Source organism: Taudactylus pleione, unplaced genomic scaffold (genome assembly GCF_031769625.1).
Source record: "Taudactylus pleione unplaced genomic scaffold, aTauple2 ptg000518l, whole genome shotgun sequence".
NCBI classification, from domain to species: Eukaryota; Metazoa; Chordata; class Amphibia; order Anura; family Myobatrachidae; genus Taudactylus; species Taudactylus pleione.
Window position 1 is genome coordinate 4,805,835 of NW_028284920.1, and position 288,358 is coordinate 5,094,192.

Here is a 288,358-nt window from a genome sequence, read left to right on the forward strand (position 1 = left end):
CCAGAGGTTCAGGAACGACATGGCCAGTTATCATGATGCTAAAAATTGCACACTTGCATGTTCCCAGAAATATTTAAAATGTTGCTGAAAGATTTCACATCAACTGTTATCATCTTCCATCTGCAGGTAACACCTGTGTGACACCACTTTGCAGGTCATCATTTTGATGGAGGGGAACCTTTCCCAAAAATGTGTTACCTAATTTTTTAAAAGGGCAGGAGTGTGCCAACAAGACAGCCGTGGTAGAGGTTACAGCTCCTCAGGACACTCCTGCAGTACTGTGTGCAAAATGAGGAGTCTGCACCATAAGTCTATCATAATACATTTGTATTACATTCTACTGTATACAGGCATAGGCTACGACTCCTACTCAGGGCCGTATTCAATTAGAAGCGAAAAGCCTAGATCCGCGCAAAAGTATCGCTGATAGCAACTTTTTGCCTATCGGAAAAGTAGTGCTGTATTCAATTCCATCCGCTTTTTCGCATACGCAAAAACGCAATGCAATGTAATAGGCGAAAAAGATTTGCCTATGAATAGGTGGAGAAAAGTGCAAATTTTTTGTTTGGGGGGTGCAAAGGTGGGGGAAACCACTCAGAACCCTTGGGAGAGTCCCTCAAAGGATAACTGCGTCAAAAAAAACCCTAAAGAAATAGAGGAACACCCCAAAAAATTACTTTGAAAAGGGGGTGAAAAAGTGCAAACTGGGGTACAAACTTAAAAACTAGCGAAATAGACTTTTGGGGGTCTGCAAGTAGGAGTGGGGTGTTTTTATGGATTGCAGGTGCTTGCCTCAGGTGCGTTTTTTAAAAACATTACTTTAGCGACTTTAAACCATGCTTGCACCCATTTTCAAGTACCCCAAATTTGACAGGACTACTTATTTTCACCCCAGAAAACTGCTTAATGCTATTCTTCACCACTTGTGCAAAGAAGCTAATTAGAAGATATTAACACACCTTATGGTATCCCAAATAGCTTTATTAGGGCTATTTTGGGGCATGTACATTGATCCCCAATGTTAGTTCATCTATTAGGGGGTATCAGGCTGATTTTCCCAATTCTGACAGCACTTTGCCTGTTTTGCATTCGCTGGGTTGCATTTTCGTGTCTTTTGGTATTGAATACGCAGAATCGTGGGGAAACGCTCGATAAGTTTCCACGGCTAAAATACGCGATATAGGCGAAAAGTCCGGCATGCAAAAAAGTATCGCAGGTGCGAAACTAATAGAATACGGCCCCCAGCATGACATGGCCACTGTACATAATCATAGTATATTATGACTGGATTCTACAGTATATATACATAGGACACAACACCTACCGTACTCAATATAACATGACCAATGACCATAATATATTTCTATATTATATCATCTATGGGCCTTATTCAGAGTTGTAGGCTTATGCCATCGCTGCTACGAATATGTATGCAGCTACTATGTGAAAATATGCCCTGTATAGTCCCACCGAATGGACTTGGGAATTAAGATTGAAGAGCTATATTTCTTGTGGTAGTGGGATTTTTTGCGGCCACTCCATTACCTCCCTGACTGTCAATCACACTGCAAGTGACTACAGTAGTGTACCTTGACACATGCACCGTGCGACTTAGATGCATGAGCGGTTCACAGATAACGGTTCAACTCCATAACCATCGGCATTGTGTACATCTCTGGACTCTGAATCAGACCCTATATTATATATATATATATATATGTGTATATATATATATACACACATATATATATATACATATATACACACACACACACACACACACACACCACAAAGGGTCTCAGGTACTGAATAAAAAAAGTTTACCCCATAACAAAATTAAAAATACCAGCCACCTTATCTATATTACAATGTGTTAGACCCATTTTATATACATTTTAAAAACCTAGTAATTCTTATACACATGGATAGACTTTTGGGACAGATGTTATGATTAAGCAACTACTGAGCTGCTGGGAACTGCCCACCCCATCAAAAGAAAACCTATTGCAATACAGGATACAGGGCCCTAAACAACTGTGTACCATCTGTATGTTAACAAGATGATTTCTTAGAGAAGAAAATTGTTGGGGAATTAGCTGAAGGTAAATTAGTTTACTTAGGTTAAATTAATGTGCAAGGGCTGATCAGTTTATATCTTGAAACCTTAAGGGTCCTTCAAAGAAATATTACAGAATAAGCACAACAACAAAAAACAAACCAACAGTGCTTGGGTGTGCATTTCAGAAAAACTAAAACAAGAGATATGGTAAGAACTTACCTTTGTTATCTCTGTTTCTACGAAGTCCATAGGGTCCACAGGGTTGACCTTGGGGGTATAGCTGGATCTGGATCCACGGGCACCACGCAGTTAAAGCTTTGCTGCTCCCAGGATGCACTTGGGTCCGTCCTCCTCTATACCCCGCCCCGGCCACAGGCACCTCAGTTGGTAAGCAGCTAAGGCCGGAGGAGGAGACTAAACAGAGAGAAGGAAGACTGGAACACACAAGAAACCATACTCACAGAAATGGGAGACGGAAAACCGGTGACCAGCCACACAGCCCATTTGAAGCCAGGTGCGTCAGGGCGGGCGCCCTGTGGACCCTATGGACTTCGTAGAAACAGAGATAACAAAGGTAAGTTCTTACCATATCTCTTGTTTTCTACTTCAGGGTCCATAGGGGGTCCACAGGGTTGACCTTGGGGATGTCCCAAAGCAGTTCAACTAAGGGCGGGGACGCTCCTGTGCTGAAAGGAGTACCCGGCGCCCAAAGGATGCATCCTGAGAGGCGAAGGTGTCAAACGCATAAAACCTCAAAAACGTCTGAATTGAAGACCAAGTAGCCGCCTTACACAGCTGAACAGCGGAGGCGCCACGTCTAGCAGCCCAAGAGGGACCCACAGAACGAGTGGAATGAGCCTTAACAGAGGCTGGCACAGGTAAACCCTCCTGCGCATAAGCCTCACAAATAACTGAACGAAGCCAACGGGCTAACGTTTGCTTGTTGGCAGGCCAACCCCTCTTGTGAAAACCGAAGAGGACAAACAAAGAATCCGACTTCCTAACCGAAGCAGTCCGGTCCACATAGATTCTAAGTGCCCGGACCACATCCAAGGAAGCCTCACCAGCAGAAAGATCAGGTGACTGAAAAGCTGGCACAACAAGTTCCTGATTAATGTGGAACTTTGAAACCACTTTGGGCAAAAACTCAGGACGCATGCGGAGCACTGCCCTGTCCTGGTGAAAAATCAGAAAAGGAGGGCGACAGGAAAGCGCCCCCAATTCTGAAACCCTCCTGGCCGAAGCAATTGCCAGGAGAAAAATGGTCTTAAACGTCAGCCACTTGAGCTCCACCGACTCAAGCGGCTCAAAAGGAGGACCCTGCAAGACCCTCAGTACCACCGTCAAGTCCCACGGAGCCACCGGAGGCACGAAGGGAGGCTGGATCCTGAGAACACCTTGGAAAAAGGTGTAAACATCTGGCAGTGTAGCAATCCGTCGCTGAAACCACACGGACAAAGCAGACACATGAACCTTCAGAGAGGCCAGGCGTAAGCCGAGGTCCAAACCCGATTGAAGAAATTCCAAGATTCTGGAAACCCGGAACACCTGCGGATCATAGTTTCTGGATTCACACCACTGAAAATAAGTGCGCCACACCCTGTGGTAAATCCGCGCGGAAGCAGGCTTGCGTGCCCTAAGCATGGTACCAATCACTGAACTGGAGAAACCCCTAGACCTCAAGACGGCTGTCTCAAGAGCCACGCCGTCAAAGACAGCAGACCCAGATCCGGGTAAAGGCAGGGCCCCTGAGACAACAGGTCCCGACGCTGAGGAAGAAGGTACGGAGCGTCGATGGAGAGGCACCTCAGATCGGAGTACCAAGGACGTCTGGGCCACGCCGGAGCCACCAGCACGAGCGTGCCGCCGTCCTGCTTGAATTTCCGCAGAACCCGAGGAAGTAAGGATATCGGAGGAAACAGATACGCCAGGTGAAACGTCCATTTCACCAGACAGGCGCCTGCGTCTCTTGTCCTTGACCCGTAAACGGGCAACTTGTGATTGTGACGGGAGGCCATCAAGTCCAGCTCCGGCAGCCCCCACCTGTCCACGAGTAGCTGAAACACCTCTGGGTGAAGCAACCATTCCCCGGGATGCACATCGTGACGGCTGAGGAAGTCCGCCTCCCAATTGAGGACTCCGGGAATGAAGACTGCCGAGATCGCTGGAACGTGACACTCCGCCCAAGCAAGAATGCGAGACACCTCCGACATTGCTGCCCGACTGCGAGTTCCCCCTTGGTGGTTGATGTACGCCACCGTGGTGGCGTTGTCGGACTGCACCTGAACCGCCCTTCCGTGAAGAGCGGGGCCGGACGACTGCAGGGCCCTGTACACAGCCCGCAGTTCCAGGATGTTGATGGGGAGAAGTGCTTCTTCCGCGGACCAACGACCCTGAAGCGATAATGAGCAGGACCCAGTCCGGGATCCAAAAGGGGCGCCCCTCGACCAGATGCGCCGTCTGAAGCCACCAAGCCAAAGACTGCCGAACCTCCGCGGACAACACCAGCATCTGAGAGCGGATCCGGTGAGGTAACCCGTTCCATTCCGATAGAATCAGCCCCTGCAGGGGCCGGGAATGGAACTGGGCAAATTCCACCATGTCGAATGTCGACACCATGGACCCCAGAACTCTCATAGCTGAATGGACCGACAGGCGGCAACTGCTCAGGCAACTGTATATCCGCAGCTGCAGGGAGGAGACCTTCTCTGGAGTCAGGAAAATCCGCTGCTGACGAGAATCCAGCAGGGCTCCCAAATGAGCCATCCGCTGTGATGGAATCAGGGAGGACTTCTTCCAGTTTATCAACCACCCGTGTGCTTGAAGACAAGCAATGGTCAGGTGGAGATGTCGAAGAAGCACCTCCGGGGAGCTCGCCAGCAGCAGAAGATCGTCCAGGTACGGCAACAGACGTAGACCCTGACCCCGAAGGTGGGCAGCCATAACCGCCATCACCTTGGTGAACACCCTCGGAGCCGTGGAAAGGCCAAAAGGCAACGCCCGAAATTGGTAGTGATGGTTCAGGATAGCAAACCTCAGATACCGCTGATGTGCCGGTGCTATGGGCACATGGAGATAGGCGTCCTGGATATTGAGGGAGACCATATAATCCCCGGGTTCCATCGCCAGAATGATGGAACGTAACGTTTCCATCCTGAACCTGGGAACTCTGAGGTATCTGTTCAGAGACTTCAAATTCAGGATAGGGCGATGAGAACCATTGGGTTTCTGTACCAGAAACAGAGTAGAATAGTACCCCGTCCCGCGCTGAGACTGCGGAACGGGAACAATGACCCCTGCTTGTAGCAAGGATTCTATAGCTACCTGAATCTGACCAGCTTTGGTCTTGTCCAGAGAAGGACTCGTACAGAAAAACTGGTGGGGTGGCCTGAACCGAAAAGACAGGGCGTACCCCTGAGAGACTACTTCTCGAACCCAGGCATCCGTGGTGGTATTGTGCCAACACTGGGCGAATTGGAGAAGTCGGCCTCCCACTCTGGGGTCCCCCAGAGAGAGGCCCGTCCCATCAGGCAGCAGGCTTATCCTCCTGCTTGGAAGAAGGGCGCCGAGCACTCCATGCCTGCTTCTTGGGCTTGGGTGCGGCCTTGGTCGCCGAATGTCTCGGGAAGGACTGGCCCTTGGCCTTACCCTGAACCCGAAAGGACCGAAAGGCAGAGCTCCTCACTTTAGCCGGCGCAGAGGCCAAAGGGAGAAAAGCCGACTTGGACTTAGCCAAAGTATCCACTATTCTGTCCAAATCCGGACCAAATAGTAAATCACCATTAAAAGGCAAGGCCTCCAGACCCTTTTTTGAATCTGCATCAGCCCTCCAGGACCTCAGCCACAGGGAGCGCCGAGCAGACACCGCTGCAGCCGACACCCTAGAAGTGAGCAGGCTGGCATCCAAAGACGCTTCCCCAATATAGGAAGCTGCATCCCGCATCTGTCCCACTAACGCTCTCTGGATATCCGGAGCCTCATCAGGAAAGGTATCCTCCAAGGCATTGGCCCATGCCTCAATGGCTTTAGCCACCCAGGAGATAGCCATGGACGGGCGAGCCACCGCCCCGGAAAGAGAATAAATGGACTTTAAACAAGTCTCCACCTTCCTGTCCGTGGGATCCTTCAAAGAGGAGATAGACGGCAATGGCAGCGTCGCGCTTTTGATCAAGCGGGTAACGTGGGAATCCACCGCCGGCGGAGTTTCCCATTTCCTGCAATGAGCTTCAGGAAAAGGATAGTTCGCCGCCAACCTCTTCTGTGGATGGAACCTCTTACTAGGTAATTGCCAGGCCACCGCCATATGATCCGATAATTGATCAGACAGGGGGAACACAGTTGAGGTCACCTTGGCCTTTTTAAAATTAGGAAACTTCGACCTAGGAGCCGGCGCATCATCCTCAACATGTAGGATAGCCCGCACCGCCCTAACTAAGGCTGGAACATTAATGGAGGACTTAGCTTCCACCTCCTGCCCCATGACATCAGAGTCAGAGTCCTCATGGATTTCTCCATCATCTGAGGACACTTCCGAGTCCGACAACTGCGCAGCTAGTGAACTCACAACCGGACGTTTAGACACCCTTGGTGGCACATCACCTTGCAACATGGACTGAAACGCCGAGGATGAAGCCGCCAGACTCTGTACGGAGCTGGATAGAACATCCACCCAAGGCGGAGGAGCCGTCGGAGCAAAACTCTGCAAAGGCACTACAGACTGACGCGTCCCTGGGGAAGACTGCACATACACAGGCAGTCCCGAGTAAGGACCCACAGTCTGGGCCCCGGGGGAAGACCGCAACATTTGTGGAACCCTCGGGGAATGGGGGATGGTGGGCTGCGGTAACGCCCTAGAAGGGACCGCTGATGGGACCGATAACCGGTCCGCAAAAGACGCCAGCACCTGTGAAAACATCGCCCAAGGAGGGTCCTGTGATACAGGGGGGTTGGAGGGGCCCGGTACCAGCTGGCACCGCCCGCACAGACCATCCTGAGATAAGTCCTCCCCATCAACTCCAGCAGCACAGCGTCTGCAGGAAAATAGCACAGGAGCCACAGAGCGCTCAGTCTCCTCATCAGACATGATACCGTAAATCACAAGAAATAGGTATCACCAGAGGAATTACGGTTTTAACACCCGCGCACTCACCAGTATGCGACACAACAGCCCAGATATGGTACTGTGTAGCACACAACAGTATGTGACTGACCCCACAAATACGTGTTTTATATAAGTGAGGGTCTCAGAAAAACGCCCTTCCCCCACACACCTGCCGGGCCGTAGGAGAAGGAAAGGGATAGTTATAAGCTGACAGTAAGGAGAATAAGTCACAGACAGGCAGCACTAGCAATAGTCACATACAATGCAGAAAAGTTATACTCACTGCACCTTCCGCTACAATCAACCGCCCAGATTCAGTGTCTGGGAGGGCTATAGCGCTGTGTACACTGTCCTTTTGCAGGGGAGAGGTACACAGGGGGACCGGTCCACTTGATACCGCCTGGGAGTCTGCGATGTGCCAGTAAAGATGGCCGCCGGAGACCTCAGAGGAGGAGTGGCCGAGAGATAAGAGCAGCTCAGCGACGCCAGACTCCTAGTTGAAAGGCGCGCTGAGCTGAGGAGCCACTAGACAGGGAAGGCTGCCTCCCCTGGCTAGCAATTAACCCCCGGGTTGCCGGTCCCGCTACCAGCCTGATACCCTGGTGGTCTAGCGTACACGCGGGGTATTCCTCAATTGAGGGGGAGCCCGCCGCCGCCGCTAGCGCCTCCGGTCTGTCCCCAGAGACCGGAGGCTCCTGACTGCATTGAAGTATCCGCGGCCCGCCGCACGCGGCGACCCGCGGCTTACCTGATCCCCGTCGCGTCCGGCAGCAGTCAAGGGAGTCCCCAGAGCCCGGCTAGTACAGGCTCTGGGGTCCCGCCGCGATCCCCAGAGCTGTACTGGCGTCGCGGTGCCAGCGGGGAGAAGGAGCGGCAGCGTGGACGTTCTAAAGGACAGTCTGATGCTGCCGCTCTAACAGTGTAAAAAAAGTAGAAAAAAATAAAAAATTTCTCTTTTAAAATAAAGCTTAGGGGCTGCTCCTGCAGCCCCACTGCGACAGGGTGACCCGACTCCGGCCGGGCACCAACTAAAACTGAGGTGCCTGTGGCCGGGGCGGGGTATAGAGGACGGACCCAAGTGCATCCTGGGAGCAGCAAAGCTTTAACTGCGTGGTGCCCGTGGATCCAGATCCAGCTATACCCCCAAGGTCAACCCTGTGGACCCCCTATGGACCCTGAAGTAGAAACCAAACACCCAATATCCAGTATGCATCGTAAACATTTTATATTATTTATTTATTACCAGTTATTTATATAGCGCACACATATTCCCGCAGCGCTTTACAGAGAATATCTTACCATTCACATCTGTCCCTGCCCCAGTGGAGCTTATAATCTATATTTCCTACCACATGCTCACATATGCACACACACTAGGAGTAATTTTGTTGGGAGCCAATTAACCTACCAGTATATTTTTGGAGTGTGGGAGGAAATCGGAGTACCCGAAGGAAACCCACGCAAGCACAGGGAGAATATACAAACTCCACACAGTTAGTGCCATAGTGGGAATCGAACCCATGACCCTCACTGCTGTGAGGCAGTAATGCTAACCATTACACCGTCTGTGCTTCTTAGAGACTATGAACTGTAATAGACTCTTATTAAGACTAATTGTTTAGAAGCCTCAGCTCAGGACAATAACTGGCAAAGAAGAGAATAGTGGCTGTTAGTCAACTTAAACTGACATTTTACTTTTGTACCCTGTGTGTAATTATGAGGCAGAAAAGTCTGCAAGCCAGCAGATAATGATAAATAAATAAAAGAAAAAAAAGAAAACCTTCTTTGAAGATTAGGAGCCCAGTATTCTTTCAGGATATTAAAAAAAAAAAAAATTCTTATTCTTATACATAGGCTGAGCACATTACAAATAACATCAGGACAGCATTGTGATTAAAATAAACCAATTATTCTATACAACAAATTGCTCAGAGGGAGAAAAACAAAAATATTTTTCTTTTCACACAGTTCTTTATAGCAAATTGCAGGCAATTTGTCTGTGGATTATTAGCTTCCAGTTTTAACATAGTACATAATAAAAAAAAGTATACCAACTAAAAAGCAAAGTATACAGATAAAGTCAAACATGGGTAAAACTAAGTCATTCTTGCAATGATAACCAGGATCTAGGGACGAATCTCTCTCTTATGGACTTCTGTCTAGGAGCAGGCGTTGGTTTCATTGGGAAATCCTCGTCTGCTAGTCTCAGCTGGTCATCGCTGTGTATCTCAGAAGATACTAACTTCCGAGGAGCAGCTGTTGGCTTCTGGAACTGTTGCATTATCGAAGATAATTTTGCATCAAAAGACTTGCGTGACAAACTAGAACGTGACCAGGTGTTCTCCTTTTCTGATGGGTCTGTGATCTTCCGGTCTCCTGCACTATATGGTGCCTTGTTGGGAGGCGGTGGTGGGGCTCTTCTCTTTTTCCCTTTGCCATCTACCAGGTTTCCGCCGTCGCTTTGTGAAGGTGGAGAAAGCGTCTTTCTTTCTACATGCAGTTGGTGGTTACCATCAAATAATGCATCCCAAGGAGGTGGCGCAGACTCTGCCTGACCGATAAGGAACTGGCCATCTGTTTCTTCAATCTTCCTGTGCAGAATATCGGTTAAGCTTTCAAATTTAATCGGTGAGCCGATACCTGGAGAAGTGAAATTAGAAAAAACGGAATATTAAAATACCTCAGTAAATTAACAATGCTGCTCCAAACATTTGTCATCTCTCAATTGGGACACTAATGCCATCACATAACACTGTCTGGCCAGAAATGTGTGTGGGTGCAGAGACCAGCAATTCTGGGAAATGGTGTACTTCTATATCAGTCACAGGGTACAGTGGAGTAGTGCCCCTAGTGGTCAACTTTAAGTAAACAAATTAGACTACTGACTCGATTTTACAAAGCAAAATAGTGTCCCTTAGTGTCCTACTTTTAATCATTATGCATGCATGTTTATTCATTATTTACTAGTGCTCTAAACTCATTTATAATAATTAAAAACAATTATATTATTTGAGTATAATGTCCTTTTAATGGTGATGTTAAGTAGTTTAGGCCTTGTTACTAACAAATTACTAAAAAAAAAAAAATGGGCAATAAGTTTTTTTCTTTACATAATGTGTGTTATTTAGATGTTGGGCAGCCAAGTATAGCACTAGTTATTTTACAAAAGAACCAAGGTTTGAACTGAGTGACACTGAAGGCAGATATTAGGATGTACTAGAGGTCATTTGTAAACTACAAGAATCAGATAAAATATTTATAACCACAATGCAAATATTGTCACGTGACATCATGTGCCTAGTTCTCACAATTGCACTGTTACAGGGAAAGAACATGGATAGGACGGTAATGGTGCACAATTGAAGCCAGCCTATATATTAGGAGATGGGTGGATCAAGGATGATTGGTGTAAATGCAGACTAAGTTTCATTTTGCAGAAAAGGATTATTTAAACTATTTAAACCGAAGAGAAGGGATGCATTGTCTGAATAAACACATTTCTGCATAATGGTGCATACACACGGTCAGATCTGTCAGACGAACAATGAACGATTTTTACCAACGATTTGAGACAGTATTAAAATGAACGAAATCGACTGAATCTGACTGCAAACACATCAGATGTCAGATATAATTATCTGACAATCGGGAACGCGCATCGTTCATCGTTGCAGGCTCACATGTCAGATTTTCTGGTCAGATATGAATGATTTTTAAAACAGTTAATGCTCAAATTTGACAGAAAATCGGACCGTGTGTATGCACCATAAAAAGCATTTCTGGTCCACAGATTTTTCTTGCTCAATCGGCTGCAATGCAAAACCATATCTCAGTCAAACAATCTGACTTGTAAAGACACTGAGGAGTAATGGTCAAGCGGTGTCTCTACAATGGCAGTGGCACCAAGATTACCACCCCTTCCTTTCTACAATTATAATATGTATCATCTCTAAAGGGAGAGCACTGCATGCAGATGTGCACACAATTCCATCCTTACCATTGTGTCATCTGTTAGGAAGCGGTTTATATTTAGAAAATAGACCCTATGGCAGCAATGGACAGGGGACGCATACATGCAATGGACAGGGGACGCATACATGGCCCTCTAACAGCCAAAAAGCTGTGCAACTCATGTATTCAGGATTTCTTTAATCATGCCCAAGTAACTAAAAGTTGGGTACACCCCTGACTGACATCGATCTAGTGATGGCATTATACAACGTAACATTATAAAATGCTCGCGTACAGGACATGCCGTACGATGTCGAGATATATTGGTACAGGGATAATGTTACCGCACTGCATGTCGCATCATTCCATCTGATGTGCAGCACACCAGATGGGAAGGTGAGACCAGACAATTCATCCAATGATGAATTGGGGGTACACTGTCCGATGGTAGTATCGATCCATCACTGATTGAAAGATTGGCCTATATATGGTATAGTGTGTACCAAGCTTTATGCTGGCCATACACCTGCACGATTTCGGGCCGATTGCCCGATTTTCGACGGGTCATAAGATGGATCTTGTGAAAATCGTCTATTTTTTTTTATCAAGATACGATCCGATGCGCGCTCCCACAGCTCCTATAATCAGATATTATGATCAAATGTGCAGCACATCTTGTCCATTGTATCGTGTGCAGATCGTGCCGTTTATTTCGTTCATGTGATTCATCGTGCGGAAATTCAAGTCATTTCAATTACTGTTTCCATAATGAGCCTGTGAGACACAGGATCGATCTCACGACAGATCGTGTGCTAAGAAAAACAACAAACATGCTGCCGGGACTGCCGGGGAGTCGGAGGGAAATCGTATGATGAATCGGATCGTATGCTGGTCGTGTAGGTGTATGGCCAGCTTTAGTCTCGTTGGCTGGGTCAGTAAATTATGGCATTGCTTAGCTTGTTGAAAGGGTTAAGAAAATATACAAAATTATACATTACATTTAAATATTTACTATAGACAAATACCAAGGGGGAAATAAAACACTTTCATAAAATCTATGTTTATATATAAATGATACACAATTTTGATGAGAGTTAATTTAAATACTTCAATTATGAATTTAAATACTAATGAGCACAGAAACACGTAACTGTGCTTTGCAATTGATCCATACTTTATTGCACAGATGATCAATTTATATCCATCTATTTATTGGATGTGTAAACAAATACCTTAAACTAGAAATATATAGAACACAAAGTCCTGTGCGCGCTTTTTTTCCTTAAACCCCCCACTTGTAAAACATCAATGCTACTTACTCATATCATGGTACACTGAAGTTGCCTCTTTTGTTAGAAACAATGGTGGTTTCCGTGGTGACATCATCTCTATTTTCATAAGTTCTTCTGAACATTGCTTCCACTGACCTGAGAGAGAAACAGCCGTGTCAGCAGGACATATGCACATTAAATGAATACTGTGCAACCTAGATATTTCTTTGAGGAGTTTAGGGGTAATACGAAGCAAGGTCCACTAAAATTCTTGTAGCTATAAAAGGGCTATTAACAATATATTTCGGAGGTAGGTGCAAATGATTATAATAGATTATTTCATCATCACAATTATTTAGTACTTCTATTTGATTAATTATGCAATTTATGTCTAACCTGGCCCCACAATTCAAGATGCATCTACAAATATGCTGCCATTGCTTAAAACTTATTAAGTTAGCTTGAAAAAGAAAGAAAAAAAAAAAAAAACATGATAAAAAGTAGTACGTACAATCAGTAAAGCTTTTCTTACTTGAAATGCCTGGCTCCATTTACTCTTGTGGATTACAGGACATTTTATCTTGCAAACTATGTTTAACTCCCCATCCCACCTGCTACTAATTAGCCAGTATTATGCCAACTCACTCACTCACCTGTACTGGAAACAAGTTGGAACAGATGGAATCAAACACCCTAGTGCAGAGGTTCCAAAACTCGGTCAAGACACACTAACCGTCCAGGGGGTATATTTCCTAAATTACAGGTTTTTAGAAGTGGAGTTGTTGCCCATAGCAGCCAATCAGATTCTACTTATTTATTTAGCACCATCTAGAACAGGGGTCTTCAAACTTGGCCCTCCAGCTGCTGTGGAACTACACATCCCAGCATGCACTGCCACCTTTTTGATATAACAGCATGCTAAAACTATGTGCAGTGCATGCTGGGATGTGTAGTTCCACAGCATCTGGAGGGCCAAGTTTGAAGACCCCTGACCTAGAAGATAATAGCTAGAATCTGATTGGGTGCTATGTGCAACATCTCCACTTCTAAAAACCTCTGCCCTAGTGAAAATACAACCATCACTGATCTTATGTCATGTCTACAGTGTTCCAGCAGATGTTTAGGCAACACATTGCTGCATAACAGCACTGTGGTCATGAGTTTAATTCAGGACCATGTGGGTGTGGGGTTTGTAAAATCTCCCCGTGTTCGCATGGGTTCCTCCAGGTGTTCTGGTTTCTTCGCACACTCTAAACACATACTGTTTTGTGCCTCGCTCCACCAAATTTGGCATGGTGGTGTAGTTTGACCAGAAGTAGGTTTTTGCCTAGGTTTGAACTTCATCAGGGCCACACACTGTCTGTCACATAATCCCATAAAACTGTGACACTCTTAAAGTACACAAATTCTAGGGCTGAGGAGCTGGCTCCATACGCACACGGTCACACTCTCAGTTCTTTCAAAGTGCTTGACCATCGCGACCATAATCATGGGCGCTGACTATAGCTGTGGGTGGTCACCCACAGCTATGCGAGTGGCCAGGAGGCCGTTTCAAAAAACCAGAAGGCCGGCCCTGATTCAGAGCGAGCGCTCTGTCAGAGCGTCCGGCTCTGAATCAGGCCCACAGTGACAGGGATCATGCAGAATCACAATTATTGGGAATCTGCTCACGCGCCTGACCCGTACGGAGCATGTGCAGTGGGGGGATCCCGAGCGCAGTCCGGCAGCAGACTGTCAGTGATTGACAGACAATCTGCTGCCGTTTCTGGGTGTGGAAGGGGCAGCAACGGCCTGTGATTTTTCCAAAACAGAGGCCTGTCGCTGCCGATGGGGTGGGGGGGGGTTCAGCCCATGATCTTCGTCGGCTGATTTAGATTTTCCTGACCTCTTTTACCCATCTGTGGCGGCGCCAGTTTACGTGACCCCATGGTCAATCAGCTTGCCAAAGGGATTGCAGATGTTTCGAAGCCCGGATTAGTGATTAGTAATGCATGCAGGAGCAGTGACGCCGCCGGCTGCATTACCATATTACAGCTGTCGCAGCTGCTAACGTTAGCGGCTGCGATAGCATACCCGTCCGCAGCTGAATCATCCCCCTCTCTTCTGCAGTGATTCCTCAAACTCAAGTGATTTTGGAAGCTATACTGATTTCTGTTCTGTAAGGCAGTCTGCTCATGATATACCACATTCCAAACTGTATGAGAATACGCCTGCCTGCACTGTCATTTATTGCTAATTTGCATAGTTATCCAAGTTATAGGCAAGGACAATGTAAAAAAAAATAAAAATAAATAAAGGCTGCAGGTGTATTTCAGGGTCCAATCTTCAACCTGGGCAACGCCAGGTATCCCAGGCAGTAAACAATAATTACAATAAAGTGTATAAGACATTGCAGAAATAGTGCTTCAAAGGTCTACACTGAAGGTAGTATAACCTCGCCCAAGCGGTAGTCTCCTTTCAGAAAAGGAGATTTATGTGCTTACCTGTTAAATCCTTTTCTTAGATTCCATAGGGCACACAGGCTTTACGTTGGGTATAGGCTGGTGGAAAGGAGTCTGGGCACCACATAGTTAACTTTGTCAGGCACAGCCCAGGCTCCTCCTTCCCTCTATATACCACCCCCAGCCACAGGCCACCTCAGTTAAGTTAACAAGACAAGGAGCAAAAAGTAGAAGAGGGTAGACTGGCATGCACTTAGGTCCAAGCACACAAGATATGTGACCCGGAGAACCAAAACAGAGCAAGCTCTACAAGCCAGGTGCATCAGGGTGGGAGCCTTATGTTCCCTATGGAATCGAAGAAAAAGATTTAACAGGTAAGCACATAAATCTCCTTTTCTTCTTCCGCCATAGGTGACACAGGCTTTACGCTGGGACGTCCCAAAGCTAATTCCCCAAGGGAGGGGATGCTCCTGGGCTGCACTAAGAACCCTTTGCCCAAAATCCGCATCAGGTGTAGCGAATGTATTAAAGGAATAGAATTTCAGGAATGGATTGGCAGAAGATCACGTGGCTGCCATACACAGCTGCTCTGCAGAAACATCACGTTGTACTGCCCACGAAGCACCCACCGACTGGGTTGAATCAGCAGAAGATTTGGCCGCAGTGGAAGATGCAGAGGAGCGTCGACCGAGAGACTCTGAAGGTCCGCGTACCACGCCCTTCGTGGCCAATTGGGAGCCACTAGGATCACCCTGCCTCCATCCAACTTCAATTTGCAGAGGACCCGAGGAATCAGACAGTTTAGAGGGAAGATGTACAGGAGCGGGAAGGTCCACTGGATTGCCAAAGCGCCCACCAGAAAGGCCTCCGGCTCTCTGGAGCGAGTGCAATACCTCAGAACCTGGTGATTGTGCCGGGACACCATCATGTCGATGTCTGGTAAACCCCAGCGAAGAACCAGGAGTAGGGCCCATTCGCCCGAATGAACGTCCTGACGGCTTAGGAAGTCCGCTTCCCAATTTTGCATTCCCGGAATGTAAAATGCCAGCAGCGACTGAAGATGGCTCTCCGCCCACCGGAGAATGCAAGTGACTTCCCTCATGGCGGCGAAACTGCACTGGACGACCCCGCAAGAGTGGCAAGGCCCGACAAAGGTTCCAGAATGTTGATCGGCACCGATCACCCTGAAAGGTCTGCTGATAGGAAACCACCACCAATCCCCCCGCCCCTCCAAAAGACTTGCATCGGTGGTGAGGAGGACCCAGTCCTGAACCCAAAAGGGACGCCCCTGACCAGATGGGACTCCTGGAGCCACCACAACAGGGTATGACGAACCTCTTGAGAAAGAATAATCACCTGGGACTTGAGCTGAAGATGGAAATTGTTCCACCGGGCTAGAATCTACAATTATACAGGCCGGGAATGAAAGTGGGCATACTCCACCATGTCGAAGGTGGAGACTAGAGAGCCCAGCACCTGCATGCAAGAATGAATAGACACCCGGCGGGTGCTACAAGAAACAACCGAATCCTGGACTGCAAGTTCTCAACCTTGTCTGCCAGGAGGAACACCCACTGAAACTTGGAGTTCAGCAAAGCCCCCAAGTGTACCATCTCTTGAGAGGGAGTCAGAGAAGATTTATTCCAATTAATGACCCAACCGTGAGCCTGCAGAAGATCCACAGTGACTCGGATGTACTCCCTGAGAATCTCCGGGGACTGGACCAGGAGAAGTAAGTCATCCAGATATGGAAGAAATCGGATTCCCCTTCTCCGAAGATGAGCTGCTATGACCACCATGACTTTCGTGAACACAAAAGAAGCCATGGAAAGTCCAAATGGCAAAGCGCAAAACTGGAAATGATCCTTCAGGATCGCAAACCTGAGCAATCGCTGATGACTCAGATGGATGGAAACATGAAAATAGGCATCCTGAATGTCCAGGGATACCATGAAGTCCTCTGGCTCTATGGCTAAAATAATAGAGCGGAGCGATTCCATTCGGAACATAGGAATCCTCAAGTACCTGTTGAGAGACAAGTTGAGTCGTTTTGACCAATTCTCGTTTGGGTTCAATGCCAAACTGTTTTTGGTCCAGAAGCCGGAGCCCCGCTGAAACACGGGAAACGAAACAATGACTCAGGAGGGCAGAAGAGAGCGAATGAACTCCCTGCAAAGCTTTATAGGTGTTTTCCCCTCTACTTCTGTTGTATTATGAATAAGGGATTCATGTATGCATTTGACTTCTCTGTGTACAATTTGTTGACATGTGTTGGATTAGAATAGAGCGACCAAACATTATGCCCTACAATTACAATATACACCATGAGCAAGTTTTTCACGCACTTAGACGCAGTGTGAGATACCCAGACGCAGGATGCAACATGTGGACGTGATGCTACCTTCGTCCTATAGATGTGGTGTGCGACACATGGACGCATCATGCGTCATGTGATGCTGCCTGCGTTGTGAATCTCAGACATATATATGTGCGGTGCGCACTAAAGACACATGTGAACAGATTGTGTTTCATAAAGAGACACTATCCGTCACGTAGACGCAACACACGTCACTCAGACGCAGATTATCCCAGAACTGTGGCTATATAAATGTGACTAAGTAAGAAGACATACTCAATGTTTGGTTACTGTGAATACACAGGCTCATGATGCGACTGAGGTCATGTGATTGTGAAATCCCTTAACATAGGATGCTTATTCATGTGACACAATATAATCACAGTCTATAAATGAGGTATAGAATGGTTTCCTCAGATACATCTGTCTCAGTTAAATTTAATCTTATTTTATGTTGTATGTTACATATTGAACTGTGTGAGCCTTAATTAAACAGGGGTGCAGGTGCATCAACTTGATTCATAATTAGAAGGGGTATTTATATATGCAAAATTGGACTAGAACACATATTGCCTTTGAAAAAGCTGTCTGTTGACAGGGAAACGTGTCAGTCATCACCAGAGAATACTTTTCATTTATTGGACCACCCATTACACACTATTTTTGGATTAAGACCTTTTTTTCTCCATCAAAAATCAGATGAATACAAGCCAAACCAGTCTGGAACCACTTACAGCCAATGGACTGCAGGTTATTCTAAAGCTGGGTACACACCTAAAGATTTTCTGTCCAACCATCCAACTAGTTGATTGGTTGGAATGAAAATCTGGTAACGTATGGGAGTAAATGATGATCAGCAATTTGCTCCTAAATGCCAGAAAACAGATGAAAATTGTCGGTCAGACAAGTTTGTTAAATGTTTTATCTAAACAATTTGTTCAAACAGTTTTTGTCCATTTTCCGGCGTTTGGGAGCAAATTTCTTATTGTCATTTGCTTTCATACCTTACCAGATTTTCATTCCAACCAATCAACTAGTTGGATGGTTGGATAGAAAATCTTTAGGTGTGTACCCAGCTTAACCCTTCTGGACATTATTAATTGAACTCTAACTCTAACTATACTTGGATCCCCCATCTTCTTACTAAACAGTGTTTCTGGTGTTTTAATATACCCCATTTTATACCTTGAGTCTAATGTTATTCATATGACTTATTTTATGCACTTATTGAAACATTCAGATTGTATATTGTGCTTATTAAATTTGTTTTACATATCTTTATAGGTTGCTCACACAGTATTCATTTATTTATATATTTATGAATGTAATTTTTTGGCAATCTAATACTACAATTGCAAGCTTTTCCTGGGGGACTACCCAGCTTGTACGGCAGCATTCCTATTGTACGTGTATATATATATATTTTCTATGCCTGTATATTGATTTTGATTAGCGGTTTTTGGGTACTGTGTGTCACACACAGGGATTGGTTTTAGGCAGTGCCCAGCAATTGTGTTTTTTTTTTTTTTTTTTTAAACTCTCTATTACTCCCTCAAAGCTCCTGCTTTCTCCCGATAACCAGGAAGACCCGTGGAGAAAAACCAGGCTGGAAGATGCTGCCGAAAGTTCAATGCATGCCCGTGGGAGACTACCCCTCTTACCCAGGCGTCCTCTCTGGTCGTCTTCCAAACTTCAGAAAAAAGCAGCAGCTGGCCTCCCACCCTGCCCAGTCATGCAGAAGGCTTGACGGTTGGCTTAGCAGCGGGCCATCTGGAGGCCCAGGACTGCTTACCTGCTGGTTTAGAAGCTTTGGCAGAGGAACCCTGAGACCTAGAGACAAACCACTCCTTGGCCTTACCCTGCGGACGAAAGGACCGAAAATTAGAAGATGGCGACCTAGGAGCTGCCCCAGAAGGAAGAGAGGCTGTCCTAGATGCCGCCACTGTAGCCACTATTTTATCCAATTCCGGACCAAAGAGAACATCCCTAGAAAAGGGGAGAGCCTAAAGGGCCTTCTTAGACTCAGATTCTGTCCGCCAGGAATGAAGCCAGAGGGCCCTCCTGGCAGACACTGAAGAGCCCGACACCATGGACGTTAATATACCATTGTCTATGGCAGCCTCCCCAATATAAGAAGCCACCTCATGAACATGCTCTATGAGAGACAAAAGATCATTCCTGTAGGCACCGGACGTAAGGCCAACCTCCCAGGAGTCAACCCAGCTAGGGGTTAGCCTTAGCAACCAAGGCAGAAGCAAGGGCTGGGCGAGCTACCATGCCCGCATTGGAGAAAATAGACTTGAGAGAATTCTCTAACTTCCTATCCGTCGGATCCTTAAGTGATGCTGAATTAGGAAGCGGAAGAGTGGTATTCTTAACCAAGCGGGCAACATGCGCATTAACCCGGGGAAGAGATTCCCATCTAGTCTGATCGGCAGTCAGCAGAGGATAAAAAGTAGAAATATACTTGGAAACTGGGAAACTCTTATTAGGGCGAGACCAAGCTTCTGCCAAAAGATCCAGAAGCTGCGCTGATGAAGGAAATTATGACACTGCGTTCCTTTGCCGTTTAAATAATGGAGTATTGCATACAGGTGTTGGTTCCGCATCCTTGACTAGTATAACAGATTTAACTGCTTTAAATCAAGGAAACCACATTCTCATGAGGCTGGGAATCCTCTGGGATAGACGAAGATTCCCCATCAGAAACCACCGGTAGATCTTTCTCCAGATCAGAAGGAGCACAGGAGTCAGATTCAATGTCAGACAATGGTGTAAACCTGTCTCTCTTAGTAGGCCTATGCTTAATAGTGCATTCCCTATCCAGCATCTGTTTAAAGGACTCAGGGCCTGATTCAGAGCCGGACGCTCGCTCTGAATCAGGGCCCTCCTACCTGAAAATGGAGCGGCCTCTTGGACGCTCGCATAGCTGTGGGTGACCATGCGCATTTGGGTACCATTGACCCGCTTGCGAGCGTCCTGCTCTCGCGAGCGGGTCTGAATGAGACCCTCAGACACCTGTGCTAATCCCTGAACTGACTGCGTAAAGGACTGCATCCAAGGAGGTTACATAGCAGCAGGCAGCGACTGGGATGGCATCGCATTAGAACCTTAAGGACCAGCCACCGCGGGCGCTACCACTGGAGCTGAGAGTTTATCCACTACTTGTAGCATTACCTGTGACAGTGAGGAAATCTAAGCAGGTTCCTGGCTAGCAGTCACAGCTGAGAGGGCCCCCTGCTGTGTAGTAGTAAAACAGCGAACACAGAGACCATCATGGTCCGGATCCTGTGTAGAAACCACAGCAGCAGAAGCTCTACAATTACTTAGCTTAGAAGCACCCACCTCCTACGGAGTTTTACCCCTGGAATGCAATATAGACAATGTTAGGCAATAAATGCTCAATAAACCAGCACCAACTGGGGAGGCAGGAGCAATATGTATAACCTGACCAGTGAGGGTGAGGAATACAGGGAGACCGGGAGCCTGTACTCTCCAAAGACCAGCTGAAGTGCAGGCACTGAAATAATGGCTGCCCAGCATCTGTGAGGAGGAGAGAGAGGAGGAGCAATGACCCTGAAACAACTTCCTCTTAAGAGGAAAAGCGTCAGGGGTCAGTGAGAAGCCAGCAGGGAGAGCCTACCTCCCCCCTCAGGTATAAATCCCATGGCAATAGTCGCCTTGGTGGTCTAGGGAGGATGCGGAAACAACTTGGGTCCCCCCCTGCCTGCATCGCCAGTCTCTCCTATATTGGCGGTGATAAACCGCGTTCCTGCGGCTTCCTGTAAACAAGAAGCTGCACTTACCTTCCCCCTGCTGCGGCTTGGAGCTCCACCGAGACTGGAGCATCGGCCGAGGATCCTGGCACGTCACCAGCGCAGCGGCGGCTGGCGCTGGGGTGATGGTGTAGCAGCACGGAAGTCCTGTAGGACGCCTAGCCCTGCTTACTCAAGAAAAAAAAAGTAAAACCTATGAAGCTGTTAGTACAGCTTCCACCGTGTGCTTCGTCGCAGGCACCAACACAAAAAAATGAGGTGTCCTGTGGCTGGGGGTGGGATATAGGGTAGGAGGAGCCTGGACTATGCCTGACAAAGTTAACTGGGTGGTGCCCAGACTCCTTTTCACCAACCTATACCCAGCGTAAAGCCTGTGTGCCCTAGGGAGGAAGAAGAAAAATATTTGTCTATTTAATTGGGAAGAAATCGGGAAGCCGACTACCTATATACCGGCAGCCGGCTTCCCGACTGTCTTATCCCGGCAAGGGTGAAATGCCGGGCGTCTAGATGTAGACGCCCGCATTTCCCCGACGCCGGGAGACTGGCGCCCGGCATCACGATCGTAGTGGTTAGGCACTTGGGGGGGAAGTTAGGGTTAGGCACCCCTAAGGAGGGTTAGGTTAGTGGATACTTACCTATCCACGATCGGGATTTCCAGCGCTGTCGGGCTTCCGCTGCGTCGCACTCTGCTCCTGTCGGGCTGCCACTGACGGGAATCGAACCGCCGGCCGCAGTATTTCATACCCATTCCATTTAATTTAATTACGACCATTTGCTGAAATGGCCATTGGTAAGTACCATACATCCTGTTAGACTAAAATCCTCCACTACTACATACCACATGGAAGTTATGACCAGCATTTTGCTTAACTCCCCGAAATCTTTTTGAAAAATCTTGGAAGAGCTGCCATCCTATATTCTCATAAGCGGATACAGGATAGATAAACTGTCACCTTTATCTTCAACAGTTTTTTTTTTTCACTATAGTTCTATAAGCACCTCCCCAAACAGCACTATGGGCTGCCACCCCCCCTTCATCGCTCCATAACACGCCTCATTCAATATTATAAGACCAATCGTTATTTGTTAGTCTACAAGCACATTTTTTAAGTGTTTATATAAATGATGCCTTATCCTTAGTACTTGTTCTCTATACTATGCTCTAGTGTTTGTGACAGTTTATATACTCTTCTGCATGTACCTTGCTTGACTGGACATTTCATTACATAAAGTAAGTACATTGGTCTCTCACCTTGTTTGCATAGAATATCACTGATTATAACTATGGCAACCAGCAAAGTCAAATGCTATGAATGCAGCAATGATACATAACATTTTTTAAACAACTTGCTTGCTTGATGCCAGTGTACTTATAAATGTTCTATTGAAAATATGTTACATCATCTACTGACTTACGAAATGTTCTGGGGACATTTTCCCGAACCCGACATGCTGACAATCTAGTACTGTGATGTAAAGCATTATGACAGTCTCGGTATTAGAAGTTTAAAAATGATGCTTTACCATCATGTTTAAACTTGTAAAGCCAACACTGTCACCATGCTTTACATTACGGTACTACATTTCTCAGCATGTCGGATCAGACATGCCGCTGTTCTTCCTGTGCTTGTCGCCATTTTAACTATCCATCATTCATACCCATCTCCTATATACCATATTCGGATGGAAATTATGCTGGAAACAATATAGGACTGTACAAGTTAAATAAAATAATTTTCTTTGTTGAAACTAATAGGTTTGATGAATACATTTGTTTGAGGGATATCTACTTAACTCACAATCTGCAAACAACACAAGTATTGGCATTAATGATCTAAGCAGATTGATGACTGAACATGAAAGAGACACTTGCTGGCATCGTGCATATATTGCTGTAAAATGTTTAATCCCATTAGACCAAAGCATGGAACGTAGACACGAAGCAATAAAACGTTATTTCTTTGTGAATACATATCTGTTTGGTGAATGATCTGATCTGCAAGCAGCTGTCGTGGAATGTCAATACTTCCACTAAGAACCATTTCAAACCAATTCATATGGTCCTGTCACTGCGGATAGCAGGGCAACAACTCTGCTCATTAACACAGCTTCATTATTTTCTTAACTCGTGTAACCACTGAGGAACTATTATTAGACAGCAGAACAAAGAGCAGTATAAAAGCACATTCACAATCAGTGATTTCACGATGAAATTATTTAGCATTGCAATGTCTCGCTAATATGATAAACATGTAATACCAGATTTTTTTATTTGGACACAATGTTTCCAGTTAACTATAGGGCATTATATATATATATATATATATATATATATATATAATTGTATGTTTTTGCGTGTGAATTTAATTTGATTAGAGTGAATTTTATAACATCTGATTTGTATATAAACAGATGTCAATGGTATATATCCTGGTGACATCTGTTCTGGGTTTTGTGCTCTTTTTTGGGAAGTTATTGGTTTCTATAATCTCTTGATATTCACTGATGGTTATAATTCAGTTAAAATAACTCCTCCCAATCTGTGTATATCTCTTATATTTTCTGGGAACCTGGGATTGGCCCAAGTTTTGGAACGACAATCCTTATACACATTTTTTTTCTTTACAATATTGCAGATCATCAGATTGTTGTGCCCACATTTTTTGTATTTCTGTTCTGTAACTATATAACCTGGTATGTATAACGTTAGATAATGTTTCCTGGTGTATACCTGGAGAAATAGGAAACTAGCAGAGGCTGGACAAGACTACCTAGCGCATAAATACAGTGTGGTTCAGCGTGCAGCTGATTATTACTGTGCAGCAGCACACATGCACGGAATGGTAATCACATGGAGAGGATACAGGCGCCCCCAACGACCTTGGAATAGAGGAGAAATATTGGTGGTGGTAAAAAGAATGACAGTACCTTTACATAAAGAGTACCTCTCGCACACACAGGAAGTCATATTAATGTTTAATCTATTGACTAGAACAGGCATGACAAACTCAAAATACCAACCGGGCCGAATATTCAAGGTCTACGAGTGTGTGGGCCACAAAAAAAAAAAGGCTTATATGCAATTTTGAAAGGTTTATTATTAATAAAAGCCAATGCAATGCCCCCTGTAGTAGTGCCCCTTATGCAATTCCACCCTGTATTAGAGCCCCTTTTGCAATGCCCCCTGAATTTGTGCCCTTTATGCAATGCCCCAGTAATGCCCCTTATGTTGTGCCTCCAGTAATGTCCAAAGTAGTGCCTCTTATGCAGTGCCGCCAGTAATGCCCCTTATGCAGAGCCCCCAGTAATGTCCCTAGTAGTGACCCTTATGCAGTGCCCCAGTAATGCCCCTAGAAGTGCACCTTATGCAGTTCCCAGAGTAATGCCCCTTATGTTGTGCCCGAAGTAGTGCCCCTTATGCAGAGTCCCCAGTAACGTCCCTAGTAGTGACCCTTATGCAGTGCCCCAGTAATGCCCCTAGAAGTGCACCTTATGCAGTGCCCAGAGTAATGCCCCTTATGTTGTGCCCGAAGTAATGCCCCTTATGCAGAGTCCCCAGTAATGCCCTTAGTAGTGCCCCCAATAATGGCCCTTATGCAGAGTCCCCAGTAATGCCCCTTATGCAGAGCCCCCAGTAATGTCCTTAGTAGTGCCTTGTATGCAGAGCCCCCAGTAATGCCCCTTCTGCAGAGCCCCCAGTAATGTCCTTAGTAGTGCTCCTTATGTAGAGCCCCCACTAATGCCCCTTATGTTGTGCCCCCAGTTACTGCCACTAGTTACTGCTGAAGGCTGCACTATACCAGTAAACACCACCAAACTGAAGCTTAAGCAGGATACATACCATACGACAATGTGGGAAGCGATGTAACGATAAATCACACACCATACACACTGTACGATCTGGTGTACGATGGCGCAATGCATAGCATCTAGACGTTCACTGCATCTAAGAACGTCACCCGGGAACGACGGATCGGGGCATACACACTATACGATGTATACAATACATCGTTCCGATCCACGTTGGGAGGATATATTGCACGATACATTGTATAGTGTGTATCCAGCTTTACTACTGAACTGTAATCAATGACCGCATTACTTCTGTAGCAGCTGGCGACTGAGAATGCTGCAATTGTAGTATCACATTCCTGGTACAGGGGTGATAAGGGGATATAGGCAAAGTGTCCGACCTAGGAAAGGAAATGATGGCTAGTTCACACTGATGTGCAGTTATATTTTTAACAGAAACTGCTGACCCAGCACAACGGATCATGAAGACCAGTAGAAAAAGAAACATCTATTAATGGAAATGGCTTTAGAGAATTTATATATGCACTAAACACTGGTTAACTACCTACCAGACAGAAATCGGTTGGGAGTCGGTGACAGCGTATGTGCGCTACAGCTGATAATGTACCATAAAGTGCGGTGGTAAAATGCAGATGCTTAATTGGCATCATACAGTTAAACTTCTGAATAGAAATAACAAATTAAGGAGATGTACTCGTTATTTATTTTTTTTCTACCTTTGTTAAAATTAATGTTGCAACAAAATGTCAGTTTTTAAACACCAGAAACATGGTAATTAAATCTACCAGAAAAAGACAATATTTCATTGTCTCTTGCTGGAGAAAATGTTTAATTAGATGCATGCTTTGGGGAAATCCAATCTGAATGTGGCTTGTGCTAATTGTACTCACAGGAGACATTATCACAAGTGAGGAGGAGAAAGCAGTTTTGAAAAGGGAAGAGGAAGATTTTATGGAGGTTATAGGAGTTTGGAACGTTTCCCTTAAAACATAAATCACACAATATATCACCTAATAACCTCCATGCACTACACGTCAGAATACATGCCCCAGGTTATTCTTTCCAAGAAAGCTAGACTTTTTTTTTTTTAAGAACAGCAGGTTCTCATAGTATTCAGGTTAGCATTGCATATGTAATTATAAATCATATTTTCTGTCATTGTGAAGTATCCATGCTGTTCAAAAAAATCTAACTCAAATTATATTCAACAATAATCTTCAGTTATCCTTTATAAACAGAAAAAGGTCTCTTTTTTTTTGTGTGTCAACACAGATGTCTATGTGTAGTAAATTGTAATCCGAAAATACACAAGGGTTATGTTTGAGTGCTCTTGTAATGCATTCTTCAAGCTGGTAATAGAGCATATGCTACCGCAATGCCATCTACCTTCCGGTTCTGGCATATCCTCAGATGTTGTTGGATGCAAGAGTAATATATACTGGAGTAAAGCAGAGTAATCAAGAATCCCCAAAGTTTTATAAAAGTATTAAAGTAAAACAAAAAAAAAAAAAAAACTTCACAGAACTAATTATGCAAAATATACTGGAGAAAGTGGAAATTTTACTACACAGTACTTTTTTTTATTTTTTTAAATATGCCTTTGGGATTATCAGAACCGGATTTAAAAGGGCAATAATATTAAATACAAAATACATTTGGAATTTAATCCTATTAATTGGTATTTAATACTATTACATCTTTCAATCCAGGGTACGAAACAGGCATATTATTATAAAACAAGAAACTGTACCATCAATTTTGCCGGGCAAAGCACCCCTTTATCCTAGCATCCAACATGTCGGGGCAGTTTCGATTCAACGTGAGCCCGCTTTTCGGCCAGTCACACATTTTATAGAGACCTAATAAAACAGGCCTGGCCAACCTGTGGACTCTGCTGTTATGAAACTACAAGTCCCAGCACGCATTACCAGCTGATCGGTGGGAGGCAAATCCTCCCACCGATCAGCTGGTAATGTGTGCTGGGACTTGTAGTTTCACCACAACTGAAGATCCACAAAAAGGATAGAGACAGAGGGCCAGATTCAGAGATGGACGGAATTGCACAGCCGTACACAAGCGGCTGTTGCAATTCCATCCATTTAAAATGCAAATGCAGATGGAGGAGTCACACACCTCCTTGCTGCATTTGTGTGATACCAGTGCTGCAACCCCGGTTGCAGCCTGGGGTCACCATCGAAACAATCGAGACCATTGTCGAAGTTGCAATGACAGGCTGAGGGAGCTAAAGCTTCTCGCAGCCTGGCCGGGTCCTGGCAGCATGCGAGACCAGGAAGTCTACGTGCACCCATGCAGACCCTGGCCTTGTCCCTCCCAGAAAACAGGGGTGACACGCTGCCAGTGAACTCCCCTGCTCCGCCTTACAAATGCCGCAGCCTGTCAATCAGCGGGCTCGCAGTCGGAGAGCTGTACTGTACATGCGCAGTACACCTGCTGTGCATGCGCAGTCCTCCAAACATCGGAGATGTGCGCTAACCATCGGGTTAGCGTACATCTCTGAATCAGGCCCTGGGTTTTTTCAACGTGCTTAATATCATTCTTTCTCCTGCCTTCTATGGCTTACAGAACACCAATTTCCACTCTCTGTGGAAAGCCATTCGTCAACAACACTCGTCCTATCTACCAATTTGGAACAATTACAAATAAAAAGAAAGAAAGGCAAACAAAAAAACCCCAATGTAAAACCCAAAGATCTCCAGGGTTTGCCTGACAAGCGGTATGGGATTTCTCAATGACGCGACAACTTCTAGAGTTGTAATACAGGTTGAGTCTCCCATATCCAAAATGCTTGGGACCAGGGGTATTTTGGATAACGGAATATTCCGTATTTTGGAATATTTGCATATCATAACGAAATATCTTGGGAATGGGACCCCAATATACACACAGAATGCATCTATGTGTTATATACACCTTATACACACAGCCTGTAGGTAATTTTATACGATATTTTTTATGATTTTGTGGCTCAAGCAAACTTTGTGTATATACATGAAATTCAGTTATGTTTCATATACACCTTCTACACATAGGCTGAAGGTAATTTTATATAATAATTTAAATAATTTGTGCCTTTAGACAAAGTTTGTGTACATTAAACCATCAAAAATCAAAGGTTTCATTATCTCAGTCATGCCAAAATTATTCCGTATTTCGGAATATTTGGATATGGGAGACTCAACCTGTATTCCCCTTATAGTAGTTCCTCTCCTGACACCTTGGTAAAAGATCCTCATTAATTCAACTGGGAAACTGATTTAGACCAGAAAAGGATGAATGGTCGGAATGTTTATTCTGTTAGAATCCCAAAAAATGTCACATGTGTTATTATACTGCTGGCACTATGTCCCCACTATTTTGAGGTAAATAAAAATATTTTCTGCAGACAGATTTTGGAGGGGTTTCAGGCTCACTTATATACATTTGGTGGGACTGTCCCAAATTTTGAAGAAATAATAGGAGTGATCTGAAAGATCAGCTTTCTAATAACGCCATGTAACACATTGTTTTTTCTCTCTCTCTATTACCTCCATCACTTGGCACATGCAATTTGTTATATTATCTCTACTGTTGATCATCTGGCATAACTGGCAATATCCCACCTCCATCACACCAAGCAGTCCTGACAAAAAGCTGATGTGTGTACCACATGGAATACCTGCCTTATCTATTGAACACCACCTCTGCCTCCTCCTGTGAGATATGGGATCCCTACGCTTCATATTTAAACCAGAGTCTACTCACCTACATCCTTATATAATCTTTTTAACAACAGCCATACTTTATTTTTTTCACCATTTCACCTGTTGTCCTCTTGGATTCTTATCAATATAATGGACAGCACAGTAATATAATAGTCAGCAATGCTGTCTCAAGCACTGGAGTCTTGGGTTTGATTACTACCAGGGCTATATCTGTGTGGAGTTTGAATGTTCTCCCAGTATTTGAATATTGATGTGTGTGTGTCAGCGTATTTAGAGGCTAATTCAGCATTGCACACTAGTGCAACGCTGAACGCAGATTCCAGATTATCGGGAATCTGTGTGTGCACAGGACCCGTTCTGCGCATGTGCAGAACGGGTCCTGTGTGATCGCGCGCAGCCCCTGCTATGCCTCTGCCCGACTGACAGGCAGAGGCATTTGAAGAACGGTGCGGGGCGGGCCGACGTTCCCGGAAACTGGACTGTGTTGGCCCCATTTTCCGGGAGTGGCAAGACCAGGTGCTGCGTCCACGGACGCAGTTTCCTGCCTTCACAAGCCGTCCAGCCTGAGGAAGTGGAGTCTTACTCAGCTAGCCGGTGCCATCCACATCGCGACCGATGGTCACGGTGGTTACCCCAGCCTGCGACCTCGGTCGCAGTGCTGTGATCGCAAATACAATTTGGGTGTCAGATACCTCCTGCTGCATTTGCAAAGACGGAATTATAAAGCTGCTTGCGTGCAGCTTTGCAATACCGTCCTGTGGTGAATCACTCTTAGACCAATGGGCCAAAGACAGAAGTGTATGATCCAGAACAGCAACTGCGTGTGTACCCTCTGTAAAATAACATAGTCCTAGTGCGATAAAGGTACTATATAAAGAATTATTATTATAAGTGTACTCTCCGTCTGCTCAACATTCTAATAGGACTCTTTTACCTTCAGTTTTCTCCTTTTGATATCCTTTACCTTCTTACTTCCACTCCTCTCCTTGTTAACTACTAGACCATCTTTAACACATTTAGAGGTGAGAAGTATCAGATCTTCAAGAGATAATGAGAAGTTGCCCATAGCAACCTATCAGCTTCCCTCATTTTATAGACTGTGCTAGATAAATGATAACTAAAGCTAATGGTTGCTATGGGCATCTTCTCCACTTTATCCCTCTGAAACCTTTGATACATCTCCCACTTTGTAACCTGTTACATACTTACCCTGCCTTGCTTTGACAACTATTGTCATTCAGATTTGTATCTGGTACTTCTGAGTATACAGTATTTGTGCTATATTTACTACACAGTAAAAACATTTTTGGAGTAAACACAATTAAATCAATGCCAAGATAGGCTCATCCCAGTAATGTAGAACTGCAGGTTCTGGCTGTTGGAACTACAGTACAGCTGCAGAGCTACAGTACAGGTGGCCTGAATCTTCTTCACACCAACAATTCATTAACAAATAAACACAAGCACAGTGTGCTCATAGGGGAAAGGCCTCTCAGGCAAATATTTATTAAACATGTAGATATTTTAAGTCATAATACATATCGGTCCCACTTCACTAGAACTGGTTACAAATCATCTTGGAACAAGACCCTATTTTTATTACATTTGCTAAAGAACCAAAAAATGAAGGCAGCGACCCAGTTGGCTATACCCAGGTCCTAAACACACAGATTTTATTCAAAACAAACCAACCCTCTCATATTTGTCAGGCAAATTAAAAGTATATCTCTAAACATATGTCATCCACATTGTGCTGAGTGGCTTACATAGCGCAGCTAATCAGACGTTTATTCTAGAAGTCATATATAAGAGCAACTTGTATTTTAAAAGTTTTCTCATCTCCATTTAAAGGGACTATTTGGCACTGTGGTACAATGTATGGGAAAGTGCTAGTAATCTTTCAGTAAAGCATCTGGGCAAATATTTTAGAAACATAGCATTTATTACTCATTATCTACAAACATGTTATATCCCCACATTTCTGTCCTGCCTAGGGGGACAAAACAGAGGTAGGCGAAAGTCTGGCACTAGTACGCTTTGATCATGAATGACTACTTGTTTACATAACTTTAAGATTTATTTAACCTTTTAAGGAGGACAAGTGTAATGGTGGGTACACACTGGGCGTTATTACTGAGCGACTGCACGATTACGACATCTTAATCGTGCACAAATCGTGCACTTTTATGTCGGAAACGACCAGCGATGCGCACTCCCGCTTGTCGTTTCCAACATTGTCCATCGCCTGAACATGCAGCACAATCTGACGACCTCGTCAGGTTGCTGCATGTTGGGGAATGGGGGAGAGAGCCCGGCGCTGAACGATATCGTTAATGATATCGTTCAGCGGCTGTGCTCAATGTCATGAACGACATGAGCACAGCCTGCCGGGGACACACTACACGATATTGCTCAGGGAGCATAAGGTGTAGTGTGTACGCACCTTTACCCATAGCATTATAGCTAGCAATTATCTAGTGCATTTTATAAAAGTACAGCTATAATCTGATTGGTTGCTATAGGCAACACTCCAAGGTGTCCTCTTTAGAAGGTTTGATAATATGAGATATGGTAAGAACTTACCTTTGTTATCTCTATTTCTACGAAGTCCATAGGGTTTCACAGGATACCTTGGGGTATAGGTGTGACATCAGTCATCGGGCACCATAGAGTTAAGCTTTCAGCCTCCCAGGATGCACTAGGGTCCCCCTCCTATACCCCGCCCCCGAGCCAAGGCACCTCAGTTAGTTACCAAGCCATAGGCCGGAGGAGGAGAAGGAAGAGAGAGAAAGAAGATCTGGATACACACAAGAATCACACTCTCACCAGAGGGAGACGGAAAAACCGGTGACCAGACCAAAGCCCATCTGCAGCACAGGTGCGACAGGGCGGGAGTCCTGTGGAACCCTAGGGACTTCGTAGAAATAGAGATAACAAAGGTAAGTTCTTACCATATCTCATATTTTCTACTTCAGGGTCCATAGGGTATCCACAGGATACCTTGGGGATGTCCCAAAGCAGTATCCTTTAAGGGTGGGGACGCTCCTGTGCTGAAAGGAGAATCCGCCGCCCGAAGAAAGCATCCTGAGAGGCGAAGGTGTCAAACCTGTAATACCTCACGAAGGTATGGACAGAGGACCACGTAGCAGCCTTTCAGATCTGGACTGCAGAGGCACCACGTCGAATTGCCCACGAAGGACCCACAGACCTAGTGGAATGAGCCTTCAAAGAAGGAGGAACCGGCAGACCTTCATGAAGATAAGCTTCAGAAATAGCCATACGGATCCAGGCTGCCAAAGTTTGCTTTGAAGCAGGCCAACCCTTTTTACGGAAGCCATAGAGGACAAACAAGGCGTCCGACTTCCTAAACGAAGAAGTGCGGTCAACATAAGTCCTTAAGGCCCGCACAACATCCAAAGTGGCCTCACCCACTGAAAGACCAGGTGAGTTAAAGGCCGGAACAACTATTTCCTCGTTAACATGAAACTGGGAAACAACTTTGGGAAGAAATTCAGGCCGAGTGCGGAGCACTGCCCTGTTCCCATGAAAAATCAAGAAAGGGGTCTACAAGATAGAGCCCCTAAATCAGAAACACGTCTGGCCGAAGCTATGGCAGTTAGCCATTTAAGATCCACTGAGCCCAGTGGTTCAAACGGCGGTCCCTGGAGAGCCCTCAGGACCACAGCCAAATCCCAAGGCGCCACAGGTGGAACAAAGGGCGGCTGAATGCGGAGAACACCTTGCATAAAGGTGAGCACATCCGGGATTGTAGCAATCCTACGGTGAAACCAGACAGACAGGGCCGAAACCTGTACCTTCAAAGAGGCAAGGCGAAGCCCATCATCTAGTCCCGCTTGTAGGAAGGAGAGTATCCTAGACAGACGAAACTCCCGCGGCGCATAACCTCTCGGTCGACACCATTGGAAGAACGTATGCCACACGCGATGGTATATCCTCGCGGACGACGGATTCCGAGCTCGCAACATGGTACGCACCACAGAGCTGGAAACCCCCTGGACCTCAACATGGCTGTCTCAACAGCCACGCCGTCAAAGACAGCCGAGCCAGGTCTGGGTGAAGACAAGGACCCTGCGACAGAAGGTCCGGTCGTAGCGGCAGCCGCAGAGGACTGTCCACGGACAGACCCTGAAGGTCTGAGAACCAGTGCCGTCTGGGCCACGCGGGAGCTATCAACAGGAGCGTCCCTCCTTCCTGTTTGAATTTCCGGATTACCCGTGGAAGAAGGGAAACCGGAGGAAACAGGTATGCGAACCGAAACGTCCACCGGACGGACAGAGCATCCACCAGAGACGCCTCTTCGTCTCTTGTGCGAGACCCGTACACCGGCAACTTGTTGTTGTGCCGGGACGCCATGAGGTCGATCTCTGGAAGACCCCACCTGTCCACCAGCAGTTGAAAAACGTCCGGCTGCAGGGACCATTCCCCCGGATGAACGTCCTGGCGACTTAGAAAGTCCGCCTCCCAATTTAGCACTCCCGGGACGAAGACCGCTGATATGGCCGGAAGATTGCGCTCCGCCCATACCAGGATCCGAGACACCTCTACGAGAGCCGCCCGACTTCGGGTTCCTCCTTGCCTGTTTATGTAGGCCACGGTGGTAGCGTTGTCCGACTGGCCCTGCACCGGACGACCCTGGAGAACCCGATGCGCCTGCTGGAGAGCATTGAAGACCGCACGGAGTTCCAAGATATTTATTGGAAGCTCCGCTTCTGTCGGCGTCCACCTGCCCTGGAACAAGTGTGGACCCGAAACTGCTCCCCAGCCCCGAAGACTGGCGTCCGTTGTCAACAGGACCCAATCTGGTACCCAGAACGGACGTCCCTTGCTGAGATGGGTCGTCTGCAACCACCATGCAAGGGACAGGCGAACCTCCGGGGTGAGCACTATCATCTGGGACTTCAGAGACTGAGGCAGCCCGTTCCACTTGGACAGGATCAGGTGCTGCAGAGGTCTGGAGTGAAACTGGGCATATTCCACCATGTCGAACACCGACACCATGGAGCCCAGTAACCTCATCGCCGAGTGTAGAGACACCCGGCGGCTGTGCAGACAACTGCGCACCCTCGACTAAAGAACAGGGACAGTAATAAAGCTGACAGTCAGAATAGAAGATACAGGCAGCAGCGCTAGCACAGTCACATACAATGCAAAGAAAATCAATTCCTGCACTAACCAGCGCTGATCACTCAACTACGCAGACACAGGGTCTGGTAGGACACAGCGCTGCATACACAGACCTGACCACAAGCGGAGGAGAGGTATGCGGGGGGACCCAGACCAAGAGGCTTCCTTCCAGGCTTCCAGCAGCGTTCACCATGCGTTCAGGAAGATGGCCGCCGAGGAGCAGAGAGGAGGCTGGCCTGGGGGAGGAGCGCTGCCACAGGGCCAGTCGGCAGAGTGCAGAGAGGGCTGTGTGCAGCGGGGGAGGCGCCGGCTGTGTGACAGGGAAGGCGTGCTCCCCTGGCATGCATTTAACCCCTGGGACGCCGCAGCGCTACCGCTCTGCTGCGGTCCGCTGTCCCAGGGGGGTAGTGGAAGCGCAGGTTCTTACCTGGCTCCACGCTGCAGCCAGTCCCCAGGGAGCCCCCTGCCTGGGGACTCTGGACCATGTAACAGCGGGGACCCACCGCGGGACCCCGCTGCTTACCTTGCTGTCCCCCTTGAATCCGGCCGTGGTCCGGAACATCTGGGGTCACCGCTAGCTGTGACCCCAGATGCTCACCAGCATCCCCGGATCGGTACCGGCATTCTGGTACCGGCAGGGGTGTAGGGAAGACAGCATGGACATCAGGATTGACTGTCCATGCTGTACAACCAGATGTGCAGCCACAGCTGCATGCAGAAAAGCTTCAGGGGCTCTTCTTAGCCCCCACTCCATCAGGTGCACCCGACTCCGGCCGGGCACCAAACTAAACTGAGGTGCCTTGGCTCGGGGGCGGGGTATAGGAGGGGGACCCTAGTGCATCCTGGGAGGCTGAAAGCTTAACTCTATGGTGCCCGATGACTGACGTCACACCTATACCCCACGGTATCCTGTGGATACCCTATGGACCCTGAAGTAGAAAAATCTTCCCCTAAATACCACTAACAAGCTGCAAAGGAACAAAGACCCCGACGAAGCTTTACCTTACGGTACAAAAAGCTTTTAATGAAAACGTTCGATATGAGATTTGTTTTACTGAACATGAGCACCATACATCCAATGAAGTACTTTGAGGCAGCAATGTTGTCAGCTAAACCAAAATTTACTAGAAGGCAACTCTCTAGAAACAACTTATCCGCTGAACTGAAAATGTCCATAAGATTGTACCCTAAGAACCAGAGACATCACTGGAGTATTAACTCAATGAATTGTTGGGGTGCAAGCTTTTCAATATTGGATTATGGGATCCATACATCTACAATGGATTGCCCCAATTCTTCGTTCTGCAGACACCGGGCTCGGGGAAATCCAACATGTTAATAGATTTTAACATGCTGTTTTATTCCCGATCCGCCGGCGGATCGACAATCATTATTATCCGCAGATCAGAGATTTTAGTCGACGACCGGCGCCGGGGAATCAAACGCTGACAAATGGCCCTCAGTCTACATATTGCCTCTCTCTACTATGTGCATATGATAGGCAACTGCTTCAGACAACCTACAGATTGATATCTCTCCAGTGGGATTTTAAGACTCCAGCTCTCCAGTAGTTAACAAACTACAGGTCCTATGATTCTCATCTAACCAAAGACAACAGAGCAGGAGGTGCTGCAAATGGGCGCTGTCACACGTTCCACACAATCGAATGAAAGAGAAAGAAATAAGGTATGAACATTTTAAGACCAGAGACGGCCCTGCTCAGAAATGTATTTACAAATACCAGGGGAGGATATCAGATCTAGATAACTGACCATCAGTAATGATTTACATTCATAGTATCATAGTCATTTTATGAACACTCGCAGATGCATAAACTCACTGAGGTTGTAGAAATGCTGCCAGAAGGCCTCCATCCATTTCTGAAGCTCCTCTTTGCTGTCAGCTGAAAATATCTGTGTTACTGCCTCACCAGACACCAGGTTGATGACTGTAAAACTGTTAGTTCTTTTCTTAGAATCTCTCTCCACAGCCCGAATTCTTGTTTCCTGAAATGCAAACATTTTATAAGTCTCAAGTATTCATGGTAAAAAAGAAATGAACTAAATTTCTGAAATACAAAATAGTTTATAGCCTATAACCCCCCCCCACCCCTCCAAAAACAAACAAAGAAAAAACAAGAGTTATGGTAAGAACTTACCTTTGTTATCTCTGTTTCTACGAAGTCCATAGGGTCCACAGGGTTGACCTTGGGGTATAGCTGGATCTGGATCCACGGGCACCACGCAGTTAAAGCTTTGCTGCTCCCAGGATGCACTTGGGTCCGTCCTCCTCTATACCCCGCCCCCGAGCCACAGCACCTCAGTTGGTAAGCAGCCAAGGCCGGAGGAGGAGACTAAACAGAGAGAAGGAAGACACAAGAAACCATACTCACAGAAATGGGAGACGGAAAACCGGTGACCAGCCACACAGCCCATTTGAAGCCAGGTGCGTCAGGGTGGGTGCACTGTGGACCCTATGGACTTCGTAGAAACAGAGATAACAAAGGTAAGTTCTTACCATATCTCTTGTTTTCTACTTCAGGGTCTATAGGGGGTCCACAAGGTAGACCTTGGGGATGTCCCAAAGCAGTTCAACTAAGGGCAGGGACGCTTCTGTGCTGAAAGGAGAACCCGGCGCCCAAAGGATGCATCCTGAGAGGCGAAGGTGTCAAACGCATAAAACCTCAAAAACGTCTGAATTGAAGACCAAGTGGCCGCCTTACACAGCTGAACAGCAGAGACGCCACGTCTAGCAGCCCAAGATGGACCCACAGAACGAGTAGAATGAGCCTTAACAGAGGCTGGCACAGGTAAACCCTCCTGTGCATAAGCCTCACAAATAACTAAACAAAGTCAACGGGCTAACGTTTGTTTGTTGGCAGGCCAACCCCTCCTGTGAAAACCAAAGAGGACAAACAATGAATCAGACTTCCTAACCGAAGCAGTCCGGTCCACATAGATTCTAAGCGCCCGAACTACATCTAAGGAAGCCTCACCAGCTGAAAGATCAGGTGACTGAAAAGCTGGCACAACAAGTTCCTGATTGATGTGGAACTTTGAGACCACTTTAGGCAAAAACTCAGGACGAGTGCGGAGCACCGCTCTGTCCTGGTGAAAAATCAGAAAAGGAGGGCGACAGGAAAGCGCCCCCAATTCTGACACCCTCCTGGCAGAAGCAATTGCCAGGAGAAAAACGGTCTTAAACGCCAGCCACTTGAGTTCCACTGACTCAAGAGGCTCAAAAGGAGGACCCGTAGTACCACCGCCAAGTCCCAAGGAGCCACAGGAGGCACGAAGGGAGGCTGGATCCTGAGAACACCCTGGAAAAAGGTGTGAACATCTGGTAGTGTAGCAATCCGTTGTTGGAACCACACGGACAAAGCGGACATTCAGAGAGGCAAGAAGAAATTCCAAGATTCTAGAAACTCGGAACACCTGAGGATCATAGCTTCTGGATTCACTCCACTGAAAGTAAGTGCGCCATACCCTGTGGTAAATCCGTGCGGAACCCTGAGCATGGTACCAATAACCAAACTGGAGAAACCCCGAGACCTCAAGACGGCTGTCTCAAGAGCCATGCCGTCAAAGACAGCCGACCCAGATCCGGGTAAAGGCAGGGCCCCTGAGACAACAGGTCCCGGCACTGAGGAAGAAGGTACGGAGCGTCGATGGAGAAGCTCCTCAGATCGGAGTACCAAGGACGTCTGGGCCACGCCGGAGCCACCAGCACGAGTGTGCCGCCGTCCTGCTTGAATTTCCGCAGGACCCGAGGAAGTAGGGATATCGGAGGAAACAGATACGCCAGGTGAAACGTCCATTTCACTGACAGCGCGTCTACCAGACATGCGCCTGCGTCTCTTGTCCTTGACCCGTAAACGGGCAACTTGTGATTGTGACGGGAGGCCATCAAGTCCAGCTCCGGCAGCCCCCATCTGTCCACGAGTAGCTGAAACACCTCTGGGTGAAGCGACCATTCCCTGGGATGCACGTCGTGACGGCTGAGGAAGTCCGCCTCCCAATTGAGGACTCCGGGGATGAAGACTGCAGAGATCGCTGGAATGTGGCACTCCGCCCAAGCAAGGATGCGAGACACCTCCGACATCGCTGCCCGACTGAGAGTTCCTCCTTGGTGGTTGTATATGCCACCGTGGTGGCGTTGTCGGACTGCACCTGAACCGCCCTTCCGTGAAGAGCGGGGCTGGACGACTGCAGGGCCCTGTATACTGCCCGCAGTTCCAGGATGTTGATGGGGAGAAGAGCTTCTTCCGCAGACCAACGACCCTGAAGCGACAATGAGCCGGTCACTGCCCCCCAACCCCGGAGACTGGCATCCGTCGTGAGCAGGACCCAGTCCGGGATCCAGAAGGGGCGCCCCTCGACCAGATGAGCTGTCTGAAGCCACCAAGCCAAAGACTGCCGAACCTCCGGGGACAACACCAGCATCTGAGAGCGGATCCGGTGAGGTAACCCGTTCCATTCCGATAGAATCAGCCCCTGCAGGGGCCGGCAATGGAACTGGGCAAATTCCACCATTTCGAATGTCGACACCATGGACCCCAGAACTCTCATAGCCGAATGGACCGACAGACAGCAACTGCTCAGGCAACTGTGAAACCGCAGCTGTAGGGAGGAGACCTTCTCCGAAGTCAGGAAGATCCTTTGCTGACGAGAATCCAGCAGGGCTCCCAAATGAACCATCCGCTGTGTTGGAATCAGGGAGGACTTTCTCCAATTTATCAACCACCCGTGCACTTGCAGGCAAGCGATCGTCAGGTGGAGATGTTGAAGCAGTACCTCCGGGGAGCTCGCCAGCAACAGGAGGTCGTCCAGATACGGCAGCAGCCGTACATTCTGGTTCCGAAGATGTGCGGCCATGACTGCCATAACCTTTGTGAATACCCTCGGTGCCGTGGAGAGGCCAAAGGGTAGCGCCCGGAACTGATAATGATGCTGAAGGATAGCGAACCTCAGATACCGCTGGTGCGAAGGTGCTATCGGAACATGGAGGTAGGCATCCTGGATATCCAGGGACACCATGTAATCCCCAGGTTCCATCGCCAGAATGATGAAACTTAACGTTTCCATCCTGAATTTGGGAACCCTGAGGAATTTGTTCAGAGACTTCAAATTGAGGATAAGGCGATGAGAACCATTGGGTTTCTGCACCAGAAACAGAGGAGAATAGTACACAGTCCCTCGTTGTGATTAAGGAACGGGAACAATGACCCCTGCTTTCAGCAAGGACTCTATAGCCTCCTGAATCTGTAAAGCCTTGGTCTTGTCCTGAGAAGGCTTCATGCAGAAAAACTGGTGGGGCGGTCTGTGCCGAAAAGACAGGGCGTACCCCTGGGAGACGACTTCTCGAACCCAGGTATCCGTGGTGGTATTGTGCCAGCACTGGGCAAATTGAAGAAGTCGGCCTCCCACTCTGGGATCCCCCAGAGGGAGGCCCGTCCGATCAGGCAGAAAGTTTATCTTCCTGCTTGGAAGAAGGGTGTCTGGCACTCCAGGCCTGCTTCTTGGGCTTAGAAGCGGCCTTGGTCGCCGACTGTCTTGGGAAGGACTGACCTTTTGCCTTGCCCTGAACCCGAAAAGGCAGAGCTCCGTACTTTGGTAGGTGCAGAAGCCGAAGGGAGGAAGACTGATTTAGACTTAGCCAGAGTATCCACAATTTTGTCCCAGTCTGGACCAAAAAGCAACTCTCCATTAAAAAGTAAGGCCTCCAGGCCCTTTTTGGAGTCTGCGTCAGCTCTCCAAGACCGTAGCCACAAGGACTGATGCGCCGACACAGCTGCAGCCGACACCCTAGAGGTCAGAAAGCTCGCATTCAACGATGCTTCCTTAATGTAGGAAGCCGCATCCCTCATTTGTCCTACCAATGCTCTCTGGATATCCGGAGCATCATACGTAAAGGTATCCTCCAAAGCGTTGGCCCAGCTCTCGATGGCCGTAGCCACCCAAGAGATGGCCATGGACGGATGGGCCACAGCCCCAGAGAGAGAGTAGATAGACTTTAAACAAGTCTCCACTTTCCTGTCCGTGGGATCTTTCAGGGAGGATATAGACGGCAAAGGCAACGTAGCGCTTTTAATTAAGCGGGTGACATGGGAATCCACCGCAGGCGGAGTTTCCCATTACCTGCAATGAGCCTCAGGAAAAGGATAGTTGGAAGCCAACCGTTTCTGCGGTTGGAATCTCTTGCTGGGCAACTGCCAGGCCCCCGCCATATGATCAGTCAACTGGTCGAGCAGGGGAAAAACAGTCGAAGCACCTTTGGCCTTTTTAAAATTATGGTACTTCGACCTGGGAGCCGGCGCATCCTCCTCTATATGAAGGATGGCCCGCACCGCTCTAACCAATGCCGGCACATTAATGGAGGACTTAGTCTCCACCTCCTGGGCCCCGGCATCTGAGTCAGAGTCCTCATGGATCTCTCAGTCATCTGAAGACACGTCCGTGTTTGTGAACTGCACCGGCAGTGAAGCCGGAACGGGTCGCTTGGACGCCTTTGGGGGCAAATCACTGTGCAACATTGACTGAAAAGCCGATGACGAGGCCGCCAGGCTCTGAACAGAGCTGGAGAGGACATCCACCCAGGTAGGGGGTACCGCCTGAGGATACCCCTGAAAGGGTACCATTGACTGCTGCGTCACCGTGGGAGACTGCACGTATACAGGCAATCCCGCATAAGGACCCACAGTCTGAGACCCAGGAGGAGACTGCACCAGATGCGTAACCCCCGAGGAACGGGGGATGGTAGGCTGGGGCAACGCCCTAGAAGGGACCGCAAGCCGGTCCGCGATCAACGCCAGCACTTCTGTAAACATCGCCCAAGGAGGATCCTGCGCCACCGGGGGTTTAGAGGGACCAGGTACCAGCTGGCACCGCCTGCACAGACCGTCCTGAGACAAATCCACCCCATCAACCCCTGCTGAACAGCGCAGGCAGGAAAACAACACAGGAGCCACGGAGCGCTCATTCTCCTCATCAGACATGACACAATAACTTTTGCAATAAAAGTGTATCACCGAAAAGAGGTGAGGCGTAAAACACCCACGCACTCCCACGTATGCAACACAAACAGCCCACAATATGGTACTGCGTAGCACACCACTGTATGTGACGGACCTCACAAATACGTAGATCTATACAAGTGAGGTACACAGAAAGAACACCCCTCCCCCACGCACCTGCGGTCCGTAGGAGAAGGAAAGGGATAGGTATTAGCCGACAGTAAGAATAAATAAGCACAGACAGCAGCACTAGCAAAAGTCATAAACCATGCAGGAAGTTATACTCAATGCACCTTTCGATACAATCAACCTCCCAGATTCAGTGTCTGGGAGGGCTATAGTGCTGCGAACACAGGGCCTGATTCAGAGCCGGACGCTCTGAACGAGCGCCCGCTCTGAATCAGGGCGTTTTTGGTTTTTTTTGGAGCGTCCTCTTGGACCATCGGGCTTGCGACGGAGACCCTGCGGTAGGGTCTCGGTGACCGCAAGCCCTAGAGTGATTTTGGCTCTATCAGAGCCAAAATCACTCCCACTGACATCACTAGTGATGTCAGTGGGACCGGAACCAGACGGTAGGCGTTCCCATGGGACTCAACATCGACAGCACGCCCCCTTTGGTGCGAGACCCGGGAACGACAGCTTGGCTGTCGCTATCTGGGTCTCGCGCATGCGCACGACGGAGCTCCCTCCGTCGTGCGCATGCGCACTAGGACACCATCGACCCGCTTGCGAGCGCTCGGGTCTGAATCAGACCCACTGTCCTTAGCAGGGGAGAGGTACGCAGGGGGACCGGTCCACTTGATACCGCCTGGGAGTTCTGCGTTGCTGCCACTGAGAAGATGGCCGCCGGAGAGCTCTGAGGAGGAGTGGCCGAGAGATAACAGCCCAGCGACGCCAGCACGCATAAGGGCGCACTGGGCTGAGGGGAGGAGCTGCTAAACCAGGGAAGGCTGCCTCCCCTGGCTAGTGATTAACCCCAGGGACGCTGGTCCCTTCCAGCAATTATTCCCTGGTGGTCCAGCGGTCACGCGGGGTATTCCTTAGCAGGGGGAGCCCGCCGCCGCTACTAGCGCCGCCGGTCTGTCCCCAGAGACCGGCGGCTAAAGACTGCATTTCATCTTCCCGTGAGTGGTGGGTGAATAGGATAGGCTACATAGCAGTCTGTGCACAGAGCACACAGTGACATTGGTGTGAGTGGTGGGTGAATAGGATAGGCTACATAGCAGTCTGTACACAGGGCACACAGTGACATTGGTGTGAGTGGTGGGTGAATAGGATAGGCTACATAGCAGTCTGTGCACAGAGCACACAGTGACATTGGTGTGAGTGGTGGGTGGATAGGATAGGCTACATAGCAGTCTGTGCACAGGGCACACAGTGACATTGGTGTGAGTGGTGGGTGAATAGGATAGGCTACATAGCAGTCTGTACACAGGGCACACAGTGACATTGGTGTGAGTGGTGGGTGGATAGGATAGGCTACATAGCAGTCTGTGCACAGGGCACACAGTGACATTGGTGTGAGTGGTGGGTGAATAGGATAGGCTACATAGCAGTCTGTACACAGGGCACACAGTGACATTGGTGTGAGTGGTGGGTGAATAGGATAGGCTACACAGCAGTCTGTACACAGGGCACACAGTGACATTGGTGTGAGTGGTGGGTGAATAGGATAGGCTACATAGCAGTCTGTGCACAGAGCACACAGTGACATTGGTGTGAGTGGTGGGTGAATAGGAAAGGCTACATAGTCTGTACACAGGGCACACAGTGACATTGGTGTGAGTGGTGGGTGAATAGGATAGGCTACATAGCAGTCTGTACACAGGGCACACAGTGACATTGGTGTGAGTGGTGGGTGAATAGGATAGACTACATAGCAGTCTGTACACAGAGCACACAGTGACATTGGTGTGAGTGGTGGGTGAATAGGATAGGCTACATAGTTTGTGCACAGGGCACACAGTGACATTGGTGTTAGCGGTGGGTGAATAGGATAGGCTACATAGTCTGTGCACAGGGCACACACTGACATTGGTGAGAGTGGTGGGTGAATAGGATAGGCTACATAGCAGTCTGTACACAGGGCACACAGTGACATTGGTGTTCGTGAGGGGTGAAGGTGCTGCTGTCACCAGTCTGTATAGCGCCGCTAGTCACGTGGGCCACTTCCGCCACAGGTCCTCTATGCAAAGCAATACAACTATAACACCTCAAATAAAAAAAAGTTGTAAGAAACAATTCCATCATGGGCGAAGCCATGGGCAACAATTCTGTCAAAAAATGAAGATATAGGGAAGAACACGGTTTTCCTGATTCTAGGGGAAAAGCAATGTCCATATATAGTTTGCATGTTTAGTGCAAAACCTTGTGCCTTTTCTTTTGGCTGGAGATTGTTACGGCCCATCCTACCGATTGTATAGAGGAGAGAGGATTTATTTTAGTTTGGTGAATATCAGAAAAGACTATATAAAGGAATAACCCCAACATAACTGTAATGCAGGTCAGATTGATAGGCTACTATGTGTTTCAACAAATAAGAAAGGCAGCAGTAACATCAGAATCCCTAGGGAGTCTAACTAATCTACAGGGGGTTATGTAATAGGTGCAGATTCACAGAGCAGTCTGTATTTCTGCAAGATTGTGGCTACATTTAAAGAAGCAATCAGTAATAAGGCAGGTTGTCTATATAGGTGATCCTACACGTTGTGTGAATGTGGTTCCATTGGAGTGTAGTGTGACGGCATAACAAGTGCTACATGTACAAACCAAACTGGTGTCACACCATAAAAATGAAACAAGGATTTTTTTTTTACTTCTAATGATATAAAGTATAACATATTGCTATGTATAAGATTTATTTTACTTGTGGAAAAGCAATATTTTTACTAGTAACATCTATCAATTAGGGGTGAGCGGGTTCAGATTTCTGAAATCCGAACCCCCCCGATCCGAGTCCGATCCGAGTCAGGCTCGACTTTTCCCGCCTGACTCGGATTCTGAAATCGAGGCAAAACGTCATCTTCCCGCCTTCCGAGTCTCGCGGGTTTTGGATCCTATATAAGGTACCCACGTCGGCGCCATTTTCTCACTCGGCTGTGGACAGTGAAGAGGGAGGGTGGGAGTTAGGGCTGTGTAGTGTAGTGCTGCTGTTGTCCACTACTTCAAAGTCCATAGGGGCTGGCTGTGTTGTGCTGCTGTTGTTAATAGGGGCTGTGTCCACTACTTCAAAGTCCATAGGGGCTGGCTGGACTGTGTTGTGCAGTCAGTTCTCCATAGGGGCTGTGTCCACTCCAAAGTCCTGTGCAGTGTCCCAGTCCTAAAGAGGTGCTGTAGTGTTGTCCAGGGGGTGCTCTGTCCATCAGGGGTGCTCCCCCCAAGTGCTAAAAAAATAATATATTTTCTGTGTTTGTGAATTGTGTGCGCAGTAGCCGCATGTGCATCAACAAAGTAGTGCCAAGCGTGCGCCTGTGTCATAAGTAAAGGGCCGGCTGGCTTGACCGTTAAAGGGTGCTGTAACCCCCGAAAGTACACTCCAGTCCAAACCAAAAAAAAAATTATTTTCTGTGTTTGTGAATTGTGTGCGCAGTAGCCGCACGTGCATCAACAAAGTAGTGCCAAGTGTGCGCCTGTGTCATAAGTAAAGGGCCGGCTGGCTTGACCGTTAAAGGGTGCTGTAACCCCCGAAAGTACACTCCAGTCCAAACCAAAAAAAAAATTATTTTCTGTGTTTGTGAATTGTGTGCGCAGTAGCCGCACGTGCATCAACAAAGTAGTGCCAAGCGTGCGCCTGTGTCATAAGTAAAGGGCCGGCTGGCTTGACCGTTAAAGGGTTCTGTAACCCCCAAAGTACACTCCAAACCAAAAAAATATATATTTTCTGTGTTTGTGACTTGTGTGCACTGTGGCTGCACGTGCATCAACAAAGGAGCAGCGCCAAGCGTGCGCCTGTGTCCCATAAGTAAAGAGCCGGCTGGCTCATTTCTTAAAGGGTGGTGTAACCCACAAAGTGCACTACTCTCCAGCAAAAATAAAAAAATATTTTCTGTGTTTGTGTGCGCTTTAGCCGCACGTATATATATCAATATAACATAAATGGAGGACCAAACTTTCTCTGATAAAAATAAAATAGGGAAAGATCAAGAACCACTTCCTACTAGTGCTGTTGCTGCTGCTGGGAGTTGTTCATCATCCCAGAGAGGAAGTAGGAACATCACTACTTTTACTAAACAATTGACCCTCCAACAGTCCCTAGCGATGAGGATGAAGTACGACAGCAGTCATCCTGAAGCAAAACGTATAACTGAGGCCTTGACTGCTATGTTGGTGTTAGACGTGCGTCCGGTATCCGACATTAGTGCAGTGGGATTTAGACAATTGATGGAGGTAGTGTGTCCTCGGTTCCAAATCCCGTCTAGATTCCACCTGCATCCTCAAAGCAGCAGCGACAAGCGTGCGTCTGTCTGTTAAAGGGTGGTGACACCCTCAAAGTGTGCTACACAAACAATTAAAATATTGTTCTTTTTTTTTCTGTCTTTGTGAAATGTGTGGGCTGTAGCCGCACCTGCATCCTTAAAGCAGCAGCGACAAGCGTGCGTCTGTCTGTTAAAGGGTGGTGACACCCTCAAAGTGTGCTACACAAACAATTAAAATATTGTTCTTTTTTTTTCTGTCTTTGTGAATTGTGTGGGCTGTAGCCGCACTTGCATCCTCAAAGCAGCAGCGACAAGCGTGCGTCTGTCTGTTAAAGGGTGTTGTAACTCTCAAAGTGCTCCAAAAAATCAAAACTATTTTTTTAATGTGTTTGTGACTTGTGTGCGATGTAGCCACACTTGCATCCTCAAAGCAGCAGCGACAAGCGTGCGTCTGTCTGTTAAAGGGTGGTGACACCCTCAAAGTGTGCTACACAAACAATAAAAATATTCTTCTTCTTTTTTCTGTCTTTGTGAATTGTGTGGGCTGTAGCCGCACCTGCATCCTTAAAGCAGCAGCGACAAGCGTGCGTCTGTCTGTTAAAGGGTGGTGTAACTCACGAAGTGCTCCAAAAAATAAAAAACTATTTTTTTAATGTGTTTGTGACTTGTGTGCGATGTAGCCGCACTTGCATCCTCAAAGCAGCAGCGACAAGCATGCGTCTGTCTGTTAAAGGGTGTTGTAACTCTCAAAGTGCTCCAAAAAAATCAAAACATTTTTTTTAATGTGTTTGTGACTTGTGTGCGATGTAGCCACACTTGCATCCTCAAAGCAGCAGCGACAAGCGTGCGTCTGTCTGTTAAAGGGTGGTGACACCCTCAAAGTGTGCTACACAAACAATAAAAATATTCTTCTTCTTTTTTCTGTCTTTGTGAATTGTGTGGGCTGTAGCCGCACCTGCATCCTTAAAGCAGCAGCGACAAGCGTGCGTCTGTCTGTTAAAGGGTGGTGACACCCTCAAAGTGTGCTACACAAAGAATAAAAATATTCTTCTTCTTTTTTCTGTCTTTGTGAATTGTGTGGGCTGTAGCCGCACTTGCATCCTCAAAGCAGCAGCGACAAGCGTGCGTCTGTCTGTTAGAGGGTGGTGTAACCCTCAAAGTGTGCTCCACAAACAATAAAAATATTCTTTTTTTTTTTCTGTCTTTGTGAATTGTGTGGGCTGTAGCCGCACTTGAATCCTCAAAGCAGCAGCGACAAGCGTGCGTCTGTCTGTTAAAGGATTACATCGGTGACAGCATCCAAGTAGGCATGTCAGACAGTCCGTACCTGTACTGGCAGGAAAAAGAAGCAATTTGGAGGTCCCTGTACAAACTGGCTCTATTTTACCTGAGTTGCCCCCCCTCCAGTGTGTATTCCGAAAGAGTGTTTAGTGCAGCCGGGAACCTTGTTAGCGAAAGGCGTAGGAGGTTTCTTCCACAAAATGTGGAGAAGATGATGTTCATAAAATGAATGATCAACTCTTCCAGGGAGACCAGCCTCCAGAACGTACAGAGGGACCTGTGGTTCCAGCAGGGACGAATTAATACTCTGTGAGGATGAGGATGTACATAACACTGAAGAGGGTGAGGAATCTGTGGATGAGGAGGATGAGGACGACTTCTTGCCTCCGTAGAGCCAGTTTGTGCAGGGACAGATTAATTGCCAGCTTGTTTTGTGGGGGCCCAAACGAACCAATCATTTCAGCCACAGTTGTGTGGCAGACCCTGGCGCTGAAATGATTGCTTTGTTAAAGTGTGCATGTCCTGTTTATACAACATAAGGGTGGGTGGGAGGGCCCAAGGACAATTCCATCTTGCACCTCTTTTTTTTCTTTGCATTATGTACAGTTTGGGGCCTAGTTTTTCAATGCCATCCTGTCTGCCACTGCAGTTTCACGCCTAGATGGGTCACGTGTTTGTGCCGCCCACTCGTGTCGCTTAGCATAGTCATCCAGCTACCTCGGTGCAACCTTTTGGACATAAAAACACTATTGTGAGGTGTGAGGTATTCAGAATAGACTGGAAATGAGTGGAAATTAAGGTTATTGAGGTTAATAATAGCATAGGAGCAGAAAAACCTACAAATTCTGTGATTTTAGCTGTTTTTATGCTTTTTTTAAAAAAAATACAGATCCAAAACACAAAACCCAGAACCCAAAACACGGAAGGGTGGTTTTGGCAAAACCAATCCAGATCCAAAACACGAAGAAAGATCCAGATCCAAAACACGAAAAGTGGTCGGTGCACACCCCTACTATCAATGCATACTTGAGTTTACCTTTGTAATGGGAACAATCATACTTGGTTCAATTTTAGCCTCAATCTCTTCTGGTGTGTAGTAGCAGTGAAGGTTCACTCCACGGAGTACACAGTACAGCCTGATGCAGCTACGGAGACCACCAACTATTTCCTGGAGAAACCATGTGATAAAAGTGAAAATAAATCATAGTTTACGATGAAGATTAAAACAAAAATAATAAGAATAAAAACCCTGAAGAAAAAAAAAAAAAGAATCAAAACTTTATTAGTATGACAGTTGTGAACATACCTGGTGAAGCAGCCATTTTGTGAATGCAGTGGTAGGTGGATTGGCTGCATTCACAAAACAGATTTTTCTATTGTGTGTAGGAAACTGCAGCCATTTAAATAATAGTGATATATAGTTATTTTTATGGCATGCTTGATATTTTCAATTACACTGATTTGCCATACAGTTACTCATCTCAGCTGCAACAGCTGACCAAGTTATGCCTGATTAGCTATAGTGGACACATGGGAGCTTAAGCTGAATCATTTATGTTCCTGTTTCAATATTTACATCACAGGCAAACATAATGTGCCCGATTGCTCATTCTAAGAAAGATGAATACACTGAACACTGATCCTATTGAGTGAACAGGGGAGAGGGAAGAAAACAAGATTGTCAGGCCCTTTGACCTGCTCCACTGTATGATCCTGCATGGTTATCAAATTAGTATCTCTGATTGTACAGCACTGCAGAATATGTTGGAGCCATCTAAAGGATTATCACGGTATTGCCTGCAATGTTTTTCTTGTGGGCTATACAGAAAGGCAAGATGGAGCATACCGTCAAAATTCTTTGGTCATGAAGTAAAAAAGGAAACCTGAACCTAAAGTTGGACTCTGCGTGAGGAAAATGTCACTTTTGTAGCCAATGACAGTTGTGGTATCGTCCGCACTAGTAACAAGCTTGTACCTGTCGATTAAGAAAGCCCATCATGACTTCATCCATCATACAGGCTGGTTGTACAACCAAACGGCAGCAAAGGCTCCCATATAAAGGAAGCCAAAAGGAGGACTCTTCTGCAAACACGAGAAGAAAAAACAACAACTGTTGACCAGAACCACAAAGATTACTGTAAAAAATAAAGAAAAAAAATTATCTGGAGACACTTTCTGGCAACAATGATTTTTATTCCCAGCTGATACATGTTCTGCCCAGGGATATACCCTATATCATATTTACATATTCATTTATGTCAATTCATAATTCGCTATTTGTGTCTCTCTGATCCATCTGTATCACATTACAACCCGGCAGCCATCATTCTAAAGCCCTGTCTGCAGGGCCGGATTAAGGTCTGTGGGGGCCCCTGGGCAACAAACATGTGGGGGCCCCTATTAAATGTGGACGAACTGGGGGTATGCGAAATAGGGACCTTATGCAGAGCCCACAGTAGTGGTGGCCCGTATGCAGTGCCCACAGTGGTAGTGCCCCATATGCAGAGCCCACAGTAGTGGTGCTCTTTATGCAGTGCATGTAGTAGTAGTGCCCCTTATGCAATACCCCCAATAGTAGTGCCCCCAGTAGTAATGCCCCAGCAGTAAAGCCCCCTGTATAAATGCCCCCAGTAGTAATGCTTCTGTATTAGTGCCCAAAATAGTAATGCTCCCTCTGTAGAAGTGTCCCAGTAGTAATGCCCAGCCTCCCAGTAGTAGTGCCCCAGAGTAATTCCCCCTAGTAGTAAAGCCGCTTGCACAAAAAAAAACCTAATACTTACCTTAAGCCCCGCTCCCGCGTCCGCTGCTCCTCTGCACTATGGGAGAGACATCATGACATCTCTCCCATAGTGCTCCGTGGGGGGAGCCGGGCGACCGCTGGTAACAAAATCTCAGCGGGCACCTGACAAATGGTGCCTCCCTGCTGCGCAGGGTTGAGATGGCCCAAAGAAGGCGGAACTGGTTCAGTCTCCTCCGGCCCACTTTAACCTCGATGGGTGTGGGGGCCCTTTACGTGTGGGGGCCCAGGGACAACCACCCCTGTCGCCACCCCATTAATCCAGCCCTGCCTGTCTGGCTCATCTTCCTTACCAGCGTCCTATACTTACCCTAGAACTTTGGTGCTTAGGAACCAGTTACAACTCCTCCCCTAACATTTGCAGGTATCAGCATTTGCTTTGACATAGCATTTAGTCTGGCCAATATACTTTATAAAATCTTGTGCATCATCTGTTTTAGTGACATGTTACTTAGAAATTGTGTTTGAAGCAGCATGAATTATTAAAAAAATTGTCTGGTTTTGAAAGCATTAATTTACCATTTGATTTAATCAAGGAAAGTGAATATAAAGTATGCTTTTACCTAACAATTTGGGTTCTTTTGCGTTAATTTCAAGCTTACATTTAGTTTTATTGTGAGCCTGTTTATAGTGTTTAAAATAATGAACACAGAGTTCAATCCTTCCATTTAACCGCTCATAATAACAATTGCAACCTTTGTGTAGCTGTCACACAAGAGAACATTTACCGTAGAAGTAATACTTGGGCTGTGCTGGGATGGAGAAATAAGTATGTAGCCTACACTATAACCCACATTAGTGATATTACTAGTCACTGCTATTTCTGCTTTCAGTGTCCTATATTCTATATTTCATTATTTTGCTATATTTAGGTTACCCAATTTCAGTGTTGTTGTACACTACCTCTTTGGAAGTATTCATTTTAAAGCAGTGTTGCTTTTCTTTATAGCATTGTTACAGATAATACATCTGCACTTACCATGCCCAGTGATTGTAAGGGTATGCGTGCTGCAGATTCCCTCCACATTGACCAGAGTGAATGTAATATGAGCCAGAAGGTTGTATTTTGATGCCCTAAAAGGTGACAAAAACAGAGACATCTGCCGATAATTTGATTAGCTTTATTGGGTCGCTCAGAGATCGGTAACAGAGAAAGGAAGCATTAAATTAGTCCTTTAAACATTTTATTGTTAAATAATTTGTACATAGCAAATTGCGTGACATAGCCTGGTAAATATAGCACACCTGGAAGCTGGTAAATCAATGTAAAAACGCAAAATTGTGTAAATATTGCACAGTGTATGTCACATCATTTTCAACACTGGGCATGTCCGTAAATGAACTATTTGTGCAAATCATTTGTGTTACCTAGGAGACTGCATACATGGCTCAAACTCCAGCATCTGCAATGCCCTGTAGTTATGTAAAACAGTGAAGAGTATTCGCTTTTTTTTATCCATAAAGACTTGATTAAATAGGACAATAGTAATGCCCCTGTATTAGTCATTGTTATTGCCGTTATCCATTAAAAGGTACTGTTCTTTAAGAACAGAAAAAAGTGAATCAGTAACATTAGCCTTTTTAATATCTGCCTTCCACCACAGCTTTGCATAATCACTTTCTTATGATACTTGTGTAAAAGCCTCGAGTCAAGGGGTTTACGTAATGAGCAGTGTCAATGGTCAGCGTCATCATATTGAACAAATGTTGGAGTGCATCCTGAAGTTGCTTCCACCCTTTAGCGTGGGTGTATCTGGCACTACATTTGGCAGGAGACTTCTTGAGGACAGGAAGAGGTGATGCCTGTGAGTAGTGTAAGCCGGAGTCGGGCTGAAGGAAGGGTGGTGTGGTGCACACTTTTTGGAGGTCCACGTGGCACGTACGCATCGCAATGGTCCCTATAGAGATCCTATGTAAAGCGTAGCCTCCTCATGGGCTGATGTTCAGCACCAAAACTCTCAGAGCTCCCCATTGTGGTAAACTTTGAAGAAGAACTCGAACAGTTGCCCAGCTGCCAGCAGTTCGCATAAACCACCATAAGTAGAGGGTTGCGACATGTCCTAAAAGTACTCAGCAGAGATGGTGTAGTGGTCCCCCTTGCTGCATTGGTGCATGATGAAGTTGTCCACCATGTGCCTCATAATTAACTCACGCACCTACCCAGCCATTAGCCTAGTGTCATACATGAGATAGTAGGGGGACTGGAACAGACAGGCTCAGTCTCCTGATGATGAGGACAATGGCGTGAGACACCATTTCCCCTTTAACATCCAAAAACTCAAATTGCCATATTCGAGAAAGTGAAAAATCCAAATACAAAGCAAGTGGAGTTACCAATTGGAAAAAAACCTAGTCATAAGTCCTTAGCAGTGGCAACGCCAGAGGTGGGGCTGCAGCACAGTCCAATATTCAATCAGGTGAGCCACACCATCAGTCACCCCAAATGCTGCCAAACATCACTGGCAGTTGTTGGGGCTCCCCTATTTGAATATTGGGCTGTGCTGCAGCTTCACCTCTGGAGTCGCCACTCGACCCAGGCAATGACAGTCCCCACAGCACTTGGGACATATTACTTTTTCACCCAATCACTTTGGTCGAGAAGAAACATTTTAACCACTTGTCACCATCTTAAGGGGTTAAATTTAGAAAATCCCTGCATAGTGGGTGCTTACATCATGGAAGGAATATACTCCCCAAATTTCATGTTTCTAGGTCAAGGAGTTTGCGCAGGGGTTGTGTCAGTCAGTCAAGACATTTGTTTTTATATACAGTATCTAAATATACACGGTGTATAAAAACTATAACACTTGATCACCCAACAGATCTATTTTAATGACAAACACTTTGGTTATTTCTGATAAAACTGAAAGGGGGTTTATTACAATAATGTGTGTACTGTCATTAAATTAATTTTGATAATTATTTCTAAAACTGTATAATGCGTTAAAGTACTGATTTATTATGTAGCTATGGACATCTGTGGAGAGGGCAGAGGCCAAGCCCCTTCCAGGGTTACAATTACAACAATGACACATTGAGGTTATATAGCCAGGTACCACTACTGCCAATTTAAAACAAAAAAAATAACAAGGATTTTAAGAAATAAAAAAACAAATATAATGAAACTGGTGTTTGTTTGTAAAGGGAAAAACCAGTTGAGTGTACACTGGTGCTTTATGAATAATGAATAACGGCAATAACAATGACCATTTTGTTGAAACAAACTCAATTCTAATTCTATTTGTAAGTAGCAGCTACAAATAAAATAATGTTGTCAAAAAAAAAAAAAAAAAACCCTCTCAAACAAATTAGAACATCTATTGTAAAGACTTATTTTCAGTTTTCCATACATTGGTTGTAAATAGCTACGATGATAAAGTAACCGCATATATTTTAATAGTAATATTAGTTGACAGAAAAACTCACGGCATGTGAGGATTGGAAAACAAAAAGGCTTCTGGCTCAGATTCTTCAGGCTCTGAATTAAATTTCTTCCCTGCAGATTTCCCAATTGAGTTTCTAAGCTTCCGCGCAAGTTTCTTGGGAGTGTTTGTTATAGACGGTTCCTCCATGCTGCAGCTATATACCTCCAGCTTTAATTGAAAGTCTGGCCTTGCTTCAGCACTGCGAAAACAAGTAAACATCTGCTGTGTTGTAAATTAATATTGCACAATAAAAATAAAAAAAATGATATGTACTTTACATTAAAGACTATAAAAAGCTGATGGATTACTCAATAGTGTATTATAATTAAGAGCATATTAATAATAAACACAGCTCCTGAAGATACGTGAAAGGGAAGCGTATAAAGTACTTAAACATAATACAATAAAAAAAATAAAATTGATATTGATTTATACACGAAAAATGTATATCTCCAATTATACCAGGAGATCACCGATTGGCTAAACAGTGCAAGAGACTGCCCAGCTATTATTAGTATATTGGTGGGACATTTTTTTTTATTAATAAGGGTGCAGTATTTCTTTATTCATTACGCACTGGTCTAACAGAAAATTAATATGGTAACGATCATTTCTAGCCTTTATTGTCCTGTTGTGCATTTTGTATGGTAAACAATTGTATTCAGGGAGCAACTTTATGATTTTATGCCAGGATGACAAAAATGCCTGATTATATAAAAAGTATGCCTTCAATCTTCTAAACGCATTCCTGGGGAATCACTGCCAATGGTGACAGACCTACAGTATGGCTGAAATAGCACGGTGGCCTGATGATACACATGCATGCCCGAAAAGCAATACTCCCAACTATAGACACATTGCGGAAGCACCTTACAAGGACACGCACACATGACTGAACGTAAACATCGAACTGACGGTGCAAAGCCTCTTTCAGCAGGAAACCAGTAAAAGGATAGAAACACATAACAAGAGATTAGCAGTGGTTACTGTAGGTACTTACAATGTAATGGTTTTATCAAAACATATATCAGTCATTGTTTTGTCCACAATGACCATGTCGGTGTCACATATTTCTTGCCCCAGCTTTAACATGCAGAAGACCGCATAGCGTTGGGATTCTGTAAATAAAGCAAAGAATGGAATTATTTCATGTTCACTGGAACCTGAATTGTAGAAATGTTAAACAACGTGTGTACAAGCCTTTAGATGGGTTTAAAATTAGGCGGCATGCTGACTCACCACAGGAGCACATTGTCCTCGGCACCAGGATTATACACAGGCGCCAGGAGTTGGCATTCCTTTAATCACACACTGATGTCAGTCGTTAAACTCTAGCAGCCAATGGCCATTGTTAGAATGGACGATTATGTGAGTGTGTTTTTGAATCAGAGCTGCCACATATCTAGAACAGAGCCATTAAAAATGGAATATAATATAGATATTGTTATTGGGCCTGATTCAGCGATGGATGATGATTACACAGTTTAGTGATGATCGGTGATCTGATCATGCTTCTGAGTAGCACTGCGCATGCATCAAATTTCATTAACATTGCAATTCTGAGTGAGGATTTACTCGCAAAGTGACTGACAGGTGAAGACCGTTTGTGGTGGGTCTCAGACAGCGATCCCGTACACAGGCGTCTCAGTCCCGGGAGCCATTCTGAGTAACCATGGGTTACTCAGAACTCCGATAATCGACTGATCTACGACCAATGCTGTGTCTTTGTACGCAGTCGCTTGGATTTGCAAAGCTGCTGGTGTGCGTCTCCTACAAATTGCGGCGGCTATATCTGCATATTTCCGTACAGCCATCACGTACAATTGTGAAGCAGCGGTGGCATTAGCATATATATCTGAATCAGGACCATTGTGATAAACACTGGTGCAGAGAATACATTTCTTAAAAAGATGCAAACCTGAACTACATCATAACAAGCCATCAGACATTTCAGTTTATGGTCTACACTTACTATAGACAGAGAAAACCTAATCGGGAATTGGCTGGCATGGTCTTCGTGCACATCTTAACTTTTGAGCAATGTAAGGCCCTATTTACTACAACCCGCATTCAAAATGCGATTGTAGTGCGATATTTCTGACTGAATTTGCGTTGCGAATTCAGGCAATATCACAGGGATTTATTAAAAATCCCTTGCAGGGACAGAGCTTGCGATAAAGCTCCGTCCCTGCGAATCCCCTCTGCAGCCTTATCACTGCATTGTTCAGAAAAAATACAGTGACTAGGTGCCGCGCATGTGCCGACCGGCCACCGCGCATGCTGCTGACCAGGCCACAGTGCAGGATGGGAAACCAGCTGACTAAAGCCACGGAGGACATCACCGGAGCACCAATCTCCGGTCCCTGGATGCAGGCAAGTATTTTTTTTGCAGTGATCAGCTTGTGGTCTGTTTAGATCACACAGCTGATCACTGGAGCCCGGCTCCCGGCTCCGCTATGCCTATTAGAGCAGAGCAGGAGTCGGGGAACTGGGGTAGAACCTGGATAACACCACCTCCAAGTGGCATGATCACCACAGGATTTCCCCCAGAATTTTTTCACAATGAATTTTTAGTAAATCTCAGGCAGATCGCATTTCCCATTACAATTATGGGAAATGCAATCTGCTTACTAAAAATACAGTATGTGATAATTAGGGGTTGGAGTAGAATTTTACAAATTCTATTCCAATTGCCCTTTAGTAAATTTAGGCGAAACTAAAATAATGTGAAAAGGGTGTGAAAACACCCTTTTTCACTTTATTTTAGTAAAAATAATGTTAATAAATAGAGCCCTGTGTCTTTTATAGAAGGTAATTCATAGTATATTTTGCCCAGTTAAATGATATACAATGGAACACAATGGGCCTGATTCTGAGTCAGATGCAAGTCCAAATGCCGATAGATCTTGTGGATATTTGCATCAAATGGCCGTTTCTTGGTGCTTACCAGTGGCGGATCTTACCTAGGGGCTGCGAGGCTGCAGCCCCACCAGTAAAAATCCTCCACTGTTCAGTGAGCCAGTGCAGTCCGTGACAGCACTGGCTTCACTGTGACTGGAGGTGGTTTCCTATTGTAAGCACCAGCTGCCAGTCACGCTGAAGACAGGTAGCCAGGGGGAGGTGTCTCCTCCCCCTGGGACTGCCAGTCCGGGCTGCGATCGTCAGAGAGAGGCTTCCAGTGGAAGTCGCTGGCTCTGCCTTTCGGGCAGCCATACTGGAATTCCTGACGCCTACCAGATTAATTGAGCAGGTGCCGGGACCCAGGCCAGCAGCAGCGGCAGTCCCCCTCAGGTAAGAGGGCAGGAGCCGCTGCTGGTGCTTACCATGTGGATATATGGAATAGATCCGTCTCGTGGGTGTGTAGGCCAGCTTCCGTGCTCATTTGGAGATGGGATGTTTCCGATGGATCTTTTGCACCCAGCATGAGGTGGGTGCAAGTCCTGAGGACGGCTGTAGGCAGAAAAACTGTGGGCAGCTCAGCTTTCCACATAAAGACGGACTAATAATTGGCACAGACGCATTAACATAAGGTAGTAAAGCTGGGTCACAGCAGAGTCTCTTGAAACATTGGCTGCCTCAGTGGTGCCCAAACTGGGTGCCTTTAGGTTGGTGTTCCAGGACCACATCATATTACTTATAGCCAATGTGATAGGTGAAACCAGTGTTGGAGGCTGACAATCATAAAATACATGGACAAACAGAAGCGCAACTGGCACCACCACACGACTAAGCCTGAGGAAGACAGGTAAGCACAAGTTACTTCATACCATCATTTTTTTCAGAAACTTTTGGCCAAGGGGAGAATTGAAAAAAATAAATGCTTATGTCTAGTGCGCCATGATTCGAGAAAGTTTGGGAATCACTGGGCTGCCACCATAATGTCTTTGGGAAGGAAGTGGACTCTTATTGCCCGTTTTCATCTATAATCAGCACCATTGTTTGTATATTAGGACTCTAACTATATTGTATTTATCTATATCTACCGCTTTCTTATTTTACAGAAACTAACTAAAGTATATTAAAAGATGAGCTACAAAAAAAACATTGCTCTCCGTTAATGGAAACATTATCTTGGCAGTATTAAAAGATTAAGTCTGCTGGCAGTGCATAAAAAGCCTATTACAAGCAAAAGCAGCTTATAATGCTATGAAAGACTGTAAATTAAAAAAAGTAACATTAAATGAAGATATTAAATATAAAAAAATAAAAATGTATGAATGTCTTATTTATGAGAAAATGTATTGGTTTTTTTAAATAAGCCACATAAAAAAAAAAAACCACAATTTAAACGAAAACAGATTCACCACATACCTAAATAAAAAACAAAAAACACATCCAGTTAACTGGAACTCTCAACGGTGGTGATATAGAGAACATATTTCTTTGACCCTTAATGGTCAGTATTGTGTCACTTTACAGAATGGTGTGAAACTACTGTTAAGGCAAGGAGACCTCTCAAAGCCATGCAAAATATAAATCCCTGACATAATAAATCTGGGAACCAGCCAAACCCCTCTTTTGGGATCTAAGGCTCCTTCTGAGGATTATGCAAAGAGGAGGTTGCCCACAACTGGTGCATAGCAATTCAGTTTGAAATGGAATTGTAATGTGTGTTTTCATGCTAACTTCCACATTAAATGCATTGGATGCAACAGGCCTTGGGTCATTATGATAGGAAGAATAAATAAAAATTCTATATATATATATATATATATATATATATATATATATATATATATATATATATATATATATATACACACACACAGACATACACACACACACAGTTTTCATGTTACGAAAATGTGAGGCAATAAGTAAATCTAATTGCTCTGTATGTAATTTGAACAATGACTGTGATTTCATTATTAAGAATATCCTGCCTCATTGTGCCAATTAACACCTGTGCTTATTATGGCTTTGATTCAATATATGCGAGTCCTTTTAAAAGAGCCATCTTTGTGACTTTCTTTATATCTGCATCACATAATATGGTAGCTTTCAATATACATGTAATTGCGCCACTCTATTGCAAATCCAATACATTCCCCCAGCTCTACAGTGGTTCTCTAAGGTAGATGTAACCCGTACCATGTTCTCTAGGCAACTTATATTGAAAATGCAATAAAAACACAGCAGTTGGTTATATAATCCTAGACTTCTATTGATCATATTGTCTTGGAGAGTTCTAAACATATTCAACAGCTTTTCATACTACCATTATAGGGCACATCCATTAAATTGAAATGTAAATCCATTTAGTAGCATCAATAAGAAATAAAAAGCTATTTATTTTAAGTGGCATACCATGAAAAAATATATTAGGGTATATTAACATTAATTGAAGTTGCATTGTAAAAAGGATAAAAAAAAAAAATATATATATATATTTTCGCACTATATTTAGGATGGGCAGACTGAAGTAGGAGACCCACTATGTCTTTTTGACGCATACTAACAAGTAAAAGGGCAGTTTAAAGCAACCATATGTTTTAATGAAATAACCTAACTGGACATTTGCAATTTCAAAAAGACATAATGAAGTTATTAAATTGTTACACCCTTTACCATCATGAAAAATCCAGACAAAACAGAACTTTTGGTTGGTAAGGATTGTAGTTTTTAAATATCATGTGGCAATTATTAATGGTTATATAGCGCGCACAAATTCTGTCTTTCACATCAGTCCCTGTTCTAGTGATGTTAAATAGCTTTGTACACACACAACGGTCACATTCCAATTAGTCTACCAGTGTATTTTTGGATTGTGTGAAGAAACTGGAGGACTCGGATGAAACCCATGCTAACACTATGAAAACATACAAACTCCACACAGATGGAGTCTTGATGGGGAATTGAACCAATGACCTCAGTGCTATTAGACAGTAATGCTAAACAGTATGCAGAGTGGTTGGCGTAGTGCAATTAGCCATAATTTGATACTGTATTAGTTACCTTATGCAGGGGCCGATTCGGAGTTGGACACAGTGGCATCCATGTGTCAGTCTTTCGCCACAGTTGCATCTGCAACTTTATGTTAGATACCGGTATAAGCCCTTCCCTAGTGTAAATTCTTGCATTGGAATATGCAAGGACTGAGACCACTTGGTGCATCTTTAGACGGAACCATCGGTCGGACCATCAAAACTTGCACCAGTCCCATGCTAGGTGCAGAATCTCAGTCAGGATATGGCCCCCAATGTGGGCGATTAAGTGGTTGAGTTCTCAGCTAGTTTTGCGACACCCCAGTGACACTCCCATATTACACCCGTAAGACCATCTATGTACCACCCCTCTGCGTCTGAATAGCCACCTATCACATCCCAGGAACGGCCAATACATTTCAGGGAACATGCATTGCAATCGGTACTGCGCTTCTGCACGCTCATACCGTGGAATGCCTGCTCTGTGCGACTTTTCAGGGACTTAGGCACATGCATAGTTGAAAAACATTGACAGTTTGCGTGAATATTGTTACTGCGCCCAACTCAGAATAAGTGTAAATGTAATATTGACAAATTATTAAAAATGTTTTCCTTTTATAAAAGCCTCCATCACCAACTAAAAGCTTGCCGAGGGTATGGGTGCTGGTACTGCCAACCTAGTTCTACGATTTGCAGTGCATGTAGATACTGAGGGGTAAATTTGCTAAAGTGAGAAATTTTAGAAGCGATATAAAAAGAAATACCAGCGCTACTAAATAATGTACTATTCAAACAAGTACCAATGGACAGTTGATATCAAATATCAGACAATTTAATAATAACAACAATCTTAAAAAAGCATCTGAAAATGCATGGTAAAAACATATAGAGAATTAGTAAAATTGCCACATATTAGTATAGGTCAGTGGTTCTCAAACTCAGTCCTCAGGACCCCACATAGGTCATATTTTCCAGGTCACCCAGCAGGTGCACAGGTGTATTTATAACTCACTGACACATTTTAAAAGTTCCACAGGTGGAGTTAATTATTTCACTTCTGATTATGTGAGGAGACCTGGAAAACATGCACTGTTTGATGTCCTGAGGACAGGGGACCTGATTCAGACCCGCTGGCAAGCGGGTCGATGGTGGCCCAGTGCACATGCGTACGACAGAGCCGGCTCCGTCGTGCGCATGCGCGAGACCCGGATAGCGACGGGCAAACCGTCGCTCCGGGTCTTGTACCAAAGGGGGCGTGCTGTCGATGTGGAGTGACAGCATGCCCCCTTTGGTGGGCGGGGCTGCCCAGACGGAGGCGTTCCCATGGGAACGCCTACCGTCTGGGGCCGGCCCTCTGACATCACAAGTGATGTCAGTGGAAGTGCTTTCGACTCTGTTTGAGCCGAAAGCACTCTTGGGCTTGCGGCAACAAGACCCTACCAAAGGGTCTCATCGCAAGCCCGATGGTCGCGATGGTCTTGACCATCGCGACCATCATCATGGCCGCTCGCTATAGCTGTGGGTGGTCACCCACAGCTATGCGAGCGGCCAGGAGGCCGTTCTGCAAAACCAGAGGGCCGGCCCTGATTCAGAGCGAGCGCTCTGTCAGAGCGTCCGGCTCTGAATCAGGCCCAGAGTTTGAGAACCTGTGGTATAGGTGACCATAAAGGTAGTTCCTTATTGAATACTCCTTCCATATATTACACAGTCATGTGTTGGCTAAATTGGATGAGACTTTAGATATCCCTTAGGCGATGTAATTACCGGAATGGATAGGAAATTATTCACAGTCCTAGGCGACATGCAGTAGACGATGCAAAGATTTCTCAGGGCTGTAGTGTTCCACCGGAAAATGGTAGTGATACCAAAGTAAACAGGGATTCAGTGAAGTCCAAAAAGTTCCTGAGGAAGCTGGATGTGATTTGAGCCAGTGAAACGCGTTAAGCCTTCAGAGATACTCCTGCACATTCTCTGGTATATGGACTATTTGGACTTCATTGAATCCCTGTTTACTTTGGCATCACTACCATTTTCCTGGTGGAACACTACAGCCCTGAGAAATCTTTGCATCGGCTACTGCATGTCACCTAGGACTGTGAATAATTTCCTATCCATTCCGGTAATTACATCACCTAAGGGATATCTAAAGTCTTATCCAATGTAGCCAACACATGACTGTGTAATATATGGAAGGAGTATTCATTAAGGAACTACCATTATGGTTCAGCTATACTAATATGTGGCAATTTTACCAATTCGCTATATTTTACCATGCATTTTCAGTTGCTTTTTTAAGATTGTTGTCATTGTTAAATTGTCTGATATTTGATATCAACTGTCCATTGATACTTGTTTGAATAGTACATTATTTAGTAGCGCTGGTATTTCTTTTTATATTATTGTCTTCTTTGTTTAGGGGCGTACATCCCCTATATACCAGCAGCTCTCTGAAAGCACTAAGGTTTTTGTGTGTAGATTTTAGAAGTGAGTTTTAAAAGAGATGTTGCCCATAGCAACCAATCAGATTCCACCTATTATCTTCTAGAAGGTTCTAGTTAAATGTTATGTAGAATCTGATTGGTTGCTATGGGCAACATCTCTTTTAAAACTCACTTCCAAAAACACTCACTTTAGTAAATTTACCCCTGAGAGTGTTCTGCTGGTTATGTTAGTGATAGAAATAGTGTACAATCAGATACTGGGTAATTTTGGTGGCAATTTGTGCTATTGATTTCAAGGTACAACTGCCCCTGTTTATATTCTCCGTACCAATTTGTGAGTCAGTGAAAGACAACACTTTTCAGGAAGCAGTGATCGCGGTGAGCGACAAAATTTGTGGGTCCCAGGGACCCACCACTTTACAAAAATGGGGTCCTTCTTGACCATTTCTGGGTCCCATCATAATTTATGCTTTAGAGCTCCCCATATGCCTCAGACCTCCCCACATGCCACCACACATCCCCACATGCCCCTAAAATGCAGATCTGATAACCCCAACAGCATCAGATATCCCCACAAGCCTCTTAAATGCATGTTTTAATGCCTCCATGATCTTTCAGGTAATATGACTTTCCACCTGTGCAGTGCCCCCAGGAGAGGTCCCCCTGTGCAGTGCCCCCAGGAGAGGTCCCCCTGTGCAGTGCCCCCAGGAGAGGTCCCCCTGTGCAGTGCCCCCAGGAGAGGTCCCCCTGTGCAGTGCGCAGTTTAATGAAGGTCACTGCCCCCTAATAGGTGTGAGTGAGCTGGGCATTAGGCCCAAGCCACTAAAGGGCAAATACGTGGGCCCTCTAGTGACCTGGGCCTAATGCCCAAGTCACACACCTATTTGGGGGGCATATACCTTCAATTGGGCCTAATGCCCCCTATGTTGCACGGGCCTTGTGCCCACCTACAGACCCACAGGCCTATTGCCTGAATTCATCCCACGGGCCTAGTGCCCAACAACCCTGGTGGTCTAGGAAGGAGTGAAAAAAGACCGGTGGCCCAAGGCCGCCTACCGGTACGGTGGAAGAGGCTGCGGGGGGGAGCTTCGTTAGCTCTTTCGCTTTCCTCCCCCGCAGTCCTCAGCTTCAGTCTTCTGCCGCTGGCCCGTCCTGGCCAGCGGCACCGCCTCTTCCTTCTTGATCGCAACGTCTTCGGGCCTCTTGCGCAGCCGCCGGAACTGTTGCCGCGCCACTCTTCTCTTCGGGAGGTCTTCACTCCTCCCCTCCACCGACGGACTGATCATGTTCCCGCTCAGCAGCGTCTATTCAAGACGCCGCGAGTGGGCAGGGCAATGACGCGGCGATTGGCTCGTCGCGTCTGCCTCCTATTGGCTGCTGGACCGTGAGCTTTGCTCGCGGCCAGTGCCAGACCACTGCCGCCGCTACTTGGCTTCTGGGCAGCGAGCTGCGCTCAGCTCGCTCCAGGAGCAAAGCTTCTCCCGCCGCCACTGGTGGAAGGGACCAGGCGGTCCCTTCCACCAGGTACCCGCCGCGGTGGCTTACCCGGCGCTGGGAACAAACACTGTCCCACCGCCGGGCACGGATGCTGTGCCGATGCTGGGATCAGACACTTGATCCCAGCACGGCTTTCTACAGCAGCAGCCAATGAGAGTCTCTGACTCTCATTGGCTGCTCTAACAGACAGCGTTGTGTCTGTTACTGCAGGGGGACGCGCTGTGCGGCAGCCAGCTGTCAGGGATTGGCCACAGCGCAGCGCGTCCCCGGGGACTTTAAAAAAGTGGGTCCCCAGTCCCCGAAATGGGGTAAAATACGCGCTATAGCGCGTATTTGCGAACGCTGAGGAGGCAACTTGTTAATTGAAATCACAGGTGTTCTGACACCCAAGAAAGGCCAGAACCAAATAAAAAATACATGCCAGCTCCGCACTAAACTCTCTGATTGAAATATCTGTTCAAATTAAAAGTATCCCTACTTAGAGCACTCTGTAGGGAGTTCTTAGGCTTATAATGATGATACATTTGGAAAACAGGTACTTCAGAGGATGTGCTATGCCTTTATTGAAAAAATAATTGTTATAAAGTTTTTTCACAACATGGTGATACAAATCACTTGAAGAGGGCTACAATTGTTCAATGTGTCCTCCAATGTGACTAACTACAGTTTCCATTTGAAGAACAGCATTCACTACAGAAGATAGTAACACGTCACATGGAATATCCAGCACGGCATCTAATGCGTTTTTTTAGATATTGAAACCAGGTGTATTGGAAAGAATGTTATACCCTGTCAGATCTAAAATACAGCATTAGACATGATGTGCTGGCTATTCCACCTGACATGCTAACGTCTGCTATAAAGAATGCTGTTTTTCCCAATGAAAAATGTTGCTAACCACATTGGAGGACACATCGAACAATTGTAGAGCTTTATGTCGCCACCTGGTGACACGATTGTCTAGCACATCCTCTGATCCTTTTTTTATTACGCTCCTTAGAACTTGCTACAGATTGCTCTAAGTAGGCATACTTTAATTTTAACAGTCCTGTATTTAAAGTCTATGGATGAGTGAAATTTTCCTCTCATATAGGGATGAGCAAAATACATAAGCAGGAGAAAACAAAAATGGACACTTTGGAAAAACATGAACTAATTGTGTGCTGGAGACATTGCCAGGCATACACTAACAATGTGCAAGATGGCATTAACTCAATCAGTAAATAGACAAGTGGAGAAGTTGCCCATAGCAAACAAATCAGTTTCTACCTGTCATTTGATAAAATATACTTGACAAATGCTATCTAGAAAGTTTGATACATCCCCCCCACAATTTAGAGAACAAAATAATAGTGCCAAAGACAAGCTCGTCAACAATCCAAAGGAGGTTTTGTGTCCAAGATGACTAAGACTATTTGTAGCACTTAATACAGCAGAAAACCAAGTGGATAAAATTTACATAAGATTCTCATTAATTAGAAGTCTACTTCAAAAGTGCATTTCTTTTAGGAGCTGAAATGCATTTCAGCACTTCCTGTATGTAAAGAAACCAGTATGTGTTTCAAATAAAACTGTTAAGCCCAATACACAACAGAGTTGTCAAACTGCTCTCGTTTTCATTAATTATACATTCAAGAGATCTTCATGTGTTTGGATTCAGAGAATGGGCTGCTGCCGTCAGTATAGCACCGCACAGCGCAGCCTGGAGAGAGTATAAAATGAAAAGGAAAAAAATAAAATACAGTAATAAATTTAAATAAACCCAGTCCACACAGTTTTTATTTCTACTGTATCTAGAATTATTTCAACTGTGAATCAAAACTGAGAAAGGTGTGAAAGTATACGTTATACACATTAAGGCAAACAAACGTTATGTTACTGCAGTTAACATGCCATGGTTGCAGTACATCTAAATAAATGGTGCTTGAAAATGTTTTATGGACCACTGATGAAGCTGCAGAGACAGCACGGGGGGAAGGTTATGTAACCACCGGAGGGAACCGCTAAAGAGACAGCATTCATTTCTTGTATAGTATCATCTGCATTTAGCAGCTAGTGGATTAGTCACATACACACTGCAAAAAGTGCCAAGTCTATTATTTAAGGAGAGGTCCATACACGTGTTTAGCTTAAACTGATGTCAACAACTGAAATATGATTATCTGCTAAAACCCATTCATTACCCTGCTCAGGATTTAAAATGAGATTTCCCTGAATATACAGCACACAAGTGAATATTGCTAAATATTTTGGAGCAGGAGGTTTTATCTAACAGGACATAAATAAAAAGAATAAAATACTAATATATATATATATATATATATATATATATATATATATATATATATTTTTTTTTTTTTTTTTTTTACCCAGCTTAAATATGTTAAGTAAGCACTATTCTAGTTCCTCTGGCCTGGGGGGTACATAACGTCCATGTTAACATTCCGAATTTTGTATCAAACCCAGCCCAAGGTTGACCATTTAAGTTACAATACAAAACTGTAATTTCCTTTGGTACAACCCGAACTTCCCCTTTGCACAGAACAGATGCCTTTTCAGTGCTGACCTGAGAAGTGGCATCGGAATCCTTACTGCACTTCAGTTAATTTCCTCTATTTTCTAGATTAGAGGATAAACCCTCCACCACCACCCCTAGATGCTTCTGCTACAAATTAGGGATGTGCAGGCTCGCATAGGTTCGAATCTGCACGCAGAGTTAAAATTTTTCCCTCCAAAAATCGGGTCTCAGAAAGAGGCATAACGTCATCTTTCATGGACAAACATCATCTTCCATTGTCTTTTGTCCTGGAATGATGAGGTTTGTCCATGAAAGATGACGTTTTGCCTCTTTCTGAGACCCGGTTTTTGGAGGGAAAAATCCGAACTCGGCGTGCAGATTCGAAACTATCCGAGCCTGCACATACCTACTACAAATATATGTAATCCGTATCTATCATGTGCAGCAGGCATTTAGCAACGTAGAAATCCTTCCTCCTGACCATATTGGTCTCTCTCATTAAAACAAACTAACTAGAAGACAACCACCTGCCATTGTGCAGCTGATAGCCCGCTCATGCCAAGCGGTCCACAGCAGGTTATGGCACACCAATCACATGGACTATAGAACATGTTATATTGAAAACTCTGATATATTATATTGTACAGTGTGGGATCCTTGGGTCACTCCTAGCAAAAGCATCCAAAGTGTAAAGTACAACCATGGAGGTCTTCTTGATTGACGAAGCCCCTTCACCCACACAGGAAAACTGGATGAATGAAGTTACCTACATCTATATGTATATCACATGATTATTTTTATATGCATGTTCGGCCTGTTTTTAAAGAGTCTGTCTTTAACACGGCTGTTCCTTCAATAGAGACATTATAACACAAACAAATGGCACTTATTTACAGATCAGCGAAATGAGTCATTGGCCAACCTACTGTTTTGTTTTTTCAATACTCTTTTCCCAAGGGAATTAGTTCACAGGAGAAATTATCTGTACATTGTATAATTACTTGCGGTGCTACGCACTGGGCTATCCGCTGCAGCAGTAAATGAGGACTACAATAGTGGCACCGGTCTGCTAGCTACCTGCAGCTGTTGGCCAGGAGTGGTGCAGTGTAATTTACTTTAGCAGTGCTGTATGCCCAGCACCCGTACTGTGGAGGGAGACGGACAAACCATCACCAAAGATCTTTTAAACGAATGGTGAGACAATCATTCTATTGCGTACTGAACTCTGGGCCTGATTCAGCGCCGATCGCTTGCACGATGTGTATGCAAATTGTGTAGGCAGTGCTATCGCTCAGCAATGATATAGCACGCCCAGTATTTCTTAGAGAATGATCACAGTGTAGGCAGACACCCACCAGCCTGTTTTAAGATGCCCATTTGTGCACGTCATGTCCAGGAAGTGTATGCAACCATCGGTACATCGGGTAACATCAGATGTTATCGCAGCGCTTGAGGTTGACCATACCCTGCCGCAAGCACTTCAGTGTAACAACAAGCCAGGTGACGTGTACTATGATGCGGTCTTTTAACTATGCGCACCTCTAAAACACCGTTGAGATGCTCAGACACGCCTGCGTTTGCACCTCCACTCCCCCGCTTTTAATGGCCAGCCCCAGTTACCACCTACAAACGGCTTCCCCTGTCACTCACTCTGCTGGGCTGTCTATGTGCAGCAAGCTAATGCATTGTGAACTTTCGCTAAGGTATGCGCATGCACACTGCGATGCATACGCACACGCACAATGCATACACAATGCATACCATCGGCAGCAGCGAGAGTATGCATCTTAGCGAGCGGGTCTGAATCAGGCCCTCTATACTATAGGTGGTGTGACACGGAAGCCGGAATCACACTGGTAATTAACACCTCGGCTCCTTAATTAAAATAGGAACAGCTATTATTATATATCTCCCTACAATCCGCACAGACTTTGGAACGGTCAAGTAGTTCAAATTTTATATTTATTCTCATTGGAGATTTTTTTTTTTATATCTACTAAAAAAAATGTATGGTTATTCATTAGATATAAATATAAAGGATATGTGCACAAGTATTACTTACTATTTTATTAGATGTAATATATGTAAATTAAAGTTGTTTTGACATATTTTATTATAAAACTCTTTATTATAAGCCTGGCATCTTGACTGTTTACTGCCATGCCAAAATGACATATATTTACACTCATATATGGTATTAGTGCAACATCATTGTTGTAATTGTATTCTGGCTTAGTTTCTAGTTTTGGGGGCCTATTCATCATCACTTAATATTTACAACAGCAGGTGAAAATGCACATTTTCACCTGCAATTTAAAAATTAAGTGTTCGGGCCATTCACCACAAAGGTAAAACGGGAGATATCACAGATACTCTTGCGGAATGGCATGCTGTGCCCATACACTAGTATGAGGACAGAATTCTTGATTGCGGTAGCATTCGCCATCTTCAGATGGCGTTTGTTACCGCTACCCGCTCCTTCCCGGACGACGGGGCTCTTGTGCGCAGGTCATGCACGCACACTTATTTTTTGCGAGCAGTGAGAAGCTGCTCGCTGGGATAGGGGATTTTCGAATCAGCTGTCTCAGCGCCGGAGCAATGATGAATTGATCTGGTGTTTGCGGTGAGTCATTGTGTGTGTTATCGGGGTCCGTTCGGACCTTGAAAATTAACATCTGGAATACAGGTGTTGAAGCTGTCAATTATGAAATAGACATCAGTGCCTGGTTAGATTTTTTTTTTTTCACAGAGGAGCCTCGCACCCCTGGCTGAATATACAGATATGTGCCTCCTCGTCTATCCTCCATGTGTTATGAGTCGCATTACACAGGGAGCATGAGAGCTGCCGACTACCATGCGACTCGGCCGGCACCGGGCATCTTTTTCGCTGCAAATGCGTATTATTTGCAATGCGATGTGAATAAGACGCACAAGTAGACTTTGCTTATTAAAATTATATGCGGGATGTATGTTATGTGAGAGGCCTAGGCAGTACTCCAAATAGAGGCGAAAAGTCAGAAAGGTTTCGCCTGTCCAACTTTCCGCCTCATTCGCCTGTTTCAGAGGCGAAAACATTTTGTGTGCGTCCCCGCTTTGCGTCCTATACAATTCCTAAACACGCGAAAACGGAAAGCGACGAATGCGGAACAGGCGGAAAGTACTGTCAGAATTAGGGAAATCAGTCTGTACTCCAAAATAAGATGCACTAACATAGGGAATCAATGTAGATGTGTACTAATAGCCCTAATAACAGTGTTTGGGGTATTTAAGTAGTTTAAATTGCTTATTAGCGTCTTTGCAAAAGTGGTGAAGAATGGCATAAAGCAGTATTTTTGGTCAAAATAAGTAGTCCAGTCAAATTTGGGGTACTTGAAAATGGGTGCTAGCATATTTTAATGTTTCTAGAGTGAACTTTTAAAAAACTTCAAAAACGCACCTGCGGTATGTACCTGCAATCCCAAAAACACCTGACCCATCCTTGCAGACCCCAAAGAAGTCTATTTTGCTACTTTTTATGCTTGTCCCCCCACTTTTTACCCCAAAAATGAAAAAAAAATTTTGGGTGTTCTTTGGTTTTTTTTTTATTATTTCTTTTTGCCAGATTTGTCCTTTGGGGGAGTGTGCCAAGGTTCTGGGTCAATTCCCCACGTGTGCACCCCAAAATAAATATTTTGCACTTCTTTCCACCTGCTATTCTTAGGGGAATCTTTTTCGCCTATTACATTGCATTGAGTTTCTGCTTAGGCGAATTCCGGCTGGAATTGAATTTGGAGATAAGTTCCGACCAGGCGAAGAGCGGCAATAGGCAAAAAGATGCTCAGCATGAGTAAGCTCACACGAGACTAGGCGGCCGAGAACACATCTGTATATAGGGCAAAAGGTAGTATGTAGCAAAGCAATAATGACTAGGACCTAGTGTCCGATACCCTTTAAACAGGCAAAAAGAAAAAAAATTCAAGCTTCAGTCAATTATAGAAATAATATCTTAATATAACTTTAAGAACAATTCTATTGTATGGAAGACAAACTCCATTTGAAAGCATTAAGTTGCATAATAAAGTTTCATTCCCTATGAATGGGGAGGAAAGGCAATATTTTTTTACAATATTCATACATGATATAGGTAAAGGACTGGTTGCTGAGAAATATGTAATCATTTATCAGTTATACATACTTTCTTTGTTGCCAAAATGGTCAGTGTCCTTCCACATCAAGGGAATCCGAATACCTGTAGAGAGAAAGTGAAAGATTTTAGCTTTTTTGAAGATAGACCTGTTTGCTGGGCTACAGGCTACTCTGTAAAGCAGCAATATCTACAATGTAGGGGTGATATCTCCCTGAAGAGCTCTCAAGAGGATGAAATGCATAGGGTTACAATCACAGGTTGAGTCTCCCATAACCAAAATTCTTGGGACCAGGGGTATTTTGGATAATGGAATATTCCGTATTTTGGAATAATTGCATACCATATGAAATATCCTGGGAATAGGACACAATGCATTTGTGTGTTATATACACCTTATACACACAGCCTGCAGGTAATTTTATAAATTTTATACAATATTTTCAATAATTTTGTGGCTCAAACAAAGTTTGTGTACAGAAATGAAATTCATTTATGTTTCATATACGCCTTATACACACAGCCTGAAGGTAATTGAATACAATATCTTTAATAATTTGTGCCTTAGACAAAGTTTGTGTACATTGAGCCATCAAAAATCAAAGGTTTCATTATCTCAGGTCATGCAAAAAAAAATTCTGCATTTCGGAATATTTGGATATGGGAGACTCAACCTGTATTGCCATCTTGGACACTACTGTTAACTACCTCATCTTAATTTTGCCCCCTAAAATACTGGCTCATAAAATGGATTACCACAACACAAAACTGTATAATTGTACCGGATTTATCAAAGTAATGATGCCGGGATTGCCCTTGCGAAAAATCAGTGTCCCAGCGTAGACACCAAGTTTTCCATGATCATCAATGCTGTGCAGCTTTTCGTGTTGTCGCCCACATCACTTTCATTTAGCTTAGTCCGCGCATGCGTCAGTCAAAAAATGTATAACTCTATACTAAAATAAAACAATGATGGTAACTAATTTATTCCATTTAATTCATTTACATTTAAAGTATAAATACGAGTGCTGACGGAAAAGTAATGAGACTGATTATTTTATTCAGAATCAGATGACACCACAGGATCTCAACATTTTTCCATTATCAAAGTAGAGTCCATAACATTCAATAATTTTTTTGCAGCGTTTCAACAATTATTCAAAGACATGCAGGCGACAGTTTTGAGATTATACTTTTAGTTTTTTAGCGTGACATTTTTTACTTCATCATCTGTTGAGAATTTCTTTCCGTGCAGTTGTTTTTTCAGGAGGGTGTTCCAGTGCTGTCCCATACAGCAGCAATATGTGGTCGGGCATAGTCTTGGAGCAAAAACCACTGTTTCTTCACCAAATGTGGTCTTTTTTTCCTCACGGCTCCGCGCAAACGGGTTTTCAGGACGTTTGCATAGTAGTCCCCATTGTCTGTCCACGGGGAACCCAGTGATGTAGGATCATACCATGTGCATCATAGAACAGCAGAAGCATGACTTCACACAAAAAATTCTGTGATTCCTTTGGTGTGTAGAGGTGAATTCACTCATTTCCATACACTGGACTGCTGTTTGGATTCCAGGTCATAGCGACGAATCCAGGATTCGTCACACGTTACAATTGATGTCAGGAAATAGGGTATCCTCTCCGACATTTGAATGGTGTTCTTGCACGATTCAACTCGTCGTCGCATCTGCATTTCGAAGCTTGCTAAAAATGATATTATTAACGACTCCATTGACACTAGTAAAGAGATTGAAACTTACACATGGGAAAAGAGTGGAATAAAGCAAATGTTTTCCAAGAAACAACTTATAAATATGACCCTTTATCACATCATACCAGCGATGTGCGGTCAGGTGAGGCAGAGCCGTTCCCGTCATACTTCGGTATACTCCACAGTTTTTTTTACTATAAAAATCATAAGAAAATTTAAAAGAAAAATATTATACATTTATTCAATGTATTATTCTAATCATTTTTATAGTCAAAACTCTGGAGTACAAAGTGTATGGCAGGTGAGGCACTGCCTCCTCTGTCTACCTTTTCCGCACAACCCTTTTCCAGCACTATATACTGCTGCACTTTTGTATACTGCCCACATGTACCCTTGGAATCATATATATATATATGTGTAAATCTGGCTCTGATACTAGCCAGTGCCTCCCCAGCCATGTACCTCACCTCACACCACTGCATCATACCTGTAGTACAAAAGAAGAGATATGGTAAGAACTTACCTTTGTTATCTCTGTTTCTACGAAGTCCATAGGGTCCACAGGGTTGACCTTGGGGTATAGCTGGATCTGGATCCATGGGCACCACGCAGTTAAAGCTTTAGCTGCTCCCAGGATGCACTTGGGTCCGTCCTCCTCTATACCCCGCCCCCGGCCACAGCACCTCAGTTGGTAAGCAGCCAAGGCCGGAGGAGGAGACTAAACAGAGAGAAGGAAGACTGGAACACACAAGAAACCATACTCACAGAAATGGGAGACGGAAAACCGGTGACCAGCCACACAGCCCATTTGAAGCCAGGTGCGTCAGGGCGGGCGCCCTGTGGACCCTATGGACTTCGTAGAAACAGAGATAACAAAGGTAAGTTCTTACCATATCTCTTGTTTTCTACTTCAGGGTCCATAGGGGGTCCACAGGGTTGACCTTGGGGATGTCCCAAAGCAGTACAACTAAGGGCGGGGACGCTCCTGTGCTGAAAGGAGTACCCGGCGCCCAAAGGATGCATCCTGAGAGGCAAAGGTGTCAAACGCATAGAACCTCAAAAACGTTTGAATTGAAGACCAAGTGGCCGCCTTACACAGCTGAACAGCAGAAGCGCCACGTCTAGCAGCCCAAGAGGGACCCACAGAACGAGTGGAATGAGCCTTAACAGAGGCTGGCACAGGTAAGCCCTCCTGTGCATAAGCCTCACAAATAACGGAACGAAGCCAACGGGCTAACGTTTGTTTGTTGGCAGGCCAACCCCTCTTGTGAAAACCAAAGAGGATAAACAAGGAATCAGACTTCCTAACCGAAGCCGTCCGGTCTACATAAATTCTAAGTGCCCGGACCACATCTAAGGAAGTCTCACCAGCTGAAAGATCAGGGGACTGAAAAGCTGGCACAACAAGTTCCTGATTAATATGGAACTTCGAGACCACTTTGGGCAAAAACTCAGGACGAGTGCGGAGCACCGCTCTGTCCTGGTGAAAAATCAGGAAAGGAGGGCGACAGGAAAGCGCCCCCAATTCAGACACCCTCCTGGCCGAAGCAATTGCCAGGAGAAAAACCGTCTTAAATGTCAGCCACTTGAGCTCCACCGCCTCAAGAGGCTCAAACGGAGGACCCTGCAGGACCCGTAGCACCACCGCCAAGTCCCAAGGAGCCACAGGAGGCACAAAGGGAGGCTGGATCCTGAGAACACCTTGGAAAAAGGTGTGAACGTCTGGTAGTATTGCAATCCGCCGTTGAAACCACACGGACAAGGCGGACACATGAACCTTCAGAGATGCAAGGCGTAAGCCGAGATCCAATCCTGACTGAAGAAATTCCAAGATCCTAGAAACTCGGAACACCTGAGGATCATAATGTCTGGACTCACACCACTGAAAGTAAGTGTGCCACACTCTGTGATAAATCCGTGCTGAAGCAGGCTTGCGTGCCCTGAGCATGGTACCAATAACCGAACTGGAGAAGCCCCGAGACCTCAAGACGGCTGTCTCAAGAGCCACGCCGTCAAAGACAGCCGACCCAGATCCGGGTAAAGGCAGGGCCCCTGAGACAACAGGTCCCGACGCTGAGGAAGAGGGTACGGAGCGTCGATGGAGAGGCTCCTGAGATCGGAGTACCAAGGACGTCTGGGCCACGCCGGAGCTACCAGCACGAGCATGCCGCCGTCCTGCTTGAATTTCCGCAGAACCCGAGGAAGCAGGGATATCGGAGGAAACAGATACGCCAGGTGAAACGTCCATTTCACCGACAGCGCGTCCACCAGACTTGCACCTGCGTCTCTTGTCCTTGACCCGTAAACGGGCAACTTGTGATTGTGACGGGAGGCCATCAAGTCCAGCTCCGGCAGTCCCCACCTGTCCACGAGTAGCTGAAACACCTCTGGGTGAAGCGACCATTCCCCGGGATGCACGTCGTGACGGCTGAGGAAGTCCGCCTCCCAATTGAGGACTCCGGGGATGAAGACCGCCGAGATCGCTGGAATGTGACCCTCCGCCCAAGTCAGGATACGAGACACCTCCGACATCGCTGCCTGACTGCGAGTTCCGCCTTGGTGATTGATATACGCCACCGTGGTGGCGTTGTCGGACTGCACCTGTACCGCCCTTCCGTGAAGAGCGGGGCCGGACGACTGCAGGGCCCTGAATACTGCCCGCAGTTCCAGGATGTTGATGGGGAGAAGTGCTTCTTCTGCTGACCAACGACCCTGAAGCGACAAAGAGCCGGTCACTGCCCCCCAACCCCGGAGACTGGCATCCGTCGTGAGCAGGACCCAGTCCGGGATCCAAAATGGGCGCCCCTCGACCAGATGAGCTGTCTGAAGCCACCAAGCCAAAGATAGCCGAACGTCCGGAGACAACACCAGCACCTGAGAGCGGATCCGGTGAGGTAACCCGTTCCATTCTGATAGAATCAGCCCCTGCAGGGGCCGGGAATGGAACTGGGCAAATTCCACCATGTCGAATGTCGACACCATGGACCCCAGAACTCTCATAGCCGAATGGACCGACAGGCGGCAACGGCTCAGGCAACTGCGTATCCGCAGCTGTAGGGAGGCGACCTTCTCCGGAGTCAGGAAGATCCTTTGCTGACGCGAATCCAGCAGGGCTCCCAAATGAACCATCCGCTGTGATGGAATCAGGGAGGACTTTTTCCAATTTATCAACCACCCGTGGGCTTGCAGGCAAGCGATCGTCAGGTGGAGATGTTGAAGCAGTACCTCCGGGGAGCTCGCCAGCAACAGGAGATGGTCCAGGTACGGCAGCAGCCGTACATTCTGGTTCCGAAGATGTGCGGCCATGACCGCCATAATCTTCGTGAACACCCTCGGTGCCGTGGAGAGACCAAAGGGTAGCGCCCGGAACTGATAGTGGTGTTGAAGGATAGCGAACCTCAGATACCGCTGGTGTGAAGATGCTTTCGGAACATGGAGGTAGGCGTCCTGGATGTCCAGGGACACCATGTAATCCCCCGGTTCCATCGCCAGAATGATGGAACGTAACGTTTCCATCCTGAACTTGGGAACTCTGAGGAATTTGTTCAGAGACTTCAAGTTGAGGATAGGGCGATGAGAACCATTGGGTTTCTGCACCAGAAACAGAGACGAATAATACCCCGTCCCTCGTTGTGATAGAGGAACGGGAACAATGACCCCTGCTTTCAGCAAGGACTCTATAGCCTCCTGAACCTGTAACGCCTTGGTCTTGTCCTGAGAAGGACTTGTGCAGAAAAACTGGTGGGGTGGTCTGTGCCGAAAAGACAGGGCGTACCCCTGGGAGACCACTTCTCGAACCCAGGCATCCGTGGTGGTATTGTGCCAGCACTGGGCAAATAGAAGAAGTCGGCCTCCCACTCTGAGGTCCCCCAGAGGGAGGCCCGTCCCATCAGGCCGCAGGTTTATCTTCCTGCTTGGAAGAAGGGCGCCGAGCACTCCAGGCTTGCTTCTTGGGTTTAGAGGCCGTCTTACTCGCAGACTGTCTCGGGAAGGACTGACCTTTCGCCTTACCCTGAACCCGAAAGGAACGAAAAGCCGAACTCCGAACCTTAGCAGGCAGTGCCGCCGAAGGGAGGAAGGCCGACTTGGATTTAGCCAGGGTGTCCACTATTTTGTCCAAGTCCGGACCAAATAGCAATTCCCCATTGAAAGGTAAGGCCTCCAGACCTTTCTTTGAATCAGAGTCCGCTCTCCAGGACCGCAACCATAAGGATCGGCGGGCAGACACCGCTGCAGCCGATACCCGCGAGGTCAGCAGACTAGCATCTAAAGAAGCTTCTCCAATGTAAGAAGCAGCGTTTCTCATTTGTCCCAACAACGCCCGCTGGACATCCGGAGCGTCGTCCGGGAAGGTATCTTCCAATGCATTGGCCCACCCCTCAATGGCCTTGGCCACCCAGGAGATGGCCATGGACGGTCGGGCCACCGCCCCGGAGAGGGAGTAAATAGACTTTAAGCAAGTCTCAACTTTCCTGTCCGTGGGATCCTTCAGCGAGGATATCGACGGTAATGGTAAGGTGGCGCCCCGAGTTAAACGGGTGACATGGGAATCCACCGCCGGTGGAGTTTCCCATTTTTTACAATGTGCCTCAGGGAAGGGGTAATTAGAAGCCAACCGCTTCTGAGGAAGGAATCTCTTACTGGGCGCCTGCCAAGCTACCGCCATATGATCCGTCAACTGATCCGACAGGGGAAACACCGCAGAAGCCACCTTAGTTTTTTTGAAACTAGGAAACTTCGATTTAGGAACCGGTGCCTCATCCTCTATAAGAAGAATAGCTCGCACCGCCCTAACTAGTGCTCGCACATTAATGGACGACTTGGTATCCATTTCCTGGACCGAGGCGTCCGAGTCAGTGTCATCAGGGACCTCCCCATCATCTGAGGAACCCTCTGAGTCCGATACCTGAGCAGCCCGTGTCATGAGTGGGCGTTTTGAAATCCTAGAAGGCATGTCAGTCTGCAACATTGACTGAAAAGCCGAGGAAGCGGCCGCCAAATTTTGCACGGAGTTGGAGAGCACATCCACCCAGGGTGGAGGAGTCACCATAGGGGCCTGAAAAGGTACCACAGGCTGTTGCGGCACAGGGGAAGCCTGCATATACATAGGCAACCCTGCATAGGGACCCACCGACTGAGACCCAGGAGGACTCCGCAATAACTGCGGGACACCCGGGGAATGGGGGATGGTCGGCTGGGACAACGACCTAGTAGGGAGAGCAGTCGGGACCGACAGACGGTCCGCAATAGACACCAGCACTTGAGAAAACATCGCCCACGGTGGTTCCTGCGCCAGAGAAGGTCTGGATGGGCCAGGAGCCACCTGGCATCGACTACACAGGCCATCCTGTGACAAATCCTCCCTATCTACTCCTGCAGAACAGCGTCCGCAGGAGGCCAACACCGGAGCCACTGAGCGCTCAACCTCCTCGTCTGACATGACAGAATATATCATATATCTGGCACCAGGGTAGAAGTAAAACGCACTCACCGGTGTGCTGAACAACAGCCCACAATATGGCACTGAGTAGCACACAACTGTATGTGACGGACCTCACAAATACGTGATCTATATAAGTGAGGTCAGTAGAAACGCCCCTCCCCCACACACCTGTAGGGCTTGTAGGAGAAGTAAAGGGATAGGTATAAGCTGACAGTAAGTAGAAAATAAGCACAGACAGGCAGCACTAGCAAAAGTCACATACCATGCAGGAAGATATACTCACTGCACCTTTCCACTACAATCAACCTGCCCAGATTCAGTGTCTGGGAGGGCTATAGTGCTGTGTACGCTGTCCTTAATCAGGGGAGAGGTACACAGGGGGACCGGTCCGCGTGCTCCCTGAAGATCTGCGCTGCCACTGTGAGAAAATGGCCGCTGGAGACCTCAGAGGAGGAGTGGCCGAGTAGCTGCAGCTCAGCGACGCCAGACTCCGTGCTGAAAGGCGCGCTGAGCTGAGGGGAGGAGCCGCTGACAGGGAAGGCTTCCTCCCCTGGCTAGCATATTAACCCCAGGGCTTGCCGGCATCCCGCTTGCCATATATCCCTGGTGGTCTAGTGGTCCCACGGGTTATTCCTCCTCAGAGGGGGAGCCCGCCGCCACCGCTAGCGGCCCCCGGTCTGTCCCCTAGGACCGGGGGCAAAGGACTGCATCTGCAGGCAAAACCCGCGAGCCGCCGCTAATCGGCGACTCGCGGCTTACCTTGTCCCCGGCGACTCCGGCAGCAGTCCAGGGAGGGACCCAGAGTCCGGCTAGTACGGACTCTGGCCTCCCGCCGCGATCCCCAGTGCAGTACTGGCGTCGCGTGGCGCCAGCGGGGAAGGAGAGCGGCAGCGTGGGCGTCTGCATAGACAGCCCGTCGCTGCCACACTAGAGCCTCTGTTTTAAAATAAAAATCTAACAGGCTCTTTTTTTTTTTTTTCAAAAAATAGAAAGCTTTTGGGGGCTGCTCCTGCAGCCCCCCTGCGCAGGTGACCCGACTCCGGCCGGGCACCAACTCAAACTGAGGTGCTGTGGCCGGGGGCGGGGTATAGAGGAGGACGGACCCAAGTGCATCCTGGGAGCAGCTAAAGCTTTAACTGCGTGGTGCCCATGGATCCAGATCCAGCTATACCCCAAGGTCAACCCTGTGGACCCCCTATGGACCCTGAAGTAGAAATAGGTGACTTTGAATCCAGCTGCTACCCTTTTGTTTATTAGAGGTGTTTGATTTATTTACTTGTTAATTATATTACACACTTTTCCTAATTGTACATCTGTCTGTATTACTTAATACATTGGGTTGAGCATTTGGGCACAACCAATATCTTCTACAAAACAGAGGAGCAACTGCAAGTCCCGTGGTGGTCATTTCAGGAGAGGCTAGAAGAGTGGAGGTAATATGAAAGATCTCCATTAGAAAACTGCTGGCTGCTTATATTAACCTTCACCCACCCACTCCAATTAACCACCTTACAGCCTGTGGAACAAGTATATGAATCACTAATTGGTAGAAGTCTTCACAATAATTAAAGTGCAGGAATACACTGACCAACATTTTCACCTCCAAAATATAGGAGGTAAGAACATACATCACTATAGTAAGGCACAACATTACTAAGGTCCAAGACCGCATGGCAGACCATGAGCGGAGCACCTCAAAGATGGATAGCTAATTATGTGGAATTAAAGCCTGGGGTATAGAAGCACAGAAAAGAAAAGAAAAAGCAAAAAAGGGTTAGAATTAGATTTCAGGGCAGATGCGTTTTATTATAAAATCACTCAAAATAATACACAGATGTCTCCTCACAAACTAATCCTCATACTCCTATCCATTTTGCATCATATGGGACGTGACGCTTGGCACACCTTAGAGCAAGGACGGGGAACCTCAGGCCTGGGGGCCGTATAAAGCCAGCGGAATCATTTGGTCTGGCCCTCAGAGCATTTTTCTGCTTGCCTCAATGGCACCTTGCAGCCAGAATCTATGCAGCAGTGCCGCCAGGAGAGCGTCCTTAGGACACTTCAGATGGTCACACCGCTGCCCTTACAGCTCCACGGAGCATCCTCAGGATGATCCGGGCATTGCTGTAATCACCGGCGATTGTGGCCTAGCTCCCGTGTGACTTTACACGGAGGCAGCGTGGCATGCACCAGGCCCTCGAATAATATTATATATATCAAAATGGCCCTCGGCAGAAAAAAGGTTCCCCACCCCTGCCTTAGAGGCTCCGCCACGGGTAAACTATTCCTGTTCTTGTGCACTTTTGCCTGAATTTTGCATCTCAGTCATATGCAAATTTGCTTACAGTGTACTAGGTACTTCTGATTAGTATTTTTGAGCAAAGGCATTGTTAGAAAGACGCAGATTAAGCATAACGATGGCCTTTTGGAGCGATTAAGCGATGGGCTATTTGGATATATATTAAGTATATGTGGACACATCTGTAAGGATTACAGGGCTACCAGAAAAAAAAGGAAAATAGTGCCCCAGAAAACTTTATAGAGGATTGGTTCCTCAAAATTCTGGGCACTTTACTCAACTGGTGAACAAAAGGGCGCATAGGATGCCTACTTTGCCAACCTAGGTAGAGCTCATCCGCTAGACTGTTCCCAAATCCCGGTTATTATTTTTAAGACCAAGACATGATCCTCAGAGCAGGGAGTAACACAGTAATCTCCGTCACTATAACATCCAAATCTTATTTTACCCAGACTGTTCTTCAGCTATGCAGGAACAAATAAAGAAGCACTTTTATAGCAGTGAAATGGCAGCTACAGAACAATGGCTTTACATATACTATGGTCTACCCATAAAGACCCTGAATGCTAAATAACAAAAATATTTTTTCGTTTAATACATCACAAGAGGCACAAGACATAAATGTAGCAGGAAACCTTGCAGATCGTCAATAAACCATTTCAATAGGTTATGTTCCATACATTACCTCTTTGGGCAGCCACAATATCCTTCTGAAAATAGCAGTTTGGCAGATGAGTCATCACTAAAAAAAAATCATCAATTGACCCTCTTGGTGTAAACCTGTTAGGGGGTAGTTAAAGGTTTTTAATTCTGTTGGAACCTAGTTTTTATGGGGAGGCTTGCAGTTAGGGTGGCCAGGATTGTGGGAAGTATGGAAATAAGTTATTGCCTCCGTCTGGCAGCCACGCCCACGGCACGCCCACCAAAGGGGGCGTGCCGTCACTCACCATCGACAGCACGCCCCCTTTGGTGCGAGACCCATAACAACGGCTTGGCCATAGTTATTCTTGGCCATCGTTATTCGGGTCTCGCGCATGCGCACGACGGAGCTCCCTCCGTCGTGCGCATGCGCAATTCGGCACCATCGACCCGCTTGAGAGCGTCCTGCACTCGCGAGCGGGTCTGAATGACCCCCAGTGTGTATAACAAACAACCTGAGCAGAGTGTAAAGCAAGATGCACAATGTTGGTATAATAAGAACAAAGCTAGGATGGGAAACATGCCAATTATAGCTTGGTATGTGCCTTCCTCCATACGTCCACCTTTTAATATTTTGGGTGCAACTTAATATCAATGACTATTGCTACTTAGAAGTTACCAAGTGGTCACCTTCACCTAATATTACAGCCTTCCTGTAATATAGAGGTGTCTTCGAAAAGAACACTGCTCTCATGTGGTTGCTCAATGGTCTGATGAACATGTCACTGATGTTATCCATGTCATTATCTTCTTTGTAACAGGTTCAAGAATTTATGGTATATTCGGGAAAAATGTCAGAGCATATTGCCCCAGCATCAACCACCAGGTGTCAGTTGAGTTATTCTGGTGATAGAATAACACTGCATCAATCCCGTACAAGACCAGACATTGGTACACTCAATAGAGGATGTACGTGGGGGCCTAATGTCCTAAGTGACTTTAAATTGGTGCTTCCGGTACATCACCTGTTATCATGTATAACACAGGTTCATGTCCCTCACAGACCTTCTTATTCTATCCTGCTCTGGCCCCTCCCAGGCATTCACAAGCATACTCCGTGTCTGGCATATTTTCAATACAACAAATTGTAAGATTTCCTCTGTTTGGAAACAACCTGGACCCCCTACCTTTGGCTCAGTTATTGAGACCGTATGGTTGATAAATGGAGTATATATATATATATATATATATATATATATATATTATCCTTTATTTATATGGCGCCACAAAGGTTCCGCAGCGCCTTACACAGTACATAAATGAGCACACAAGAAAAAAACAGTAATAGTAGTACAAAACAATGCAGGACAAGGACATGGTTTATAAACATTGCTGCATACCACAAGCAGCAGGGCATAAGCAACTAGGTGTTAGGTGCCAATTGGAGAGTTAGGAGTACACGATACTATAAGGGAGGAAAAGCACATGAGGGATGAGGGCCCTGTCTCCTGCATAATCTTTATTTTATCACACAAATTGTCTGCAATCTGGCCCTCTGGTTGGATCATTACGGAGTTTCCTCTCCGTTTCTTCATGGCCTCTGAGTGGGGCTAATCATTTTGCACTCATTGGCTCTGGATCCCTCCATCTTTTATAATTGTATAAATTTCTGTGATATTCATTACTGAAATGGTTTTATCTTATACGCTGCTCTTTCCCCTCCCCATTTTATTTTCTATTGTCCCTCCTCCATACCGAATACTTATGGAAATTTTTAAATATTTTTTTAAAAAATATAAATTGGTGTTTACATTTTTTTTGTCCACGACTTGTATAGTTAGAAACCATAGAGTTTAGGGGAATACAACTCTTATTGCCTAAATCTTGACATTATCAAGAGAAATACTACTACTACCAAAAAAAAAGTAGGATTTCTTTATTTTTATTTAATTTACTTGAAGACATTGTCAGGTTTATTAAGCAGGAGCTATACATAATGCATGTAAATAGAACACCTATTGTTCTGCACAATGTCCATTTAAATTAGAACTATACATTTTTACAGAAAGCAGCTAAATCCCTTAATAAACTGCCACAGGTCTACAAGTATGGTTTATATAAAACAGACTTTTACATGACAGACTCTGAAAAGCTACTGTGCCTGTCTGTGTGTACACTGCCATCACCAGGAAGCTGAAAGCTGTAGTTTGGTGTAAATAAAAATGTGCTACAAAAAATAGGATTTTGGTACTTACCGATAAATCCCTTTCTCCGATTCCACAGGGGACACTAGAGCCTCAGTACAATGGGGTATAGGAGTGTGTTAACCGGGAGCTGGCACCTTTAAATAAAAAACTACTGGTAGCTAACTCCTCCCCCTCTATACCCCTCCCAGGTCAGTCTAAAAACAACTGTGCCCGAGGGGAGCTGGAAAGTAAAGAGAAGGAGACAGAAAAGCTACATTAATCACATATACATAAGAAAACCATATATACATGAAAACAAGAACAGGTCAGTCAGACAACATTAAACGCAAACTAGCATCTAAACCTGTAAAAACAGTAACAATGCAGGCAGAACAGCGTAGTGGTGGGTGTCCAGTGTCCCCTGTGGAATCGGAGAAAGGGATTTATCGGTAAGTACCAAAATCCTATTTTCTCCTTCATCCACCAGGGGACACTGGAGCCTCAGTACAATGGGGACGTCCCAGAGCTTACATCCTGTGTGGGAGAGCGCTGAGAGCCCTGCAACACCGCACGGCCAAACTCCGAAGCGGAGGCCGCAAAAGTATCAACACGATAGAATCGTAGGAAGGTATGCGTGCCTGACCAAGTGGCTGCTCTACAAAGCTGGTTTAAGGAAATTCCGAGAGCAGCCGTCCATGAAGGACCTACCGAGCGCGTAGAATGCGCCGTAATAGGACCCGGTGGTTGTTTGGAAGCCATCATGTATGCTTGCCTGTTAGTGAAGCGAATCCATCTAGAAATGGTCTGTTTGGAGGCCGGCCAACCTGGACGGGCCACATCAAACCGAATAAACAAAGCATCCGATTTACGGAGGGAGGCAGTCCTGTCAACGTAAATCCGGAGTGCTCCGACTACATCCAAGGATTTTGAATTGGAAGAGTCATCCTTAAACACCGGAACCACGATAGGCTAGTTTATATGAAAAGCTGTCACCACTTTGTGAAGAAAAGCCCTTTGAGTACGCAGCTCCGCCCTATCCTCATGGAAAATAAGATAAGGAGGGCGGCAGGATAAAGCACTGAGTTCTGACACACGCCTTGCCGAAGCGAGAGCCAACAACAGAACCACCTTCCAAGTTAAGTACTTTATCTCCACTCTCTGTAATGGCTCAAAAGTATCAGACTGGAGGAAGGCCAACACCAAATCCAAATCCCATGGTGCTGTGGGGAACACAAAGGGGGGTTGAATCCTCACAACTCCCTGGAGAAAATTCTGTATATCCGGAAGCAAAGCCAATTTCCTCTGAAAGAAAATGGACAACGCGGATACCTGTACCTTTAATGAACCCAGATGAAGGCCTGCTGTGAGACCGGCCTGAAGAAAAATAAGGAGACGCGATACCTTAAAGATAGAAGGAGGAGAATTACGTCTCTCACACCAAGCCACATATGTCTTCCATATGCGGTAGTAATGTTGAGAAGTGACTTCTTTCCTAGCCCGAATCATTGTGGGAATGACACTAGACAGAATACCCTTCTTTCTGAGGATGGCCCTTTCAATAGCCAGACCGTCAAACGAAGCAGCTTTAAGTCGCGATAAACAAATGGGCCCTGACGAAGGAGGTCGTCCTGAAGAGGAAGTGGTCACGGCTAGTCTATTAACAGATTCTGTATCTGGGAGTACCACGCTCGTCTGGGCCAATCTGGTGCCATCAGAAGCACCTTGATCCCTTCCCGCTTGATTCTTTGAAGCAGGCGTGGAATGAGCGGAAACGGAGGGAATAGGTAAATGTAATGAAACTTCCACGGAGCAGTCAGTGCGTCCACTGCAGCTGCCCATGGATCACTTGTTCTGGAGTAGTAAACTGGTAGTTGGTGGTTTAACCTTGACGCCATAAGGTCGGCTTGAGGACAGCCCCACCTCAGAGTTAGTTGCTGGAACACCTGAGGATTGAGTGACCATTCCCCTGGATGAACGTCCTGCCGACTGAGGTAGTCGGCCTCCCAGTTTTCCACTCCTGGGATGAAGATCGCAGAATTCGCTATTGCGAATTCCTCTGCCCAAAGCAGAATCCTGGTTACCTCCCTCATGGCGGCTCTGCTTTTTGTGCCGCCCTGCTTGTTTATATACGCCACTGCAGTGGCATTGTCCGACTGGACTCTGATTGCCTGCCCCTCCAGCAGCGGATGCGCCAGCTGGAGAGCATAAAATACTGCTCTTAACTCTTGGATATTTATGGGCAATCTGGCTTCCTGCTGCGTCCAGTGCCCCTGAAAATGCTTTCCCATAGTCACTGCTCCCCAGCCCCTCAGACTTGCGTCCGTGGTGAGGAGGGTCCAATCCCACACCGCAAACCTTTTCCCCGCCAGCAGGTGGGAAGGGTTCAGCCACCAAATGAGAGATGTTCGAGTCTGAGGTGCCAGGAGAACTCTCTGATGAAGAAAAAGGTGGGATCCTGACCACTGGGAAAGGAGATCCAATTGAAAAGGACGGGCATGAAATCGTGCATACTGAATCACCTCGAAGGCTTCCACCATCTTCCCCAGAAGGCGGATACAGAGATGCACAGACACTCAGCGATGTTGTGAGACCAGGCGCACCAAATGCTGAATGGAGGCAGCCTTGTCTTGAGGCAGGAAAACTCTTTGCTGCACTGTGTCCAGTATCATTCCCATGAATAGTAAACGCTGTGTGGGGATCAGGGAGGACTTTTTGAAATTTAGTATCCAACCGTGTTGCAGGAGGATGCTCTGAGTTAAGCGAATGTCCCTTAACAGCCGAGCTTCCGAAGAGGCCTTTATCAATAGATCATTTAAGTATGGAACAATGGCGACCCCCTGACCATGCAGTAGGGCCATCATTGCCGCCATAACTTTTGTGAAGACTCTTGGAGCTGACGAAAATCCAAAAGGTAGGGCCTGGAATTGAAAATGCGACTCTAGGACCGCAAAACGAAGAAAAGCCTGATGGGGGGGCCAGATGGGGATGTGGAGAGAAGCGTCCTTTATGTCTAAGGACACCAGAAACTCGTTCCTGTCGAGACCCGCTATAACGGATTGGAGAGATTCCATCTTGAATTTGAAAACTCGAAGATGAGGGTTTAAATATTTGAGATTGAGTATGGGTCTCATGGAGCCGTCCGGCTTGGGCACCACAAACAGGCTGGAATAAAACCCTTGACCTCTCTGATGGGTCGGAACATTCACTATTACCTGGGACAATAACAGTTTTTGTATTGCCCCTAGAATTTCTGTTTTTCTGCAACCAGAGGTAAACCGGTTTTGAAAAAACGAGAAGGAGGATGGGCCCTGAAGTCCAATTTCAGGCCGTGAATAATGATGTCCCTGACCCAGGCATCCTGGCAAGACTGGATCCAAATGTCCTTGAAACGTAAAAGGCGCGCCCCAACCCTGGGATCCCCCAAATGAGAAGAAAGGACGTCATGCGGCAGGCTTGGCAGCTGCCTTGTCCTGCTGAGTATTGGAGGCGGCTGATGCTGAAGCTCTACCTCGGCCTCTGGAGAAGGCCGGACCTCTTCTGGAATGCCCTCTAAATCTTCCAGAGGCACGAAAGGATCGAAAGGAGGGACCTGCCAAAGATCTTCTAGTAGGAGGAGGAGCTGCAGATGGTAGGTAAGTGGATTCCCCACCTGTAGCTTGGGAGATCCACTTATCTAATTCCGATCCAAAAAGTACCTCCCCAGTAAAGGGAAGGGCCTCTACCGCTCTCTTGGACTCTGCATCTGCCTGCCATTGACACAGCCACAGAGCCCTTCTAGCAGATATAGCTAATGCTGAAGATCTGGTGGATAGATTACAAATGTCCTTAGACGCTTCTCCGAGGAAAGCAGCCGACTCTGCGATCTGTTCGGCTAACTGAATTAAGTCGTCAGTTTGCGTACCTGTCTTAATCGCCTCAGCCAGCTGCAGCGCCCAGGCTTCAATGGCCTTATTCACCCAACAACTGACTAGTGCTGGACGCATCAAAACCCCTGCAACTGTATACAAGGATTTCAATGTGTGTTCTATCTTCCTATCCGAGGTTTCCTTTAGGGAAACCACGCCAGACACCGGAAGCACCGTTTTCTTGGAAAGACGGGCTACTGACGGGTCCACTGCTGGAGGAGTTTCACATAATCTCCTACTGTCAAGTGGGAAAGGGCAATAAGACAAATATTTCTTAGAAATTTTACATTTTTTGACTGGGTGTTTCAATGCGGAAAAAAGAATCTCATCCAGCTGGAAAGGTAACAGACTGTTTAAATCTTTTACCAAAAATAGATGGTTTTTCAGTAACCTTTAAATCCTCTACATGCAACACCTGGCGTACTGCTGATATTAAAGCATCTACGCCCTGAGATGCAGGTTCGGGGTCTTCAGGAATGTACGTTTCCTCTTCCTGAACCTCGCCCTCCTCAGTGTCCTGCAACTCCTCATTTGACTCATCCCATTGTAAGGGATTATGAATCAATCTCTTACTAAGGACTTGAGCAGGAGAAGAAGAAGCAGGTGAGGCCTGGGACATTGCTTTTGTAAGCCCCTCCACAGATCTGGCCAGAGAGCGAGCCCAATCTGGTTCAGCTGCTGTTTGTCTCAGCCTCTCCCTGTCCTTATGAGCTGATTCCAGCTCTGATGACAGATTTGATATAACTGCAGTCAATTGTTCAGACCACCTAGGCTGGACTTCAAGATCAGTATCCTGAGGTAAAGACACACATTTATCACACAGTAAGGAAGCATTAGATTGTCCCTGTGTGAATTTTTCACCACAAGTCTTGCATGAAAAAGACTTCTGTGCTGCTTTAGATCCCTTGGTAGACATGTCTGTTACAGACACCACACACACACACAGAGAAAAGGACAGTAAAGCAATGCCAATAACAGATCTTTCAGTCACACCACACAGAGACCTGAAAGGGGTACAGATGGAGATAAGCTATAATGCTTGCAGCGCTAACCGAATAGTGCTGATAACAAGAATAACAAATGCAAGTGCTGATACACAGAATACTAGCCTGACTCCTGCACAGCTCTCTCTCCACCCTGTAGTGCGTGTGCCTTGTGCTTAAAATGGCCACCAGCGTCCTTCTGGAAGCGCTGAGGCTGCTGGGAGGCAGGTGAAGAAGGGAAAGTTAGGCTCCCCCCCACACGCTATGGCGCTCTCAGCGCCAGCGGAGCGCACTGTGAATGCCCGCCTGAATACATGTCCTGGCTCCTCTGCTAACCAGGGAGCCAGGAAACACTAACCTTAGCCCTGCCTGTGCTGCCGGCGGCGGGCATATGCTACTGGGTCCCGCGACGTGCACTGCATGCAGCGCGTCTTTGGGTACCGTAGAGACTGAGGTCTCTGTAGCAGGAGACCTCAGCGCAAACCGCATGCAGCAGCGGTGAGGATCTCCCCGGCAGCTCCCTCGTCGCAGACAGGCAGGGGCAGTAGGCTGCCTGTCTGTCCTCAATGGTTGAGTATATTTCCGAAGCCCTAAGGAGGCTTACGTCCAGCTTCCAGGGCACATTTTTTAGACAGACCTGGGGGGGTATAGAGGTGGAGGAGCTAGCTACCAGTAGTTTTTTATTTAAAGGTGCCAGCTCCCGGTTAACACACTCCTATACCCCATTGTACTGAGGCTCCAATGTCCCCTGGTGGATGAAGGAGAAATTACAAAAAATTACCCAGCTATGGAACCAGTTGAGAGATTCAATTGACTTACTTTCTGTATGTTATTTGCCTCTTTAACGGTGGATACATACTCCAAAGACCCAGAGTGTAAAAATATATAATATTTTATATGTCGAAGCATGTTGGGCATTTAAATAGCGTGTGACCCTCTACAAAAAAGATTAGAACTGCTACTAGAAAGGGTTTATGTATCTGAAGATTTAAGGGTTGAATTTAAACATTGTCAATACAGGTTGAGTCTCCCATATCCAAATATTCCGAAATACGGAATATTTTTGGCATGACTGAGATAATGAAACCTTTGATTTTTGATGGTTCAATGTACACAAACTTTGTCTAAGGCACAAATTATTAAAAATATTGTATAAAATTACCTTCAGGCTTTGTGTATAAGGTGTATATGAAACATAACTGAATTTCATGTATGAACACAAACTTAGCTTGAGCCACAAAATTATTGAAAATATTGTATAAAATTACCTGCAGGATGTGTGTATAAGGTGTATATAACACATAAATGCATTCTGTGTGTATATTGGGGTCCCATTACAAAGATATTTCATTATGATATGCAAATATTCCAAAATACGGAATATTCCTTTATCCAAAATACCCCTGGTCCCAAGCATTTTGGATATGGGAGACTCAACCTGTAATACATTTTAACTGTTAATTAAATATAATTCGGTTGAATTTTAAAAATTAAATGCTAATTACTTTTTATCGGGTGAATTCTTGGTGCGAGAATCTATTTTCAGAAGAAGATCTTTACCCACAGTACCTTGAACCATCACCAAAAAGATAAGAAACGTTATTGGGTCGGACGATCTATAGGTGGTGCATACCATTGGACAAATTGAAGTGCTCCCTAGGAACTTGTAGCAAAATTATATACATTAAATATACACACACACATTATTTACATACATATACACACACACATATATATATATATGCGTGTATGTATGTAAATAATGTGTGTGTGTATATATATATATATATATATATATATATAATATATACACATACATACATACATACATACACACACACACACTACTCTTGGGTATGCGGTTGTGATCTGATATATACATGCCTTGTGATGCACGAGAGAAACAGGAAGGTCCTGGGGCCATGTCCAGTGTAATGCCCTTCCCATTTTTTAAATGAACAAATGCACCCTGCCTTTTCAGGAGAGCCATGAACTGCTCAATTGCAATTGAGACTGCAGCGGGCATGGCTTACATAGGGAGGCTGTCAGACGTGGAAGCCCTTTGCACAATTCGTCGTCTCAAGTCTTGCCTTAAAGCAGAACCTTTCGCCACATCCTTTACCCTCTGCAAATGTCCTGAGAAGAACTCCACACAGCTGCAGCCAGCTCAGTGGGTCTGAACTAAAGAATTTAGCTCTAACTGCATCAGAGAGCCCTCGCCTCTGCATACCTGTACTCTGCTTGGGCTGATCTGAGTGCCTCCCAAGCTGATCATGTTCTAACCTCAAACCTTTAATAGATCTGCTTAAATGCATGCAAGCAATTAACCTGCACCTACAGGCTGCACTTTCCATCTGGTGGCCAGAATTTCTCTCTGCTTTTCTGTTGACATGCAACCTCCCATGGTCGACCCATTAACCAGATCAACAGCAGTATTTTATCATGAACAGCACACACTACCTACCCAGCTAGCAGGTATCTAAATCATTGAAGGCCACATGGGGTAGTCTAAAGGGCATTGATTTGCAATGTCCGTGGTCTGAAAGACATTCATAGGAGATGTAGAGTGGTCTGAGGTACACTGATGTGGCATATGGGGGAGGTCTGAAGAACATTTAAGGGAGATGTGGTGTGGTCTGATGGGCACTGAAGGGGCATGTGAGATGGTCTGATAGCATGTGGGGAGTTACAACATGAATTGAAGGGGCATGTGGAGAATTGAATGGTAAAGAGTTTTAATATTATAAATTGGTATGCTACACTTTAACGTCACCGATTCATAACAAGCCACAGCTGTAGCGACACCGTGTACTAAATGTTCCTTTCAAAATTAAAATGTGCCCTCCTCAGTGATCAGCAACCTGTCCGAAAAAAATCCTAGAGTTAACCTTAAGCTCCTAGAGACAGGCAGAACTTGAGATACTAAAAAAATAAAAAAAAATTAGGTGTAAATCTTGTCACCTACTGGTGTGCAAGCCATTGTTCTCATTATTCAACTGTTAGCAGAGAGCCATTCAAGGTCTATATACTAAAATACGCCTGGTAAGCTTAGAGAGAAATGCTTTCTCCATGGACAGCAGCCTTAACTCAAATACATTAGCATGTTCCTTTATAGTAACTTGCATTTAAGAATTAGAAGATGTGTTTTTGCAGATCTATATGGATTATCCAAATCCTTATGACAGGTACAGGTGATGTGATCATACAAACGTTTTCTCTCCCCCTTTCTGGTTTTGACCCTTCAATAAAAGTCATGGCCATAAATTAAGCTATGCAGTAATGTTTTCATAGGTTCTGTAACACGCTGCATACAATGAAACCACCGAATGATATATTATGGGCTGTGTTTAATATAAGCCATCCCCAGTTTTGCTTGCAGGAATAAGAGCGTGCAGCCCAAACAGCGACAGCGGGGGGTTTCCCTGGAGAGGTTAGCGAGCAAATGTGGAAAAAAATAAATAAAAAAATAGTCCATTTAAAAACCCATAAAACATTTTCAGTACCTGTTGACTGCAGGAAACTAAATTACATCTGAGAGATTAAACTATGATCACAACACAGCTCTCGCTTGGCATTTAGCAAAAGGTGTGAATTTATTTAGATTTTTTTTATGACCATTAAAGTTGAGCTGGTATTTCTGTTGAAGATAAATCACAGGTGTGAAAACCCGGCTGCCTGTATCCACCGCTAGAAAAACTGCTGGCAGCATTATGAATGATCTAATCCGATGTTGCTAAAGCAACAGTAACGTCTTTTAGTTTTTCTTCCTAGCCTGTTCTTTAATCATTTCAGCTACAAGAAGGTAATTATGTAATGCGTCTCAGAGGATACATGTTCATATATTTCTAAAACAGCTTGCTCATCTCGGCCAGCTCTTATTTATATATAATTTTGCTATTCAATCCTTAACCCATTTAAGCCCTAATAAGGCATACACTTGTATCCAAGGAGATGGAAATCTATGCAATTGTTGTAAGAACACATACTCAGCGTTTGCCTGCTGTCCCCAAAACAAAAGAAACCCTTGTTTCTGAAGCATGGTGTGCCTTAAATATAACAAAACGTGTGCAACAGCCAGGGAGGAATCAGTACGGACACAAGCACATCATTTCTTCAACGGTTATTATATAATTATAATGATACTAAAAAGAAAAGTATACAAAGGAGGTACAATAAAAGACAAATTTAGAGCTGTATTATGCAGATAACTATAGAACATCAGGTTTACATGAACAGGGAACGGATATCTGTCTGAAATAAGCATCAATTTCTTTTATTAATATATAAAAGCTTGATTGATATATTTTAAGTTTTGACAATTTGCCAAACCCAAAAAGTGCCGTCACGCTGACGAGTGGTGTGAAGGCCTTGCTATTCATTCCCGGATTGCACTGCGGACCAGGACAGATCATCAAATGGAGAGTGAGGTTCATACATAGCCTATTTATTCTGAAGACCGAGGTTATACAGCCTACTTCGGGAAGCACATGGGGTAATAGTTTTTATTTTGAATAATATATAGAAATCTTCTTGTCCTGGTGAACAGGACTACTGCCTGAGGAAGCAAACTGTGTTCCAAGGAACAGGTTGCTTTTGAACACCACACAGTGAGATTATTGATTTTTAAATTCTAATTTTATTTTTAGGTTTCATTTTAAAATGTATTTTTGTATTAAGTCTATTGGGGAGATGTATCAAAACTTAGAGAGAGATAAAGCAGAGAAGTTTCCCATAGCAACCAATCAGCTTACAGCTATTATTTATCTAGCAGTCTATAAAAACAGTTAGTAGCCAATTAGTTGCAATGAGCAACATTTCCTTTGGGGCCAGGTAGAATGTGTTATTTTTTTGCCTATTCCATGTTCAGTTTTGGATTAAAAGCTGTTCACACAAACCGATCTCTGCCACTGGGTGGATTCACTGAACACTTTAAAATCGGGATGCGGTTAATATACCGACACCTAAGATGCCGACTGCCGGGATCCCGACGTCAGAATCCCGATCAGTGAGAAGACCAGCGACAGAATCCGGAGATGGCTGGAGATGCCGACGGCGGAATCCCGACAGCCGGCATCCCGAACGTAAGTATAGCGGGGCCAGGTGGGTGTAATCCATAGGGGGGGGGGGGTGAGAGGGGTTAGGTTTAGGCATCCCGTGGGGAGTTAGCTAGGCGGAGGGAGTTTAGGGATTGGCTCCAGATGGGGGGGGGGGGGGGGTTTAGGCACTTACCGGGAGAGTTAGGGTACGGGGTGGGGAGGTTTAGTATCAGGGTGCAGGGAAGTAGGTATATAGGGCAGGGGAACAGTACTTACCGTTCCCCTGTCGGGATTGTAAGCATCGGAATGCCGCTGTCAGTATATTGACTGCCAGCATCCCAAGTGTCAGGATATCATAATCAGTTCAATATGAACTGCTTGGGTCATCATCCAGTAGTAGATTTCTGCTGTTTATCACAATCAATATACAGCCCAGATAAGCTATTATTCCAACTGTGTATATATTGTGGCATGGGGCCAGCATTACCAAGGTTAACATTCAGCAGTGAAGTTTTTAACTGATAAAACACTTCCTAATAATTATCCAGAAAATGTTAGCTTACATTGCCTTTGAACCCATCTTATCAACACATAAATGTTCAGGTGAACTTCTAATCTTTGAGTTAATGAACAACTCAGGGATCACACAGCAGGCACGTCTATTATGTGTAAATATAATACTGTCATGTTACAGCAAAATGCAGTTAAAAGAACCTTATACAAATTGCTTACAAGCATAAAAGCTCACAACATAAAATAGGCCAAATCAGGAATTGTCAGCCGCTATAAATGTGCAATATTGGAAACATTTAGTACCTGATATAGCTAGTTTTCCTCTACAAGCTGAGCGTTCTTTCATTCCAGCATCGGATGACCTGAAAATGAAGAAAAATTTACATTCATCAATATATAATTTGTGTAGACAGAAAAGCTTGATTACCAATGGGATGAGTATTTACTAAAAGCAAAGTAAAACATACAATTTGCTAGTACAGATTTTTTTCTTGTATTATTATTTTCATTATGCCTGGCATAGAAACATTTATAGGCTATAAAGTAAATCTATAGTTTTACGTTATCTCTCTACCTGCAGCTTTTAGGACCAATACCAGTTTGCCTGCTCCCCCACACAAACTTTCATTAACACACCCCCATCCCAAACCTATTGCGAGATGATCAACATTAGGAGAGTTATAGGAAGTAATAAAGGGAAATAGAAATTGCACAATGGCATCTATACTATATAGCAGTGGTTCCCAAACTGGGTGCCTTAGGTTGGTGGTGCATGATTTTTAGTGTGATAGGTAAAACCAGGGCTAATGACTGCCAATCCAAAAATATGTGGACAAAAAGAAGCACAGCCCTGTCAACCACCACATAACTGACCCTACGGATGATAATCAGAATTTGCGTCATTTAATTTTTGCTGAATTTCTGAATTAGAAACTTTTGGCCCAGGGGTGCTATGGAAAAAATGTTGATACTCTAGGGTGCTGGGATTCAAAAAAAGCTTTGGAACCACTCCTATATAGTATGTTCTTCAACCGTAGTTCCTAGCACCCCCATGTAGGTTAATCAAAGACTGAAAATAATATTTCCAGATGCACAAGAAAAAAAAAAAAAAAAAAAGTAAGGAGGCTGGCAAATACAGACCAGTGAGCCCAACATCAGTAGCAGGAAATTAATCTGTAATTTATTATTTTAGAACCAGCACCATGCAAAATACCAACCAACATGGATTACCATGGAGAGATCATGTTAATAAAATATGATTGACCTTCGAATATGTGAGCCATAGAAATAGCACTATATAATAACTTTTGTTTAAATCTGGCTAGTCACTGTACCACATCTAAGACTGAATCCCATCCGGACCACTCTGTTCTAATTAAGCACAGTCAGTTAAATGGACAAGATACTGGCTGAAGTATAAGTAGTAAATTACAAGTAGCATAACACAGGGCTAACAAAAAAAAAAAAAAAGTGTGGCAGCAACAGTTTAATGTGAAAAAATACCTTATTGCATAGCTGGTTTTCAAAAAATCCCCATAGCAAAAGTTTGTAAGGGCCTCCTATAGCCAATAGTGGAAAATTTATATAAACACATGTAACTTTCACAAGGAAGATGGGCCCCCCTCAGCTGCACCTATGGTAGTTATGCCATTGAAAATACCAGCTATTGAGGAGGAGTGGCATCGAAAGCTCACCATTTTAGGAGAATTAGGAGGTAGACAATGTAACAAAGCAATGAGCATTGTCAGTTGTAGTGTTCACGCTACGTCTAGCACCGGGCAGGGCACCGCACCTAGAAAGGGGCACTCATGTATGTGCTGACCAAAAAGGGGGCATGGTCACAAGAAAGGGGAAGTCTCTTTAAGATGCCCCCCTTTTCATCACTCTTTACGGACATGCCGGGCTGCCCCCAGGCTCTCCTGTCTCTGAATAGATGCTGGACGCATGCGCCCGGCATCTATTCACTGGCGGTGATCGATGCACCGCTGTTTATCCCACCGTCGGGACACTGCGGCCCGCGGGTGGGGATGGCTTCTGCCACGTTGTTTTAACGGGACGCTGCCAAAAGAGCAAGGCGCATTCTGCACTTTTGAAATCGAGCAGGGCGCTGCACCCCGCTAAAGCAGCCTAGCAGGAACAAGAAGTTGGGTGCTAGGAAGCACAGGAGAGGAATTACCAGAAAAATAGTAATGTCACTCTATAAGGTCATTGGTGCAACCACACCTAAAACCCCAGTGTCAGTTCTTGAGGCCACATCTGGCAAAGGACATACATAGCTTAGAACTTGAACAAAGAAGGACAACTAAAATGGTGAATGGGCTAAATCACAAAACTTTTTAGAAAAGACTAAAGTGTCCAAACATGTATCACTTGGAGACAGAAAAGAGGGATATGATAAACCCTTTCAAATATATCACGGTGCAGGTTAAAAGTATTGCTCAGAAGGTAAGGGTTGAGCAGAAGGAAACACACGAAGAGGTAGATTTACTAAAGCTTCTAAATCTAACAAGTGGTGGTGTTGTCTATTTTCAAGAATGCAATATAGGAAATGATAGCTAGAAGCTGGTTGCTAAGGGCAAGACCACCAACTTGTCTGTTTTAGAAGCTTTAGTAAATCTACCCCTAAAACTGGATTTTTTTTTTTAGGTGTAGTGGAAATTAGTGGGAAAAATGACTTTAACGAAAGGGTTGTAGACTGGAGAGTAACCGCTAAACCCAAGTGGGAGAGTCTAATACAGTAGATTCCATGAAGATGGGACAGATTATAACAGTTGCTTATCATAGGCCTCAAATTATAGATTTAAAATTTTTTTCACAATCAACTCAAATACTTACATTCAACAAAGACAAAAGTGAGGTAGAGGGATATAGCCATTCCTTTAACCTAAGAAATAATATTTGTCTCTGGAATCCCCCCCCCCCCCCTCTCCCAGTGCCATACATGCTTTATGACTAGGCTTGCCATACTATCCCTTTAAACCAGGACACTCATGAATTACAGAGGTTGTGTGGCTGATTAAAAACCAGGTGAAATGTAGTCTTAAAGTCAGCCAGTTACAGTACCTGTGTAATTCATGAGTGTCCCGGTTTAAAAGGGATAGTATGGTAATAAGCCCATTTAGGACTGTAAAACATTTTTCAACTTAATACTCAATCTGAGAAAGCATTGCGCACATGCAGCTTTCTCCAACTTGTAGGCACTGTATTTCATTTCCAGGTGGCACGCCTTACTTTGGAACTAAAGCTTTGCCATGTCTACCAAACACTTTGGCAAAATAAGCCTTTCAGTCCATAAAAAGCTTTATTATATGTTCAGTTTCAATGTATATCAGAGGATCATGGCTATACTAAACACATGTTGAAAGGAGAATTATTTTCTGGAAGTGCTCCTTGAAGTCATAACCCTCCTTGTGGATATTATTGAGCATTTGTAAATGCAAACTGTACAAATATAAAACACCCACCGTCATCTGCTGTAACAGGAGTAGATTTAAGCATGGAAGGAGGCTGAAGGAGTAGCAGCTGACTGATTGGACAAATGACCTAGTTCACCAATGCTTTGTTGTGTAATTGCCTCAACCAATATATATGATCTGCAAGTGAACCATTACCATAACACACAGCGATACAGCTAGACAAGATGCTTTACACTACACAACAATATAAATGAATGACAATATTTGTGATAAATCTGCAGCAAGCATGATAAAACGGTTGATGTGTGCGCGCTATTTGGCGGTGGAATGCAGAGTAGAATAGTAATACTAGCGTAATCCAGATACAACAAACAGCCCAAGTGCTTAACCAGGTGTCAGGTTTATTATAGTATAATAACAGTAGTTGCTAGTACAGCCGAACTCATGGGCTGATTGAGCATTTAACACTAGTGCAATGCTGAATGCAGATTCTGCACAGAATCCATTCTGCTCATGTACAGAAAGGGGCCTGCGTGATTGCACACAGCCCCTGCTACGCCTCTGCCTGACTGACATGCAGAGGCATTTAAGGGGTGGAGCGTTGCCCCTGTTTTCCAGGAATGTCAATGACAGGATCTGCGTCCACAGACGCAGTTTCCTGACCTTGCAAGACTGTGTAGCGTTCCCGCTAGGCTGTTTTAGCGGGGCGCGGCGCCCTGCCCTCTTTCTGGAAGGCAAAAAGCGCCCTGCCCTCCAGAAGGAGGGCAAAAAGCGCCCTGCCCTAACAGCCTGAGGGAACAGTTTTCACCCGCGGGTCGCAGTGTCCCGCGGGTGAAGAAATGTGCGGTGACTCGGTCACCGCCGGAGAATAGACGCCGGGCGCATGCGCCCGGCATCTATTCTCCCTGTCTGCAGGGCTTGGGGGCTGCCTGGCGTGTCCGTAAGTGCCGGGCACGCCCCCAAGAGTGATGAAAAGGGGACGCGTCTTATAGACACGCCCCCTTTTCGATGACCACGCCCCCTTCTCGGTCGTGCGCACGTACGTGCCCTCTCTAGCTCTGGCGCCCTGCCTCGCGCCGGAGCTAGAGTGAACACTAACTGTGTAAGTTGAGGCTTACTCAGCTGACCGGCGCCATCCACCATCGCAAGGTTACAATGGTTATCTTAACCTGCAACCTTGTTCGCAGTGCTTGGAATGAAAATACAGCAGGGAGTCTCGGACACCTCTTACTGCATTTGCATACTTGTAAGGACGGAACTGCAAAGCTGCTTGCGTGCAGCTGTGCAACTCCGTCTACTACTGAATCACCCCCTCAATGATACATTTGTCAATCTGGATTGAGCATAGCTTGAGTGGAACATACAGAGCACCAGCCGGTGATGTATGAAGGTAGCAGGGCAGGTATACAGCCATGACCAAAAGTTTTGAGAATGACACAGGTATTGGTTTTCACAAAGTCTGCTGCTTTAGTTGTTATGATGGCAATTTGTATATACTCCAGAATGTCATGAAGAGTGATCAGATGAATTGCAATTAATTGCAAAGTCGCTCTTTGCCATGACAATGAACTTAATCGTAAAAAACAACATTTCCACTGCATTTCAGCCCTGGCACAAAAGGACCAGCTGACATCATGTCAGTGATTCTCTCGTTAACACAGGTAAGTGTTGACGAGGACAAGGCTGGAGATAACTCTGTCATGCTGATTGAGTTAGAACAGACTGGAAGCTTTAAAAGGAGGGTGGAGCTTGAAATCATTGTTCTTCCTCTGTTAACATGGATACCTGCAAGGAAACATGTGCAGTCATCATTGCTTTGCACAAAAAGGGCTTCACAGGCAAGGATATTGCTGCTAGTAAGATTGCACCTAAATCAACCATTTATGGGATCATCAAGAACTTCAAGGAGAGAGGTTCAATAGTTGTGAAGAAGGCTTCAGGGGGCCCAAGAACATCCAGCAAGAGCCAGGACCGTCTCCTAAAGTTGATTCAGCTGCGGGATCAGGGCACCACCAGTGCAGAGCTTGCTCAGGAATGGCAGCAGGCAGGTGTGAGTGCATCTTCACGCACAGTGAGGCAAAGACTTTTGGAGGATGGACTGGTGTCAAGAAGGGCAGCAAAGAACCCACTTCTCGCTCAGGAAAAACATCACGGACAGACTGAAAAAATCTGCAAAAGGTACAGGGATTGGACTAATGAGGACTGGGGTAAAGTTATTTTCTCTGATGAATCCCCTTTCAGTTTGTTTGGGGCATCTGGAAATACACTTGTCCGGAGAAGGAACGGCGAGTGCTACCATCAGTCCTGTGTCATGCCACCAGTAAAGCATCCTGAGACCATTCATGTGTGGGGTTGCTTCTCAGCCAAGAGAGTGGGCTCACTCACAATTTTACCTAAGAACACAGTCATGAATAAAGAATGGTACCAAAACATCCCTCAAGAGCAACTTCTCCAAACTATCCAAGAACAGTTTGGTGACGAACAATGCCTTTTCCAGCATGATATAGCATTTCCGCTAGACTGTTTTAGCGGAGCACCGCACCCTGCCCTATTTCTGAAGGGCAGAAAGCACCCTGCCCTCCAGTGCGGTGCACCGCTGAGACAGCCTGCGGGTTCTGTCTCCACATGCGGGTCAGTGTCCCGCGGGTGGTCAAAACGCATGTTCCCAGCATCTGTTCACTGTGACCGCAGCACTTGGGGGCTGCCCGGCATGTCCGTAAGTGTTTGAGCAATTTGTTCAACAAACTAATTAATGGTGGGGGATGTTGCAGACCCACAATTGCAAAACAAACGTTCAAAACAGTCTATTCTTGCAATTAAAATCATCAGTTATGGAAGATGGCATTCATTTACCTGAAAAGAGATGAGAGATGGTATTAAAACTCAACTCCGGATCTAACTTCATGCTTCAGATGGCATGCTTACGATTACTTCAGTATACCATAGTAATATCTTACAAAAGGTCTAAAAACACTGAAGCAGCAAACTTTGTGAAAACCAATACTTGTGTCATTCTCAAAACTTTTGGCCATAGCTGTACACAGGTTATAAAGCAAGGTATGCAGGATGCATGCAGCATACTCAGCAGGATCTCTAGAGCTAAGTGGAACATGTCCCACTGTGGCGCTCATACAGTGATAAGATGGCGCAGCGCTTGCACAGAAGACCAAACCGAGGCCATCTTGGTTAGGTAGAATGCTTCAAGTAAGGAGCAATAATGGAGGCAGTGCAGTAGCACACTCCAAATTTCAACAAAAACAGCAGAGATGTGAATGCCAAGAAATCTTTCTTTTGTCTTATTAATATTAAAGACCAAATGATTTTCTACAAAACACAGTCTTACTCCTATACACAGTCTCATCCCCACTACTGATCAGGCTTATAATAGTAGCATCATCCACAAATTTTACAATTCTATTTTAACTAAAGTTAGGTGCACAATCATATGTGAAGGGAGAATATAAAATAGGGCTTAATATGCACTCCTAAGGGTAAATTTACTAAAGTGAGAGTTTTTAGAAGTTTGTTTTAGAAGAGATGTTGTGTATAGCAACCAATCAGATTCTAGCTATTATCTTCTAGAAGGTGCTAGGTAAATGTTATGTAGAATCTGATTGGTTGCTATGGGCAACATCTCTTCTAAAACTCACTTCTAAAAACTCTCACTTTAGTAAATTTAACCCCTAGGGTGCATTCCTATTTTGCAAAATTTCAGAAGAATTTAAATTCCCCAATTTTTCAAAACAAAAAAATAAAAACAATAATCTAAAAAGCATTTATAAATAGACAGACTAGAAACTCTTTTGTGCAGTTTAGATACCTGTGTACATGTACTATCAAGTGTAGCTTTAAACACTTCAGTACAATAAACTGGACAAAAGATGAATTAAAAATATTAGTAAAAAACTCCTGCTAGCTGATATGCACACTCCCAAGAATAGTCAGGCCTGGAGACTTACCAGCATCAACTCTACACAAACTCACCCAAACGTCTGGCGTATATGCTGGCGAATTTTATAAATCAGTAATATTTGGATCCTTTGCTACATGATCTGTGAATCTTTATTATTCAAATATTTTTCAGTTTATTTTTTTTATAACTTAACTTGGCTTGTTCAATCCCTTTTCTAAGCTCAACCCACCTATTTCAAATGCACCAACATCCTATAGTTTAATGCTTTATCTCAGGATGCCAACAGGGAGCAGGCTTCACTATTCATCCATTGCTCAATGGTTGGAGCACTTTCCCTCTCTGTCCACGAAAGATCTCCTTCAAATGTTAACTTATTCAATGAACACTTTCCCCGCTGCCAAATCTACTGAAATGTTTCTAAATATTTTTCACCGGTCTTCTATCTCCCCTCATAGGGGGATTTCTCATGGGTATTTTGCATAGCTCTATTTGTACTAAATGTCACCGACTGTCTGCTGATTTATACCATTTGCCTATGGGCTTGTCCCTTAGACGCTTTTGGTTGTCTGGAGATTTGCCTCTGCTCACTTAGTTAATTATGCGCCCTTGACTCCTGAATGGGCAATTTTTGGTATGTTGCCACCTGGTGTCTCCAGAGATGTCCGAAAGCTATTGTTTGAAGTTTCCTCCACTGCCCGTAAAAGTATTTTGCATTTATGAATCCAACTTCCCTGGAGCCATTTAAAGGAAAAACTTTTTTTTCCCTTTTTCATATGAATTGGTTGGAGGCATCTATCCAGAGGGAAACCTGCATCAAAATATTTTTGCCATGTGGGAAAGTTTTATCGATATTCTTCCCTGTTCCATTAAAGAAGCCATACACCATTGCTGTTGTAAAACATCATGGTATGAGACTCGCAAGACCCGCCAAATTCTTTTTGTTCATATGAGACTTGACCTTGACTGCTGTATATTTTATGTGCCGAGTAATTACCCTCACACCACTTTGTACATGACTTCTTATACTGTACCTAAACTTTGTTTTTGTCAAATAACTGTTTTTAATGTGAATGAAACTTCAGTACTTCTCTTATGCTTCAACAGAAAAAAATTGGTTTAAAAAAAAAGACATAATTGACTTGGTTAAAAACTTATCTGGAACAATAGTTTAATAATCACTTTATCTCAAAAAGAATGGTTAAAATCTAGCATTGTACTGTGTGTTACAATTGTATTATAGGCGATTCTTTAACATGTTACAATATATATATTTGTTGTATTTTTATACTGGCTTGCCAACAGAAAAGTCTTAATAAAGATTAAATAAAATTAATTAAAAAACGCACACGCATCATAAAAGGCTATAGAATGAAAATAGAACCCTACAAAGAGCTTGGATATACAGACATGCACTGTGCACTTGAACTATATGGCCAGCAGATGGTGCCAAGAAACCATTCTTAGATTTTACAGTATTGATGAACAGTTTTAAATCAAAATAAGGCAGTAGTCCTATAGCTGGTATATGAGCAGTGATTTATCAGATTCATGGCCTTTTCCCTCTTTACCCAATACACAAAAGCCATGTTATCCTTGTTGGTAAAACTGCTTTCACCAGTTATATAATCCAGTTGGCAGCATGATTCTCTGCCTAGGGCCCGTATTCAATTCGAAGTGAAAAGCCGAGATACGCGAAAAAGCATTGCCGATTGCGACTTTTCGCCAGGTGGAAACTTATCTCTGTGTTCAATTGCAAACACTTTTTGCGTACGCGAAAAAGCAACGCAATGCAATAGGCAAAAACAATTCGCCTCTTAGTAGGTGGAGAAAAAAAAAGGGGGTGAAAAAGTGCCAAGTGGGGGTACAAACTTAAAAACTAGCGAAATAGACTTTTTTGGGGGGGGGGGGGTCTGCAAGTATGGGGGAGGTGTTTTTTTGATTGCAGGGGGGTTTGCTGAAGGTGCGTTTTTTACGTTTCTTATAACTTCACTTTAGCGACTTTTAAATATGCTAGCACCCATTTTCAAGTACCCCAAATTTGACAGGACTACTTATTTTCACCAAAAAAAACTGCTTAATGCTATTCTTCACCACTTGTGCAAAGACACTAATTAAAGGTAATTGTACCGACTTGAGTACCGCGAACAGATAAATTAGGGCAAATCGGGCACTACTACATCATTCCCCAATGTTTCTGCATGTTTTTTTTATTGGGGGGGGGGGGGGGGGTTCAGGTTGATTTCCCAGATTCTGACACCACTTTTCACCTGTTCTGACTTCGCGTGTCTCAGTTTTCGGGTCTTTTGGAATTGGTTAATGCGAATCGCGGGTACGTGCGCGATTAGTTTCCGCGACTAAAATACGTGATGTAGGCGAAACGTCCGGCATGGGAAACATTATCGCGTACGCGAAACTAATTGAATATGGGACTAGGTCTGCCACTTGCCTTTGCAGGGGGGAACCTATTTAAAGTACTGTGTCGGCACTTGGGACACCATAATAACTGTTCTGTTGGCGCCATGTCAGTATGTCTATAACAGAAGAAAATTAAGTGCTTTGTTTTTATGGGTTTTTTTTTCTTCTTCATATTGTGTCTCTTATTTTATTTTTATTTGAAAACAAGTGCAACTGAAAGCTTGATTTTGGGCTTTCAGTTCCGCAGCACACGTGTAAGCCGGCACTGGATTTATTCTACTTATATTGATAAAAGCTGTCAAAACAACTGCCACCTACATGTTGTAAGGGACCAACAGTACAGCTGGGATACCCATATTCCTGATAACGTCCATCTATCTGTGTACATTAGCTTTGTTTTTAGGAGACATCTTGTAGACAACAACTACATGTGGAGCAATTTGTTTTTTTATGCATTTTCAAACATGTCCCTTAATGTAGACGGCACCTTTATTTTTTTATAGTGTAATCTGGAATTCGGAACCAAAGTGTGCAGCGATATAACCTCTTCCCCAACATTCAGTTGAACTCTGCATGCGGCCTTGGCTCCATACGTTGCAGAAGCTTCACGCAGAGGCCAAGAATCTTTGAAGGCAACCACATGAAGACAGAGTTTAGTGAAGTACAGTGATCTGAAGCTAAACCACCAGACTTCAGATAACTCACATTGCTGACTGAAAGCTGTACATTTTCTTCTTCGTTCTTTAAAACATCTGTTCTAAACAAACTCACCTTCGCCCAAAGCTCGTCGGGTGACTTTCTTCCAGTGCGGAGCGGAGCAGTGTCCTATAAACTTGGATCCGTGCATTGCAGATCATAAGATTCTTCACTGCATTGAGTATTTGATCCTTCTGAGTGCTGACTGACAGCAGCTTGCAGATTCCATCCCGCATACGAATCTCAAAGTCTAGCTTCTCTGGAACGTTGTTCTCCTAAGATTGAAAGACATGGACAGCGAACTTGGCGATAAGTAAACACCTGAGAAATCTTACAAACATCAGTGGAGATGCAAACACAAGGATTACTTTGGAAATAGATGCAATAAATAATGATCTATTTATTCTGCCAGTGGATCCAAAACGCTGATGAGACTATTAATGATGTAGCGTTGCAAATATCTTGCTACATCAATCACAACCACGTGCCCTGACTGTAGTCACCCTTCTAACAGCTTGCAGTATATTGATGGGTACATTACTAAATAAGAATCAATCATTACACAAACTGTGTGTGTGAAAAGCATCAATAGCCATATAACTCATCAATATAAGTAGCAGGAGCATTAATCAGATGCCACGTTTACACGTGATAGCTGATTATTGGAATTCAATAGGATAATGGCTATCATCTCTTAACAAGAGGGTATTCAGCAGTATGCCAAGTTCAGCTAGTGTCTGATAAAATAAGGTAGTTCAGTAAAGAAGTTACAGATCAGTAAAATTACTGGCAAAAAGATAGGAGAGCAAGGGAGAAACATGGTCATACAGATGTGCATTTAGGGAAGATGTAACTAATGAGTTCAGAAAAGAGAAACATGGACATTCATTAGTAAAACTACGCAAGATATTGGCCACCCTGTTTACTGCACTAACGGTCACTGATTTCTCATCACCGACAACTCCCACTGAGGCAGCATGGCCAGACCAGCCACTCACCATCTGTGACATGACGCTTTCAGCTGGGGTGTGATACAAAAGGTAAAATAATAAAAAGGTTGACGCTAATTTAGTCGACACAGAAATGGTTGACACATTTTTTTTTTGTCTAGTTCTCTAACCCTAGGGTAAATGTCTAACCCTGACTGTCCCTCCTAGTACCTAATCTTAGCCCTCCGGTAAGTGCCCAGCCCAGCCCAACCCAACCCACCCCCCCCCCCCCCCAAATATACAAATCTGTGTTGGTTGATCTGGATAAATCCACCACACTGCAAATTTTTGATCAGGATGCTGGGTAGTTGGCAGAACACAGATGGATGTAGGACAGCCAGGGAACAGATCCAACAGTGCGATTTGTCCTGTTGGTCACAGAAAGATAGAATAGACAGGCATCTCCCAAGAAACAAGCAGGATCTTGGTATAGATTAAGGGTTATTGCTCTTATAAGAGTAATGTTGCATGTTGTTTTAAAGTTTATCAAAAGGCTGGTAAATAGGCCAACCAATCTGCAACGGCCTTTCCCAATACAGACTGATGTGCTTATTTCCACAGTTCTTAGTAATTTTACATTTACATCCTGGGGTCACTGTAACGTCCATACCACTGGATCACCAGGAGAGGGGAGGGGAAGGATACCTGGTACTGCTAGCAGCATTGCAGTACAACCTCCTCAGATATCTCCAGACAGACAAGTCAGTCCCCTCTCCTCTTTCAAAAATGTATAAAAAAATTGTTAACATATTATTACTATCACTAAGGCAAATACAACACCACTGCATGTGCCTCACAGGGGAGGCGGTGGATTCGGTAGTCACCTGAAGGCACAGACAGACTACGGTAACCTGTTTTTCTTTCTTTGTGGTGTGTGTAAATAGTCAGATAGTAGATGTCTTTGGACAATGAAAGTGCATTTCCTGGCCCACAGCAGGCAGCCATGAGTAGCACTCAATGGTCACTCATGCCTTCCTTTATTCCATCCTCCTTCCTTACAAAAGTGTGAGAAGAAAGCAAAATACTGTACTATACTCTTGTTGTCTCAATAATAAAAAGATTAAAAAAGGTATAAAAAAAAGCAAAGTACCTGTATCACGTGTGGAATGGGAGTGGTGTAATAAAGCACACCACGATAAGACAATCGGAGAACAATATACTGTTTATCTGTTTGTAGAGAGCCTGTAACAGAACGTACAGAGAAGCCTCTCTGCACAACATTTTATATAAATATATTTCTCTGTCTCTCCATTACATAAATCTTTGGGACAGCTTTGACACGTGGGGTTAGAACGCTCATTAGAAATAATTAAGCCTAAAATGTGCAATGACAATTCGGAAGTAGGTTGGCATTAATTGCGTGAGGAGCAATGTTAACATTTTATTTTTAATCAAGTCATTTACAGTTACAAAAATATTTTGATTACAAAACTTTCGCAAATTTGCACATAAGGATTTGTTTTGCCATCAATAGATCAGATTGTTTGTGGTATCCCCAAATCCCAAAGATCCCAGCATTTGTTGCTTTGTTTTATATTCTTACTTTATGCATACATTGTTTCTGCTGTTTGCCTTTGCTTTCGGGGTTAATAAAGTTGTAAATAAAAACTGCATAAAAAAAAAAAAACACCTTATAAAGCAGGAAACCAAACACACATGCAATTTTAAAAATGGGCAGAGTTAAGGTGCAGTTTTGATGGTAAACATTCCAAATTTATGGAACATGTGCATCTGACAATGTAACAAAATATAAAATAAGGGTTTTAAACTTGTGCCCACGAAAAAGTAGGATTTTGGCAATTCTCATTCCAAATTGAAAAATTGTTTACACAGATTATATGGGCTGTAAATGTGCACTGAATGCTGGTGCTCACAAACCCAGCCACAGAATCCCCTCTGGGGTCAGAATCCCTGCTCCTCAATCCCAGTGGCTGCAATCCCAAAGGTAAGGGTTAATGTATGTATATGTGAGATACACCCCCATCTTTAGTTATGTGTATCTGTATTGTGACTCTTATGCAGTGCCCCTAATGCAGTGCCCCCAGTAGTTTTGTCCCATATGCAGCGGCCCCTTATGCAGTGCCCCCTGTAGTTTTGACCCATATGCAGGTCCCCCTAAAGTAGTGCCTCTTATGCAGTGCCATATATGCAGGGGCCCTAAGTAGTTTTGCCCCATATGCAGTGCCCCCTGTAGTTTTGACCCCATGCAGGTCCCCCTAGAGTAGTGCCCCTTATGCAGGGCCCCCAAGTAGTTTTGCCCCATATACAGCGCCAGTTATGCAGTGCCACTTACGCATGGCCCCCTAAAGTAGTGTCCCTTACGCATGGGCCCCTGAAGTAGTGCCCGTTATGCAGTGCCCCCCCCCCCCCGCATCCAGTACTTACCTCACCACCACGCTGGCTCCCACTCCGGCTGGCTACCGCTTCTAGATCCAGCAGGGCAGGCTCCTCACATCGCGTGGGTGACGTCATGATGTCACCCGCGCAGTGCATCACTGGGAACGCTGGTCTCTGAAGCGATCAGAGGCTTCTTTAGCCTCCGATCGCTTCAGAGGCCAGTGTTTACAGTTCAGGAAGCCGCAGAGGTCGGAGACAGAGCGTTGTCTGCGTCGCTGAATAAAAAAAATTGGATCGTCAGTGGGGGTTCTGGGTACTCAGAAACCCCCCTGCGTGCGCGGGTGCACAAGGTATATATAATGCTACAAATCTGAAATAGATAGAGACTTGTGTATCTAATTGGCTCTAACCCTAGAACTACACTAGCAACATTGACCTGCAACCACTTGGTATTGTTACTAGCCACTTCCCTCTGTAACTGGCCACAAACTAACTCCTGACAAACCATCTTCCAATATAAGCGCAACTGTGGGAAGACGACTCGATTCCGCTACATAGCACAGCCAGTCTTTAAAGCTGGGTACCACATCTGAAGAATCATCGGCCTGTTATTTCGACCCATTCATTCGATATTGCAAGTGTGTTCAAACCTCCAATCATGTTTTGTCTGATGAAAACTGGTGAAATCGAAGGATGGCATCTTATGTGCTGTTTTTTTTTTTTTTCCAAAACAATTTTTTATTTTTTTATTTTTATTTTATATGCTCATAAGTGCAAACATACATGTATATGATTATCTATACAAACATGCAGACATATTACATAGATCCATATACACATATATACAGAACTGCAAGCTGTGCAAACAAATACATTTCAAATACAATGTCAAACAAATACATTATATCTATAGGATATAGCTAGTCAAAAATGACTGTTAAACATAAGCACAGAGACTAAATATATGATTCTAATCAAACCATAATAACAGAAAAACAAATTATAAACGTATAAAGTAAAATAAAATAAACACATACACCCCCCTCCCCCTCCCCCTCCCCCTGGTGCAGCTTGTTCCACTTACATTGATCGGATACTCCTACACTGGAGGAAATAGCATTGTTCCTCTACCGAAGACAAAAAAAACTAATCCCCTGGCCCGTAAATATAGGATTTAAAAACTAAATATACAACATCACTCCAAGTTACGAAGTAGAGACCAATTCGTAGTCTCAAATAATCTCATTATATGAGTTCTAACATTGGAATCCAAGGAGTCGATATATATACCCCATTTAGCGTAAAAGCGAACCACCCCCTTCTCAACATCAGGTATAGTTGCTCTTCTATCAAAATAAAGTATTTGTAGTAATATATTTTTAACTGCTTGAAGAGATGGTGATGTGGAAACTGTCCAATTACGGAGGATAACTTTCTTCGCCACAGTTACCACCACCGCACGAAAGGGCAATAATTCCATCTTACGACCTTGCAGGTCCCAATTTATAAAATTAGCGCTTAACATAGCCAATGGGTCTTTCACAAGATGTAATGCACATATCTTATTTAGAAATACCATAATCTTATCCCAAAATTTTCTAATTTTCCCGCATTCCCACATATTATGAAAGTGGCTCGTGAGAACTTACACTTCGGGCAGCAGCCTGACTCCTCCTCCACAATATGTTTCCTCTGACTCTGGGATATATATGCCCTATGAATAGTCCTAATATGCACTTCTTGCCAAATAGCTGAATGGAGAATTCTTAAAGTCTTCTCAGTATGCTTTAATAGAACAGTAGGGGAGTCTACTTGTGGTATTTCTGAGGACCAATGTTGGATGCAACTCTCCCACAGAGCCTCAACTGTTGCGGGAAGCAGATAGGGGGTATAACAATCGTGTCTTGTAATACCCAGTATTGGATAAATTAAATATGGGCCGTAAAATATCATCATCTCCCTCCTTCAACATAGGAGAGGGTAAAGATTGTATAAAGTGTCGAAGTTGCAAAAACATAAAAAAATCTCTATTAGTAAGAAAAAATTTAGATTTCAAATCTTGAAAGGAGTACATTTGGCCCCCTGGATCAAACACATCACGAATGGCAACGATACCCTTCACCTTCCAAACCAGATATTCAGCGTATTCTAGGCCCGGAATAAACATAGGATTACCCCAAAACGTATTATACTGAGATACAGTGTGGCGCCTGTGAAGCTTTCGGTTTATTTGTAACCAGACTAGGTAAGTATCAAAAAATAGAATATTATTTCTCATCAATGGTGGGAGATATGATTTGGGAGTATGAAGCAGAGCAGACAGAGAATAGGGAGAAGCTATTTCTTCCTCCAGGGATTTATGGGTATATGTTTCACAACCCGTCAACCAATCACGTATATATCGAAAAAATACTGCATTGGTGAATGCAGAGACATGCGGAACAGCTAATCCACCATCAGATTTCCCCAAATACATCTTAGCTCTAGATATACGCGGCTTCCCACCCCTCCACAAAAACTTAAAAAATAGGCAAGTAATTTGAGTAATATCGAAACGGGTTAATCGTATTGGCAACATTTGTATAGGATAGGCCAGTTTAGGAAATATGATAGATTTCAGCAATGCAACTCTTCCCAGGAGAGATAATGGAAGGTGTCGCCAAATGTCCAATAGTTTAGTTATGTCAGCTATCACTGGGGTGAAGTTAACCTTATACAACTTAGAGATATTAGCCGGGATATAGATTCCAAGATATTTTATAGCTTGCTGAGTCAATCGAAAATGATCCAAACATATATCAGAAAGAGGCAAAGGCGAGGACCCTGAATCATGCATATATAGGACTTCCGATTTATGTATGTTAATCTTATACCCAGCAAAAGAACCAAATTGAGATAGTAATTCCAAAATAGCAGGAACAGAGTTTATGAGATCTGACACAAACAAAAGCATGTCATCCGCGAAGAGACACACCTTCAACATTACTTTTCCAATAGAAATCCCTCTAAATCTCGCATGTTTACGAAGGGCTATCGCAAGAGGCTCCAGGGCTAGTGCAAATAACAGGGGTGAGAGTGGACAACCTTGTCGAGTACCTTTCTGAACTTCAAAAGGGGTAGACCAGTAACCATTTGTAGAAACCTGCGTAAGTGGGTCACGATACAAAGTTTGTAATATTGACACAAACTCATCAGGAAATCCAAATCTCTTCAATGTTTCAAACAGGTGGTCCCAAGTGACAAGGTCAAAAGCCTTTTCGGCATCCATAGAAATTATAGCCTGAGACCCAGAACCACCTGAGAAACCCAGAGCTTGTATGGCTGCCAGCACTTTCCAAATATTAACTACTGAATGGCGACCCATGATAAATCCTGTCTGGTCATTGGAAACAATAGCAGGTAAAATGTATTTCAAACGATCCAACAAGATTTTAGTTAATAATTTGTAGTCCACATCCAGCAGTGATATTGGACGATATGATCCCGGATCTCGATTGGGTTTGGGCAAAACTCTTACAACTGCAGAGTTAAAATATAATGGTAATCTACGTTCTTTCAAGATGGAATTGAAGACTAAACACAATGTGTCACTTACTCTATTAGCTAATAATTTGTAGAATTCCCCGGAAAAACCATCCGGCCCCAGGGCCTTAAGAGGCTTCAATCCCCCAATAGTCTTAACTATTTCCTCCTTAGTAACAGGAGCTAGCAAGGACTTAGCCTGTTCTTCAGAAATACGGGGAGTGGAATAATCTGTCCAAAAAGTAGCTTTTTGGAGTTCATCAATGGGACCTTGTGAGTAAAGAGAGGCATAGAAGTCTCTAAAAGCTTCATTTATGTCTTTCCCTGTATGAATTAGAGTACCATCCGGCTTTTTCAAAGCAGAGACTATAGTGGAAGAGCGTGTGGTCCTCACTAAATTAGACAAAAGTCGACCCGATTTGTTCCCATGCTTAGAAAATTGAAAATTAGTAGAGAAGGTATGTTGTGCCAACACATCCTCAAACTGAGTCTTCGCCTGTATGTAAGCGTCTTTATTATTAGGGGATGGGGAGGATTTAAAATGTATATAAGCAGCAGTTAATCTCTCCTGGGATTGCAGATATAAAGCCGAAATGTCTTTCCTAAATTTGGAAACATAAGAAATAATTTCTCCACGCAAAACAGACTTTGCCATCTGCCAAAACAATAAAGAGTCAGAAACATGTTCCCGGTTATCACGAACATATTCCTGCCACTTCACTTCTATCATATTCTGGAATGTAATAGAGGAAGAAAGGTACGATGGAAAGCGCCACTGGCGACAAGATCCCACATCTATTGACGTGGCAATAGTGCACCATATAAGTGCGTGATCAGATAAACATAAAAATTTGGTCGGCAAAATATAGTCGATACGGGACAAGGTACCATGTGCTGCTGACATACACGTGAAATCCCTATCAGCAGGATAGTGCATTCTCCAACTATCCACTAAACCCAGTTGAGAAAAAAAAAAATTGTAAACCTAATTTCGGAGGGGTGGGAATCCGTTTAGGGTTATGAGATTTATCCATAGCAGGTAATACCGTTAAATTAAAATCCCCGCCCACCAATAATTGTGAATCAGTGAATGGGTATAACTTTGCTAACAATCTCCGGAAGAAAACCTTAGCATAAGCTGTGGGAGCATAAACGTTACAAAGCACCAGAGTCTCTGACAAAATAGATATATTGCTAATAACATATCGGCCTTCAGGGTCCACTATATTAGATTGCACCTGGGGAGATAAATCTTTCCTGACCAGTATCGCTACCCCTCTGGCCTTGGAGTTGTAAGACGCATGCGCCACCAATGTAAAACCCAGGGAAGACAATTTAACAACCTCGCTATCTGTCAGATGCGTCTCCTGTAGTAATGCTATATCTATTTGCATTTTTTTAAGATACAATAGTATTTTCTTCCGTTTCACAGGAGAGTTAATCCCCCCCACATTCCAGGAACACAATTTAAGTTCCGACATATTTCAAATTGGATAGAATATAAATCTGAAAAAAATTATATATTTCACATCTAATATAGGGGTGAGCGGGTTTGGATTTCTGAAATCCGAACCCCCCCAAGCCGAGTCAGGCTCGACTTTTCCCGCCTGACTCGGATCTGAAATCGAGGCAAAACGTCATCATCCCGCCTTCCGAGTCTCGCGGGTTTTGGATCCTATATAAGGTACCCGCGTCGGCGCCATTTTCTCACTCGGCTGTGGACAGTGAAGAGGGAGGGTGGGAGTTAGGGCTGTGTAGTGTAGTGTAGTGTAGTGCTGCTGTTGTCCACTACTTCAAAGTCCATAGGGGCTGGCTGTGTTGTGCTGAGCTGCTGTTGTTAATAGGGGCTGTGTCCACTACTTCAAAGTCCATAGGGGCTGGCTGGACTGTGTTGTGCAGTCAGTTCTCCATAGGGGCTGTGTCCACTCCAAAGTCCTGTGCAGTGTCCCAGTCCTAAAGGAGTGCTGTAGTGTTGTCCAGGGGGTGCTCTGTCCATCAGGGGTGCTCCCCCCAAGTGCTAAAAAAATAATATATTTTCTGTGTTTGTGAATTGTGTGCGCAGTAGCCGCACGTGCATCAACAAAGTAGTGCCAAGCGTGCGCCTGTGTCATAAGTAAAGGGCCGGCTGGCTTGACCGTTAAAGGGTGCTGTAACCCCCGAAAGTACACTCCAGTCCAAACCAAAAAAAAAATTATTTTCTGTGTTTGTGAATTGTGTGCGCAGTAGCCGCACGTGCATCAACAAAGTAGTGCCAAGCGTGCGCCTGTGTCATAAGTAAAGGGCCGGCTGGCTTGACCGTTAAAGGGTGCTGTAACCCCCGAAAGTACACTCCAGTCCAAACCAAAAAAAAATTATTTTCTGTGTTTGTGAATTGTGTGCGCAGTAGCCGCACGTGCATCAACAAAGTAGTGCCAAGCGTGCGCCTGTGTCATAAGTAAAGGGCCGGCTGGCTTGACCGTTAAAGGGTGCTGTAACCCCCGAAAGTACACTCCAGTCCAAACCAAAAAAAAATTATTTTCTGTGTTTGTGAATTGTGTGCACTGTGGCTGCACGTGCATCAACAAAGGAGCAGCGCCAAGCGTGCGCCTGTGTCCCATAAGTAAAGAGACGGCTGGCTCATTTCTTAAAGGGTGGTGTAACCCACAAAGTGCACTACTCTCCAGCAAAAATAAAAAAATATTTTCTGTGTTTGTGTGCGCTTTAGCCGCACGTATATATCAATATAACATAAATGGAGGACCAAACTTTCTCCGATAAAAATAAAATAGGGAAAGATCAAGAACCACTTCCTCCTAGTGCTGTTGCTGCTGCTGGGAGTTGTTCATCATCCCAGAGAGGAAGTAGGAACATCACTACTTTTACTAAACAATTGACCCTCCAACAGTCCCTAGTGATGAGGATGAAGTACGACAGCAGTCATCCTGAAGCAAAACGTATAACTGAGGCCTTGACTGCTATGTTGGTGTTAGACGTGCGTCCGGTATCCGCCATTAGTGCAGTGGGATTTAGACAATTGAAGGAGGTAGTGTGTCCTCGGTTCCAAATCCCGTCTAGATTCCACCTGCATCCTCAAAGCAGCAGCGACAAGCGTGCGTCTGTCTGTTAAAGGGTGGTGACACCCTCAAAGTGTGCTACACAAACAATTAAAATATTGTTCTTTTTTTTCTGTCTTTGTGAAATGTGTGGGCTGTAGCCGCACCTGCATCCTTAAAGCAGCAGCGACAAGCGTGCATCTGTCTGTTAAAGGGTGGTGACACCCTCAAAGTGTGCTACACAAACAATTAAAATATTGTTATTTTTTTTTCTGTCTTTGTGAATTGTGTGGGTTGTAGCCGCACTTGCATCCTCAAAGCAGCAGCGACAAGCGTGCGTCTGTCTGTTAAAGGATTACATCGGTGACAGCATCCAAGTAGGCATGTCAGACAGTCCGTACCTGTACTGGCAGGAAAAAGAAGCAATTTGGAGGTCCCTGTACAAACTGGCTCTATTTTACCTGAGTTGCCCCCCCTCCAGTGTGTACTCCGAAAGAGTGTTTAGTGCAGCCGGGAACCTTGTCAGCGAAAGGCGTAGGAGGTTGCTTCCACAAAATGTGGAGAAGATGATGTTCATAAAATGAATTATCAACTCTTCCAGGGAGACCAGCCTCCTGAACATACAGAGGGACCTGTGGTTCCAGCAGGGACGAATTAATACTCTGTGAGGATGAGGATGTACACACTGAAGAGGGTGAGGAATCGGTGGATGAGGAGGATGAGGATGACATCTTGCCTCCGTAGAGCCAGTTTGTGCAGGGACAGATTAATTGCCAGCTTGTTTTGTGGGGGCCCAAACGAACCAATCATTTCAGCCACAGTTGTGTGGCAGACCCTGGCGCTGAAATGATTGGTTTGTTAAAGTGTGCATGTCCTGTTTATACAACATAAGGGTGGGTGGGAGGGCCCAAGGACAATTCCATCTTGCACCTCTTTTTTTTCTTTGCATTATGTACAGTTTGGGGCCTAGTTTTTCAAACTGCCATCCTGTCTGCCACTGCAGTTTCACGCCTAGATGGGTCACGTGTTTGTGCCACCCACTCGTGTCGCTTAGCATAGTCATCCAGCTACCTCGGTGCAACCTTTTGGACATAAAAACACTATTGTGAGATGTGAGGTGTTCAGAATAGACTGGAAATGAGTGGAAATTAAGGTTATTGAGGTTAATAATAGCATAGGAGCAGAAAAACCTACAAATTCTGTGATTTTAGCTGTTTTTATGCTTTTTTTCAAAAAAATACAGATCCAAAACACAAAACCCAGAACCCAAAACACGGAAGGGTGGTTTTGGCAAAACCAATCCAGATCCAAAACACGAAGAAAGATCCAGATCCAAAACCAAAACACAAAACACGAAAAGTGGCCGGTGCACACCCCTAATCTAATAGTAAGCAGAAATAGACCATACGCTGCACCAGGGCCCACAAAAAAAACATAAAAAAATTGGGAAATAAAAAAAACTAAGAAAAATAAAAACAGACAAAAAGGAAAAAAGAAAATGAAAAAAAAAAACAAATAAATAGAAAACATGTAATTGAAAAATAGAAACATCATCAACATCTAGTGGTCATATTTATAGAACATAACAAATATTGAGAACCAATAGACCAATATTGAATCACTAGATAAATGTTAGATAATAAACCTAATAGTGTAGTATAACTGTGACTGAATCCAGACAAAGAGCCCTAAATATACAATTACATAATGCATAAAAGACAAAAATATAAAATATCTAAAAATCACACACAATACAAAACAATAACATACAGACTGGTTCAATGTAATTTATAAAAAGGCACAGCAGATAACCCCTGCAGAAGGTATCTCTGGTGTCTTATATTGAATGTAGCACTGTTCCAATGTAATTATCGGCCTCCAAACAAATAGTTAATACAAATCGCCCGTTGTTTCAAGACTCCTTAACACATATATATATATATATATATATATATATGCAGGTTTATATCAATCCCCGCTCCAATTGACCAGAGATGGTCTCCACTTTTATTTTAACTCAGAGTCACACACTGACGTAATCTCACCAAAATGTACTTACCCTCTGACGAAACCGCAAGGACTTACAGCGGAGAAACGCGTAAGGGAATCCCTATTCACCATCAGCTGGTTCTTAAAAAACTGAAAGAACGGACGGCCTTAAGACTGATGAGCAGTTCAGTTACAGCATTGGGAGTGCATGCTAGAGATCAATATCAGCCAGCAGAGCCAAGACACCTGTGGGAGTAAGGTCTGGGACATTTCTCTATACCTGACAGATCAGTATATTTACCATCATAAGCCGGCCGGCGGTAATATATCATTATTGAGATCTACTTATGTCAAGTAGTCTCTATTATTCTCCCACCTTTGTGTACATGGACAGTGCTGTTGCTATTATCAGGACTGTGAGTCCTTATTGATGAACCAGCGTTCAAAAGACTTTTAAATGTATTCAACATACCAGTGCTTCTCCATGCGGTGCTAATTGAGCATACCAGCCCAAAATACTAATTTTGGGGAGATTACATCAGTGTGTGACTCTGAGTTAAAATAAAAGTGGAGACCATCTCTGGTCAATTGGAGCGGGGATTGATATATATATATATATATATATATATATATATATATATATATATATATATATATATATATATATGCAGGTTTATATGTGTTAAGGAGTCTTGAAACAACGGGCGATTTGTATTAACTATTTGTTTGGAGGCCGATAATTACATTGGAACAGTGCTACATTCAATATAAGACACCAGAGATACCTTCTGCAGGGGTTATCTGCTGTGCCTTTTTATAAATTACATTGAACCAGTCTGTATGTTATTGTTTTGTATTGTGTGTGATTTTTAGATATTTTATATTTTTGTCTTTTATGCATTATGTAATAAATTGTATATTTAGCGCTCTTTGTCTGGATTCAGTCACAGTTATACTACACTATTAGGTTTATTATCTAACATTTATCTAGTGACATTATCCAGATTTATATTTTCTGGCTGGTTATAGGTGTGTTTACAGGTACTACCTTTTAGGAGCAGCTTATGTATAGACACTATATTTAGATTTATTCTTTTTCATTTCATGCGCCTGAATTTCTTTGTTCTTTTGCAATATTGAATCAGAACAGCAAAATTATGAGAAACTACACTTCAGAAGAAGATAAAAGTGACAATCAATACTATAATCAAAATCAATATGTTAGATTCGTATAATATAAAAGATGTAATGCTGATAAGTAGAAGTATATATGTAAACATATACCTAGCGTTCCCGCTAGGCTGTTTTAGCGGGGCGCGGTGCCCTGCCCTCCTTCTGGAAGGCAAAAAGCACCCTGCCCTCCAGGAGGAGGGCAAAAAGCGCCCTGCCCTCACAGCCTGCGGGTGCCGTTCTCACCCGCGGGACGCAGAGACCCGCGGGTGGAGAAACATGCGGTGACCCGGTCACCGCCGGAGAATGGACGCCGGGCATCTATTCTCCCTTTCAGCGCTTGGGGGCTGCCCGGCATGTCCGTAAGCGCCGGGCACGCCCCCAAGTATGACGAAAAGGGGACGCTTCTTATAGACACGCCCCCTTTTCATGACCACGCCCCCTTTTCGGTTGCCCTCTCTAGCTCCGGCGCCCTGCCTGCCGCTGGAGCTAGAGTGAACACTATATACCTATACGTGGACAGACCTATCTGTAAAGGCAATCTAGGTACAGTGAGCCAAAAACTCTCAATTGTGGACTATACAAAGAAAAATGTCATCCAAATATATGAGGGATCGAATGCCGATCAACCATTTAAATATTGGCTATAAAAGTAAGGCATATAACTTATAACAATATACTCAAGTATCTTGATCCATATCTGAGGATGGTGCGGCGCTATCCACTTCCCGAAGATAAGCCTGCGCATCAGCTACATTGGTGAAGTCTCTAGGACCTTGTAAAGTAAATACTCGTAGCCGAGCCGGATATAGAAGAGCAAATCATTTACCAGCTTGAATAAGTTGAGAACAAACCGGTGACATCTCTCTGCGAGCTCTAGAAACCTCTGCGGAGTAGTCCTGAAAAAGAAAGATACGCTTGCCATCCCAGGAAAGAGGGCCCTTCTTTTTGGCTGTAGACCAAATGAGTTCTTTATGGCGAAAATTTAGACACCCTAAAGATGACTGCCCATGGCCTGGTGTTATGAGAGTCACGAAAAGGGCCCAACCGATGTGCTCGTTCAATTTCCATTTGCTGTAATTCTTCTGAAATGCCAAGGAGCTCAGGAAGGTCTGATAGCAGAAATTTAGCAATATCCGGGCCTCTGATAGATTCGCTCAGGCTTATCAGGCGTAGGTTATTACGTCTCGACCTATTTTCAAGATCGTCGACCTTGGAGAGCAACTGTTGCTGTGTGGTAGTAAGCGAGGACACTTGCTGTTTTAACTCCGCAATGTCATGAAAATTAGCCCCGATACGATTTTCATTTTTAGAGATTTGATGGGACATAGAGGACAATTGAGATTTTATGTCCGCTACTGCGCCCATAAATTTATCAGCTTGTGTTTGTAATAGCGGTCCAACAGTCTCTTGAATGGCTCTGACCACCTCCGCATACCATAAAGGGACGGGGGATACCAGAGAGTCCGAAGCTGAAGGGGTGGCATTAGGGTCAGGAGTCGTAGGAACGTTTTCAGTACGCTGCAAGTTGGTGTCCACACGTTCGGCTCCACTTTTACCCCGCTGATTTTTAGGAGCGGGCGTCGTAGCCACGTATTTATCCATTCTTCAGAATAAAGTATCAAAGGGCCAAAGTCACAACCGAGGATCTTCAAATCACTTTGGTCTTGCAATATATACTATGACCACTAGATGGTTGTAATTCACATTATATCAAGGAACATATTCTTTGTAATATGTAACCAAGTCCAGCAAAATTAGGATTCCGCGTAGTTCAATATGAGGACTGCAATCACACAGGAGAGTATTCCAAAATTAATGACCTGGCCAGCAGCGTCACCAATGAAGTAATCTGACAGGCGATGGCACTGATGCCCGTCACAACAGAATAAATCACTCCAGCTTTGAGGCATGAACCACGGGGTTGGGGGGAGGCAAGATGTTAATGCCTGTGTAGCAGGCTGAGTGAGGAGTCTGGCAGGTTGACAACTACAGCCCCAGAAGACAGGAGACAGAAGAGAAGCAGCACAGCCCAGCAGAGATCTGTGCCTGGTGACCTAGGTTAGGCAATCCCAGGCTGTCAGCTCAAAATAAATCAGAAGCGCAGGTTCAGCAGGGGGGAGGCTGCACAGCAGGGAGAGGGTAGCCAGGTTAAACTGTAGGGAGGCCAGCCTACTCCTGAACACTAACCGGCATACAAGATGGCGGCTCCCGCGATTCGCGGCTCCAGCCGCGTTTGGTCTAATGAGCCCTCGGGGCTATGGGGCAAGCCCACTCCTTATGTTCACACTATCGGCGGGCTCCAAAGGCAGACAGCAGACAGGGGGGCCGCGATGTCGCCCGGCCGCGGCGTCGATGATCCGCGGGACTCCGAAATTGAGTCCCCGGCTTCTGGAGCTGATGTAGGCCGCGGCACCCCTAGAGCCGGAAAACAGTCCTGGGGCTCTGTAAATTTCCCAGCACAGCAGCAGGAGGTAAGGGGAGAACGCTGAGACCCACTCACACAACAGGAGCAGCCCAGTGGGGTATCTTAGAAGGGGGTCTTGAGGAGCTGCAAAAAAAGACGTCCACTGCACTACCCAGCCAAGCCACGCCCCCTCTTATGTGCTGTTTATTATCATCGTCATCATCATCATTTATTTATATGGTGCCACAAGTGTTCCGCAGCATCTTACAAAGTACATAAACAAATAGATTGACCAGGGACTTACAGTCAGGACAATACAGGACAAGTGATAATATATATTGCTACATTAGCGACCATAACACCCAGATAAGCAACATAGCATAAGCAACCAAGTGTTATGGAGCGTACACACGGTCAGATTTGTCAGACTTGTCAGATTTGTCAGATGAACGATTGAACGATTAAACGATTTCAACGATTTGAACGATTTTACCAAAGTTTTGAACGATTTGAACGATTGAACGATTTTTGACTGCATTAAAATGAATGGAATCGTCCAAGTCTGACTGCAAACACATCAGATATCAGAAATCGTTATCTGACCATCGGGAACGCGCATCGTTGATCGTCCATCGTTCAGGCATTTCAGATATGAACGATTTTCCATCAGATATGAACGACTGAACGATTTTTAAATCGTTATCGTCCATATCTGAAGAAAAAATCTGATCGTGTGTATGCACCATAAGAAGTAGATGAACGTAAAAGTAGGGAGAAGCACAAGAGAGCCCTGCTCTTAAGAGCTTACATTCTAAAGGGGAGGGGCAGCCAAAAAGGTGTGACACAGATAGGGTAGACAGGGAGGAAGGAGCATATAGCAGCAAGTAAGGATGAGAGCTGGAAGGCTTTGATGAAGAAGTGGGTCTTGAGAGCCCGTTTGAAGGATTGTAGGAGAGGTGGAGAGTCTGATGGAAAGAGGGAAAGGGTCCCAAAGTGTGGAACAGAGTTTAATATTCATCCGATTCGATGATGCTATATCGGACCAAAAGTTAACTGTGTATGCACTGCCACCCGCTCTGCCTATGCTGCTGCCATTGCGTCTTGTCATCAGCATTCTCGTTGCCAACGTGCATGGGATTAGCATCCAGAGGGTGCGAGTAGAAATCTGCGGTAAGTGATGGGCACTCAAAACAACTGAATAGCTCCTGGTCACTTTAGATGGGAGCCACGGGTGTGAGAAACAATGGAATCCCCCTCCCCCCAATAAGATCTTATGCAGTTATTTGCAAAATGGGCATAAATCACTCAAACACCCCCCTGCCCCCCCCCCCTCATTCGTAATGAGTCACACGTGTCAGATAAGCACAGGTGTGCATTTGAGGCTGTGCTTGAATTTACTTTAGGAGTATGCATAGAGTGAGTTCATACACAGTGTGTAGGGAATCGGTATGAAATGCCGCCTGGCCGACCAAAGCAGAGTTCCCGGCAGCGAAGCCCGACAGCGCTGGAAATCCCAAACGTCGATAGGTAAGTACTGACTAACCTAACCCTCATCCCCGCCTCTAAGTGCCTAACCCTAACCCCTCCCCTGCTGCCTAAACCTAAGACCCCCGAGGGGGGTGCCTATCCCTAAGTCCCCCCCGGGGGTGCCTAACTCTGTCCCCCCCCGGGTGCCCTAAAACTAACCCTCCCACCCTGCGGCTGTCCGCTGGCAGCGCCCGGCATCCCTTCGATCGGGATGCCGGTCTCCCGGCGTCTGGGAAATGTCAGGCGTCTACATCTAGACGCCCGGCATTTCACCCTCGCCGGGATATGACAGTCGGGAAGCCAGCTGCCGGTATTAAGGCAGCCGGCTTCCCGATTGTATACCCTGTGTAGTGCTCACCCTCACAATATTCAGCACTGTACTCCATTATTATAGCGTCTGCAACAGGTGCTGTCCACACAGGAAACTTTAGTACATCATAACCAAGGATCCTTAGAAGAGCTATAGGACCGTATTCAATTAGGAGCGAAAAGTCTGAGGCCGGACTTTTTGCCGTCATCAGAGGTTTTGGGTGCGAAAAAGTATCATGTGTCCCCCCACTTATCCCCGTATTCAATTCCAAATCGGCGAAAACGGGACCCGGCGAAACGCAAACAGGCGAAAAGTGCTGTAATTTTTGGGGAAATTAGCCTAACACCCCCCAAAAGATGCTCTGACATGGGGGTTTACTATGGGTACCCCTGATTATCCCTGCTGAAGGTATTTGGGGTATTTCAATGGTCTCAATAGGCGCTAGTGTCTTTGAGACAGTGGTGAAGAATAGCATTTAGCAATATTTTGGGGGTAAAATAAGTAGTTCCATCAAATATGGGGTACATGAAAATGGGCGCAAGCATATTTTAAGTTGCTAAAAAGTCAAGCATTAAAAAGCTCCAAAAACGCAGCAAACACCTGCAATCCAAAAAAACACCTTCCCCATACATGCAGACCCCCTCAAAGGCTATTTCGCTAGTTTTTGAATTTGTACCCCCACTTTGAACTTTTTCAAAGTGCTTTTTCGAGGTGTCCTTTGTGGGGTTTTTTGACGCAGTTAGTGTCAAGGGGGTGTAAAAAGGGTTTAGGGTGGATGCCACATTTTTGCACCCCAAAACCCCAATTCTGCACTTTATTCCGCCAGGTATCCATTGGCGAATCTTTTCCGCTGGTTACAAGGCGCAAACTTAAAACACCGGCGAAAAGTCGGACAAATTGAATACGGGGATAAATTGAAACTGGCGAAAATTACATCATCGGCAAAAAAGTCTCTCGGAAACTGACTTTTCGCTTCTAATTGAATACGGCCCATAGTATCTCACCACAGGATATTTTGAGCAGATTTGAGTTTTAAGCATCCCTAAAGCTTGTAAACATGCATCGATGAAACCAGTAAAAGAAATAGGAGCACCTGCATGCAGATGGGCCAACATACACACAATTTTAATGCAATCAGAAGGGTTTACAGTAGGGAATATATACAAAGAGAAAAAACAAAATACACAAAACAAAAGGTCAAACTCTATAAACATGTATATTTGTTGTTGCCATCAAGTTGCATTTATATAACTATGATGTCCATAGGAACATGGATTATGTAAATACAGTGTATTGCAATTTTTAATATCCGTGTTTATAAGTCCTAATAGTGGCAGATAATGCTGAATGTAATATCCATCACCATGTTACCACAGGCTTGTGTGTACAGCTGTTTGGCTTTTCCTAGGGAGTCACAGACTAGCCAAACACCGTTTTTTGCCGGGAATGGGCACACACTGGAACATCACTGTTTTGGGTCTCAAAAAAGAATTCCCACAATACAATTAGGAGCTTAACTTTAATAGGTTCCCATCTAAAACAAAAACCAAAGGGGGCAATGTGTGAAGACAAAGGGGGGTATTCAATTTGGAGCAAAAAGTCTGTGCTGGACGTTTCGCTCCACATCGCAGGTTTTCCGGGGATAAAGTATCGGGCGCGTGCCCGCTTTATCCCCGTATTCAATTAGAAATCAACGAAAGCGGGAGCCGGCGGAAAGGTAAGTATCGCCAAATACGGGCGTTTTCGGGAAATATTCCAGGGACCCCCTTAAAGTTGTTTAGACATGGGGGATCACTATTGGTACTCCCAATTTTACCTGCTGAAAGAAGTCGGGTTTTCTAATAGCAGCGGCAGGTGCATATTTGCGGCTATGAAGAGGTGAAGAATAGCACTTAGATTTTTTTTTAAAATAACTATTCCTATCAAATTTGGGGCACATGAAAATGGGGGTAAGCATATTTTTAACTCCCTAAATTGATTTTTTAAATTCTGCAAAAATGCACCTGCCGCATATTTGGGGACCCCTCTGAATTTCATTTGGCTATTTTAGAAGTGTGTTCCCTAATTTATTTTTTTTAAACCCCAAAATTAAAGTTAATTTTTTGGAGTGTCCCGATTTTTTTTTTTTATTATAAAAAAAAACTTTTTTGACACACTTTATTTTAAATTACATTCCCAGGGGTGCAGGCTACTTTTTTTAAGCCTGCACACCTAAACCCCAATTTGGCGCTTTTTTTCACTACCTATTTCGGTGGTGAAAAGTTATCCCCGTTTTTCTTCAAAGACTTTCGAACCTGCGAAAAGTCTTTGAAATTGAATACGGGGATAATTCAAATAGGCGACTTTTCACTGCCTAATTCAATACCCCCCAAAATAGAGACAGCGGATGAACCTGTAGGCAAGCAGGTGTATCAGGTGACAAGAGACCAAAAGCCCAGATTTTCGTCATTTAGTATGCACCCATCGCGCTTTGCCATCAAATCAGGCTACGGATTTGACGGCAAAGCGCGATGGCCTATGAAGGCTGGAGAGACTTTCATAGTCTGCCTTTTAATACATTTTGGAGAAGCAGAAATTCAAATAACCCTATTTCTTGGTGAAACCCCAGCAAAAAGGGTCATCACCACTTGTTCCATTAGCCCCATTGTCCTGGGAGTACAGCGGCTCAGTAGTTGGTGTAAATAAAGAGTGGGGAACTTTGCACCCAACCGGGCCCCTGTCTCTGTACATCACATAGAGCAGCTGTGATTGGCAGCCAGGTCGGTACGGACGCCCTTTCCCCCGCCAGCACCGTGAACACCCGGTTACTTACTTCCTGTGGGGGGAAGATGGCGCTCTCCCGGATCTTCTTGCGCTTGAGCTCCATCCCCAGGGCGGAGCACTGGGACACGGTGGCCCGAGAGCTGTCGCCGCGACGGAACATTTCGAATCTGGCGCCGCCGAGCAGCAGCTGTGTCCTCGCTTTCTTGTATGGCAGTGACGTCACCCGCGCTTACCACTGCCCATTACGTACGGGGGACCCGGAGCGTACCATTCTCTCTCACTGACTCCCGGGCCCCGGCTCACACAGGCAGCAAGCATAAGGGACAGATAGCGGCCCGGGCGGACGCATATCGCATCCTTAGGGTACACTCATCATTGTACCGTATATAACTCAGGACATATTACTTATGTCGAGTCACCGCCCATCTCCTCGCTGTGGCTGTACAGTGTGTACAGTAACACACATATATAATATACAGACAGTACACACATATATAATATACAGACAGTACACACACATATATAATATAAACGCCAGCCAGGATCATCACAGGACAGGACTTTTACCCTTATTTTCAACTTGAAACTCCTTAAGTGTACGCAGTTATTATCTTTCCTCAAGTTATCTTCGCAAATGTGAGATGAAAGGCAATGTAAGGATGGGTTCACACTAGGTCGGCCGCCAACCTATCTGATGCTTGGTAAGTGCATACACACCACCATACCAATCATATTCCCGAAGTGCCGGGCTTGACATCACAACTGGATTGGTATTTAAATTTACCCGCCCAGTTGAGCCATCACTCATCGGCAGGTTCTTGCAGAAATCAGCACGTCGCCCGTACACATCCAGCAGTTGACTGATATCCTACCCTCCAACATGACCCCTCCCATCAGGTACAAAATGCTCTGCTTCTGGACTTCCCACCCAATGTATGATTGCAGACACCTGTGTTGAGCTAGTTAATTGATGAGACAGGTGTTTCAACACAGGTAGCTGCAATCATCAATTAAGAAAGAAGTCCAGGAGCAGAGCAGTTTGTACCTAATGGAATGGGTCATATTGGAGGGTCTGCAATATAGCTTTCAGATATGTCGGCCATCTACTGTGCTGCAGGGCCGATCCGATATGTCTGTGAACGATGTCGTACCCGCCGATGTACTATAGATATATCGGCCATTTCAATAGAACAGCCGATATATCTGTCCCAGCTTTCTATCTGTCTATAATATATACACATACTAGGCACGTACACACATACACAGGGCCTCATTCAGAAGTGCACATAATGTTAATGCTATGCTCATGGGTCCTGATGGCCAAAACTGAAGAGAGAGATATGCAATACTCCCTGAGCTTCAGGGAGGTAACAGAAAGGTGGCTAGCCAGACGGAAACATTCCACCTGTCATAGGGTATGCGTAATCTTCGATGATGAGTCTTTGTACGCTCAGTGGTGGATTAGCGTCACAGCCGGTGGGCTCACAGTGCTTTATATTGAGGTGGTACTAAATGGCATGCAGAAATAAGCATTTGCACACTTACCCAGAGTGTGTAAGATTATGGGCCCTATTCATAATTTTTTAAAATTGTAATTAGAGAAAATGTAGTTTTCAATTTGCATTGTAAATTTGCAAAAAAAGATAGTGTAATTCATAATTCCCTATTTATAAAATTATCACTTCCGAAAAGTGCCTCCTTTTGCGGAGACTGCTTTTTGGACTATTTTCACCTGCAACTCTTAGAAATTCAGCTCTCCACCTGTGACTGCTGCCTTTTCCACGGCCGTGCCTGCCGCTCACTGCTCCCTGGCTTCTTGGTAAGTGGCCACTGCCGCCTAGATAGATATTTTAACAGAAGCTCTCTTCTGTCTCTTCAGCATGCAGCTCCTGCTCCACACTGACTGACTTCAGGTATGCCGCTCACTGCTCCCATGCTTTTTGGTAAGTGGCCACCACTGCATAGATAAGATAGATATTTTAACAGCTCCCTTATGTCTCTTCAGCGTGCAGCCCTGGCTCCACGCTGACTGACTTCAGGCATGCTGCGTATCAGTGGCCACTTACAAAGAAGCCAGGGAGCAGTGACCGGCTTACCTGTAGTCAGTCAGCATGAAATCAGAGCTGCACGCTGAAGAGACATAAGGGAGCATCTGTTAAAATATCTATCTATCCATCCAGCGGTGGCCACTTACCAAAAAGCAGAGGAGCGGTGAACGGCAGGCATGGCCGTGGAAAAGACAGCAGTTATCGGCAGAAGTTAAGTGCAGCGTGCAGGCAGTCGGGAGGAGGAGGAGCGAGCAGCACAGCGTGAGTGATCTGAACAGATCACGCCGCTGCACAAGCTGTAGGGCAACTGAACGCTATCTGAAGATGGTGAAAGTTTCACTTTCAAATTCTGAAAATAAGGCATTTTCGGAGTCTGATGAATTCCACAATTTCAACATCGGCTCATAATTAAGTATTGGGAGTGTGAATATTTTCGGGGTAGTTTTGTAAAAAGGGACATATGAGTAATATCTCCTTCATTACAGCTTTGATGAATAGGAATTTTACAAAAAAATTAGTGAAAAATGGGGTTTCTTTAGTGATGAATAGAGCCCTGCAGTATATATTATTTCTCCTAAGGGTATGTCCCAACTCCAGCATGCATACGCAGTGAGTGCTGGTGCACACAATCCAGTAGCTCCTACTGCCAAGGAGACCAGACAGACCCTAGTCTAACAGAAGAGGACCAGGATCATTACTAGTATTATATAATCCTACTACAGTCTATTACCAGTCTCAAATAATGAGACTCGAGGACTCATAGGAGCATGCGGATCAGACGTCAGACTTTTATAAACCTTCTCTCTCCTGGCTGTATACAGACTCACATCCACCACACTCCCCCAGAATACAGTCAGGAACCTGCCCAACCCCTGAAATAATGGCTACATTTTGGGCGTGTAACACTGGATGTACTCACCTTCTACCAGGTCAAACATTTCAGCAAATGCAGGTTCTGACCATCCAGGTACAGTTAGGTCAGAGGTTCCCAAACGTGGTCCTCAAGGCAGTGGCATCCCTCTCGGTGGTGTCACCCGGTGCAGGGAGAGGCATGCTCGCAGCGCAACCACGCTCACCCACGAAAAGGGGCGTGGCCTCATGGGGCGGGCGTGGCCTCGCGGTCCGATCCCCTGTGGTCCTGTTCTTAATATTACTGGGGGGGGTGCTGACTGTCTTGTGTCGCAGTGCCAGCTCCCTCACAGTGTCAGGAGTCGGGTGCTGCACTTAATACTACAGTGCAGCACCCGGCTCCTGTCACTGTGGGGGAGTGTCAGTCTGCCCCTTGGTGTCACCCCTCGGCGGGTGACACCCGGGTGCGGCCCGCACCCCCCTTGTGACGCCACTGCCTCAAGGCTCCCCAACAGTACAGATTTTAGAGATATCCCTGGTTAGACACAGGTGGTTAAATCAAATTGACTGAGGTACTAATTAAGCTACCTGTGCTTAACCATGGCTATCTCTAAAATCGAAACTGTTGGGGAGCCTTCAGGACCACGATTGGGAACCTCTGAGTTGGGTCCATTGCATTGAGCAAAGAGCAAATCCCAGTGATACACTTCACCCCCCCTGTCACTGTCACCAATGAACTGTACTGAATGTGAAGTTTAGCTGCAGATTAATAATGGATAGCACAAGAACACATGTTTAGTTGCTGCTATTTCCTTGAAACACGCACATGCCCGGCATCTTGAGATACACTGCTTCTCCTAGGTAAACATAATGGAACCCTTCTGGTGAGTAGCCTCCCCGATATCCGGCAATATGAACTGCCCGGAAGAAGGGAAATGTGCCACAGTGGTTCACGGTTAAAAACCCTTTATTCCAAAATACATAAAATACAAGCAGCAGAAAGCCAAAAAGCTGGTTAAATCAAATTGACTGAGGTACTAATTAAGCCACCTGTGCTTAACCATGGATATCTATAAAATCAAAACTGTTGGGGAGCCTTGAGGACCGCGTTTGGGAACCTCTGAGTTAGGTCCATTGAGCAAAGAGCATATCACAGTGATACACTTCACCCCCCCCCCCCCCCCCCACCTCTGTGATTTTAACTGTCACCAATGAAATGTACTGAATCTGAATTGTGGTTGCAGATTAATAATGGATAGCACAAGAACACATGTTTAGTTGCTGAATGCTGTATTTCCTGGAAACATACACATACCCAGCATCTTTAGGTACATGGCATCTCTTAGATACACGGAATATGGAATGGAACCCTTCTGGTGAGTAGCCTCCCCAATATCCGGCAATATGAACTGTCCGGAAGAAGGGAAATGTGCCACAGTGGTTCACAGTTAAAAACCCTTTATTCCAAAAGACATAAAATACAAGCAGCAGAAAGCCAAAAAGGGACTGTTATGATTCCTGGAGGGAATCAATGGTATTAATGTAGAGCCAACTGATGACAGCCTTGAGGGCTGGAATGTATTGTACTAGTCGTGGCCAAGGGTTAAGTATTTGGTTGCAGCTGTTGGACTGTCAGAGCAGCCTTGGGGGCTGATTGTGGCCTTTATAGTCGTGGCCAAGGGACTAATGGTGTGAAGCAGCCTTTGGGCTGATGATACTCAGGTAAGGTATGCAGCAAGAACGTGGGGCTGCTACAAGTGCCGCCGGGATGACACTGGCGGTGGTGTGCTTAACAGCGCACCTGGAACGCAGAGTTGCTACCAGTGCCGCCGGGATGACACTGGCGACGGTGTGCTAAGTTGAGCACCTAGAACGCAGAGCTGCTACCAGTGCTGCCGGGATGAAACTGGCGACAGTGTGCGAGGTTGCGCACCTGGAACGCAGAGCTACTACCAGTGCCGCCGGGATGACACCGGCCAACGGATGGTGACAGACGCTTCTGGGATAGGAAGCACTCCGTGCTGCCCAGATGGTACAAGTATCACGTGTGGATGGGATGCAGGTGGAGCCGCCTGGATGGAGTAAATGGCACACACGAAACAGCTAGACTGACTCAGGAACTCGACTGACATGCAGGAGACAGGAACCGGAAGTACGAAAAAACTATCACCGGCATGTAGTGATGTACTGGCTGGAATTTAACAGGAACAAGGCCCAAACAGAGCAAGTCTCCCTTAATGATAGACCAGTGTGCAGCTGTGCACAGACAGGATAATTAATTAGCATGCACCTGACACTGCACACATATAGACAGTAATTAATGCAGTGCTTTAGGCTGGAAGCTGCAGATCCTGACAGGGACTCATGGTATAGGAATGTCCTCCTCCAGTCCTTGGGATGGTTTCTTCTATCCAGGCTTAACTGTCCCCACCAACGCGTTTCTATCCACAATGGGATATTTTTCAAGGTATAGGGACAGATCAGTAGGTATATGTTTAAATACCCTAATCAAATTAGGTAAATTGGTACAGGTGTACAATGTTTTGGATCATCTACCCTGATCCTATATAGGTTCAAGATTTTCCTCACAAAATATACAGATATATACAGAGTCCATGTTACGCCACCGCTGAACTTTTGGTTTCCGAAACCGGAAGTGATGTATAGTCCATACAATTCCAAGCCTCATTTCCATGACATCCACAATTACCATCCGGTCCTTATCCCATTACTTTGCCCAGGGGTTCCTCCACTGTTAATGTAGTCCACTGGTTGTAAAGGGAACCTTAGTGTACAACGGCTTTGTATCCTGAGAGTGACGTACAGCTCTGTTGTCAAGGATACTTCCGATAGACAGGAAACAAATCGTTCTAAAAAGAAACATGTCTTAACTTAGTACCGGCTGTGAAAATGAGGACTAAAGTTCATCCATAAATACTGTACCATACTTATAACAAATAATAAATAGGTTTAAAAATACAATAAAATATAATTGTCACAACTCACGGATGGATAGTAGATGCTAGCCTGTACTTCATTGGCGAGGCCTAGTACTGAGGCATGGATTCTAACATACCGGCGGTGTTCACCAGGGACCCCCACAAGGAGGTTTGGACTTAGCTCTTTCCGACACTCAAGTCGCGGCCCTCAGACTTGGTACCCTAGTATACTCTGGAATGGAGCAGTGTACACTACAAACGTAGTCGATAAGCCGGGTCAGAGTCAGAATTTCAGAGTCAGGAACGAGGCCAAGGTCAGAATTGGAATACCAAGAGAAGCCAAGGGTCAGCAACAAGTCGCAGGAATAACTAGAGACATGAACGCTAGAGTATGGTATGAGAGCCTATACTCTGGCACAGGAGTGCACTCAGAGTCTCCCTTATATAGCGCCTCTTGTGACATCATTAGGGGGTGTGCTTGGTCCTTTAAATCTTCCTGCAGGACGGCATGCGCACCCCTATGGAGAGCCGTGGCCACCTACACACACAGCTGCATCAGCCCAGCGGGAAGTTGCTGGAAGCAAGACACTAGCAGCGAACGCCAGGGACTCCCTGCTCGCTGCCCACTGCCGCTCAGGACTCCAGTGCTACTGGCAAGTAACACCCGATGTCCAGCACACTATGACAATAAAAATACTCCCACAGAAAAATGTAATCTAACATATAACTACTATATTTCTATCACCAGGGCCTTCAGGAGGAAATCCAGTTGTCGCAAGTGTTAACAAATCAGTTGGGAAAAAAAGATGTCATTATGGGCTTGATTCAGAGGTGGACCCAGTGCCAATGTTTGCGCAGTTTAGTGATTTTGTTACTACACATGCGTGAACAGTCTATGACACCTTTACTGCGCACGTGTGAACCTAAGTGTGCAATGGTGTACGCAGCTGCATCCGATATCGCTATGATTAGAGATGGTGTTTGCTATCCATGTGCGTTTCAGGGTGGAGACTGGAGGTGGTCTTAAGTGGATGAAATAAGTGTCCGTTTCATGGGTGAGTTATGGGAGTGTCATAGACGTGATTTGGCATACGGCTGCATTCTCTTTCACAGCACCTTAGCTACAGTGGCCATATTTTGAGAAAGTTAAAAGGAATAGTCTGCACTAGCTTTGGATGTTCCGACCAATGGTGTGTTGATGGTGGAGTGGTCGGATCCACCAGCGGACTTGAGCATTGTTCAGATATGCAAAGTGGGAGCCATAGGGTTAACTCAGTCCATCCCATGTTACTACAAAGGGGGAAAGCTTAATTTTGGCATTTGCCATTGTTATTATTATTACCAGTTATTTATATAGCGCACACATATTCCGCAGCGCTTTACAGAGAGAATATTTGGCCATTCACATCTGTCCCTGCCCCAGTGGAGCTTACAATCTATATTCCCTACCACATGCACACACACACACTTATGGTCAATTTTGAGGGGAGCCAATTAACCTACCAGTATTTCTACTTCAGGGTCCATAGGGTATCCACAGGATACCTTGGGGTATAGGCGATGGCGGCAGACATCCAAGCACCATAGAGTTAAATTTTCAGCCTCCCAGGATGCACTGGGGTCCCTCTCCTATACCCCGCCCCCGAGCCTCAGGCCACTCAGTTTTCGTCGGTGCCTGGCGGACCAGTCGCACCGTACAGAGGGGGGTCTTTTCAAGGCCCCTGAAGATTTCTTCGCAGCTGAGGCTGCACAACTAGAGTGCTCCAGCATAGGACAGTCAGTATTGACGTCCATGCTGTCACTCTTACACCCTGCCGGTACCGATCCGGGGATGCTGGTTGGTAGCTGGGGTCACAGCTAGCGGTGACCCGGCTACCTGGACTGTGGCCGGATGCACGGGGGACAAGGTAAGCGGCGGGGTCCCGCGGTGGGCACCCGCCGGTAACAGACCTTTTTGGTCCCCAGGCAGGGGGCTCCCTGGGGACCGGCTGTGCGTGGGGCCAGGTACTGATCCTGCGCCTTCCACTAGACCACCAGGGACAGCGGACCGCAGCATGTGCGGTACAGCGCGGCGTCCCAGGGGTTAATAGCAGGCCAGGGGAGAACGCCTTCCCTGTCTCACAGCCGGCGTCTCCCCCGCTGCACAATGCCATTCCACAGCGGTCTGAGCGGGCTGTGTCAGCGCTCCTCCCCCGGGCCCGCCTCCTCTCTGCTCCTCGGTGGCCATTTTCTCACTACATGTGCTGGGAATGACAAATGCTGCTGGAAGCTGTTACAGGTGCCATTGCGGTCCGGGTCCCCCGCATACCTCTCCTTCAATAAGGTCAGTGTATGCAGCACTGTTTCCTACCAGGCTCTGGTCTGTGTAGTTGATCGCAGTGCTTGTAATGCAGGATGTTATCTGTGCATTGTATGTGACTTAAATGCTAGCGCTGTTTGCCTGTACTTTCATTTCTGACTGTCAGCCTTTTTTCCTATCCCTGTTCTTCTGCTACAGCCCTTGTGGTACGGTGTCGCAGGGTGTTTATTATAGGGGTGTGCACCGGCCACTTTTCGTGTTTTGGTTTTGGATCTGGATCTTTCTTCGTGTTTTGGATCTGGATTGGTTTTGCCAAAACCACCCTTCCGTGTTTTGGGTTCTGGGTTTTGTGTTTTGGATCTGTATTTTTTTTTTAAAAAGCATAACAACTAAAATCACAGAATTTGTAGGTTTTTCTGCTCCTATGCTATTATTAACCTCAATAACCTTAATTTCCACTCATTTCCAGTCTATTCTGAACACCTCACACCTCACAATAGTGTTTTTATGTCCAAAACGTTGCACCGAGGTAGTTGGATGACTATGCTAAGCGACACGAGTGGGCGGCACAAACACGTGACCCATCTAGGCGTGAAACTGCAGTGGCAGACAGGATGGCAGTTTGAAAAACTAGGCCCCAAACTGTACATAATGCAAAGAAAAAAAAAGAGGTGCAAGATGGAATTGTCCTTGGGCCCTCCCACCCACCCTTATGTTGTATAAACAGGACATGCACACTTTAACAAACCAATCATTTCAGCGCCAGGGTCTGCCACACAACTGTGGCTGAAATGATTGGTTCGTTTGGGCCCCCACAAAACAAGCTGGCAATTAATGTGTCCCTGCACAAACTGGCTCTATGGAAGCAAGATGTCATCCTCATCCACCGATTCCTCACCCTCTTCAGTGTGTACATCCTCATCCTCACAAAGTATTAACTCGTCCCCACTTGAATCCACCACCACAGGTCCCTCTGTACCTTCTGGAGGCTGGTCTCCCTGGAAGAGCTGATAATTCATTTTGATGAACATCATCTTCTCCACATTCTGTGGAAGCAACCTCCTACGCCTTTCGCTGACAAGGTTCCCGGCTGCACTAAACACTCTTTCGGAGTACACACTGGAGGGGGGGCAACTCAGGTAAAATAGAGCCAGTTTGTACAGGGGCCTCCAAATTGCCTCTTTTTCCTGCCATGCCTACTTGGATGCTGTCACCGATGTAATCCTCCACCATTCTGTCAATGGTGACAGTATCATATGCAGTGACAGTAGACATGTCAGAAATTGTTGCCAGGTCCTTCAGTCCGGACCAGATGTCCAAACTTGGTCCTGCCTGCCCTGCATCACCGCCAGCGGGTTGCTTAGGATACCTAAGTTTTTTCCTGGCAGCCGGAGAAAATGAAGAAGGAGCCGTTGACGTGTCACGTTCCGCTTCAGCTGACAGTGTGTTCACCAGCAGGTCTTTGCACCTCTGCAGGCTTGTGTCGGCCGGAAAGAGAGACACCACATAGGCTTTAAACCTAGGATCGAGCACGGTGGCCAAAACGTAGTGGTCTGATTTCAACAGATTGACCACCCTGGAATCCTGGCAAAGCGAATGAAGGGCTTCATCCACAAGTCCCACATGCCGAGCGGAATCGCTCCGTCTTAGCTCCTCCTTCACTTTCTCCAGCTGCTTCTGCAAAAGCCTGATGAGGGGAATGACCTGACTCAAGCTGGCAGTGTCTGAACTGACTTCACGTGTGGCAAGTTCGAAGGGCTGGAGAACCTTGCACAACACGGAAATCATTCTCCACTGCGCTTGAGTCAGGTGCATACCCCCTCCTTTGCCTATGTCATAGGTGGATGTATAGGCTTGTATGGCCTTTTGCTGCTCCTCCATCCTCTGAAGCATATAGAGGGTTGAGTTCCACCGCGTCACAACCTCTTGCTTCAGGTGATGGCGGGGCAGGTTCAAGAGTGTTTGCTGGCGCTCCAGTCTTCGGCACGCAGTCGCTGAATGGCGAAAGTGGCCAGAAATTTTTCGGGCCACCCAAAGCGTCTCCTGCACGCCCCTGTCGCTTTTCAGAAAATTCTGCACCACCAAGTTTATTGTGTGAGCAAAACATGGGACATGCTGGAATTTGCCCAGATGTAATGCCCGCACAATATTGGTGGCGTTGTCAGATATCACAAATCCCCAGGAGAGTCTAAGTGGGGTAAGCCACTGGGCGATGATTTCCCTCAGTTTCTCTAAGAGGTTGTCGGCGGTGTGCCTCTTACTGAAACCGGTGATACACAGCGTAGCCTGCCTTGTAACGAGCTGGCGTTTCTGAGATGCTGCTACTGGTGACGCTGCTGCTGTTGCTGCGTAAGGTGATACATCTACCCAGTGGGCTGTCACAGTCATATAGTCCTTAGTCTGCCCTGTTCCACTTGTCCACATGTCCGTGGTTAAGTGGACATTGTGTACAACGGCATTTTTCAGGACACTGAGGACACTTTTTCTGACGTTTCTGTACAGTCTCGGTATCGCCTGCCTAGTGAAGTGGAATCTAGACGGGATTTGGAACCGGGGACACACTACCTCCATCAATTGTCTAAATCCCACTGCACTAATGGCGGATACCGGACGCACGTCTAACACCGACATAGCAGTCAAGGCCTGTTATACGTTTTGCTTCAGGATGACTGCTGTCGTACTTCATCCTCCTCGCTAAGGACTGTTGGAGGGTCAATTGTTTAGTAAAAGTAGTGGTGTTCCTACTTCCTCTCTGGGATGATGAACGACTCCCAGCAGCAGCAACAGCAGCAGCGGCAGCAGTAGGCGTAGCAATGCAGGATCCTCCAGAGGAATCCCGGATAGGAGAGTCAGTCATGCCAGTGACATGGCCTGCAGGACTACTTCCGATCCTGACTAAGGAGGAAATTGACGAGGAGGGAGTTGACGGTGTGGTTTGCAGGCGCTTGGATACAACAGGACAACGGGATTTAGGTGTCCCTGGACTGCTTACGGTCTTAGCCAAAGTTTCTGAACTTGACAGTAACTTTTTATGAACGCGCTGCAGGTGCCGTATAAGGGAGGATGTTCCTAGGTGGTTGACGTCCCTACCCCTACTTATTTCACCTTTACATATGGTACATATGGCAAGACAGTTGTTGTCCGGATTTGGATAGAAATATTGCCAGACCAAAGAGGTGGAATGTTTGGTCTTCTGCCCAGGCATGACCGTGATGGGCTTTTTCATCCCACGGACAACTGTCTCCCCCGGAGCCTGATTTAAACAAACCACATCACCATCAGAATCCTCCTCGCCAACTTCCTCCTCAGCGCCAGCTACACCAGTATCCTCATCCTGTTGTACTTCAACAGTGACATCTTCAATTTGCATATCAGCAAGTGGACTGTGGGTGCTCCTTTCAGCACTTGCAGGGGGCGTGCAAATGGTGGAAAGAGCCACCTCTTCCCGTCCAGTGCTGGGAAGGTCAGGCATCGCAACCACCACCACACTTGGACTCTCCTTGGGGATTTGTGATATCTTCTTAGAAAGCACAGTTCTTCGCTGTGCTTTTGCCAGCTTAACTCTTTTGATTTTTTTAGTGGGAGGAGGGCTTCCATCGTCATGTGAAGCTGAACCACTAGTCATGAACATACTAGGGATCGACCTTAGCCGTTCCTTGCCACTCCGTGTCGTAAATGGCATATTGGCAAGTTTACGTTTCTCTTCAGCTGATTTAAATGTCTTTTTCAAGGTCATTTTCCTGAACTTTGCCATTTGGGATTGTATGTGCCCTCTACTATGACATTGGGCATCGGCCTTGGCAGACGACGTTGATGGCATGTTATCGTCTATGTCATGACTAGTGGCAGCAGCTTCAGCACTAGGAGGAAGTGGTTCTTGTTCTTTCTCTATTTTATTTTTATCGGAGAAAGTTTGGTCCTCCATTTATGTTATATCGATTTGATATATACGTGCGGCTAAACACAGAAAATAATTTTTTTTTTGGTTTGGACTGGAGTGTACTTTGTGGGTTACAGCACCCTTTAACGGTCAAGCCAGCCGGCCCTTTACTTATGACACAGGCGCACTCTTGGCACTACTTTGTTGATGCACGTGCGGCTACTGCGCACACAATTCACAAACACAGAAAATAATTTTTTTTTGGTTTGGACTGGAGTGTACTTTCGGGGGTTACAGCACCCTTAACGGTCAAGCCAGCCGGCCCTTAACTTATGACACAGGCGCACGCTTGGCACTACTTTGTTGATGCACGTGCGGCTACTGCGCACACAATTCACAAACACAGAAAATATATTATTTTTTTAGCACTTGGGGGGAGCACCCCTGATGGACAGAGCACCCCCTGGACAACACTACAGCACTCCTTTAGGACTGGGACACTGCACAGGACTTTGGAGTGGACACAGCCCCTATGGAGAACTGACTGCACAACACAGTCCAGCCAGCCCCTATGGACTTTGAAGTAGTGGACACAGCCCCTATTAACAACAGCAGCACAGCACAACACAGCCAGCCCCTATGGACTTTGAAGTAGTGGACAACAGCAGCACTACACTACACTACACAGCCCTAACTCCCACCCTCCCTCTTCACTGTCCACAGCCGAGTGAGAAAATGGCGCCGACGCGGGTACCTTATATAGGATCCAAAACCCGCGAGACTCGGAAGGCGGGATGATGACGTTTTGCCTCGATTTCAGATCCGAGTCAGGCGGGAAAAGTCGAGCCTGACTCGGATCGGACTCGGATCGGGGGGGCTCGGGGGGGGTTCGGATTTCAGAAATCCGAACCCGCTCACCCCTAGTTTATTACCTCACAGTAAACGTGGTTTTTCTGTGTGGGAGGTCACATACGCTCCGTTCACAATCCTCATGTCTGAAAGTGAACGAGGATATCCTCTTCCAGCTATAATGTACTGATATCATGTGCAGTTAGCGGAGGGATATGTAGACGCTGAGGGTTTATGGAGGGCATGTTGTATTATATATCACGCCCCATTTCTGTCACTGTGCCTGCACAAAAAGGGACCGCCCTCGGCTGGCTAAGATGCTTACAGCCCTTGTGGGCAACGCTCCCTGCGTTTCCCCATAGGGGTTATCGCAGAGAGTGGTGGTCTCATCACATGCAGGGGTCCCTGGGCAGTTGATGGTACCCCAGTGTATCCTGTTTTTCGCCCCCCGCAGGTCTCGCAGGAGCCTGTGTGGGTGAATTTATTGTCCAAATGGTATAGCACCTGATGGACGTTTTGCAGGGGGAGTCACCATTTCGGCCTTCTAAACGGCCTTTCGGGTCTCAGATGGGTAAGGACATGACGTCTGATGACGGTGACATTATTGACTTTTTCAGACACGAGTCCATTAGTGCAAAGGAGGCGTAGTCTGGGTCTAAAGTCTATATACCTGGCCTTATACGGGCAGTCCGTGCGGCTTTGGTTATTACATATCCCCCGTGGCTAAATCCAACTATGCCTTCTTTAAGGATAAGGGTGTTGCCACTGTAATTCCTCTATCTGGTCAGGTGGATCATTTAGAGGAGGCGTGGAAAATCCGGGTAAGCGGTTCCAGCCTCAAACACGGTTGACCTTTTGCATACCCCTTTGCGGATAATTATTTTTCCGAATGGGAGTTACCTTTACGGGTAGATTCTCATGTTACACGCCTAGTGAGGAGTGTTACGTGGCCCATGCCCTCCAGGTCCTCCTTGAAGGAGGTTACACATTGCAAGGTGCAAATATATCTAAAATCCAATTATTCCCTTGCTGGAGGGGCTTCCAGGCCGGCTATGGCTGTGTGCTGGGGGGCCAGAGCCATGGAGCGCTGGGTAGGTAACTGGATCTCTGCACACTGACTCTCCAGCAGAGCAGGTGGATAGTGGCAAATTCTCAGAGACTTAGCCACGTTCATCATGAGACAGTCTTACATATAGCCTACTCCTTTCCAGAATCTCCTCGGCAGCAGTAGCGGCTTGGCAGCAGTAGCGGCTCGCCGCTCCCTGTGGTTGCGCTCTTGGAAAGCGGACGCAGATTCCATTTGGAATGCTTTGCCTTTTACGGGACAGGTCCTGTTTGGCCCTCATCTGGACACAATTGTGGCCCCGCAGGCAGCAGCTACGTCTGCCATCGGCTACAGTCCCATCGGGGTCTGGGGTTTTGTATTTTCGGCCCTGTGAGGCCAGGGTAAGTCTAAAATATAGCTTTCCAAGACAGTCAGTAGCCAGGAAATCTGCTCAGCCATAAGAACAGGCTTGGATTACAAGACGTCCTACTCCCAAGTTGGACTATAAGCCTTCAGCCTCACGGGACGGGCCTCCTCTCAGGGGACCCCAGAGTTGGAGGCCGGCTTCTCCAGTTCGCCCAGTGCTGGTGTCTGACCTCCACGGACACTGGGGTAAGAGAAGTATTTTCTTGAATGTATGTCCTCTCCTCCCGGTAAAAGCCTATCAGACGGTTTTTCATTACAGGTCTTCTGTCAATTCAAGACAAGGCCCTGTAATTTTTGAGGGTGTTACACTCTATGCTACAGGCAGGAGTTATAGTACCTATTCCGTTGCCCCAAAGGGGAACGAGGTATTACTCCATCCTCTTTCTGGTACGGAAACCCAATGGGTCCTACCTGGACATCCTCAACCTCGAATCCTTCAACAAATTCTTAATGGTTCCTTGGTTCAGGAGGGGGACCCTGCATTCCATCATTCAATGGAGCCTGGGAATTTTGTGGTGTTGGATATATTCAGGGTGACTACCTGAATGTCCCTATTTTCTTCGAACACTAGTGTTTTTCCTCAGGTTTGCAGTGGTCGATAAGCATTTCCAGTTTTACCAGGGTCATGGCAGTTATGGCAGCCCACCTGCAGATGCAGGGGGTCCGCTTGTTACCCAATCCGGGCGACCTCCTGGTGTTACCAGAGTTTCCAGAGATACTTCAGTGCCATCTGCAACGGACAATATCTGTGTTGCTACGTTAGGGCTGACTGATACACTGGAAATGGTCCTCTCTGATTCTTCACAGAGGATGCTCCATATCCCAACATCTGAGGATCTTTGTGATTGAGGAAAAGATCTCTGCATTACAGGCAAAGGTACGCAGTTGCCTGCAGAGTCGCCGAGTGTCTATTCACTCGGCAATGTGGTTCCTGGGTTCCAGGGTGTCGCTGTTCGACATGGTGGAGAGTACCCAGTGTCACTCTAGAAAAATTGGTCCTCTCCGGATGGGATGGGTTGCCCCATAGTATAAAGTCAATAGTGCTTTCCCCACAGTTTTGTCTCTCTCTGGCCTGGTGGCTGCGGAAAGCTTACCTAAACAAGGGGCACCCCCTTTGGGATTGCGTACCGGGTCCTTCTGACAACGGACGCCAGTATCCGTGGCTGGGAAGCAGTGACGGGTCCACACTTGTTCCAGGGCAGGTGGACTCCAGTAGTTTTTGCGCTTTCCATAAACATCTGAGAACTCTGAGCAGTATTCACGGTTCTCCAGCATGCTGGACAGGTCCTCCACGGAAATACCGTGCAGGTACGGTCTGACAACGTCATCATGATGGCTTATGTAAACCACCTAGGTGGTTCCCGAAGTCGGGTGACACTAACTGTGGTGTCTCGAATTCTGGCTTGGGTGGAAGGCTATATCCCTGCCGTCATCGGCAGTGTTCATTCAGAAATCCTCAGATGGAAAGCAGGCTTTCCCAGCCGTCAGGACGTGCATTCAGGGAAATGTCCTCTTCATCAGGAGGTGTTCAATCTTCTGGTGAACAAGTGGAACCTTTCAGAGATGAGACTCTTAGGGTAGACGTATGTTGGTCCAGTGGACCTTCTAAGTTGTGTACCTCGTCCCTCCGTTATCCCTTCCTCCAGTAATAGCAAGAAGGAGGCGCGCTCCTGCTGATAGCTCGTGCGTGGGCCAGACGGCACTATTACTCAGATCTTTGGAGTGTTTCAGTTAACACTCCGAAGCTGTTACCTCTACGACCAGACCTGTTGTCTCAGGATCCTGGCTGATACCCAGACCTGGGTTGTCTGTCCTTGCCGGTGTGGCGGTGGAGACTGCCCTCTTAAGGTCTAGGAGTTTTTCCAGCTCTATAGTTAACAGGGCCTATGTCCATGCTAAGAGCTCGGAAGATTTTATCTGCAAGAATTTACCATCAGGTATGGCATACTTTCTTTCAGTTGTGTCGCCCTACAGGCTCTGCTCCTCGGGTATTCCGGATATCCAGAGTGTTGGCTTTCCTACAGGTGGGCTTAGATAACGGTCTTCGCCTTGCTTACCTGAGGGTGCAGGTTTCTGCCCTGTTGGTTTCATAGTAGGATTGCTACTCTTCATGATGTCCGCACCTTTGTGCAGGGTATACATTATATTCAGCATCCCTTTCTTCCTCCTGTGGCTCCTTGGGATTTGGCTGTGGTCTTTAGGGCTCTCTGAGGACCGCCATTTGATCCACTGGGCTCAGTGGACTTCAAATGGCTTATGGCTAGGAATGTATTCCTTCTGGCCTTTGATTGGCCGGTAGGATCTCAGAATGGGGGGCTCTGTCATGTAGACCTCCCTCTTTCTCATCTTTCCTAGGAACAGGGCAGTGCTTCGCACTTGCCCTGGTTTTGTACCTACGGTGGTGTCTAGTTTCCACATCAATGAGGAAATTATAGTACCTGCCTTTACTTCCCCAGTCCTTTCTGCTGGTGAGGCCTCTTTGGATGTGGTACGGGCTCTAAGAATTTAAGTTGACCGTACCAGTCCATTTAAGAAATCAGACTCTCGGTTTTGTCCTTTCTGGTTTCCATAAAATAGCTTGGCCTGCCACTGCGCTAACTTTGGCAGGATGGATTCACAGGTCTTCCTGTTCCATCCTCTTTTAAAGCTCTTCCACTAGGTCTGTGGGTCCTTAGTGGGCAGCTCGACGTGGCGCTTCAGCGGTTCAGCGGTGATTGGCAGCCACGTGGTCATCTGTCCATATTTTTGTAAGGTATTATGTTTTTGATACCTTCGCCTCTCAGGATGCTTCCTTCGGGCGGCGGATTCTCCTTACAGCACAGGAGCGTCCCCACCCTTAAAGGATACTGCTTTGGGACATCCCCAAGGTATCCTGTGGATACCCTATGGACCCTGAAGTAGAAAATATGAGATATGGTAAGAACTTACCCTTGTTATCTCTATTTCTACGAAGTCCATAGGGTTCCACAGGACTCCCGCCCTGTCGCACCTGTACTGCAGATGGGCTTTGTTCTGGTCACCGGTTTCTCCGTCTCCTTCTGGTGAGAATGTGATTCTTGTGTGTTCCAGACTTTCTTCTCTCTCTTTTTTGCTCCTGCTCCGGCCTATGGCTTGTTACGAAACTGAGTGGCCTGAGGCTCGGGGGCGGGGTATAGGAGAGGGACCCCAGTGCATCCTGGGAGGCTGAAAATTTAACTCTGTGGTGCCTGGATGTCTGCCGCCATCGCCTATACCCCAAGGTATCCTGTAGAACCCTATGGACTTAGTAGAAATAGAGATAACAAGGGTAAGTTCTTACCATCTCATATTATTTTTGGAGTGTGGGAGGAAACCGGAGTACCCGGAGGAAACCCACGCAAGCACAGGGAGAATATGCAAACTCCACACAGTTAGGGCCATGGTGGGAATTGAACCCATGACCTCATTGCTGTGAGGCAGTAACGCTAACCATTACACCGTCTGTGCTGCCCATTGAACAATGGTTATAATGGTTGGCTTGCTCTTTGGTTTTCTTTTTTGTTGTGCTGTGAATAAACTTGAGTAAATAAATTTGAGTAAAATATTTTAGAATAATACATGTGTTACCTTGGTTCAACTGCAAAATAATTATTGTGTAAAGAAGGCATCTGCATGGTCATATAACAGCATAACGTACATAGGTGTCGGTGCTGCAGCTGGTATGGGCCCACTGTCATGGAAATATTTAGTTGTTTTTGTGTAATTGAACACTGTTCGGTGCAACATTTGGTCCATTACTGACTGATATGGGGGACATAAATGCACCTTTTACTTTGTGTGTGCAAAGGATTACTTTAACACATGTACTGCATGTCTTATACATGTATGCACACAATAACAAAGGTAGCATATATACCATTATTTACACTCACCAGACCATGGAGGGGCATCGGAGCCATGCACCTTGACTGCCTGGACTACTTCCGCTGGAAATATCCCATGCACCAGTTCTTTGTACTCTAAATAGTCCATTTGAAGGGTAGCCCCACCACCTGTCTGCCTTGCTGCCTTTCGCTTCTTGGCCCTTCTTCCTCAGACTCCAAATCCACCTCCTGCGCTTCCTCACCTACCTCTGGCTCCGTCTCCTTGTCCCTACTCCTTCTCTCTCCCTCCATACTAAAGCTTGCCACACACTAGATCAACTTACATCCAACTAGTTGATTGGTTGGAATGAAAACCTGGTAAAGTATGAAAATAAATGACAATCAGCAATTTGCTCTCAAATGCCAGAAAATGGACTAAAAACTGATCAAACATTTAACAAACTTGTCTGACGACCATTTTCATCTGTTTTCTGGGATTTAGGAGCAAATTGCTGATCATCAGTTACTCCCATACATTACCAGATTTTCATTCCAACCAATCAACTAGTTGGCTGGTTGGATGAAAGTTGGTCTAGTGTGTGGCCAGCTTTAGGCGGGCAGTGTCTGCCTACTTCTGCATGTTTTGAATAAATTTTAGATTTTTGTAAAAGAATAGATTTGCATGTCTATTTTTTATTTCAATAAAACTAGGTTGTTGTTTTTTCTTTCACAAACAAACAAACAAAAATATTAAATAAATGTAATTTTTTAATAGTGAACTACAGATCCCTGCATGATTGGGCTGCCAAGGCAACCTGGCACTTGGAAAACCTTAAGTACAAGCTTGTCCTGGTACATGTACTTTTGTTTTTCTTAAAGTGTTAAAATGTACCCTTTGGGCTACTGTACTTGTGGACAGCAGGACTAGGTAAATCTAAAATAAATGAAGGAAAGGATTAAAGTAAACATTTGTTTGGTGTTAATTTTTTTTTTTTTTTTTTTAAGTCAGTTTTTAACATTTTTTTTTTGTTTGTCGAACTACGATTGTGGTTTTCGCAGGTACCCGCAAATATTAAGCATCCCTAAGATTTATGATGGAGGGACCACAGCAGATCTCTCCGATATCTGCCACAGCCTCCTCCATTTCTGACTACAAAGCATCACCCATCTGTGAGCTATGGAGGTGGCAGAGTGTGACACTGAGGGGGGCATTTATCAAAAATCACATTTCCAATGCGATTTGGGCACAATGTCATTGCCCAAGTTTGCATTGCATTATGCGATTTTACCATTGCCACTGCTCCAAAAGGAGCCTGTCCCTGCATTGTGTTTGGAGTGGTGCCGGGGCTTCTGCACCACACATGGGGGGGTGGGGGGTATTGCTGGTGGAGGGTTCCTATGGAACTTGTGTAATATGCCTCGAGTTGAAAAAGGTTGAAAATCACTGACCTACACTAACTCTACACAAGCACACCCAAATAAACAATGACTAGACAGAAATAATGACACAAGTGTCAAAAAATAGGACAAACTTTTAAAATAGATAAAAATACAGATATTTACATCAAGCAATTTGTCAGCACAAACTAGTCCTCCAAACCCCTAAATCCTCTCTCCAAAACCAACCACCTCAATGCACTCTCAACATGTTGGTGAGGTTTTAGGACATTTTTATAAGGGGTTTGTGATGTCAAAATAGCATGTGCATGTTTAAACTAATAAAATAGCGGTATAAAGTCTTTGTCGGTTTCCATCAAAATTACACTTCCATTTGGCAGTAGACTCTATCAAAAAGGGGACATCCAAAGGGGGTTAAGACAGAAAATATACAATGGACATCACCAAATCTGATGGTTAGTAACTACTGGATTTTTAGATAACAATCCAATGTCGATGTCCAAATGATAAACAAATGGGGTTGGCCTGCCTCCAAGCAAGCAATGGCTCATTGGCTTCAGGCAGTCGCCCATCAGGCCTCATTTTGTCAAGCTTGCCTGTTTTGGATGACGGTTTTCTCTTGACGTCATTTGGGTCCTCTTGGATGGCTCAGCGTGGTGCCTCGGCAAAGCAGCCTTACAGGACTGTTATATCAATGCATACTTTAGTAAAAAAATTCTACCTTTTTGACAACTTTGTAACGAGTTATGCTAGATTCGGGTGGTGGTCCTTTGCAGAGCACAGAAGCGTTCCCTCCCTTGGGGGACAGCTTTGGGACATTCCATTGTTTCCAGTGCCCCCGATGGATGAAAGAGAAAATAAGATTGTACCTGATAAATCAGTTTCTCTGATTCCATGGGGTCCACTGGACGCCCACCCTTATGCACCTGGACTTGCTTGGGGTTTCTCTGTGTTGTAGCTGTCTCCACTAGATTCTGTAAGGTTGCGGCCTACGATCGGCCGTTACTCACCTCAACACCGGCTCCCCCTGACCTCCCGAGTGGCCAGGCGCGGCGTCGGGTGACGCGCTGAGGATTATACCTGGGGTCTGCTAGGACATCCATGTGCTCGCTCTGTGATATGGTTTCTGCAGTTACCTTCATGGACGCAGCAATGACAGTCTATATCCTGATTAGCCCTTGGTAGCATAGGTTGATGTCAGCTGACACTATCCTCCAATGAACTGCTATCTTAGGGTATTTAACCGGGCTCTGGAAAACAGGAAGTTGCCTGTACAACGTCGTTACTTCCAGTGAAGACTTGCTGTTGCATCATTCCAGGTCCCAAGCTCCGTTGCTTCTAGTGACTTTTTCTGAAAGGTGCCCACACACATAGCTACATTTTACACGATTTGGCCGATTTCGACGAAAAAAATCACCATACATTACATTTAAAAACACACATTATTTAAAGCTGGTGGTTTTCTACCTTTTCGGTCTCCAGCTGTTGTGGAAAAACAGATCCCAGGATGATCTGCCACCCACCTTTGAAACTGTTTTTAGGGCATCCTGGGATCTGTAGTTCTACCACAACGACAGGCCCAAAGGTGGAAAACCCATACTGTCAAACAAAGAAAAACATTATATTACCAAGCAATAAACACATGACATTCCTGTAAAAGAAAACATGATTAGAATACCATAATAAACCTTTAAAAACGTGTAAAAAAGAAAATATTAAAACATTAAAAATGTGAACTATAACAACAGTACATTTAACAAAACTATATACACAAATATTTAAATTTTCTTTTTATTCTTATTCATAGATAATGTCCATGGATTCTGAACGTGAATTCATTGAAATCCTGCACTCGAAAGAGTGTCTGTGGAAGATCAGTTCTCGGAAGTACCACAATAAGTCGCACAAGTTGGCCGCACTAGAGGAACTTTTGGTGTATACGAAAAAATACATATCTGATGCAGACCTGAAAACTGTACGGCAAAAGATTCAAAATCTCAGGACAGTGTACATCAAAGAAAAAAAGAAGGTGGATGACTCCAAAAAATCAGGAGCGGCCACAGATGAAATATATACTCCTGCGCTGTGGTACTACCAAATGATGTCATTCATCAGTGAACAAGAGCCTCAAAGGGAATCAATCATCTTGATGTCTGAGCGTGAGGGAGATGAGGAGGTTGCAGAAGTCTTGGTAAGTAGTGACACAGTTTAAACCAAAATCCTTAATGTTTTTGTTGTTAAATCCCAAATGTCCAATTTAGTCAGTAGTTCACAGACAGTCCTCCTGCCATGGTACAGCACCTGGTCCATTGAGATAGGTCATGTACTCCTCCCTCACTTCTTTGGCACGTGCGCTGGATGTTGTAATTGGTGGTGCAGACACAGATGTCAAATGTTCAATGTCCTCCAGGGGTCCTACATCTTCTGGTCTAGCTGGGACAGGTCCTCGTTGAGTAGATTTTCTTCGCAGAAAGTTGTGCAGCACACAGCACGCCATCACGACCCAGTCTATCTTCTCCACATGTAGATTGATGGTGGTGTGGAAAATGCGGAAGCGGTTGCTCATTATTCCAAATGCATTTTCCACAATGCGCCGTGCCCGGGATAGACGGTAGTTGTAGATCCTTTTCTCTCTGGTCAGGCCCCTGTGTGCAAATGGCTTCATCACATGTTCATGTAATGCAAAAACCTCGTCTGCGACGAAAACGTAATTTAGGCCGTGCTTTGTCTGGTCCAGTGAGGACAAGTTGAGGGTTTTGTTGGCGAGTCTCTGGTAGAAAGCCATCTTTTTGAAGGACCCACCATCCGAAGCACGGCCATTCTTGCCGACATCCACAAACAGAAATTCGTAGTTGGCATTCACCACTGCCATGAGAACGATGCTGAAGAATCCTTTGTAGTTGTAGTAGTATGATCCGGTATTGGCAGGTGGGTTGATGCGGATGTGTTTCCCATCGATGGCTCCTCCGCAGTTAGGGAAATTCCAACGTTGTTCAAAATCTTCCGCGATGCTGGTCCACTCCTCCTCAGTCTACTCGGTGGTGACAGTGATCCGGAGAATAGCACACAAGTGGAAACTCCACTTCCACCTGGACCCTCATCTTCTCAACAACCCCAAAAAAAGAAAAAAAAACAAGGGAGAAAGGAGAATCTTACTGAACGTGAGGACCAGTTTTTACAAAACGCAGAACGGCTGCTGCAGAAACCCCCAGATGCAATAGATGATTTCACAGCTCATGTGAACAGCACATTGAGAAATCTGGATACAGATATCCAAAGAAATTTTTTAAGGTTAACCCACGACCTGTTGAGTCGCTGTATGAGCAAAAATCTAACAAATTCTACATACATTGCAGATCCAATGCTATTTTCCCCTGCCCCAAATAGGTATGTCCGTCCCCCTCCTGTCCAGTTAGATATTACTCCCCCACCAAGCACCAGCACCACCTTGTATAATGCTCTGCTGGATGCAGCAGATGAGTCGCCCCAATATACAGAGATGTAAATTTTTTCTTGCTTTTAATATCACCAAATTTTATGATTTCTAATAGGTGCTTGCTGCATGGGATAGGGTGGTGATGACGCCATTTGGACAAGGTCACTACGCACATGGCACAAGTACACATTGCTGGAAGCCGGGGCCACAATGTATACTTGTGCCATATGTGTACTGGCCTGTTCAAACTGGCGTCTGACCCACCCTTTCACATACAGCCAGCTACCTATTGGGATTCATAAAATTTGGTGATATTTAATTTGGTTGTTTTTTTTGTCTTGCTTTTAATGTCACCAAATTTTATGATTTCTAATAGGTGCTTGCTGCATGGGATAGGGTGGTGATGACGCCATTTGGACAAGGTCACTACGCACATGGCACAAGTACACATTGCTGGAAGCCGGGGCCACAATGTAAACTTGTGCCATATGTGTATTGGCCTGTTCAAACTGGCGTCTGACCCACCCTATCAAATACAGCCAGCTACCTATTGGGATTCATAAAATTTGGTGATATTTAATTTGGTTGTTTTTTTGTCTTGCTTTTAATGTCACCAAATTTTATGATTTCTAATAGGTGCTTGCTGCATGGGATAGGGTGGTGATGACGCCATTTGGACAGGGTCACTACGCACATGGCACAAGTATACATTGCTGGAAGCCAGGGCCACAATGTATACTTGTGCCATATGTGTATTGGCCTGTTCAAACTGGCGTCTGACCCACCCTATCACATACAGCCGGCTACCTATTGGGATTCATAAAATTTGGTGATAATGTGCTTTTGTAAAATTGTTATAAAAAAAGGATATTGCACACAGTTTAGTGCACACTTTCAGTTGCCTGCAGGTCAGTGCACATTGTACTAAATGAAGGCTATTTTTTGCTTTATGTTGAGTAAAAAATAAAAAAAATGTTTTTCTTTACACAAGAAAACAATGTGTGGTGTTTTTTTTTTAACTTACCTTACAATAATGGTACTGTAGCACTTTTACGATGGCTTTGCAGGTCTCCGGAATGATGACGCCCAAGGACTGAGGTGAGATGAGTGTCCCAAACTTTAGGTCTTCCAGTGACCTTCCTGTAGCCAGGTACCTTAGGGTAGCCACCAGTCTGTCTTCAGCAGGGATTGCCCTCCACCACCTTGTGTCCTGTCTCTGGATGTGGGGGGTCACCAGATGCAGCAATTCTTGGAAGGTGGCGTGATCCATGCGCAGGTAGTTCCGATTGTCGTCCGGATTGTTCTCCTTGATCTCCATCAGCAGGGACATGTGAGAGCGGGTATCCCTTTGTAGCAGCCACTCTTTGGTCCAGCATGCTCTCGTCCTTCTTCGCTGGGCCCTCTTCCTAATCTCCCGGACCCCAGCTTCAGCGACCAACATTCTATACTGATAGAGACGCATCAGTACAGAATTCAGGAACAGGATAGAATGCAGGTAGGTAGCACACACTTGCAGGTAGAATAAACTTTGTAAAAGGCAAGCCAAATACAAAGAGCACGGTAGCAATGTACAGGATTCAGCAGGAATACACCTAGCCTCATCTAGTAGCAGAGCAGAAGGTACACAGAGTTTAAAGGGTGCCTGCTTTTTATACTCCCTAGATAGCCCCTCCCATTGTTATGACTATTTAAATTTCCCACCAATAGTCAAGAGCCTGTTTTTTTTTTTTTTTTAAACTCACGATTTTTTATGGCCAATCTCACGATGCGTACGATCTGATAGATCGTGAGATCGTAAGACAGATTGGGTGTCTTTTTTCAAAAATCGTGATCACGACGGCAAGGGAGCTCCCGTGAAAGTTCATGAGGAAATTGGACATAAGATCGTATCGTGAGGACATTGTTATGTGTGTGGGCACCTTATCCACGGTGTCTTTACGTCTACTGAGTACAATCTCCTAGAGTCATTTCCTGTGCCAGTTCTGAATCTGAAGCCACAGTGCGTGTACTTAGGCCTGATTCAGACCCGTTCGCTAGCAAGCAATCGTTCGGAGAAAGCAAAGTTTTTCAATGTGCGCATGCGTATGCTTCACAATGCGCGTGCTCAAACTAGTAATAGTGATGGGAAAACTCTCGCTCACCAAGCATAGACAGCCCAGCTAAATGAGTGACAGGTCAAGCCGTTTGTGGGAGGTAACGGGCTGGCCACTTGAAATGGGGGAGTGGAGGTGCGAACGCAGACGTGCCTGTGAAATTCAACGCCATTTTAGAGGCGTGCATAATAGCCAGCGTCATAGGACACGTCACTTGGTTAAAATATACACTGAAGTCCTCGCAGTGCTTGCGGAAGGGTATAGTCAACCTTAAGTGCTGCGATTGCTTCCGATGGTGCTAGATGTACCAATTGTTTCAAGCACTTCCTGGAGATGACGTACGCAAGTGGGCTTCTTAAGACAGGCTAGTGGGTGTCTACAATCACAAAGTGATCGCTCGCCAAGACATAGTAGGCGTGCTTATGACTTGTCCTGCGAGCGGATGCCTTGACGTCACTTAGTCGAATTTCCATACGCTGGAAGCGAGTGATCGCATCTAGCGAACGGGCCTGAATCAGGCCCTTAGTACGTTATCAAAGTACCATTTCATCATACCATTCTCCTGTGCCAGCTCTACGTCTGAAGTCACAGTGTGTGTACTTAGTACATCATCCAAGTACCATCTCATAATATCATTCTCCTGTGTCAGTTTTGCGTGTGAAGCCGCAGCGTATGTAATTAGTACATCATCCAAGTACAATCTCCTAGTGCCATTCTCCTGTGTCAACCTTGCGTCTGGATCAACAGAGTGTGTACTCATTACATTACCACAGTACAATCTTCCAGTATCTGTTTCCTTTGCTTTCCCTGTGATAAGTGTTCTTCCATTTCCCACTAGTGCCGGATACCTGACCAAAGGGCAGCGACCTGCTTGCTAGGTGCAGCTTAAGCCCAAATCCCGCTTGGAGGGGTCACTGGTGAACACCTCCCAGTAAGTTAGACTCCACGCCTTTGGTCTGGTGTAGCCAGCATCCGGTACTAGTGGATGAGGAAGTCATTTATCCAGGCACCTCGTCTCCTGTTCCTTCCCCAACCTGGGTCCATGTCTTCCAAGAGGGTCAGCATAGCCTGAGCGTGACAGACTCCCTTTCTGTGGGTGTGTTGTTTGCCTAGTTTTCCTCTTCCCCTACTACTATCTGTCCTTTGGGCATTGTTGGTAATAACTGGCTACACTGGGCAGCAGGTGGGGCATAGGGGAGGAGGAGCCCGTTTTGTTCATAGCCTTTCCTTTTGGTGCCCACACTCCTACTGCTTCACCTGTACCCAGTGTTCTCAGTGTCCCCCATGGAATCAGAGAAAAGGATTTATTAGGTAAGAACCAAAATCCCATTTTATTTAAGCCATAAACCAAGCAGTATATTAGAAGAATAGAAATGTTTACCTTGTTATAATGGGTAGTATCTGAGTGAATGAGAATACATTTGATTCGACATTTGCAGTTTTACACAGTGCAGTGCTTTTTGAACTTTTCCATACACTTAGGGGGAAACTTACTTATACCCCTTTCAGATATATAACCCGGGAAATTTCCTGCTCAGACCCGGGAATTTCTCCTGTGCAAATTCCCGGGTATTTGGTCGAGACCCCCCCTTTCACATTACAGTGTCTACCCGGGAAATTCCCAGGTAGACCCCTTTCAGACAAGAGCAGGGTTTTTTAGATTACATGGCAACTGCTGGACACAAAGATGAGGTGGAGCTGATGTGAGTGATGCCAGGCCCTGATCACACACAACTATGTGCCCCCTGTGACTGGCATGCTGTGTATGTGGGGGTGCACATAATTTGAAACACTGCCCAACATGTCCCCAAACTACCTCCCATGGATGCCCTGGCAGCTCGCCCCAATCCCCAGGCCTCTGGCTGGGCTGCCCCTGGACACAAGTCTCCTGCCTGGCACTGATCATGGGCACAGAGAAGAGCAGAGGCCGAGGTGCCAGGGCCGGACAGGCCGGGTACAGGTGCACGAAGAGCAGTCACCCACCCATATTTGTGGCAGCAGCAGCGTCCCACCCAGCCCTCCCTGCCTCTCACCTCTACAGTGGCCGGGGCAGGCAGAACCCCCAGCGAGCCAGCAACTCACCCCATCACCCGATGCTATGCCCGGGAAATAGGGGCAGTAGTGGTGGTGCAGCGGGAGTGTGGGCGGGTGGTGAACGGCAGCGCTGAGCATCCTATAGGACGCTCTGCGCTGCCAACTCCATGTAAAAGCTGCTTGGTGCTGCCCGGGAGTAGTAAATTCCCGGGTAGCACCATTCAGACAGAAGCAGGGTAATATCCCGGGACTTAAGTCCCGGGAAAAACCCTGGTCGATTGCAGGGGCGGCTACCCGGGAACGTGTTCCCGGGTAGGTAACTTTCAGACAGACTTGGCTTCCCGGGAATTTGGCTGAGGCAGGCCAAATTCTCGGGAATCTCGAGATGTCTGAAAGGGGTATAAGTGGCAGGCTTGCAAAACAATTGGGATTTTGCAATTATCCCCGCACTTTTAGATACAGATGATTTACTAAACTCAAAACTGATGCAATGCAGCACTTTTGAACAAACCAATGCAAAAATGCTGCAAAAAAAGCATGGTTGTGTAAAGAGCTGCAACTTGCATCCATTTTTTTTTTTTTAATTATTTTTGAAAATTATTAAAAAAATGTTTAAGCTGGAAGTGGAAAAATCATTGCATAACTTATCCCTAAGGGACCCTGTCAGAAAATTATCAGCTTTGATTGAAATGAATGGGAGTGCTCTGATTGATCAAAGTGTAGGGACAGCCATGCTCTGAACAATCAGAGAATACCAATTCATTTTAATGGGAATGACCAACACTAAGGCCCTGATTCAGAGCCGGACGCTCTGACCAGAGCGCTCGCTCTGAATCAGGGCCCACCTCCAGTAATATGGAGCGTCCTCCTGGACGCTCGTATAGCTGTGGGTCACCACCCACAGCATATACGAGCGTGCAGGATGATGGTCGCGATGGTCTTGACTATCGCGACCATTGCCACTGCGAGCAACAGCCTGCGGTTGAGGTTTTCAACCGCAAGGCCAGGAGTGATTTTGGCTCTATCAGAGCCAAAATCACTCCCACTGACATCACTAGTGATGTCAGTGGGGCCGGCTTCAGACGGTAGGCATTCCCTTGGGAACGCCTCCGTCTGGCAGACACGCCCCCGGCACGCCCACCAAAGGGGGCGTGCTGTCAGTCAACATCGACAGCACACCCCCTTTGATGAGACACTCCGAGCGAAGGAAAATCCTTCGCTCGGTGCGTCTCGCGCATGAGCACGACGGAGCTCCCTCCGTCGTGCGCATGCGCAGTGCAGACCATCGACCCACTTGCGAGCGGACAGCCGCTCGCGAGTGGGTCTGAATGAGGGCCTAAGTCAGTCATTCGATACGGGAGACCTTTGCATTGGAATTTTGTAGGTAATAAATGGGTAAAGGATGTGTGGGGGGTATTTTATTTCATTAAAGTGTTAAAATATTTGGTGTCTTTATCCTGTGGTTGTAAAAAAATATATTGAAACAGATGCACTTGATGCCTGGGAATGCTGGCACTTGTGATTCTAGCAGACATTAAAATTGACAGGGCTTGCTGGGACCTGTAGTGTGCCAGTAAAATATTATTTTACAACTGAGATTACTAACCCAACATCCACAGTTCACAGGTGTTTAGAAGAGCCCTAGTGTTATCAGCATGGGGCTGGTTTATAGTGTGTGTGGTGGGGGGCGGCAGCATTTTTTCAATGCACCTGACACCATTAGGGAATCCTGCCTAGTGCTGCCCAGCCTAGGGCGTTACGCTGTAAGTCCCCTCTGCTATAGTGGTACCAGACTGGTAAAGACTTGTGCTGGTTAAAATGTTGGAGGAACCCTACACATTTGTTTTTATTATCATTTTTCAACAAAAAATAACAAGGCTGCACGGACTCAAGGGATCTGTGCAGCGCTACAAAACCGGTGTGTCTTCCCGGTGGGATCATTGTTTTGAAAACGATGGTGATCCGGTTTCATCTGCCCTTCAGTAACTGTAACCCTTAGGCTCACTATTAATTTGTGTACACTTTAAATTAAGCTGGGTGGACCATCCAGTTGCACAAGCAGACTAAAGGCCTGATTCAGCACAGATTGCAAGTCTGCAATCGCATGCACCCGCACGTAGCGAAAATATGCAAATGAATGCGATTGCAGCACTATACCAAGATGCCCCCAGCTCATAAAGCAGCCCACTTCCCATTACGTACATCCACAACTCAGCGAATACATCAGTAACATCGCGTAACATCGGACCCATGCGCAGAGTTGTGGGTGAGCTTGACATGCCTCACAACCTGCGAAGCTTCCTGTCGCCATGTGCTCTGGCTGCGTTTGCCGTCGCTGGGGCTTAATTATGCACTTGCATTCCTCTAACCAACGGCACTTCCTGTCAATCATTTCTTTGTGTCACTGCGTGTCTACTTGGTTCGCATACCAGATCGCAGTGATCGGCTTCCGCATGTGCACTGCACTCCATATACATGTTCAGAACACAAACATTGACCGGTTGCGTGCGTCCGCAGCCTTGCGATCCAACCTGAATCAGGCCCTATTTTTGGTCCAGCAGTGTCTAGGGACCAGGACTGGCTGGACCTAGTTATTGGGCTTAGCTAGTTATATACTGCATTACAAAATATGCAAACAAATAGCAGACATGGGAACCGTCTGCAACTTTATGCAAATACAGCTACAAAGCCCTTCCCTGGTATACATCAGTGTGTATCAGTGAGCTAGGACTGAGATTCCCACTTTGAGTATCTGTAGACACGATCGGCCGCACCATCATGGTAGGTGCAGATTTTCCATCTGAATATGGCCTCCAGAGTGAACAATTGAGCATCTGTGTACACAAACACTTCCACCACACGCCCGTGACATGGCCATAAGATGGTATATCCCTGTATCAGATTATATCGTGCGTCGGCAGCGCCTTGGTGCGTACACACTCTAATGCATGCGCCGTTAGAGTTTTTAGGGATTTCGCACACGAGCAGTAGCAAAACATCCCTCAACTCCATGACCATCGTCATTGCGAGGGGCTCTGAATCAGGCCCAAGTTGTGCAAATAAACAGTCACATTGTTTTCAGAGTAAAAAACTTCACCAAATCTCAAGATATTATAATAAATAAAGAGAATATTTCCTGTTACTAAGCATGCCAAGCTCAATAAACCCGTCTTCCATGCGATTAGCATGCACTGTATACCTCCCTGTCTAAATTGCAGCTTATTTTTCTGTCATGCTGCCTTGTTGCTATGATTATTTTCACTCTTTGATCTCAAACATATGTAACTTTGCTGCTTGAAATACCTTTTAAAATAATTACAAGCAAACGTAACCTTTTAAAAAGCCTATAGAGTGCATTTACAGTGCAAATAGCTTTGTTTTGTGTACTTACCTAATAGATTATTATGCAAAATACACTGAAGTACCATGAATGTACATGTTTATTTTACCATTCAAATTGGTCTCTGTTTTAAGGAAATTTGTTTTATTCATGTACTCATTTATACTGTATTCTGATAAAGGTTCAGATCCCACTTAGCAGTTTACCCAAAAATATGAGATATGGTAAGAACTTACCCTTGTTATCTCTATTTCTACGAAGTCCATAGGGTTCCACAGGATACCTTGGGGTATAGGTGTGACGTCAGTCGCAGGGCACCAAAGAGTTAAGCTTTCAGCCTCCCAGGATGCACTAGGTCCCCCTCCTATACCCCGCCCCCGGGCCAAGGCACCTCAGTTAGTTACCAAGCCATAGGCCGGAGGAGGAGAAGGAAGAGAGAGAACAAAGATCTGGACACATACAAGAATCACATTCTCACCAGAGGGAGACGGAAAACCCGTGACCAGAGCAAAGCCCATCTGCAGCACAGGTGCGACAGGGCGGGAGTCCTGTGGAACCCTATGGACTTCGTAGAAATAGAGATAACAAGGGTAAGTTCTTACCATATCTCATATTTTCTACTTCAGGGTCCATAGGGTATCCACAGGATACCTTGGGGATGTCCCAAAGCAGTATCCTTTAAGGGTGGGGACGCTCCTGTGCAGAAAGGAGAATCCGCCGCCCGAAGGAAGCATCCTGAGAGGCGAAGGTGTCAAACCTGTAATACCTCACGAAGGTATGGACAGAAGACCACGTAGCAGCCTTGCAGATCTGAACTGCCGAGGCACCACGTCGAGCTGCCCACGAAGGACCCACAGACCTAGTGGAATGAGCCTTCAGAGAAGGAGGGACCGGTAGGCCTTCATGAAGATAAGCTTCAGAAATAGCCATACGGATCCAGGCTGCCAAAGTTTGCTTTGAAGCAGGCCAACCCTTTTTACAGAAGCCATAGAGGACAACAAAGCGTCCGACTTCCTAAACGAAGAAGTGCGGTCAACATAAGTCCTTAAGGCCCGCACAACATCCAAAGAGGCCTCACCCACGGAAAGACCCGGTGAGTTAAAGGCCGGAACAACTATTTCCTCGTTAACATGAAACTGGGAAACAACTTTGGGAAGAAACTCGGGCCGAGTGCGGAGCACTGCCCTGTTCCCATGAAAAACCAAGAAAGGGGGTCTACAAGAAAGAGCCCCTAACTCAGAAACACGTCTGGCCGAAGCAACGGCCAGAAGGAAAACAGTCTTAGCTGTTAGCCATTTAATATCCACTGAGCCCAGTGGTTCAAACGGCGGTCCTTGGAGAGCCCTCAGGACCACAGCCAAATCCCAAGGCGCCACAGGTGGAACAAAGGGCGACTGAATACGGAGAACACCTTGCATAAAGGTGCGCACATCCGGGATTGTAGCAATCCTACGGTGAAACCAGACAGATAGGGCCGAAACCTGTACCTTCAAAGAAGCAAGGCGAAGCCCATAATCTAGTCCCGCTTGCAGGAAGGCGAGAATCCGAGACAGACGAAACTCCCGCGGTGCATAACCTCTCGGTCGACACCACTGGAAGAACGTATGCCACACGCGATGGTATATCCACGCGGAAGACGGTTTCTGAGCTCGTAACATGGTACGCACCACAGAGCTGGAAAACCCCCGGGACCTCAGCATGGCCGTCTCAACAGCCACGCCGCCAAAGACAGCCGAGTCAGGTCCGGGTGAAGACAAGGACCCTGAGACAGAAGGTCCGGTCGTAGCGGCAACCGCAGAGGACTGTCCACGGACAGACCCTGAAGGTCTGAGAACCAGTGCCGTCTGGGCCACGCGGGAGCTATCAACAGGAGCGTCCCTCCTTCCTGTTTGAATTTCCGGATTACCCGTGGAAGAAGGGAGACCGGAGGGAACAGGTATGCGAACCTGAACGTCCACCGGACGGACAGAGCATCCACCAGAGACGCCCCTTCGTCTCTTGTGCGAGACCCGTACACCGGCAACTTGTTGTTGTGCCGGGACGCCATGAGGTCGATTTCTGGAAGACCCCACCTGTCCACCAGTAGTTGAAAAACGTCCGGGTGCAGGGACCATTCCCCTGGATGAACGTCCTGGCGACTTAGAAAGTCCGCCTCCCAATTTAGCACTCCCGGGATGAAGACCGCTGATATGGCCGGAAGATTGCGCTCCGCCCAAACCAGGATCCGAGAGACCTCTACGAGAGCCGCCCGACTGAGAGTTCCTCCTTGCCTGTTTATGTAGGCCACGGTGGTAGCATTGTCCGACTGGACCTGCACCGGGTGACCCTGGAGAAACCGCTGTGCCTGCAGGAGAGCATTGAAGACCGCACGGAGTTCCAAGATATTTATTGGAAGCTCCGCTTCTGTCGGCGTCCACCTGCCCTGGAACAAGTGTGGACCCGAAACTGCTCCCCAGCCCCGAAGACTGGCGTCCGTTGTCAACAGGACCCAATTTGGAACCCAGAACGGACATCCCTTGTTGAGGTGGGTCGTCTTTAACCACCACGCAAGGGACAGGTGAACCTCCGGGGTGAGCACAATCGTCTGGAACTTCAGAGACTGAGGCAGCCCGTTCCACTTGGACAGGATCAGGTGCTGCAGAGGTCTGGAGTGAAACAGGGCGTATTCCACCATGTCGAACACCGACACCATGGAGCCCAGTAACCTCATCGCCGAGTGTAAGGACACCCGGCGGCTGTGCAGACAACTGCGCACCCTTGACTGTAAAGCAGAGATCTTGTCCTCCGTCACGAAGATCCTTTGCTGTCCCGAGTCCAATAAGGCTCCAAGATGCAGAATCCTCCGAGACGGGATTAGAGTGGACTTCTGCCAGTTGATTAGCCAGCCGTGCCGTTGCAGCAGTGCAATGGTCAGGTCCAAGTGGTGTAACAGGAGCTCTGGAGATCCTGCCACCAATAACAGGTCGTCCAAGTACGGCAACATGCGGACTCCTTGCAGTCGCAGAGAAGCCGCCATGACCGCCATCACCTTGGTGAAAACACGTGGTGCTGTCGCCAGGCAAAAAGGTAACGCCCGAAACTGGAAGTGGTCGCTGCGGATTGCAAACCGAAGGAACTCTTGATGGCGCAAAAGAATAGGGACATGCAGGTAAGCGTCCTGTATGTCCAATGACACCATGTAGTCCCCAGGTTCCAGCGCCAGAATGATGGACCATAGGGTCTCCATCCGAAACTTCGGGACCCGCAAAGACTTGTTGAGTGCTTTGAGGTTGAGAATCGGACGATATGACCCATTGGGTTTCTGTACCAAAAATAGATTTGAATAGAAACCCTGGCCCCTCTGGGAGAATGGAACAGGCACTACAACTCCAGCCTGGAGCATAGTGTGCAATACCTTCCGCAGCTCCGTAGCCTTGTTCCGGTCTGATAGTAGACCCGTGGTGAAGAAGAGAGCCGGGGGTCTGTGCCGGAAGGAGAGGGCATACCCGTGGGAGACCACCTCCAGAACCCAAGTGTCTGTCGTAGTGAACGACCAACACCGGGAGAACTGCAGCAGGCGGCCTCCCACCCTGGGATCCCCCAAGGGGAGACCCGGACCGTCAGGCCGCAGGCTTGTCATCTGGCTTGGGGGCCGGACGTCTGGTACTCCATGCCTGTTTCCGGGGCTTGACCGATTTCTTAGGGCCAGCCTGTCGAGGAAACGACTGTGGTTTGGGCCTGCCCTGGGCCCTAGATGACCGAAAGGACGATGGTCCAGAACCAGAAGGAGCAGCGGCCGACGGGAGACAAGCAGATTTGGCTGCCGCCAGCGTGGCCACAATCTTATCCAGATCCGGACCGAAGAGAACTTCTCCGGTAAACGGCAACGCTTCCAGACCTTTCTTGGAATCTGCGTCCGCCTTCCAGGATCGCAGCCACAAGGTGCGACGAGCAGCTACCGCTGCTGAAGAAATTCTAGACACCAGAGTACTAATGTCTAGAGCCGCCTCGTTGATGTAGGTGGCCGAATCACGGAGATTGCCAATCAACTCCGCCTGTTCGGCCGGACAGTCGGATTCAAAAGAAGCCTCTAATGAATCCGCCCAGCGCTCCATCGCTCTGGCAACCCAGCAAATGGCCATAGCCGGCCGTGCTGCCCCCCCTGCAAGGGAATAAGCGGACTTCAGGCAGATTTCTACCTTGCGGTCCGTAGCATCCTTAAGGGAGGACATGGATGGCATCGGCAATGTGGCACTACGGACAAGACGGGTCACGTGAGAATCCACCTGTGGAGGGGATTCCCACTTAGCAAAATAATTATCCGCGAACGGATAAGCCACCACCAGGCGTCTCTGCGGCTGGTATCTTTTGCCAGGTTGTTTCCACGCCTCCTCTAAATGGTCCACCAACTGACCCGAAAGAGGAAAGACTGTGGCATCGCCCTTCACATCTTTGAAAAAGGCATACTTAGATTTAGCCGCTGGGGGAACTTCGTCCTCAATCACCAAGGCTGTGCGGACCGCCCGAATAAGTCCAGGAATATATACTTTGGACTTAGCATCAGCGTCCTTAGTATGGAGAGGTTCCTGATCGTAAGGATCCAGAATCTCCCCATCATCAGACGTCCCTTCGTCATCCTCATAAGGAGCGGACAGAGACGCCACCGGCCTTTTATGAGGCCGCATCACAGACTCCCCTTGCAACACATCCGACAAGTGCTGTACAGAACTCGTCAGGGAGTTAACCCACGCTGGCTCCTGAGAACCCGGGAGTGGGGAAATAGGGAGACTGTGGGGTACCACCAATTGTCGTGGGAACCCCTGCATGGGTGACGACACCACAGACTGCTGGGACAAACCATTCGGAGTAAACGCGGGCTGCGGAGCTAACTGGCCCACTAAAGCTGTTAACGCCTGAGCGAAACAAGCCCAGGGCGGCTCCTGTACCGGTGCTGTAACCGTAATAGGCCGCGCCATGGACAAACACTGCCGGCAAAGGCCCTCCGCGCTACCCTCCCCCTCCGCTAACGGTACTTTGCACGTGGTACACTGTAGCCGGAGGGGAAAATCACTTTCAGACATGATGGCACCACGTATGTGACCTCTCTCACCAATTAAGTATTAAATAGGCGAGAGACCACCCTGCAGCACCGCACCGCAAGAGCTTTAGCAGAAAGAACAGGGACAGTAATAAAGCTGACAGTTTAGAGAAGAAAAGTTACAGGCAGCGCTAGCACAGTCACATACAATGCAGAGAAATAACAATTCCTGCACTAACAGCGCTGATCACTCAACTACACAGACACAGGGCCTGGTAGGACACAGCGCTGCATACACAGACCTGAGCCACAGCGGAGGAGAGGTATGCGGGGGGACCCAGACCACGATGCTTCCTTCCAGACTTCCAGCAGCGTTCACCATGCGTTGCAGAGAAGATGGCCGCCGAGGAGCAGAGAGAAGCTGGCCTGGGGGAGGAGCGCTGACACAGGACCAGTCAGCACAGTGCAGAGAGGGCTGTGTGCAGCGGGGGAGGCGCCGGCTGTGAGACAGGGAAGGCGCGCTCCCCTGGCATGCATTTAACCCCTGGGACGCCGCAGCGCTACCGCTCTGCTGAGGTCCGCTGTCCCAGGGGGTAGTGGAAGCGCAGGTTGGTCGCCTGGCTCCACGCTGCAGCCAGTCCCCAGGGAGCCCCCTGCCTGGGGACTTAGGACCATGTGATCAGCGGGGACCCACCGCGGGACCCCGCTGCTTACCTCTGTCCCCCTTGAATCCGGCCATGGTCCGGAGCATCTGGGGTCACCGCTAGCTGTGACCCCAGACGCCCACCAGCATCCCCGGATCAGTACCGGCGTTCTGGTACCGGCGGGGTGTAGGGAAGACAGCATGGACGTCAGGACTGACTGTCCATGCTGTTCATCCAGATGTGCAGCCACAGCTGCATGAAGAAAAAGCTTCAGGGGCTCTTCTAGCCCCCACTCCAACAGGTGCACCCGACTCCGGCCGGGCACCAAACTAAACTGAGGTGCCTTGGCACGGGGGAGGGGTATAGGAGGGGGACCTAGTGCATCCTGGGAGGCTGAAAGCTTAACTCTTTGGTGCCCTGCGACTGACGTCACACCTATACCCCAAGGTATCCTGTGGATACCCTATGGACCCTGAAGTAGAAATTTTGATTAGATGTGGGTGAACCAGTGGCATCACTAGGGGGGTGCGGGAGCCGGGAGTGCATGTTCCACCTCAGTGACCGCCGGGCACTGTGATGTTATTGTGCAGCACCTGGCTCCGATCACTGAGGAGGGACCAGCAGTGCGGGGACAGTCTCTCTTTCTACACTTGAAATAGGAGTGTATGCAGGGCTGTGATAAGGTTTTATTGGCGCTTACCTCACTCCACACACTTTAACCTTCAGGCCACTGATGAAGTTGTAGACCTTTTTGGAAAGCAGGCTGGGCCAGTCTCTGTAAAGAGAAAGATGTGAGGACAAGGCAATTACAAAATCGCTATGCTGCACAAAAAAATGTTTTCCCCAACTAAGGGGGCGCGGTCACGCCTCCCACGATTAGGCCATGCCCCCTTCACCCGGGGGGCTTTCAGCACCCCTGGCCATGATTGGCTTGTAGCCAGCAGCAAATTTGAAATGCGGCTGCTCTGCCGGTGCTGGGATCCCATGCTCAGTCCCAGCGCTGGATGCTGATGTCCCTTGCAGCACACATCTCTTCACACTGAAAACAAACCACTGTCCCCAGACCAACATTGCTATGTGATTGGATCATATAGTCCATCAACTAATTTTTACTGTTGCAATCTGGCTGGAACTATGGGCCTGATTCAGACCCACTAGCTAGGATGCGTTCGCTCTTAGCTGCTGATGTTTCGCAATATGCGCATGCGTATACATCGCACTGCGTGTGCACGAACTAGTCTATGCGATCGCCCCATGTCTAAAGAATCCCAGCCAGAATGAGTGATAGGTAAAGCTGTTTGTGGGTGGTAACAGGGGTTGGACGATGAAAACGGGGGAGTGGAGGTGCGAACGCAGCCATGTCTGTGCGTCTTAACGCAATTCCATTAATTAAGACAGAGCGTCATAGTACATGTCACCTGGCTGGATTTTACACTGAAGTGCTCGCAGTGCCTGCCTTAGGGTATGGTCAACCACAAGGGCTTCGTTCGCTTCAGATGGTACTTGATGTTACCGATGGTTGCATACACTTCCTGGAGATGACATTTATAAGTGGGTGTCTTAAGACAGGCTGGTGGGTGTCTGCATATACAGGGCGATCGCACGCCAAGACAGTGGGCGTGCTTATGCCTTGCCGTGCGACTGCCTGTCTTGCTGTTAGTTAGCCGAATTTGCATACGTATCGAGCGAGCGAACGCATCTAGCGAGTGGGCCCTATATGCAATATGTAGCACATATCCTCATGTATTAAACTGGTTGGGTATGATATGTTGACAGTCATCATTTCGACATAAGATTCCATAACCCCTACCCCTCTTTCTAGTGCCTAACTCTAACATCCCCCGCAGCCTAATGTTGACATTCTGACAATGTTGTAATTTTACCTGTTGACAGTCTGATACTATTGAAGCATAGAAACTATAAATTCCAAGACACAGTTACTGTATATATAAAATATAGAACAATTTTATTCCATCAATCTAGTTGAATCATATATCGTATGTTGTTTATCATGTGTACATATCTAAAACATTATTACAATAATGTCATATTTAATAAAATAAAGAGTTAGTGCCACTAAGGGATAAATTAAAAAAAAAAAAGAATAGTAATATGGTCTTATGTTAATTTTCCACAATCAGGCATAAAAAAAGCTTGAAAGGTTTAATATTCACTGTATTTCCGGACTTATCCGGCTATGGCCAGTATTCAATTAGAGGCGAAAAGTTGGAAAACTTTTGCCTGTCCGACTTTCCGCCTCCTTCGCCTGTTTCAGAGGTGAAAAATTTACGTGCACATCCCCTCTATTCTCCCTATTCAATTCCTAAACAGGCAAAAATGGTCCCTAACCCTAACTTTCCCCCCAGTACCTAACCCTAATCCCCCCTCTAAGTGCCTAAACCTAACCCCCCCTTCCCTGCTGCCTAAACCTAAGTCTCCCGGGGGGTGCCTAACCCTAAGTCCCCCCCGGGGGTGCCTATCGCTAACCCTCCCTTCCCCTAGCCTGAACTTAACCTCCCGGGGGGGTGCCTAACCCTAAGTCCCCCCGGGAACCCTAAACCTAACCCTCCCTCCCCGCAGCTATCCGCGCCCAGCGTCTCTTCGATCGGGATGCCGGGCGTCGGGCTCCCAGCATATGTCTAATGACAGGTGTCGGCATATCGACATCTGTCTTTAGACCCTTGCCAGGATATGACAGTCGGGAACCCGGCTGTCGGAATTAGGTTCACCGGCTTCCTGACTGCATACCGGTATATTCTCCCCATATCAACACAAACATAGTCTGTATATATCTTTTGCTGCTGTTCAAGCAATTCACACCCACAATCCAGTGTAAAGCATCTGTGAGACTTTTGGAGGGAGTCAGGAATAAACACAGCAGCCATTTATTCAAGTATCTACAACTGAGTTCAATAAGGACAGATAAAAGACAGGAGACATTAACTTTGTTACTTGGTACAGTCCAATTGCAGCATTGCTAGGAGAATTGATACCTGCAACGACTCGGGCACCGTTTGCAAACATTGACTTCTATTTAGACAATCTCTTGCATGCAAAAGAAGGGTAGGCAAAATTGTCTTTGTGCACAAACTAACTGAGGGTTATACTTGCTTCATACTTGCCAGTATGTGTGAATGTAATGTTATATGTATGTCTGCAATTAACCCCTTGTTTTGCAGTCTAAAATAAAACTTTACGGATCCAAATGTCATTTGCTTGTTCAAAGTGTATAATAAGAATTGTATTTCTAATTGCTGAACCATAATAATTGTCGTAAAACTTGATATTTACATTGTTACTTGACAATAAGGACCTCATTCAGAGTCGGTCGAAGCGGCCGCACGGTCGTACGGGAAAAGGGGCCGGATATGCTAATGATTCCCTTGCAAGTTGCGTCCCTAAGTTCGGATCAGTAGCTGGCCGACCAAGGGGAGGAAGCGGCCGGAATTCAAAAAAATACGCCCCCTTCTCGTACGCATTGCACGTCATTTCCGGGCGTATAAGGATTAATCGAGACCATCGGAACTGGTCGTAGAGCTTAAGGTTGACCATACCCTCTCTTAAGCTCTACGATCATGTCAGTGTAAAAACCTCCCATGTCATATGTGCCATGACGCTACTTTGTTAATTATGCACTCCCATAAAACCGTATGCACTCCCATAAAACGCCGTTCACATAATTAGGCACGCCTGCGTTCGGATTTCCACTCCCCCGTTTTCAAGCACCTTCCCCTGTTACCACCCACAAACGCCTCAATCTGTCACTCAAACAACCGACCTGGCTGTGTTCAAGGAGAGAGAAATTTCTGATCGTAGCGGCTAGTTTGCGCATGCGCATTACGAACTTTACGCATGCGCAGTATAGCGAACATCGGTAGCGTACGACCGTGCGGCCGCTTCGACTCTGAATGAGGTCCTAAATTCTTGCATTGTCTGTTAATTCCTTTGGTAAAATACTTTTGTTGCCTGTAATAATGCCTGACGACTGACAAGAACCAAGGGATAAACCAGACAGGTAAGGTACCCTTTGTATCACACCACACTAGGGGTCGTTGGTAAAAAGTGGTTATCACATTGGTAAATAGTCAACTCCACAAGAAGGATTGTCTCCTCATTAAAGTGCAGACGTATAAAGCGCTCCTGGGACAAATAATGTAAACAGTCTCACAGTCCACGAGTCAGGGGCAGATAATATATATGCTTTAGTGTGAACAGTCCCAACTTAGAAGTGGCTCTGCTGCTGCTTTACACAGAGCATTATGGGCCTAACGCAGATTCTCGATGTTAGGGAATCTGCGCAGGCACCAGACCTGTTCTGCGCATGTGCAGAACAGGTCTGCAAGTCCGCACGGAGACTGCCAGCATACTGTCAATGATTGACAGTCTGCTGGCACTTGTGGGCGGGGAGGGGGTGGCGATGGCGCTGCCATTGGGGGAGGGGGGGGAAGAGGTCAGGATCTCCGCCGGCTGACGGAGATTTCATGGCCGCTTACTCTAATCTGCGGCGGCCGGCTGTGGGACCCCATGGGTCACGCAGCGGGCCGATGGTCCGCAGAGTATCTGATGCTGCGGTGGACAACGCAGCTTGGATACGTAATGCAGCAGGAGGCGTGATGCCATGCTGCATTACCATAATTGCAAGGATCACAATTGAAAAGTTGCCTGCGTGCATACATCATATATCTATGGCCTGCGTGCATACAGCATATATCTATGGCCTGTGTGCATACATCATATATCTATAGCCTGCGTGCAGCTTTGCAGTTGCGGTACTTTCTGAATCAGGCTCTATGAGCTGTTAGAAAAATCGATTAGCGGACCACAATTAGCCGTGCACTGGCAGAGGACTTTATTTGGATGCGGTCAGCAATATCACAGTCAAGTCTTTTGGTGTATCAACAGTATTCCAGCCAGGTTCTTTACAAATATCCGAACAGTAATTGTTTAAAAGCAAAAAGAAGTATGTTCAAGCGCTAATTTTTATATGGGTTATATAGTACACACTGTAAATGTTAATAATGACCAGCAGCAAAAAAACCTCTATATGCTTGTGAACATACAGAAAAATGTATTCTTACACCCTGACCTGAATGGTCAGCGTGTATTAATACAGAACAATGAGCTGTTGACTATTTATCAATATAGCCGGATCAAGTCCGGTAATAAAGCTTTTATTATGCCTGATTGTGGAAAATTAACATAAGACCATATTACTATTCTTTTTTTTTTTCATTTATCCCTTAGTGGCACTAACTCTTTATTTTATTAAATATGATATTAATGTAATAATTTTATAAAATATGTGCAATTGATATACAACATACGATATATAATTCAACTAGATTGATGGAATAAAATTGTTCTATATTTTAAATATAACTGTGTCTTGGAATGTATCGTTTCTGCCCTACTGGATAAATTTATTTGATGAGTGCAGTACCATTTTTTCTATTGGTTGTTTGACATTGTTAAAATATCGACAGGCAATACTTCAACAGTCTCAGAATGTCAACAGGTAAAATGACAACATTGTCAGAATGTCAACATTAGGGTTAGGCTGCGGGAGAGGTTAGGGTTAGGCACTAGAAAGGTGCAGGGGTTAGGGAATCTTATGTCGAAATTATGACTGTCAACATATCATACCCAACCCGTTTTATACATGAGGATATGTACTACATATTACATATACTGTAGTTTCAGCCAGACTGCAACAGCAAAAATTAGTTGATGGGCTATATGATCCAATCACATAGCAATGTTGGTCTGGGGACAGTGTTTTATTTTTCAGTGTGAAGAGATGTGTGCTGCAAGCAGGGGCTGGCTGGCAACTTTTAGCCTGGGGGGCAAGCACACGACACTGGCCCATGAGCAGCCTACCACCCTCAGTGCCCAGATGCAGTGCTATCTGTCGCCCCCCCATCCACACAGTGACTTCATCCACCCCCTACCCACTGCTACACTCACTGTCATGCTGTCAGTCCAAACTTCATCCCCAGACTAAGCGATGCACTGGTGATTGAAGAGCTGATAGTGCCAGATACTGTACACCCACAATTTGGGCCTATCAGGAACCTGCATAGTAATAGCCTACACTATCTACTGCATAAATATAATGTTATTCAACACATTAGGGTATGCGGGACTACAGGTGGGACATGTTGTATGGAGGGGAAGGTCCCCCACAGTGGTGTGGTGTAGAGTTGGACATACCCAGAACAGCGTAGCTGAGCTCAGGAAACCTTTACACAACACAGGCACCGCCAGGCGCTGGCATCTAACAATTGCTCTGCTGCTTTCAGAATAGGTTGCACTGCTGCTGGCTGCAGAAGCTGGCTATCTGCACCCACACTCCAGCCATACAGAAGCTGGAGGTGGGGACACAGGGAAGTGGAGGCAAGGGAAATTTGAAGAAAGGTACAATTCCCGAGTAAAGTATGCAGCGGTACTACATGTTATGCCAAGATGCCTCCAGCCTATCTTATCAACTGCGCTAGGAGGGGACTCAGGGGAGTATGTTTTGTTCCTCCCAGACTACTTTCTCGGGCACCCACACTGGTTCCTCCCCTCCACATTTGGAGCCTGGATGCACACGCTTATGATGCCTCAGTATACTATTACACTGTAATACATAAAAAAAATAGTTCACAAGACAAAAGGCATTTGATCTGTCCTCCTAGCTAGCTATGGGGGAGATGTATGAAGCCCAGAAGCGGTATAAGCACACGTTAGGTGCGCTGATACCGCTTCTCCACGATGTATGATCGTGGGTCTGGGCGGTAAATGACAGAGGCGCTATGCAAGATAGCAGCGCCGATAGCCAGGGCCATGTACGAACGGTCAGATCGCCTGACCGTTCGTCCCGCTGTAGCTGTCGTTATCGACAGCTACAGCCTAGCGCTGTCCTATCCCCACAGCAGGGACAGTGCTGTCCCTGCTGCAGCGGCTGCCGGCTGCACGCGGGGATCTCGCGATACTTGTGAGATCCCGCGCATGCTCAGTGGAGCCGGCCGGGACTGAGACACAGCGCATCGGCACTAGGCTGATGCGCTGTGGTCTCTTGCGGGTAGCGCCGGAGGGGGGAGTTAACGCTCCCCCTCTCCGGCCGATGAGATGTTCTTACATCTCATCGGTAGTGCTTCCTGCTTCGCCTCGGTAAAGAGGCGAAGCGGGAAGCGTTATAGCGGCACGTTAACTGCCGCCATCATACATCTACCCCTATGTGTGGTGCTTTCATTGTAAGACTGAGGCTTTTAAAGACCAGAGTCTACAGTCACATGTACAGTAGCTGCAGCATACATACTCTGACACACACACTCTCTGCAGTCCAGTCACACACACTGACCTTACGGACACTCTTTCTGCAGTCCTGTCACACCACACACACACACACTGACCTTACTGACACTCTTTCTGCAGCCCTGTCACACCACACACACTGACCTTACTGACACTCTTTCTGCAGCCCTGTCACACCACACACACTGACCTTACTGACACTCTTTCTGCAGCCCTGTCACACCACACATACACACACACACAACTTACTGACACTCTTTCTGCAGTCCTGTCACACCACACTGACCTTACTGACACTCTTTCTGCAGTCCTGTCACACCACACATACAACACACTGACCTTACTGACACTCTTTCTGCAGTCCTGTCACACCACACTGACCTTACTGACACTCTGTATGCAGCCCTGTCACACCACACATACACACACACACACAACACACTGACCTTACTGATACTCTTTCTGCAGTCCTGTCACACCACACTGACCTTACTGACACTCTTTCTGCAGTCCTGTCACACCACACACACACACACACACACTGACCTTACAGAAACGTTTTGCAATCCTGTCACACCACACACACAGTGACTTTACTGACACTCTTTCTGCAATACTGTCACACCACACACACACTGACCTTACTGACACTCTTTCTGCAGTCCTGTCACACCACACATACACACACACACACTGACCTTACTGACACTCTTTCTGCAGTCCTGTCACACCACACATACACACACACACTGACCTTACTGAAACTGTTTTGGCAATCCTGTCACACCACACACACAATGACTTTACTGACACTCTTTCTGCAATACTGTCACACCACACACACACACTTACCTTACACTCCTGCAGTCTGTTTTCCCTCACATTCGGAGAGAACAGTCTCCCATTGATCCAATCTCCTGTGCTTCTGATCTTCGGGTTAAGCAGCTGCAGGGTCCTACCTCCTGCACTGTTTGGTGATCGACAGCTTCTGCCTGCCTGCCTGCCTGCCTGCGTGCTTTCAAGCTTCCCTGACAGTGAATGTGGCCACTGCTGCCGGCCCAAATCATTCAATAGTGCATCGGCCCGGGGGGGCATATGGCCCCCTGCCCCCCGGCCCAGGCCGCCTCTGGCTGCAAGGGACATTAGCAGCCAGCGCTGGGGCTGAGCATGGGATCTCAGCATCGGCAGAGCAGGCACATTTCAAATTTGCTGCTGGCTACAAGCCAATCATGGCCAGGGGTGTAGAAAGCATAAGGGGGCATGGCCTAATCGCGGGAGACGTGACTGCGCCCCCTTAGTTGGGGAAAACATTTTTTTTTTTGCAGTGCCGCGATTTTGTAATTGCCTTGTCCTCAAATCTTTCTCTTTACAGAGAATGATCCAGCCTGCTTCTCAAAAAGGTCTACAACTTCATCGGCAGCCTGAAGGTTAAAGGATGTGGACTTACCTGCTTTGCCACCAAGTGGACTTGATATCGCTTGGGGTATATACCCATATTGGAATATTTGCTGCTGAGGCTGTCTTCCCTTTTTGCATAATGGGGATATCAGCTGCCCTGTATAGACCATTGAGACAGGGGTCAGCTGCTGGACGCGTACAGGCCTACGTGTGGATTAATCAAGTGCTCCGGGAGCTGCAGGCGGGCACTGGTCTTTGAGGCCTAACAGACGGTCGGACGCGATTGATGTGTGGAGTAACATTGCCGGATGGCAGGTGAGAGCAATGCCGCGGCTTCATTGTTGTGCACAAACATTTACAAACTCCATATATTTGTGGACTTTTGGGGAGATCCATGCAACATGGCATGCGAATATGGCCCCCATTGAATCACCATCTTTAAGCATACAGACATTCATTCCCTGCCACTTATCAGGGATTGAGCACATCATATAATTGGAGAATTTAATATTATAACGGTAGAGCATTATATGTTATTCATTGTGTATCCTGTCCACACATTACATCTTTTATCTTCAGTGGAATGACAGGTGAAAATTGAGAGACCAGGTGAAATTTAACATCTAATTGATACAAAGAGGACAATATCTTTATAAAACTATAAAAAGGAATTCAGCTATCAAGAGTGATTTTATTTTTTACAACTAGTCCAGGTTTATATAGCTTTTTCGGAGTAACATAATTGTGTGTATAGGTATATACCATGGTTTTATGAAAACAACCAGTTGTTTCTATTTTTTTAGATTGTATTGAATGTGAATTTATATACTCTTTTATGTGTTAGAAAATAAAACAACATTTGTTGTGTACTATACAAGTATTCTTTATTTCACATATCAGCCTTCATGATATTAATACTTATAGCGCAAATTATCCTAAATTAAAATATCCGAACAGTGGCAACAGTTTTGTGCAGGAAGTGCTGTTCTGCTGACGCGTTTCACTCCTTATCAGGGCGCTTCATCAAAGAGTCAACAATTTAAGTTTTAACAATGTCGTCATCATAACTGTCGACATTACGGTGTCTACATAATGAATGTCAACATTATCATTGTTGACCTATTGACTACATCCAGTATTAAACTCCTTTTATCTAGTTGTAGTAATAATAAGAATAATAATGGCCACCATAAGTGAGTCTCAATGAGTTGGAGAACCAATCTAAGGATACAAAATGCTGTATTTCTCATTGATCAGCATTCAATGTGAGTAGATAGCACAGTTGCGTTATGGTAGCACACCATCTACCATTGATGTTATAAGTGGTTGATTGGCATCCGGTCAGTAGGTCGACAGTAAGTATGTCACCATCACAATGTCAACATTAGAATGTCAGCATGGCTCAACCTGTCGACAGGCACCATGTCAGCATCCTCAGAATGTCAACATGTTCACAATGTGAAATGTCAACATCCTGAGGATACCGACTGTTATGGTTAGACACCGCCGGGAGGGTTAAGGTTAGGCTACGGGGGGGAGGTTAGGGTTAGGCTGCGGGGGTTGGGGGCCACTAGGGAGAGGGTTAGGACAGTAGGATTAGAGATAGTGGGGAAAATACTCTGCAGAGTACCACTGCTGAGACAGACCAACTCATTTGAGGAACAAAATGGTGTATATGGGGTATCAGTGATTGATGTTACTGTGTTATATATATTTGCACAAACCAATATGTCTGGACCTCCGCACAGCCTCCCTTGCTAATATGTAAATTTCCTTCATTTATTAGTTTTTAAATTACACACACATATTGATCAGCTATTTCATTAAGACCACCTGCATAATATTGTGTAGGTCCACCTTATGCCACCAAAACAGCTCTGATCCATTGAGGCATGGAAGTATATGTAATAAAGTGCGGGTTTACAAAAGTGGAGATGTTGCCCATAGCAACAAATAAGATTCTACTTACCATTTATCTAGTACCTTCTAGAAAATGATTGCTAGAATCTGATTGTTTGCTATGAGCAACATCACTTTTGTAATACCGCACTTTAGTAAATTTACCCCATAGACTCCGAAGGTATCCTGTGGTATATGGCACCAAGATGTTAGCAGCAGGTCTTTTAAGTCCTGTAAGTTGCGAGGTGGTGCCTCCATGGCATGGACTTGTTTTTCCAGCACATCCCACAGATGCTCAATTAGATTGAGATCTGGGAAATTTGGAGGCCAAGTCAACAACTTGAATTCTGTGTGTCATGTCTCTCAAACCAGTCCTAAACAAATTTTGTAGTGTGGCATGGTGCTGAAAGAGGCCACTGCCATCAGGAAATACTGTTGCCATGATGGGCAGTACTGTCACAAGCTGCTGCCCTGCGGACGCAGGGAGAAGTGAACGCTGGGCTGTTGTTCACTGAAACTCCTCCCCATCAAGTGTCTATCATTCCTGGCTGGTTCTCGATTGGCTCCTATGGCTGTTTCCTCCTGGTGCTAGTGCTGCTCCGATGCCGGTTATAGCGTTTCACGTGTTTCCAGGTCTGGCATTGTCTCCTGTATCCAGTTGAGTTCCCTGTGTCCAGTCAGCTTTACTGTTCCTGCCGTTTGTGTCATCTAGGTGGTACGGTCCACATTAATACTACCTGCCGCTTGTGTCATCTTGGCGGCACGGTCTGCATTCCTGCCCTCTGCCGTTTGTGTCATGCAGGCGGCACAGACCGCACTCAGTGTCCAGAGTGTGTCAACCCGGTAGCACAGGTCGCACCTCAGCGTCCTGTGTACACAATCTTGTGTACTGCCACTAGTGTCATCCCGGGGCATTCAGCGCATCTCAGCGTCATCTTTGCAAGTCTATCAGCCCACAAGGCTGCTACTCAGCCCAGAGGCTGCTTCTCGGCCCAAAGGCTGCATCAAGCCAAGGTTACTGTGAGGTTCTGGTTTTGTTGTGGGCCCGGGGTGGTAATAGGAGCAGACACTGAAGCAGCTTTAAAAATAAACGTGGAGTTTTTAATGAGTGGCTTAACAGACATGCATGTGGAAAAACAAAAGTCCAGGTATAGCACTATAGTGCATTTGGGAACTGTAGTGAGGCAATGGGAAAAAGTCCAAGTAGTGATAACGGAAGGCAGTCCAGTATTCCAGGTTTTGTGAGACTGAAATGAAAGTGCAGGCTGAAGAAAATAATGTCCAGAGGAATGCAAGTGGAGGCAAGGTGCAGGGTAGCAGCTGACACAGGTACTCAGGCAAGGGAGAGGTAATAGAGGAGGCAGGAGAATCCAGCGGGCTGGAACAGGCAGGGTGAAGCAGGCTAGGTAATGATCCCAACAGACAGGCGAACAAGCACAGGAACTCTCTCTCAGCTCTCGCTGAGAAACATGGTGCACTGGCAATGAAAGAAAGCTCTGCACTCCCTTAAATACCCAGTGCCGCACTGTGACAGGCTAGAGAGAGCATGTGACACACATAGGGCAACTACGTCACATGTCCGGAAGCAAGATGGCGGCGCCCATGCCAGAACGGAATGGAAACACCACCAGGCCTAACCAGACCAGAGTGACAATATGCCCGCACCGGACTACGCGCACCCAATGCACCCTGCCAGACACCAGCGCCACCACAAGACGCTCCTCTCCATAGCATCCTCACAGATAATACCTGCCGGCCGGCATGCCGAGAAACCCTGGTCGTGACAGTTACCAGCCCTTAAGGCTGCTACACAGCCCAAAGGCTGTATCAAGCCAAGGTTACCAGCCCTCAAGGTGCCCCTCCTGGGGTAGACGGACTCCCTCTTTACACACACCGCAGCTGGAGAAACAGGACACAATTCTGGGGTTCTCGTACAAGCTGGTCGGAGCCAGTCTTTATTGTGCCAGGTACAATATAATGGTAAAACAAACAAAATCCTAACCCATCAGGGTACTAACTAGACAGTAAGTTCCCTCACTATCAGAACAGTAAACAAAATCCCCGTCCACAGTACCGTCTGGTTTACAGCCAAGAGTGTCTCAGAGTAAGGTAACCTGCGGCCTGCTCTCCCAGTTAAGAGACACTCAGCTACAACTGAACACAGCTTAAATCAGCCAGTTCCAGGTGTAAGCCCTAATGAGCCTGCTACCAGGCTGAAAGGCCCAAAACCTGGAGTGGCCTGTGGATGGAGCCCTCCCTCTCCTCACATCCACACCACCAGGACCCAAACCGGCTTTTTCAAAAGCCGATACTCTGGTCTGTTTACAAAACAGACTTCTCCTGGGGTTTTTTAGAACACATAGGCCAAAAATCTAGGACAAACGTACCTGTCATTGACCACTTTATCAGTGCTTCTATCACAATGTATATACTGTATATATCAGCAGTTCCCAAACTGTGTGACTAGGCACCCTGGGGTGCCTCGGGACACTTGCAGGGGTGCCTCAGGTTGTTGGTCCAGCACCAAGTAAAATTCATTATGTTCAATGTAATGTACATATGTGGACAGGAAGTAGCGCAAACCTGTCCACCACCAAATAACTGAACCTGAGGATGACAGGTAAGCACAATTTACTTCACTTTACAATTTCACTACATTTTTTTTCTGAATTTCTCAAAAAAAATTTTTTGGCTTAGGGGTGCCGTGAAAACAATGCCAATACTCTAGGGTGACGTGATTTAAAAGAGTTTGGGAACCACTGGAAAATATATATATATATATATATATATATATATATATATATATACACACACACACTCTCCTTGGGTGGCACTCAATGCTCCTCGCCGCTGTATTGGCCTGGGTGCTCACACACACAATACCAATATGTTATCCAGGTGGCAAAACACAGTGCGTCACTCCAGGGCTTAATTCCAAAAGTTATTTACTTTAAGTACAGTTCAACGTTTCGAGGCTCGAATGGCCCTGTCGTCAGGAAAATACATGTATTTTCCTGACGACGGGGCCATTCGAGCCTTGAAACGTTGAACTGTCCTTTAAGTAAATAACTTTTGGAATTAACACCTACAGTGCCACCTTGTGTGACCATACACCTGGATAACATATATACTATATACTATATATATATACATACATACATACATACATACATACATACATATATACATATATATATATATTATCCAGTCTTAATGGCACAATGTGGTGGGTGCTGTACTTGTACTGTAGGTCCATGGACAATTGGGACAACACAGGTTTCCTGAACATGATTCCTAGGTCGATACTGTATCTTTTTAAAGATTACCAGAGTTGTAGCAGTTATAATAGCACAATGTAACCGTAAGACAGGACTGTATCCTGCATTATTTCTCTGCAAGGTACTAGCTGATGAAAGATGTGGCAGGTGATTGCAAACATCATCTTACCTAAACTATGTCCTTATTACAAAGGCAGCTCTAAGTAAATACAAAACCTCACTGCATTTCACACTCAGTAGAAGCTTTGCTCAAAAGGGTGACATAATCTGCTGAAGAACACAGGCTGGAAAATGCCAGTGCCCAATCAGATGGAATTGTGCAGTGACCAATTAGGGGGCAGCTTACATGTTAAGTTTAGGAGCTGGGTATTACTGGGTGATGATCAGCAGCAGCATCCCTGCCTTCAGCCCTGCTGCTGCTGCTGCTATGGAAGTAGTGCCAGCCCTGATCTGATTTACGGCTCTGCTGAAAAGGACTTTTCTAGCAGCATCAGCAACAAGTCCGGTAAGTCTGCTGTTTCCTCCTGCTGCGATTACAGGGCAATGATAAACTCTTCACTCTGATGATAAAGATGCACATCAACAACAGCAGCAGCAAATAGATCCACCTGTCATCTATGCATTAACCCCTGAAATCGTGGCATGCAGCAGAGGACAGCCATGACAGTTCTTTCTGAAAGCTGGATGATTTATGAAGCAAAAGAAAAACTATAAACGAGGATATTCTGTATTTATGAAAGGCTCATTTTAAGTTTTATTAATGTACAGTTTGCATTATATTGTGTGGAGTAATCTCTGCCATGTTGTAGTAGATCAGTTTATTATAAATTGTTATGAGGATATTCTGGTTGCATGGATACAATTCTCCATGAGAAAGTGTTCTCAGTGTGCAGCTATGTCTCAGCTGCATCATGCATTCCCTTATTATACCTTTAAGCCTGTACTTCTCAGAGTTCTGTTTAAGAAAAGATCAGGCAGAGTTGTACTAAACAACTAGAACTCTTTAGAAACCCTCTCACCCATGACAGTCCTCTGTCCTCTGCTTATCAGTCTAAATGTATTTGTTTTTTAGTTACCCCTCATACAGTTTACTGCAGCAGTGGGTGTGCCTGTATCTTGTGCAAGTTAGTTATGGACACCTATGGTTGGTGGCATCACCTTGGGGGGGGGGGGGGATGACATGAATTTTAAGCAAATGGTTGTTGTTGCTTTTTAATTAAGATCCTTTTAAACTTTTATATTTTTGGGGGTATGTCAGAGCACAGGTGGCCAAGCCATGACCCCTCTATCAGTAGGAATATATCACTATAAGTACAGGATATTCTGGTGACAACATATGGGCGCTATATATCAGTGATTTGCCTTGGAAACAAACTAATTTGGTTCCCGGGCACAGTAGATCCAGCGCTAAGTGAAAAGGGTCCAGATTCTGCTATTTGAAGTCATGAAGAAGTAGTTAATCAGGAGTTCTAGATTTACACAGTATTTTTCTATTCCCGTCTGTTACATATAGATAATCTTTAAATATGTTCAAAACTGTGAAATATAGGTTTAAATCAATGCTGTTTAAAAAGATGCATGTGTATAGTGATGTAGTTTCTGTTATTCAGAAATATGTCTGAACAACTTTACACTATATTTATACAACTTTCAGCGTTTTTGAAGAGTTCACAAAGAGGAAGGCATTGCTACAAAGATAACAGCAATATTGCCCTTTTAGGTATAATCAGAGCTGGCCCTAAGCAATTTGTTGCTCTAGGCAAGATTTTTGTTGGTGCCCCCTAGCAAATAATCCGACCACCAAACTTAGTGCTTGTACATGGACACCAAAAATAACACTTTGGTTTATTTTTATTGTTAAAGAAATACGTGCTACACGCACAAAATATAAAACTATCCAGGCATCCTCCTTTGTTACAGCCCATGGCACAGAGGTGAACGGCATAAAATGAGTCAGTCAGACCATTATACTGCTGCCTGTTGCAGACCCCTTCATTTCGGCAGACCCAGGTCGGTGCAATGTACCGACTGCACCGCCGCTAGTTCCGCCTCTGACCCAGCACCCCTCTCCCTGTCTCACAGCACAGCACCTATCACCCAGCAGTACAGATCACAGAGGCAGCCAACAACACCTATCACCCCTCTCCCACAGCAATCCTCATCCAGCACCCCTCACCCAGCACAGCTCCCCCTCATATAGTACCCCTCTGCCCTCTCCCAGCACAGCACCCTCACCCAGCAACACAGATCACAGCCACATCCAACACCTATCACCAAACACCCCTCACCCGGCCAGCACACAGCACCCCTCAGAGCAGTCATCTCAGCACCCCTCACTATATGCTGAGCTAACTTTAATAAAAACATTTTTATAACACAGTCACTTACTTTTTAAAACTGGCTGGCTGGCTGGCTGCCTGTGCGTCCGCCACTGCTGTTTTGCAGCTCCTGCTGAATTATCTCCACTGCGCTGGCAGGCTGCAGGGAGTCAGTGCAAGCTCAGCATGCTGGACTCTGCAAAGACCCATGGAAGGAGGAGCTGCTGCAGCTGGGCATGCGCAGCAGCCTTCCTCCAGAGACCAGCGGCCATTTTTGTTAATACCCAGTGCCCACTGCTCCCACTGTGCAGAGTCTGCTACTCTGCTCCAGCCTCCCTAGACCTGCCCACTGTTGCTGGCTGCCTGCTGCAGCTGCTGCAGTGGCTAACTAACCACTAACAGAGCCTCGCCGTTCAGGTGCCCCGCCACCGCAACCGTCGCCGGCTGCAGCGGTTCGCTGCAGCCGGGCCGGATCGGAGCTCAGCTGACAGCTCCGATTCAGCAGTAGCAAACAGTGGATGCTGCGCAGCAGCAGTATCAGCTGCCCCACCCGGCTGCAGGTGCCCCATGCCTCAATGCATGTCATAAACCTCTGCCGACCACTGGCCTTAGGTGGGCTTGGATGCCCCTAAGCATTCCAAATCCCCTAGGCATTTGCTTAGTTTGTCTATGCCTAGACAAGACGTGTTGACGAGTTCTCCTAATTTTATATTTCTAAGGTTTTATTAGTCCAATTACAGCTTAATAATTTAGAATATCCACTGCCATATGACCCACATAGAAATATATAAAGCTTTCTACCCTCATTAGGACAATACTTAACAGTAGAGATGTACAGTTTGGTTCGGCTGAAATCCCAAACCACCCACATTTCGGCAATCCGGACAGATCTCAGTCGCGGTTCTTATCTCCTGAGGAGATCCGGATAAATCTGATTCATGGTTCTGATCTTCCAGTGGTTCGTAATTCGATTTTTGAAATCCGAATTTCAAAACTTTTTATAATTAAAAAAAAACAAAAACATCCAGGTCATGTAGATGAATCCAGATTCAAAACCAAAATCACAACATGGGGGTCAGTGTACATCTTAAAAGTAATAACAATATTTGGACATAACCCACCTATATGTTGCTCCACCATCTTCTAAGTAACAGCCATGCAGTCCCTTCTATTGGACCTACATTGATGGAGACCTAAAAAACTCATAGGGCTGGATGTCAGAAAAATGAAACTGATTTGCAAGTAGGTGTAGGCAGTGCCAAGATCCAGTCATTGCGCTGTCAATGGTTAGCAATGGATTGCCATTGGTGGCAGAGGTCCGATGTTTCTCCGCCATTAATGGAGAAGGTTTTATAGTGACGCTTGTGATGTTTTTTTCTTACAATTCTGCTCCACAGCTGAGCTCTCTTCTCTCTCACCTTCTCGTTCGCGAATAATACGACCTTCATTAACCAGTCCCATTCAGTGTAATACCATACAGAGATGGTTAATCTATTTTCTAGCTCCAGTTCCAGAGTGCCATCAATTCAGTTAGGACTCCATAGTATTTAGTTCAGTATAGTCCTATAGCTACTCCCATTGTAGATCTGGAAACTGTGCATTGTCTCCATCAGAAAGTACCGATGGAGACCCATGGGAAATCCTTTGATGGACAACCCAACCTTTAATACTGTCCAAAAACCTTAAAAGTTTTGACATATCTTATTGTGTATTTTACAGATTGGCTGGGGTGATGCAACAGAAAACCTCTGAAGGAAGCAAGCCCTCATGGCAGGACTCATTGAGAAATGGTAATTTATGTAAGCCTTTTCGTTGCCCACAATGTGGAGAAAATGCACGTTTCAGGAGTCTCGCGTCTTTGAGGGCCCATCTTGACTACATGCACAGCTATGAGGAAAGATATTTTTTGGGAAAGTCCGGACTTTTTTGCTCACTGAAAGAGACAGATCTGGAGAACTTTATGGGACCACTTGATGAAGCACAGATGGAATCTATTGACAATGCCCTAAATAAAAAAAGTGAATCAACTTTTTGTGAGTTAAAAAATGAAAGCAAAAAGGACAGCAGTCCCATACAGATCTTATCAGAAAGGCCTTCTCCTCTTCTCAAAAGCCCTTTCTCCGATAATTCTACAAAAAATCACAAGTATGTTATTGGATATCCCATTACAAGTACTAAATTTGAACTAGAGCCACAAGATAAGTCTGTGCTTAACCAGCTAACTGGAAATGTTGACAAGACCATAGAAAAGAAAATCGATAAACTCAATAAAGAACTTTGTCATAAAACTTCTGAATTGTTGGAAGTGCGGGCGGCTTTTTTACAACTTTCCCAGAAGAAGCAGGAAGTGCAGCGCAGAGAAAGGGCCCTCAGTCGACAGGTGGATGTGGCCGTTGAGTTGATTGCAGTTCTTCGCCAGAGACTGACAGAGTCTGAGCAGGAACTTCAGAGGAAAGAGGAGTAAGTAACTGTCAGCTATAGGTAAACACAATAGGCATTAAGTACTTATTGTACTGTAATGTTCTTATTTAAATAGTGTTATTGTGTCTGCTTATTGGTTATGAGCTGTCTTCTATAAAAGTATACAGCACCACCACAAATGCAGACTAACGGGGACATTTAGCTTTGGCAATAATATAACTGTGCAGCATAAAAGCCAACTGCCTGCTTTTCTTACATCTTGCACCATTTGTTTTTCTTTATTGCAATCCACGGGGAAGATTTAATTAGTCGCCAGGTTCCGTCGGGACCTTGCAAGCTAATATAACTCTTCTTATCCAGGAAGAAAACCTCACTTGTTTTTTTTTTTTTTTTTAATCATATAATTTTATTGGGGTATCAATACCAGAGAAACAGAAATAAAAAACAGTGCAGTCCCCAAGGGGGATTAAGGAACAAAATAAACAGTAAATAATCATCATACAAATAGATAAATAACAGGTATAACGATATACTTATATTGAAATTTTACTTTTCTTTTTTTTCTTTGTAATTCATTAGCAAAGTAGCACAGAACAAAAAATAAAAAAATAATGATAATAATTGAGTAGAAAAATAAATACAAATTAAAAATTTGGAAATTATGTAGATGGGAAAATAAATAAATAAAAAAATAAAATAAATAAATAAATAAAAATCAGGGAGTGGAGAGGGAGAGAACGAGCTGGGGGGGATAAAATAAAAAATTTGAGAGGCAGAGAAAAAAACAAAACTATTAGTAAAGGAAGAGATACTGAGGAGCAGAGGGGCAAAAGAGAAAAAAAAAAAGAAAAGAGCAGAGGGCAGATAATTATGAGGAACCAGGAGGGGTCACATCCTGGGAGCCATACCAGGGAGACCAGATTGCGTTAAACTTGTCCACCGTGTTGTGTTTGGAGGTTCGTGATATATTCCATTTTGGCCACAAACCAGACGCGGTTGAGAAACTGTTGATGAGTAGGAGGGAGTGGTTGTTTCCAAGAACTAGCAATCTGATATTTGGTGGCACAGGAGATGTGTAGGGCCAACTTATTCTCATAGTTGGAAAGTTGACAGACCGGGGCACACAGGAGCAACGAAGCAGCAGTAAGAGGGGAAGCATAAGGAATCATTGACGATATAGTAGATTGGACCATGGACCAGTAAGGGACAATATATGGACAGGACCACCAAATATGGTAGAAAGAGCTGACTTGTCCACATTGTCTCCAACAAAGGTTAGAAGAATTAGGGTATATTTGGTGAAGACGCTCCAGGACAAGGTACCAGTGAGTGTACACCTTATAAGAGTTTTCCTTAGTGGAGACACTAATTGAGCATTTCGATATATTAAGGCGTTTAGCCTCCCAAGTGTCTTCTCCCAGAGAGGTACCCAAGTCTATCTCCCAACAACGCTCATGGGTCTCTAGGGGCGGGCTATCCTGGTCCAGTAAGTACAGTATTGGAAACGACCAATGCGCTAATTGGCAGCCTTCTATAATAGTATCCTAACGGTACACCACTCCTTCAACAAAACAATTTCTTCCAACAAACGGGTACTATATAACAGATGGCGCCAAACATAAAAATAAATAGGGAAAGTAATTCTTAATGATAGGACATGGAATGATACATATACTCATAAATCACTTCCAGACAGTCATGTAGAGTGAGATCTTCCTCCTTTAAAATTTCTGGAATGTATGCCTCAGATGAAATCACCGGAAAGACAAAAAATCATATAGAAATTCATAGTGTAGTATTTTTATACCCACAAGTTCTCATGAACCCCGATAATTGGGTTCCTTTATTTATGTGTCACTGAGTAAGAGCGTACCCCAACTCACAATCATAGATAATATGCAGGACATATAAAGGTATCTTTATCTCGTTTTCCACCCTCTAGAAGGTAAATATAAATGTACCCCACTTACAGGGCTCAATTTCTGTTGAATCCTATAATGGTTTCTCTACAAGTTCTGTCCCACCATTCTCTCCCCTTCACACCGAATTTGGGGAACCTCGGCCACAAAAGAGATAAGAGAAGGTCTTGGTACCTCTTAGTTTGTCCAAACAGTTCTATTGCAAATAACATGTAAAAAGGTCTTTTTTTGTAAAATAAATACAAATAATCCTTTATAGTGGAAGAAATACACCTGACCTGGATATAAGATGTAAAATGAAGTCCGGACTTCAGGTCGGCATAAGACTCGCCACCGTTGGGATTCCAAAAACAACACACAACTGGTCCTCCCCCACCAACGCGTTTCGATACACAGTATCTTCCTCAAGGTATGGAGAGGACCACTCCAATCCCACAATATATACCCAACCTAGATAATCTATGTTATCCCTAAAACCAGACATAGACCAACTGATCTGACCCTCTCCTATCAATTCCTATTAATATCTCCACTCAATGTAGTCCTTTCATGATGTTATATTCAACCTCCTTTAATGATCTTCCCGCTCCTTTATCTTTTTCTGGGCCGCGACCCGCGTTACCGGAAGTGACTCATACTTCGTCACCGGAAGTTGCGTAACTTCCGATCGCGTCATCGGAACCTCTGGTGCGTCTGGATGTTGCCGGGTTATATCCTTCTTTCATAGTTCCTTGCTTCCATTGAGTTCCTACACAACTCCGGCGGCCATTTTATTGTAGTCAAGATTTGTTCACAAAATAGCGGTGGCCATTTTCTTAAGGATATCATTAAGGATAGCGGTGGCCATTTTCTTTGAGGTATTTGCAACTTATGGATCATTACGATGATCTCTCTCTCCCACTTCATAAATAATCTATAAATAAACATAAGTAAGTGAAACCACACTATACAGATTCAATAAATAGAAAAAAGGGAAGTAAAAACAGGGAGATCTAAAACCAATATAAATGATAAAAAACATTTAAGTTCAAAATCAATATTAAGACCATGCGGGGCTAAAGTATTAAATTCAAAAATATATTTTATCTCTTCTTTTGCCAGTCTGCTAATAGTATCCTTACATCTAATGGACTCTCCTATTTTTCTAATGCCATAAAAGTTCTTAATATCTTGTATTGAGCAATTGTGTACACTTTTAAAATGGGCCGATAGGGAATGTGATTCCAACCCTTTTCTTATATTATTTAAATGTTCGCCTGTACGGATTTTGAGACATCTTGTTGTACGTCCAATGTAATATTTCCCACAATTACTCTCTACTGCATAAATTACATTTTTAGAATGACAAGTAATGAAATCTAACACCTTATGTGTCCTACCATTTATTATAACCTCATCAATCTTCCTTTTATTAGTATTTTTTGGAATGTATCTGCAGCCTATACACATACCACATTGGTGAAAGCCAGTGGATTTATTTTCTCCCTTCTTCATACTCATTGAAGAATGGAGACTTTTCACTAATTTGGTTCTTAAATTCCCGGCTCTCTTATAAATATGAATGGGTTTTAATGGTAGTACTTTACCCAATACGGGGTCTTTCCTCAAAATTGACCAATGGCGTTTAAAACTCTTTTCCACTTCCTTGTATTGAGAGTTATAGTTTGAAACGAAGGCCCACTGAAATTTCTCTTGCTCCTTCACTTTTAATTTTGGAATAAGCAGTTCCTCCCTATTAACCTCCAATGCTTTATTTAACTTTCCCTCACACTACTTTCCTCATACCCGCATGCTTAAAGGACTCTTCCATAGTGGTGGCTTGCTTTTTAAACACTTCCAAATCTGTGCAATTCCTGCGTAATCTTTTAAATTGTCCTCCCAGTATGGACTCCAGCCAATTCATATGATGACAACTGTTCCTCTGAATATAAGTTAATGAATCCATGGGTTTCTGATAGGATTTAGTTAAAAATTTTCCCTCCTCAACATATATAGTAATATCTAAAAAATTCATCTCTACAGTACTGATATTGAAAGTTAATAAAATATCTCTAGCATTATTATTAAGATATGTGCAAAATTCCTCTAAAACACTTCTCTCCCCTTTCCAAATAAAGAAAATGTCAATATATCTTGACCAGGACACCAGGTTATGCCATATGGTCTCCTCTTCCCAGAAGCCCAAAAAAATATTGGCATAGCTTGGGGCGAACCTGGTGCCCATTGGTGTACCGACTTGTTGCAAATAAAATTCATCCTTGAATAAAAAATAGTTATGGCCCAAAATAAAATCTATCCCAAAATAAAATCTATCCCTTTAACAACAAACTCTTGTAATTGACTCGTGAGATTGGACCTCTTTAAAAACTTTAAAACAGCTTCCTTAGGGATAACATAGCTTATCTAGGTTGGGGTATATATTGTGGGATTGGAGTGGTCCTCTCCATACCTTGAGGAAGATACTGTGTATCGAAACGTGTTGTTGGGGGAGTACCAGTTGTGTGTTTTTTTTGGAATCCCAACGGTGGCAATCTTATGCCGACCTGAAGTCCGGACTTCATTTTACATCTTATATCCAGGTCAGGTGTATTTCTTCCACTATAAAGGATTCTTTGTATTTATTTTACAAAAAAAGACCTTTTTACATGTTATTTGCAATAAAACTGTTTGGACAAACTAAGAGGTACCAAGACCTTCTCTTGTCTCTTTTGTGGCCGAGGTTCCCCAAATTCGATGTGAAGGGGAGAGAATGGTGGGACAGAACTTGTAGAGAAACCATTATAGGATTCAACAGAAATTGAGCCCTGTAAGTGGGGTACGTTTATATTTACCTTCTAGAGGGTGGAAAACGAGATAAAGATACCTTTTATATGTCCTGCATATTATCTATGATTGTGAGTTGGGGTACGCTCTTACTCAGTGACACATAAATAAAGGAACCCAATTATCGGGGTTCATGAGAACTTGTGGTTATAAAAATACTACACTATGAATTTCTATATGATTTTTTGTCTTTCCGGTGATTTCATCTGAGGCATACATTCCAGAAATTTTAAAGGAGGAAGAGCTCACTCTACATGACTGTCTGGAAGTGATTTATGAGTATATGTATCATTCCATGTCCTATCATTAAGAATAACTTTCCCTATTTATTTTTATGTTTGGCGCCATCTGTTATGTAGTACCCGTTTGTTGGAAGAAATTATCCTGGTCCAGTATAGAATGGTAGATCTGAGAAATTAAGCCCTTTTCCGCGGGTCTATAAATACAAAGGCGTTCCATAGCCGTGGGGTTTCGTAATGTGTCAAGAGAAGAAAGGGACGAATGGACAAAGTGGCGAATCTGGAGATACTGGTAGAAACAGGACTGCGGTAAAGAATTTAGCTCCCGTAACTCTGTAAAAGAATGGGGAGCAAAATTGCCCAAGATGTGATGAAAGCGGGTGATGCCAACTGCCGACCATGTAGAGATCATATGGGGCGAGTGGCCAGGAAGAAAAGAAGGGTGAAACCAAACAGGTGTCTGAGGCGAGGGGTGAGAAGACAGAGAGAACTTAGTATCTAGATAGTCCCATACAGATAAAGTAAGATTAACCGATGGGACCAACGAGATAGAGAGAGGTCTGAGTTTTCTGGGGAGCCACGGTAGGTTTGAGACCAATGGGGTTTTGGTGAGTGCAGATTCAAGATCAACCCATCGTTTGGTTCCCTTGGGAGAGTGCCAGGTGACTAGTTGACTAAGTCTAGAGGCTTGGTAGTATTTGGATAACGAGAGCAGACCTAGGCCGCCAGCTGAAGTGGTCTTGAAAAGGACTGCTCTACGTATACGAGGTCTTCTGTGATTCCAGATAAATTTACCATAACTTGCCTGTAAAGAAGATAGAACGCGGGGAGGGACTGCCACAGGAAGGGTTTGGAAAAGGTAGAGGAGTTTGGGAAGGACATTCATTTTAATCATGGCTGTATGGCCTATCCAAGAGATAAATAGAGAGCGCCAATGAGAGAGGTCTTGTTCTATGGCCCTAAACAGAGGGAGATAGTTTGCCTTGTGATAAGATTTTGTCAGGTTGACACCTAGATATTTAATGGATTCCAAACGCCAGTTAAAATTAAAATTGAGACGGAGGAGCTCTAGATCGACCTCGGGATATGGAGGGGCAAAGCTTCTGATATGTTGTTGTTGATTTTATAACCGGAAAATTGTTCATAAAGGGAGATTTCTTGTAACAGATTTGGGAGGGAAATCAAGGGGTTGGTAAGAGTAAGGAGGACATCTTCGGCAAATAGAGAAATTTTATACGAGGAGTCACCTACTTGAATGCCAGAAATATCTGGATTCCCTCGGATCTTACAGGCCAGGGGTTCAATAATTAGAGCGAAGATCAGCGGGGAGAGAGGACACCCCTGCCTAGTGCCATTTGAGATGGGGAAGGAGTCAGAAAGAAGACCCCCTGCAAGAACCGAGGTGGATGGGTTATGATAAAGGGCCCTAATGGCCTGGAGAAATCTACCATGAAAACCGAAGCCAAGGAGAGTATTAACCATAAAGGGCCAAGAGACCCTATCAAAGGCCTTTTCGGCATCAAGAGCAAGAAGGAGAGAGGGAAGATTAATAGAGTTTACTTGGTGTATAAGGTCCACTGTACGCCTAGTGTTATCAAGGGCTTGTTGGGAGGGGACGAAACCTACCTGGTCCGGATGAATAAGAGAAGAGAGGATGGGGTTTAGTCTATTTGCCAAAATTTTTGCAAAAAGTTTGAGGTCCGTATTTAAAAGGGAAATTGGTCGATAGTTAGTTACCAAATGGGGGTCCTTACCCGGTTTCGGGATAACTGTTATTTTAGCCCTGGTGGTATCGGTGGGAAAAAAGTTACCTTCAAAAATTTGATTAAAAGAGTTTGTGAGATGGGGGATTAGAGAGCTCTGAAATGTTTTATAGTAAGAAAAGGGGAGACCGTCCGGACCAGGTGCCTTCGAAGGTTTCTGATGTTTAAGCGTACAGGAAATCTCTTCCTCAGTTATGGGGAGATTAAGTGATTCAGAGGTGGAAGCATCGATGTGGGGTAGATCACAAGAAGTCAAATAGTCAGTAATGGAGATGGGGAGAGGGGGTGGAGACGGATCGTGATCTGTAAGGTTATAAAGATAAGAATAATAATCTTTAAAGATAGAATTGATTTTGGAGGGGCTGTATTGAAGAGATCCAGAATGGTCCTTAAGCGCAGGAATCGCCGTAGCAACCTTACAAGCCTTTAAACGATTGGCAAGAAGAGTGTCCGCCTTATTGCTCTTTTCATAGAATCGCTGATTCAGCCATGTAAGAGATTTTTACATTTTTTCAGAGAGAATCGAGTTAAGGGCAGATTTTGCAGTAGTGAGTTGTTTATAGAGAGCGTCAGTGGGCGTGCGCTTATGGAGAGACTCCAAATGGTGAACTTGATCTGTGAGAGATCAGAGAAGATGCTTGTGTTCTTTATTTCTGTGAGAAGCAAAGCTGATGATGTGCCCACGAAGGACGGATTTATGAGCCTCCCACTCCATGGGAGAACATCCAGTGCCGGAAACATTAAGAGCAAAGTAGTCCTTTAAAACGCATGTAATTTTTGTTTGGAAATGAAGGGTCTCATTTAACCGCAAATGATGACCGGGGTGTCTAAGAGATTGAGGGAGGAAGTAACGATAGAGTGATCAGACCAGGAATTAGGAATGATACTCGCATCTATAAGGTGTTTGGAAATGGGGAGACTACATAAAATAAAATCGATTCTGGAGTAAGTACGATGGGGGATGGAATAGAATGTGTAATCCTTAAAAGAGGGATTGAGGGAGTGCTACGTGTCAAATAGACCAGCCGTTTTCATATATTTATTGAGAGTTTTAGATATAGGACAAGTAGAAGGGCGGGTCCGAGAAAGAGATTTATCCAGGGTCATATCCAGAACAGAGTTAAAGTCGCCACCAAGAAGCAAGTGGCCAGAACGACGTTTGTGCAGTATTTTAAAAAATGAATTAAAGAAACGACATTGGTCTACATTAGGGGCATATACCGTGGCGATAGTCACCTCAGTGTGTCCAAGACTGCCAGTGAGAATAATGTATCGACCATCCGCATCAGTGTATACAGATTCTTGGGAAAAAGGTAAATAATTTTTAATGAGAATGGTCACACCATTATGTTTAGACGTATTGGAGGAGTAAAACACGGTGGAGAAGTGTCTGGAGATAAGAGAAGGGTGGCTTGGTGAGCGGAAGTGGGTTTCCTGCAAAAGGACAATGTCGGCTTTTATTGATCGAATAGTGCGAAACAGGTATTAAGGCCGCGGACATACATTGAGGCTATAGTGAGAAGCATATCGGGTTAGTTTTGGGTCGGCTGGGAAGTTGCAGTGGAATGGAGATAAGGGTCCCAGCTCGCAAGGGAAAATGGAGAGAAAAAAGAGTGAGGGAAAAAATAAGGGTGAAGAAAGAAAAAGGAGAAAAAAAAGAAAAACCAACAACAACAAGAGGGACTGAGTACGTAAACCCTACCTACAAAAAAGGAGGAGAATGTACTCAAAAGGTTGGACTTAGAAATCCAGAGAGGAGCAGGCTAAAAAGCCAAATAACCCTCTAATAAAGTAAAACACAGAAAAAATAAAAAATAATGTTGACAGTGTCACAATTAAAGAAAGATATAAATCTCCTAAAAGAGAGAAGAAGAAAAGAACAGAAAATAATTTGTATGGGATCAGAAGCATCCCCCGGGTGCAGAAAGGAGCGAGAAGGGGAAAGAAGTAACAGATTGTAATTACCAATCACAAAAAGAGCATAACTTCGAGAGACATACAAAAAACAAAAGCAAAAAAATAAAAAAAGAAGAGGAAACATATATAGGGTGAAATTATAGACTGCAATTGTAGAAAGGAGAAAAAGGCAGAGAAACGCTACAATATCTCCATGCTCTAAACATCATAAAAGACAAGACATAAAAATAATAAACAGCTAGTAGCATAACAGATCTGTATTAGCTAGTACCTAAACTGAAAGAACAGCTAAAGATAAGATATATATAGAGAATGGATACATAACATAATACAGAGTTGTCCCAATAATAGCAACAAGTGGTAACCATAAAGATTACTATAATTACAAAGAGAAAAAAAACAGAAAATCACTGCTATATCTCAATACTCTAGACCAGTGGCTCCCAAACTCGGCCCCCAGGACCCCACACAGCCAACGCCCCCCAGGTCACCCAGCAGGAGCACAGGTGTAGTCATTACTCACTGACACATTTTAAAAGATCCACAGGTGGAGCTAATTTCTCACCCGTGATTCCGTGAGGAGACCCGGAAAACATGCACCGCTGGGGGTCCCGAGGACCGAGCCCGAGAACCCGTGCCCCAGACTTTGTAAAAAAAATGAAGTAAATAAAAATAAACAGTAAATAGCATAACAGATCAGTATTAGTTAGTAGCTAAACGAAGAGAACAGCTAAAGATATATGTAAAAAAATAGATAAAGAACATAATACAGAGTTTTCCAGATATTAGTAACATATGATAACCATATTTAGGAAGTAAATAAACAATCTACATCTCAACTATATTACTTAGAAGAGAGACGAACAAAAAATTGAGGAGGAAGGGGGTTGGGTAAATACAGAGCGGAAACCAGTAATCAGATCATGGTTGTAAGTTAGTAAAAAATCAAGACTTAAGTGTGGAGAATAGTAGAACAAGGGACAATCGTTGGTGGGTAAGGCACTCACGAAACGTCGGGGATCCCTTCCGGGGAAGGGCCCGATTCCTCTAGGTAGTGAAGCAAGTCCGTACATTCACGAAGATCTCGGATGATAACAGTTTTGCCGTTCAGGTCTACAATAAGCTTAAAGGGGAACCCCCAGCGATATCTGATTCTTCTATCACAAAGAGCCTTGGTTAAGTCTCGAAAGTCTCTTCTCTTGGCAATCGTCAGGGATGAAAGATCCTGGTAGAATTGGAGCTTGGCTGATTCGAATAGGATGTGTGGTTTACCCCTTGTAGGGTTGAGAACAAGTTCTTTGTCCTTATAACTAAGGAACCTCTTAATGACGTCACGAGGAGGGTCGTTATCCCTGGGTTTCAGCCAAAGAGTGCGGTGAGCCCTTTCAAGTGGTAGAGAGCGTGTGCCAAGGTCGGGGAGTAGGAAAGAGAAAAGTCTATACAGATATGATTCCAGAACATCAGGAGAAACTGATTCTGGGATGTTACGAATGCGGATATTATTCCTACGTTCCCGGTTTTCCAAATCTTCATTTTTAGAGCGAAGGTCAGAAAGTTCATTAACGATATGATCCAGGTCTCTGATGGTCTCATTTAAGGCTTTCTGGAAGCTGTCCTGGCGAGACTCAAGTTTAGTGGTTCTTGTAGCCAGAGTTGAAACTTCAGCTTTGATAGAGGCAACTGCTTTGTCGAGTTTAGTTTCAAGAGAGTCCTTAAAATCCGTAATGAGGGAGCGAAGAGCTAGAATGTCTCCTTTAGTGGATGGGGTGGGTGAGTGAGAACCATCCTTATCCATGGCAATGAAAGGGGGGGAAGGGGGACCCCTTTGTTGAGAAGATTTTGTGCCTCTCGTGAAGTGAGCCCCTTGTTTAGGAGTCTTGGTAGTAGATTTCTGCATGTGTGGGCCACCAGTGTCAGGGTTGCCAAGAGAAAAAAAAAAACCCAGAGCCAGTAAATATATCAAAAAACAAAAATAACAGAGAGAAAAAATTAAATATATAGGGGATTAAAGCACCCAGGGGATGGGGGACATGCCCACTTAATGTGTCATTGTATTCAAATAGGATTAAGGACCTGACAACTGAGAAATAGAGAACCGTAAATAAGTTGTATAGCGCTGTTCAAGTGCAGCCTGATAGTGGATAGTAGGTGCTTAGTAGAGAAATACAATGGGTGATGTTATTACAGTGAGAAACTACAAGGTGGAGCCTGAGTCTGAAGAGTGGAATCTTAAATTCTCATAAAGCTGTTACTCCTGTAGACATAAAAGGAGCCGTATACACACCCATAGATATAGACAATAATAATAATAATAATGCCCCCCCACTGCAATATTCAGGGCAAATAATATCACCAGATAGTTATAGTGCATGGCCAGGTGAAGTAGAATGGGCTGCACTATGGAGAAAGCACCCAGGGGCTAGGAATAATCCAGCAGGCTAATAAGCAATACCTGCATGCAGATCAGAGAGAGGAAATAAGCCTCTGACAGTGCCTTGGGGGTGAGCTGCACTGAGAGCAGCAGACACGGGTCAGCCTGCAATCAACAAGCCCCAGGAGCAGACCTCAGCAGGTACACCAGGGCTTAGCACAGCTGAGGGGACCAAGATGGCTGACAGTCCCCAGCTCCGGAGGTCAGCTTCGGCAGTGAGAGGGTTCAGATCCCGAGACATGAGGCAAGGTACCTGGGGGGGAGATCGCAGGTCTCCAATCAGGGCAGTCACACAGAGGAGGGTGGCTGAGTAGTCCTGCGCGCCCCAGCGCCATCACCTCCGCGATCGTCAGGTAGGCTTCCAAACTCGTGGTCCCGGCTTGTGGGAGGGTGGAGGGCCGCAACCCGCAAGGAAGATAGGAGCTCCTCCCCCGGCTCCGCGATCACCACCACCCAATGTGCGCCCGGTGTAGGATACCGGGGAGACGCTCCAAGAGCCAGATGGCACTTGTGGAGGTACCGTGACGTTATCACATGGAGTATTGTGGTGTCTCCTCTGCATGTGCCATTCCCCTGAGCAGATGGCTATAAAACCTCACTTGTTTTTACTCACACCCCTTAGAGGTTCAAGCAAAGACGAGCTAGGTTTTCCTACTATAATAACCTCCCGTCTGCACAGTTGCACAGTATGTGAACCTTAAACTTAATTTAATCCCTACCAGTAATGTTTTAACTGAACTGCTTTTTTGAATGGATCATCTTATATAGTTGTAATACTTTGTGCTTCAACAGAAAGAGACCAACGGCTCTGAAATGTTTTCTCCCAAAATTCATAATTTTGGCTCCCATAACTGCTGATAAACCATATCTCTACTACCGGTTTCCATTTATTGTTAACCATGTTATCTTCACCTCAAACCACATTAATTTATCCAAAGTATACTGTCCCACCTTTCCTAACTTACTTCCTGGAGTTCTGTAGTTGCGCTAGGAAAAATACAGGGTATGATGATGCAGTTTACATAATGAAGTGGGTGGGGAAATCTTCAATCGCCACTTTGTCACTCCTTAACCACTTAACTGGCTAATGTCTTTTTATAACAATGCCCCCAAAATTGATGATTTTATTTTATAATCAAATTCTGTAAATAATATCAATTTAATCCTGATTAAGTATATTTTTTTAACAAATATGCAGATTTGCCAGTATAATTTTACCTAACATCTTTCTCACAAAACAGAAGTCTTTAGCACAGCACTTATATTCAGTAATCACATTGTTTCTCAACAGGTCTCTAGCCTGTTCCCCAGGTAGTGAGAGACTGGCTACAGAGACTGGCACTCCTTTTTATCAGCCTCTCACAGGTAGCCTTGCAATCAAGGCTGCTAGGGTTCATGGCCAATTTTGTAGTGATTCAATGTTATTATATTGGGGCTTTATCAAACCTCTGTATATGGTGTAGCCTCAATACTTCACCTCTCCCATCCCTAAGCAACACTTTTTGGGGTTGGCTGTCAATCCTGCCTCAAGTCCAACACTGCTTGTATTTTGGGTAAGTGAGACTGCCAATCAGGACTATAGATGATTACATCATCAAGATAAACAGCAGCATATTGTCTATGGGGCCTTACAATTTTTGTCCATCATCCTCTGAAAGGTGGCGGGTAACCCAAAATGGCAACATCTTATATTGGACTAGTTCCCTAGCAATTGTCTTTGTTGATGTATTGCGCAATGGTAGCTGGTAGCGTAATCCATTAACACCGCTGCTAACCCATGCTTGGAAAAGGGAACATTTCAGACTCGGAACATTCCCACTGCCACTGTATCAGTAACATTAACAAAAGGGCCTGGGTTACTTACTACTTACTTCTGTAAACCAATTGGGTTTCCCACAAGCTGTTTTCTCAGAAGCTGGTTTGATATTTTAAGGTCCAAAAGAGGCTCACTCACTTGCGCAGAACTGCAGACAGGCACCGTAGATATCGGGCATAATGACCCTTTCCACAATCTGTGGCTCTGCCCTGTTTGAGTCTCTGGCTGTAGCCACTTCTTTGTGTGAAGGATTAGGTCATGCATTTGAAAATGGGTAGGTTTATCCACTTAGTATCCCCAGTAATAAACTTCTTGTGTTCGAACAGGCATTATGAAAACCAAATGAGTTAGAATGAGTTGTCATAGTCTTTGGCATCAGTAAAGCTCAAGTCAAATTATGTATTTTACGATTACATTGACAGGAAGGGTGCCAACATGACTGCCCACTGATTCTTAGGCCAACTTTCCCTCCAGCTGTTCTTTTGAAAGTTGTTAAATAGACTTCAACATCATCACTCTTTGGGTCACTCTTTGTCATCTTTTGCAGAAATTGTCTATCCCGTATGGAGCTGGAGCGATTTGTGACATCCTGGAAGCATTTCCAGACATGGCTGCTAAATGCTGCACCACTTCTTTTAAGGCTTTGTGGTCTTGGTGCTGTTGCCCCCAGATCTCCTCAACATTCAGCTGCTCCAGTGCCTTTGTACAAGTAACCGCAGCTAGATTTATTAGCAGCACAAAAATAAACGAAACATATAAGTAAATACTGGCCTTTCCATCTCTAACTAAAATAAATTATTTTCTCTCCTAGAGTCAAAGGACCTCATGTCCCTCTGACAAAACTGAAATCTTTAGCACAACAATTAGATTCAGTAGTCACTGTCTGTCCGATTCTAGCTAAAAAAAATAATTAACTCTCTGAGTGGACGGACCTAACTTCTCTCTCACATAATAGATGTCTTTAGCCCAGCACTTATATTCAGTAATCACATGGTCTCTCAAGAGGCCTCCGACCTATTCCCCAGGCAGTGAGAGACTGACTTCAGAGACTGACACACCAATTATCAACCTCTCAAAGTTGGTCTGGCAATTATGGCTGCTGACATGTGGGGGTTTATTTACGAAGTATCAGGTTTTAAAATCTGTTCGTGTTAGGCCCGATATTTAAAAGGGCAGTGGTTTTACTAACAAGACACGGCTAGTAAAAGTCTTGTTCTTTTAAATATTGGGCTTAAAAACAAACAGAACTGAAAGGTTTTACAACCTGACACTTAGTAAATAAATCCAGTGAAGTGAATACCATTGATTATGTTGTTATAAAGGCACGTATCAAGGGTTTGTGTATATTAGCCAGCAAGTGAACAGTCAGTTCTTGAAAGTGATGTGTTAGTAGCAGAAAGAATGGGCAAGCGTAAGGATCTGAGTGACAAGTCTTGTGGAATATTCTTGGTATGCAGTGGTTAGTACCTACCAAAAGAGGTCCAAGGAAGTACAATTGGTGAACTAACAATGGAGTCATGGGCCCCCAAGGTTCATTGATGTTTGTGGGGAGTGAAGGCTAGCACTTCTGGTCCAATTTCACAGAAGAGCTACTGTAGCACAAATTGCTGAAAGAGTTAATGCTGGCTGTGATAGAAAGATGTCAGAACACACAGTGCACTACAGTTTACTGCATATAGAGCTGCCTAGGCACAGACCAGTCAAATGAGCATGATGACCCATGTCCACCACCAAAAAAACAACCTACAATAGGTGAGCATCAGAACTGGGCCATGGAGCAATGGCAAAAGGTGGCCTGGTCTGGTGAATCTTTTTTCTTTTACATCATGTGCTCGGCCGGGTGAGTGTGCATCATTTACATGGGGAAGAGATGGCACCAGGATGCGCTATGGGAAGAAGGCAAGCTGGTGGATGTGGTGTGAGTCTCTGGGCAATGGGAAACCTTGGGCCCTGTCAAGTTGTCTTTCTAAGGAAGCCGCCAATCATTCTGGGAGGCGGAGAAACGCCTTAAAGACCCCCACATTTATACACCACCGATGTCCAGACCTATTTTACTTAGGACTCAGGAGCTGCACATCTGCCACTTTCTTTGCATGGAGCTGGTGAGATTCACCTCTTGTTCAGGGCATTAAGGACTCCAGCACTAGGAGACCCTTTTCTTGCTCATGGCTGATGGCTAACAGCCTTAAGAACAAAGAATTTAAGAACAAAGCAGGACCCTGCTTGTGAGAGTTTACAGTCAGACATGGGTGACACAGAGGGGAGAGACAGTGAGCAAGGAGCATGGGGCAGTGAGTTAGAATGGATTAGGATGAGAGCTGGGAAGCTTTGATATAAAAAGTGGGTCTTGAGAGCCCGTTTGAAGTTTTGTAGAGGGGTGGAGAGTCTTATAGTGAGAGGGAGGGATTTCCAGAGGAAAAGAGCAGCACGGGCAAAGTCTTAGGGTCGAGAGTGGAAAGAAGTAATCAGTTGGCTGGAAAGCTGACACTCATTTGTAGAGCGAAGGAGTGTAAAGGAAGATAAGGTCCGAGATGTAAATAGGAGAGTATTTGGTTAGGACTTTGTAAGTAAGTGTGAAGAGTAACCTGATATCCCACTGTAGCACTCCAAAAAAGTAATGTATTGCATCCCTATGCCATTACAGCTCCTCACTGGGATGTAGTTGGGATCCCGGCACACAATGCCGGTGGTCGCAAATCCGATGCCCGAATCCCAACAAGGGTCAGAATCCTGGTTCGACAATCCTGGCGGCCGCGGTCCCAAAGGTAAGTCTTAGGGTTAGCCACTAGGGGAAGAGTTAGGGATAGACTACGGGAGGAGAGGGTTAGGGTTAGGCTGCGGGAGGGGGGGAGGGTTAGGATTAGGCTGCAAAAGCAGAGGGTTAGGGTTAGGCTGCGGGAAAGGTGGGATAGGGTTAAGGGAAGGGTTAGTTTACTTACCTGTAGGCATCATCATTTCAACCGACAGGATTCTGGTGTCGGTGTGACTCCACCTTTTGTATGAACAGGTTTCCCGAGCTGTCAGTCACTGCCTCTTTGGTGAGAGAAGCACCTACCACCTAAATGGCACCTGCTGCAGAGAAGTGAAAAAGTGACCACATTCAGTTAAAGTATAAATACTCCAGTTTTTTCATGTACACTATTCAATCCAGTGATACACTGCATTTACTATATATTATTGTCAAATATGGCTTTGTTTTCAATTAATTGTTATAAAACAAACTTTAAAAAAAAAATCCTTTTCATTCCTTCTCCTATCACTCCTCATGCTGCTGACCTGAGAAAGCTGCCAGTCACTGATGAGGCCATAGCAGTGTGAAGCTGCCCTGTCTGCAGGTGGATATTTAGCGTTATGCTTTTAGAAACTGAGGGCCTGATTCAGACCCTTTCGCTAGGATGCGTTCACACGTAGCCGTCAGCAGCCAAAGTATGCAAATCCCGCGATCGCTAGCAAAACATTAACACGCCCACTATGTCTTGCCGTGCGGTATGTATTTAGACACCCACCAGCCTGACACAAGACGCCCACTTTCCCTTAGTGACACACGTCATCTCCAGGAAGTGTATTAAACAATCGGTAACATCGAGTAACATCGGACCCATACACAGCACTTGTGGCTGACCATACCCTACCGCAAGCACTGCTGCTGTGTCTAATTCAGCCATGTGACATGTATGCTGACGCTACATTTTAATTATGCATGCCCCTGAAATGGCATTCAGACGCACAGACACGCCTGCGTTCGCGCCACCTCACCCCTGTTACCATTGACCACCCACAAACGGCACGTCCTGTCACTCATTCCAGAGGGTGCGAACGTTTCCCGATCGCATGGACTAGTTCGTGCACTGTCACTGCGTCTTGTACGCATGCGCAGATTGCAAACATCGGCAGGCTACGTGCGAATGCAGCCTAGCGAACGGGTCTGAATCAGGCCCTCAGTGCAGAGAGATGAGATCACAGGGCTGCCGTGTAAATAGTTCTCTCCACATGTCTTCTCTTTGAGAATATTCTCTAATAGACTTATCAAGGAGCATTGCCTGAAAGTTTCCGTATTTATACTGATTATTCTAGTAAGGTCATTCCTCTCGACCAAAATGATCACGCCTCTGTGTTTAACCATCTATGAATAATAATATTTTTTTTCATTTGCATGGAAAGCCAGACATCAGGGAATGGAAATAAATTACAGGTAGTTAAATAACTGAACAACTTGTGGGACAATTTACTAGCAATATACATTTCCTGTTGTGTGCTTAATCTGAAAATGATGTCTAGGCTAATCTAATCTTTTTCTACACACGCTGACCTCCTCCTGAGTATCTAATCCTAGATTAAACCTCGTCATTCAGCAGTGAGAACAAGGATATTTACAGGTTATTATGTAGAATTAATTTTACCAAAATACTAGAGATTGTTAGCCTAACTAGGTGAGTCACTACCCACAATTCCTAGGTACCAGTGATTTCATTTATCTTTTGGTTCCTTTGTGAATTATGGGAGACCGCTCCTGAATAGCTGCCCGTCTATAAAGAAGATGGGCTTGCTGCAAGTCAGCTAGTTCATTAGGGCCGTGCCCTAGCATAATGTAGCACCTCTTTGTTAAGGAGCTGAAGGGAATCTGATTAGTTACATGCCTTATGTCCACAGAATGTAATACTAAGGGCAATGTGATGTTCTACTGCAAAAAGTGCTCCTCTTCCTCCGAAGGCACCCAGGATTGGGTAATGATATAAACTGGGGAGGGTGAGAACACTAATGCAGTAGGAGTTTTTACAAATGCGGTAACCTCATTAAAATAAATACTTTGTTCAACAACCATACAATATGTGTTGGTGACATATGGGACACTCCTACTAGGACACGGTCGGTGTCCAATTTGGTTACAAATAAATTGGACAAAAGCTGTCTGTTTGCCCCTCAGGCCTAGCGGCCAGATTATATCTGAATCATAATAACCGTTAGCATGGTGAGAAACTGACCACACCAACAGACAGTGTAATCTTCTGCCATGTTAACCAAAGTGCCCAATAATGATCATACCCATTCTGATTGTTATTGGGTATTGTGGCAATTTTGGATCCATAAAAGCCTAATAATAAATAATACATTGCAAATAATCAGTTTAACTCTGCACATGGTGACAAGGCAAGAGTCTTAATTGTGTGCATTAGAAGGACAAACATAAGGCAGCAGATTTGTTGTATTGATTTATTTATATAACTATGTTCTTATACTTGGAACATTGATTCTGCCACAATAGATGTTCTCCTTTTGTAAACACATCTAGAGGATCAAGAATAAAACTACAGTCCGTTATGTTCCATCTGAGATGACGAGTGTAATTCATCACTTAACATTAATAATGGCAGATTTTTGTGATATTAATCACTGGTGCTCTCTTGAATTATTTGACATCACTTAAAAACATGCTTTTGGTTACAACATACACTATTTCTGCTGTAAAACCTTTTAACAGTGATCAAGGAAATTCTGAAGTATGAGACATGTTTGACATAAAACCTCCTATTTTAAAGGTTTAGTATAGCTCCTTTGCCCTTCCTTCGGCTCTGTTTCGTTTTGAAGGTATACTTCTTACTACTGATGTATCCTGGGAATTTTAATATGCTAAAAGACTATATACCACATCTGCTCCCTATATTACTGTGATTGCAAATCATATATGCCATTTTATAGGTTCAAAATATAACGTCACTTTATAAGGTACCATGGTAAACCACTAAGTTGAGTTGGATGCATTTTATGTAAAAAAATGCAGAAGCACAATGTGGCTGAAAAAGTGATGCAGTCACATGTGTATGCTGAGCCGGAGACATTTCAGTATGCGTCCGTGTCCAGGAGTCAGGTAGCCAGTGAGATCTGTGAGGGGAGGGGCGTGACATAGTCCAGCACCCACTGTGCTTGTGCAAGACAGATATTTAGTAAAATTATATACTATATACTGTGTCTGACGAAGCTGTTTAACACAGAGAAACGCGTTAGTCGGACCCCACTTTGGATCAAGACTCTGCACGTTTTTCACTGGACATACCATTGTACTGCTGTCCCCCAGTCACCCAGCCGGACTTCGGACACATCTCCAAACAGGATTATAGGATCTCCCGCTGCACCACGCACTGAGCTGCCTAGCTGCTGAGCTGTCATCACTGTTGGGAGATGCCACCTGTTCATACCATTCCTGAACATCCGTGGGACATGGACTGCTATTAAACCCACCTACAGGATTGCAGAATTCCCCCTGGAACATTGCACCAAGCTGCCCAGCTGCCGAGCTGACATTTTCATGGGGAGAAATTAAAGCACATCTAATACAGCGTGAGACACGGATCATTAACCACACCAACCTGCAGGTAAGGTAACTCTGAAATCATACAGTGACGTGCTTGGGAACCCTCACATTTCCCTGCTTGGGATTTACCAATCCAGTTCATTTTCTATATGTTGATTCATAATTGATTCATTGATCTTTTTAACCTTTTATTGTCTGCATCAATCCCAGTATACATATTTTTTTCATATCATATGAGCTATTTATTTATGATCATCATTGACAGTATTTATTTTACTTAATATGTAATGTTGATTAAATTTTATTTCCATTAAATATATGTTTTTTATACATCTGCCTTGTGATAGGTTAATTAAGCGTGATCCCCTATACACACTGTCTATCCATTCTCTCTAAAAAACAAATCCAACACAGTTTGGGCTATCACCATCTTTCCCTCTACTATATACTGTGTGCATGTATATACTGTAGCAGGGAGATCACGGTGCCACAAGTCAGAGGCAATACTCACCACTTGATTACCTGGGTGTAGGCTGGCTGTCAGGTCCAGTCCAGGTTTTGCAGTGTGCTGGGGTTCCCAACCAAGCAATCATGAGCTCCATCTTCCGGCTCCCGCAGTGAATGATGGGAGAGACGTTATGACGTCTCTCCCATAATACAGAGTGGGCCGACCTGGGAGGACGGAGGAGCTAACGGTGGCGGGAGCAGGAGCCGCAGCAGGGATTCAGGTGAGTGTTTTTTTTCTGTTTTTTACGTGTGCATCTTTGTCTGCACTGCTGGGGGGGACCACTACTGGAGGCACTGCATCCGGGGGGACTACTATTGGGGCACTATAACGGGGTGTTCCCGGTGGAACGAAATAAGGTTCTTGGACACAGAAAGTTAATTAAGCCACACAAAAGTATCTTGAAAAAAGATGCAATTTATTACAACAAATAAGATATTAAAGAATAATAGTTACTTAGCTTCGGAATATAAATGGTTACACGATCTAGGAGCCTCGTCTCTCAGAATAGAGTTGGAACTAACAGTTTACTGGCCACCAGCTGCAGTCTGGCCCAGGCATTGGGCAGGCCACTGGAATCTCCTTTGTTCTTCGTTTATATAGTATCCTACTTGTCATACCCATCTAACTCTTACTAATATGGACATAAACATACTTCAAGCTACTCTATTGGTTAACTATTGATAAGAACTTTCTAAAACTTAACGCAAGCGTATATCGCAGTAGACAACGCCTAAAAGATTTATGGCCTGTCTGCTTCCACATTCCTGTACCATTTCATGCCTGATACACCACTTCATGTCTTACACACATAAGAACCATGAATAGAAATGGCTGTCAGTAGCCATTTTGCTATCCCAATACACGGGGGAAACCACTACTGGAGGGGACTACTACTGGGGGTACTGCATCGAGGGACCACTACTGGGAGCACTGCATAGGGGGGACTACTACTGGGGGCACTGCATAGGGGGAGCACTGCATAAGGGGGGACTACTACTGGGGGCACTGCATAGGGGGGACCATTGCTGGGAGCACTGCATAAGGGGGGACTACTACTGGGGGCACTATATAAGGGGCACTGCATAGGGGGGACCACTACTGGGGGCACTGCATAGAGGGTGACTACTACTGGGGGCACTATATAAGGGGCTTACTACTGGGGGCACAAGGCCACTGCACAGGAGGGACCACTACTGGGCACTGAATAGGGAGGACCACTATAGGGGGCACTGTATAAGGGGCACTGCATTGGGGAGATGACTACTGGGGGCACTGTATAAGGGGCATTACTGGGGCCTGCATAAGGGGGACCACTCCTGATGGCACTGTATAAGGAGCACTGAATAGGGGGGGTAACTTCTGGGGGCCTGCATAAGGGGGACCACTACTGGGGGCACTGTATAAGGGCACTACTGGGGGCCTGCATAAGGGGGACAACTACAGAGGGCACTGTTTAAGGGCCACTGCATAGGGGGATCACAACCGGGGGCCTGCATAAGGGGGACCACTACTGGGGGTACCGTATAAGGGGCATTACTGGTGGCCTGCATAAGGGGGACCACTACAAGGGGAACTGTATAAGGGGCACTGCATAAGGGGAATCACTACTGGGGGACCTGCATAAGGGGGACTACTACGGGGGGAGCACTGCATGGGGGGACTGTACAAGGGGCACTGCATTAAGGTGCATATGGAGTGGAGAGGAATGTTCCCAGAGTGATGAGAAAGGTGTGTGTGTCATGTTGACACACCCCATTTTTCGATGGCCACGCCCCTTGTGACATTTTTTCATGTTGACGCCCCATTTTTCGATGCATGCCTGTGGCACGCGCACATATGAGGGGGCATCATTTTTCAATTTGCCCTGGTCTCCAAACACCCTATTTACGCTACTGCCAGAGACCCAGGGGAGCTGTGGCAGTCGGCTGTTTTCCGGCACGTAGTGTGGTGCTGGGTGAAAGCCCGAGCCGCACAGCAGCTGGGTGGGTGAGTAAGGTGAACCGACCCGAGGAAAAATCGGTTTAAAATTTTTCATTTTGTGCTCTTTCCTGCAGTTGCACTAGCAGGGAGAGGGTTAAGTTATTTGATTGTTGAAATGCAATCCTAATTGGTTTGTGTGCTTGGTTAAAGTTGTAAAGTACAATTAAAGGGGAATTTTTTTTTTCCTGACGCGCACACACACAGAAGTGTTCCTGCTATAAGTGATTGTGTTAAAGTAACTTAAGAGAGAAGTTGTTTCTCTTCACTTTTACTTTTCGTTTTCCCATATTAGTTAGCATTAGCTAACAGTGGCTTATGATAAGGGAAGGTAAGTTTAAAATTACTACGAAACCTGAAACAGTATGGAAGAAATTCTCAGGGCTATCACAAATGTGGCCGCAGGCCAGCAAGCCCAAATACAACTGCTGCTATCCCAAATGCAGACTCAGCTGGAAAATAATAAGCTGATGCATAGGGAGTTAGTGCAGCTCAGGAAAGCAGGTCAGTAGCCAAAGGTTTTGCAGAAAATAGTAACTTATAAAGTCGCCCGCATATTTGCAGACCTTTGAAAGGACTGTAACTCGCCTGGGTTGGCAGAGGGAAGAATGGGTCAATAAGTTGGCCCCATATTTAACCGGGGAAGCTTAGAAAGCATATACTGACCTGCCTGAGCAGCATGCCACTTCTTATACCCAGCTGAAGACCACTATACATGCTAGAATAGGGGTGACATGAGCGAGCAATGCTCAAAGGTTCTATTTTCCCCTTCAGAAGCACCCCAAATCCACCTAATAGAATTGGCCAGGCTGGATAACGCATGGTTAAAGCCAGAGGTAGATGCAGTGAGTCGAGTGGTGGAAATAGCCATAGATCACTGTATACAGGGTTTGAATCGAGGAGCACAGAGGTGGGCTCTGCAGGCTGATCCCCAGACCTTTAAATAATTGGCTACAGTTATTGAGCGGTACCTCACACTGGGGAAAATGACCAAAGTGCCTGACTGGGACCCACGACCTGTACCCAAGCCACATACCCGGGGTATAACAGAAGCTATCACAAGGTAGCCCGTGGTAGTCTATTATGAATGTGAGGAGCAAGGACATATTCGTTGTGATTGCCCAAAGCAGTCCGAACCGATGGAGTGCAGGACAGGCAAAGTTGCTAGACCAGATATCAGTATGTGCACCGGGCTTTCTTCCCCCAAAGAGTCGATCATGTACCGAGTGGCAGTACAAATTGAGGGTCGAGAAGTCTGGGCCCTTGTAGATACTGGGAGCGAACTTTCCATCGTATTAAAAGGGCTAGTTCCAAGGCTAGCGGATTAAGTATTACCACCTGTAAGGGTGCTTTGTGTGCATGGGGCCACGGAAGAGTATTCCTGAGTATATTTTCCGCTAATAGTTAACGGACGAGTCCTACACATTGTGGACACACTGGCCCAAAATCTCTATACCCCCTGATATTAGGATGGGATTTTCCCTTACTAAAAGAAATATTGGCCAGCCGAGCCAAAGAAGAGCTACCAGTGACTAACTGTCAGCGCGATCCGTCCGCAGACCTCAGTCTCTCCCAGCGTATTCAAAGCCAAGAGGTAAAAAGACTGAGTAACCGTTCCGGAGATGAAAATTCGGGCTGACTTGTCATCTCGCTCCTTGACCAGGAAGATGGCGAAACCAGTAATGGTCACCGAACGACCAGAGGACAGCAGTCCAGAAGATGACTGGTCACCTGTTGAAAAGAACGTATCTTTGCGGGACTTTGCACGTGATAAATTATATGATAGTAATCTAGTAAATGCTTTTCAAGGTATTGTAGAAATAAATGGCAAAATAGAGAATGCCTTGCCTTCAGAAGGCACACCATATTTTATGTTGAAGAATGATTTGTTATATCGTGTAACCTATGTATAAGGCAAAAAGTTGGAACAGTTGTTAGTTCCCCGAGTATCATTGGTACTTAAGGTTGCTCACATGCAGCTCTGGGGAGGGCATTTAGGGGAGGAGAAAACCCTCCAGCGAATACAAAATAGATTCTTTTGACCTGGTATACACGCCGCGGTAAAGAGCTATTGTCAGGAATGTGCCATCTGTCAGAGAACAGCTCCCAAACCCCAATTTAGAGCTCCCTTGCTACCCCTGTCAGTCATTACTGTTCCATTTGAAGATTGGAATGGATTTAATTGGTCCAATTGAATAATCAACTAGGGGTCACCAATACATACTGGTAATATTAGATTATGCTACTAGATATCCCGAAGCAATACCTCTAAGAAACATTAAATCCAGTACCATTGCTCAAGAGCTTATAATGCATTATTTCAGTGTGCTCGTACCTAACGAGGTTCTAACTGAACAAGGAACCCATTTTATGTCCAAATTTATTAAAGACCTGTGTTGGTTGTTGGGGATAGAGATATTAACTACTTTGGTCACTCACCCCCAAACCGATGGTTTGATAGAGAGATTCAACTAGACTCTCAAACAAATGATTAGACAGGCCATCAATCAAGATAGTCGAGATTGGGATTAACTGTTGCCCTTATTGATGTTGCAATACGGGAAGTGCACAGGCTTCTACAGGTTTGAGCCCATTTGAACTACTGTTTGGGAGGCAACCCTGGGGAGTGCTAGACCTGCTAAAAGAAGGGTGGGTACAACAACAACCCGTAACGTGGTACAGTTTGTGCCACAACTGTACAGACGGTTAAACAACTAAGGGCCTGATTCAGAGCCACTCGTAAGCGGCCGCTCGTTCGCTCCGAGCGATGTTTGCCCAACTGCGCATGCGTACGGATCGTTATACGCATGCGCGAACCAGTCAGTGCGGTCGAAATTCATGTGCTCGCAAAATAGTGAATGCCTGATAATTTGAGTGACAGAAAGAGGCGTATATGGGTGGTAACAGGGGAAGGTGCTTGAAAACGGGGAGTGGAGATCCAATCGCAGGCGTGCTTAAAGGTCAAAACGGGCGTTTTATGGGTGTGCATAATTAAAACAGCAGCGTCATTGACCACGTCACTGGGTTATTTTATAGCCAGAACTGCTCGCAAAATTGTGGTAGCAAAAACCAACCACAAAAATAGCGAGCAGCTCATACCCTGGTCGATGTACTCGATTAATCAAATAAATAGTGGAGATGACGTAGGATGCGAGCGGCCAGGGGGGCGTAGTTTCTCAAAAAACGACCGCAAGTTTTGTTCGCTCGTTCAGACCTAGAGGCGTGAACAGACCGCAAACAGCGAACGGTTCATTTGAATATCCCCCCCTATTTTCAGGACGAGCGAGCGCTAATTGCGTCCGGCTCTGAATCAGGCCCTAAATCCCTTAGTTAAACAGCATATGGAGCAAGCCCAAAAGCAAAAAAAAAAGCAACTGTGATGTAACTGCCGTAGTTCGGTTCTTCAACCCTGGGGACAAGTGTTGGCTCTAGTTCCCAGTGCTGAGAGCAAACTGTATGCTCATTGGCAGGGTCCATATGAGGTTATCAAAACAGTAGGGCTGGTTAATTATATGGTCCAACAGGAAAGGAGGTGAAAGGCTGAAGAGATCTACCATATTAACCTGTTGAAACCGTGGCGAGAGAGTATTATGCAAACCTCAGGTGTTGCTATTAAAACTCAGTGTAGTACCTATTGAAGAGAGGTTAAACACCGACCAAACACAGCGAGTTATAGAAATGGTAGGTTGAAATCAGGATGTGTTTTCCCCCATTCCAGGCAGAACGCAAATCATAAAACATGACATTGTCACCCCACCTGGGGTTATTGTAAATCAAAGGCCTTATCGCATCCCTGAAGCCAGAGGAGAAGCCGTAAAGCGAGAGGTAAAAGAAATGCTCCTGCTGGGAGTAATAGAAGAGTCCAATAGTGAGTGGAACAATCTTATTGTATTAATGCCAAAACCCTCAGGGGCTTTGAGGTTCTGCAATGATTTTAGAAAGTTGAATACGGTTTCTAAATTTGACTCTTATCCCATGCCACGAGTTGACAAATTAGTTGAGAATTTGGTAAAAAACCATTACCTGACTACCTTAGACCTAATGAAGGATTATTGGCAAATTCCCCTAACAGAGTCAGCTAATGCTAAAACAGCGTTTTCAACACCAGTAGGATTGTTCCAATATCGGGCGCTACCTTTTTGGCCTACATGGGGCCCCTGCGACCCTTCAATGAGCAATGAATAAGCTAAGACCATGCAGCTGCATATTTGGATGATATTGTGATCTTTAGCCCAGACTGGGAGTCACAGCTCTCAAAAGTAGAAGCCATGCTTAGCTCCTTACGGGTTCATGGGTTTACTGCCAATCCCGAGAAATGTGCCATTGGTATGACAGAGGCTAAGGACCTCATTCAGAGTTGGTCGAAGCGGCCGCACGGTCGTACGGGAAAAGGGGCCGGATATTCAAATGATTCCCTCGCAAGTTGCGTCCCTAAGTTCGGATCGGTAGTTGGCCGACCTAGGGGAGGAAGTGGTCGGAAATTAAAAAAAATATGCCCCCTTCTCGTACGCATTGCACGTCATCTCCGGGCATATAAGGATTAATCGAGACCATCGGGAACCATCGGAACTGATCGTAGAGCTTAAGGTTGACCATACCCTCTCTTAAGCTCTACAATCATGTCAGTGTAAAAACCTCACATGTCACATGTGCCATGACGCTACTTTGTTAATTATGCACTCCCATAAACCGTATGCACTCCCATAAAACGCCGTTCGCATAATTAAGCACGCCTGTGTTCGGATCTCCACTCCCCCGTTTTCAAGCACCTTCCCCTGTTACCACCCACAAACGCCTCATTCTGTCACTCAAACTACCGACCTGGCTGTGTTAAAGGAGAGAGAAATTTCTGATTGTAGCGGCTAGTTTGCACACGCGCATTGCGAACTTTACGCATGCGCAGTATAGCGAACATCGGTAGCGTATGACCGTGTGGCCGCAACGACCGACTCTGAATGAGGTCCAAAGTACCTTGGGTATGTAGTTGGCCATGGGCAGGTAAAGCCTCAGATGAATAAAGTGGAGACTGTATCTTCATGGTCCAAAATAAAGAACCTTTTTAGGGTTAGTGGGCTACTATCGTAAATTTATTTGTGACTTGTGACCAGAGCAGCTCTACTAACCGACTGAGGAAAAAAAGTCCAGATAAGATAGTCTGGACAGATGCTGCTGAAGCAGCTTAGAAAGATTTAAAAGGAGCCTTGGTTTCCGCTCCTGTGATGCAGACTCCAGACTTCAAAAAAAAGTTTATCCTTCAAGTTGATGCCTCCGGAATAGGGTTGGGAGCAGTATTGTCCCAGGAGGTAGAAGGAGAGAAGAGACCAATTCTGTGTCTGAGATGTAAAATGTTACCATGACAAAAGAGGTAGAACAGGAGTAGCTCGCAATTAAGTGGGCCTTCGAATCCCGATGATACTACCTGTTTTGCAGGGAATTCCTGTTTGTAACAGATCATGCACCTCCTCAATGGATGCATACCAAGAAAGAAGTAAATGCTAGGCTTAGTCGTTGGTTTCTGGCATTACAGCCATATTAGTTTATAGTACAACATAGGTCTGGAAAGCTGCAAGGTAATGCTGACGCCCTGTCTTGAAATTACACCCCTCAGATTTCCCCAGAGAGGCCCATGGTGAAGCTAGGGGAGGGCGAGAGTAGAAGAAAGGAGAGGAGGTTCACAAGTACAAGCCCAAAGCGAGATGGGCAAACAGGTGAGTTCCATTGGGAAATTGTCAGCTTTACCAAGGGGGTTGAAGCTTAGGAGGAGGGTTTGTGGCAGGGAGGTCACGGTGCCACAAGTCAGAGGCAATACTCACCGCTTGATTACCTGTGTGTAGGCTAGTTGTCAAATCCAGTCCAGGTTTTGCAGTGTGCTGGGGTTCCCAACCAAGCAATCAGCACCAATAGTGAGCTGGGCTTAAGGCTTTGCTGAAAGCAGAGCACAGTGCCCCTGCCGCCAGACAAGCTGGCCAGGTGATAGGCTGGGGGTGGTGGTTAGCATTAGGGTGCCAGAACCTGGAAGGTCCACAGATTTTGTGCATGCTGTTTGTAAGCCAGAGTAGTAAACCTGGTACTGTTACTGCTTTGTCTTGTATTATGTTTGTGACCTGCAGAAATACCAGACTTGATGCTTGTTGTGTAGTGGCTGTTAAACTGAAGTGAATAAACAATCCACTTTTTTACCATACTGCTGGACGTGATTCTTCCCACCTTGTGACAATACATATGTGTTTATAACTCATAAATCTTATAGAAACATTTTTGAAAAATGTGTTAATGTGCAATGATTGGCTAACAATGTGGGATACTGGACAAGACATATCAAATTGTGGATCCCTGGAATAATTTGTTGTGTGACTGTTTTCCATGCTGATATATTGAGAATAGGATTACCAGGAAGAGAGCATGAAAGGGAAATACTGTGGAGTTAGGAGAGTAGCAGCTGATTTTCTTTAAAGCAGCCTGCATCTACTTAAAAACAAATGAAACCCAATAAATTAAAATATTACTGTAAATCTTCATGCAAGGAGCATTTACAGTAATTATGAGTTTCCAGTTTCTATGACCTCATCTTTTGCCATCTGAGAGCTGCCATAACGATGTCTCTCAAAGTGAGCACTAATGTGCTGAATATTCTGCAAGCAAAAAAGCTTCTATTATCTCTGCAACAAAAATCTTCTGTCTGTTCTACTTAATAAGTAAACGAACTCACTTAGAGCCGTATTTAATTAGAAACGAAATGCCGAGATCTGCGAAAAAGTATCGCCGATTGCAACTTTTCGCTAGTCGTAAACTTATCTCCATATCCAATTCCAAATACTTTTTGCGTACGCAGAAATGCAATGCAGTGTAATAGGCAAAAAAGATTCACCTCTGAATAGCAGGAGAAAAGAAGTGCATTTTTTTTATTTTGGGGTGCAAAGGTGGGGAAACCACTAAGAGCCCTTGGAACAGGCCCCCAAAGGATAACTGCATCAAAAAAAAAAAAAAAAATGAGGAACACCTCTAAAAAGTAGTTAGAATTTGGGGGCGAAAAAGTACAAAGTGGGGGTACAAACATCAAAAGTAGCAAAATAGACTTTTTGGGAGTCTGCAAGTATGGGTTTTTTTGATTGTAGGTGCTTGCTTAAGGTGCGTGTTTTACGTTTTTTAAAACTTCACTTTAGCGACTTTAAAATATGCTTGCACCCATTTTCAAGTACCCCAAATTTGACAGGACTACTTATTTTCTCCATAAAAACTGCTTAATGCCATTCTTCACCACTTGTGCAAAGACGCTAACTAGACGCAATTGTACCAACTTAAGTACCCCAAACAGTTTTAGCAGGGCTAATTGGGCACTACTACATTAATCTCAATGTTTCTGCATCTTTTTGAGGGTGTCAGGCTGATTTCCCCGATTCTGCCAATACTTTCTGCCTGTTCAGTCTTCGCGTGTCGCCTTTTTCGTGTCTTTTGGAATGAAATAGGGCGAATAGCGGGTACCCGCACAATAAGTTTCCGCTGCTAAAAGACGTGATGTAGCCGAAAAGTCCGGCAGGCGAAACTTTATCGCGTACGCAAAACTAATTGAATACCACCCTTAGGGCCTGATTCAGCGCCACTCGTAAGCGGCAGCTCGTTCACTCCAAGCGATGTTTGCCCAACTGCGCATGCGTACGGATCGTTATACGCATGCGCGAACCAGTCGGTGCGGCCGAAATTCATGTGCTCGCAAAATAGCGAATGCCTGCTAATTTGAGTGACAGGATGAGGCGTATGTGGGTGGTAACAGGGGAAGGTGCTTGAAAACGGGGAGTGGAGATCCGATCGCAGGCGTGCTTAAAGGTCAAAACGGGCGTTTTATGGGTGTGCATAATTAATACAGCAGTGTCATTGAGCACGTCACTGGCTTATTTTATAGCCAGAACTGCTCGCAAAATTGTGGTAGCAAAAACCAACCACAAGAATAGCGAGCAGTTCATACCCTGTTTGATGTACTCGATTAATCTAATAAATAGCGGACATGACGTAGGATGCGAGCGGCCAGGGGGCGTAGTTTCCCAAAAAACGACCGAAAGTTTTGTACGCTCGTTCAGACCTAGAGGAGTGAACAGACCGCAAACAGCGAACGGTTCATTTGAATAGCCACCCCTATTTTCAGGACGTGCGAGCGCTAATTGCGTCCGGCTCTGAATCAGGCCCTTAGATATTTCAGTAACAGGTATAAAAAGTGTGCTGTTATACACATTGGGGATGATTCTGGGGTGCATGCAAGCCTGCTGCAGATTCAGCCACATTGCGGTCACAGAAATAAATACATATACAGGTATTCACCTGTATTCCGGGTTGACCACATCTATGTGACCAAGACGGATCCCTGCTTATGCTCACCTCTGAATAGCCTGCATTTCCATCAGCATGCTCACCACAGGCCCATAGCACACTTATATGACGTGCGAACGCCCAGGTGCCACCCAGTTACACCCACACTCACCTGCAAATGGATATGTGGCTGAGATGTACACGACTAGGGATGGACTGCTTTGTGGCAACACCCCACAGTGGCAATGCATCACAAGGGCGTGGCCACGGCTCACAGGGACGTGCCGGCGAGTCACAGGGCATGGCCTTGCAGCACACCCCTCTCTGCATGCCGGCCAAGCAGAACACAGAGAGGTGGAGCTGCTCAGCCAGGCTTTTGGGCTGTACTGTCCATCAGGCCATCGAATGTTCTGGTATTTGCCAGAATTGTCAGATGGGCAGTCCGGCCCTGCATACAACTCTAAGTCACCTGTAATTGCTCTAAGTTGCATATCCTCGGTTACAGATCTAGGGTCTGATTCAGAGACCGACGCTAATGTAATTGTCTTGCAGATCAAGCGATTGTTTGCCATTGCGCATGCATATACACTGTGCGTGCGCTGTGATCGCCTTGCGATTACGCACGCACAGAGGAATCCATCTCCAAGTGAGTGACAGACTGCCTGCATATGGGGGTGGTAATGGGGAGTGGACAGGCGTGCCTGTCTGTTTAAACGCCGTTACATGGGCGTGCATAAATTAGCCACTGCGATAGCATAAGCAGCTTTGCGTGTCAGAAGAGCTCCCATGGCTGCGGCAGGTCAGACCTGCCACAAGGGTAAGATGTCCGCCGATGTATTTTGATTTTACCGATGTTTACATAGGTATGCGTAGTTGCACGCAGGTGAGAAGGCAGCAGTGGTCGTCTTAATGCTCAGGTGATCTTTGCTCACATTTGCTTATTTTAGCAACTGCGTTGCGTACGGATATGCAGCTAGGATCATTGTGAAAAATAGCAAGATCCGTCGAAGAATCGACTTGTGTGTAAACTCTGAATTAGCCACCTAGGTGTTGACATGACAGTTTGACTAGGAATATGGGTAAGAAATATATAATTGCGCAGCATGGATGGTGTAATGCTTATCATTACTGCTTCACAGCACTGAGGTCTTGGGTTCCAATCCCATTACAGCCCTAACTGTGGAGTATGTATATTCTCCCTGTTATTGCGTGGGTTTCCCCCAGGTACTCTGGATTCCTCCCACACTCCAAAAATATTATTTCTCCTTATACAGTACCCCCAGTATGCTATGCCCCCAGTAGTGGTCCCCCTTATGCAGCTCCTCATTAGTTCCCCTTATGCAGTGCCCCCAGTACTGGTCCCCCTTATGCAGTGTCCCTTATATAGTGCCCCCAGTAACAGTCCCCCCTATGCAGTGCCCCCAGTAGTGGTACCGCCTTATGCAGTGCCCTTTATATAGTGCCCCCAGTAGTAGTCCCCCCTATGTAGTTCCCCCAGTAGTGGTACCCCCTATGCAGTGCCCTTTATATAGTGCCCCCAGTAGTGGTCCCCCTTATGCAGACCCCCAGCAGTGATCCCCCCTATCCAGTGCCCCTTATACAGTGCCCCCTGTAGTGGTCCTCCCTATTTAGTGCCCCCAGTAGTGGTCCCTCCAGTGCAGTGCCCCTTGTGCCCCTAGTAGTAAGCCCCTTATATAGTGCCCCCAGCAGTAGTCTCCCACTATGCAGTCCCCCCCGTAGTGGTCCCCCTTATGGAGGTCCTCAGTAGTGATCCCCCCTATCCAGTGCCCTTGTACAGTGCCTCCAGTAGTGGTCCCCTAGTAGTAAGCCCCTTATATAGTGCCCCCAGTAGTAGTTTCCCCCCCCCAGTAGTAGTCCCCAGTAGAGGTTCCTCTTCCCGATGCAGTGCCCCCAGTAGTAGACCGCCCCCCAGTTGTAGTCCCCCACCCCCAGTAGAGCTTCCCCCCAGTAATGGTGCCAGCCCCCCCCCCCCCCAACCCCCCCAGGGCAGACACACAAGTAAAAAAAATACACTTACCTGAATCCACGCTCCGGCTCCGGACACTGCTCCTGCCACCGCACGTCAGTCCCGGGCTGGCGTGCTCTGCATTATGGGAGAGACGTCTCTCCCATTACCCACTGCAGGAGACGGCTCCAGCCCGGCTCTTGCAGTGGGCGCTGCAGCAGTCAATGATAGCCTGTCTGACTCTCATTGGCTGCTGGTTAACACACACATCGCCACCGCGCGGCGGTGATGTGTGTGCAGCAGCAGCAGCCAATGAGAGTTTGTCTGACCGCCACTGCGCTGGCGGCCATGAGTGTGTTGAACTGCACAGCCTGAGCCCGCCTCCCACCCTCCTACTGGCGCTATTGTGTAGCACAGGGCCAGCGCTGGGCGCAGGGAAGCCTAGTGCCGTTCCTGTGTAAATGTGTAGCGCTGCCTGCACACACTGCGGTTGGCGCTACACTGCCTAACTAGGGCGGGCCGGTACCTACGCCAAGAGCACATGCCCTGCTCGACCCCCCTTAGTTACGCCACTGGTTAGATCACTACATATGTGGTAGGGAGGTAATTAGCTCACCACATACATAGTGTGTATGTGATAGGGAGGTTAGTTAGATCACCACATATGTGGTAGGGAGGTTAGTTAGATCACCACACATGTGGTAGGGAAGTTAGTTAGATCACCACATATGTGGTAGGGAGGTTAGTTAGATCACCACATATGTGGTAGGGAGGTTAGTTAGATCACTACATACTGTATGTGGTAGGGAGGTAATTAGCTCACCACATACATAGTGTGTATGTGGTAGGGAGCATAGATCGTAAGCTCCACTGGGGCACAGACTGATGTGAATGGCTAAAGATTCTCTGTAAAATGCCATATGAATAACTGCGCTATATAAATAATTGCAGAGAAACTTCAGAATGGTTTTCTGTGTGGACAATGCTGCTGGGACATTAAAGGAAATGCAGTACATTAGTCTGCCCGTCTCTACATGATATCATGTTTTCTGGTTTAATTCTACATTTTTGTGTTGTTTCCTTACAGAGAAGTGGTTTCTATTAATCACTTCCTGGAAGCAGCAGCCGAAAAAGAATTCCATGGAAAAAGGAGACTCCAGCAGTTTATTGAGAACCTGCTTCAACGAGTTGAATTTGCAGAGAAGCAGCTGGAATTTTATCAAAACCGTCAGATCAAAAACAGTCAGCCCATTGCTGGGGATGCTATGGTAAGAATGTACAATATGCTTTCATGGGATTGCATTTAATGTAGGCAAATTAATGACATTTGCTCATTCAATGGTATAACATCAAGACCTGAGTGTTTACTGATGTTGCAGCAGATACAGCAATTAAGGTTAGGCTATTTATAATGTACTTGTGTTAGTCAGATAGGCAGCAGACATGAGTATCAATGATAACATGGCAGAACAAAGAATTGAGTGAGAAACTGCACCTAACAAGAGTAATTGCTAATTTGAATTTATTCTTGTGCTGAGCACAGTAGTACATACTTGCCTACTTTTGAAAAAGCATTTTAGGGAGATTGTGAAAGCAGCACCTATGAGCGCGGCAGTAAAGTGGGCGTGTACTACTACAATCAGGAGGCGTGTCATAAAATGTAATTACATCCAAATGTAAATGAGCCCCAAAGGAGTCAGTAAGATCTATTTGTTGATGAAAACACACTGATACTTTTGCAGAAAATGCATGTAGCCATAGGGATCATTGTGCCTTATAACCAATGCAAGGAAATTATACTAATGATCCCATTTGAATGTATATATCTGTTTTTTTTTTTTTAAATATAACAGCTTCATAATGGGGGTAAGGTGCAATCAGGGAGATTGGCAGACTCTTCAGGGAGACAGGGAGTTTACTACTATTTCAGGGAGTCTCCCTGACAATGAGGGAGAGTTGGTAAGTATGCAGTAGTATAACAAAACTAATAACAGCAAAAGCTGCAATAAATACATATCCAGGTTCAGGAATGATATTACTTTATGCAAATAGATAACGTCAGGAATTTTCTGCATATAAATCATTTTCTATAATTATCTTCAAAATATGCATCCAATAACGGAAGTTGAGCAATAATCTGATGATAGTTACAGAACTAACCGGCCCCATTAAGAAGTCTAACCGTGCCGTTCTTCTATCTGCCCTTGCATGTCTTCCTGCACTACACCGAGCAGCCACTCAGGGCCGGAGTAATAACTAGCTGGGGAGAGAGGGTGGTGTGTGGACATGATTTAGAATAAAGGGGGGTGGGGTGGGGGGGGAGTGGATATGATACACAATGTCAGAGCTGTTGTATAACTGTGTAATGAAGATACAGCATGCATGCTGCCATATTATCTTCATGCACGTGGTGTCCATACACACAGGTAGGAGATTTGATAGTCTGTTGTATAACTGTGTAATGAAGACACAGCATGCATGCTGCCATATTATCTTCATGCACTTGGTGTCCATACACACAGATAGGAGATTTGATAGTCTGTTGTATAACTGTGTAATGAAGATACAGCATGCATGCTGCCATATTATCTTCATGCACTTGGTGTCCATACACACAGGTAGGAGATTTGATGCATGTTGTAGCAAATTGGATACTGAAAACCACAACAAAGGGCCTGATTCAGAGCCGTTCGCTATTTGCGGTCGTTCGTTCAAAAACAAGGGGTGGCTATTCAAATGATCAGTTCGCAAATTGCAGTCTGTTCACACCTCTAAGTCTGAATGAGCGAGCAAAACATACGCTCGTTTATTTGTTAAAAACGCCCCCTGGCCGCACGCACCATACGTCATGTCCGCTATTTATTAGATTAATCGAGTACATCGACCAGCGTATGAACTGCTCGCTATTCTTGTGGTTGGTTTTTGCTACCACAATCTTGCGAGCAGTTCTGGCTATAAAATAACCCAGTGACGTGGTCAATGACGCTGCTGTATTAATTATGCACACCCATAAAACGCCCGTTTTGACCTTTAAGCACGCCTGCGTTCGGATCTCCACTCCCCATTTTCAAGCACCTTCCCCTGTTACCACCCACATACGCCTCATTCTGTCACTCAAAATAGCAGGCATTCGCTATATTGCGAGCACATGAATTTCGGCCGCACTGACTGGTTCGCGCATGCGTATAACGATCCGTACGCATGCGCAGATGTGCGAACATCGCTCGGAACGAGCGTACTGCCGCTAGCGAGTGGCTCTGAATGAGGGCCAATGTTCAATGTGTAATGTGTTATTATAGGGGTGTTCAGATTTTAACAATCCCCATGCTTTCTGTGCTGCTGTCTCCATGTAGCAAATAGTTGTGACCCTTCCTCAATCCCCCTATTATTACATGTAGGGAGTTCCCAGGAACGTATTGCATTGTGAGCTCCATCTTCCCAGTCCTATTGAGTGGAGCTGATAAAATATTGATGCAATCTGTGTTGCAAGCTCACACTGCAATGTGGTTCCTGGCTGTGGCTGGTGGGAAGTGTCCTCTTTTTCTACATGTGTGTTGGGGGGGGGGGGGGACCAACAACCACATTTGGGATAAGTGACAGAAATTTGGGCATACCATAGGTGGCCAGCGGGGGTACATATGGACTCTAAGCTGTCCCTGTAATGCAACAGGCAGGGAATTATGAGGCTGCCTGTTGCTGAATGGGGTCCTACAACGCAGTGTTTTGTGGGAGATCAAACAGGAAGTGCCTGGTAAGTATGGGGGGGACATGGAGAGGGGCAAATGGAGAGAAGTGGAGGGGGACAATGGAGAGAGACGGAGGGGGCAATGGGAGAGAGACGCAGGAGACAGTGGGAGAGACAAGGGGGATAATGGGAGAGTTAGACCAAGGGGGCAATGGGAGAGAGACGCAGGAGACAATGGGAGAGAGACAAGGGGCACAATGGGAGAGAGAGACAGAGGGAGCAATGGGAGAGAGACAGGGGTCATTGGATAAGAATAGCATAGTTTTCTCTTTTTTCTTTCTTTGTTAAATCCTTATTACGTTATTTTGACCAAAACACTTAAAAAAATTTGACTGCTCAGTAATTATTTTGGCTTAAGGGTGCATTGAAAAAATGATGGAGACTCTAAGGGTGCCTCAAACTAAGAAAGTTTGGGAACCACTGATCCATTCTGAGTCGTGCGCATGCAAAGTGGAGTCCTAATTCAGTCACATCTCCTGCACCTAGCATGAGGTAGGAGTAAGGCCAGTGATAGTGATGACGCTGCTCTCATGGATGAGGAGTAGGGCTGTATCTCAGAGTACGGGTATAGCTTTATTAGTATTCAGTTGTAGGCGACAGGAATTGCATTTGCATTATGTACAACTCAGAATCAGGCTCACAGTCTGTATCTCCCCTGTTCCATAAAGTTAATTGGAACATTCACAAATGTACATGCTGTGTATTGGGGAGTGCCTTCCATAAGTGGAGGTGGGCAGATTGTTAGAAACAGCAGGGAGGGACTACGTTACGAGTATATTATACTTTGTTACACAGAATAAATACATGCCCTCCAGCCCGTACCGCTAGTCTCACGGTGTGTTGTATGCCAGTGTATTCACCAACTGTTACCAATTTAGAAATAAGTTTCTGAATATTTTTCTTGACTGATTACTAAAGCCTAATGACAGTCAATTTTATTACATCTTTTCCAGGATGATCTTTGCATGCCAAGCTCTATCATTTGTCAGTCACAAGTTATGCCCCTTCCGTTTGGTGCAAGGTTAAGTACCCAAACAAGGGCGCAGCTATAGTACAGTAGGTGCAAGGGGTGCAGCTGCTACGGAGCCCGGGCCATCTCCAGGGCCTGGCCTTCCCCCTGCACCTAGATACATTGCACCACACAGCTACAAAGCGAGGGGCAGGTGCTCACCTCCTGAGCCCTGTGAGCGGTTTCTCCTTAGCGGTGGCTGCTGGCACATCTGCTGTCCCTGCCGCCTCCGTCTCTCTTCACTGATGCAGGAGAGATGAAGCCCGCCAGGACAGCAGTCAGATGTGCCTGCAGCACCACACTGCTAAGAAAGGAGAAGACACCACCCACGGGGCTTAGGAGGTGAGAGCCCGCCTGGTCTGTGTCATGCACAGTAGGGAAGCCTGTGGAAATTTTGCTATGGGGTACACATAGGTCTAGCTACGCCCTTTTACCCAAACAATAAATACTGCATAATTGTGTTTGTATACACATACATACATGCTTGAATGTATAATAAAAGGCATATAAGATATCTGTTACAGGTGTGTCCTGTGGATATTTAAAATACAAGTATCTTTTTCTTACTCTTGGCATTGGCTGACTAGTAGAATTGGTTTCACATTGGTTTCACATTGCACAAATACATTGCAGGGGTGTATGGGATATTGACTATTGTAACTAAGTGCTCTATCCCATGACCAACACATTGTGTCAGAGTGTTGAATGACATGTCCTATATATAAAGGTATTTGTACCTATATGGTGGGCCACGGGGGCCACAACTGTGTTCCAGCTAGGCATCATTAACCTCTGGGAATCTTAGGAGACAATTGTCAATGAGTTCCAGGCACTGACATTGTCAGGTTGCATCCCCAAGACATGGCTACCGACCTCCTAGAGAGGCATTCTGCTCAGAGGCTGCGCAGCACCCTGGTGACAAAGCCCCGGAAATACATTTGTGTTGAGATCTAATGATTAGATCACCCAACCCAGAGTTAATGGTGCCAGTGCCAAGAGGGCACTGAGCCTACTGGGTTCTGGTAGCATGTGGACTGGGGGTGGACATACCGCTGCCAATATAGAGACTGCCAAAGCAACCTGGATTACTAGTGAAGGGGGATGGGTGCTGGTCTACCCAGTTTCAGATCTATTTTAAAAAGGAGTGATTTTCCATGTAATGTGCTAGATCCCCTGGAGGCCAATGTCCGGTGTATGGGCAGCCCTTAAATGTTCTAAATAAAGCTAGACTGATATTTGATGCAGTAAGGGCTTTATATGTAAAGGCAAAACATGGAGGAAAGTGTGGCCAGAAAAAGAGTTGGGAAGGCACATACAAGGAAATGATATAAGCCATTACCATGCAGCCTCTCATTCCCTCTCTTACCAGATGCTGACATAGGGCCTGATTCAGAGTTGGGAATAGATTAAGAAATAGCAAGTATTGGTGCATGCACGCGCTCAGATTTGTCAGATCATCGATTTCGTTGAACGATAACGATTGAACGATTTCAACAACGATTTGAATGATTTTAGCAACGATGAACGATTTCTGACATTAATTAAAATGAATTAAATCGTCCAAATCTTACAAACACATTCGATGTCAGATATCGTTATTTGACATGCGGGAACGCACATCGTTGGACGATGTATACTCAACATGTCAAAGATATGAACGATTGAACGATTTTTACAAACGTTATCGTTCAGATCTTTAAGAAAATCTGACCGTGTGTATGCAGCATAACTGTTGGCCTGATTCAGCATGGATCACAGTTGCTAATCCGCACGCAATCGGACGATTGTTGCGTTCTGCGCATCCATATGCATCCCAGGGCGCGTGCACGAACTACTGTAGCTATTGCGATCGGGACTGCAATTGCAGAGGCTACGCAGACCCATCGCAGAGTGATTGACAGGAAGTGCCGTTTGTGGGTGGTGACAGGGGCGGGTGGTGGTTGGGCGAACGCAGGCGTGCCAGTGCAATTCAACGCCATTGCAGGAGCGTGCATAAATTATCAACTGCGATGGCCTACGCAGTCTGAGGTCTCTTAGTGTGCATGGTTGTTAGCAATTCCTGAATAAGGTCAGACCTTGTACAAGTGTGCGTGAGGCTGCGATGGTACTCGATTGTACCGATGGTTTTGCAGTCTTGCTAAACAGTACGTATGTGTGCTGGAGTAAAGTGGGCGTCCTTGTGCAGTGCTCCGAGGGCATTGCACTCGCAATGTATTAGCAATGGATTAGAATACTATCACAGTTGATCTGCGTGCATAATAGCAATTGCATAAGCATTTGCGTACGGTAGTGAATCAGGCCCAGAGTCAGCAGCCATAACAACAGACTGGACTCATAACTGGAAATTGTTGACATGTAGTTAAACAGTTAAACGATACCAGTTGTCTCTTAACTGTGTTTTATTGTGCAAGACTCATCGGCCTCAGTAACGTCACATGTCTGAGTCACCAGACTTAAAGGTCAGACTAAATATACTGCCTGTGCAAGACATATTTACTTGGCTGTATAAAAGGAGCATCACAGTGCTATACGGCTGTACAGTACTTAGGGCCTGATTCAGGTTGGTTGCGTACGCACGCAGCCAGACGATGTTTGCATTCTGTTCATGCGTATAAGACACAGTGCACGTGCGCGAACCGGCCACAGCAATCGGGAAGCGATCGTAATGAGCACGCAGAGTCTTCACACAGTGATTGACAGGAAGTGACCGTTTGAGGGTGGTGACGGGGTGGTCAGAGAAATGCAGGCGTGCCTGGGCGTTTAAACGCCGTTACAGGGGCATGCATAATTAAGCCCCTGTGATAGCATACGCTGGTAGAAGTCTAGATGGCGACAGGAAGTTTAACAGTATCTGCGGTAGGGTCAGGTCAACCACAACTGTGCGGATGGTTCCGATGTTAATCGATGGTACCAATGTTTTCGCTGACTTGCAGATGCATGTTATGGGAAGTGGGCAGGCTTTATACAGTGATGAGCGTCTTTGTATAGTGCTGCGGTTACCGTGTGATTGCATTCATTAACATATTTAGGCAACGAGAGGGGTGCGTGCGAACGCAGCCTTGCGAACCAACCTGAATCAGGCCCTTAGCCCAAGAGGGATTGATACCTTATCATATTGACTGCTGTCTATCTTCTATCACCTGTATCCAGGTATCTTCAATAAAACCTGCTCTGGTTTGGAATCAACGTATGGACTAACCTTGCTCATATCCGCTATACACATACCAACTTGTAGGCATCTGCCAATAGAAATGATTTGTTTAAAATCAATGCAGCCTTGTAGTAGTAATGTTATGCTTGTCCCCATCAGTTTTGCTGCATAGATCACAAGTGAGCCTGTTGCTGAATTGTTGTGACTATGAGTAGTTCAATATATGATATGATTCTCTATAAATAACTTTTTTTCTTTCTTCCCCCAGGTTGTACATATTCAAGCTAACAGAAAAAACAAGTGCCAGTATGTATATTTATTCCATGTATTTGAACATATAATGTAGTCATTTAAAAATACATGTATCTACTATAAGACGTTACTATATTATTACCAGTTATATCAAATGCTGTTTAATGCTGAGCTAAACAGCATAGTTGAAACGACTATGATTAAGCACCCTAGGATTTGAAATGTATCAGAGTGAGGGGCCTATTCATCAACACTAAAATAACGTTTATAAGGACATTTTCCTTAAATAACGTTATTTTGGTATTCATGAACAGACTTAGGGGCCTATTCATTAAACGTAAAAATTCAATGGAGATAATTAGCTTCAGAACTCTCATGGAGTTCTAGCTAATTATTATAGGTGGAATTCATCATTCCACCTCTCCATAAGTATCTATTCCGAAAAGCTGTCATTTTTGCGATGACAGCTTTTCGGGAAATAGATACTTTTCCCTCTCTACACTACCTTATTGCATCTGGAAACAGTGCTGCGCATGCGCTGTTACATCTGTAAAACCAGCGCATGCGCAGCACTGCCTACAGATGCGTTAAGTTTCGTACCCCCCCGGACCCCCCCCCCCCACCCCCCTCCGCTCACCTTCCCCCCCCCCGACTTACCTGTCCGCGCAGCAGCCTCCGGCTCCGTCCTGCTGGTCTGTCATGTGATTTCCCAGCAGACCACATGACAGATTAGAAAAAAAATAAATACATTTTCTCTTTTTCTAAACTTTCTTGTGCTCTGCTGGGGAGCACACATGACAGACCAGCCTCCGGAGCCTGAGGACGGAGCAGAGCGCCGGAGGGACTCGTCAGGGAACCTGCACACACTGATACAGGTTAGTGGATTCTGCTATTCGCCACCTCACAGTGGCGAATAGTAACTGCATCAAATTCCGAAAATTGATAATTTTCGGAATTTGATGAATACCACAATTTCCACATCCCCATACTAATGTATGGGGAGTGTGGAAATTAACGCAGGGGAACTTAGCAAGAAGATATCTGTGATAACTCCTGTGTTAAGTCTGTTCATGAATACCAAAATAACGTTATTTAAGGAAAATGTCCTTAAAAACGTTATTTTAGTGTTGATGAATAGGCCCCTTAACACAGGAGATATCACAGATATCTCCTTGCTAAGTTCCCCTGCGTTAATTTCCACACTCCCCATACATTAGTATGGGGATGTGGAAATTGTGGTATTCATCAAATTCCGAAAATTATCAATATTCGGAATTTGATGCAGGTACTATTCGCCACTGTGAGGTGGCGAATAGCAGAATCCACTTACCTGTATCAGCGTGTGCAGGTTCCCCGACGAGTCACTCCAGCGCTCTGCTCCGTCCTCAGGCTCCGGAGGCTGGTCTGTCATGTGTGCTCCCCAGCAGAGCACAAGAAAGTTTAGAAAAAGAAAAAAAAAATTTTTTTTTTCTAATCTGTCATGTGGTCTGCTGGGAAACCACATGACAGACCAGCAGGACGGAGCCGGAGGCTGCTGCGCGGACAGGTAAGTCGGGGGGGGGGGAGGTGAGCGGAGGAGGGAGGGGGGTGGGGGGTGTTGGGGGGGTACGAAACTTAACGCATCTGTAGGCAGTGCTGCGCATGCGCTGGTTTTACAGATGTAACAGCGCATGCGCAGCACTGTTTCCAGATGCAATAAGGTAGTGTAGAGAGGGAAAAGTATCTATTTCCCGAAAAGCTGTCATTGCAAAAATGACAGCTTTTCGGAATAGATACTTATGGAGAGGTGGAATGATGAATTCCACCTATAATTAGCTAGAACTCCATGAGAGTTCTGAAGCTAATTATCTCCATTGAATTTTTACGTTTAATGAATAGGCCCCTATGTGTGTGCTGGGTATTCCTCCTTTCCAATGACATTGTGAATTTTGGAACAAAGCGTTTTGAATTTCACCCTATATTCAAGTGCACACATTTCTCTATGTTGCTATTTTTACATTTGACTAAAATTACCAAGACTATTATTCAGTTCATCCCTTTTCTGTAAATATAAATGTATAAATATATTTGCAGAGGAAGGAGTGTCTCTATCTTTCATGACTCTAGAGTATATTTGCTAAAGTGAGAGTTTTTAGAAGCAGAGATGTTGCCCATAGCAACCAATCAGATTCTACTTAACATTTAACTAGCACCTTATACAATATAATAGCTAGAATCTGATTGGTTGCTATGGGCAACATCTCCACTTCTAAAAACTCTCACTTTAGTAAATATACCCCTAGGATGCAGCAGGAATCTGAGTGATTCGCATAAAGGGCTCTATTTACTACAATCTGCATTTTGAATGCAGATTGTAGTGTGATATTACCGACTGAATTTGCATTGCGAATTCAGGCAATATCACAGGGATATACTACAAATCCCTTGCAGGGACAGAGCTTGCGATAAAGCTGTGTCCCTGCGAATCCCCTCCGCAGCCTTATCACAGTATTTTCACAAAAAATACCGTGACAAGTGCCCGAGCATGCACCGACCGGCTGCCACTAAGCCCCGCCCCAACCGCTAAGCCCCGCCCCCCGCAATCGCGACCCCCCCGCGACCCCTCCGCAACCCCACCTCCCTTAATTACAATTACCTTCGGTGATCGGTGCTACGGTGATGTCCTCCGTGGCTCCAGTCAGCTGACATCCCATCCTGCACTGGGACCCGGCAGGTGACGACCAGGCCTCAGTGCAGGATGGGAAACCAGCTGACCGGAGGCAGGACATCAACGGAGCACCGATCACTTTACTCTGGTAAGTTTTTTTTTTTTTTTAAACATTTTTTTTCTTTTTTTTTTTGCAGTGATCAGCGTGTGGCCTGTTTAGACCACACAGCTGATCACTGGGGCCGGGGTCGGGCTTTGCTCTGCCTGTTAGAGTGGAGCAGGAGCCCGGTAACCGGGGGAGACCCTGGATAATGCCACCTCCAGGTGGCGTTATTATCACAGGGTTTTCCCCGGTATTTTTTCACAATTTATTTTTAGTAACTTTGGTCAGATCACATTTCCCATTACAATTATGGGAAATGCAATCTGCTTACTAAAAATAAGTGATACTTAGGGGTTGGAGTAGAATTTTACGAATTCTACTCCAATTGCCCTTTAGTAACTTTAGGTGATACTAAAATATTGTGAAAAGGGTGTGAAAACACCCTTTTTCACTTTATTTTAGTAAAAATAATGTTCATAAATAGAGCCCAAAGCCTCTTAGGTAATAAAAATTGCTATGTACAAAAAGGGGATGGCCAGTGATGTTTTCACTTGATTTATTCTGATGACGGGTCTGAGAGCATCTCATTGCATTAATTCTTCATCTCCTGATGATCTGAGGTGAGCAGTGGTGCTGAGAGGGGGGGGCGGGTACTAATTATCTGGGTCTGGTCCTGTTGCAGGTGCCCGACAGGGGCCTGAGCCTATTGGTGGAAGACAAATGTCACCCTTTGCATTGTATTTTATCTTGTTTTTTTTCTGGAGGGGGCATGGCCACTCCTCCTGGATCTGACCAGGCCCCCTCACTACCAGGGCCCCTTGGTGTCTCAACAGTCCTGGGGATTACCGCAGTGTTAAAGTGGGTAAGAAAAGCCAAACAGATGATGGAATTGTTCCTATTTATTTTTAGAGATAAGCACTAGTGCTTTTCTATGAGTGAGGTAATCAGGCTCTGTGTCTTTTGCTGAAGTTGCATTTGGCACTACAAAGCCCTTCCCTAGTGTACATCTGTGGGTCCAAATGCGCAAGGACTGAGATGCTCACTTTTAGCATCTTCAAATGCTGAAATACCGCCTGGTGTGTCTTTAGTCACAGCATCGGTCGCACCATCGAATTTTGCACCAATCCTCTGCTAGGTGCAGAGTCTCTATCTGAGTATGGCCTCCTATGTGAGCAAATCGGCATCTCTGTATGCAACCACTATCAGCAACACTCCCATAAGAAGCAACATCTCTGTGCCTCTAATTAGCCAGCCCCCTCATACCTCCCAGACACTGACCATGAGCGCCCCATACATTTCCAATACACTTCTCCTACCATGCAGCTAAATCTGTTCTGCGAGTCTGTACGAACAAAATTGGGAAGCACGCACATGCGATAAACATCGCTCCATCACATCCGACATCACTGCCGCGTCCCACTCAGGATCGAGCCCAATGTTTGAAGTCCTTTTCATAATCAAATATTGTAACAATATTAATGATATTGATATTTGGTTGCAAACCAACAATTGTATTGTCATTGGGTTAGTAGCTAAATATCCATAAATATGCAATTGCAGAATCTGACGAGTCCCTGTTCTATAGAAACGCAGTCCCACTTATATGGTCTCATGTCAGAATAAAAAGACGCTAATAAGTAACAACTATTTGAAAGGTACTTAATTCTCCTCCACTATCTACAGTACAATACTATTACTGTAATGTTCTTGAAAGTGTCAGTTTCCTAATAGTAATGAATGCCACGTTACACTTTTCAGAAATCGAGGCAGTTTCCAACAGGCAAATAACATGCATGATGTCAAACCTCAGTCGGCGCAGAAAGGGCGCCCTCATGTTAATCGCATGGGAATACAGCCAATGAAATTGTTACACGAGTATACTGACTGTCCGCGAGATCTCTGGAAGCCGCCGAAGAAAAGTGACACATCAACCTCTGGCAGGAAAGTTTACAGCAAGTCCAAAATTGGGAAAAAAATAAGCATGTGTAATAACGTTTATAATTAACACTAACGCTAAAGGTTCTTTACATTTTGTAAAAACGAAAAAAAAAATGTCTTTTGGAATTCAAGGGAACACATTTGCCATTTGAGAGTCGGAATTATATATCTGGAATGGCAAAATGTATCCACATGCTCCGTTGTTGCCAATAGCTATTGAGATCTCACAAAGTACATTGCTACTGTACGTTTGGAATGTTTATTTATGTACTTAATTTTCATATGTTGCACATAAATTATCACTACCTTGCTGTAAATACTAGTATCATATATATATATATATACAATCCAATAATCCTGGCACTCTGGAACCCCTGGAAGGGGTATCGCGCTCTGATGCCTTCCTTAAGGGGGCCTAAACCTCCAAATACAGCATACAACAAAAGAGGCGTCACTCAAAGACTTGTAAATCCACAAAGGTGTATTAATATGATATAGGCATATCAACGTTTCGGGGTCCGCAACCCCGTCGTCAGGATACAGACATTTCTGTATCCTGACGACGGGGTTGCGGACCCCGAAACGTTGATATGCCTATATTATATTAATACACCTTTGTGGATTTACAAGTGATTTACAAGTCTCTGAGTGATGCCTCTTTTGTGGTATGCTATATATATATATAAAGAGAGAGAGAGATAGTAAGATCTCCCATCAACTTGCATCAAAATGCACATGGTTTTTTAAGCTAGTAAAGTGCATGTAAATGGGGTTGGCGCTGCAGCCGCTCCTGATTGGCTGCCGGTCCACAAGCTCCTAATTGGGTCGCGTTCAGCGCAAAAAGACTCTCCTTAGCTGTCTGCCGGTGTACCAGCTGCATAGAGGCCAATGGAGTGTCTTCCATTGACTCTCCAACGCAAGTACTAGTGCTTGTTGACCACTGCATAGCAAAGTGACTATATTTGATGGAAGATATACCATTGTCTAGGCCTGATTCACTACGGATCGCGTCTGCGAATGCAATTGCGATTACGCATGCAGTTCAACTGCGATAGTATGCTAATTCATTGTGATCGCTATCCCGTCGCAGCACTACACAAGGACACCCAGTTTACTTAGCACACATTAGTAATGTTTAGCAAGACTGCAAAACCATTGGTACAATTGAGTACCATCGCAGCCTCACGCACACTTGCACAAGCTCTCACCTTACTCAGAAATTGCTAACTTCCACACAAGTTATGAGTCCTCAGACTGCATACGGCATCGCAGTGGCTAATTTGTTCACGGCCCTGCAACAGCGTTTCGCAGACCACCTCCCCCCGTCACCACCTACAATCAGCACTTCCTGTCAATCAGTCTGCGATGGGTGTGCGTAGTAGCCACTGCAATCGCAGTCCCGATTGCAGTGGAGCATTTGCGCACGAGTACAGCGACGCATACACATGCGCAGTGCGTAACAATCGGCTGATTGCGTGCGTATGCGCAGTTGCCTTCCTTGCTGAATCAGGCCCTCTGTGTCCAACTCTTGCACTTTTAGTTGCTAAAAAGGCTTATGTTGCTGTTAATTAAAGATGGGCAATAGCTTTTCAGCAGCACCAATGCTAATATTAGATGGTTGACTTTTTGTCAAAAATGTACTTCTGCCAACCTGCACCTTTTCGATCAGTCATGTCCCGCTGTCGCTTGTATCAACACTCTTGGCACCGGAAGACCAAAGCTGGGTACACACTAGATTTGTTAAACGATTTGTCATTTTCGGACAGACAGGACCGACAAATCGTTCAAATCGTCCAGTGTGTACGCTCTACGCGGACTCCCACGGGGTCGTCCGTCGCATCTTCTGATCTGCCATACATGCTGCTCAGTCTGAGGATATCGTCAATGATTTTCCACAAATGGTGCAGTGTGTACGCACTACCGGACGACCAGGTGATATGTTCACATTATATAGTTATCAAGTGAAACGTCCGAATGATGCACGATTGCACAGTGTCTATACACTATATCGTTTGTCCGGGAATTCAAGGGAAATCGGCACAACAATCGCACCGTTTGCACATCGTCTAATGTGTACCCAGCTTTAGGGCAGGATGTATCAAGCCTTAGAAAGTAGTTGAAATGATTCTTCAAATGGCTGTACTAAGAATCTGCTGATCAACTCAATCTCAAATGTAATTGTATTTATAATATCCATGTGTAATGCTGTCACTTTGTGATCATTCAGTTTAGAAAGAAAAGTAATCACATTCCTGTTGCAAGGAATTATAACTATATAGATTTGGCGAGGTTAAATTACCTAGAAAGATAATCTTTCAAATTTCTTAAACAAGGCTGCTGTTTTCATAATAGAGGGAATCTTTTGTTTAGACAAATATGCTGCTTTAATGTCACATATTTGTTTTTGTTAAGAACTGTATATAATAATAATAGTAACAATGTGCCCTTGTTGTAATTATAAGAATAGTAGGCATCCCATTACCATGTAGTAGGAATGGGTATGTAATGCCGGCTGTCGGGATGCCTCCTGTCACAATACCGACAGCGGCATCCCGATGGTTTGGTAAGTATACTTACCCCCCCCTTCTCCCCCTATCCCTCCTTTCTTGTAGCCCCTCCCTAACCCTCCCCACCCCGCACCCTAACTCTCCCCGTTAGTGCCTAAACCTAAGTTCCCCCCTTCGTCCTCTTTCCCTCTTAGTGCCTAACCCTAACCCCCCCCAGTGGTGCCTGACCCTAACCCTCCCCCCTAGGGGTGCCGGACCCTAACCTCGCCCCCAAAACCTAACGCTAACCCTGCTAACTTACCTAACCCTCCCCCCCTGCGGCTAACACTAAGGGCGCCCCGGCTTACCTCGTTCGGGCTCCTAGATTCCGGCGTCGGGATTAAGATAGGCGTTGGTATTTTCGACACCTATCTTAACTCCCTTGTCGGGATTCTCATAACTACATCCCTATGTAGTAATGTACATTAAGGCATATATTATGCGTTTGAAGTTTTGTTTATTTTTTTTAAAAGACACACTTAGATTATTATTATTTATTATGAAATATCACTAATATATGAAGTGCAATCATACTGTTAATTGGTCATAAACACATTAATAAATACAACCTGAAATTTAAAAATCTAACAGGAGTTTTCACACAAAATGTATCTGTGCGCTACACACCCTGCACCCATTTATTCAATGCTTACCACTCCGGAGTCTCACGTCTGCGGTAGCAGCGCTGTACAAATCACCTGCGCATGCGCAGTAGGGAAATCGCCATGCCATTTCCCCAGTGACCTGTACATGCGCAGTAAACTCTGGCACAGCGCTAGAGTCTACTAATGACGAGTCCGGGTAGAGAGGAGGGGGCCCCGGATGGAGACTGCACTCTCTTAATACGCTCCTGCTGGGGGCATTTGATAATGCTGGAGAAGGAGACGCTTTTGGCCCTGCTGAGCTGGGGGCATCTCTTGTTTGCGGGCAGCGGAAATGCTGAGTTATTTTATAAAAAAGTTTTTTGTTAGCAATTGGACACAACTTGTATTCAGCTTGCATTGGCCCCATTTGTGTATGAGAGTGCCTTGTTGTAAACCGTTTTAGAGAAGAGTATGTTGAAACTTATTTGTAACTTAACTATATAAGTTTGATTTTGTTTTTAGAGAGAGAGAGAGAGAGAATTCTCCATCAAAGCTCTCCATCAAACAAACATTTCTCAACCCATAGTGAGGCCCTCAACTGTGTCATTCCAGTCGTCCTGTTCCCTAAGGCATTTTCAGTTTTATTGGCAAAGCGAGATGAAAGGGATGTGTAAGTTAGCTGTGGGAAAATGAGATGCCCTTATGGAATGGATAATTTTTACATGTGGATTCAAGATGCATTAATGCAGAAGGACATAACCCCTGTATTCTTTTTAATGTTCAATGTGATGGAACTGAAAATTTCAAAGAGATGAAAGTGAGACAGTGTTTTAAAGATTGGACAGGGAAAAATGTGCTGTTTTTATTTTACAATGTTTTACACATTATTTTCCCAGTGCAGAAGGTTATAAATGCTAGTCTTAGCACTATGCATCATTATATATATATATATATATATATATATATAATGCCGAAATGTATTGCTTGAGCAGTACATCCCCCTAGAATAGGCTAAACTCAAGTGCGTGACTTCAGAGACGTTCTGGAGTTCAAAGCGTCAGGGCTGCCTCTTTGCATTTAAAGTGCAGGAAGATGGCTGAATGATATGTCCATGTTCAGCATTAATTATTTGGTTAATGTAGAAATCTGCAAAGGTTTAACCACTACAGAGGAAAAAACAATATTTGCACGTATATTTTAGAAACATTTTTATGTTTGCTGACATAATTTATATATATATATATATATATATATATAATTGCTATGTGAAATTATGCACAGTTGATGGTTGATGGATCATATGTAGCTCTTTGTTACATTTCTGTTGTCTTCATCTTATGCAGGATGTACTAACCTCAAAAATTCAATTTTTGGAGGTTTTCCGCAATCCCCGTATGCATTAAAGTTGTCCGCAGCAGATATCAGAGATATTCTCTCCAGCCCGCCGGCACTGCAGTCCTCATAGTATGTACCAAGCTCCGGAAAGCATCATTCTCTGCAGCTTGTGCTCCACCTATAGATGGCATTGCCTATAGAAGCATAAGGGCTTCTTACTGTAGATTCCCATGAGAGGGATCAGTTGGATCCCTCTTTGTTCCCCTGTGGATTGTGGCCGCGCATGTGCAATAGGACTGACTGGTCATAAACCTGGAATTAATATCTCTCCAAGGGATAATAAATGCCTGTATGCATGCAGTAAGAGGTGGGATACATGATACATCCCGCCCATTATCTTATCTCCTCCATAGATTATTGTATGACATCAATTTCTAAAATAATATTCTGCCTATATATAGTTTACAGCTCCAATGTCTCACAATTTTTCTTTGGACTGTCACATTCTCATACTCAGAACACAGCAGTATTTCTAAGTCCAGCATATGTATATACTCATGCCCAGTGACAGATTAGAAGGTGTTGATCATAAAAGCAATAGTTGCATGAACCTATTTGTACACAAGATAGAATAGTGTATTTATAATGTTATTATTATATGCGAAACCTGCTTTTTCTTTTGTGGTCCCTTAGTGGTTATTGTCTGGTGATTACCTGTGATCAGTAACACCCTGCACTACAGAAATACTGGTAGTCAGGCGATGGGATGAGTACTCTAAATGTTTCTTCTTTGAAAGAATGTAGTCTGCTCCTTTAAACTATGTGCCCCCTTTGTAGTTATCAGGGCCATAACTAGGGGTGTGCGAGCGGTGCGGCCGCACAGAGCGCAGCGCTCTGTGGGTGGCACCACCGCTCACCCACAGCTCCTGCATCATGGACAAAATATCAACATATGACTTGTTGACATAATGAAAATGTTTGTTTCGACAGTATCACATGTTGACATCTTTGTCAGCACACCATCATCTCCCGCCTGCATCTCTCTGCCACACCATAATTTCCTCCCTGCATCCTCTCTCAGTCACACCATCATCTCCCCCCTGCTTCCTCTCTCAGCACACCATCATCTCCCCTTTACGTCCTCTTTCAGTCACATCATCATCTCCCCCCTGCATCCTCTCTCAGCCACACCATCATCTCCTCCCTGCGTCCGCTCTCAGTCACACCATCATCTCCCCCTTGCTTCCTCTCTCAGCACACCATCATCTCCCCTTTACATCCTTTTTCAGTCACATCATCATCTCCCCCCTTCATCCTCTCTCAGCCACACCATCATCTCCTCCCTGCTTCCTCTCTCAGCCACACCATCATCTCCTCCCTGCATCCTCTCTCAGTCACACCATCATCTCCCCCCTGCTTCCTCTCTCAGCACATCATCATCTCCCCTTTACGTCCTCTTTCAGTCACATCATCATCTCCCCCCTGCATCCTCTCTCTGCCACACCATCATCTCTTCCATGTGTCCTCTCAGCCATACCATCATCTCCTCCCTGCATCCTCTCTCAGCCACACAATCATCTCCTCCCTGCATCCTCTCTCAGCCACACCATCATCTCCTCCCTGCATCCTCTCTCAGCCAAACCATCATCTCCTCCCTGCATCCTCTCTCAGCCACACTATCATCTCCTCCCTGCATCCTCTCTCAGCCACACCATCATCTCCTTCTTGCATCCTCTCTCAGTCACACTATCATCTCCTCCCTGCATCCTCTCTCAGCCACACCATCATCTCCTCCCTGCATCCTCTCTCAGCCACACCATCATCTCCTCCCTGCATCCTCTCTCAGTCACACCATCATCTCCTCCCTGCGTCCTCTCTCAGCCACACCATCATTTCCCCCCTGCGTCCTGTCTCAGCCACACCATCATCTCCTCCCTGCATCCTCTCTCAGCCACACCATCATCTCCTCCCTGCGTCTCTCACCATCCCCCTTCGCTGTGTCTCTCAGTCTCCCCCTCCCTTCACTCTGTGTCAAACAGCCCCCCCTTCATTCTGTGTCTCTCTGTGCCCCCACTTCATTCTGTGTCTCTGTGCCCCCCATTCATTCTGTTTCTATGTCTCCTGCCCCTATATAAAAAATATTAAAATATTTAGTTAATTCATGCAACTTTTCCCTACCACCTTCACCCCTTTCCTCTTCACTTACATTGCTCCTACGCATTCCAGTCTTCAGTCCTTTTTGGGCAGCTGTCAGGGGCACAGCTTCTCCTTTTGGGCGGCATTCATCTTCTTAGTCGGCAGATGAGATGTCCTGAATGCAATGCACAATAAAATTGCAGGCAAGATCCGGTTTGTCCTCAGTCTAAAAGTACTCCTCACTGCGGTCCTCATTACATCAGATGGCCAGTTTAGTGTGCTTGTCACGCCACCTGTCAGCTCTGCTCTGGTGCCAGCACCGCCCACAATGCAGGAGAGCCGGAGGCACGATACCAGACCAAACCTATGATGCCTCCGCACACCCGCACACCCAATGACGCTGGCTCCGGCTACTTTCTCACCCAAGACCAAGGACCAAGACTGTACAGTGCCCTTGCCAATTCAAACTCAGGGGTGCAAGGGTGACTTTCAAAAATTAATAAACATTAATGTGCGCTTTGGCCATGGACTTTGCTGTACATTCAAAGGAACTTTGTAAAATGCTTGACATGTGAGGCTTCAGAATTTTAATTAACTTCAACTAAGGGTTTAATTTCTGTCCAAACGTGGGGCAGAGTGCCTTGTTAAAGACTTATGGGTGTTTTCTTGGGTGAGGTGGGGGAGACAACTGAGTACTGCGAAAGGCTATAGTAAACTTACTGATACCTCTGAAGATGAGTAGGGAACTGTGTTTATGAATTGACTGAATGGTTGACTTGTTAGTTGTCTTACAGGATCTTATAGGTAAAAATATCCTATAGCTGGTCCTTCAACTATACAACTTATTAAATTATGACTGTAGGGGGTGTTTATACCCCCTCACCCTTGTTCAAACAATTATGAAGTTTATATACTGCACATTCAGGAAGGCATGAATATAAAATTAATATGTGCCTAACCTTGCCCAGCATTTAAGGAACTGCTAAATGACAGACTTTCTACCTAGTTCTTAAATATGGCGAAACTATAACTAACTATTCCTATAATGTTTTTGTCGTTGGTTAACAAACAGAATATTGTCATTGAAGACCTTGAAGTATAACATGATAAAAATAAATATTTTTATATAAATATATTGTCTTTATATATAGAGGAAGGTATACAAACGTATGTATTTGTATTTATTTTAATATATATGTGAAGTTTAATACATTTAATTATATATTTTTTTGCATTTGTTCGTAAGACAATCACACCTGTCCTTATTAGAACCAGCGTGCATTCTTCTTTAAGTAGGTACAGCCAATATGTGGGTATTATATATAGGCATTTACTGTAATAGACTCACAGTGGTCAATCCTATTAGGTGCGAAGTGCAAGTTGCTATTCTCACTTCGATTTCGCATATTTTGCAATCCAATTAGCAACTCGCACTGAATCAGTCAGACTGAATTCGCAACTTTCCACTTGTACCTCCCTGAGGGTGAGAGATGGAAAGGAAAATCTTTATTTTAAGGTTAAAATGTGGGGACACCATGCTGAACCCTTTGGACACCCCCCTAATGACTAATGGCATTTGGAAGTTTCCAATTAGCTTAATTCGTCCAATAATTACATGTCATTTTTTGGGGTTAAAAAAAAGGCCTCAAATTACCCCAAAATCAAAATTTTTCCCTAGTTTAGGCAACCCAAATTTAATTGCAATAATTTTTCAGTTGAAAAATAATTGTTTTTATAATTTTTTTTACGTTTTTGAAGGTGCCCTCATAGTACCCCAAAATCACCCTTTTTTCCTACTTTTTTTTGCATTTTTCGTTTATTTCATTTGAGTTAAAACGAAAAAAGTTTGCTTTTTTTTTATAATTTTCTTGCATTTAAAAAAAAACACAAATCATCCATTTGACACCATTTAAAAACCTACATTACCTTCCTAATGCCCACAAACAGCCTTCTATACGGTCCTGCTATCGAAATTATCCATTTTGGGGGGTCCAGGATGGTCTCCCCACATTTTCATGCATTTCTCGCAAATCTCATTTGGCAGTCAATTCGCACCCCTCCGCTGCGAATAGTGCGAATAGGGATTTTTAATTGGATCAGAGAATTCTCGGGAGCTCGCTTCGCTGCGAAGTGTGTGAGTTTAAAAAAACAAACTCGCTACTCGCAATTCGTACCTAATAGGATTGACCCCTTATAACTTCCCAGTACACTGATTATTCTAGCCTAGGATGTTAGCATCAACCCTGTGTGGCCATTGCACAAAATATTCACTTTAACTGTTGGCTGAGCAAACACTAACTTAGTATCTGGCTATTAGATCAGCAAAGTGAGACCCCTTATAGTAGTTAGATTATATAAGCAAGGAAAAGCATTGTCACCAGAGCCCCTTTGTCTAATAAAACACCAATAGGCTTTCTCAAAGTGACCCAGGTGTGACAGATTGCGGCCTTTGTTTAGTACTTAGCAGCCTGTAGTTTCACTTTCCCTGGAAGCTGTTATTTGGTTCGCTGTCTTTTTGGATTAATCTATTTAATTATGTATTTTATTTGTTTATTTAATGTGCCCATTCCTCCTTGCAAAATTGCCCAAAATGAGAGAAATTAGTTGGATTGTGGCAATGGACAGTAGATTTAAAGTCTACCACAAATTTTCAGTGAGATTAATTTGGGCAACTCAAAGACATCTGGGGGTATATTTACTAAAGGTCAATTTTTTTTTGTTTCAGGGTCTAAATTACACATTTACTTAGAAATGATTTTTTGACATAAAAAAAAGATGTCAAAAATCATTTGTTAGTAAATGTGTGAGTGAGACCCCGAAACACAGAATCGACCAAACATCAACCAAAATTGACTTTTAGTAATTATACCCCCTGTTGTGTGGATCTTGCATTGTTCTTTGGGTCAGGGTCTTCCCCAGTTTTAGCCTTTTGTTACAGGGTAGTTGTTTTTTGTCAGGGATTTATCTGTGTTGTGCAGCATTTATCTTCCCATCGATCCTGACATGATTTGCAGACCCTGACACTGAAAAACTTCCCCATAACACAATGCTACTACTGTCATGCTTCATGGGGTGATCGTGTCACCTGACTGGTGTGCAATGCTTGAGATATATATATATATATCTTTGCATTCATGGCAAAATCTTACACTTAGGTCTCTTCATTGTTTGCCGGCACTAAGTTTAAAGCTACAGACTGATCTAAGCTTTGTTTATACTACTTCTACTTTTGTACAGTGAACATCACTGAGATCTGAGGAATGATCGTTGCCTTTACAATGTTCCAGGTACACCCTGTTTTTATGTCTGCCGTTTATTTTATAGCTGTTCTAGACCTCTGTGGCCATGGAGAGGATTATCAAGCCTTCCAATCAGTGGAGAAGTAGACAAGTGGAGAAGTCTCCCATAGCAACCAATCATCTTCTAGCTAGCATTTATCAAGTACATTCTATAAGAAGATAGGTAAAAGCTGATTAGTTGCTATGGACAACTTCTCTACTTGTCCACTCCTTCACTCTTTAGAAGGTTTGATACATCTCACCCATATGATGAGGAATAAAAAGTCTTGGTTAGAAATGATAACTTGTCTTGGACCTCAGGAGCTGTAGTTTCTTGTACAGTCCTAGGTCTTGTTTCTGAGTCCTACGTTTCGGCAGCTGTTTTTTCCAGTCGGCTGGGGTAGCCTTAATACTACCTTCTGTTAATGTGAGTATCCATCTGTCTATACCAATTAACCATTTGTCTTTATGCAGAGGACCATGCCGTCCACTGATTTACACCCACTACATACTGAGTGCAAGAGATTCACCAAAAAGAGACATCCCATTTCCATCCACGTGCTCCAAATGAGTACATAAGTTGGCATACATGTCCATGATGCTACCATGACGCTCCCACTAGATGGATCTGTCCCAATGCGTCCACACGGTAAGCACCCAGTAGCCATCCAGAATCGCCCACTTCACATAGAGACCCATGAAAGGATAGATCAATTTGTGCTTATCTTCCATCTCCGCCCGTGTGCGTTTGCATGGTGCCGTGCATATGCAGTCCGCGATTGCTTTGTGTGGCGCATTTCACAGTTTGCAGATACCGTCTGCATTTCAACTGGCATCCAACTCAGAAACCGGCCCATAGTTGACCGATGTGATGATAGATGTGATAGTATTATTATATGGAAATTTGGCAAGAGGAGGCAAAGACCCCAATTGCTTTGAGGGGGGAAAAAAGCATTCTAAACATTTCTTTATAGTTTGGTTGTTCCTGTCCGACTGTTGCTCTGCGAGTGACAAAAGTGGACAGTGACAATATGGTATCATAATAACTTAGAATCACACAATAAAATCCATAGAAAAGGAGATCCAATGTCTCTGGGGGACAGGCATATATTATAATTAGGGATGTGCAGGCTCGGATTATTTCAAATTTTCCCGCCAAATTCAGATTTTAACCGCCAAAAAGCAGGTCTCAGAAAGAGGCAAAACGTCATCTTTCATGGACAAGCATCATCTTTCATGGACTTTTGTCCAGGAATGATGATGTTTTGACTCTTTCTGAGACCCGAATTTGGAGGGAAAATCCAAACTAATCCGAGCCTGCACATCCCTAATTATAATAACAACACTGATTACTGACATTTGCAATCTTTCATCAGCCCATGCCACCAGCAAGCTATTTGTAGCCTATATTTTTACAGATACCGGAATTTCCTGGCAGTTGGGAATTGTGGAAAATGTTGAGTTCATCAATTTTGGATACAAAGAGTCATTCTCGGTATCAGTATTTTTGATCGTGAGTTTATAATAATTCAGAATTCCTGTAGTAGGAATAGTGGGAATATTTCTTGACTTCTGTTAACATTCTGTGTATGTGAGCAAGCATTTACCTTTGTGCAGCAAGGTACAAGGAGCAGGATTCATTTCAGTGTCGTATAGAAACATTGTGGAGAGAGTATCTACGATTATTGTATGCAGCCAATAAGCTATCTTTATGTGGGAAAGAAACAGATTCCACATACATCTGAGTCTTTTAACGGATTGCAAATACTCCCGATCCTGTGTTGCTTCATTCTAGTAGGTTTTGCCGCTCCTCTAAAGCTGCCTCTAGGGGCAATCCCTTTCAGTGACTTTCATTTTAAAAATGTATACGTTTTGGAATAAAACAGTTTGATGACACTTTGGGCCGTGACAAGATGGCACCAATTACCAGCTTGAAGGCATCCAGCACCAGGGTAAATAGTACTGGTGGATCTGGGAAACTAACATATGATTTGTGATTAATACATCTATGAGTTTATCAGTTGCATCTTGTGCAATGTGCTTTCTGGTAAAGTCTGAGATAGTTTTGATTACCTGGGAGAAATTGTAAAAACATTTGTGGTATAAGGTAGCAAAACCAACAAATATCTTAATTGCCTTGTGAGAATCTGAAGCAGGCCACTGCAGGAATAGCGGAAGCCTTGCCATTTGGAGAATTTTGGGATACCTAAAGGTGAGTTGACTGTCAACTTAGATATATTAATGCATATGCTATTATCATGTGGCATAACAGTATACAATTATATGACCCAAAGTGGGTGTTATTATCAAGTAGCGTTAAGTACCACCAGTACAGAGACGCCTTGACATGGCCCGTATGGCTTAAACAGGATGCAGTTAAAATCCTGATCGCTGGGATTCCAGCGGTCAGAATGGGACACTGCGATGTACGATGTGGTGTGCATTGGGTAGTGTGTATGCACAACCGCACATAGGGCCTGATTCATGTTTATTCGCAATTGTGGTTTTCTAGGCTATGGCTCTGCTAATGTTAGCAAGTGAAGCTGCCGCCCATAAATGAAAGGAGACACCCACTGGAACTATCGCAAAGTCGTTTCACAATTGCGTACACATTTTCAGCCTATATGCGACAACGAGGAACATCAAATTTAAGGGTAGACCTATGGCTATACAGACTGGACAAGGCATTTGGTGCCATTTTTGGCAAGTGCGAGCTCGCAGCTGACTGCTGTTACACGCCCCGAAACCAGCCATGACATGCCTGCGTTTTTCCAACCACTCCCCATTAACACCTCCCTTTCTGTCAATGACATCCTCACTGTGAGCAGTATCGCAAAGGTACCTTGGCTCGTGCGCAGTGCAATCACGGTTCGTGCGCAGTCAGCTGATAATTGCTCAGTTCATTTAAACATCAACCTTGCATACAAACATGAATCAGACCCACAGTGCACAGGAGAAACACTTAATCCCAAGACAAGATATATCGAGCCATGTTTCCAAAGATTGCATCGTGTGACTGTGGGACTGATTCAGGGAAAGACGCTGATGCGATCGCAGCCGCAATTTCATATGCGACGCAGCAGCGAAAATATGGTAATGTTACCAGAGATCACCCCAGCATAAAGACGCCAGCTGCTGTCTTCTTGATTGCATGTGACAACACATACCTGCATAAATATCGGTAAAATCGACAGACATCGGCGGACATCTTACCCTTGCGGCAGGTCTGACCTGCCGCAGGCTTGGGAACTCTTCTGACATGCAGAGCCGCACATGACTCGCAGTGGCTGATTTATGCACACCCATGTAATGGCATTTAAACAGACAGGCACCACTGCGTTTTTCTAACAACACCCCATTGCCACCCCCAAACACTGACAACCTGTCAGTCACTTTGTGATGGGATCCTCTGTGTGTCCGTAATCGTAATGCAATCGCTGTGCAGGAGCAGTGTGGCTTATACGCATGCGTGATGGCAAGCAATCGCTCCATCTGCATGAGAATCGCATTCGCGTCCAGCTCTGAACCAGGCCCTGTACAGCTCAGATTCGTGTGTTCTGGGATCACACAATTGTAAGTGAAATTGTATCGGCTGTCACATCACTTGTTACATCGTTCATGTGTATACCCGGCTTTACAACAACTTGGTCACATGAGTCGGATAATTGGAAGCAATCATTGATCCACCAAACTCTGGTAAATTGCCTTTAAACAAACCATGACCTCAGAGTTAAGGGACTATGGGCCTGATTCAGAGCCGCTCGTAAGCAGCCGCTCGTTCTTTCCGAGCGATGTTTGCCCAACTGCGCATGCGTACGGATCGTAATACGCATGCGCGGACCATTCAGTGCGGCCGAAAATTGTTTGTTCGGTAAATACCGAATGCCTGCTAATATGAGTGACAGGAGGAGGCGTATGTGGGTGGTAACAGGGGAAGGTGCTTGAAAACGGGGAGTGGAGATCAGAACGCAGGCGTGTTTTAAGGTCAAAACGGGCGTTTTATGGGTGTGCATAATTAATACAGCAGCGTCACTGACCACGTCACTGGGTTATTTTATAGTCAGAACTGCTCGCAAATTTGTGGTAGGAAAAACCAACCACAAGAATAGCGAGCAGTTCATACGCTGGTCGATGTACTCGATTAATCTAATAAATAGCGCACATGACGTAGGATGCGAGCGGCCAGGGGGCAAGTTTTGTTCGCTCGTTCAGACCTAGAGGCGTGAACAGACCGCAAAGCGCGAACGCTTCATTTGAATAGCCACCCCTATTTTCTGGACGAGCGAGCGCTAATTGCGTCCGGCTCTGAATCAGGCCCTATTTAAGAACATAAAAACACAGATGGAACACACCTGTCTGGGTTTCCCATACATGGGGTAAATTTACTAAAGTGAGAGTTTTTAGAAGTTAGTTTTAAAAGTGATGTTGCCCATAGAACCAATCAGATTCCACTTACCATTAAACTAGCACCTTCTAGAAGATAATAGATAATAGATAGAATCTGATTGGTTGCTATGGGCAACATCACTTTTAAAACTCACTTCTAAAAACACTCACTTCAGTAAATTTACCCCATAATGTTTTCTGGTAAGCCAGTTATGTAAAACAAATCACACATCTTTTATATATAAAACTCAGAGACCCTTACCTTTTACTTTTCAAAGCATTTATTCCTGTTATTAAATAATAAAAGTATATCTGGTATTTAATGAATATTATGTTTCCCCAAATGGTCTTGTCACTGTTGTGATTTATCCAGTTATATTTTTCTTCCTTTGTACAAATCAGTGTATATCAATCCTTGAATGGTAGCAAAATATCTTGTTACTGAACTGTTTATCTCTCTCACGCTTTAATACAAGTTATATTATATGATTCTTTTAAAGTGTTTTTCCTCCCTGCTATACAGTTCTTGCAAATATAGTAACTTGTATTGAAATAACAATACTATCATTAAAAGTAACAAAATGATTTTCAATTTAGAACATGTGTCATTTTTCTTTGTGTCTTTATTTCATTATTCAATTGTATAAGTATTGTTAAAATAGCAAAGTTGGATGAGCAGAAGACAAAGCAGCCACGAATGCTATTGTTATACTGATCACACAATCACACACTCTCACACAATACATTTGGTGCCCTCGCTCTGGAAAACTAGGGAGAGAGGAACAAGTCATTGTAACATATACAATATGTGGATTGCACTATTATTAACATTGTTATTAAGTAGAAAAATCCTCTAAAATTGAAAGAGTGAACCCATCACCCACACATAGGTGGAGGCAGCTATTTCATGGGCTAAATATTTGGAGAGTTCTGCTTATCATTTTAACTATCTGGAGAATGCAGCCATCAACTTAATAAGAGTTACCTCCACTGTGTTCGTAAGACGTTCACATATCAGGGCTAATGCAGAGGTGAACATGTATCAGTTTGTATAGTGTATTTTGCATGAATTCGCTCAGCACCAATGTCAGAATACAGAGTCAAATGCAAATGCATACAAATACAAAATACTTGATGGCGTTGGGTTTCAGGACCTCATTCAGAGTCGGTCGAAGCGGCTGCACGGTCGTACGGAAAAAGGGGCTGTATATGTAAATGATTCCCTCGCAAGTTGCGTCCCTAAGTTCGGATCGGTAGCTGGCCGATCAAGGGGAGGAAGCGGTCGGAAGACAAAAAAATACGCCCCCTTCTCGTACGCATTGCACGTCATCTCCGGGCATATAAGGATTAATCGAGACCATCGGGAACCATCGGAACTGGTCGTAGAGTTTAAGGTTGACCATACCCTCTCTTAAGCTCTACGATCATGTCAGTGTAAAAACCTCCCAGGTCACATGTGCCATGACGCTACTTTGTTAATTATGCACTCCCATAATCTGTATGCACTCCCATAAAACGCCGTTCGCATAATCAGGCACGCCTGCGTTCGGATCTCCACTCCCCCGTTTTCAAGCACCTTACCCTGTTACCACCCACAAACGCCTCCATCTGTCACTCAAACTACCGACCTGGCTGTGTTCAAGGAGAGAGAAATTTCTGATCGTAGCGGCTAGTTTGCGCACGCGCATTGCGAACTTTACGCATGCGCAGTATAGCGAACATCGGTGGCGTACGACCGTGCGGCCGCAAAGACCGACTCTGAATGAGGTCCTCAGTGCTGCTGTGTGTGGGGTACTGCAAAGTCCCCTAAATAGGTAAAAACATAACATAATTGGAAACACAGCGCAGGGAAACAACCAGAAAGGACAAAGAGATACTTGGTATAAAGTAAACAAATTCATAGTACACAAAAATATATGTAAATAAACAATCACATAGTAAAATAAAAAAGACCATAAAATAGCAGGATTAACATATATAATAGAAAGACCACGTGTATCTCAGTATAAAAAATGCACATTTGCAATAAAAAAAATAGGAGGGGGGGGAGGGAGGAACTGTTGTACCTCTAGCTGTGTAATAAGGTGTTTCCCGGTGTTTAGTGCAGAATTTCCCAAACTCCGCCATTACAGTTCAGGTTTTGAGCTAAGGTGACTTAATGAGTAGCTATGTCAATTTGATTTAAACAGCTGGAATCAAGCATGGATATCCTTAAAACCTGGACTGTAATGGCGAAGTTTGGGAAACTCTGGTTTAGTGCCTATGATGAATCTAGGATAATGTCCATTCAAAACACAGTTCTTATTGCTGTTTGGGGATCCCATTAAACATCTGCTGACAAAGGGCTTACAGCATTATGCATTCATCAGTTGTATGGAGTGCATGAGGACATAAGAGGAATATCTGTTGAAAGTAAACAGTACCTTTGTTATTAGATCTGCGTATAGCTGCACAGTCAAACCGTCAGTGGGGTGTTATTAGTGCAGTTTGCAGATGTAAGCGGAGAAGATGAAAGAGACTCTGGATAGCCTGTGAGGGTGCTGACTGTGATTATACTGCACCACACGGAGTAGCAATGTCCCACTAATGCAGAAAGACTGCTAGTATCTTCTTCTGGCAATCCAAAAAATAAATGAGAGCTGTGCAGTCCACTTTAATTAGAGCAGAGGTCAAACACGTTTCATTGCCATCGGCATTTTTGTGAGTACCGCCTCCTCCAGCCCATCTTACACAGTCAGTCGCCCTGCACCGCAGGGAGGCGCCAGGCTGGAGAGGCGCCAACGCTGCCTACTCCATTTGCTGGGCACCTGCTAAGATTTTGTTACCAGCAGGCACTTGGCTCCTTCCATACAGCGGCAGCCGGAGGCTGGAGTTCACTCCTGAGTTCCGCCTTCCGGCTCCCTGAAGAGAGAAACGTCATGATATCTCTCCCATAGTTCCAAGGAGCAGTCGTACCGGATGGCAAGGAGAGGGGCTTAAGTTAAGTGTTGTATTTTTTTGTTTAAGGGGCACTACTAATGGGGGCTACTGGGGGCACTACTAATGTGGGCATTGCATAAGGGGCACCACTCTTGGGAAAACTGCATAAGGGGCACCACTACTGGGGGCTCTGTATAAGGAGCACCACTAGTCTGGCCTCTGCATAAGGGGCACTACAACCTGGGGCACTGCATAAGGGGCACCACTACTGGGGTATTGCATATAGGGCACCACTACAGTGGGCATTATGTATAAGGGGCACTACTACTATGGACATTGTGTATAAAGGGCACTAATGTGGGCATTGTGTAAAAGGGGCACTACTGTGTGACATAACATGAATAAGGGACACTACTATGTGGTGTAATGTGAATCAGGGGCACTAGGTGTGGTATAGAAAACAGAGAGGACTCCGCACAAGATTACATATAGTCTAAAGAAATCCAAAAACCAACATCTATATCACATATCACATAGATATCTATATCCTATTACTCAGTGGGTGGTGCTCCCCTGGAGTCAAGCAGTATACAGCTCAAGAAAAGGGGGGAATTATCCTATATAGTAGGTGTGGTGTAATGTGAATAAGATTGTGCTACTCTGTGGTGTAATTTGAACTGGGGATATTATTGTGTGACCACGCCCATTTCTATAAAGACCACGCCCCTTTTTGTGATGTCCCTTTATTGAAAAAGCACTAGGGACAGGAGGAGTGTGTGAGTTCCACCACATCTCTAGGACCACTTTATGCACTGGTAAGAGGGCCCTGCTTACAAGCTTATGATCTATAGGTGTTGAAAACACAGGAACATATAACAGCCATTTGACAACAACTGATCCTCTTTAGCTGTCTGAGGTACAATGATGCCGCATTAGCCTCTCGGTCCTTAGACTCTGCGCAATCATAGCAACTACACCCCCAGTACTTCCAAAACTATTAGTAACCATATAAATGAAATGCAATACACTGATTGTTTCCAATTTCATAAGAATCTTTCTGACCAATGGCAGCTACAGTTGTTTCTGAATTTTCAACAGGTGATTTCATGCACAAGTAGCATGCATTACTCCAGTTCCCAATTACTCAACACAATTATTTTAATTATTTAAATCATAAAAGGTGCCAAGTAACATAACATATGCTCATGTTGTTTTAGACATCACAAGGAATCAAACAATTGCTTGCTGTAGTCAACACATACAAATCCATCAGAACGGAAAGTGAAAATATGTTTTAAGCAGAGGGTAGAAAATGTTTGTGCAATATTTGATTTTTATGCAGGACAGATTTTACTATGTGGGTATCTTACTTTAGTATTAATTACTAGTGATAAAAACAGTGACACATAACCATAATGCAGCAAAGGATAATAGCTGCTATACTTTACATTTTATGGAGTTCCCATGTTCTGTCTTTAAAACATTCCCCTGAGTCAGTAGTCGAAATAGCGACCGCCGACTTCCCGACTGTGAAATCCCAGCATGGAATTAATGATAGGCGTCTAAACACACATAGGCACCCCCGGGGGGAGCTTAGGGTTAGGCACCCCCCTGGGAGGGTGTTAGGTGTAGGAAGCGGGGAGGATGGGTTAGGTTTAGGCACCTTTGGTGGGAGGTTAGGGTTAGGCACTAGGGGGGATGTTAGGATTAGGCACCCATAAGGGAGGGTTAGGAGGGGAGAGGGGAGGGTTACGATACTTATTAGGTGCCATCGGGATCTTCATCTGCCGGACTTTCGGCGTAGGTATTTCATCCGCCAGGCTTAGGTCATACTGATTCCCCCTGACACCTATAGCTCATTTATACAGCACACAGCAAAGACCTGGTACAAATGCAGAATCTGAAGCAGCAGTTAATTGTGATTTAAAACAATTATGTTAAAAAAATATATATATATATATATATATAGGGGTAGAAACTCAAGGTGACTGATGGTCAATTAATCAGAAGGTGAAAAATGTCAGCAGTACTCATGGTCTAATTACTAAGCAGTGTTAGGAGACAGAGTGAAAAGTGTGCCAGCCAATCAGCTCCCAACTGTCATCTCACAGGCTGTGTTTGAAAAATGACAGTTGGGAGCTCATTGGCTGGCACCTTATCACTTTCTTATCACTTTTCACTGCTTAGTAAAATAGACCCCTCAATCTCATAGCTCCAAACGCTACCAATTTTAAAAATCAAGATAAATTCTGGATCATCCAGACCACAAACCATATCTTCACATCTATGACGAGTTCACTTTAGCCACAACACTTAGGGGTTTATTTACTAAAGTGCAGGTTTTTAGAAGTGGAGACGTTGCCCATAGAAACCAATCAGATTCTAGCTATTATCTTCTATAAGGTGCTACATAAATGTTAAGTAGAATCTGATTGGTTGCTATGGGCAACATCTCCACTTCTAAAAACTTGCTCTTTAGTAAATATACCCCTTAATCTGCCAGCTCAAACTGATTTTGTTTACTTTAATAACACTAGCATTTGGGTCTGTTGCTATGTATGCAGCCAATGTGCAGTATGCCGTTGCACCGTGGGTTGCACTTGCTGTTATGTATTAAGCTAGCCACACGCTATGCGATTTTCAGTTGAACCGACAATCGGCACAATTTTTCTGCCAGTGAGAGGTCCCAATATCAGCAGCACATACTATAAAATTTCAATAAGAGATCCAATTGCTTTGGCTCATGGATCGATAATCTGCATACAGTATATCCTCCCACAAGGATGATGAGTTAAACATAAAAAATAGTAGGAAATATGGTCAGATCATCATGAATGCTCTCATACTGTGGGAACTTTTGGCCGATATCTTTTGGCCAGTCTGACCACTCGGATAATCGAAATGGATAATTTATGGCTGTCTATGGACCGATTTATCAGCATTTGGCCGAAACGCTCATGCCTAAACACTACAAGAAAAGACAGGCCAATAACCCATATATTGGCAAATCGGCCCAATAATTGTATAGTGTTTACGTAACTTTAGACGCACACAAACTGGATTCTATTTTGAAGCAAATTAACCTACCAGTATGTCTTTAGATTATGGAAGAATTGGACACCCCAGAGGAAACCGGCATGAACATTTGGAGAACATACAAACTCTACACAGAGTGCCCTAGCCGGAATTGACCTTATGACCCATGTGCTGTGAGACTGCAATGCTAACCTGCATATTTGAACACAATTTAATTCTGAATATTTAATGCCTTTAACAGTTATGGTGATGGTGCATATGTTTTATTAATTAACATATCATGTACAGTATGTGTATATTGCAGTATATTTCATTGTGAAGTTACTTAATCTGCAGTAAATACATTCCAAGCATGTGGTACATATTTGTAATATATGTGTGCATGTACTGCCATCTAGTGCATGAACCTGGTATATTTTTGTATGTATAGTATGTTCTTTTTTTAATATATATATATATATATATATATATATATATGTGTGTGTGTGTGTGTGTGTGTACCAGGTTGGCCAACAACCAGTTGTTGTCTTATTGTAATAGCAATATAAACAAAATGTTGTCATACAAAATGCATTGGATTTCAGATATGTGCTATAATGAATAGACATTTTTGTATTTTAGTATGGGAGTTGTGTAACATTGCAAGTTATACACTTCCACCAACAAACACATGTGCTTAATTCAATTCCACTTTTGTGTTATGCATACATCCCATGATCCCTTTTGGCCATTCAATCACTGTTATTTATTATTTGCTGACATGTTTCTTCTATCTTTTATTGCGAGTTGTTTAACCTATAGATAAGTCATCTACTAATACAGTGGTTCCCAAACTGTGCGCCGCGGCACCCTGGGGTGCATCGGGACACTAGCAGGGGTGCCTCAGGTTGGTGGTCCAGCACCAAATCAATTTCTTTATGGTCAATGTAGTGTAAATATGTGCACAAACGGAAGCGCAAACCTGTCCACCACTATATAACCAAACCTAAGGATGACAGGTCAGCACAATTTACTTCACTACATTTTTTTTCAGCATTTCTGAATAACAAACTTTTGGCTTAGGGGTGCCGTGAAAACAATGCTGATGCACTAGGGTGCCCCGATTCAAAAAAGTTTGGGAACCACTGTACTAATACATGAGCACCCACATGTCTGACTCCTATGTCTCCAGATACACTTCTTATGCTGGTCATACACTAGTGTGATTTCGGACCGATTGGCCGAATCATGTCGTTTTTAAGGTAGGATGCGATCTGATGCGAGCTCCCGCAGCTCTTAAAACGTATCGTTTGATCAGACGTGCGGCCCATCATATCTATCGTGATCATATACCGATCGTGCTGTGTATTTGCACATGGGATGCATCGTGTGTTCGACCGTCCGAGCGGCGTCATTTGAGTAACATTTTCCTGTCTACGCCCGCTCCAAACAGCGACTTCATGAGCAGAGAGGAGCAGCAGGCATGATTGTGTGGCGTTTCGACTGCAGGTATGTATATTTGCTGCCCTGCAATGCCCACTGGCCAGCAATGTTTCCCCAGCAATGCCCCCTGCCCAGCAATGATTTCTATATGCAGAGTGGGGGTTATTGTGGGCCCTGCACACAGTGCCCACCTCTGTTTGCCCAGCAATGCCCACCTATGTTTCCGCAGCAATGCCCACTGCCCACCAATGATGGCTATATGCAGAGAGGGGTTTTTTTGGGCACTGCACACACTGCCCACCTGTTTGCCCAGCAATGCCCACCTATTTCAGCAGCAATACCCACTGCGCACCAATGATGTCTATATGTAGAGTGGGGGTTATATTGGGCCCTGCACACACTCTGTTTGCCCAGCAATGCCCACTTATGTTTCCCCAGCAATGCCCACTGCCCACCTATGTTTCCGCAGCAATGCCCACTGCCCACCAATGATGTCTATATGCATATAGTGTCCACAGGAAAAATGTGCTGTGTGGAAATATTCAAATGTGCAAATGTATTTGTTTACCTGTAATGCCCATCAATGTACATGGGAAGAAGCAGATCTGTTATAATGTGTTTTTTCAAACCTGATGCTGTGCAAATGTGATTTACCACCCAGTGTACCCCACAATAATATTGTAATTGTGGACTATATGACAGAAAGCTGTTAGTTATGGTTTTCGTTCACACAACGGTCTTTTAAATAAAAAATGGAATAGTATAATGTTTATTAATTAAATAAAGAAAAGGCCTTTGTGTCAATTAATTTAATTTCTCCCCCCTCCAATACATAGGCATTATATGCATCTGAAATAAGTGACACATGTGTAACCATTTCAACTTTATTCACAACAAGTGAACATTTTAACCCAAAATGAACAAGAGTCCATTAAGTCCCCCTTTATTTGGGGGTAACAATTATGTAGTTCAACGGCCAACCCCACTATCGGGGGGTAGCCAGGATAAGGACCTCATTCAGACCAGCTCGCAAGCGCTATGCGCTCGCAAGCGGGTCGTTGGTGAGGGCATGCGCAAGCCCCGGAGCGAGTGACAAATGCACTCGCTCTGGGGCTCGCTACAAAGGGGGCGGCTGTCGATGTTGATCGACAGCTCGCCCTGTTTTGTAGACAGGGGTGGGGGTGTCCAGACAAACGGAGGCGTTCCTGAAGGAACGGCAGCCGTTTGTAGGCGGCCCTACTGACATCACCAGTGATGTCAGTAGGGAGCTTCCTGCTCTGTTAGAGCAGGAAGCTCCCCGGGGCTTGCGGTAGACGAGACCCTACCGCAAGGGTCTCGTCGCAAGCCCTGATGGTCGCAATGGTCTCGACCATCGCGACTATCACCTAGTCACTCGCTAAAGCTGTGGGTGGTAATCCACAGCTTAGCGAGCGGCCAGGAGGCCGCCTTTCAAAAGAAAAGCGGCCGTCCCCATTTAGAGCGAGCGCTCACTCTTTGTGAGCGGCTGTGAATGAGGTCCTAAGTCCGCTAAGGCCCCGGTTATTTGGGATCCACAATTAAAGCAGTTCAACGCCCACCCCCAATATTGGGGGTGTCCAGAATTTTTCCATTTAAAATTTTTTATTTTCCAGGAATGTCTCTGGATCGTGAACCAGATTTTGTAAGTGGCTTTATCGAGCTATATAGGCACCATGACTGTCTTTGGCATACAAAGTCAACAATGTATAGCATCAAACAGAAATGATACCAGGCGTATTCCGAGCTGGCAGAGTTCAGTAAGCCATACCACGATGCTGCGTCCATAGATTGGGTGCGCAGTAAAATACAAAATCTGCGTACTGCATTTATCAAACAACACAAAAAAATTGAAAATTCTAAGAGATCGGGAGCTGGGGCCAACTGCATATACAAAATCAAGCTCTGGTATTATGACCTCTTCATGTTCTTGGTGCAGCAGGATCCTGTTCGTCCTTCTGTTCAGATGATGGCAGATACAGAGGAGTGTAGAGCGCAGCAAGAGGATGTGGGGGCAGGGGTGTATCTAGGGGTCCGAGTGCCCCTGGCAAAGTAATGGACTGGCGCCCCCTCCCCCCATATTTTCTGAATAATTACTCTGTACTTATAACGTCTCTACAGCCAATACTCCTTCTGTATCCCCAACCAACCCCCATGTTTTATCAGCCAGCACCCCATTCTGTTTCTTCAGGCAGCCCCCTTTTTGTCTCCCCAGCATCCCCATCCTGTCTCCCCAGCCCCAACATCCCCCTCCTGTCTCCCCAGCCATCCCTCTTCTGTTTCTCCAGCCCCACCATCCCACTTCTGTCTCCTCAGCCATCACTCTCCTGTCTCCCTAGTCATCACCCTCCTGTCTCCCCAGCCCCACCATCCTACTTCTCTCTCCCCAGTCACCCCCCTCCTGTCTCCCCAGCCATTAGCTTGCCTGTAATGTGGGGCTCCAGTCCCTGTCCCCCCTGCTCCAGTCCCTGGCCCCACGCATCCAGCCCCCGGCCCCCACCATCCAGCCACCGGCCCACCGCAGCCCACAAATACTTACCAACTTCGGCATGTGACTCTGCGGCTCCTCAGCACAGCAGCAGCGATGAGGCGCATATGACGTCATGACATCATGCGAGCCTTTATTTACTCTATGTACCTACCAGGCAGCCGCTGGCAAGCGATGGCGGCTGCCCGCTACATAGAATAAATAAAGCTTTTTTTTTTATTTTTAACAAGGCTCACATGAAGTCATGTGCGCCTCATCGCTGCTGTCCCAGGGGCATACCCAGGACTGCAGTCTTAGCGGCCCTGTCTTGATTCTACCCCTGGCCACGGGAGTCACCCCGGATGGCGCCCCTCCTTGGCCGGCGCCCCTGGCGAGTGCCATAATGGCCAATGGGTAGAAACACCCCTGTGTGGGGGAATCTATAGAGGCTTCTTTGGTGAGTAGAGACATATTTTCAGATATACTCCTCCTGCCACGGCACCGCACCGTCCCCGTTAAAGTAGGCCATATATTCCTTTCTGACCTTTTTGGCCAGAGCACTCCCGGTTTCCATCACTGGTGGTACCTCCACTGAGGGGAACTGAGCAACCTCTTCCGGATGGTCTATGTCTTCCACTGCAGCTGTACCCAATAACCTTTGCTGAGTGGCATTCTTGCTCAGGAAATTGTGCAGGATACAGCAAGCGGCGACCACCCAGTCAATCTTCTCAACCTTTTCATTTATTGGGGTATGCAAAATCCAGAATCGGTTGCTCAGGATCCCAAAGGCATTCTAGACAATACGCCTTGCCTGAGATAGCCGGTAATTGAAGACCCGCTTCTCATAATTCAGTGCCCTCTGTGGGAATGGCTTCACTACATTCTCATGAAGGGCGAAAGCCTTGTCAGCTACGAATACATAATTGAGGCCGTGTTTCGTAGCCTCTCTAGACGGCAAATGCGGGGTCTTCATGGTGAGCCATTGGTAGAATACTGTGTTCTTAAAGGAGCCACCGTTGGAAGCATGACCGTTCTTCCCGACATCTGCGAACAGGAACGCGTAGTTGGGGTTCACCACCTTCATCAGAACAATGCTGAAGTACCCCTTATAATTGTAGTAGTGTGTCCCGCTGTTGGCAGATGGGGTAATCCTAATATGTTTGCCGTCAATAGCTCCCCCACAGTTAGGGAACTGCCAACGGCTCTCAAACTCATCCCCAATGGCTATCCGCTCTTCCGTGCTTGTAGGGAATTGTGAAATAGAACAAAAAATGTAAGTATGAAATGTAATTTATTAAATGACTCCTGACATCCCCAGCACCGCGGGCTTTTTTGCCAGTGGAGACGAAAGTGTGGCAACCTCCTCCCCCATCCAACTCCTCCTACCAACCCCCTCTCCATCCACCTCCTCCTACCCTCCTCCCCCATCCACCTCCTCCTTCCAAACTACTCTCCCATCCACCTCCTCCTACCATCCTGCTCCCCCACCCACCTCCTCCTACCAACCTCCTCCCTCATCCACCGTCACCTACCAACTTCCTCCCCCATCCACCTCCTCCTTCCAAACTACTCTCCTATCCACCTCCTCCTACCAACCTCCTCCTACATCCACCTCCTCCTACCAACCTCCTCCCCTACCCACCTCCTCCTTCCAAACACCTACCCCCCCTATATCCTCCTACCATCCTGCTCCACCATCCTCCTCCTCCTACCAACCGAGTTCTCCACCCTCCCAGGCCAGTACTTTCTCTCTATTATGCGAAGCAGATGCGGAAATTATGCTTTTGCACATTTGATGTGGGCCCCCCCATAAATGATACTTTTGCACTTTTATGCAGTTGTTTTCTGTGTTTTTGACACAGACTCAGGTGGGTTAATGAATACATGCTGGAAGTGCATCTCAATGGGGTCGGGACCACTGAGTTTGCACTTGCAGCATGTGTTTGCACCCCTGAAATCTGTGCCACAAACACCATAGCTCATACCGCACCATACTTATCAGGGATCAGGTAACTTAAAGATGCTTTTTGCACTTTAAAATTCTATATCTATAATATTCTATATATATTATTAAAAATATGTATGTATGTTTAAAACATTTTATAGGCCATGTTGGCCACAAAAACACAAAATAAAATAAAAAATACAGTTTTATTGATTCTTTAAATTTACTAGGGATGTGTAGGCTCGGATAGGTTCGAGTTTGCACGTGGAGTTCGGATTTTTCCCTCCAAAAAAACGGAACTCAGAAAGAGGCAAACGTCATCTTGCACGGACGAACATCATCATTCCTGGACTTTTTTTGTCCAGGAATGATGATGTTCGTCCGTGCAAGATGACGTTTTGCCTCTTTCTTTCCGACTGTGCAATCCCGACAGGGGACTAATGATAGGCATCGAAATCCTAACACCTATCATTATCCCTACTCCGGGAGCCAGACACCCGGCATACCGAACAAATGTATGCCGGGCGGTGGGCGCGGACAGCCACGGGGGGGAAGGTTAGGTTAGGGGCTCCCAGGGGGGACTTAGAGTTAGACTAGGGGAAGGGTGGGTTAGGGTTAGGCACCCCTGAGGGGAGGTTAGGTTTAGGCTGCGGGGAAGGGGGGGTTAGGTTTAGGCACTTATGGGGGGTTAGGGTTAGGCACATGCGTCCGGTGGTCTTTCATACCGATCCCCCTCCAACTGGCCTTCATTCATTAGTATTGCAGCTATACAGTATTATTATGTCAAGTTTAGGCAGTCTATCTATTCACATTCTTATGTGTCATTTTTATATGGGTTACTACATAAAAGATTTCTATTGGTTTTTATAAAGTGGTATGTGAAGGATGCTGTTATTTTAAACATCAAATTTCTATATTCATAGCCTACATGTCCTGAGCAATTCTTTACGTTATGATAATAGTGCCTGGTTAGGTAATGCTATTTGCAGTGTAAGTTGTGGTTTTCACATTTCTAAATGACATGGTATGCACTGAGATGCGTTGTAACACGTGTAATTTACCATTAGTTCTTATTTTTGTAATCTACATTTTCCAGAGATGGGAGAGGGCACTAAAACGGGCATCTCTTTAAATGATGTGACCCCCTAAGTAGTATCATTACCCTTAACTTGCTAAAGAGAAATAATCGCTGTCCAGACAATAATTGTGTTTCAAATGCACAAAAGTTCTTTTTGTAATAAAAGAAAGTTACACGCTTTCATCTAGCACAATTAGCGCAAAGACAATAAAATACAGAATATGATACAGCCCAAAACATACGCGTGCACACTGGTCCCAGTATACAGTCATCAGTCCAGAAGCCTGTGGTCATCCAAGAAAGAATGGCTGTATATTAGAATTAGCATGCAAGCTATATACCCTCCCAGAACAAAGAAACTAGTTAACTGGTTTCCATTGGATCTTGCTCGTGGACATTCTGGTATGATGCAGGTCATTGGACAGTTCATATAGCATTACTAGGGGTACGTCCCAGTTCCTCAGATGTTGCTTTGTGTGGTTTCCCGGCCGAAGAACTGGTTTAAACTAGTAAAAAACACTTCATACATTTTCACATTCTAACCACTATTTTCATATTGTTCATATCTTGCGAACGCATGATGCGAACCGGAAATCTGCAAACAAACAGTGCTTTAGAATGGTAGCAAACATGATATGTTTACTAGCTTATGTACCTTAAATATTGTAAAAATTACATTTCACAACATAAGTATTCGCTAATTTAACCTCTAATATTAAGCCTTTAATGTGGAAGAACCTTTTTATACGTTTTGGTATATGTAAGTGTAAGAATATTGCGTATAGTCGCTAATATACGTGGTGCGTTTATGTGTAGAGTGCTTTGATAAACAGCGCAACTGTGCGCTGTGCATCTTGTATATTATATGTATGATTTAATGTGCGTATGGGTTATGGTAGGACTTTTAACAGTATGCGGTAGCAATGCAGTCACACGATGCTAATAATAGCATATTAGCATCGCACACAATGGTTTCATGCTGATGACGCAAGATGGCGTTGTCAGGGACAACATAAGATGGCGTTGCCCGAAATTAATTTAAGATCCGGTCTCAGCCAATCATCCGGCTTCGACAATAGTTGTAACTGTTATAATCTGTTATAACATGTGATCACCAGACAATGACACCCAACACTAAACAAAATATAGCTTTTTCCAGAAATGGTGGAGATCTAATGCTCTGATCTACTTCACCCTGGACCATACCAAAAAAAAGAGGTCCTCTCTAGGTCTGCCATCAGAAATCATGGGCTCTGTATAAATTAAAATGCCAGGAGCCCCATCTCCAAGTATAAAGGAGGGGGTCCTTTATACCCGGTGGACGCAGAGGTGTGGGGTTGAGCTTTGGTACCTGGAACAGATGCATGCAATGAAGCTCACTCTATGGTCCTGATGTGCCCTACAAGCCACAGTCCATCGCACATGCCATCAGACCTGCCTGCATGACATGTGTGAGAGGGTGTGTGTATGTATATTACTATTTATTGACATGTCATTTGCCAAGTCGCTAGCTAGTGTGGCATCATATACCCTCATCCCTTTGTCTCTCCAGCCCCATGCCCCTCCCCTGTGTATATCCGGCCTCATGCCCTCCCCTGTGTTTCTCCAGCTTCATGCCCTACAGTGTCTCTTTAGATTCATGTCCTCTCCTGTGCCATTCCAGCCTCATGTCCTCCTGTGCCATTCCAGCCTCATGTCCTCCAGTGCCTTTCCAGCCTCATGCCCCTTCCTGTGCCTCTTCAGCCTCATGCCCCACCCAGTGTCTTTGCAGCCTCATGCCCCACCCAGAGTCTCTCCAGTCTCATACACCACCCAGTGTCTCTTCAGCCTCATGTCCCCTGTGTCTCCTCCAGCCTCATTCCTCCATATCTCACCAACCTCATGCCCTCTCCTGTGTATCTCCAGCCTAATGCCCTCCCCTGTGTTTCTACAGCTTCATGCCCTCCAGTGCCTCTCTAGTCCCATGTTCCATCCAGTGCCTCTCTAGTCTCATACACCACCCAGTGTCTTTCCAGACTCATGCCCCCTCTGGTGCCTCTCAAGCTTCATGCTCCACTCAATGTCTTTCCAGCCTCTTGCCCCACCCAGTGTCTCTCCAGTCTCATGCCCCACCCAGTGTCTCTCCAGCTTTAGATCTGCCCAGTGTCTCTCCAGCCTCATGCCTGTCCAGTGTTTCTCCACCCTCATACCCTCTAGTGCCTCTTTAGTTTCATGCCCCTCCTGTGCCTCTCCAGCCTCATGCCCCTTTGTGTCTCTCCAGTCTTATGTCCCCTACAGTGCCTCTCCAGGCTCCACCAAATGTCTTTCCAGCCTCATGCCCTACACAGTGTCATTCCACCCTCATGCCCCACCCAGTGTCTTTCCAGTCTCATGCCCCACTCAGTGTTTCTTCACCCTTTGGGCTTCAGCCTATGTGCTACCTTTCTCAGATGTTTTCAGGAGAGAGATCCAATGGATCCCTCCCTGGTGGCTCTGGCATGCACAGTAGAGCAGCTGAGGGGGCAAGGTAGGTATGGTGATAGCAATGCTATCATGACAGTTCAAAAAGAAAGGGCAGTTCCATATGCTCGCATTTTCACCACCCAGTTGCAACCCCGAACCATCCAATTTCCCGGAAAGATAGATCTGACCAAGATTTCGTCCAACTCAGAAGAAGATGGACATATGCAAAAATGCGCAATTTTGCATGTGCTGTATGCAAAAACTCGCCATTTATGCCTGTGCACAGAGGGCCTGATTCAGAGCCATTCGCTTTGACAGAGCGCTCGCTCTGAATCAGGGCCGGACTTTTTTTTTTTCGGACCACCCACAGCTATTGCGAGCGGCCAGGATGATGGTCGCGATGTGGTAGGGTCTCGCCCATCGCAAGCCCCAGAGAGCTTTCGGCTCTAACAGAGCTGGAAGCTCTCCACTGATATCACTTGTGATGTCAGTGGGGCCGCCCCCAAACGGCAGGCGTTCTCATGGGAACGCCTCCATTTGGGCAGCCACCCCCCCGGCCTGCCCACCAAAGGGGGCGAGCTGTCACTCAACATCGACAGCTCGCCCCCTTTGGTGCGAGACCCAGAGCGACGGAGTGCCCATCGCTAGCCGAGTCTTGCGCATGTGCACGACGCATGCGCTGTGGGCCACCGTCGATCCAGTTGCGAGCACTCAGCGCTTGCGACCGGGTCTGAATCAAGCCCAGAGTCTCCATATGACTCAGAATCAGGCCCTATGCCTGGCCAAAGGAAGTAGGAAGGAGAATAGACAAGGAGAGCTGGGGGCGGGGAAACTGCAGAGGCAGAACTGATGTAAGGAGTTGACCCAGTGGGGGATTTTTAGAAGGGGGATCTGCCTAATAGAGGGAGACCCAGGGCAAGTGCTATCTTCATCATAATTTGGCCATGTTGGTGAAGATTATCCCTGCTGCAAATTGCTTCTGATTCAGTATCAGAACCATGTTGGAATCTTTGGTATCACCAGGCCCCATACAGACATTTTGGTCTTTTACTTACACATAAGGCTGTTAACCAAACCACACCAACATACATCTTTTCACTCATCTCTAAATATCTCACAACCTGACCTCTCTGCTCAGCACACGATCTGCATATCTCATCCCCATGCATTACTTGTTCCCGTTCACTGTTACAGGACTTTTTTGGGCTGCACCCACTCTGTGGAATGCCCTCCCATGCACAATAAGACTTTCCTCTAGTCTCCAAACCTTCAAGCATTCCCTGAAAACTCACCTCTTCAGACAAGCTTATCAGATTCCTGAACCACCCACATAACCTTCATAACTTCCATATCTAATTACATCCTCTTTCACAATCCACACATAACCTCACACTTTGTCTTTCTTTCACAACCTCCTTCCTTTGGCCAACATTCCTGTATGACTGGATCATACAGCCCACCAAGAAACTTTGCACTCTGGTTGGACCAAAATGCAATATATAGTACCTATCCTTGTATATCAATGCATATCTCCCTATAGATTGTAAGCTTGTGACCAGGGCCTTCCTACCTATATGTCTGTCTGTTATTACCCAGCTTTGTTCTATTAAAGCTTCCAATTGTGAAGAGCAACGGAGTATGTTGCGCTATATAAGAAACTGTTAATAAATAATAAAATAGGTGTGTGTACCATCTGTACCCCCTTTATAGCAGCCCTGGTCCCCTCATTTAGGGGCTGATTCAGAGTTGGGAGCAGGAATAAAAAGAGTAACTTTGCACATGGGCAAACTATTTAGTAATTCAAAATAGATTTTTATTTTATGTTTTAGCATGCAGGGTAAATACTGGTTGGTTTTGCATGCAGTCCTCAAATGTGAAACAGCTTTATTTTTGCACTGGAAATGGAGACTAATGTGAAATAGGCGTTTATGGGTGGTGAGTATTTAGATGAACAGAGCGGCTGTTTCTGATGGGACTGTTGTGAGTATATAGAGCTATGGCCCTGATTCAGAGCCGGACGCTCTGACAGAGCGCTCGCTCTGAATCAGGGCCGTCACTCTGAATTTTAGAGTGGCCTACTGGCCGCTCGCATAGCATGGGAACGCCTCCGTCTGGCCAGCCACGCCCCCGGCACGCCCACCAAAGGGGGAATGCTGTCACTCACCATCGACAGCACGCCCCCTTTGTAGCGAGACCTATAGCGATGGCTTGCCCGTCGCTATCCGGGTCTCGCACATGCGTACGAAGGAGCCGGGTCTGTCGTGCGCATGTGCACTGGCACAACATCGACCCGCTTGTGAGCGCTCAGCGCTCGTGAGCGAGTCTGAATCAGGCCCTCTGTGCATTGCTGGTAAGGTAAGAGACTTATGTTTCTGACGGATCTCTTGCACCTAGCATGGGGCTGGTGCAAGTACTGTACCAGTACTAATGATGAGGGGTGCATCTGCAGACACTAGAACAATAGGCGGGATAGGCTTACACTGTCAGATGTGTGGACGGTGGTTATGCACATAAAAGGACAAAAACTTGTTATTTTGCCAATTTTGGGTGATTTTATTTGCTGTGTAAGAATGTATAAAACAGACTGGTGATCCCGGCGCTTATCAAAACTATATTTAAATAGGTAAATGCAAAGATATATCTAATTAATATACAGCAGCAAGTCTTAAACACTGGGATTTGTGAATGCCAATAAATAAACAATACCGAATTAATCTCAGACTGCGCTAATAATGTTTAAACAAATTAATGGGATTTTCTGAAAATGTAAAGTCTTTTGAATGAAGAATAAAGGTATAAGATGTGAGGGTACTGCATGAATAATTACTGACACTGATATACTGTAGAAATGTGACTAGTGCAAAAAGTGCCAAAATGGGCTCTGCATGTGGGTGAAAAAAGCCTCACTGACGAAGGGGTTTAAAAAATATGTCTATTAACATGAATGAAAAATGTCTATTAATATGAATATTTTTCCAGCCAGTAAAATGAGATCAGCTGCCATGTTAAGTTTTTTGGTTTCTGTTTGGATGCTTTGTTTTTAACATCCTATAGTCTACCACAGGGGTTGCCAACCACGGTCCTCAAGGCACACTAACAGTCCAGGTTTTCACCGCCGTTGCTCCTGATTCGTGGCAAATGTTATGCACAGCCGAAGGGTTTAGAGGGCAGTGTTAGGTATTAAAATATATAGTGTCTCGCCGCCGTTGTTTGCCCTTTCATGGCATGAGTTGTAGTCAGCCCGGGGTGTTCGTGGCAATGTTTCCCCGCCAACACTCTCCATCTGTGGCTCCAACAGTGGAAAGCCCTGTGGTATATTGATGGTGTTGACTGGTCAGCACTTCCAAGCAAAGGAACAAACTGCAAGAGATCTCTACACGTTTATCTGCCTCCAAAAGTGTCAGTGGCTTCCTCAGGAGACTTTTGGTGGTGGAGAATCGTGTATAGATCTCTTCCATTTTGTTCCTTAGCTTGGAAGTGCTGACCGGCGAACACCGTCAATATACCCCAGGGCTTTCCACTGTTGGAGCCGCAGACGGAGAGTGTCGACGGGGAAACATTGCCACGAACACCCCGGGCTGAACCCAGCTCGTGCCATGAAAAGGCAAACAACGGCGGTGAGACACTATATATTTGCATTCTTACCACTGCCCTCTAAACCCTATAGCTGTGCATAACATTTGCCACCAATCAGGAGCAACGGCAGTGAAAGCTAAAACAGTCTTTAGACTCTGATAAGCCCTATATATTAAGCGCAGTACTACGGGAGAAGCAGTACACCTGTTAATTGGCAGACTGTTTCAATATTCTTATATTCCTTACAACATCATATTTATTAATTGTGAAAACATCTTTGTGTGACACAAGAATTCATGTATTTGATACAAAAACGATCAGTTACCATCTCCCACATGTCACTATTACCGAGGCAATGACGACTGAATGAAAGTCTGCACTACTAATTGGTGATTCTCAGCACATCCAGCTTGTCAGATATTCTTCTATAAAAAGTATCTTATGGCATCTAAGATGTGTCGATTTTAATAATCAAAGAAACACCGTGGTCAATTTGTACACACAAGTGGATACAATATAATTTCTGTGTTATAATCTATTTTGGACTCAGTTACCTGGCAAAATAGTGCCCAACAGGTTTTTCTCTTTTATTTTATGTTTTGCAGATATATATTAATCATTACTGATTTTCTGTGATAAGTGAAATTTAATTTTATTGTATTGCATGTTTTTTGTTGATGTAATTGCTATGTAATCATTGTTAGCAAGTTTCTTATAACATTCTTATAAGCTTTTAATATATAATTAAATTCAGACATCTGACAATATCTCCCACTTTTGTTTTTTTAGGCAGCAGTCAGAATTAGTCTGTATATCTTATTCACCTATGAGGTGTAGCGCCAGAATTCTTAGGTGCTTATGTAAAGTATTATTCATACCCTATTTTCGTGATACTTCTACCTATTGTTTTGGAAGAGGAAATCCTGTTTTAAATATTTTTGTTTTTGGAGCTGTTTTTTCTATTTTGTACCATTAAATCAACTTGTCTGTGTTTGGCTGGTGGAGAACTCCTTCTTTTGACCTGGTGCATGTGGGGGCTATTGGTCATACATACAAAGAAACCTTTATGGGAACGTTCACACCTGATCCCAGGTGAGTGCTCCATTTGAGGGGTTCTGGTTGGGAGCGTGAAATTTTAATCTCCATAGCCGGTGAAAAAAAGATACCTTTATTTGAATGCATTATATTCTGTTGAGGTGAGTCTCAGAAGGCAGACTTCAGAATATCTTCTCTTCTGTTTTAAGTGAAATTCTTATCATGGCGGACATTCTCCAAGCATTCAGGGGGGACCCCGCGCTTCTTTGGATCACTCTATTTGTCTATTGTATGCAATTTTGGAGGAGTGGTGCTCCTAAGAGTGGACTAAGCTGTGGACTGTGGGGCGCAGGTAGCATTACTCAAAATATTATTTTCTCTAAATCAGAGATGAGCTCATCACGTTTTGCTTTGAATACTTGAACAATAAGTTAAAGTCTGAAGTTGGACTGAGTTGCGTATCCAAGATTCTTAGTTATCGCATTCCATTTCTGATCACATGTGAATGTGATGAACAGTGATGGTTTGTCGAAGGCTCTGACTAAAGCCATACCATCTTGGTAATGCATGTTCATGTTTCTGGGTGAACCTTGGAAGGAAGAAGGCAAGATGACGATTTTCCCAGGTTGTACACCATGCTCGGCTGCCTCATTGAATAGGTAGTCTTGTAGGCCAATGAATGTCTCATCTCTGACTTTATTTTGCTCAAGCTGTGTCCTATTGTACATGAGACATTCACCTTCAACTCGTACGTACTGAACGATTAATTACTCTAGCCACAACTTGCCGGAGTTGTGTAAAACAGAAAATTATTTCTGGAATGTTATTCTATAAGCCACATACTGCAATCGAGTCACATTTCTGAACTTGCAGTTGGTCTGTCCTTCATGCGGCCTATTCATATCCCATCCACATTGTCCGCAAGGAAACAGTAAAGGGTACAGCATTGGGTCAGTGAGTTCATGCAGTGAGTTGATATTTTTCTGGTATTTAGTCCTAGATCCCTTAGGGAAGACCTTCAAGTCTTAGTTTCCTGGAGGATCGTCGTCTTTGGTAGTGAAAATGGCAGTGATTTCATCTGCTGAAGGCAAATTGAATCGGTTCTTGCTCTGGTCACAGATGTCAGGCTGTTCTGACAGTAAAAACATACAAACTTCGTATGGCTCCCTGCCTTTCGATAAGTGCCAGTTCGTTCTCTGCCTTCTCAACTTCTGCCATCATCTTATACTTGTGGACTAAAAGGCTCTTACAGTTTCTTTTTAATTTTCTGTGGGGAAGACATTTTGTTATGGGTAAGTATGCAACAGAAATGTGTATGTCTATCAGTGAGACAGGGATGTGCTGCTGTCAGTAAGGCAGGGATGTTGTGCTGCTGTCAGTAAGGCAGGGATGTGCTGCTGTCAGTAAGGCAGGGATGTTGTGCTGCTGTCAGTAAGGCAGGGATGTGCTGCTGTCAGTAAGGCAGGGATGTACTGCTGTCAGTAAGGCAGGGATGTGCTGCTGTCAGTAAGGCAGGGATGTGCTGCTGTCAGTAAGGCAGGGATGTTGTGCTGCTGTCAGTAAGGCAGGGATGTGCTGCTGTCAGTAAGGCAGGGATGTGCTGCTGTCAGTAAGGCAGGGATGTGCTGCTGTCAGTAAGGCAGGGAGGTGCTGCTGTCAGTAAGGCAGGGATGTGCTGCTGTCAGTAAGGCAGGGATGTGCTGCTGTCAGTAAGGCAGGGATGTACTGCTGTCAGTAAGGCAGGGATGTGCTGCTGTCAGTAAGGCAGGGATGTGCTGATGTCAGTAAGGCAGGGATGTGCTGCTGTCAGTAAGACAGGGATGTGCTGCTGTCAGTAAGGCAGGGATGTACTGCTGTCAGTAAGGCAGGGAGGTGCTGCTGTCAGTAAGGCAGGGATGTGCTGCTGTCAGTAAGGCAGGGATGTGCTGATGTCAGTAAGGCAGGTATGTGCTGCTGTCAGTAAGGCAGGGATGTGCTGCTGTCAGTAAGGCAGGGATGTGCTGCTGTCAGTAAGGCAGGGATGTGCTGCTGTCAGTAAGGCAGGGATGTGCTGCTGTCAGTAAGGCAGGGATGTGCTGATGTCAGTAAGGCAGGGATGTGTTGCTGTCAGTAAGGCAGGGATGTGCTGCTGTCAGTAAGGCAGGGATGTACTGCTGTCAGTAAGGCAGGGATGTGCTGCTGTCAGTAAGGCAGGGATGTGCTGCTGTCAGTAAGGCAGGGATGTGCTGCTGTCAGTAAGGCAGGGATGTGCTGATGTCAGTAAGGCAGGGATGTGCCTGTGTCAGTAAGGCAGGGATGTGCCTGTGTCAGTAAGGCAGGGATGTGCTGCTGTCAGTGTAAGTAGTGTCTGTATGAGTGATGCTGTTGTTTACAGTTGGATTTGTTTACACATGGTCATGTGACAGTTGGAAATAGTTCAAGTGAGCAATTACGCTGGGAATCGTGTGGCCATGGGGAAATAATGCACAGTCATGTGATCTAGTGTATCCAATCATGTTAGCGGGAATGCTGTCATTATAATACACTACTTTACATAGGAAATTTGCTGCTCCGCCACGCCCAAACCTTTGCCCCAATCTAATTTTTCTTTTCGACTGGCACATCTATATGGTAAGACCTTTGTTTTGATGCTGCAACCATATTTTTATGTTCAACCGTTCTCTCAAAATAGGTCTCACAGTAAAAAAAACTTATATAATTAATATATAGAATATAATAATGTTTATTTATTTAAGACTTTTCCCCAAGAGTGCTCAAAGGGTTTTACATTGCAGGAAAAAAAACATAATACAAAGGAGGTAGCACTCCTAGCTGCTGACTTCTGTACTGGCTTACTCACTAAGGGCCTGATTCAGAGGCGCTCGCAAAAAGCAAGCGCTCGCTCTGAATCAGGGTGGGCGCAGGTTTATTTAGTTGCAACATCTTGGCCGCGAGCGGCCATGATGATGGTCACGATGGTCAAGACCATCGCGACCATCGGGCTTGCGACGAGACCCTTGTGGTAGGGTCTCATGGCCGCAAGCCCCAGAGAGCTTCTGGCTCAAATAGAGCCGGAAGCTCTCTCACTGACATCACTGGTGATGTCAGTGGGGCCGCCCACAAACGGCAGGCGTTCGTTTGGGAATGCCTCCATTTGTAAAGCCACCCCCGCCACGCCTACAAAATGGGGCGAGCTGTCGATCAACATCGACAGCCGCCCCTTTGTAGTGAGTCCCGGAGCAACCACTTTTTGCGCTCTCGCTCCGGGGCTCTCGCACGTGCAGTGCACACGCCTCGCGTGCGCACTGGGCCACCATCAACCCGCTTGCGAGCGCAATGCGCTTGCGAGCGGGTCTGAATCAGGCCCTAAGTACCAAGTGAGCCAGGTATCTTGGGTGCACTACATAGGTAACAATGTGTGAGATAAGCAAAGCATAAAGATATGATTAAACTTTGGGAAGATACAGGCAAGCCAGCCATCTGGGACACACTACAGTTTAAAATAGGCAGAATAAGTGTTATGTGGAGATATGATGCAACATTGATACACATTGTGGCAAACGCAAAATATAACATAAATAAAATACAAGTTATCCACAGTTACATTTGATCAACAGATTGTTTATCCTACCCACGAAAGTAATAGGTACATAGGATACTACGAGTGGGATAAGCAATACGTTAACAAATACAAAGGAGGAAAACAAAGGACCTCATTCAGAGGCGGTCGTTAAATACAAAGCGGTTGCCCTGAATCAGGGCGGCCGCTTGCATCCTGAACGGCCGCCTCCTTGTCGATCGTTAAGCTGTGGGTTACCACCCACAGGTTAACGACCGACCAGGTTGATGGTCGCGATGGTGATCACCATCGAGACCATCGGGGCTTATGACCAGACCTAAGGTTGGGTCTGGGCACTCGTAAGCCCCAGGGAGCTTTCTGCTCTGATGGAGCAGGAAGCTCCCCACTGACATCACTAATGATGTCAGTGCGGCCGCCCACAAAACGGTAGGCGTTCGTAAAGGAACGCCTCTGTTTTGGAAACCACCCCCCGGCCCGCCTACCAAACGGGGACAGCTGTCAATCGACATTGACAGCCGCCCCTTTGGTAGCGAGCTCCGGAGCGACGGAGTTTCTCTGTTGCTCCGGGGCTTGCACACGCGCAGTGCGGCCACTGCGCGTGCGCAGGCCTAACCATGGAGTCGGTTACGAGCGCATCGACGCTCGCGACCAACTCTGAATGACGTCCAAAGTTCGGACAGACAAAAGACAAAAGGTAGAACAGCAAATGGACTATAGGCATAACCAGGCAAACTATGATGCAAAGGTGTAAAAGATGTTGTAGTCAGGGTGGTGCAAATGCATAGATGGGCTCATGATGCTGCAGGGGCCTAGATGGAGGAGAGTCCATGTTGCTGCTAGAGGCATGTGCCTAGTTAGAGCCAGGGTCTAGGTGAGTTACATTCTCAAGCTTGAGGACGACCTGACCTTAGGCCTAGGTAGTTGTTGGAAATGGAGGGCCTGAATCTGCAGATATCTAGCAGAGGCAGAGTTCAAAAAGGAATTAGAGGGAATCTTTGTGGATTTTCTGATAGTGATCCCATAAGTTTCCTCTGTAGTTGAGGATAATGCATCATGATGTCTGCACTCCAGTTGGGTGTAGGCTGCAACCATGGTCATAATCCATTCTAGTGCCAGGAGGTATATCCAAGCATCTGGAGGATTGATTGTACTTCTAGCTGCTGGCTTCTGTACTAGGCTAGCCATGTCAACCACAGAAGCCTGTCTACTATTTGCATAATATATATATATAGTGCACTCCTCCTGTAATCTCTAGAGTTCTCAAGTATATTGCAGTCTGATGGTTATTATCAAGGTGTACCTCCTTCTTGTGTGACTGTCCTGGAACCTGCTATGTTGTCTTTATCTCAGTCATTTCTGTGTTTGCTGTTCTTATACTACCCTGGGCCATATCCTATTTGGTATTTTCTACCCTGTTCCTTAGCCACAGTCTTCTATCATAACTACCAACTTTAAGGTTTCCTGGATCAGGACAATGTGAGCACTAGAAGCAGTGTGTCCACGTTACATAGGGTCACATGGGGTGTGCCACATTTGCCATGGGGCAGTGGCGGAACTCCCGGAGACAATGGAGTCATTTGCCGCTGGGCTCCAGCCCTTAAGGGGGTACCTGGCTCCATTGTCCCCTGGGCTGTTCCGGGCACTGCTATGGAGATGGAGCACCGCTGATCAGCGCTCCACCTCCAGCGGCATCAATACGGGGGGATGCAGTCGCACCCCCTATTTGCCGGGCGCCCGCTGAGTGTGTTACCAGCGGGCGCCCAGCTCCTTCTTTCCCCCAGCGGTAGCCGGAGGAACGGAACTCACTCCTGAGCTCTGCTTCCGGGTCCCACAATGCATCATGGGAGTGACATCATGACGTCACTCCCATAGTTCCGAGGAGCGGGTGCCGGGGACGGAAGGCAGCAGCAGTGGAGCGGGGTTTCAGGTAAGTATTGTTTTTTCTTTTTTTGTATGTGTGTGCGCTCGCCGGGGGGGCTCACTGCAGGGGGCATTACTGAGGGCTCACTACAGGGGGCATTACTGGGGGCTTACTACAGGGGGCATTACTGGGGGCTCACTACAGAGGGCATTACTGGGGGCTTACTACAGGGGGCATTAAGGGGGGCTTACTACAGGTGGTATTACGGGGACTTACTACAGGGAGCATTACTGGGGGTTTTCTACAGGGGGCATTACAGGGGGCATTATGGGGGCTTACTACAGGGGGCATTACTGGGGGCTTTCTACAGGGGGCTTACTACAGGGGGCATTACTGGGGGCTTTCTACAGGGGGCTTACTACAGGGGGCATTACTGGGGGCTTACTACTGGGGGCACTAAAGGGAGTTTACTACTGGGGGCTTACTACTGGGAGCACTACAGGGGGTTTACTACTGGGGGCACTACAGGGGACCTTACTACTGGGGCACTGCAAAGTGGGACCACTACTGGAGGTACTGCATAGGGGGACCATTACTGGGGGGCACTACATAGTCGGCACTGCATAGGGGACCTCTACAGAGGGCACTCCTCAGGGGGACCACTACTGGGGGAACTGCATAGGGGGACGGCAGCTGGGGCTGGCATAGGTGCTGGGGGGTGGTACATTTTAATTTGGGGGGGCACCAACATTTATCTTGCCTCCGGGCACCTGGGATGAAGTTACGCCACTGCCATGGGGTGCCCAGCATTTCTAAGCCCTAAGGCCTCCCCCTCCTCTTTTCTAGCAACAGTTCATTAATGTTGTATACACCCTCTGCAGATACATGCAACAATGAAGCATCACTGTCCACTGGACATCTTCCAATTGTCCCCTAATTGGGCGAAAGGGCTGATACACAGTGGCGGAACTTCATAGCTGGCGTCCTGAGCCAAGGTCTCCTCTGAGGCCCCCCTACCCATTGCTTACAAGCCCAGACAGTGGAGCCTGCAGTTAAAAAATACAGGAAGGGGCAGCGGCACACAATGTAAATGATTATGCATTATCTCTCTAATGCTATCGGCAGTGCGCTGCCCAGGCTGCAGACTAGACACCTTTAACTGCGGGCCCTAGCACCTCCTCTCCACTTGATGCCTGAAGGTGAATGCTTCTGTTGATGCCACGAGTTATGCCACTGTCCTTGTGTCTGTCTACAGAAGATATTTCCTCTGTAATAAGATTGTTTTATTATTGTTTATTCTTCCATTTTTTTCTTTTCTTGGTCAATCTTACACTTTTGGGGGAAACTGGTCTATAAGGTCAAACTTGGGATGCCATCATCCCTGACAGTACTGTATGTCCTGTATAAGTTGTGACAATTTCCTTTATAATTGAATAGCTCAGATTGATGATAATAATAATAATAATAATAATAATAATAATAATAATAATAATATAATAGAGCTATTTTGATTTTTGAGAAGCCATTGGGAATAATTGTCAGTGCACTGTTGAAGACTTTGCCTAGAGCTTATGGCTCTTGTTTTTTCCCATCTATTGAGTACGCCTGTCAGGTCCTTGAAAATACTTGAGTCTGGTCTTGTTGCTTTGTCCCCTTTTTGTACGTCATGAGCTGTTTGCTATTTTTTTTCTTGCGTCAGCCTAATACTGATTATTTCTGAGCATCCTGTCTGAAGTGCTTGAAGTGCACTATTTCAGTGATTTGTAAATGAACTGTACTGTATTTTAAAAAAGAAACACAGAAATGATACTAGATATAACCTTCATTGCTAACTTTTAAATGGGACCTATTATGATACACACACAATGTCCACATATTTGATATCTTTAAAAAATCTGCAAATTGATTTGGGTAAGTGTATGTGACTGATTATACTGTACTGCCTCTTTATAATGCACCCCAAAACCATCACATACCTTCAGGATCATTCTCTGCACAAGTAGTTTCCAATGTATTAATTATGGGATGTAGTGATGAGACCGGCAGCCAACAGTGGAATCCCGGCAAGGGATGTAACATAAGCATCGAAATATCGATGCCTACGTTAATCCAGACACCGGAACGCAGAGGACGCCAGCCCAAACAAAGCATTAGCCGTGAGGGGGGGAGGGTTAGTATTAGGGAGTCTAGCGGGGTTAGTGTTAGGTTTTTTGAGGGGGGAGATTAGGGTTAGGCACCCCTAGGAAAGAGAGTTAGGGTTAGGCATCACTGGGGGGAGGTTAGGTTCAAGCACCCCCCCGGGAGGGTTAGGTTTAGGGTGCGGGGACGGGGTGTTAGGTATAGGCATTCCTGGGGGCGGTTAGGGTTAGGCACTAAGGGGAGAGGTTTGAGTTAGGCACCACTAAGGGGGGGTTAGGGGGGAGACAGGGGGCGGTTAGTATACCTACCTACTCCAGTCGGGATCTCCTCATGACGGGCATCCACTGTTGGCATTTCAATCCCATTCCATTATTATTATTATTATTATTATTATTATCCTTTATTTATATGGCGCCACAAGTGTTCCGCAGCGCCTTACATAGTACATAGAACTAATAGGTGAACAAGAAACAAGTAACTTACAGTACATTACAGTGCAGGACAAGGACACGACTTATATACATAGCTGAAATAGTGATTAAAGCACTCACAATAAGCTGCTGGGAGTTGGCGGTCCCGTGTTAGGTGCCCTAATGGGGAGTAGAGAGTAGAAGAAAATGTAAAGAGAAGCACATGAGGGAAGAGGTCCCTGCTCGTGAGAGCTTACATTATATATTGTCCTCTGTATAATGACCCCTGCATTATAAAGTTGTCCCCTGATGATTAATATGTTAATATTAATCGGGATCGCTGTATGTGGTTATCACTGTATGTAAAGACATTGTAGGTCTAGATAATTGTTTCATCATTCATAGTGATTCCTATGGCCATAGCATTTTCATGTGTGCTTCTGCCCCCTGGGTTGTATTCATTTACTAGAATGTGATCTAAAGATCACGGATGATGTTTGTTATGTTTATTGTCATTTTGCTTGGTGATTGTATTTAAGTGGTTTAACACCCATCTCATTATGTCATCAGATGATTTATAGTGCTTGAAAATGTTAAATCAGTTAAAAATTCTATTTTCTTTTACCAGTCCAAGGACACACATAACACTATGTACAACATATACATAAAAATGTTTGTTATACCAAATCCTACTGTGGTTGTTTTATTATCCAGACGTTGACTACCTAACAAATATAGTATACCACTAAGCGTAATTAGCCATCCGTGGTCAGGTCACGTGATTGAGCAGCCACAGTAATACAGATCTTTTATCTGGAGACCCATTTTTTATACATTTCCATTAGCCAAAAATAAAATAATAATTATTGATGTTTAGTAATGGTGGTATACACACATACATGATCAGTGAGCTGTTGTCACTGAAAGGAACACTGCTAATATGTTTAGTGAAGAGGAAAGGGTAGCAATGTGGGGAAAATGCAATGTATTGTACTTTAAGCATAATGTTCCAAATTACATAAAACCCCCTGATCTGTAGACCCCCAAGTCTACAACGTTCTAGGTAATAGGGCTGTGAGGTGACGGTAGAGGCTTTGTCTATTGATGACACACATTGCACTGACTAATACTTGATTGAAGTTTTAAAGCCAACGATGTGTTGTTATATCATTATGACAGGTTGAGTTAATGCTCTACTAGCATCTTATTCTTTTCTACAGTATATTCATCACACTTGGCTTAATATTTGGTCATTATTATACGATCCTATTAATTGCAAATGCAAAAGTAAGGTAACACTGAGTACCATTGTTTTAAGTTGATGCATTTCTAATGATATTTTAATAGCATCGCTGGTCACTGTAGCTTCTAGGCATGTGATCGATTTAGATTCAGATTGAAGTATGTTGAAAAATATTACAAACTGTTGAGATAATACAGCTCTGATTATAGGTTATAGGTTACTTCAAAGGTAATGATTTAAAATATATTTGTAGAAGACTAAGGCAGAAGTAATTAGAAATGAGTGTCATAATATCAGCAGAATCTCACTCCTGGGTTATACTTTAAAAACCATTAAAATCAAGTACAATCAAGTAGGTTATATGCCTTCAGCAATTATTAGAAATGCAATTAGATTGGTAGATTTGGATCACTGCTTATGATGCCTCAGATTGTATACAGCTACTGTTTTTAATTGACTTAGGAAGGCGCGGGGTTACTTTATAAATAATTTCATATAGATCCTATTTTTGAACAGACTTCGGGCATTTTTGTTTAAATTGACGCCAATTTGAGAATTCTGATTGTCCTTCCTGAAAATCACTTATTATGTGAACATGGTCTGACAGAACTCTATGGTAAAAAGATTTGGGCCGATGCAGAATTGAATGCACACCTCATTATGGATAGGACCCTGCGTAAACTTACACTGCATATGCTCCAAAACTGTGCTTGCGCTAGTGCACTTCATGAAGTGGCCGACGCATTCCGATCACGTATACACTTACGACCAAAGAGGTGGAACTGGGTTGCAACTTAGGCAAAGTTTAGCTGTTTGGACTTAGTATAGGGCAGGTGTAAATGTACATGGATGAAGATGATGACTAATAGCCAAGAAGGCGCACATGCACTCACACCTAGAGATGTGTACAACAGTGAGTACGGGGCATATGAAAAGAAATTCAGAGCACGCTTCTTTAGAGAAATTTACATACAATTTACCCTGAAAGTATTGTCTTCAGACATTGCTATTCAGTGAGTGAATTTATAGAGAAATAGGGCATATGGGGTCCATTTTCCGCCATGTTTATTTTAAATGGATGTGTCACAGAATTAAAAAAAAAAGAACAATCTGCGGCGCTAGAGGAGGATATACTGTAGCAATAATCTTGGATATAACCTGATAAAATGTGTCTGTGATACAGGGCTGTGACTAGACTGTCCCTTACTCTCTTAAAAAGAATGCTATACAGTGTTCTGGGAGTGTCCTGATAATTATCTCAGTATCAATTTTTTTCTAAAAATAAAACTTAAAAACACATAAATTTAAAACAGTAGTACATGATAAAATAGGACACAATAATTGATATACCTAAAAATATAGCATAAAATAAAGGGTACAATCTCACTTTAATTGTGACACATTCTCATACAGTTGAACAGTAAATGTAGGAAGTCATAAATTCACCCCCCCGAGGCAAAATGCACACACCATCTGACAATCTGAATGCGCCAGCGCTGATGGCACATGGGAACCTGGCAATTTAGCTCCTACCTAGGTCTGTATACCTATCCAGGTAACATTTTCTTCTAGGCACTCTCTCAACACTAGCCGCACTTCATGTCCTGCAATGTCTACTGATATCAGGACATAGAGGCTGCGTGCATACTCAGTGTAAAAAACTAAATTTTCAAAGGGGGATTTCCAAATCCTTGGTTACAGAACCATTGAAAAAAATCTAACCACAATAAACATGCAATATATATGTATTATACACATATAGGAACCAGTGTCTTTAATTCAAATTTAATAGATAACAAAAAGAAAAAGAAAAAAGTTCAATAACCCCAGTGCCCCTACCTTAATTTGGTCCTGAGAGTGGTTATGCAGCGTTCCGCTCTCCAAAATGTGCATAAGGTTTGTTTTTAAAAAAACATTTTTTATTTCTTTCCAGGCTCTGAAGGGGGGTTTCTGGGCAAATGGACCCCCCCTGCATGCACCACTGGTGTATAGACAGAAGTATCTGTCTTCACCATCCTTTCACTACCAGCAAGCCTCCCTTTGCTCTCTTATCCACAATCCTCTGTATATGCATGACGGTGAGAAAGTAGAAGCAAAAGGATCCCAGTCACACTGGACTTCTTATTCCACTTAAACTACCTGACTATTGAAAACTTAAAATACTCAGCACTGAGAGCATTTGTGATATATATATATATATATATATATATATACTGTACATAAATGCAGCTTAGCTTTAACACTTGCCTGTTTTGAATGCATCAATTTTTAATTGTCTATTAGTGAGTGTGTATGTTCTTTGAATTTCTGTGATTATGTGACAAGTGACCTATGCCAGGAATCTGACACAAGGGTAATTCATGCACCAAGCCAGCTTTCTGAGACATTGTTTTGTGTTATTTGATATTATATGGTAATGAAAGTCTATACTGCAAATGGTTTAATCCTTGCCAGGAGTTTGAACTATTGTAACAATTTTTGTCATTAAATGTCTATGCTCAATTCATCTCTGTGATCTGATTAGTGGATGTACTTAGCCGTAGGAAAGTTAGTAAAGTGTTTCTTCACATGGTTTCATCCACTGAGACCAAGGGAATCTCTTCCAGGAGTTATATCTGATGTATATAACCAACTGAAACTTAATAGCCATGTTAACAAATTCTCATTTCAAAGTTTACAAAAAAAGCTTTCATTATATTGTGACATAAATTGTTGCTAACTCTACATTCAGGTTTGAAATTTATAATATACTTCGGCATTTAGGACCAACTATGTGGTGTTTTTCAACCTCACTGTCGCCAAGGAAATTAAGGGCCTGATTCAGACCCACTCGCGAGCGGCTGTCCGCTCGCAAGTGGGTCGATGGTGTGCACTGAGCATGCGCACGACGGAGGGAGCTCCGTCGTGCGCATGCGCCAGACGCGATGAGCGAAGGACTTTCCTTCGCTCGTTGTGTCTGATCAAAGGGGGCGTGCTGTCGATGTTGATTGACAGCACGCCCCCTTTAGTGGGCGTGCCGGGGGCGTGCCTCCCAGACGGGGGCGTTCCCAAGGGAACGCCTACCGTCAGAAGCCGTCTGATAGAGCCAAAATCACTCCGGGCCTTGCGGTTGAGAAACTCAACCGCAGGCTCCGGCTCGCAGTGGCGATGGTCGCGATGGTCAAGACCATCGCGACCATCAACCTGCACGCTCGTATAGGCTGTGGGTGGTGACCCACAGCTATACGAGCGTCCAGGAGGACACTCCATAATTATGGAGGACGGCCCTCATTCAGAGCGTGCGCTCTGCTCAGAGCGTCCGGCTCTGAATGAGGGCCTAAGACTTTTGTAACAGACCTATGGGACGGAAGTTCTATTTTGTTTGAGAGTGGATTGGAGCTTTACAATATAGGGATTTGATACTATTTATATTTTCCTTAAAAATTGCCATTAAGGTCCGCAACACTGTAAAATAAATGTATACTAAATAATAAGGATATTCACCTTGAAAAATACATGAGTCATGACTTTGTTCCTGAAATGTTTTTTATGAAATACTGTTACCATACACAGCCTTACAAATTGGTATTTATAGCAAAAAATATTTGTGATGTGTCACCTTGAGAGCCAAGGTGCGGCCTTGAGGGCCGAGGTGCAACTAGAACAGGACAGAAGTGACAGGAACAAGACAGAGCAGCCTTGAGGGTCAAGATGTGACAGGAACAAGACTGGAACAACATGATGCAGCCTTGAGGGCCGAGGTGCGGCCTTGAGGGCCGAGGTGCAACTGTAACAGGACAGAGGTGACAGGAACAAGACAGAGCAGCCTTGAGGGCTGAGGTGCGACTGGAACAACACGATATGTCAGACAATATCACTGGCATAGAGTGAAGGGCTGGCTGTAACTTATCATGAGCAGGGACCAATCAGAGCAATCCCTACAAAGAGCCTCCTAATGACAAGCTAGAGTGCAGCTGAGTTCTGCACACATACAGACAGGCAGGAATGCAGCAATGAGCTGCACACAGATAAGACAGGATTCTGGCTGCCTGCAACAGCCGGAACATGGATCAGGACATGATGCAGTGTCCCAGTTGCAACTACGGCTGGGACCTGCAACCAAGATGTTCCGCTGCTGTGGATCCTAACAATTATGCACTCTTATCATTAGAATAGAAAAAAAATCATAAAAGATGTGGACTTGTTCTGTGTCCAGATAAATACCCTGCACCACAGATTACAAATTTCAGCTAGTGCATTCTGCTAATACTGGGCAGTAAAAATCAGACATCTAACATACACTACCATGCCATACAAAGAAATACAAAACCAATGATTATTTTCAAGATTGTGCACATGTTAACCCCTTGTTATCTCTGATTTGTTTTCTCTTCTCTCTCGCTGGAACTACTTTAGGACATATGTTTATATAACCTAATAATGTGTCCGTAAGAAAATGTTAGCAAACAGTAATTTTTTATTTTTTAATTTAACATTTTCAGTGGAGAGGGTTATATACGCAAAAAGTGAGGGGATGGGTAAGGTCATAATGTAAATCTCTTCATTCTCCTATGTTTTCTGCTAACATAGATGGAGAGATTGACAAGTTAATTTGTTAAGGATTGAAAATATCAAGCAGACAACATACATACACTCTTAGGGAGACCTCAGTTACTCCTAGGCTAAAACAAAATCAAATCACAAGCCAATTTAGTATAGTTACTGTGTAAACCTAATAATTTCCTTCACAAACACAAGACTATTGGCACATTCATTATGTAATAGTCATTTAAGAACACAAATACTAAACATTATTAAATTGGATTTAATGTTATAATAAAATCCCAATGCTTACTAAATAAAAGTTTTGACACGTTGAGATAAATAAATATAAATGTAGTTTGTAAAATAAAACAGAAATAAGATGCAAACATTGCTGAACAAGGCTTGCATATTTTTGGGAAATACTAGAAAATTTGGCAATTGCTCTGCATTAGGTTGGTCCCTAAAAACGTACCTTTTTTGTTCCCTTATATGCATTTCCCATCCCTATTATGCCTTTTAGAAAACCTCTTTAATCTGTGATCTCACTGAAAGAGGTTTTGATCTTCTTTTACAAAAACATTTCTGTTACTTGGCAGAATATAGAGTATAATAACTGATACCTGGTACATAGAAAAAACATTTAAACAGTGTCAATGTCTTGGTTAAGATTAATTATTCAATGGATAACATATATACTTAAGTTATGTTTGTGGTGTATAAAAGTATAATATTTCTAAGCCATCTGATTGCCAAAATGGACTCATTGGACTGTCTAAGTGGCCACAAATTATAAATGAAGATAACTGTACATGGGGGATAAAACAGATTTACAATTATAGAGAAAACTGTTCTAAGTGATTAGAAGAGAAACATAGAGAAAGCAGATATGATATTTTTTTGCATACAATAATCTGTGTCCAATGTTTTACTGATATACATAAGCAATTGAACAAGAAGGGTACAAAGCTGGCTGTGTTTGAGTAGTGACGAGGAGATTCCTTTGTACCCTTCAGGATGATTTATTTATGTAAAGCAATAAAACATTGGGCACAGTTTATTGTATACAGAAAATATCATATCTGTGTTGTATTGTTTTGCTGGTGAATGAAGCTCAAATTATAGAATGTTGATTGTTTTTGGGGCTCGGATACAAATAAAAATAAAAATAGACTTTGTTTTATGCACCATACACAGAATAAAAAAATGTTTAATAGGTAACTTCAAATGCTCTGTGATCTCAGAAAAAAACTCATTGGTATGACCAATCCTTTATCTATTTAAAAAAAAATATTTAATGGTTTGTGAGCACCAGTGTTTTTTTTTCCTCTTTATCAGTAAAGCAATCAGTCTGTGCATTGGAACATTTAAACACAAAACTTACCAGAAACAACGGCTATAGAAAGCAACAAATATATGAATTATATGAGTGTATAAGAAATTTGCATAAGATAAAAGAAGAGAAAAACTGAGTGGTGCACTATAGGTCAAAAGTGTAATTAAAATGTAAATCCTTATTAATATATATTTAAAAACATTTCACAATATATTCCCTCTCTGATTTTATCAGGTCCTAAAATAAATGTATTTTATATATGTAAAATCCTAAAGTATTAGTCAATAGTTATAAAGTAGCAAAGTATAAAATCAGATACAAGCATCTGCGTACAAAGATACAGCATCTGCATATGGGATGTAATCAGCGTTCTGGCGTGCGGGATACCGACAGCCGAAATACCGGCCAAAATCCTGACAGCGTTGGGATCCCTGCACCAGAATCCCGACCGACGGCATTCTGAAGGTAAGTATTGGGCAGTAGGGGGAGGGTTAAGGTGAGGGGTTAGGGTTAGGCATTAGGGGGAGAGTTAGGGTTAGGCACTAGGGGGGAGGAACATTAGGTTTAGACACTAAGGGGGAGGTTAGGTTTAGGCACCGGGGAGGGAGTGTTAGGTTTAGGGTGCGGGGGACAGGGCCGCCGAGAGGGGGGGGGTGGCGGGTACAGATTACCAGGGCCTGGACTTCCTGAGGGGGCCGGTGGGGGCCCGGGTCCGGCACCGCTCCCCCTCACCTCCCTCATAGCAGCCCAGTGCACAGCGTGTGCTGAGCTGCAGTGGAGACTGCTCGTGGCTGCTGAGCAGCAGCCACAGCAGTCTCCTATGCCTGTAGGGGGGAGCGATCACACTGATTGCGCCCCACTGGCTTTGAGCAGGGCTGAGGGGGCCCAGAGCGCCCCCCTCACCAGCGTGCAGGGACGCTTTGCGGCGCAGCACATCTTTTTTATTTAGTTATTTTTTTCGGGAAGGGGGCGTGGCCACGCCTCCCGCGATTAGGCCACGCCCCCTATTACCCACGCCCGCCGCTGCTCTCAGCGGGCCTGGTGGGGGGGAAGGTTAGGTTTAGGCACTAGGGGGGGAGGTTAGGTTAGGCACCGGGGAGGGAAGGTTATACTTACCTTCTTTCCTTATGGGTGTCCGGATTCTGACTGTCGGGATGCCGTTGTCGGTGTTCTGACCAGCAGCATCCCGACCTCCGGGATCTCATACCCAACCCTCTGAGTACAAAGACGCAGCATCTGCGTACAAAGGCGCAGCATCTGCGTACAGAGATGCAGCATCTGCGTACAAAGACGCAGCATCTGCGTACAAAGACGCAGCATCTGCATAAAAAAAGCATCTGCGTACAAAGACGCAGCATCTACGTACAAAGACGCAGGGTCTGTTGCAGATCATTAGATTATCACAGTCCTCAGTAAGCCTATGGTCCCACACAATGGGCAGGAGACACCTGAGCCATTTTCCTTGCGTATGGCATCACAGACATGGGATGTGTTGCCCCCAAAATGGTTGCGACACGTCTGTGTTCTTTCCTGCCATTCCCTATTACATCTCCCTAACTCTCCCTGTCAGTCACACTGCAAATGAAAAATAGCAGCAAACGACTACGGTAATAAGCCTTGACGCATGTGCATTGCGACTTTACTGATAATCGCTCAATTTTGTACACATCAGAATGGCGTATAACTGTGAATGAGGCTGTATGAGCGCCTTTCTGTTTTGTTTTTTGTTGTTGTGATTTTTAGATCCATTGCTGACAAGGAACCTGCAGGAAGAGCTGCTGCATCTTGTATTTACATGCTGTGTTTATTAGCGCATTAAGTTTTTTTTTATGTATAGATACTAGTAAACATATATTTTTTAATACTTATGACGACTACACTGAAAAACACAACTTTTTTCTTTTTTTTCTTTTGCATATTAATACATGAGCTTTACTGGTAGCACCCCTCCAAACTGAGGTTAAATGGGCATTAAGGTTGGAAAACTATAGATCGTAAGCTTACGAGCAGGGCTTTCCTACCTATATATCCGTCTGTTATTACCCAGTTTAGGATAGCTACACGCTACTCTGGTGTGGGATATTTTGTAAGCTGTGTGAAGAATTTGCAATTGTTACCATTTCTAAGCACTAGATGGCAATGTATATTCATAAATCTAAGTATGTACTATAACAAGTATCACAGCAACGCACAAGTGGTTATTTCAATTGTTCTTTAAATCATGAAACAAGGCCTAATTCAGAGGTGGATGCAATGTCGAAGTAGGACGAAGTGGAGCAATTTTTTGCTACTGCGCATGAGGCATCGCGGAACCGCGCAGTGCAGCGATGGATTAGAGATGGCGGATGCAATGAGGATTTGTTTGCAAGGTGATTGAGAGGTAGTCAGTATTTGGGGGAGGTAACGGGTGGCTACAAAAACACAGGCATGTCAGGACCGTTTTCTGGGCATGCCCTAGTGAGCCTCTGCGGATTTGTATGCAGCTGGAGAGGCCCCGGCGTCTTAGGTGAGATGGGCATTCTGAGACAGCATAGGGTTGCTCAGATGTTCAATGTGCGACCGATGATTCATCTTTTGTACGTAAGCGGCTTATATGTGATGCCGGCGGTGGTCGTCTCTGTGCACAAGACATGAGCTATGTCATTTGCATATTTCCCCAAGTCCGCTCCATCCGAAACGCAGTTGTGAATTCAACAGCGTTCCCCTCTGAATCTTGCTGCACTTAAATGGACATTCATTGGGTTTTAATAGATAAGTGTAAAAAAAAACAACAACATGCAAAATGTTGGATCTGAGCTTTTAAACAGAACAATAAAAATGATGTAATTTTTTATCCAAATTAAATACTGAGAAGCAACTGGTGCATTAAGGGTCATCTTCTCTCAATTAAAAAAAAAATAGACCTGATTACTTACGCAGTTAAGCCTGGAAAGATGTGACTCTTTTCCTGAGTAATGGAGACCACAATTCTCTGAAAATATGCTGGTAAAACCTCACGCCCAGAAAAGAGGAATAGCAATACACATCTGGATGAGCAATGCTGTAAATGCTATTTTTAGCCTCTTGAACTATTGGATCAGTAGTTGCAAATACTAACCTATACTGTACGTGCGGAAATACATGTCAACTTTATCATTTCCTGTATGTAAAATGCAAGTTTACTGTCTGAATTAGGCTTTGAGAAGGGATCAAATAAAGGTTAAATGCTCAAGTGTTATGGTGGTTGATTGTACCCTGCTTGTTATAGTTGGTCATTCGATCGAAAGAACAGAAAGAAACAAATGTAGTTCCGATCATTTAAATATAGTAGGGCCCTTTTAGCTATAATAACAAAATGTAAAAATATTAAACAAAGTAAAAATATCAGTCTATCGATCTATCCATCCCTCCCTCCCTCACTCCCTCTCTCTCTCCAGTGGAAAAGTTTTGCAAATGGAAACCCGGCGGAAAAAAGTGCAGAATCAGGGTTTTGGGGTGCAAACTTGCGGCAACCCCCCTAAACCCTTTATACACCCCCCTTGATGCTAACTGCATAAAAAAATGCTAAAAAAAACTAAAGACACCCCAGAAAAGCACTTTGAAAAAGTGTGTGAAAAAAATCAAAGTGAGGGTACAAAATAAAAAACTAGCGAAATAGCCTTTGGGGGGGTCTGGAAGTATGGGGGAGTTTTTTTTTGGATTGCAGGTGCTTGCTAAAGGTGCATTTTTGGCGCTTTCTAATGCTTTACTTTAGCAACTTTAAAATATGCTTGCACCCATTTTTCATGTACCCCAAATTTGATGGTAATACTTATTTTCCCCCAAAATTCTACACCACTTGCTGACAGACGCTAAATAGCACCTATTGAGACCATTTAAAACCCCCAAATACCTTTAGCAGACCTATTCGGGGGTACCCATAGTTAACCCCCATGTCAGAGCATCTTTAGGGGGGTGTCAGCCTGATTTCCCTAAAACTGACAGAACTTTTTGCTGATTTCAGTTTCGCCGGGTCCCGTTTTCGCACATTTGCAATTGAATATGGGGATACGTGGCTGTGCGCGTGATACTTTTCCGCACCTGAAACCATCGATGATGGCGAAAAGTCCGGCAAAGGACTTTTCGCTTCTAATTGAATACTGCCCCATGACTTTTCAGTTCTCATGCAGATATATATTACATATCAGATTGTTCTAATTTTATATATACAGTGGCGGCCAAAATTGCGGACACTTTTTGAAATTTGAATGTTTTTCAACTTTGAATGCTTATAAAAACTATTACACTTCATGCAGTGCAATGATTCATATATCAAATTAAAGGAAATGTAATGCTGAATTCAACACAATAAACAGAGGTCAATTATTTGTATTACAAGGGAAGTTATGCAGTGAAATCAACACTTAGGGTGAAAATCCCTGTGTACTTATAATGTTACTGTCCTATCAGTATTTCGTTGGGTATCCTTTATTTTTCAAGACAGCAGCACAGCGATGTGTCATTGAGCCAACCAATGTTTGGAGCTCTTCTTTCTTTATTATGTGGTGCCATGAGACAATTATAGCCTCAATTAATTGTCTTTTATTGGATGGACGCCTCAGATGTACCAGCTTTTTCAAACGGAACCACAAATGTTGTATGGGGTTCAGGTCTGGGCTGCTTCCTGGCCATCCCAGCACATGTATGTCATTCTCCGTGAACCACTGTTTGCATATCCGTGCAGTGTGGCAGGGAGCTGAATCATGCTGGAAAAAAAATGGGGCATTATCTGGAAAAAGATCCCTGATAGAAGGTAGATGTTTTGGTTGTAGGATGGTGTCAATGTACTTTCTACTGTTCAGTGTGCCATCTATGACATAAAGGCGGCCTACAGCATCTGCTGTCATACATGCCCAGATCATAACACTTGTAGGATTCTTTGTTGTCGCTTGAATGCAATCTGGATGTACCTCTTCCCCGATGCGACGTCTCACATATTTTCTTCCATCACTACCAAATATCGATATCTTAGTTTCGTCAGTTTTTTCTACTGACCTTCTGTCCATGCAATATGTTCTTTTGCCCACTGGATTTGTTTCTGCCGCTGCTTTTTATTCAGCAATGGCTTTTTTCGGGGGAATCCTACCTATTAGGCCAACCTCCGTTAGTCTTCTCCATACCATTCTTGCACTGACAAAAAGACCAGTTGCACTCAGGTCACTGCTAATGGCCGCAGATGATATCCATCTGTCCCTGAGGCAAATTCATTTTATTCTCCTATCAACAGCTGTTGTGCACTTTTCCGGCCTTTTCCTTCTTTGTTTTGTATAGATTGTGTTTCCTGATAGCGTAAACAAACTTTCGTACTCCTGATGTTGTCACATTCCCACCAACTTCTCTCGCAATTGCTGAATACGAAATACCATTTTCACGTAACACCACAATCCTGGATCTCTTCCTGGGTGACCAGTCACCACTTTGCCTGGATGACATTGTTGTATTTATTTTTTACACCGTCAATAGCACTAAACAATACACACAAATATCCAACCATAATTGCACTTCAGTAACCAACTTTATTCTGCAAAATGAAACAGCCAAACCGACCTTTCCCACATTTGAACATGACCTTGCATCTGCTCATAAACGACAGCTGATTGGTCCTCAGAACGACGATTCCAATTGGCTGGTAGTAGCGGTTACTACAATCCGCTTCTTGAATCTCACGCATCTGTGCTTCTTTGTCTGACTGAAAGTAGCATAATTTATCTTGTAATGCAAATATTTGACCTTTGTTTATTTTGTTGAATTCAGTATTACATTTTCTTTCATTTGATATATGAATCATTGCACTGCATCAAGTGAAACAGTTTTTATAAGCATTCAAAGTTGACAAACATAAAAATTTCAAAATGTGTCCGCAGTTTTGCCCACCAGTGTATATATTATTTATTTATTATTATTATATTAGTTATTTATATAGCGCACACATATTCTGCAGCACTTTACAGAGAATATTTGGCCATTCACATCAGTCCCTGCCCCAGTGGAGCTTACAATCTATATTCCCTATCACATGCGCACACACATACACACTAGGGTATACCTACCAGTATATTTTTTGGAGTGTGGGAGGAAACCGGAGTACCCGGAAGAAACCCACGCAAGCACAGGGAGAATATACAAACTCTGCACAGGTAGGGGCATGGTGAGAATCAAACCCATGACCTCAGTGCTGTGAGGCAGTAATGCTAACCATTACACCGTCTGTGCTGCTAGACTGCCAGCCAATCAGCAGATATGGGGAACCATCAACAAGTGAGTAAGTTCCAGGTCAAATACTGGTTTAGCATAAATTCATGGTTTTGCATGGAAGATCTACCACAAAAACATGACCTTGTAAGAGGGCTTTTATATACACAACTAGACATTTTTTTTTTACTTATTGTTTAAGATATCATATTCTTGGCAAGAAAACAGATCTGTTTCCTATTGCATCATTCTATCAGTTTTCTTGAGCCTTTGTGTTGTATTGAGCCTGAGACGAAATTAGGAATTCAAGAACTTTACAACTATCTATTTTGACGAGTCAAGAGACCATTAGATAAATGTTTTACATAATACAAAAGTTAAGTACAGTATTATTAGTATTGCAATTTATGAAGTTAAAACAGTTTAGTCAATACTGTAGAATAAAGTGCACAAATTACAGATATGAAATGAAACAAAGAAAATAAGTAATGTGAGTTACAGTGTGAAGACAGGAGAGGAACAAGATAAACAAAAGGTGTATTGTGGGCAGGATTGGCTGTACAAGACAGGGCCGTAACTAGGGTGGTGTGACATGTGCCTTGGAACAGGGCACGGGGCACTGTTCGGGCCTGTCAAATTTCAGTTTATAATCATTCTGACTTGTAGCTTCTTCTATCCCCGGCATCTCTTGGCTGTCCCCATCTCCTCCCGGCTGACTCCCACTCCATCTGGCCACTTCCCTAAGCACCTTCAGTTACATCCTCTTTTATTTACACACACATTTCAAAATACTGTCATACCCAGGACTCAAACCCATCACCTCTCACAAGGCAGTCAGACACCTTACACTTGGAGCTATCTGCCCCACAATTTCTGATGGTGGCCCATGAGGCTGCTATCAGAAATTGTGGAAATTTGGGGTTCTCATCTTATATCCCTATTTAAAAAATGGAGGGGCATAATGCTCTTTCTGGCCAGAGCATCACAAAATCTAGTTATGGCTCTGGTAAAAGACACTTGTGTAGACAGGTTGTGAAGATGCATCACAGTATACTTCTCTCAAAAATTTAGTTTTTAGCAACTGCTTAAAGCTTTGGTTCCAAAAACTTTCATGATTCATGGTGTCACAGTGCCCCAAGGGCAAAAAATTCCTATGGAGATACTCAGCAAAAATTGAACCTAGCGGGGAGCCACACAGCTGCAGCCATCACCAGCTGAGTGCTCAGAGACACCTCCAATAATTTGCACTTGACCACTTCAAGTTAAATAGCTCTTATTATGAATCCGGGTTACAGTACTCTTTAAACTTCTAAGAACATTACAATTCTCTAATGAATTATAACTCAGTTTAATTTTTTCATTAGCAGTATACTGATTTATTGTGTTAGTATGATTAGTTTATATTATTTTGATACATGTATCTCCTATTGATTGTTTTATAAATCCATTTGCAAGATATATTTCTATATTATTATACTGTATTATATCATATTAAATTGATTATGTGTTTCCTAACAGTGCGGTATTGTTTTTCTATTTATATCCTCTTTTATTTACACACACATTTCAAAATACTGCCATACTTGGGACTTAAACCCATCATCTCTCACAAGGCAGTCAGACACCTTACACTTGGAGCTATCTGCCCCACCATTTCTGATGGCGGCCCATGAAGCTGCCATCAGAAATTGTGGAAATTTTGGGTTCTTGTCTTATGTCCCTGGGAGGGCATAATGCTCTTTCTTGCCCAGAGCATCAAAAAGTCTAGTTATGGCTCTGGTAAAAGGCACTTGTGTAGACAGGTTGTGTAGATGGATCACAGTATACTTCTCTCAAAAATTTAGTTTTTAGCAACTGCTTAAAGCTGTGGTTCCAAAATCTTTCACGATTCATGGTGTCACAGTGCCCCAAGGGCAAAAAATTCCTATGGAGATACACAGCAAAAATTATTAAAATCATAAAACTGTGTAAAACGTTGACCATCTTAATGATGCTGAAATACCACTTGGTGCATTTTCAGATGCCACCATCGCTCATACCATCAAATTTGTACTAGCCATATGGCAGGGTCAGATTATCTCTCTGAATATGGCCTTCTATGTGACTGATCCTGCACCTCTGTACTCCGCCACTATCAACAAGATGCCCATGACACTCACATAGCATGCCCATAAGATGGACCAACTCCATGCTTCTGCTTAGTTAGCTACCAGGAGTTTGCTTAGATGAACATTTAAAAATTTGTGGATGTATTGTATTGTATTGTTGACAGAAAGAGCTAGTGCAAGTACTGTTAGAGATAGACAGCCAAGTTTGCATAAATTAGTTGGATAATCCTGGAAAGAGTAGGTACCAAGACAGAGTCTTGAGGTACCTAAACAAAATGTTCAAGACGAGACCAGGGGCGTTTTAAGAGAGGAGGGGGCCCATGTGCAGTCTCTGTCTGTAAACCCCTCCTCTCTCCGTCGGCCGGCAGTACATTGAGCGCAGTGCTGCAGTAGTGGACACTGGGCAGTAGTCTGTGAAAATGGTGCGGCATCAATTTTCATTTTGATATCACTACTGCGCTTGTGCAAAACGCTGGGAAATGACCACGGCAGCCATTTTCCAGGTGATTTTTACAGCACTGATAGTACCGACCCCAAAGAGGTAAGTATTAAAAATATGGGTGCAGACTGTGTGGCGTGGGCCTCCCTGGACCCAGGGGCCCACGTGCCCCGCACACCCTGCACCAATTATAGATACGCCCTTGGACAAGACCATAATGTATGATTGGGGGGAGACATAAAATGCACAGTTGGAATGTAAAAGGAAAACTAGGAAATACAGAGTCAAAGAAACATGAAAAAATAATTTTTGGAGAAGGTGCTCACCATGTCAGATGTTGCAAAAAAACACAGAAGTATTGAAAAGGATGAATACAATTGGACTGAGCAGTGTGGAAGTCAATGGTTAGTTTAGATAAAACAGTTCCCTAGATTGTTGTGGGCAGGAAATTGTAAATGTGTAAACCATTGTGAGCTACAGAAGATCAGAATGAAGTTAGGGTGATAAAGAAATAAAAGTGTGGGGGCATTAGAAAGAGACGTTTTTGGAACCATAGAGATAAATAGGAAGAAAGTGGCTTCAAGCTGGTCTACCATCTTAGACACTTTTCAAGTCAATATATTCAAGTGAGTTCTGTTTAAAAATTAAACAGTTACAATAACCGCCCAAAAATAGCATTTGCACTTTAATATCTTTTGGAATAATGTTTCTACTTTTTATGGAATATTTCTTTTTTCTAATTCAATGTAATGTTATACCTCTAATGGTACAGTAAATGTTTTACATACCGCTATGCACTTATTTTTGTTGGCATTCTTTGGGTGGTGAATTTAAGAGTTATCCTTTGTTGATTAATTTCTATAAACATAAGCAAATCCACATTTTTGGGGTAAACTACAGTATTTGTACATTTTAATTACAAATCCACTGGCAGCCGCATTGGATACATGGTCAGACATTACACAATGGGGCATATCAATTACCCGCGGGACTTCTCCCGCGAGTAATTGAGGCTTGGGGTTAAGCTATTCAATAAAGTAACTTTTTCCCCGCGCCGTTAAATCTGCTCTCGCGCGCGGGAACACACTGTTTCTGCAAGAAACGCAGAAACAGTGTGTTATTGCCTCTAGCGCGAGGCTGATTAGGGTGACTTCATGCAGATTTTACCTCGCACCTACATGAGGTGCGAGGTACAGCCCGACAGTTGGGAATCGCGTGCAGGGTCTCGGGGACACTCGCGCGTGCATTCCCCGCTAATTGAATTCCGACAAGCGCGATAATTACCCGCAGGGTAAACCCCACGGCTAATTGGATATGCCCCTATTTGTACTAGTTTAACATTTGTTAATGGTTGCTGATTGGCTTCTTCATGTTCCATGCACTGTGATTGGCCTTTCCTGTAGTGGGCAAGCATTATGTTATGAATTTTGGGTTAATCAAGAGCAATTCAAGAATTAAGTAAAATCTGCGAAATTTGTCAATCTCTAATTGTAATTAATATTTAGTTAAAAGACATCTATTTATTTATTTATTTATCTGTTATCTAGGTATGTTACATTTCAATGTGCTTTGCGATGTCATACACGTTTTTTCAAATGCAGACATTGCTGCAATAAAGCGGACATATTTGTGTTGTGGATGTTCCAGAATAAATGCTAAATAAACTTTGTAGGACATTATAAATTGAAGTATTTGCTTAATGAGTATATTTCAAGGACAATAATTTACTATTTCCTTTTAACAAGAACCAAACTTATTATATACTTCCTTTTATGTAAAAAAAAACACCTACTTGACTTGTATACAACCCTGAAATTACAGTTTATTTTTACCCTTGAACATCCTGCATTGCCTTTTCTGTTGTTTGATGTTAACATAAAAGCTCATAGAGTGTTCTTTGTTTATAATAGAAGTACATTTTACCATTACTATATCTAATGACTAAGGAAGCTATAGTATGATGAAGTACACAGCATGTGATGATAATGGCCCGTGCATAGAATTAAGTATCAATCAATTTAAAGTGACCACAGTTGTTTTGGTATGCAGTCGGGAAGCCGGCGGACCTAATCACGACAGCCCGCTTTCCGACTGCTTAATCCCGGCGAGGGTTAAATGACAGGCGTCTAAATCTAGAAGCCTGTCATTTTACCGACGCCAGGAGACCGGCGCCCGGCATCCCGATTGAAGGGACACCGGGCGCCGAGCACAGACAGCCGCAGAGGGGTTAGGTTTAGGGTTCCCGGGGGGGACTTAGGGTTAGGCACCCCCCCGGGAGGTTAGGTTTAGGCTAGGGGAAGGGGGGTTAGCATTAGGCATCCCCAGGGGGGACTGAGGGTTAGGCACCCCCCAGGGGACTTAGGTATAGGCGGCGGGGAAGGGTGGGTTAGGTTTATGCATTTAGAGGGGGGATTAGGGTGAGGCACTGGGGGGGGAAGGTTAGGGTTAGGCACCCCTAAGGGATGGTTAGGGTTAGGGGGTAGAATTAGGTTAGACAATACTTACCTTGGATGATTGGGATTTCCTCCTCTGCCAGGATGCCGCTGTTGGGATTCCACCCGCCGAGCATGGGTCCGGCGGTAAATCATACCGATTACGTTGGTAACTGTGGATCATACAAGCAGTTTCTAAAATTTTGTTTTAAACAAACACTTCAACTCCGGAGAATGTGAAATTGCCTATTTGAGATTTTTATTGCCTATAAACTTTATTATCTCAGCCTCTGGTGTTCTTAACTACTGTATTTTAATTTGCTTTCGGTTCTTCAAAATCTATTATATATTCCTCATCAAAGTTATTAGGTGTATTATGTCAAGGTCCATGGTATGTCTGTACACTCTTTCAATATCTCTACATACTCCATCTGTCAATGTTTATATCTATCCTCATCCACCAATTTCCTCTGCATCTATAGTGCCTGACATCTCTCCATATATTGCCTCTATTCATGGCTCAAATGGCCAAAAATTGCTCCCTGGTTTACATTAACTTATAAAACAAATGTTCTTAATACAAATTATAAAATTTTCCATTACACTATAATTAAAGCCAATTAAAAAAAATAACTTGTGACATAAATTTGTGCCACAAAATTTAGTAAATTGACTCCATAAATACACAGGGGATATCATTATCAACCAGGAAAAAAGATCATAATATTATATTATATTTTGAATCAGCTGGATCATCAGCACATCCTTTTAACAGAACAAAAATAGGTCTAAATTATAAAAACTCATGGTTCTTTGCCTAAAATGACTAACCAGTAGTAACCGTACTGTTATAATATAACTGTATCATTACTTATTACTTATAATTAATATTATTATTATTATTATTATTATTATTATTATTATTATTATTATTATAAAAAAACAGACACAGAATGTAATATTAAAAAAAAACCTCAAATCTCTAATTTATCACTTTATTGTTTGTCTAAATACAGAATGAATCTTCTGTTCTGAAGGGGTCGATATGCAAAAATTGGCTGTTCGGGTTTGAACATCACAAGGTTAATTGCATCACAGCTCCTCTGGGAGCAAATCCTTATTGTACTTTCAGGTCTTTTTCTTTTTTTCAGCTGTACTTCTTTGGGAGAGAAGAAAGAAGATTCCACGTGAATTTAGGCAAATTACAAATTGGTAAATGTGAGATACAATAGAATAAACAGTGTCCCAGTGTCTCTATTCAGTGTCCATTAAATCTAAGAAAATTGGTAGTCACAAAGTTTTGAGACCTTATAAAGGAGTGAGGGTCTCATTCAGACCTGGTCGCTAGCAAGCGTTCGCTCGTTGCTGGCGATGTTTGCAATGTGCCCATGCATATGCATCGCAGTGCATGCGTGAACTAGTCCGAGCGATCGGAAAGTGCTCACTCGCCCAGCAAAGACACCCAGTGGAATAAATGACAGGAGAGGCCGTTTGTGGGTGGTAACAGGGGCAGGTCAGTAGTAACGGGGGAGTGGAGGTGTGAATCAACGCCGTTTCAGAGGCGTGCATAATTAATAGGCAGCGTCATAGTACACGTCACCTGGCTGTTTCTTACACTGAACTGCTCACAGTGCTTGCGGTAGGGTAAAGGCAACCACAAGCGCTGCAAATGCACCTGATGGTACCTAATGTACCGATGGTTGCATACACTTCCTGGAGATGACGTGCGCAAGTCGGCGTCTTAAGACAAGCTGGTGGGCATCTGCATACACAAAGCGATCGCACGCCAAGATATAGCGTGTGTGCTTATGCCTTGCCGTGCGATCGCCTGCCTTGCTGGGTGTGCTCCGAATTTGCATACGCTGGGTCTGAATGAGGCCCTGAGTCCACAGATGCCTTCTAATTTACTTTTCTTTTTAATCAGTGGTTTCTTTCTTCATTCTCACTAACAGTTATACATTCCATTCCAAAAGACGTAATTGCTCTCCAAATATACACATATACATATATTTTACATATACACATTACGTGATATACTGTATACATATTTAGATACATAGTATGAATGCAATTTTGAATAATGTTGATCTAGCCCAGTGGTTCCCAAACTTTTTTGAATCACGGCGCCTTAGAGTATCAGCGTTGTTATCACGGCACCTTTAAGCCAAAAGTTTGTTATTGAGAAATTCAGATAAAAATGATAAAGTAAATTGTGCTTACCTGACATCCTTAGGTTCAGTTATGTGGTGGTGTACAGGTCTTTGCACATCAGTTTGTCCACATACTTACATTACATTGAAAATTAATAATTTGATTTGGTGCTGGACCACCAACCTGAGGCACCCCTGCAAGTGTTCTGAGGCACCCCAGGGTGCCACGGCACAGTTTGGGAACCACTGATCTAGCCTATATTATTTTGTACTTTTTTCCTAATATGTGGCGTTTTTAACTCTATCTGGCTATTTATTTACTATAAAAAATATGTATTTTTTGTAATGTAATATTATATGTTTGTGTTCATTACTGTACCGAAGTATCATATTTCCAACTGAAAAATCTTCAATGTGAGTATGAAACTTTCAGTGACATCAATTGCAGTAGCGTTCCAGGACTTTCTCATCACATTTCTCTATGGTCCTTTTGAATGAGCAAGATTTTAGGAAAACCTGCCAACCATTTTCCATTATGTACTTGAATATCAGTAGTTTACAGGAATCAGTCTTCCTTGTACAATAGCGGCTTTCAGAATCTCTTCTCTACCCTACCGTTACAAAATGCACGTTCTGCCCTGCTCTTAACAATTGACATATTTGTTTCCAGGTGTTGTATAAATGACAACAGAGAACAAAAAAAAAAGAATTCTGTATGAAAATGTAAAATTATTGTGTAACAACGTTTTTATGAGCTGACACCATGTTAAATGAATCGCGTTGGTTCATTCTTAACTTTAACTGGCAACAGTTAAATGTTCGCATAGAGAGCATGAATAGACATTTGTTCCATGAATGACTACAGTTTAATGACTCCTGATGTCAGTATATTTTGCCCAGGGTAAAAACGTGATATATGAATTATTCACTGCTCTGTGGAATGAATTGGTTCATGTTCCTAAGATGAATGTTAACTGCTGCTATTTGACACTACAGGGCACAGTTAATACTTACAAAGGACAATGCCCTTTTTCCTGTTAGAAGCTCAGGGCCCGGAACATTGTCCTCGCTATTAGCAGTATGTTAAATGCTTTTCGTTTGTATATAACCTTTTTTAATTTTTTTTTCATGTCTTGTGCGAACATAACAATAAATTTATAAAATGATAAAGTTGATATGTAGAATGTTTTTGCTGGCCAAGAATATTAGCTTGGAAGTATTTAAATCCATGCGAGAACAAATCTGTTGAATAGTGTGTGGCTTGATCAGTGTAGTGTTAGCTGGCTTGGAAACCTTTTTGGCAGAAAACCAGGGAACAGATTTTTGGATTGGAGACAAAAACAATTATGCATTTACCTAAAATTTCATATTGTTTGCTACACCACACAGATAGGAAAAATGCACATTAAAAAAAAACAACGCAAAAGTCTGTTGTTTTTTATCATTACTACTAACACAGTAAGGTTGGTCATGTACTTCTTATACAGCATATATTTATAGGGTGGATTAACCAAAAGTTGTAAATGGTATGGACCCCATCATTGAAAATAAACTTAGTGCACTGTTTTGTTTGTCTTTATTGTCATCCACTCATTTAACACACCGTCCAAGTGTGTTAATGTTTATGTAACATAATACAGGACAGTGTAATAGAAAAAACTACTGTGATGCCAGTCTGGGGGGCCTAATTATCAAATAAGTAATAAATGCCCTGAAAACCTATCATCCCTTTTCACTGCTATTCATGGTGATTTCAGAACTGGTCTCGGGGCAATATTTCAGGGTCCAGGACCACTGATCCAATAAACAGCTGTTTCTGCAATGGCCTACACCAAGTTCTGTCCTGTCATTGTTACTGCCCTTAGGATAGGCATACATGCTGTATTGGCCAGAAGAGGAGGATAAAACTAAATAGATCCCTCATTACACTCTGTATGCTCTTACAATTGGTAGGGACAGGTTACTTGAATTAGAGCTAGTCATGCGTAAAATTATGGGGGAGATGTATCTTTACCAAGGCGAAGCAGGAAGCAGTAGCGACGAGATGTAATAACATGAAAATGCCCCCCTACGGTGATCCTCACCCGAGCCCATACCGCATCATTCTAGTGCTAATGCGCTGTGCTCCACCTCCCGGACAGCTCCACTGGGCATTCGTGAGACCTTGCAGGCATCGCGATATCTCACCAAGTTTATTGTGTGGGAAAAACATGATACATGTTCAAATTCACCCAGTTGCAATGCTCTCACAGTGTTACATAATATGTTTTCGTAAATGAGGAATCCTGAGGAGAGACCTAGCAGGGTAAGCCACTTTGCTATGACATATGAGTTTTTCTAACAGGTTGACACTAGTATACCTCTTAGTGTAGCCGGTGATACAGATAGTAGCCTGCTTGTGAATGAGCTGGTGTTATGCGATAGATGTTGCTGCTGCTACTGCAGTCTGGTTTGTGGAGAGTAACAATGTAGAGTAGTTTAGCATTTAAAAGGTTTGATTCAGAGTTGTATGGCATCGCACAGCCGCAGGGAAGCGTCTGTGCAATACCTTACAGAAAATATGCTAATGCAGCAGTCTGGTGCCTATTGATGCCTACTGACGGATCTGAATGCTGTTTACTCAGATGCAGCATCAAATCTTCTGTGAGACCATTGGCCATCTGAGTAACGCTGAGGTTAATTAGATTGTCCCTTGCAGCTCCGTAGCTGAGGCCAGTAGGTCTTCATCGGAAGACGCAGATCCTGGCTTCGGCACTCCCAAAAAAAGGGACAACATGCCCCCGTTTTCTGGAACTGAGGCCGGCCCTGCCCTCTCCCCGCCCACTCCATTCCCCTAAGCAGCAGCCTGTCAATCAGGCTACAGCTTGGGGGAATTGCAAGCGATCTAACAGAGGGAGTCCTGCACGTGTACGGTACAGATCTTGTGCAGGTCTCTCACAATCGGTGTTGTATGTGCAAACCATCAGGGTTATATAAAACACATTGTCCCCCACAGAAAAAAACAAAAACAAATACATTGTCCCCCACAGCAAGAAAAACATTGTCTCATACAGAAAAAATAAAACATACATTAAATACCTTAGTCCCCACAGAAGACAGACCTGCTCTGTCTGAGAGAGGAGCTCCCAGTCCCTCCCTGCCCTCAGTCATGGGTGCTCCGGCAGTCCAGCAGCATCCTCAGTGCAGACTTCAGAGCACTAAGTGGGTGAGACGATGGGCAGCTGTGGTTGCCGCCAGGCCCACCAGTTTTGATGGGATCAGGCAGACTACCGAGAGAATCCTACACTGCATAAAAAATCGTAAGTATAATAATAAGGATAATATAAAAGTGTTGTTTTATTCAAATTGTACCTGTTGCATAGTGTAGCAAGTGTGCATTTGGGAATAGGCCAAATACACATGTACGCTACCTTTGCTTTTAATATATGCTACGGTCTTTTGTTCATTGAAACTGAAATTATCCCTTGAACATATACAGTATGCACCTACGGGGAATGCAAAGGTCCCAGCAGCAAGTACAAGACAGAATATATTGCGCCCAAAAATATATGTTGCAGAGGGTAGTTTTTGTGCAGGTGGGGAAAAGCCACAAACACATGTATACTTACACATCTGCTATGTCTATACATGCCTGCAGAATAAAAAACTTTTTTTTGTTTACCACTTTCTAGTGTTCACAGTTCCTAGTGGCAAGAAAAAAATGAATACATCGTAGGAAATGGTGAAAACTATGTCAACCCTACTGATGGATCAGCTCCGTGAGATGGACACCGCCACGCAGGCGCATGAGGATGCACGCCAACTACGCTTCCTTGAAGCAGAAAAATAAATGCAAGAATACTATACTAGGGAATCCCTCAACATGCATATGGCGTTCCTGGAGTGCATTGTAAATAAGAACCCCACATAACCACTATACCAAGCCCCACTGCAGGAGCACCC

General features: G+C 44.9%; 3 protein-coding genes across 8 annotated transcripts; 1 reads left to right on the forward strand and 2 right to left on the reverse strand.

Annotated features, from left to right (window-relative positions):
• Positions 1-9,111: 9,111 nt before the first annotated feature.
• Positions 9,112-166,635, reverse strand: RTKN2 (rhotekin 2). Of its 5 annotated transcripts, XM_088450479.1 has the most exons (14): positions 166,532-166,635; positions 159,084-159,158; positions 102,295-102,494; positions 92,083-92,141; positions 69,120-69,173; positions 53,566-53,683; positions 52,567-52,764; positions 50,120-50,214; positions 48,319-48,425; positions 47,380-47,511; positions 35,794-35,988; positions 35,476-35,641; positions 12,431-12,538; positions 9,112-9,800 (listed from the first exon to the last, which is right to left on the reverse strand). In XM_088450479.1, exons 3-14 carry the CDS (start codon positions 102,453-102,455, stop codon positions 9,262-9,264), a joined length of 1,932 nt encoding a protein of 643 aa, XP_088306605.1. In that variant the 5' UTR covers positions 102,456-102,494; positions 159,084-159,158; positions 166,532-166,635; the 3' UTR covers positions 9,112-9,261. The 5 variants fall into 5 exon arrangements, with proteins under 5 accessions (XP_088306605.1, XP_088306606.1, XP_088306603.1 ...); XM_088450480.1 differs by lacking the exons at positions 159,084-159,158; positions 166,532-166,635 and adding an exon at positions 122,833-123,014; XM_088450477.1 differs by lacking the exons at positions 159,084-159,158; positions 166,532-166,635 and adding an exon at positions 122,315-122,465.
• Positions 81,669-83,879, reverse strand: LOC148501437 (uncharacterized). Its single transcript, XM_088450380.1, has 2 exons — positions 83,189-83,879; positions 81,669-81,763 (listed from the first exon to the last, which is right to left on the reverse strand). Exons 1-2 carry the CDS (start codon positions 83,877-83,879, stop codon positions 81,669-81,671), a joined length of 786 nt encoding a protein of 261 aa, XP_088306506.1.
• On the forward strand, positions 143,984-221,935 carry ZNF365 (zinc finger protein 365). Of its 2 annotated transcripts, XM_088450482.1 has the most exons (6): positions 143,984-144,010; positions 167,052-167,392; positions 176,292-177,032; positions 210,051-210,231; positions 217,137-217,174; positions 221,629-221,935. In XM_088450482.1, exons 2-6 carry the CDS (start codon positions 167,364-167,366, stop codon positions 221,873-221,875), a joined length of 1,236 nt encoding a protein of 411 aa, XP_088306608.1. In that variant the 5' UTR covers positions 143,984-144,010; positions 167,052-167,363; the 3' UTR covers positions 221,876-221,935. The 2 variants fall into 2 exon arrangements, with proteins under 2 accessions (XP_088306608.1, XP_088306609.1); XM_088450483.1 differs by lacking the exon at positions 143,984-144,010 and having other exon boundaries at positions 167,014-167,392.
• Positions 221,936-288,358: the final 66,423 nt, after the last annotated feature.

Bases quoted from the DNA above. Each gene is read 5' to 3' on its own strand.
- ZNF365 (XM_088450482.1), top strand. From the start codon at position 167,364: ATGTGTGGAGTAACATTGCCGGATGGCAG. The intron at 167,393-176,291 runs GTGAGAGCAATG...TGTATTTTACAG, and splicing joins GTAACATTGCCGGATGGCAG to ATTGGCTGGGGTGATGCAAC. The intron at 217,175-221,628 runs GTATGTATATTT...TACACTTTTCAG, and splicing joins AACAGAAAAAACAAGTGCCA to AAATCGAGGCAGTTTCCAAC.
- LOC148501437 (XM_088450380.1), bottom strand. From the start codon at position 83,879: ATGGTGGAAGCCTTCGAGGTGATTCAGTATGCACGATTTCATGCCCGT. The intron at 81,764-83,188 runs GTGATCCATGGG...CCGATTCCACAG, and splicing joins AGTTTACTACTCCAGAACAA to GGGACACTGGACACCCACCA.
- RTKN2 (XM_088450477.1), bottom strand. From the start codon at position 122,425: ATGTTCCGTCGCGGCGACAGCTCTCGGGCCACCGTGTCCCAGTGCTCC. The intron at 48,426-50,119 runs GTAAGTGCAGAT...TCGTGTTTGCAG, and splicing joins CCTTACAATCACTGGGCATG to AAGAGTCCTCCTTTTGGCTT. The intron at 12,539-35,475 runs GTGAGTTTATGC...TTTCTCTCTCAG, and splicing joins GCAGCATTTCTACAACCTCA to GTCAGTGGAAGCAATGTTCA.